Source organism: Lygodium microphyllum, chromosome 14 (genome assembly GCF_053477565.2).
Source record: "Lygodium microphyllum isolate KBCC chromosome 14, Lygodium_microphyllum_v1.1.10, whole genome shotgun sequence".
NCBI lineage: Eukaryota > Viridiplantae > Streptophyta > Polypodiopsida > Schizaeales > Lygodiaceae > Lygodium > Lygodium microphyllum.
The window spans coordinates 111,337,409-111,625,766 of NC_141148.1; the positions used below are offsets into that span (position 1 = coordinate 111,337,409).

The window sequence follows — 288,358 nt, forward strand, 5'->3', positions numbered from 1 at the left end:
TATGTACTGGTAATGATACACAACATGATATTCAACATACAGGTGTGGTTCTGTTGCTCATGTGCCTAATGGTAGAAAGAAGATCCTACATGATGTACTACATGCACCTTCTATTACCAAGAATTTACTATCGATTGGATAGATGGTAAAACAAAATCTACATGTTAGATTCAATAGGGATGGTTGTTTTATTGAAGAATATGGCAATGGCTATAAATTCATTGCCAAAGGCAAGAGAGATTGTAGAATATTTACTTTGGATGCATCTATCCTAGAATTGAAGGCTACCATGTTTGCCCATGATAATCAAGTAGTTCGGGATGTAAAAATCTGGCATAAATGCATCGGTCATGTTAATGTATAGAAATTGAAAAATATGCAGCAGATTGAGGTTGTACTTGGCTTGCTGAAGTTTAAGTACACTGATCTTGGACATGTATGCTCTACTTGTTGGTTTTGGAAAGTAAGCAAGATTCCTATTCATGAAACATGTCAGAAATAGTTCTCGACCTTTGCAGTTGATACATTTGGATGTATGGGGTTCTAGCCGTAGTGCGTCTTTTGGTGGTGTGGTGGAGAATATGTATCCAGAGAGTTTGGTAGTTACCTTGCTAAATATGGCATAAAAAGGCATCTCACATGTAGTTACACATCTCAACAGAACGGTGTGGTAGAGAGAAAAAATCGAGTGCTTATGGAAGCTTCCAGGGAAATGCTTAATGAAAAGAGTTTTCCAAATGCTTATTGGGTTGAAGCAGTGGTTACTGCGGTTTATGTGTTGAACTGAACACCTACAGCTGGGATTCATGATTTGACTTCGTATGAGAAACTGTATGGGCGCAAGCCTGATATTAGTCACCTAAAAGTATTTGGTTGCATTGCCTACGTACATGTGTCTGATGAAAAGTGGAAGAAGTAGACCCAAAAGTTGTCAATGCACAAGGGAGAAAGGCTTACAAATGCTATGATCCATCCACTCGGGAAACCCTGATTAGCAGGGATGTATTTTTTTATGAGATAGCCTCATGGTATGGTGATCTGAATGTAGTAGTCTCTGATGGACTAGCCAGCCCTACTTATGCTAGAAATTATTCTTGAGCCAATACGTCTATGAGTGGCCCAACAGGTGATGGTTCAAGTCCTTGGACAAGATGACTCCGCAGTTGTACTATTGCATCCACTGACATGGATATGTCAGTGAGAGGGACATTGGATAAAGGAAAAGAAAAAATGTTTAACAATTGACTGGCCCACTTACATCTGGATATGATCACCTAGTAGTGATAGTCTTGACAATGAATTGGGCATACCATCAGTTATGATGCCTGCTGATGAAAGGCAAAGTAGGTATGTGCCGCCTCATGAGAGGCAAGTCCAAAGTGCACTGCAGTTGAGAAGGTCTGAAAGGGTCAGAAAACTAGTTGATAGGCTAACATACAATGGTTATTCAACCAAACAAAGTACCCATTGGCTGTAAATGGGTTTGTAAAGTGAAATGCAAGTCAGATGGTTTGTTGGAAAGGTATAAAGCCCGGATGGCAAAGGGATATGCACAGCAATACAACTTAGATCATGAGGAGAGTTTCAACCCAATTGCCATGATGGCAATAGTGAGAACAATCATTGCATTAGCTAATTCTAGGGCTACAAATTATGGCAAATGGATGTCAAAAATGCATTCTTGAATGGTGACTTGCTTGAAGAGGTGTATATGGAGTAGCCTAAGGGTTATGTACACCACCCTGACTATCCGACATATGTATGTAAGTTGAAAAAGGCCTTATATGGGCTGAAACAAGCATCGAGAGCAGGGAATGCTTTCATAAGCACTTATTTGTAGCAGCTTGGTTTTCAGATAGGTCATGCAAATCATAGCCTATTTACAAAGAAGATAGAGCATGGTTATGTTTTCTTGGTGAGCTGAAGTACTTTCTTGGGATTAAGGTTGTGTCTACACCTTAAGGTGTATGGCTATTGCAAAAATAGTATGTTCATGATATGTTGTAGGAATATGGCATGATGGAGTGTAAAGCCATGGAAACACCATTGCATTTCATACATAAATACATGAACTTTAACCTTCAATATTTTCAAAGAAAAGTAAGGCACAAATTTGCAAGCTGAGGAATAGTACACCTCTGAATGAAAACATTGTCAATGCTCTCTCAAAATACAATGCAAAGAGTACATTTTAGACTAATGAAAGGCAAGTTCATTGACAAATATAGATGGATGGAATGATGTAAAGCTAAAAGTGCATTCAAACAATGCTATCATAAGCAGAATGTAGTAGAACTTAAAGAGAGGACAACAATTTCAAAAAGGAAGCTTAAAAAAGAAAAATCCGAAGAAAAATTGAGAGAAATCCAAGAAGCTAGGAATAAGAACAAGTTGGAAGGAATTGCCCTAAGTTAAGATCTTACTTTAATTGCCTCCCTATTTGTGTAAAAATATTGCTTGAGGAAGAATTGCTTATGCTTGGTAACAGTGCATAAAAGTCTAAATTCATGCACTTAAGAAGTTGATTGAATTGAATCAAAAGCCTAATGTACTAAGTTTGCAATAGGATAAAAAGGAAAGCAAGCTAGACCCCAAGGCTAGTTATGGATCCCTTTTCTAAGGGGGATTAGCTTTGCCACCTCAGAGAGTTTGAATTAACCTCTATGGCAAGAGATCACTCTGTAGAGGAGGATCCTTAGGCAAGAATTGAAAATGCTAGGGGGGCTCTGGCTAGTAAACTCTCAAGATGGACTTTCTAAGGCCGTAATACTAGTTAGGGGTAGAAATCTTGGAAAAATAAAGGCATTCGTACCATTCTTCTGCATGGGGAAAGGTAAGCACTTATATAAGAACCTCTATTAAATAAAGAAGTTGTTTTTCAAATGATTGTTTTCATTGTTTGTGTGCTATGATTTAAATTACGTGAACAAACATAGTGACTAAAATGATTAATTATGAAAGCTGATTTTTTTGTATGCAACTTCAATACGTTATGTAAGTAGACAATTAAAACTATCCAACCAAGGAAAGCAAGAGAGCGTGATTCATGACAAATCTAGCTTAAGGCAGGGTGGTCTCAATAAGCTGAGAGCTTATTTAGAAATTAGATTCATTATAGTATAGGAAATATTGAGCCATAGAATCAATTAGAACCTTGACTCCATATTGTTTTAGGAAAATGGAGTGAGACTTTGCCTTATGAGTAGAGGGGTTGACATACTCATACTTCCCTTTGTTTCTCACTCTCCCTGAACCAAGAGCAATATGAGTCAAGGGCAATCTAGTACAAGCAATTGCTCAAAGACCAACATTAGTGAACCTAGATAGCTAACCTTAGTTTACTTAGAACCCAAATTTCAAGTCAATTCCCGTGGGAATGACAAAGACCGTTTGTTTCAAAGTGAACTTAAGAGAATCTAGGCAGCAAACCTCATGTTATTCGAAAGAGTACCAAGTGGCATTGCCTAAAAAATCATCTCGATGGATTACTAAATTATATCATTGAGGATGTCTTAGAGCAGGTATGCCGCACATAGTATTAGAGCAAAATAGGATTAATGTATAGAAAGATTTATTTGTAACCTTGTTTAAGGAAACATTCGATGAAAAAATGATTCACCCTCTAACTATCCGTGGAATCTCTTTTAGAGTAAAGAAGATTGGTAAAAATTCTTGGTATTCCGAGCAATGTTTTCCTTAGCAATGCATTCCCTTAATTTTGATTAGCAAGATTGCTTCATGAGAATCTTGGAGCGTATATATGACCCTTTGCCACTGTATCGAAGCATCGATGGATGCAAAGTGGAGTTTATTACTTTATCAAATTTCTTATCTTCAAAACAAACTTAAAACAATCAAGTGATTAGAAGACCTTAAGTTGATCAAGCTATTTATCTTTGAAAAATCACATCTAAATCATATCCTCAAACATAGACAGAGAACGGGTTCGCTAGAATCATTATCTTTATGAACAAATGCTTCGTATTCTCCCAACTGAGTGCATTGCCATTCTAAAGTGCTTGCGTGCCACAAATTTTGTAAAGATGGTTTTCCAAATCTTTCCCAAAAATGAAAAATCCTAAATATATTTTATAAGCCTCCAATCTACAAAATTATGTCTCTGAATTTCACAATTAGAATTGGTATAACCCAAAAAACTCCTCAGCGTGATTTCAATTATCTACTTGAAGTAATAAGGAAACCCCGTTAGCCCTATTACGAGCCGTAAATAATAAAAGAGACTCAAATTTTTGCAAGATTATGTATTTCGTACTAACCTTATTCTTTAAATTTAAAATTTGTGGATTTAAATACTAAAAATATTAAAGAGAGGAGAATATTATAAGCAAACAAAACATGTAATTAATCTCACAAATGTTAACAAAACTAGGGTGTTACGTCTTCTATACCTATGATTACCCCAATTGAAGTGCAAGAGAAGAAATTCCTTCTGAAACAATTTAAACCACCCCAATTTCATGAAAAAGGAAATGATGTCACATTTGAAGTAGAAATTTGGATTGAATGTATGGAGGATTACTTTGTTTCCAATAGTCACTGCCCCTCAAAGGACCACAATGATATGTCAAAAGGATCTAAGGACAATACCAAACCCGTCAAAGGAAGAAGGCTAAGACAAGTGTAGTTGGAAACTTCATATTGATAGTAGTCAGTAACAAGGAGATACCAAAATGTTTCCATTGCAACAAACCTAGCCAGTTCAAAAGACAATGCTCAAAGTTAGGACAACGAATCTACCAATGACAATTTTGTGGCTAGAATCGAGCAGTTTCAACCACCAAATGGAAAGTTGTTGGAGTAACCTTCAAAGGGAGGAAAATAGGAATAGATGAAGGTGAAGATCCTTTTAGAAATAGACATGAAAAGAGTAACTGTACATGTTGCTCTCAACAAGAAGATCCCCAATTGCTAATTCTTAATAATCTAGACCCCAACAACATGCCAAGGTAAAACCTTTAAAATTTTGATTGATTGTGGAAGCACCCACTCATTTATCTCACCAAATTATGCAAAGAGGCTAGAAATAAACACTGAACCTACATCTAAGTTGTTAGTGGAATTGGCAAATGGAAAAGAGGCAATTTTTGCTCAATAGACTAAAAGAGTGGAATTTTAACTTTGGAGGCAATCTTTTCAACATAAGATTTAGAGTCATGAATTTAGGATCTTATGAGTGCTCACTAGAAATGGATTAGCTAACCCTCAATGATGCTCATATTCATTGTCGGAAGGATCAAATCACTTCCTGGATCAAAAAAGGAGAGTTAGTAACCACTCAAGGCGAAGCTGGAAACCCTAGAATCCAACTAGCAAAGCTTCTCACATAATGAAGGGACTAAAGAAAGGAGTGTCTATCTATCTAATCAAACTTAATAAGATTGAGCCAGAAAAGGAACCTTATGAAAAACCATATTAGCTAAAGGAATATGCAAATGTGTATCTTGAAGAGTTGACAGAAATTTCTCCACCAAGAGAAGTTGATCATAAGATTAAGCTAACACCAAGAGATGTGCCAGTAGCAAAGTGGCTCCATCATATAACCATTCCAAAAGCCATTGAGTTGAAAGAACAACTCAAGCAAATTTTGGACCAAGGATACTTCGGACCAAGCAATATACCATGGGGAGCAGTGGTGTTGTTCCAAAAGAAGAATAATGGAGCCCTTTGTCTTTATATCAACTACTGCGGGTTCAACCAAGTGACAATTAAGAATAAATATCCAATTCTAAGGATAGACGAATTACTCGACCATCTTCAAGGTGTAAAGATCTTCTCAAAGATTGATCTAAGATTAGGCTATTATCAAATAAGGATCAAAGAAGAAGACATTTCAAAAACTACAATTAACACAAGGAACGGCCATTATGAATTCATTGTGATGTATTTTGGATTAGTCAATGCATTCACAACCTTTAACAAGCCGATGCAAGACTTCTTTTGTCCCTATCTTGATGACTTTGTTTTTTTCTTCCTCAATGAGATCCTAACCTACTCAAAGAGGAATAAAGATCATGAATTGCAACTCTAAGTTGTCCTTAAAACAATGAGGATGCACAAGCTTTATGCCAAGAACAAGAAATGTTCCTCCTTTAAGAGGCAAATTGAGTACCTTGGATTTATAGTCTCTTACAAAGGCATTGCAATAGACCATGCTACCAAGGTTAAAGATATACAAGAATAGACACCCCCAATGATAGTTAAGTCCAAAGTTTTTTGGGCTTGACAAGATGGTACATGATTTTTATTAAGGACTATGCCTTGATTGTTGCACCCTTAACTGATTTACTCAAAAAGCAAATTTCCATTGTATGGACTCCCATTGAATAGTCTAGCTTTGAGAAGCTTAAACATAGCTTGATCATAGCTCCTATTCTAGACCACCTGACTTAAACCAAGAATTTGAAGTTGTCACTAATGTAAGATCTCTTGCATTAGGTTGTGTACTCATGTAAGAAGGCCATCCGATAGCCTATTTTTCTAAGAAGCTGAAGATTCATGAGAAAAAATATGCTATCCATAATTTGGAGCTACTTGCTATAATTCATGCTCTTAATTTATGGAGACACTATTTGCTTGGTAGCAAGTTTATCTTAGTCACTGACCATAAAAGTCTCAATTGGAACTAGACCTAAATATAAGGCAATGATGATGGATTAAAGTCTTGCAGGAGTATGGCTTCGAGATCAAGTCTCAAATGGAGCTAGAGCTAAACATGAGGCAATGACGATGTCTTAAAGTCTTGCACCAGTTTTATCTTAGTCACAACCATAAAAGTCTCAAATGGAACTAGACCTAAACATGAGGCAATGACAATGGATTAAAGTCTTGCATGAGTATGACTTCAAGTCAAGTATAGGCCATGTAAGGAAAATTCAATTGCGGATGCCCTAAGTTGCAAAAACAAGAGATAGGTTATACCAAACAACAAGATTTCTTAACACACTTATCTCAAAAGAACCCTCCAAGACAAGATCTCTAATAGCAATGGTGTCAATGCCTAGTAATCCAACCATAGAAATGGCTAAGGAGCAAGCTAGGATCCAAGGTATCAATCGATGCTAAAAGAAGTCCTATCCAAGGAGATAAGCCCTAAGTTCAAGTTCAAGTATTTGAACTTCTCTACAAAAGGAAAACTTGTCTACTTCAAGATGAGGTTGTACATCCCAAGAAGCCAAGACCTCAAAAAGAAGATACTTTGGAAAGCCCATGATTCTCCTTTCTCAAGATATTCAAGCTATGCAAGGACTCTCAACACTGTAATATAAGAAGAAGCTTTCATTGGAAAAATCTCAGAGGAGATGTCCTTAAATATGTTACTGAATGTTTGAGCTACCAATGATGAGTGCATTAAGATGCAGGAAAGCTCCAACCACTTGACATCTCGCGGATGAAGTGGGAATTTATCACCATGGACTTTGTAGTTGGATTACTCTGTGTCCAAGGAGAATACAATTCAATATTATTCATTATGGATATGCTAACTAAGATTTCCCACCTTATGTCAATTAAAACCAACTATAAGGCTTCAAATATTGCAAGGATATTTGTGAAATAGATCTTTAAGCTGCATGGATTGCCGAAAAGGATCATTAACAATCGCAATTCTCTCTTCACTTTTCATTTTTGGAAGAGTTTATTTGAGGCCATTGGTATCCAACTTTGTTTCAGTACCACCTATCATCCTCAAACTGATGGACAATGAACAAGTTAACCAAGTCATTGAAGGCATACTTAGAGCTTACTATTACAAGGAACCTAAGCAGTGGATACAATACCTACCTTTAGTAGAGTTTGCTTACAATGCATCCTATCATCAAAGCATCTAGATGACCTCATTCCAAGCTTTGTACGTACAAGAATGCCTAATCCCACTAAACTTTTTTGACCCTACCCTAAATATAGAAGCTTCCAAGAAGATGTTGGAAGAGATGGATGAACAAGTTAAGGCTATTAGACAAGATATCCATGCCACTAAGGATCAACAAAAATCATGTGCTAATCTAGGAAGACAAAAATAAATCTTCAAGGAAGGGGAATGGTTTTTATTCGTGTTTGTCAATAAGAGTTCTTTCTCCTTGGGGAAATTCAAGAAGTTAGGCCCAAAATATTGTGGACCATACAAAATTCTTAAGTGTCTAGGACTCAATGCTTACAAGTTACAACTTCTAAAATACTTGAAAATTCACTATGTATTTTATGTTAGCCCTTTAAAAATTTTTGTATGCAATCCTAATCATGTTCTTTATGATCAATAAGTTGTAATTCCAAGGCAAGGAGTCATTGAGCTTTAACCTGATAACATCCTAATTAATGTAAAAGAACGTACCCTCTAAAGTTCAACCATCAAAGATTATCTCATCCAATGGAAAGACTGTCCTGAAGTGAATGCCACCTAGATGGAGGAGGATACCCTATATAAACAACATCCCCAGTTTCATGCATAATGAGGACTACCTTGCAATAGCTATTCTGCATTGTTCTTATAATCTTGGACTTTCAATGTTTGTGTGTAATCAGAGTAGCACCAAGAGAGCATGAGAAGTTCTAACCCATAAGTCCTACAATCCAACTTATCCCCTAACTACAAAATGAGGACATCTCAAATCATGTAAGGGGAAGAGGATGTAATGTCCCGAGTAATACCTCAGCCATTTAATACACCCACGCATGAAGGGGGACTTAGAGGGAAATTGATAAGCTCAAAAGCCTTAGAAAAAAAGGGAAAATAAAATAATCAACTAATTAATTGGGCCTGCCAACATCAACAAAAAAACCAACATTAATCACAATGATGTCTTCAACTTGTGATATTACTCGTCGCGTGACAAAGAATGTCCTCAATATCATCCCCTGCACTCTACGATACCATTGAAGCTTAATAGCATTTTGTAATTCAGGAAAATAATCACGAATACGAGAGACATCGTTCATTAAAAACTATAGCCTTAGCCTTAGCTTAGGCTAATGCTCTTTTGCCTTTCACCCACCATCAGTTTCCATTGTGTGCGTGTGCGTGTGCGTGCGTGCGTGCGTGTGTGCGTGCGTGTGTGTGGGTGTGTGTGGGTGTGTGTGTGTGTGTGTGTGTGTGTGTGTGTGTGTGTGTGTGTGTGTGTGTGTGTGTGTGTGTGTGTGTGTGTGTGTGTGTGTGTGTGTGTGTGTGTGTGTGTGTGTGTGTGTGTGTGTGTGTGTGTGTGAAGGAGAAGAAGAGAGGATGAGGAGAAAGGAAGAGGTGAATAGAAGGAGGAGAAGAGGAGAAGCAGTGAAGAGAAGAGGTGAAGAAGTAGGGAAGGGAAGGAGAAAAAGAAGAGAAGAGAAGAGAAAAGAAATAATTTAAGAGGGTAGGGAAGGAGGAGAAGAAGGAAGAAAGAGGTAGATGAAGAGACAATGAGAATAGAGAGGAAGAGAGCGAAAGAACGTGAGAGAGGGAGTGAGAAGAAGAAGAGCAAGAGGATGTTATCATCACCACCATGAAGGGGAGCACCAATCATGCCTGGCAAAAGACTCATCCACCCTTTGTGCCTCTAGTATTTGTGGAAAAAGCCCCTTCTCCTCTCTACAAAGTCTCTAACCATTTGGAGTTCTAATTAAGACCAAGTTCAAAGCTAGCATACCTAGAGTGCCTACTTGTGATGGCCCTAAAGAGATAATCACACCATCAAGTGCAACACAAAACCACGTTCTTCCTTAGATTAATGATCATTTATAAATACATGAGTAGAAACTTAAGTAAAAGAGTTTTATTATTCAGTGAAGAAGTTATATCTTAATGAGAATTCAACAAAAGGAAAAAAATATTAGAATAAGTGGAGGTTATTAACTTGGAGTTTTAAATTTTGAAAGGTAGGATAACTTGCATGACATTGTAATGCATTGAATAAATTCTCTCTAGTTGCATATAAATGAGAGCATCAAAGAAATCAATTTCTTTTTAAAAAAATTCTTCAAAGAGGATCATTGGAAAAATCCCCTAAAAAATTAGTAAGAATTAGGAAGCAAGGAATTGCATCAAGAATATTTTTTAAGCCATAGGAAAAGTGAAAATTGCATTAAGAATATTTCTTTAGTATTTCAAATTCATAAATATAAAGGATTATTTTCTTAGTATCTATAAATCATATAAACATAGAAAACTAGTTTCTTTTAGTATTTATAAATCGTATAAAGTAAATTAATATAATTAAAGTATGTGATTAAAATGATTGATTAGAAGTACTCTCTTTAGAGAAAAATTCCACCATTATTAATTAAATCAAAATTATGAAGTTGCATACGTAGTTCATTAGAAATTATTGAATTGAGTACATAATTGTTAGAGCCTAGGATATTAGAACCAATTCACTTTGCCAATATGACAAAGTGAAACACGAGTCCTAGGTCATGAAGTAACCAAAAGGATGACATATTTTTTCTTTGAGAAAAATAAAACTCTAAAAATTCCTTGCAAAAATACTTGCATTGTTGATTTATGTAACTTCTAATGTAAACGTCATGACTCAAAGGCTCCAACTTAGTTTCTAAAAATTAGGATAGATTTTAACCATTTTCAATATATAAATTTTAGAAAAATAATTGAGACTCGTAATAAGGTCAAGGAACTAACCTTTAACAAGGGTTATGTGAGTAAGAGTTTGAACAAGGACTAATAATAAACAAGGAAAGACCTAATGAAGGAAGACTAAAGATCTCAAAAAGGAGACTTAGAAAAGAAAAAGTCAAAGGGAACTAGAAGAAATCCAATAAGTTAAGAATGGGACCAAGTTGGAAAATTTACTACTAAGTTAAGATCTTGCCTTGATTGCCTAACTATTTATATAGAAACATTGCTTGAGGAACAATTACTTGTGCTTGTAATGGTGCATACAAGTTTAACTTGGTGTACTTAGAAAGTTGATTGAATTGAATCAAAACCCCAATGTACTAAGTTTGCAACATGATAAAAAGGAAAGCATGCTAGACTTCCCCCCAGGCTACGGATCTCTTTTCCAAGGGGGATTAGATTTGCCACCTCGAAAAGTTCAGACCTTGACCCGGATAGTGAGAGGTCGCTCCAGAGGAGGATCCTTGGGTAGGAGGAGTTGAGAGTGCTAGGGAGGCTCTAGCCAGTAAAATCTTAGACTCCTAGGAATCACCTAAACCCCTGTGCCATGCAAGATGGACTTCCTAAGCCTCAATACTAGTTAGAGACAAAAATCTTGAAAAATTAAAAGCCTTCATGTTGATCTTCCATATGGATGGAAGGTAAATACTTGTATAAGAAAATCTATTAAATAAGGAAGTTTTTTTTCAAAGTATTGTTTTCATTCTTTGTATGTTGTGATTTAAATTACATGAATGAACACAATGACTAAAAGGATTAATTAAGAAAGTTTTTTTTTTGGTAAACATTAAATACGTTAGGTAAGTAGACAACTAAAGCTACCCAATCGAAAGAAGCGGAAGGGCATGATTCTTGACGAATCCACCCTAAGGCAAGGTAGTCTCAATAAGCTGAGAGCTTCTTTACCTATTAAAAACCATTCACTTGGTCTCATTTTCATTTTCAACTCTACAACCATTTCTCCTCTTCAAGTACCCTTACACTTGCCTCCTACACCATCCTCCTATGATGGATCACACTATTGCCAGCTTTATGCAGTTCCTTTAGGACACTCAATTTGCTAGGAGATTACATCTCAACTAGAACCTAGTATTAGGGTTTATGGGGGACTCACATGTGGTTTACATACATGGCCATATTGACATTTTCCTTTGCCTTATCATGCACTATGCTACATGTGTATTCACTATAGATGTATTTTGCCACTTTTTTTTACTATACACTTAGATTTTTGCCTAAGAGATTTAGTTAATGCAATAGCCTTAGGATTCTCCGATGTAATGAACTGATCAAATGTACATCTATAAAACCAATTGAACATTTCTACATGTATCTTTTCTTGACATGGCTACCTCCATAGCGAGTGTTCTTGAAATTGCATCATGAACTTGATAATGAGACTTTTCCATAGCTTGGGTGCTCCACATATCCAAAGACCCATATTTCTCCAAAAAATGATCCATGATCATATAATATGTGTTGCAAAGGTATAGAGCATTGATATTAGATTTGGAATGTCAAATTATATAAATATAAAAGAACATACAAGTAGTAGACTTGAAGGCATTATATATTGGGTGATGTTAGTTTCTACCCATGCATTGATAACAACTAGCTTTGTAAAATCATTGACCACTTATGAAAATCAACTTGAGTGGATATTTGTTCATGGTTTTAGTATTGTACACACTAGCTTATCAAAAGAATGCCAAATTTTTGCTCGTTGAGCATTCTTAAGACTAGGGTTTCTTTCCAAATTTGTACTGCATTTATATAAATCTTTTCACATCTCCCACTTTAACTTTGATAGCTTGCCAATCATATTGCTCAAGAATCTATTCTCCTTTGTCCCACCATTGATATTATCTATGCTACGTCATAAGTTAGCCTTGACATTTTTTGGTCCTTTTAATCTTAATATTTCCTCCATGTACACCTAATGAATTTAATAGCCCCTTGACTCTCTTGATAGTTGCTTCATGTCTGGAGGGGGGATTCATTGTGCATATATAATTGATATGCAACTTTCACAACTTGTCAAATATGTATACAAGGCAATACAAAATGCAAAAATGGACATTCTCAATGTGAATTGAAAATATATCTTTACAATTCTCATCAAGCCATGACCTATTTGGTGGCCCTTTCTATTACAGCTAATCCTCCCTCTTCTATGCAACATTATCCACACCCTCAAAAGAATTATTGATTTTTTGAGATCACTACCCAAGTACCAATTAACATTGAATTCTTTGACTCCTTCCATGTAGAGCTTCTAACCAATTGTTTGTTTTGAAATTGTATCCGAATATGGAGTATGTTGAAAGATCCAAGAGATAAGATTATGGGTCTCCTTGGGCACTTCTATTGTTGCTAGCCACTAAATCTCCTTTTCCAAATACACACTAAATGGTTAGACAATTGTGCTATCTTTTGCATAGGCCATGGCATAATTCATCAAAGTAAGATGCAGCCTCTCCAACTTGTATCCCTTTACAATTTAGTATTCATCAAGCGTGATTACAAAATCCAAGATTGAAACAAAACCTAGCAATTATAGTTGGCATGAACTTGGTCAAAACAAGTGTACTATATTGAATCCATAATGCTACATTAGGACAAATCAATACCTTCCCAGCATTGCACCTTGTAGAAACAAACCATGGAATATTACAACTTAACCAAGTCAACAAAAATATTGTTGAAGCTATAATAGTCATAAGAAAGCTTTCAAGTAAAATTCCAGCCAAGCCCTTACTTTTAAGAATGCCTTTAGAAGCTTCATTTGTTAACCCTCACCTTGGCCTCCAATATTATCGAAAAATTTCCTTTAAAAAAAGAGACATTTTCAAGGAATGTAGTAGATTTAGATTATCTTTCAATAGAAAATGACAAACCTTAATGCTTGCATACATATTTTTCGTGCTTCACCATTCAAGGATATTGATAGCATTTAGTAATTGATACTTTTTTTCCTTATAACCCATGGGAGTTTTATTGCACATTTGCAACTTTACTTCTACAATATTCTTGAATTTAATGAAGCATTCTCCTCCTCCACTGTGTTTCCTTTTCCATCTCTTGTGTCTTACTTTATACTACTTCAATTTTTCTTTAAGCTTATGCATTTTGATTTCTTAATCTTGCAAGGCATTTTGTAACACATTTAAAGAACCTTGGGATTGTAACAAAGATTGATGAGTGCTATATAACATTGATTGATAATATGTATATGAATATATCCATCTAAGTACATTTGCAATAACCTAGTAGACCATTTTCACCATCCCTAACAAATGTGAGCAAAGAAGAAGTGGAATTGAAATGTGGATCTAGCCGACTGTTAGGGTCATTATAATATAAGGAACCATCTATTCAAAGATCAATAGTTTTCTTTCCCTCTAAACAATATCAAGAATTAATTATTACATCTAAGCCATGCTTGTATAAGGGGACTTTGCAATTTCATACTCTTCATATACATGAACATGCAAATCCACCTTCCTATTACGATTGCTTATGTCTCTAAGTTGTTCCATTAGGAAATGCAAGATAGGAGAGGAAATGGAGTAGATTAAGTTTTCAATATAATATTGATTTGTAAGGGTTAGAGGACAAAAGAGAGCATGAAAAATGCTTAGATACATGGATAATATGGTTAGGCACCACTAGAGATGAAAAAAACCATGTTTTCAAAGGGGAGAAAATTTTCACTTTTTGGGGTCATAATTAGTCAACTTGTCCGCCTTGTTGATGTGGCACTTAGGAGGAATAGTGGAGCATAAAGGGGGTATGTAACTACCTCCATAGGATCCCATATACCACATGTGTGTGTGTATTTACAAATATAAACTAATTTGAAGGGCTTTTAATGTAAAAAAGTATATAGAAATTGAGTTTTTAACTTGTAATGTGATTGGGTACCTTTTGAGAAAAATATTTTTTTTTGGTGAAAATTTTTAAAAAGTTATTTTTTGGGATAAAATAAATGCAAGTTACTGATATGACACCTTTGGAAGAGGAGTGGTCCCATCCTCGAAGTGAACTGATTTGGAAGGCATTTAATGCAAAAAATTTATACGAAAAATAAATATTTTAACTTATAATATTGGGTACCTTTTGAGACAAAGAAAACCACTTTCGTGAAAATTATGAAATTTCATTTTTTGGGGCAAAAATGAATCCAAGTTGCTAATGTGGCACTTTCGGAAGAGTGGTGGTTCAATCTTGGAGGATGAAAAATGCTAGTTACCAAGGTAAAAAGAAAGGGAGACCCCCTCCTTTCAAGGTAGGTTCTACTACAAAAAGTGGATGGATCCTAGGAATGTAGGAGTCCAAGGGACGAAAGGGCTTGCAATGATGACCATTGAAGAGGGACTAATCCAAAATTTGTTGAGATGTTGAGCTCTACATGAGCTGGCATCCATTATGTGCCTTGGTAATATGGCACAATATTATTCACTGGCATGTTAGGTGACCGACATGAGGATATGCTAGTGATGCTATAGACTACACCCATGTAGTCCATCCTTGGTTATGCCACATTCATTGTGCCACCTCTTCTTTCCTAGCAAGTTCACACTTAGTGACTACATATACGTACATTGTGGTACTTTCATATTAGTATTTTATCATATTATAGACTTAGTTCTTTTTTGTGAAAGAAGAAAAATAAGATTTTATTCCTATTTAAGAGTTATATGTATCTATTAATAACACACCTATTACATGCTTAAGATCAATAAATTGAAAATACCTAAATTTGCAACCACTCTTGATGCTTACATTGTAGGTTTCTTCAAAGTGTACATGGCAAAGACATAACTAGCTCCTCAACCATGCCTAATAAGGATTCACCATTATGTTGTGGCTAGAAGGCCATATAGAGACAACAAAGAAAAATGGATGGAAGCTACTGTCATGTTGGCCAATAGATCTATTGCTCATGACACTCCTATTGCTAATTTTGTATATACATGGCATTAGCTCACATCCAATAACTAGTAGACTCTCCTTTGAATGTTCAATATGTTTCTTGTACCTAATTATCAACTTACATGAAATTTGTAGCAAAACTCTACTTCACTTATTCCAATGTATCATTTTGCAATGGAACTCAGCATGGAACACACACACACACACACTCTCTCTCTCTCTCTCTCTCTCTCTCTCTCTCTCTCTCTCTCTCTCTCTCTCTCTCTCTCTCTCTCTCTCTCTCTCTCTCTCTCTCTCTCTCTCTCTCTCTCTCTCTCTCTCTCTCTCTCTCTCTCTCTCAAAGAGGCATATTCAAAAAGTTGGAAAAATATGCATAATCTATCATTTATTCAAATTATGAAACTTTTTAACACCCTTGTTAGCCTTAAAGCTACAATATGGGGATGCATATTTTTTAATACATAGCACTTACATCATATTGACTTGGTTTTGTGTGTATGATCAAAATAAGCATCTAGGAGAGTATGATAGATTTAGAGAACATGTAAAACACTAGCATGCAACCTTCTCATTCTTCCTTGCCTTTTTTGACAAATGTGTAACTTGCATAGATCTCCCTAGCTTTGAACTCATTATGGTGAGTGAAATTCTTGTGTTTCGTTTGTTTCTATTGGTTTCTTATTAACTAATGGTAAGATACATTTAATGGAGTCTAAACATTGTGAGAGGATTCACAGAAGTTAAAAATATGAAAGGTATATTCCATCAATGCACATTCACTGTTGGTGGAGAGGACCACTACTATTTTCTATATATTTCCCACTCTAATACATTTTGAAGTATTACATGTTTCACCTTTACCTTTCACTTTCATTAGTTGCCATTAAACCCAACTTGTAACCATGTCGTCTCGCTTGATGATTCGAGAATACCATATGTCACCACACAAGATTCCTTTAGGGTATTGAAAAGAAAAGCTATTTCAATCATGGTGAGACTTGTTTTAAAATCAGTTGAATTAATAGACGTTAATAGTTGTGAGATTATCATTTGTGACATTTGAATAATATTCTATGCGTACATTTAAGGTACTTGTTCAAAGTGTCCAATTCTCCCATATAGGATTTGTTATGTGTTTTATAATGATGCATAGGTGCATTGTTTTATATAAGGATTATGCCCAATCTCTTTTTCTCTCTAATTTCAAATGTGATGCAAGCAGGCTCTCAATATGACCAATGTAACGTGTATCAATGTTCAAACACTACCATGTAGGCCCATTCAAGTAGCTTTCTTTTTGCATTAGAAACAATACAATTGACCCATAATTAATGTACAATGTCTTGCACACTCATATATACCTTAGGATTTTAGTCTTGCATTATTGGGGAGGAACAAAGTAGATACATCTACCAGTTTTGGAAGCATTGAACCAACTCAATACCAAATGGATCCTCATGCCAACCAACTAAGTTGAGTTATTTGTAAATGACCATATAAGTTCATCTTATGTAATTAATATATGATTCTTTTGTGGTAAGATGATCTTATAGAATTTTCATAAATAGTTTCAATATAGCCCATAGACATTGGTGAACACATGGTCCAAAAGGTTCATGTGGACAATTATCTCCACCCCTCAATTATTGAGCATAAAAGACATTGAACATCAAGAACAAATGCATATGGGTGTCAATGTCACTTTTAAATATCAATCAATCATATCTTTGTTCCTATATTTCATGGAGTAACTTTATCCAATATGAGCATGTTGATAAAGTTATGAAAATATGCCATGACGTATCTTTCTATGATAATTTCTTTTATACCATGATTATGAGCAAATATGAAGATGTGATTTGTGAAATATTATGCAAGCATTTGATACCTCCACAGGTACTAAATCATCACGTTGGTTTGACCTCACAAATGGCAAGACTAGGTGACTTTGATCCCATTGGGGACACATTTTTTATCTTGTGAGAAATTTCCAACATGACATTCAAGCAAGAGATTCTCACACTTCAATCCATAAATTGGTTATCAAGCATTTAAAGTTGGACCCTTATACCAACCATTTGGTGGAGCAACTAATAATCTTTTCATAATTTACATTCAATTTGAATGATAGTTCCAAATGATAAGCAAATGAGCTTACAATAGTGTCTTGTCCATGGATGAAACATTCAATAATAAGTATAGGATACTATTGGTGTATGTGGTATTTTAACATTCAACAATAAGTATAGGATGCTATTGGTGCTTGTGGTATTTTAATGTCATTAAGTATGATTTTAAGTTATTTTCATTTCCCCAATATTCTACTATTTTATAGTTTCTTTTATATAACATGAATGGTGTGTTGGTTGCATGGGCTATCAATTCTTGCACCAATGATCCATCAACCAATACATGGCTTAAGTCCCTATCTGATTGGGTGCTTGATCATAATTAAGGTTGGGATCCAAATGCTTTCATGGTTGATGATGTGCAAATAGAAATAGATGTGATACAATAAGTGCTTTTTTTTCGCATAATTGAATATCTCCTTTGTGATGTGAACTAAACTAATTTTTTGCCTATTATAGGGAGATATTTGGCATGCCAAAATATACATGTATCTGGGATGTCTATAGGATTTGGCTAAAGAATCTAGTAAAAAGAAGTGTGTGATCCAAGCACCCATGCATCCGTGTTTCACCACCTTGGACACATCATACACATGCATGGAAAACTCATAATTAGGATATGACATGGTGAAGACAAAGGCTTGGAGCTCCTTTGAGAGTTCTATATTATTTGTGCCCAAGAAAATGACTTCTTGAAGTGCTTCAAAGGTGTATGGGGAAATCGCATAGGTATATTATTGAAGTGGTATGATTGTGAAATTTACTCTTTCTAGCATCTAAAACCATTATAATGTACATGCTACAGGAATGCTTGTACATGAAAAGTAAGATATGAGTGCTATTGCTTGCTAAGCCATACCACACATTGGTAAAGGTCTCTTTCTATCAAGTTATCGAATTGCACATTGTAAAAGGGTTGACTAGTTATTTCAAAAATTGGTACATATCTGGTGTTGCTATTATTGGTGTCAAGAGGTACTCAGATGCTAGATTTGAAAAATTTTTAATGTTTTTTATATCATAAAATAATCCATAGAAAAGGTTGCGAATACACCAAATGAGAATGTGCAATTTACGAATGGATGTCAATATGATATGCGTATCCATAGTAGCACACATGAACCTCATTGGTATCATGTTTGAAATGTAGAATGTAAATAGGATTGCTCTAATTGTGACTAGGCATAGCATGCAAATGTGTGTAATCATCAAGTCAAAGCTATGGAAATTGATGGTTTGCAAATTTACATTATCATAGAGAAGTCCATTGACCTTTACAATGCATGATTTCATAGTTACAAATGTGAGCTTTTAAGGCTTCCTCTTACAAGTATGATTTGATGTAAACCAAGTCCCAAACAAACTCGTGTACTTCAATGCTACTTTTGTCTATTTATAGTTTTAGAGCTATGATTGCATGCAAATATTTTGAGAACTTGGATGGTCATGAGGACATTGGCATAGCACATGCAAATATTGTAAGGGAAATTCCACCTCCTTCACCACAAATTGAGACCTTGGATGGTCTCAAGAACTTGGATGGTCACATGTGGCAACGTTTGTCAAATAACAGAAATGAAAACACAACAATATTAAGGGTTTAGTACAAGCTAGAGGTAGGAAACATTTGTGGAATAACACAAATGAAAACATGATAATATTAATGGTTTTATTATGATTTCCTTACAAAAGATGCCTTGCATTCCTTATTCTTTGCCATAATAGACTCAAACCAATCTTACTTCAGCATGCAAAAGTTTAGCTAGAGAAAGTCAAGAATGATACAGATCTTTCAAGGCTTCTCTCTCAAGCATTAGTAGTCATGTACAAAAAAAAAAACCCTAGATAATAGCATTAATCAATTGCAACAAGGCCTATTAGAAAAAATCGTAAAACTTGAAAGTGAAGTTGAAGAATGGAGGAATGAGAAGGCAACCGTGCTAACCAAAATCTAGCAACTAAAGAGGAGATTGTAACATTGAAGAGCAATGGATGAGAGGAAGAAGAGATCCAAAAGAATATGATCACTACCATAAAGGATGAAATCTCCAAAGCAGTGGACATCAAGCTTGAGGCCATGCAACAAGGGTGGGTAGAGATAGAGAAGAACATAAAAAAGGAGGTGGAAAAAGACAATTAAAAGGAGGAGAAACACATTGTGAATGCCACATTAGAAGAAGAGAGGATGAGATAAGCAAGGCAACTAAACATATGGGTAAATGGCATACTCAACAAATAGGGCTCATCACCCGAGGAGGATGGTAAAACCTTGTGCATACACATCAGATACAAAGAGGAAAAAGCACTCCCCTTTACAAAAGCTTGGAGAGTTGGGAAGGATCCATAAAATCACACTCTCATCTTGAGGTTTTGAAATGAAATGGAAAGGATAGCCTTCATGAGAAAGAAAGCCATATTACTCTGACTCCAAGGGGATCATATCTACCTTAGCGATAACCTTATCAAGATGCAAGTGGAACTTAGGCATGCAAACATGCCCAAAATAATCCAAGCTAGGAAGGAGGGTAAGAAGGTAGTATATAAGATGGCCAATTCATCATTGGTGGCAAGGTAGTTGAATAGGGATGTGTGGCCTATGAGATAGACACTTTGGACATCCATATGACAATATGGAATTATAATAGCTCATTATGGACACACCTAGGGAGGATGGAGGAGGTGATGGAGGATCATGAACTGATTTTGATCATAGGTAAATGACAATAGGATGAAGAAATGGCCTAGATCCGGAGCACTGACTTGCTTCCAGCTCACTGACTCTAACACATAGCCTATGTACTAGGCTCCATTGAGGCAATAGAACTAGTTAATTCCTTCACCATTGCCCCTATTCATCTAATTAGACCAGATCATACCTACCTATCTCTCACCCTACTTGCCAACTCACCTCCATCCTTCACTTGGATTATCTCCAAATATTTCCACACTCCACATACACTTGCAAATCCACCCAATCATGCACCATGTGTCAAGACAAATGCTATGATGATTAATGCAAAGAGCTATATAGACAAGTTCAGATTGAGAAAGGATTAGGGACCATTATAGAGAGAGAAGCCCATAGGTGAATGAAGACCTTGACTCATCATAAGTAGAGATGTAGCATTCATTCATGAGTAGAGATGTAGCAATAGCATGATGGCACAATTTGTGGGAGCCACATCACCCCACACCCATCAGTGACCCATCATGTATTCATGAGTAGAGATGTACCCATAGCATGGCACTAATTGCAAGAGCCACATCGCCTCACACCTATCGAGGACCCATCATTTATTCATGAGCAAAGATGTAGCCACAATATGGCACAGATTGGGGCATATACAATTTATTCATGAGCAGAGATGTAACCACAACATGGCACAGATTGCAAGAGCCACATCACCCCACACCCATCAGTGACCTAGAGACATGGCACTCCTATGTAGAGGGACTATATGATGTACCACACTAGCCACCAATTTTCCACCCAACAAAGCCCTACCCCACTATATCCACCTTCTTCACACATGAGATGGTCAGAAGAGCAATCGAGAATCTATAGCATGGACGATCAATGGATAGCACTAGTAGATAGAGTGAGCCCTTCATTTATATAGTGGATATTTTGGCTCCTCTCCTTGTTTTTATGTTCAATAGGGATCTAACAAAGGGCTTCCCTAGATGCATGGACCATGCATACCATTGTGCCCATCCACAAGTTAGAAGACCCCCTAGATCTAGGTAACTACAACACCATCATGGTGGGACACACATTGGCAAAGATATATGGAGTAGTAATAGAGGCTAAGCTTAGTGTATATGTAGAGAGACGGAGATTGAGAGCAGTAGGAAAGTTGGTTTCCGATGGGGGTTCTCTACACTCAACCACATCTTCACCTTGAGGAGCATGATTGAGCAAATGAAAATGAGAAAGAAGAGAGTTTATTATTGCTTTGTGGATTTCTAGAAAGCTTTAGATATGGTCCCACAAGATAGACTATTATAGAGGTTGTACACACTAGGGATCCCATCAAACATGATTTGGTAGGCCAAGTGAGATGCTCAAGAGGACTTTCAACATGGTCTCTAGCACCACTGGAGTGACGTAGGGATGTCCTCTCTCCCCTATACTCTTTGGTCTCTACATCAATGAGATAGATTATTACATCACATGAGGAGTCGATGATGGTGTGGAGATAGTAGGTAAACTTGTCTCCATTATGCTTTATGCTGATGATATTTTCTTGTCTCTGAATTACAGGAGGGTCTATAGCTACATCTCCACACCCTTCATGACTTTTACACTCAAAGTGGATTGATAGTTAATCTTGGGAAAACCAAGATCTTAATCTTCCACACATTAGCCCCCATGAGTTGGAGATTAGTCTTCACTCTAGGAGTTAGACATGTGGATGTTGTGGACACATATGTCTACTTAGGGATCGCTTTCATTACATCTACTAGGATATTCACCATGGCACAAGTAGAAGCATTGGCCATGATAGAAAGACAGTGCCACCAGGCACACTTCCAAAAGCCTTGGACACGAAGATGGCCAAGAAAAGGGAACAATGTCCACTTTGCCCTCCCAATACTCACAACATTCATTAAATTAAAAATGGCATATTGATAACCACCAAAGAAACAACCCAAATCTCAAAGCTGTCCACATCCTACATGACCGTAACTGACCTCCTCACTCTCTCAAACCAAAAATTGTAACAATTGGTAGAATATCCCAAAGTGAGTGCAAAAACAATGTATGCACAATGATAGGTGCTCCCTTATGTGCATGTGCGACCGAACACATATAGCTACAAGGGGCCTCATGCTGTGCACATTGTTGACACTTTGGCTAGTTTCTACTTAAGAACTAGAGGCTTGGCATCTCATTACTCTAATTGGACATCATGTAGAGCGAGGCCACACCGTCAGAGCTCACTAGTTTTCAAATAGTGACTACACAGACCACACCTCCGTATAGAGAGGGGTGAGTCTAGAGAGTTGAGGAGATTATAGCTATATGTTGATCGAGGGTACACAAGCATAGACTACACCAAAGAGAAGTGAAGGAGATCCATTGAAGGACATGAGTAGCACCTGACAGTCCAAATGTTATCCATACACTCTCATCAAGGATATATGACATATTGTACCTACCGATCTTGATTGGACGGAGCTAGATAGGATGGGGCCACATGGTGGTATCATTGTACCATTACTCAACACATAGCTAGTTGTGCAATATTCTATCTACTCACCCCCTCTTGTATCCCTATATGGGCATTATATTATACATCACTTGACTCCTTGTTTTGGACTATATATCACTAATTACCACTTGGCATGTCACAATTTGACGCACGATGTCTACTACCAATGTACTCAGTCTTGTCCCATAAGCCATTTTTGGCGTCAACATACATTTGAGCTTGTGCCACTCAAGGATCCACAGTGACATTCATTACTTGCACTGGGGCCCTTCAAGTGCCACACAAGGCATGGATCTGGCTGGCTTGAGTAGTACACACTTTTGTACTATCATCCATGAGGACACATCCACCTCTACGCCTACTACAGAGATTAGAATCCGAGTACGACCTTTCATGTACATAACTATTCTTAATCAAAGATGGCCCTTTTGAACTCTATAATTCAAATTGCACTTGTGTGTGAAACACAAGAAGCATGAACTCTAAACGTTGATAGCGTTTTGGGTCGAGTCTCAACATTAAAAGTTAAGGATGGTCACAAATCATGCCTTAAACCATGTGTAATGGTTTGTTTAAGTCTCAACATATATAGTCAATTGTAGGTCTTCAGGCATGCCTTAAATCATGTGCATAATGCGTTCGTCAGAATGTAGCATCTGAGAGTTTCCTAAAATGTCAGACCAGTACCGTACTGACATCACACAGTATTAGTCAGCTGCCATTGGACGTGACAACCATGGTAACAAAGACAGTGACTGTCACATTCACGCAGTATTAATCAACCGCCATTGGACGTGACAACCATGGTACCAAAGACTCTTGACTGGCGCATTCACTTGGGTGATATCTGCATGCAAATACTACCTTAGATTCGCCATCAAATTCTTCATGACTTCCTGGGAAACCAAAGCTCTTGAGGGTGTTGGTAATTCGTTTTATGCTGCGCGTTGAATCTGGCCAATCAGTTGCTTCAGCTTCTCGCATGCCTGAGAAGACATAGCAGGCATTTGGCCTAAGAAACCTGCGGCATTTTGTTTTGAGGTCATGCTGGCTCACAGCCCTCTCCTGAGGACAGCCCTCAACTGGTGCCAGACGTGATTGGGCCTTGGGGTTCCTCTCTGTTTCCTGTGTCTTTGGCCGATGTGCCCGATTGATAATAACGGCCTCCATAATAAAGACTTCATGCTCTTAAGTGCCAATGAGGTTTACAATGCGAATGAGGTTTCGAATTATATGTAGAAGCAAAGAATCAGGGTTAAATTTGAACTGTAAGAAGTTTTGATACATTTACAGATTGAAATTACAGAATATCCATGATTTTACAATTGCGCTTTGGGCACTGCTATCCCTTCAATACAGTGCCTAACGCATCAATGTACACACCTAACGAATTCGGGCTTTCATGAATGATACAGCCTTACTTGACTGTCTAAAGGGGCTATTGCCATCTCTCACTATACAAATGAGGGCTTCAAGGAATGGAGAAGCCCTGTCCAAATTATCCACAGAAATATTCTCTACAGCCAATGGGTCTGCAAATTTTTTGGGGCATTGGTGGTAGTAAATACGCACTACATGGGCTCTGCAAAATTTGTGGCAAATTGACAAGATTTGCACTGCTCTGTGCAAGAATCCAGGCAGTTTATCGGAAATGACATTTATATGCTGCTTCCATTGGAATAAATTGCTCGTACTGCTGTTAGAAGATGCACTATCCTGAATAGAACCCAGCTGCAGAAGATCATGAATTGAGGGACCTCCCAGGTTAACAACCCCTTAGTAGTATCCATTCTCCCATTTCTCACATTCGAACTTCAACTATGTCCCCATCTCGAAGCTTCATATATGGAGGAGCAACTTGGCTATTGACAAATATGAACTTTCCATCCATTCCCATTCTCCAAGCTGCCTCAGCTGCTGTGCTACCAGAAGGCATTCGCATGATTTCCCCATCTGGCCACCTTATTACAAGGACCTCAGCTAAAACTGCAGTATCAGGGTGATGAGGATTCGCTATCCCTGGTTCTGAAGCAGCTTCAGAATACAACTGCTTCTCCCACTGCAGCATCGATCTAAGCAAACGGACCTGATAAAAAGAATGAAGCAACTAATCATTTTCTGACAATCGTTGGAGATGTGCTCTAAGATTTTAAGCTTAAAAATAGTCAATATATTTATTCAAGAGGGAGTGAAAAACAAGATATCCCATTATCAAATAGTGTAGTGTCCAGGAAAAAACTGGGAGCTGACTGCATGGTAACATTCTTTGGTAACATAGATAACCAAGTTGATATGTACCTTGTTGTTAAGACGAGCATCTGTTGAAGGCCTGGCTTGAATCACAGCTACGGACTTTTCAATATCTTGAGGACAATCAAATGTATTAATCTCCTCCCCCCTAAGAACCATATCCATTACATCCCAATATTCTGCTTCCTCCTGTTCATCCAGCTCTAGAAGCTGAATAAACGTAGGGAGTGACCTTTCAAACTGGTCTTGCTGCACATAACAGTGGGGAACCTGAATTAGAATCTAGAAAAATTGTGGAAATCGTTGTAGAGTTCAGGACATCAGTGAATGCAAGTTGAAAAATATCTGCCGGTAACTTTGCAGAAAACACATTTACAAACTTAGGCCTGTGTAGTTTCTACTATCTATTAAAAAGAAGAAATTTGTTCTAGATATTTGCACAAAGGATGGATATCACTTTTTGCATGTCTGCAGACAGGTTTCAATACAAGGACAAGTTTGAATCAATCAAAAGGAGCTTGTGTCTTCATGAAAATCATAAAATTGTTAGATGACATCATTGGCTTTAAAGAAGAGAGCCAACATCATGGGAAGATATTTCGACAGATGCAATATTCCATGATAATGTGATTACCTTTTCAAAGAAACTATCCAACACGCATCATGACTTTCACAGAAACGTTTAAAGAAGAGGGCCAGCATCTTGAGAAGGTAATTGAAATTTTCAATATAACATAAGCTTACAGAGGTGGCAAAAAAAAAGGTAGGCTCTTATATTATGGTCATCCTGGATGCATTGCCCGGCCACCAAAACTGGAGTCCACAGCATCACGCTCCCAGGTTCGGGAGATTACTGGGAGCCTCACATGGTGGCACACCTGGAAGGCATACTGCCAGATGATTTTGGTGGTGAAAGCCTCTCAGACTTCAGTATATCCAACCTTGGCAAAAGCTCCGGACATCCATTATCCACTCACTTCACGGCTGTTGGGACCAACAACAGGGTGAGTCCCAGGCCCATCAGGAGGTCCGACAACAATTCTTACTCACTTGGAGTGGCCATGATCTGCTTTCCATGATGCAAGGGGGCAGCCCTAGGTGTGGTACACCCCTCCATGCCTTCTTTACCCCATAACCCCCCAGACTGCCTTGAGAGGCTTCTACATATGATTGTTTTGAGAGCCTGCCTTCGTGCAGTCTATCGTGCCTGACTGTGCCGCCTTCCTGTCGCCTACCTCGTCACGTGCTGCCTAGCCCTTGCTCGCTGCGCCCGTCGATTGTAGAATCCGTGCCCGCTAATCCGACTTCCCCCGTCAGGCAGTCGACTGCTGCCAACTCTAACCTACACCTGCTAAACCTGCAAACACCCCACCCCAAAACAGGAGGCATCTGCCCTGCAACCTGCCTGATCGCCCTGCACTGTCGCCAAATTGCCCCCGTGACCTGTCTGACCTGTCACACCTGATTGCCTTGCACTGGCCTGCAAAGCCGGTTGTCTGCCTGTCAAGGCCTAATACTTGACCACAAAAATCTATTTTTTTTAAAAACCTAGTTGCTCCCTCTGTCTGCAGCAACATTCCCCTTGTATCGCAGCAGCTAGCTTGGTAGGTCCTCAGCAGTGACGCACAATGGAAACCTCTGGTCAGACGCCGGTGCATTCTGCGAGTGCCCCCCAGTTAAACACCTTGCGTGTCATCCTTTCTAAGGAACAACTCCTTTCCATCCGTGCCACAGAGCTGGAACTGAAAGAAACAACAATCTTTGGATAGGTCGTAGGACACTCTCCGTCCAAGGCCCAGCTTCGGGATTGGCTTCACTCCACACAACACATTGGCATAGTGCGAATTGCGGAGGCAGTTCTCATGGGTTCGGCTCACCTCCGCACAACACATTGGATCTTCATGGTTCGGCTCACCTCCGCGGATGCAGCCCGTGAGCTAGTGGACAACTCACCCTATGCCTCTACAAAGGGGGTCATCTATATGGTTCCTTGGTATAGTGGCTTCATAGTGGAGGAATGCACACTCCACAACAGGTTTCCTAGACACCCGGTCACCCTTCTATTCCTCGGACTAGCAGCAGAGTATCATGAGTTAGTGGAGGACTTTGGACAGCTTTTCGGCATAGTACTTCCTCCCTCCTTCGCGGATGCAGTGAAAACCATAGGAGTCCCCAAGGTACGGGTGGCTGTGAAAGATACAAAGAAAATACCTAAGTTTCTTGAGATTGAGGCATGCAGACCCTCTTTTAGGCAGTAGGTTATTGTGACAGGGTAGCCTGGTCAGTGCCTTCAATGCCATGACTTTGGGAATCCAGTAGATTGTACACATTTCGGAGCCAAGGCGGCTCAGCCGGCAGACCCACTGGTGGGCTGACGGTTTTACACAGGTCCAACGAGACAACAGAGGGAGACGGTGGGGGGGCCTCAGTCAACCCCTCAGACAGCCACGACAGCAGAGCAGGAAGGCGGCGGGCGACGGGGCAGAGCACCCTGTAGCAGTCCCCCCGCTCATCCCACCTAGCAAGATCACAAGCCTCCACCCCCACCACCCACTGAGGCGTCACAGCCCACCCCACCCGAGATCCCCCAGTCCCCCATGCTCACCCCCTCCTCATGGATTCCCCCCCGACCCGATCCCACAGCCCATTGAAACATGAACAAGAGCATGCAAAACCACTATAGGGCTCCTTCAATATTGCAAAAAAAATATCAATTGATGTCACATGGACTGGTCAGCAAGACTCACATGGCAATGGTATGATATTGACAAGCATTCAGTACAGTAGGCTGTTTCTAAAACTAAACCTCCTAGAACATATCACTTGGTACAAGATGGCAGTATGACAATCAAAAATATGGTCAATATAGATGGGCATGTTCATACTATTCCACAGACAAGCAAAGGTTTTGCCTTAAGATGCATGATAGGTCTATCTGGAGGAAGGTCAGAGAACAAATAATGCTTTTGCAGCTTTCAGAGGATATGAAGAAGAAAACTTCATACGAAACAAAATCTTTTTCTATGGAGATGCTTGTGGGAAAGGTCTTATAAAATTGCATTCACCCGGTGTAAGAGATGTCGAGCTGTGTGAGAAGAAACCTGTCATTTACTTTGAAGCTCAATAAAATCATTGCACTAGATCACTCAAATGTAGCTTCTGGAAATCTTTTGCCCTGAGGGCAATATGGGCAGCAGGCAACCACAACGAATTTCAGACTTCCTCTTTTGGGCCTCTCTTTCTTCTGTGATTCTTTACGAACAATCAGTATATAAGTGTGCTTCACTTGGTGATGTTGATGATTCTATGTTCCGTGTGTTATCCTAGTGGTTCTCGCACATTTTTCTAGAAACATCTGCCTTTAAATTAAATCGATTAGAACATTCATTTCACCCAAGAGGGGAAAAAGAATGTGTGAGCATTGAGAAATTTGTGATGGCTGTAGGATTGTATGTTAATTTCAGAAATCCAAAGTTCTGTGATTGAATCAAGGAATGGCACTGTTTGTTACGGCCAAGTGTGATTTGAAATCCAAATGTTGTGTGCAGACTTTGTGTTATCTTGTGGGTGGAATGTCACTATTAAGCTTTAGCAATGACAGAATGGGAGTCAAAGAAAATGGTAATCGAATGCGACTATTATCATTGCATGGGAGATTGAGAATGGTGCAACCTATAGTTATGGCATATATATCTTTGTGCTGAGAAAGCGAAGAGACACAAAAAGGGGTGATACTTTTGACTATACACAAAGTTTTCTCTCAAAAATGACATGGGAGATCAAATGTTCTTAACGTTATTTCCATGTCTTGGCCCATAAATCTGCACTTTTGCAAAAATCTTTAAAAAGGCAGCAACCTTAGACTAAATGTTGGCTGCCCTATGCACAAACCTTTTCATGAATTCCCTTTGAGACTATATCATAATGTGAGGATTGGATAATAGGACACATTTACGCATTCCCTACATGGAAATTGCCCTTCTGCTACAAAACTGGTTAGAGGCACTTACTAAGATCAAATGGACGAATAGGAGATACCAAGAGAAATCCACTGATATAGCTATCACAAGCAAGCTTTAAAAAGACGAGTATAAAAAGCAATCTAAAGAAAAGTAGATTCAGCTGCAACAGATTCTAGAACAGCTAACATGGCAGGCTGTTGGTTTAAGGTGGCATTTGGACAGCTATTCAACAAGTATTGGGCATGATAGAAAAGCAGTGACTGTCCCAAGAGTCCATGTGAGAAAAAGAATAAAATTGTTTCAAAAACTAAAGCCTGTCAAAACTGCCCTGTTCCACTGGCTTGCAAGAAAGAAAAGTTGCTTCTCAGTTGTCTTAGAAAATTGCAGCAAACAGTTGATTGCTCTGGCAACACTTTGAGAGAACTAACTCTACAATTTCTCGGTGCTTTTCCTCATCACTCACTAGCTTATGGATTTTTCTGCCAAGTTCATTCATTCCCATGTTTGAGTAAAATTGAAATTAGTGATCTGGAGATCTTTTTCATCCAAGGGATCCTAGATCACAATTATCCTTTCAAACAACAATATGATTGAAGAAAACAAACCTTATGGTAGATGCCATCACTGCAAAGTGTATATTTCTCCAGCCAAGTGCTCCAATCTCCATGTCCAGGAGCAAACCACCATTGATTGGACACCTGCTCTTTTCCGAGTTTTTTTATTATTATTAGTACAAACATTCATAGACCTACAGACTCACTTAAACAGGTACAGGAAACCTGTCAGAAATGACTAACATTAACTTCCACAACTTAACAAGTTCTCAATATTTCAACATGTGCGCTAAAGTAAAGGTACCATGATACAGCATAGTAACATCTGGAAAATTTATTTCACTGACAGCTTTAGAAACCTTGATCTGAAGATAGTGTCCAATCTTCAGAATCCATTCTTTGAACAATTTGAGGATACATGACAAGGAAAAAAACACTTCAGTTCTCACATTATTTGTTGACCATTACACAATCATACCTTAAACAATGGCCACTTCATTGACAATGGCTTCATTGAGCAGCTAGAGTCCACCAGGCCTCATGCTAAATTCCCTTGACCAGCATCCAATATACTGACACTTCTTGCTAGTAGAGATAAGTAGGGCTGAGAAAGTCAAGATGGAGCATCGACTACAAGGCCCAAAGATGAAAGAATTTGTGCATTCAGTAGTAGGTGGCCAATGTGACCTTTCTGGCTTCTTTGTGATGCATCACCTTGGATTTGCTAGATGGAGCATCTTATCAACAGTTCACCCTCAAGGGTCAGTTGGGGCCAAAGTAGCCTGATCAATGATCATTGGGATCTTTTGGCATGCAATAGGACCCATGGTTGGTATAGAGATGGGGTGATGCTTTGGTTATACCCGTTTCTTCCTTTTGTCGGTGGGAAAAAAATGGCTTACTATACTGCTTAAAAGAGCACTGACCAGTATGGACAAGTGCGAAGGCTCTCAATAGCACCTAAACAAAACTAAAACGGCTTTACATCAATGCTGGAGCACAAGTTGGGACCCCTCTCACAGTTCACTGGTACCCTTGTACTAAATCTACACATGCCCACTGCCCACTTAACAACCACTGTGGACAGCAGCTATGTAAAAGAAGAAGACCCCCCAAAAGGATAGCTCAAAAGGCTAACACTTCTAGAGGGTTAATGCTAGGTTGTCCTTTGGTGCCTCGTTAACCCCCAAAACGCCTTCTAGTTTGTTTCCTGCACTAGTTTGAGCAGTGCGCCCCTACAATCTACAGGTTTCTTTTTTTTGCTAAAATGTGGCTGATTATATTACTTTAAAAATAAAAAAAAAAATAAAAAAAACTGATTACAATGGAGTGTTCATGCTCAACAGACTAGCTAGAGATGATGCAAAATTACAAGTACATCATGTATACAAGCCTCTCAAGGTGGTCTGGGGGGAATGGGGGCAAGAAGCCATGGAACGGGGGAAGGGGGGTGGGGGGGCGGGCGCGTGGGGGGGCACTGATTTGTATATCGCCATCTGGGGCCACCTGCTTGCATCACGAAAAACAGTTCCTGGCCACCCCAAGTGCGCATAAAATTACAACGGAGCTCCTAACGAGCCCTAGACTCGCCCTGCACCTGATCCCATTGGACGTGGAGGGAGGATGGAGGTCCATAGCTTTGCTAAGGTCGCCTGTGCTAAGTGTCTCTCTTCGCCGAAAGCCTCCTGACACCGCGCCTTCTAGATATGCCATCCAATAAGACTCCCTATGATCTCCCATACCTCAAAGCGGTCTACTGTGGGCTCCAGTACCTAGCAGATGGGTAGAGCCTCCAAAGAGAACTCCGAGCGCCTGTCCTCAAGGCCAACAATGGCTGCTCGCGCTTGCACCTATTGTGTATGGAGGGTGGGATCTCTTGGTGCCTCCTATAATAATCTCTGTGTGGCTGCAAGGTCCCGCCGGAGTGCTCTCTCCTCCTCCCAGCTATGCTGCCTAACCTGTATGGCTACCTCTTGGCAGATTCTGCTCGACTCGGCTAGGACCTCTACAACCTCCTCTGCGATCCGATCCCTCCTACCCCACTCCCTGGTCCAAATCTGCTTTGTCTGTCTCGTCACCTCCTCCCTCCAATAGATCGAGTCAGGGATCCGGCAGGATCGTGTGTCGAGGGCAAATGCTGGGGATCAAGGGTCAGGATAACCAGGCAATGATCGGACAACCTGGTGCCCGCCAACTCCTCAATCTGGCCTCCACGAGAGCCTCCCCACTCTCCCACATAAAACTTGTCCAACTGCTCCAGCAAGACTCCACCTAGCTGCCTGCATCGCCAAGAAAAGTCCAGCGACCTTTCCCTCCTATGGAAGGCCGAGTCTCTCTAGGCATCGAATGCTCCTACTGCCAGTAGAAAGACCTCCCATGCTTCTTGCTCCTCGCCAGCCATGCCGTGGTAGTTTTTGTCTCTGCCCCGCTGGTCCTCCAAAGCCTCCAGGTTGTTGAAGTCTCCTCCAACAATCCAAGAGTCCACCTCTGGGAGTCCATCCGCGATCTCCACCCAGAACCTCCTACATGCCCTAACCTCCGTAGGAGCATAGACATTGAGGACTCCAAGGCACGAGTCCCCAATATCCAATCTGATTCATAGAACCCTCCCTGCCACTATCGTCCCGTGGTCTCGTACACAGGCAATGAGACTCGGGCCAATAGAGGTGCATACGCCTCCATTCCTACTGTGGGCACCTATGGCGTGCTCCCAGTAAGTGTGCGAGTTGCCCAGGAATACCTTCCCTACCTACTGGGCCTGGGTGGGAGTAAGCTTGTGCTTCTATAGAAGAAGTATGTTGATCCGTCCGGCAAGGGCAGGCTATAACTCTTGCCGAACAATCAACTTCTTGGAACCAAGTGCCCCACTGTAGTGGAGACTATTCACATTCTAGGATGCAAGGTGTAAGCTCATGGGAAAACCTATGACTTACGAAACAGGCATCTGTTCGGTGTGGAGGCTGCTAACGAGGAGGAAAAACTCTGGGGCATACAAGTACACTTTGCCGCATGTTTGGACGGCAAACTCCAATCCCCCATGGTGGCCCTTGGCTGGGACCATAGGGGTGATAGATGCTCCAGGTGGTACTATCAATGCATCTATCAATCATGCTAAGAGTCGTGACTCTGTACACTGGTAGAAACGGGCCGTCTATGCCAAGGGCCACTCGATCACATTCCGCGGAGCTCTCCACTGTGGGGGGCTCGAAAGATAATGCTCAAGTATGGGACCTTGGCACCAGCCCACCAGTTAATGTCCATCATGCAACCAAACCACTATTGTGCAAACAGTGCTAGTCCTTCTCCCATCCACTGGGAGGTGTGGTCCACCATCTGACTCTTTAGCTCCTCGATCTCTATCGTCATCCAATCCTCTAAGTGAGGGGACTGAAAGAAAAAAGCGTAGTTTGGTCCATCTAGTGGTGCTAGTAGATGGACCTTGCCGCTCCTTGACTTACGAACCACGAAGATTCCCACCTCAAGAGGTAGTGGGAACTCTCCGTGCTCTGCAACTCTCAGGTAGGACCATAGGCCACTGCAGAAGAACTCCTGTGGCAACAACTGTGCATATCTTAGGAAAGTGTGACGGGTGGTAGGGGCAGATGAGTTGGTGGCTCTGTGGGAGGGGGAGCACTACTGGTGCGAGGAGGATGTAGGCGTGTGTGGCTCATCACCACCTGTGGGAGGAGGGAGGGTGGATCTGGGGAGGATCACCTGAACCGAGTACGGATCAGGAGGGGTGCTCGGTAGGGGAGGTGGTGGGGGGAAAGAGGGGGGTCGGAGGATGGAGGGATGTTCGGAGTGTGTGGTAGGTGTGGGTGCTGTGGGCCAGGGTCTATGGGGGGGGAATGGGAAACGGGGGGGGAGGGGTGTGGAAACTCAGGTGAGGTGGTATGTGGTGCAGGTGATGGATGTGGGGGACTGCGGTCCTGCCGGGTGGGGTGGGCAGGGAGGGCTGTGGAGTGCTTGCCGAGGGGGCGTCACTTGCCCTCCTGCTCCTTGCTAAACAAGGCTGGGTCTGAGGAGCTAGCTGCGGCCCCCCCTGCCGTCTCCCTCTCTGTCATCTTTGGACTCGTGTGAAGCCGTCAATGTCCACCTGTGGGCCCGTTGCCGAAGCTGCCTTGGCCCCGAAACGCATACAATCTGCTGCCTGATGTCCAAAGTCATGGCAGCCCAGGCACTGCCCAGGTTGCCCAATCACAATGATCTGCTGCCTAAAGGAGTGACCTCCAACCTCAATCTCCAAGAACTTTGATATGCTTTTTGTGTCTTTCACGGCCACTTGTAAAAATTACACGGCACAATGAACAAAATCTGAGAAAGAAATAGAGATAGAGAGTATACAACAGATAAGAGGAGAATTAGAAAATTTCTTTAGCTCCAAACAACTGATACAAAAATGGCTCTGTCCACCCATGCGCTTCCACTGAGAAGCTTAGATGGCGATCTAGTCAGAAGGTAGGTGAAGAGCTTACGGCTAGCTGGAACAACTCTGACTGGGCGAAAGATAGATAATCGATGACTGTAAAGGGTTTTAGCTTTTATAGTCCGTGAAGGCGGTTACGTCGGCCTACCATATGAGCCACACTAGTCGGCCAGGGAATATTCCCTTTACCGTCGGATCGAGGACACTACCCCTGGACCCCCACTAGGGGGGCCGCTAGCCCTTATGGGACCCCCAAGCCAGGGGCTGCTTACGCGGCCCCTGGACCCCAAAATAGGGGCCCCTTTTAACTCCCTTGTCCCGCAACTCGATGCAATGTGCCTCGAGTTGCTACCAGCTTTACTACTCAGTCCAACCCAAAGATTAGACCCACAATGGCCATTTTTTTGCCATCCGGTCACATAGACCTCATCTAATATACAAGTCACGACTCAACCAATATCCGGACTCGCATTTGGCTTCTCCTCATAATGGGGGCCTTACAACTTTGAGCACCATGTATCATTGGTGGCACATTATGAGGGTGGGGCATTGAGCATATCTAACACTCGTACCTTTGAGACTCCTACAGCTGTCACTGCATCCGCGAACGAAGCAGGGAGAACTGTGCCAAAAAGCCATCCAAAGTCCTCCACTAACTGGCGGTACTCTACCGCCAGTCGGGAAAAGTAGAATGACTGGGTGTCTGAGAAAACTGTTGTGGAGCGCAAATGACTCCACTGTGAAGCCACTATACCAAAGAACCATGTAGATGGCCCCCTTCGTGGAGGCATAGGGTGAGCTTTCCACTAACTCACGGGCTGCGTCCGCAGAGGTGAGTCCAACCATGAAGATCCCTCGGCCCAAGAGGACTGTCTCTAAGATCTACAATGTACCATTGCGCAACGTGGAGTGAAGCCAATCCCGCAGCTGGGCCCTCAATGGGAAGTGTTCAACGACCTGACCAAAGATCGTTGTTTCTTTCAGCTCCAACTCTATGGCCCGAACGGCCAAGAGCTGTTTCTCAGAGAGGATGATGCACAAGGTGTTTGACTCGGGGGCACTCCTAGAATGCACCGGCGTCTAACCAGAGGTTTCCATTGCGCGTCCTTTACTGAGGACCTACCACTGATGTTGTTGCGCTGTCCGGGAGGGGGGGATGTTGCTACAGAGGAAGGGAGCAACTGGAGGGGAGGAGGGCCGATGGCGGGGGGGATATGCTTGTTTTACACGGTGGGGGAGGTGTTGGACACCACTGTAGTCCAGCTTGCAGCGAGGCGAATGTGTGTGTTAGGCCTATCGTACAGAGCCGCTGACCATAGTACGGGTGGAGGCCGGGGGGATGTATGAGGGGCAACGTTAGGGCGGAGGGGCAGGGAACCAAATCCTCAGGCAGGAGGACATGGCATGGGTTCCTTTGGGGGGGGGGGGGGGAGAGGCAGCACAGAAGGGGGGGTTTGGCAGGGAACTAGTGGTGCACACCATGGGACAGCAGGGGGCGCACTGGTGACGTCGAGGACGAGAGAGCAACGGCGTGTTGGTAGGAGCCGACAATCTAGTGGTTTCTTTGAAGTCATTTGTGCCTCATTCACATGGTAACATTTCTAGAAGGCTTAATGCTGGCAGCCTAGCCACCTTGGAAGCTCTAAACAAAGATTAACAGATGCACACAACTCTGAGGATGTAGCTTGCAAATAGACATTTGGATGACACAAGCACATATTGCTATGCATGATTAATTGCATGACAATCTTTCGCAACAGGCCCTTAATGATCATCACTGCCAGATTACATGGCATAATTTTACCACACCCACTTTAGGCTTTGTCTGTGGGAGAAAAGGGAAGAGGGAGAGACAAGGTAAAGATAAATAAAGGACCGTTTTTCTTTTCTTCTTCTTGTTGGGGGAGGGGGGGAGATGATGATCAGAATTTTGATGTCCTGAATGCAGGTTGGCTATGGCTGCCAAGGAAGGTCAAGTAGAGATAGAGGTTGAGATATGACTTCTAGAGAGAGATCCAAGAGCTTGAGGCAGGTAGGGTGCATGTTGGCTATGGCTGGCAAGGAAGGTCACGTAGAGATGGAGGTGAGAAATGGAGTCATGAGCTGACTTGAGGTTAAGATGAGCTGAGAGAGAGAGTAGAGGAGAGCTAAGCCATGCTCAGCTGCACTCTGATACCATGTCAAAGATGCAGATCTAGAGCATGGCAAAGCTATGAACAAAAGCTCAGAGTTGAAGCTTTATTGAAATAAGTTTAAACCAACACAAAAACCAATGTGAAACACAGCAAGAAAATGTTCATTTAGCTTTGGATAGCACAGCATTTCACTTCAGAAAAACATCAGGTCAAGACTTGCACATTATCTAAAGTGGAAGAAAACCTTTCTGTGAATCTCAGAATTTTGATGTCCTGAGAAAAAGCTCGGAGTTGAAGCTTTTATTGAAATAATTTTAAACTAACACAAAAACCAGTGTCTACTACAGGGAGAAAATGTTTATGTAGCTTTGGATAGCACAGTACATCACTTGAGAAAAACATCAGCTCAAGATTTACACAGAATCTGAAGTGAAAGAAAACCTTTTGGTAGAGTTGAGCATATGTAGCCCATTTTTCTTTCTGATTTCCAGACCGACTAGCTGCTACATCACTTCCATGAAGAGCAAAGCTCACAGCCACAAGAAGCTCCTTCCCATCATTATACACCCTTGAAAAGGAGAAAAGAGAACAATCAGATGCAACTTTCTAAAACATATATTTAAAGATGAACGCTATTAATTATCTTCATACATAGAGCCAAGTTGCATTTTTTCCCAAGAAGTGAAAATTCTATTAACAAACCCCTTAGTCCATCTAGCGCTCCCAACTGTATAAGTTTATGCAAAGCAGCATCCTACGTGTCTTTCCATGCCAACCTGCTCTGAGATGCGTGATGCCAACTAGCGGTACGTACCTGAAGGCAGCTTCTATATCTACGAGTGTTCATGACCACCTAGAAGACAGCCTTATTCACCATGGGGGTAGCAGATAGCTCCACTCCTGTGATTTCACACAGTAAAGATGGTTTGTTGTGTAGCATCCTAGAAAGCAACTCCCTACATCAGGGCTCAGGCGTCAAGTGTCTTAGAAAGCTATAGCTTAGCCTTTGACTCCTGCAACTGGATCTTGACAGATGCTCTCTCTAGGGCATGAATATCTGACTGCTAGTCTACTCAAGTGCTGAATCAAACATGGAGATGAAACCTACCTCAGACAAGATAACTCCTCGGGAACATACTTTCCTCATGCCAAGGGTCCATGAAAAATAGGCTCTAGCCTTTCTTTCCCCACATTATTGGAATCTTAAATCTCCATTCCTTACAAGAGCAGAAGATTACAAATTCCGAAAGGGCTGGTTATGGATCTATGCAGATGGAGACCTTTTCTCATGTATTTATCTTATTCACAAATGAGGGAGGTAATGGTTATATGCAAGTAGAGACCTTTGCTCATCTATTGGTGTGGCTGGAGGGTGAGATTATTTGGAGAAAATCCTCCAGCTCTCGAGTCACAAACTCACCTCCGTTAAGCTGTTCACACACGATGGCTCTAAATGGGTACTTCAGGGATCCCCAGCTCGACCTTGGCTGTCAGATTCATGACAGCAAGTGGCCCCTTAACTTTACAGTGGATCTAGATTCGGGTGATTGCTTATTTGGATCCGTCAGAAAGATTACCCAAGCCCCTTTATATCAAGTGAGAAACAACCTCTCTTAGAAGAGGTACTGTAACCACATTCTGATCTCATGGGATGAACGAGACTTCTAAAAGGTAATCAGTATAACTTGAACTTGATGCACACAACATGGTCGCTCTAGACATAGTTATGCTTCATGTACAAACAAATATGTCTATAAGAACACACATAAATCTCAATCATCTCCAAAAAGGAAGACTTAGTCATTGAACATCTAATCAAATCTTCTTTTCAATACATATTTTAGTATGAAACAACTCATCTTGTAAAATTCTCCATCCATGCACAACTTGAAGACGAAAGGTCCCACACATCAATCAAACCATGATCCCAAATGTAAAGCATAAGATCCTAAATAGAGTCCTAGCAGTATCTTCTCCAAGTACAATTATCAAGAACCTAAAGTTCCTTGTTTCTCCTCAAGTCTCCCCTTTCTGGCATGCTATACTTAAAACTGTCCCAGATCCAGGCATGCTGAAAGCTTAGATCAGGGTAAAATATGAGTAACCTTATGTCTGAATATAAACAAGTAGAAAGCACTATGTTGATAATCAACTTCTTGATACAAATGCCAACCTTATAATGACAGCTGCCAAAAGGCGTCCATGTTCAACCCTTAATGCTGGATGTCCTAATCGAATATATCTTACTGATGGATTCCTCCATTGCTCTGCAGCTGCTGCTTCACTCATACCAATAGATTTTTCTGTGGCAACAAGTTCCTGCACCTTCAAAGGATCTCTTTGTCCATTATCAACTCCAGGATATGTCAAAGTGGATGTCTTCTCAACATTGTCAGACTCCTTATAAAGCCAGTGAGCTGCATGTCCATACTCAGCAAATTCATGCATACCCTGTGCACATACAATACTTTAAAACCTCCACCATTTCTCAAGATCAGTATTTCATCTCAAAGAACAAGGAATAAAGTAAGGAACCAGGCCTAAATCAATAGAATTATGCAATCAGCTAGTGACAACTTACATAGCGCAACTAACTGACCTGAGTACGAATCTGCACTTCCAGTGGTGCTCCATCTGGTCCTTGAACAGCTGTGTGCAATGACTGTCACAGCACAAAACTTGATGAATGGGTTCCATCTTAATAACTGTTTAGATGCACTACCTAACATTTTCGGAAAAGACACTGTAGATGTGCTGATGTGCCATAATCTTTGAATCTTGTCATCTAAGCTTATTTTGACACTGTTTTTGTCAGACTTCTGTACCTTCACTAGAGAAATAGCTTGCCTCTACTTTGTTTTTCATTTTACAAGAACAAATTTCTCTTAAATCCAGCTAAGAATCGAAATAGAACCAATCTAATAATGGTAAAGGGTCATAGAACAGTCTGCCAGGCCAGTCACTCTCAAGAAGAACGTCCTACATGATGGGCCCAAGAAAGATCCAATCATGGGGTCAGCAGTATCAAGACATGGAAAATAAGTCTCAAAAAAGAAATGAAATCCACAGTAGCAAGAACGACCGCCTGTCTTTTTTTTTCAAAGATAAAAGAATGATTTATTAATGGACTGAGATGTAAACTGACATGTAAATTGATTAATGTGGCATTTTACTGGGAAAAACCTTAGAGAGCTGAACCCCGTATGTGTACTAGAGATAATACATATATGGGGTTACAATACCACATTAATCCACTTACACTTTAATTTTCGCATTGCATCTCTAGTATATGTACCAGGTTCAGCTCCTTAAGGTGTTTCCACACAAAATGTCACATTGATCAATTTACACTTTATTTACATGACATGGATCCCTTCATGGAAAAATATCCCGGAGGCGGACCCAAAGTGAGGGAATTCCAAAAAGTAAATATAAAACAACAATACATTGTGCATTGGAGCATTGCCCTTTCATTTCTCAAGAGAGCTCCAAGCATTACTTATGATTTCCAAAAGCAAGGGCTACATTTTCCCTCTCAAGGTGTAAATTTTCACTCATGATTCACCATGTCATTGTCCCATCGTATAAGCATATGCCCTAATGGGCAATGTTAACAGAAAAGGAAGTCTATTATAAGACTTGAATGAATAACCAATCCAAAGGCATATACTGCCAGATCATGCGTAACTCAGAAGGAAAGAGAGTGCCAAAAATCCCAAATCCTGAGAAAAGCCTCTCTCCTCAGTCTCCAAGTCACTGAATTGCATCTCCCACCTCCCTCAGAAGTGTGGACAATTCTCTATCCAAATCCTAGAGAGTCTCTGCAAAGGATATATATCCAGTAAATGTATGGAATGACAACATCTCACAGTCTAAATAAACCACCCAATGATACTAGCTATCAACTCTCATCTGTGACAATGTCGCTCAGTCCACTTGGCCTACAAATAATCGAGTGTGGCTATCCTCCTCAAGAGCTAGCCAAAAGATGAATTATGAGTGGCTCCCTTGAACATCCTCATGACCACAAGTTGGAACTTTGTCCATAACCTAACTAATAGTCCCTCATGTCACTATCAGTGTCTCATGTGCCATGAAAAACCATCCTATGGGCTCTCCTCCAAACCTCCTAAGCTCTGGGGTAGTCCCATAAACATGTCTCTACATCTCCTCCAGCTCTCCACATCTAACATAGGCAATTGGCTCCCTGCCATAACCAAGCCAAGTGACATGCATTGACAACCACAAAAAAAGAGAGATCTTTCTAGGTCCATAGCTAGCATCCAATCTCCTCCAGAAGACAGCTTGGAAAAGTCTTTATCTCCTCTGTATGCTCTCAGATCACATCTATCTTGAGGGTATCCATGATCCCTGTCCAAATTGCACAAAACTCGGATGATGTGGCAATCCGGAAAGGACCTTCAACCTGGCATAGTCTCCAACAGCCAACTGTCCTATGTCTTGGGTAGTCCCATGAACTGTCTCCTTTGGCTCTCCGCATTTAGGACAAGCAACCAAGTCCTTGCCATAACCCAGCCACATGATATGCACTCCGAACCACAAAAAGAGAGAAATCTTCCTGAGCCTAAAGTTAGCATTCAATCTCCCTCAGAAATCAAGTAGGAAAGGCCCTTTGTGAAGATATGCTAGGGTTTGCACTGAGAAAACACACACTGCACAAAAATGACTAAAACACAATAACCCAAACAAAAACCTAGGTGGTAAAAATAATGAGAAGAAGATAATACTCAATGAATAGTGAATGCTGAATGAATGTACGCAATGCTCAAAAGCAAAGCGATCCCACATCCATCGACTCTTGTGAAGGATCCCAAGTGCAGCAACCACCAATCAGAGCAGAAGCTGATGAAGAAAAGGTGCAAAAAACTCAAAACGCAGCAGCTGGTAGCAAGAGTGATGACGTTGCAATCAGGGCAGCCTGATCAGCGGTCTTCTGAAGCAGACCAGCAGCTAGATGATGATAGCCAAGGCTGCAAACAGCAAAAGCAACTTGATCTAATGATGGCAATGGGCAGCGACAGTGACCAGCAGGTTGGGTGGCACTGGGATGATGCAAATGCTGATGGAGAAGTCCTTGCAGCAGCTAGAGAGTATCAAGCAGGTGCTGAAGCAGTCATGGAGGCTGAAAACGATGATTAAAGGGCTATGGCAGGAGTTGCCAACTCCCTATGTGGTATGAGTGGGGATGCAAGAAACCTAGCACACACTATATTTATAGAGGTGGAACCAACCAAAGTTTACAGGTTTGCTTATGGGACACTTGAAGCACTCTTGTGCTTTTTATTTTAAGGGTTGTTAAACAAGCTTTGTGAAAGGTTCAATCTTAATGCACTTTCTTCAGCTTAACACCCCCTCTCAAGCCAAAACAAGAGCCAAGCTTGTCCTATGAAATTGTGCACAACCAATCAGACATACCTCCAGGTGTATTGCAAGGTGCTGCCTAAGGGGATTGTCCATATGCCACATGTCCAATAGTGCACCACTAAGGTAGGTGGGTACCATGAGGAATAGAAGTAGGTGTGTAAAGTTACACCACACAATGAGCAAAATAGTAAAGAATAGAGATAACAGAGCAAATCAGAGAACTAAGATCTCTTTAGCTGCAAACATAGTATTACAATTACGGCATTCTCGATCTTTGTGCTTCCACACTAGCACTTTGATGGCCACCTATACAAATTCTAGGAGGAGATTAAGGCTAGCTGCATGAACTCTAACTGGCTTAATGGATAATTATGGTTCTAGGAGGGTCTCCTTTTCATATTCCCATCACTGTTGGGTCACAGGTGCTACCCTCAAGCCCCACTAAGACGGCCCTTGGCTCCCGAAGACCCCCATCCAAGGGCACGACACGAAATCCACCCTTTGGGGCCAAAAATAGGGATCACCGATAGCTCTTACATCCAACAACTCGATAAAATGTGCCTCGTGTTGCTATCAACTTAACTACTCCATGGCAAAAATGAATTAGATGAAATGAGTGATTTCTTACTTGCCACTCCCATAGACTTCTTTTGACATACAAGTCAACACCCAACCCATGTTCAGGTTCACATATGGCTTGTCCTCACAATTACAACTTTGAGCACCATGGATCATTGGTAGCAATGTGGCACCTTATGAGGGTGGGGTGTTGAGCATATCTAGTACAACCCCCCCAAAAAAACCCAAACACCCAAAAAAAATTCACACCTGCAAGTGAATGCCATCCTCTAACCAACATCAAGTCTTTGAAGATAAACTCAAAGTAGACCTTTAGCTCTGAGACAATCCCATAGGCAATGTCTCTTTGTCTCCTCTAGCTCACCACATCTCATGCATGCCATTAGGTCTCTACCATATTCAAGCCAAGTGCCAACTACTAAAATCAAAATGAATCTAAAAACTGAAGACTATATATATATATATATATATATATATATATATAGAGGGTGGTCCATCTCTTAGAATCTCCATCCTAAAATGGTCCAAGGCCGCTTTGCTAATGTGTCAAGGGGTGAGTCTCTTGTGACTCTCAATAATGGATCTGATTTGATCATGGTATAGGCCTCTTAGACATTGGCCAGGTGGTCGGGGCTGTCATGCTCTGCAAAGTGTAAAGGCCTGGTCTAATGTGACTCCGCCGCATAATATAGATATGGTCTGAATAGATGGGGCTGAATCACTAGGCTAGTGGTACCTGCTGTGAAATCTGATCTATGCAAGAACTTTGTCATCATTGGCCTTTGCCTTGGTCCTTCTAGGCAGGGTGGTCTCCTATCTCGTAACAATGTTGTACAGTGCCTCTGGAGCTCCGGGAGAAAAATCCCTAAGCATCTTAGGTCCTCGTACTCCATAACATGCCAAAAGAGGACCGAAGCCATCACGGAAGAGATAGTGGTATCTCCCTCATATATCATAGTAGATTGTGCATCTACATATGTAATGTTCCTCCATCTCTAACTCTCGACTGCAGAGCTGACATATCCTCTCCTCTGCTGTAATATCCATCCATCTGTCTTCTCTAACCGTAGCTGGTGGGAGGAGGTATGTATCTGTCCAATAGCGGCTTGCATATCATGGGAGAGATGTGTGTCCATGTACTGTGGTTGAACAATGAATCCATCCTCCCAAAGGTGTAGAAAATGATCTTGGTAATGCTCCATCCTTGATCCTAGAGGGAAAGGTGTGGCCAGATCCAAGTTCTCCTTGTTTCCACTCTCAAAACGTCAACTCTAATGACTGAATTCAGCTCAGGTCAGGTAAGAGGGAGTTTAGGGCAATCCAAACTATAGTCAAATGGGGGGAGATGTCTAGCCCATGTAGGCTCATCCATGATGTCAACTATGAGTACCAACAGTCTCTCCCATTCCTGTGCTAACTTTTTGGAAGAGGCCAATGCCAATCTAGAGTATCTATGACATGGGAGTTCCCATATCCTGTGTATGAATGTCACTGCTCTGAAGAGTGCCTCTACAACCATGGGTGTTGCTCCTAGCTCCGCTCTAATGATAGGGTGTGGTGTAGAGGCCTTACTCTTGATCATACGTGATATCATCATTATCAGTGGTCTCTCTATGCGATCCCAATTATCATAGTGTTCTCTCTTTGGCCTTGTGTGATTTGTTAGGGTCAGTCATCTATGGTATTAGCTACAACCCCATATTTCAGCTCCATACAAGAGGGTAGGAGTGACTAAGGTGTCAAACAACCATTATTTGGTGCAGGGCTCTTGAAATTGTACATGAGCGCACTGACTCTCAAGGTTCCCAAAGTTTTGCAAAACCTCTTGCTAGCCAGGCTTCAGCTGCTCCCCTCAGTGAAAATCTCGAGCTAGAGAAGGTGACTCCTGAGTATACATATTCCCTTACATGCTCCATTGCATCCCCTCTCAATGTGAACTGATACATAGACCGGGTCACCCATGCTGATGGGGTATTGAAAACCATCACTTTGATTTTTCTAAGATTCACTGTGAGGTCTTTATCCCTGCAAAAAGTGTGGACTGCATCCGAGTGTTGTTGCAAGCCCTTCGGTGAATTAGAGATAAGTGCAATATCATCTGCATAAAGTAATATTGGTATCAATACTCCAGCTAAGTTAGCTCCAGTCCCTCCTCCCCTATCAATATATTTAGACACCTCATCTATATATAATCCAAATAATGTGGGCGAGAGTGGACATCCTTGTTTTACTCCTATGGTGCTATCAACTCTTTCAGACATCCCTCTAGATGTGCGTACATGGCCTGTCACTTTCTCATAGTGCATAGATGCTCCAGTGCATACCTTCTAGCACACCATGTCCTGTAGTCTCTGCATGAAACGTGCTCAAGGTACTGTGTCAAATGCCTTATGAAAGTCTACAAAGCAACAATAGATCTTCTTGCCCCGAGCCCGTCGTCCTTCCTCAATAATTGCTCTGAGTGAGAGGATGTGATCCAAAGTGGTGTATCCACGTCTGAAACCAGCTTGTCTTTGTGCTCCTTTTTCCTCCCTGTCTGCCCATGCATTAAGCTCATGTTCAAATATGAAGCCATATATCTTGGCCAGTGTATGGCCAACCATGATGGTCCTATACTTACTAGGGGTCAAAGGATCACCACTCTTAAATAATGGAACCATAGTATGATCTGACCAACTCTCAGGGAATCCCTCACAAACAGCCCTATTGAACATTTTAGCTTGTATGGGTGCTAGTATGTCAGATGCATGTGAGAAGTGCTCTGCTACTAAACCATCCTCATATCGTGCCTTTCCATTCTGCAGTCTATAGATTGCTTCTCTGACCATCTTACTGGTTAAAAATACCCATTGTTTTGGCCTGTAGGCCTGCAGAGGCTGTATGGGTGTCTGTCCTTGTACATAATACAGCTGTATTCCATAATGCAGCCAAGCATCAGACAATGTAATCTGTATAGGGGGTTTCCTTTCATGGAACATTCTCCCATGCCCTTTTGTTATCCCGCCCCAAGAATAGCTGATATATTTCTACATCAAGCTTTGCCAAGTAAGTACATTTCTTCTTCCGTACAAGGCATCTGAAAAGTGTTGTAGGTAGCAGGGTTATTGCCCACAGGTGCTGGGATGTCTCGCTCTGCATAGATCCATGACTCACTCCCAGGTAACTCTTCATGATGATGTTCTATCTCGGCCTAAGGAGTAGCCAACTGGGAAGGAATGGGGGACATCCAGGTACTCAATCTCTTTTTGAAAGACATAGTAAGGCAGCTTGTACCATATCGGTTATTTTATAAATTCTGTACTATCAATTAATTTCTTGCCCAAATAAATATCTGTTTACCCTTCCAATTTGATGGACATGTGCAAAAGTAGGTCCCTTCACAATATTATGTGACTATGCCACAAATAATGAATCAATAATTGAAATTAGATTGTGAGGAGGCATGTCTAAAATATAGCTTTAAGCCACCTGGTATCGACTTGGCTTTGGATTCAAAATGTAGTCATCAAACTCTCCCCCAATTGGAGTCCACAACCTGCAAACACAACATTATGAGTTATGCTAAAAACAATCTAGACTTTGAAACTCGCAATTTTGAATGAAGTTAAGAAGTTGATTAGAAAGGCTAACATCAACTTTAGAAAAGATGGTCTCCCTCTGGAAGCTTACATGGCTCAGTTCAAGCAGGAAATTTCAAGCATGAAAACATTTCATGTAAAATAACCTTTATAGGAATTTGGTAGGAAAACTAAGACAAGCATAACCTTTATAGAAGGTTGGTAGAAAAACTGATTCACTTGTCCTAACCTGGACATAGAGCATTCTGTCACAATATGATGGTGAAAAATGAACATTCCCTTGATTGTGTAAATTTATGTATGCAAGGGCACATGATTCATTCCCTCAAAGCTCTAATCAGATTGATTACAATGTTCTATTTCACCAGACGTGATTCATAACAAGAGATAGCCACACTCTGTTTACTCATATTACCAGCTGTTTCATAAATTACAGTAGCCCATTTCAGAAGCTTACCAGAAATCCCAGCTTTGATAGGATTAAGAATGTATAAAGAACCTTTACAATACTCAAATTGTTAGCAGAAATGGGTTAATGTGCCTTATCCTGTGGCAGTCTCCTGCTTGTAGGCCTCAGCTAGAGTCTGGAAAGGACATCTGGGGCTCAGACACCCAATTTGTCTGTCAATCTTGTTAATGTGACAGTCACCTTCATCATAAGCACACCTGTGGCAATCAGGGTCTCTCGCTTGTGCAGTCCTTTGTCTTTTCACATCTGTTCCAGCCTGTTGTCAGGAAGTCCATGTGGGACATCAGCAGGTGTTTCTTCCTTCTACTGCAGGTGACAGGTTTACAGGCTGTCATGCATGCTGGATGCATAGTTCTGACCTCTGTTCATGGGCAGCAGGTTGTTTAGTGGGCAGGATACCCTTTTTGATATGCAGTTCACCAGGGCGACCACATAATCCACATGGCACTTTTATTGATTTTCCTGCAGCAGGTCAGCCCATTTTTGGTGCAGTTGGCCAGTTCCTCCTGCATCCCCTATTTCAGGGGCAGCTCATTACTCTCCTCATCATTTTGTTCACTGTTCACCCTATCTTCACCCTCTCAGCCATCATTCATCTTCCTCTGTCTGATTTTTTTTTCCTGCTTTTGAGATTGCAGTGCCCTCACTGACATGCCAAGGCACACGTGCAAGGGCTGCTGTATCAGCTCTCTCCTATCCACTTGACTAGGATTTGAGCTTTGTTTCCTTCATCGTCTTCTGTGTTTTTTCTTTTCTTGCTTCATACTGCGCGCTCTTACACATAGGAGGATAATGACTTATGAGACACTCATCATTGGCGAACGAAGAGAAACAAGCTCATAAAGCAATTGTATTTAATCTATGTGTACAGAGGGGCAATGGCTCTCCTACTGTGCTAGTCTATCCAGAGTTCAACATGTCTCCGATGGTGGTGGTGCATATGCATGTGTGTGTGTGTGTGTGTTGGAGGGGGGTTGGTTTTTGGTGGTGGGGTAGGCGGCCGGGGGGGGGGGGGGGGGGGGTTGGGTTTGGTTTCAGTGCTGTTAAATCTGTACATAGGTACTTAATATATCAATCGCAACAACGACATTTACTCAAATTTTACACAAAACTTCCACCCTTCATGTAAATGATTCATAAGTTTGAACATGTTATAACTTAAATGCGAACAGTGACCAAAAGATCCCAAAGAAATATTAAAGTAATTAACTACTGGACTAACAGCAAGGCTCCTAATCGTTTAGGTTACTGCTTATGGTTCTCTTGAAAAAGGCATGTTTTGGAAGGGATGTCTTTCCACTGAAATGTAATCCATGTGCTAGTTAACAATACTCTACTGGTAAAGGAACTCTTCAGAATGACAAAAGCATGAGCAACTACCAACAAATAATATTTAAAACCATCGCCAACCCTCAAAAGCAGAAAGAGGTCACACCGGTGAACGACACTCAGAACATTGTAGCAACCTTCAACAGCAGGAACATGCAGACGGCCATTGCCATCTCCAACAACTACTCGCAAAGCCCTAGCATCATAAATTTTATCCACCGCAACACCTTTCCTTGTCATCTGCAACACATTAAACGAACAAGTAACATCAAGATAGCAGGTTTTGCTTAGCTTGAAATTCGAAATGCTAGCCAGCCGATGTGATGTGCAGAATATCATCAGCTAGCTTTCTAATGCACCAATAATCATAAAAACATCTGTATTGCACAACAAGGGTATTCCAAAAGCCAAACATGTAAAGAAAACTCTGTGTAATGTGTAAAGGTTGCCAAGCCTGATAAGCAAGCATTGACCCATAGATGAAAGATAATGCAGCACAGGGGTAAACGACTAAAATAAGTTCTCAATCATGACCTGGTGACAAAATTTACAGATTGACACGGTGAATACCATACACAGTAAGGGTGCCTACTCTTGTCGTTTCTATCTTCAAACCCTTGCATGATACAGGTTACAAAGGTAGAGCTTGAAAATCAATATTGCATAAGCCATGAGAGAAATTTGAGCTGATGCACACGAAAGGATCCTGTAGGTTATGCAACTGCTAGAACTTGTGATTTAGCTCACTTGACACAGATAAAAAACTGTTGTCACTGAGCAGACAGCCATTCATAGTCAAGAAGGACCTCCCCGCTGCGACATCCAACTACCCACAACTACAAAGTACAATAGGCTAATTCCCATACCCGCCCATCTATCGGTTCTGTTTTTGGCCCAAAAACCTTCAGCCAGTCCTCACCACTAGAGGCACCATTCAACCGTATTGTCCCTCGCCCAGCCTGGCACACTAGAATTACTCCGACAAAGTCTCTTTATGATGAGAGTGCACTTGTACAAGCTCTGTCACCTAAGACACCTCCCTCTTGCCAGCCATCCTTTTTGATGGTCTCAAACACATATATCCAACTCTCCTCCTAAGAGCAACCTGAGCCAGATCCACTTCTTCCAGAAAAATGAGCTCATCCAGCCATTAAATTTTCCCCTTCAAAGCTGGTTCTCTGCTGAAAGTGTAGAAAAGCTCCACCAAACTCTTTGATACCTCCCTTGTTAAGAATCATTGGTCACCTTTGCTGCTATGAGATATCTTTTCAAAAAACCCTTCCTCTTCAGCCACTTTACCAGCCATACTGACAAAACATCCAACAAAGGGTTTGACAAACATTTGTAAGTCACAATGACAAGCAATCAGTTTTTAAGCAGTCACAATCAGTTTCAAGCAACTTTGATCACTGCCAGGCTAGTGGGAACAGCCTTCAAATCAAAACCATAAGTCCATGAAAAGTAGGAAAGAGAGGTGATGATGTGTCTGCTGAGGGGACACATTAAACAGAAAGTCACAGCTGAAATATACAAAAAGTGACAGCTTTCTGAGTCATCTATTAATATCCACAGAGGAAGACTGCAAATTTTGCAGCCCCCAGTGATATCATTTATGCCCTAATACCCAATATTAAGAATCCTCACTCATGTTCACATGCAGTGGATAAAATTAGAGAACGTCATAACCTAAAAGAAAGAAGTTGGAGCGTATGCTCCAATACTTACAAAGAGACAAAACGCAATATTAAAGAAGCTGCATACCCTAGTACTTAGAGCAGCCTATCAGGACTTGGCCTGGCAAAACCAGCCGACCTACTTGTGTGGTTCCAAGTAGTGCCAATAGGGTAGTACCTTGCAGATCAACTAGAACTGGCTTCTGTGCAGCTAGATATGCCTGCTGAATTGCACCTAGTTGCAGGGATGCACATCTTACTACTGCCCAGTTTGCAAACAAATTACATCTTATCTGCATGTTCAAAATATAACCAAGCATACGGCTATCTAAGCTTTCTTATAGAGCAGATATTGACATGTACATTGCAGTTTCAGTTAATCAACTACTGGCTTTTGAGCAACTGGACATATCTACCATGTAACTGACAAAACTAGTCTGGCTTTGTGAGCTACAAAATTATCAAACACATACATAGCTAAGCTCTATCAGAAAACAACTACTAACTATGAAATAGCCTTATCCATTTCAGTTTTGACAGATTACTGAGTCACTTCTTTTTAAACATTAATGTAGCTTCACTAGCTCTCAGTGAGATACCTTGCTGTAAGTGCTATATAAACTCTTCAATCGTCCTGATAATGTGACTTCCATTCCTGGAACATATCTGCAAATGACACAGAAAAATAGCACCATTAAGAATTCATTCAACATGTCAAATTAAGAAATGACCAATGTATGCTGTCACATGTTTCTATTCATTATTACTCACTTTGCATGATGATGGGGTGATTAACAGTCTTGAGCATTGAGCTTACAATTGAATAAAATCAATCTCAAACTAGAAAAGCAAATTAACCATGCTGCTCCAAAAACACTGTTTGAACAGCCTTTGATGTTTTCTTTATTTCCATTATGATCGCATTATTGAGTCATTTATGGTAGCAAAGCAATTTCATTATGTGGTATCAAATTCATGGCTTCCCTAAGGCATCTGTTCTCCAGTGTGGGAGACAGGAGCAAAGGTCCTGTGCAAGGGACTTCTCTGCCACACACATCCAGGAACAGCATGAAGGAAGCAATGACACAGCAGCAACCAAAACTCAAAACTAATGTAAGAGGCATTGAAGAGGCAAGAAAATTAAAGTCAGTCTCTGGCAGCAACCAGGAGCATCACTCATCAAATGAAAAAGGAAACAAACCAATAGCAGGGGAAGCATGCCAAGTAGAACATGCAGCAAACAAGGCATCAAGAAAATGGACGTGTAGCATTGTGAAACCCAAGGTGACAAACAGGGCACCCCACTTTTACTGCATCTCTGCGTTACAGAGCATCAACACCACAGGAGGCAGACAGAGGTAATGTAACCATGGACAGAAAAGAAGCAGCAAAAGTCCAAAACAACCATGACAAGAGGAAGCATAATAACAGCACAGTTTCCTCAATGTCAGAGCCTTGCTAGCTGCTTTTAATTTCTAAGAGTGAGAAATGTTTATAGCCTTCGTGCATCCATGTCTGCAGGGAAAAACTTATTAAGGTGCATAATGACCGGTGGCCAGCATGGGTGCAGCATACAGAAAGTTCTCTGTAAAGCTTGTGTCAATGTAGCCATTGAGGAGATCCCTGTTGAGAAGGCTCCAAAGGTTGAACTTTATTTGCTTGAAGAAGAGACATCTGCTTTCTCTTTATCCAAGCATGGGAGTACATCCATCCATTTTGGGATAAAGGCCTGGTTTAACCTCCATGTATAGTACAAGCACATTATTTAGCCGTACATGTGAATGCACCCTTACGTGCCCTAAATATAAATACATTTTATTCTGTGTACCAACATTGGTACAATCAAATCTATTGTACTTTTCACTCTCTCTCTCACTCTTGCCGTCACGCTCACTCCTCATCGAACTTTTGCTGTCCCTCTCAACTGAGCTCCAACAACTTGTATCAAAGCACAGAGTGCACACTTCCCGAGATCAAACCTCGAGGCAAAAGGGCGTCAGTCAAGCAGGAGTCTCGGGCTCTTAGCTCACAATGGGTTGCAGACGAACTGTACGACAATCAATAGGTACTATTCGCCCAACCAACAGGCAATAGGGCGCGACAGGGCAGCAATCGTGGCACAGGGCGACAAGGCAGGCGCAAGCGCAGCGTGTCGGGCAGGACGGGGGACAGAGCGGGCTGCAAGCACGCAACTGGACAGGCGACCGGCCGCGTCATGTGACTGACGCGACAAGCTGGCGGGTCAACAGACCCCCCTCCCCCCCCCCCCCCCCCCCTGCCGCCGCTGCACAGCCGCTGTTCAATTTTCTGGTCAGAAAATTTTCTTAAATTTTTCTCATTGCTTACCCCTGATGAGAGTTCACGCACTGGAGGCACAGATCTCAAATTTGTGTAAAATCGAGCCCAAATTTGTGAGATGGAAGGATCGAGGTGCAGCTGAGAGTTCAGTAGACAGTGTGAGAGTGAGAGAGACAGAGTGAAGCACAACACCCAAGAGAATAGACCGAAAGAGTGTAGTCCAAAAGTACAAAGTACAACCCTTAAACCTTAGGGTTGTAGGGGGTGTTCACACCCGACACACACTAAGTGCCCATAAGTGTGTAACATATGCACATAAGCACATACGACAATAAGACTAAGTTTGGGGGAAAAAACCTCTCCTACCGAGAGTTAAAAGTGCCCCAGTGTCCTACTGATCACCGACACTCCCATATGAGCGCAGGCGTAAGTGAGGTGTGAGTCAAATACCCAACAAACCCCCTTGGAGTGAAGAGTGATCAAGAGTACAAGGATCATCCGCCACCAAAGGGTATCAAATTTAAAGCATCGCGAAATGCTTCAAATTTGTCACGAGGAAGAGCTTTGGTGAAGATGTCTACCACATTACTGGTGGTAGGACAATAGACAAGGCTGATATCACCTGCATGACAAAGTGATAATGGATCTCAATGTGTTTCGTGCGGGCATGAAACACTGGGTTCCGTGCCACTACAATGGCACTCTAACTGTCAGTGAACAAAAGAGTAGGCTCCGTAACAGATACATCCAGATCAGCTAGCAAGCATCTAAGCCATACGCATTCAACTGTGGTAGTGAAACCTGCCTTGTATTCAGCTTCACATGACGATGTGGCAACAGTGGATTGTTTCTTGCTAAGCCAAGAAATGCAAGAAGAGCCAAGAAAGAAACAATTGCCACTAGTGGAGTGACGTGTATCATAATCACCAGCCCAATTAGAATCACTGTAAGCATGTAACTGCAGTGGTCCCCCCTTGGCATAAAGCAACCCAAGAGATCGAGTACCTTGCAAGTAATGAAAAACACGCTTGACAGCTTGCCAATGTGACATACGTGGCTGATGCATATACCTGCTCAAAGCTGAAATTGCAAACTGTATGTCGGGCCTAGTGTTGCATAGATAGATAAGACATCCAACTGCAGGAGCATATGTATGTATATCAAACAAATCACTGTGATCATGTAATGACAGTTTCAGTCCAGGTTCCATGGGGGTACAAACTAGCTTGAAATCCTGTAAGCCAAACTTCTCAAGAAGCTGCCCAATATACCTTGACTGTGATAGCCCAATACCTCGAGCATCATGTATGAACTCGATGCCCAAGTAGTAATGCAAAACTCCCAAGTCAGACATGTCAAAAGTTTGCTGCAAATTTTTTTTGAATGCTGAAATCTGATCAGCACGTGTTCCAGTGAGCAAAAGGTCATCAACATAAAGACATATAATCAGCATAGATCCCCCTTCTTTACATACGTAAAGGGTAGACTCATATGAGCTGTTTAGAAACCCCTGACCAAGCAAGAAAGCATCTATTTTTGCATACCAAGCTCTAGGAGCTTGTTTCAAACCATATAGTGCCTTTTTGAGCTTGCATACCAAATGTTCTAAGCCTTCAATTGCAAAACCAATGGGCTGCTGTACATAAACTTCCTCCTGAAGTTCTCCATGTAAAAATGCAGTTTTGATATCTAGCTGATGCACTATCCAACCATAATGTGCAGCCAAAGCAATCATAGACCTGATGGTCGTCATACGGGAAGTAGGAGCAAATGTCTCCTCATAGTCAATGACCTTTTTCTGTGCGTACTCTTTAGCTACAAGCCGTGCCTTGTATTTATCAATGGATCCATCTGCTTTCCTTTTCAGTTTGTAGACCCATTTCGTTCCAATGGCTTTCTTCCCAAATGTCAAGGACACCAAATCCCAAGTTTGATTCTTAGTAATAGAATCTAATTCAGCTTGCATTGCTACCTTCCAATGCACATTGTGTTGTGCATCCTCATAACATTCAGGCTCTTCATTATCAAAAGTACTTGCTGCCATAACAAACTCCATGGTATGTGCTGAATCATGCAAACGAGTTTTCCTTCTAGTACGACCAGCCATGGGTGCATCCAAAGGACTATCTTGCATAGTCTACGAATACCATCTAGGTAACTGTCTAGCTTCCTGACTGTGTGCAAGCTCTTGCTGAATTTCAGTTTCAGCATTATGCTGAATATTCCGATCAGCCAATGGCTGAATTTCTGCACTTTCCAAAGAAGCAGCTGGCTGAACATTAGGTTCATTTTCTAAAGCTCCAGCTGAATCACCAAAAGTAATGGGCAGCAACCCTTCAAAAACATCACGGGCAGCCTGATACGTGTCCAAACCAGCCAAGGATAATTCTGATTTTTCATCAAAAACAACATCCCTGCTGACAAAAACCTCTAGCTGAACATTAGGTTCATTTTCTAAAGCTGCAGCTGAATCACCAAAAGTAATGGGCAGCAGCCCTTCAAAAACATCACGGGCAGCCTGATATGTGTCCAAACCAGCCAAGGATAATTCTAATTTTTCATCAAAAACAACATCCCTGCTGACAAAAACCTTTGGCTGAACATTAGGTTCATTTTCTGAAGCTCCAACTGAATCACCAAAAGTAATGGGCAGCAGCCCTTCAAAAACATCACGGGCATTTGTTCAAAATATGGCAAGCACACATGACTGCTTCCATCCAAAAACTATGAGGCAAGCTCTTTGCCTTCAGCATACATCTGGCCATCTCCATGAGTGACCGATTCTTCCTCTCTGCTACCCCATTCTGCTATGGAGTATAGGCAGTAGTGTATTGATGGACTATGCCTTTCTGCTTCAAAAAAGAATTCATCATAGAGGACATGTATTCCCCCCCTCGGTCCGAACGGAGAGTCTTAATTTTGCATCCAGATTGATTTTCAACAAGTGCACTGAAAGCCAAAAATGCATCATACACTTCTGACTTCTTTTTCAAACAATAGACCCAGCAAAAACGTGTAAAGTCATCAATGAATGTCACAAAATAATAACAACCGCCCAATGAAATGGTTTGCATAGGCCCACAAACATCTGAATGCACCAATTGCAATCTGGTTGTTGCTCTGAAAGCAACATCACGGGGAAATGAGAAACGATGCATTTTCCCCAAAATGCATCCCTCGCATAAGTGCTCAGGAGGTGTCTCCAAGAGAGGTAAGCCATCCAGCATCTAAGTACGCTGCAAAAGCATCAAGCTGCCAAAGTTTACATGCCCCAAACGAACATGCCATAACTCCGCCTGTATCATAGCAGGAGTAAGAGTGGATGTCAAGTATGCCGACTCATCTACTGAAAGATCATCCAACTCATATAAACCATGATACAAAGATCCTGTCAAGACCAAAGTCATGCGTTCTTTATCTCTAACCATGCAACAGTCATCATCAAATGTGACCGACAAACCACACCGTGCCAAAGAAGAAATAGAAAGCAAATTCTTCTTGATTCCAGGCACAAACAAAGCATCCTGCAGGTGGAGAATAGAGCCATCAATGGCTGTGAGCTTAATCTCCCCAATACCACGAACAGGGTATGATGCATTATTGACACACTGTACCGATTTCCCAACGGGAGGTGCACTAACTGAAGCATACAAATCTCTACGAGATGTAATATGTCTAGAAGCACCACTGTCAAAGAACCAAGTGTCAGCATCCTCTGTAGAGCTAAGTGCTCTATCGGCCCAAGAGATGTCATAACTGCAAGTGTAAAAACAATAGTCCCTGTCCACAACAAAGGACGCGGACTCACTAGCAGTGGAAGGAGTAGTAGAAACAGACATTCCTAACTCCTTCTTATTCTCTTTGGCAATGCGCTTCTTGCACTCAGTGATATAGTGGCCTGGCTTCTTACAATAATGACATTTTCCCTTTTTAGCTTGCGTCCCCCCTTGTGTTTGATTCTGCGATGTGCCCGAAGTGCCAGAACTCTGTGGAGCATTTTTCACCTTGTTGTTTTTGCCTTTCTGTCTTGCCACAAAAGCCTGCTCAGAGACTATAGCATCCACACCACTATTTTTCCTTGTTTGCTCCTCCTCTAGAAGCAAACTAACCAGCTGAATAAAAGTGAGTGGGTGCTCGGCAATCCTCATGGTGAGGTTCAATGCAGTATGAAAAGACAAGTACGAAGGAGGTAAGGAATTCAAGGTGGTGGATATCAACTGTGCATCCGAAAAGTACTCATCAACATTCATGAGCTGCTCTCTCAAGTCCTGAATCTTATTCAAGTGATCCTGCATAGAATCACCCTCATTCATCTTCAAAGTCTCTAACTCTTTCTTCAAGAAAGAGATCCGAGTCTCATTCTTCCCTGCAAACATATGCTACAAAGTCAACCGTGCATCTCGTGAAGAAGATGCTGAACGAATATGAGGGATCATGGACCACTGAACTGCTAGAGCAATCAGCGACAAGGCCTGTGCATCACGTGTATCCCAAGCTTTTTGAGCTGCAGTTCTTGGAGGAAGTGGCTGAGGTGGAGCGGACTGAGGTCCCCGTTGTCCACGTGCTCCTTGAGGAAGAGGAGTAACGGGAGCTACAACTCCCGGTCGAGTTTCCTCTCCACTAACATAATCCCATAAATTCTTGGCCACTAATACATTCTTCATCATGAATGACCATAGCCAGTAATTGTTTCCATCCAATCTGTCTTCCTTGGATACATACGTAAATACATCACCTCCCTGATTTGCCATGACGACAAATTTCCAAAGACAAATGAGCAATGTCAAAGTAGTAAGGACTAGAAATCTGCAAATTTCCAGAAATTGCAGCAAGCACACTTCTGCAATTAATGTGCAAGGGCGTACTTTGTCAAAAACTGTCTTTTAATGCATGCTTCCCAAGGTGCAAACAGTGCTCAGCAACACTGTTATATCAAAATCCCCAAAATTTATGTCAAAATAGTCTTTCTGTGACTGTAACAGCAGTTCATATGCAACTGTCCTCAATATACATAAAAGCCCCAAAATTTCTGATGAACAAGTCCAGAAATTTGCATCAAATTTATCCCACACCTCTATCCTGTATGCTGTGCCTGCTGCGTATGAACCTCCTCTTCCAGAACTTTGTTCTAGACTAAAGGGATAAAATTTTTGTTAAAAAATACCTGACGTGGATTGCAGGCGGACGGGGCTCGAGCAAAGCTGGCGGCTGGAGGCAAACATTTGCAGGCAAATGTGCTGGAGCAGGCAAACGTGCTTGAGCAAGAGGCGGCGTCTGTCTCTGCGTGCTGCAGGCGGACGATCAGAGTGGCCCAGTCGTCAGGTCGCAAGTCAGACTGGGTAGTCGGGTGGGCGTTTGGAGCGGGCGAATAGGACGACGGGTTGCTGACGTGCCACAGGCAGGCGGCGCTTTAGAGAGGTGGCGCTGGAGCTGGCGTCGCCCTACAGACTGGTGGCTACTGTGCCTGTAGCTGGCGGACGTGCTGAAGACAGGCGGCGCTCAGGCCAACTGGCGACTGCACAGGCAGTTTAGAGAGAAACTAACGGGGGCTGGCGAGCAGGATCAGGCGGTGCTGGCGAGCAGACGAGCTGCTGAACTGGTCGACTGGGCAAAGCTAGCGGGGGCTTCAGATAGCAGACAAAAGGCCGCTCTGATACCAAATGTGAGATGGAAGGATCGAGGTGCAGCTGAGAGTTTAGTAGACAATGTGAGAGTGAGAAAGAGAGTGAAGCACGTCACCCAAGAGAATAGACCGAAAGAGTGTAGTCAGGAAGTACAAAGTACAACCCTTAAACCTTAGGGTTGTAGGGGGTGTTCACACCCGACACACACTAAGTGCCCATAAGTGTGTAACATAAGCACATAAACACATACGACAATAAGACTATAAGTCTGGGGGAAAAAACCTCTCCTACCAAGAGTAAAAAGTGCCCCAGTGTCCTACCGATCACCGACACTCCCATATGAGTGTAGGCGTAAGTGAGGCGTGAGTCAAATACCCAACAAAAATTTGGGGCTTTTCCCAGATTTGACCTCGTCTATGCTTGGCAGTGATATTCAGGTCAGAAATTGTAGACATTGCGTATGATGAGCTCAATTAAATTGGGGATTTTGCCAAATTTGTCAAAATTTTGCTCTTTTGAGAAATTTTCTTGACATTGGATCCCGGAAATTTGGGGCTTTTCATGTATTGGCAAAATTTTACTCAGCTAGGTCCTCAGATTGGCTGACATTTATGAAATTTTGGGGGTTTGTGCAGAATTTGGTAAAATTCTGCATTTTTGCCCGTGTGGTGGCTGGTTCATGTACAAACAGCACAAACTTATTTCTAGTTTAGGAAGAACAGCAGGGTGTTTGCTAGTTCAGCTTGTGCTTTTACATTTCAAGGACATTTACTCGTGTTCGTGATAAAATGGTTGCAACTTCTTCCAATTCAAACATCAAGAGTTTGATGGAAATTAAACGGTTTGATGGTCATGGCTTTGACCTTTGGAAAGACCGTATGCAAGGCATTTTGTTCCTAAAGGATTGTGAGGATGCTTTGCAGGAAGATAAACCCACACTAATGTCTGATGTAAATTGGTCCAGAGTAAACAAAAAGGCTGTGGTTTACATTAAGATGGGTATCACTGATAACATCTTGACTGACATTAAGGGTTTAGATACAAGTTATGCAATATGGGAGAGGCTGAAAAATACCTATGAGATCACCACAACTGTTAATCAGGTGCATTTAATGCGCAAGTTAGTAAATATGTGACTGGATGAGTCAAAGCTTGCAGCTAAGCACCTGAGTGCATTTACACAGATTTTAAATCAGCTCAAAGATGCAAATTTGGACTTTGATGGTAAGTTGAGGGCAATATTTTTTATCATGACACTACTTGACTCTTGGGAGACCTTGGTGGTTTCACTCAGCAATAACCCAAATCTCTTAAATGATGGGGTGAGGGGTTCTATCTTGAATGAAGAAATTAGACATATGTCTAGTGGGGAAGGCAGCAACTCAGCTTCTAATGTAAGAGGCAGGGCTGAAAAGAAAAATGCAAATGCAAGACGACAGAGAAACAGGAGCAAGAGCAAATTAACAATCAATGTGCACCCTTGGTTCAATGCCTTGGCTTCTTTGGGAATGGATGCCTTAGGATTTTTTGGGTTGAGCTATGCTTTGCAGTCCCTTGTGAGTTCCAATTTTGGCCCTAAGAGAGGGTGTTGGGTTTATAAACTTAAAACATTCCATGAACTCTTTAAAACAGCCCCAAAACCTGCAATTACTAAACTTTTCATTAAATTATCAAACTTTCCTAGAGAGTGTCTGTGTCCCATAAGCCAAACCCTTATTTTGGGAGAATCCACATCTACAAATAGAAGGTTGCTCACCACTGAGCCTTCACCTTGTCTGGCAATTGTTGGCACCCTGTCTATTGCCACCTACACCCCTCTCCAGGTGGATACCTCAGTTTGTGCTACTGTCTAGCATCCAGATGCCTACAGTTAGCCTCCACTGCTGCCATTGCAGTTGGCAGCCAGTTTGCAGCCTGTTCGATGTAGTCCACTGCCTGGCAGCTGCTGCAATCCCTGTGTTTGCTGCCAGACTGCTACCATATAGCTGCCATATCATCAGCCCAACTGTTGCCTTCATCTCAGCTGCTGTGCTTTCAGCCTTGCATCCACAATGTCTCCAAGAGCTGTTCAAGTATTTCTTTGCTCCATTTGCTATGCCTAGTGTGCTGCATTGGACCGAGGGCTCTCATTGTCAAACTGTCTATCTATTTTCTGTTATTCAATGGACATGTGATTAAATGGACAGTCTGGATATTTGCAATTATAACTTGGGTCTTTTTAAGGAAAGCAGGATTGTTTGATGTACAGTCAATCAGCCCCATATGCACACTAACCTGTACAAGTTGTAACATAAATCAGATAAAATCATAAATGATCATGCAACCTACCGTCTCCTCTCCTGAGAACTACTTGTCTTGCACTGAAACTTTTTGGATCTGATGCAACTGCACACACAACCCTTGGGCATCAACCCAATAACATTTTGCAGCTTTCCTGGTTTAACTTGCCTCTCAGGTTCTCATCATGTTGTAGACATTGAAGTGTACACAATCATGTGAGAAGTTTAGCACATTAATAAAAGACTTTAGACTGCAAGCAGTCCCTTCTGCCTACCCTCTTTATAACTACTGTTGCAAAAGCAAACATACCAAATCCCTCTTTGCGACATGAAAACTTTTCTGTGTGTACGAAGATAAAAACCTTTTCCTACATCTTGATACTCTAAAAGAATGAGATACTTACGATGTGGAAATCAATAATTCCCTTTCTAAAGCTTCCTCACAAGTGGCAAGAGAGGCAAGTGCAACTTCGGCATCATGCATAATCTTTGTTTTCTTTCTTCCAATATGTCCTGCTTTTGTAAGCATTCCAAGCATACGACGTCGCTTATCACGGTCTTCCAAAATGTCAAATGGGATTACAGATTCTAGAAGTTCCTGTAATGACAATAGGCCAATACAAATATTAAACACAAAGGAATGCTATACATACCCCATTCACTGCCACAACAACAAACAGATACACCAGCAAAAACAAGCTAAAACTTTTGACCATCTAATACCTCCATCTGAATTAAATGCAAATGTTTGTCACCATGCCACTCTAGACTGCACATATTGCTTTCAAATGTATGATGCATGTTCATGTGTAGAGAGGTGCATCTTGTGCCAAAACCGAATTCCTTTTTTTTTTCTTTTTTTTTTTGCAACACAACCCCAGTACATCCATAGAGAATAATGCACATTTTAGGCTTGCATGCTTTTTGATATGCACATACACTGCATTCTTACTTTCATTGTAGGCTCTGCTTCAACCATAAATTCATATTTCTTTTCGAGGTGTTCATTGGGGCTCTGTCCCTCTAAAAAAGCCTTTCTTTTTGCTCTTCTTGTAATCCTTCGAAAGTGTCTCCAATCCTTATCAGGGCTCCATATGGCAGCAAGTTCTGCTCGCAGCCTGCAAAAGGTTTGGGGCTGCATACATTAAAGCAGTGCTAAATTGTTTAGATTCAGTATATCAGACTCTTACAAGCCGAAACAAGGAGAAACTCAGCATGTAAAATGCGACTGCCAGGTTAATATTAAAGCCCTTACCTGAAGGACTGCAAAGCAGAGATCTTCAAGCTCTGCTTTGACTGCCCATACACCCAACCGTGAAGCCAACGAGCACCATATAGCCAGTGTCTCTTGTGCAACAGCAAGGGCTTTCGGGTGTGGCAATGCATAGCTACAGACAGTATAGCACTCAGAAATAAGATAGCATGATGTGAACAGCAGGAACATTATACCTAAACAAAGCAACAAGAATGCAAAGAATTAACCATTATGCAGGATCACATTAAATTGGGAGCCTCCACAAGCATCTTTTAGTAGATGTTCCACTTTTATTCTCTCCCTCTTGACTGCCATTTTGGTGCCCTGAACCTGCCATTCTGTCAGCTCAGCCCCTGTTATCTCACCTCCCAGCTTGTGTTACTGCTCTGACAGCTATAGAAGGTGGCAAAACCCTACCACAGAGGCCACAACCCTCAGTTGATTTGGCATCCACCTATTTGGCATCCACCTAACCATCAGCTTATGAAGTGCTCCTTTGACCACCATCGTCTCAACATTCACCAGGCCTCCATCACAATATGTGACATCTCATCCCTATCTATTTGTGGTGTGGGCACCATGCCAGGACTCACATGGGCTGCCTCATTCCCTACAACCACCAGCACACCATCCATTGCCCAAATTGCAGAAACTCGCTTTCTCCTCCAATCTCTGATTATTTCACTCTAGGCCCTGCCATCATGGTTTCATATAATCTTCTTCTCTAAGCCATGAAATCTTTACTTGCAGTATACTAATTGCACAAGAATATTGTAGATAACCCATCCCATTGAGTCATAATTAGCTCTAATATGCACATATGAATGGGGATTACCTCTAATATGGATCTATTGGAATACCCCAGCCCCACAGTCTCTCTGAAACACAAAACAAACTCAAGAATGAATAGGCTGAACAATTAAGGGAAGATATTGGGCAATAATACTATAAAAACTATGATGATGGAATTGACATGAGGGCTGCATATAAATATGATGAAAACAATGTCAATAGGTTGGATATGGGCCATCTTACAGCTAGTCCGGGCCTCAATCCAATTAGGCCAGCATCTGGTATGACCTGGATTGCACCCATCCACAAATAAACCTAGCACTGCCACCTAGCAATCTTCAACTACTATCCTCTTTGAAGCTACACCCAGATCTTTAATCCCCTCCTGCGCTTACGTATGTTTATCCCATAAAAATGATGAAGGAAAACCCTCTGTGCTCATCTCACAAATAGACCACATGATAATCTCCTCTGAAGATCAAAGAGGCCAACCATACCCTGCACATGATTTAAGATGATGATGTTACACCTGGTCCCTCGGTCATAGACCATATGAATAGTCTTGACTCTCACCATATACCTAACGGTGTTACATTGCCTAAAGTGCTGAGAAAATCCAGCTACTTCTGCACATCCTTAGTATTGGAAGCTAGAGAGAGTTGGAGGGGTCAACTTTTTTTCCCGTCTTTTTTCTTTTTTCTGTTTTTTTCCTCTCTTTTTTCCTTTTTTCTTTTGCTACAACCTACCACCTAGTAGGCCTTCAACACACGTGATACATAGGCTTTACATGTAGTGAACATCCTCCCTATCACCAAAATGAGAAATGCCCTTACTAATTTAATTAGAACGAAGCTCTTGGCATGGTGTCCGTTGTCACAGGGATGTGAAAATTTAGGATGCTTTCCGCTAACTTGATTAAGTTATTAATCAAATGTGCAAGGTTGTTTAGCACATGTGATGTACATGGCAATTATTTCATCGTAACAAACCAAGGATCTCACCCAAGACTAAAATTTTAAGATGCTTTAATCTTACCGGTAACATCTGATGAAGTTATTAATCAAATGTGCAAGGATGTTTAGCACATGTGATGCACATGGCAATTATTTCATGGTATTAGGTCAAGGAACTCGAGGATACAATGGGTGTCAAAGGCAAAAGTTGTGATAAGTCATGTCAACTGGGCTTTGGGGGTCAATTGGTATCAATTTTGACCCTCGGACAATTATTTGGCCAATAAGTGTCGATGGTGACACTAGGGACTAGCATTAGATAATTAATTAATGCCACTCTAAGGGTCAACATAGATTGAGGGCCACTCCAGGTTGCCAATGGCCTAGGCAATTTAATTATGAATGGGCACATTTAATTTTTGGCAAGTTAGAAGGGCTGAAATTAATTTTTAGGATTATTTAATCATGAAAATTAATTAAATGGCTAGATAATGCTGAAAAATGGGTTTAGAAGGCTACCACTTAGTAAAACTTGCCCATGCAAGTGAAAAAAACGTTTTTAGGGGCCAGTGGAAGTCTATTCCAGTCATTATGAGAGAGGAGGAGGATGTTAGAGAGCAAGGAGAGACTGTTGATGTGATTTCCAACCACTAAGGATCAATCCTACAGCATGTGACAGCAAATTGAAGCCCTCCAAGAGCAGGTGACAGCAGCCCAAGGTTCTTTTGGTATAGATGACAATATACATAGGGGGTACTAGTCTTGTGTTCCTAAGCTATAGGTGACAACTTCCATGGCTGTTTGAGTAGGACAACAGTACTTTTTTAGAATTTCTCGCAATGAAATCCTGAAATTTAAATTCTCTCTCATCCCCCAACCATTTCTCAAGTCATCTCTGCATTTTCTAACAATTTGAGTCATCAAAGAAAGATATTTCAAACAATCTCTTTTGTGAACCCTAATTTGCGGAAGAAATTAGGGTTTTGACAGCCACCTTGGGATGTGTGCTCAAAATTGAGGGCCTAAGACTTGAGTTCCAATAGCTGAAATTGAGAAATTTCAAGAGGATTCAAGAGGCCAACCAACCAATATCAGATTTGGGGCTGAATTTGTCTTTCAAGGAGTAAGGTGAAGGCCAATCCCTAAGCAAACCAAGGGGCAAATTTGTTTGGAGGCTTGCTACTCAATTTTGACAGCGAGAGACTTTTGGATGAGCAGAGAAGGTCAAAGGATCTCTGTTGTACTCCATTCATGTGCAATATAAGTTAAAGAAATACCAAAAGGGATGTCAATTTTGAGGCCAATGGGGTATCCAATGTCCAAGATAAAAGTGATAAAGTGTGTATTTTCAATTTATATGAATCTTACGCTTGCTGTAATTAGTGCTTAATCAGGTTATTTACCACCCTATCCAAGGAGGAAGGCTAGTTTCATGGTTCCATCACCGAGATACCATCAATTCCCTTGACTTGGTGGGCCTATGGCACATGATTGAAGGTCAAAAGCTTTGCTCTAGTGCTGAAATTGTATTTAGCTTGTTGAGAACTTAGACGATCACACCTAGTGTAGCCACTTTGTATGGAGCAGTTGGGCTAAGGATATGCAGGTTTACTAAATCCCATAAGCACAGTGGTGGAAAGTGCTACCTACCCAAAAGACTATAAAGCATTGTACATGCCTATCATTTGAATGGAATGTCATAGTACTTTTGTTCTTTGAGTTAAGTGTCATTGTCGACTTACACAAGATTGTGTTTATGAGTCCAAGATTCAATCTTACAACCTAATTCACTTATGTAACAACCAGTTGTCATATCTATGTCTTCATGAGTCTTGTCTTCATCTTCCATCCTCCATATCAATACTCTAGATCCATGCTTCTCAACATGTTATCAGAGTTATGATGAGTATGGCTCAGCTCTACAAACCACTCTCTCAGCTCCTCTTCACCTCTAGTCAGCTCATTGCCAGCTCCACTCTTTCTTTCATGGCAGTCATAGCCAACTTGCACCTACCCCACTTTGGGCTCCTAGATCTCTTCAACCAGGCCATGTCTTGACCAGATTCCTTTTGTGGACCTCTTCCCCACTTCAGGCACTCCATTGTGGCACATTGCTCAACGTACGCTCCAGCATTGCGTGAATTCGAAGTCGCTGCCAGGTCTGTGTCTACGGTGGTCGTACAACCAGTGCCACATCTCCAGGCCGCAATGTTGATGACTGACAAGGGGCTTTTGAAGACCCATACCTAAGATCTCTCCCACTCAAAGGGTTTTCCAAATGATCACCTCTATGAGCTGCAATCAGAAAAAAATCAGGCCCCTGTCTGCAAACCCTAAAGGGCAGCCATAGCCATTTCAACATTAAGCTCATTTTTCCTACATTTCCTTTCTCTTGCCACTTAAACCAAGCCAAAGCCACTCTGATCTGAAGTTCTCAGCAAGTATTCAATCATCAAATCAATGAGGAGAATCTGTGAAGATTTCTTGCAGATCATCAAGTCAAACTCAAGCAAATAACATTAAATTTCAAACTAGTATCTTTTGATACTACACTAACACTGCTTATGTCTCTTGACACATCCAAAGTTAGCTCATTTCTAAGAATTTTGGTGCTGATTTGCTGCTGTTCTAGTCACTCCAGAATGGGCAAAGACTCTCCGACATGTCGCTTCAAAGGAGTCAGCTTTCATACTTCGCAAACACGCATAAAGCTTATCCTGATAAAGAAGGGCCTATGGGCCATCACTAATGGACAAGAGAAGCGGCCTCACGATGTAACTCTTGCAGTTGCCTGGCAAAAAAGTGATGACAAAGCTCAAGACATCATAAAGCTTGAGCTAGATGACAATTATATTCACCATGTGGATACATATGACATGTCCCATGACACTTGGAAAGATTGGATACTTTGTTTGGAGCACAGTCAAAGTCTTCAAAGTATGGTTTATTAATTAAATTTTTCAAACTGGACATCAAACCTAAAACATCTATTGTAGCACATCTGAATTACATGAAAAATCTCTTAACCCAGCTTGCAGGGATCAACATTAAAATGGATGAAGATGTGTGCATTGGTGTTTTGTTAAAAAGTTTGCCTCTAGACTATGATAATGTCTCCACTACTTTAATCAACATGCCAAATCCTAAACTTGTTGGCATTCAAGCCTCTCTATTAGAAGAAGAAAAGAAGATCAAAAATAAAGAAGAGCCAAGTACTTCTAAGGATGAACAAGTGTTGTATATTAGTAACAAGTACAAAGGCAAAAAGGACCAACTAGTTTGTGACTTCTGCAAAAGGGACCGGACATACTGAAAAGTTATGTCATGCTAAAAAGAGGTATCAAAAGGCCTACCTTGTTGCCATGGAGGAAAAAGAAGATCATGAACCTAAAGCAGAAGAACAAGAAGACCATCAGGAGCAGAAGGACAAGCCTCACCAGTCCTTCTATTCACACTACTCTAATAGCATATTTACTTGGAATGGAGAACGGGAATGAGAATGGGACCCCTTGGAATGGGGGGAACGTCCAAGGTCGGGGAAGGGGAACGGGGGGAATGACACATGTCTTAAGTGCCCCAAATATGCCGTGCATGACCCAAATTGCCCCAATACCCTTCAATACTCCAAATTGTCCCAAATGTCCCAAAATTGACTTGATTACCCCCATAGCTCCAAATTGCCCTAAATTGTCTAGTTATCAAAATTTCCCTTGAAATTAGACAATATAATGGATGATTACCTTGGAATTGAGGATAGGCTGAAATTTGATTGTGATTTGTAAGAGTTGATAATGCATCAAATTTGAACTTTGCATGGACTCCTGATTGGCTTGTGGGTTGTCTTGGCACTTTGAATCTTCAACCAGAGAGAGAGAGAGAGAGAGAGACAGAGTATATTAACGTCTCTAAAAGGCCAATGTGGCCTATGAGACCAAAGCAATACATACAATGATGGTGTGTTTCTCATCTGGAACGAGAAAAGATGAAAAACACGCCTATAAGACTGAAAAAATGAAATAGTGTCCTATTAAAGGGAAACATGTCAATGATCTGAAAGTGAAAGTTGAAAAAGGAAAACTCTCCATCAATGAGATGTTTGTCCTCTAAAGAGGTGTATCTCTGCATGGCTGAGGCGTCTCGGCATCTGTCTCCTATGGCGCTCAATGATGGCTTTAATTTGTATGTGGTGTGGATGTATAGCCCTTTGTCCGGGTGGACGTGGGCGCCTAGACCGGCTGAGTGCCACTGCTCTATCCAAAGGGACACCTACAGAAGATGAGGTCCAATGATTATGTACTTCTGTAGGCTGTGTGGCAGTACTAGTGGTATCTGCCATACTCTGCCGTGTATCAATGAAAAAGTCAGTGACTGCTCTCTATCTATGTGAGCCGAGTTGTGGGAGCCTCCTACTCCGTAGAATTGTTGCTTTGCGCCTCTGGAGCTCCAAGAGGAAGAATCCCAAGCATCTCTGATCCTCAAACTGCATGATCCGTCTCAGGGATCCAAAACCCTCTCAAAACAGACAGTGGTATCTACCTCGTATATCATAATATACAGTGCATCGGCAAATGTAGTGTTCCTCTGTCGCATAGTGGGCATATGCATTCCTCTATCTCTATACCCTCCCATCTGCCTGTCTCAATCCTCAGGTGGTGGGATGAGGTGCGGATCTGGCCAATAACTGTGCGTAGTCCATGAGGCAGCTCTGTGTCCATGTAATTGGGTCGGGTGATGAAACCATCCTCAGATACCTGAAGGAAGTGGGTCTGGTAGTGTGCCATCCTCGTGCCATGAGGGGAGGGGGGTCGGATCCAAGTCTTCTCCGTATCTAACTTCAGTATGTCTGCTCTGATCACATGATTTAGCTCTGATCGGCTTAGGTCAAGTGTAGGGCAATCCAGGCTATAGTCAAAGGGGGGTAGTCTGTCAATCTACAGCCCATGTAGACTCATCCATGTACTCATCTGAGCATACCAACAATGTCTGTCACCATCTGCTGCTAGTTGTCTAGAAGAGGCCAGGGCTAGCCGTGGGTATCTATCTTGGGGGAGCTTCCATAGTCTATGTAAGAAAGTCACTGCCTGGACCAAGGCCTCAGCCACCATGGGTGATGCTCCCAACTCGGCTCTGATAATCTCATGTGGGGTCGAGCTTTTCGCTCGTATTATACATGAGATCATCATGACCAGTGGTCTTTTCATATGCTCCCACCCGTCATAGTATTCCTTCTCTGGTCCATCCTGGTCTCCCAAAGGCTGTCTCCTCGTGTGAAAGAGACTTGGACCCCAAATAGCTGCCCCATATAGGAGTGTGGGTGTAACCGGGGTGTCAAAAAGCCACACTTTGATGCACGGCTCATGAAATTGTATGTGAGCACATTGCCTCTCCAATGCACCTAAGGCTGCATATGCTTTTGCCAAACGAGCCTCTGATGTCTCTCTCCAAGAGAACTGTGGTCCCTTCAATGTGACCCCCAATAGACATACTGCCTAACCATCTCCACTGGCTCTCCATCAAAAGTAAACTAGTGCTCAGATCTTGTCACCCAAGCAGCTGAAGTGTTAAATACCATAACTTTAGTTTTCCCAAGGTTCACATTAAGATCTCTATTCTGCAAAAAGCTGATAATGCATCCAAGTGTCTATTTAGTCCCTCAAGTGAGTCAGATATAAGTACAATATCGTCGGCATAAAGCAGTAATGGTATCAACACTCCAGCTAAGCTGGCTCCGGCTCCACCACTTCTGTCCACATATTCTGAAATTTCATCTATGTACAACCCAGATAGTATCGGTGAAAGTGGACAGCCTTGTTTCACCCCAATGGTGCTATTGACTGTATCTGAGATGCCCTCAGGTGTTCGTACTCTACCCGTCACTGTCTCATACAAGGCATAGATACTCAACTGTATCTCTACAGGCAAATCAATGTTTTGCATTCTTCTCATGAGTCTAGCACGTGGCACTGTGTCAAAGGCCTTGCGAAAGTCCACAAAACAGCAGTAGATCTTTTTCTTGAATGCCTTGCCTTCTTCGATGATTGCCCTCAATGTAAAGATATGGTCTAGAGTTGTATATCCCCTCCTAAAGCCAGCCTGGCCTTTTGATCTCAGGCCATGCATCTCGGCCCATTCACTCAATGCTTGTTCCACGATAGAGCCATGTATTTTGGCGAGCATGTGTCCAATCATGATAGTTCGATAGTTACTAGGTAGCACGGGGTCTCCACTCTTAAAGAGCGGCACAATAATATGGTCTGACCAACAGGTTGGAAATCCCTCACAAACTGCCCTATTAAAGATGTGAGCCAGCGTTGGTGCCAAGATATCACAAGCATGCGCGAAATGTTCAGCTACTAAACCATCATGATCTTGGGCTTTTCCATTTTTCAATTTCCATATGGCATTCCTCACTTTTTTTTCTGTGAAAAAACTGCAATTTGCTGGTCTTGAGGTTGAGGGGAGTGGCATAGGCTCTTGGCCAGGAACATCATAGAGTGTGCAAGCTTATCCATGCCAATCATCCGGTCTAGTAATCTGTAAGGGTGGCTGGTTCTCATGCATCTTTTTCCATGCTCTCTTGCTGTCCTATCCCAAGAACATGGAATACATTTCTGTTTCTAGTCTGCTCAAGTATTCCCGCTTCTTTTTGCGTACCAATCGTCTGAAGAGTATTCGAGCGTGCTTATGTGTACATATGCCAAGTGCCACCTCTCGCTGAAAACGTGCTCGTGTCTCTTTGCACTCATCATCATACCAGCCATTTTGTGGGGCATTACCTCGTGGAGGTTTATCTGACGGTGTAGTGTGTGGGAAAGCGTAGGCTGCTGAAGTGTGTATTATCTCGGCCAACTGTCCTGTAAACTCATCCAGAGAGGCCTGTGTGTCTAGCTCCCTCAATGCATCTCGCACAGTAGTACTATATATGTGTGAGGTCGCTTCCACAAAATCATAGCGTGGTAATTTTGGTATGTGTGGCTGTGCTTCATGTATATGCCCATATTGCATTGTGAAAGCTAGAATAGCATGGTCTACTGCTAATCCAATTGGTTTGTCTGAGATTTCAAAGCTTTTTATGTCAGGTAGCAAGTTGGGTGATCCAATCAAATAGTCCACTTTGCTTGACCCTTTCTTGTTATTCCAACATGTGAAACCATTAGATCTTGGCCACTGTGGCAGCTTGTTAAGGATGGCCAAACCATGTGCACTTCCCAATGCCAGTAGGTGTGTTCCATATACTGTTCTCTCTCTATCTTGGGCTGATCTAACTAATCCCACTTTATCTAATGCAATATCTCTGAACATCTCATCACTAGTGTCAAAGAAAGCAGATTGGTTGCTTCCTATGCATGCATTAAAGTCTCTTGCTAGTAGAACATCCCCAATTCTCATAAATCTCAATATGTCCTCATATAGTGGTGTATGCGGGGATGCCTCTTTACGGGCAAACTTAGAGTATGCAGGGGAAAAGTAGCATATGGCAATATACATGTCTCGAGTTCTACTTGTACGTAACCTGATCCACATGTATCTTGCCTCCATCTCTATGTACCACTTGGACTGTATCTCAGAGCTCTTCTCTAAATAGAATTGCCACACCTCCTGATCCCTCGTCCCTCCAGGCCGCCTAGGCTGAGGGCGATATACACTTTCCCATCTATATCCATATACATCAGGCAGACGGTTGTCTTTACATTGATGTGTCTCAGTATACATAGCAATGTCTATCCCTTTGAAAGTATCCTCAAAATAACCTGCATCTGTCTTAAGGGAGCCATTGCAATTCCACAGTGTGAACTTCAGGGTCTCATAGGCCGCGCACCGTCATGCTATCCTTTTCTGTGTGATGATGACTCTTCCATCTCTGTAGACAGCCCATTTACCTGCTTTCTGTGCCTCTAGAACACGTGGCATATTTTCCCTACTGTGGGCTATCTGGGCTGGGGTGAGGTCTTCATCTAGGTAGATCTTTTCTCCTTTGAGAGCGATCCTCTTGGAAAGGAAGGCTCTCTTCTTTTCCAAGTCTCCAAACTTCAAGATGAGGACTTTTGTTTTTGTGTCAGCTTTCCCGACTCGCCAAGCCCCAATGATGGGTACATCTGTAGCCCCAATTTTGGTGGCAAGTGCTGTAGCATCTTCAATTGGGGAGCTTTTCTCAACTAGTCCAACCACTCTTACGTGGAGTGTGCGTGCCCGTCTTTTTGCCTCTTCTTCCATGGTAGCATTCATAACTTCCACTTTGTTACCATGCATTCCTTTGTTCTTTTTTGCCACATCTATCCATTCTGCATTTTCTTTGACAGTATTCTCAACATTCTCCATTTTCTTTTGGGTGCCTTCCACCACACTTGCATAGGTGTGCATATCCTTTTTTAAAACATCCATTTATTTTTGTAGTTCCGGTGTGATTTGTGGTTTCTTTTGTGCGTCCAGTTTCTTTTTGCATTCCTCTAGTTCTTCTTGTAGATTAGAGATCATTGAGTCTTTCTCCGCCATGTGTGCATCCAATGTTTGTTGCATCTCCTTCTTTAGTTCTTCCATCATTTCAGCTCGAACTTGCTCTTGTATATCATTTTCCATTTCTTTCCTCATGATAAGCATTTCAGCGCGGAGTATGGTCAACATCTCCTCATATAGTATTTCATTAATTTTGCGGGATGTCTTCCCATATCTACTTGACCCTGGAGAGACATTCCTATCTCGGGTTTTACGCGAGAGAGAGAGAGAGAGAGAGAGAGAGAGAGAGTAGCATGTGCACATTGGGCAATGGAGATGAGCGAACATGTGGTAGAAGGAGTGAGACATAAGCAAAAAGAAAAAACTGAAAAAAAACGTCATTTTTTGGTCAACACGCCTGGAACGGCCGTTTCAAACAAGAAACAGTAGGGGGAACAACAAGGAATGGCAAGGAACGTTTCACCTCGTTGGAGGGTTTGAAACGCGTTAGGCCATTCCTACAAGCCAGAACGGCCATTCCCTGTTTCTATGTCTGATAGACTTTTTTAAAGCCTTGTATAACCCTGCCCTAATATTCTTGTCATAAGCTTGTAAACTCCTCATGCAACCTCACACTCTAGCCTCTATACACTTTGTGGAGCCTGTAATACAGACTTTGGATGTCCACCATGTTTTTTGGTACCCATATTTAGCTTTATTTGCGACAGCCACCGGATGATTTCCGTGTTTGTGGTGCGCTCACACTTTGCAAGTGGTTTCTCACTAAAGCCTCTACACACTTTGTGCCTTTTTTATTGTGATTGAGGAGGGGTATTGAGAATTTCCGCAATCACATCCCAGTGTAGCCTCTTTGTATGGGAGCAGTTGGGCTAAGGATATGCAGGTTTGCTGAATCCCATAAACACAGTGATGGAAAGTGCTAGCTACCCAAAAGACTATAAAGCATTGTACTTGTCTATCATTTGAATGGAATGTCATAGTACTTTTGTCCTTTCAATCAAGTGTTATTGTCCACTTACACAAGATTGTGTTTATGAGTCCAAGCTTCAATCTTGGAACCTAATTCACTTGTGTAACAATCAATTGTCATATCTATGTCTTCATGAGTCTTATCATTAATGTATTTATACTGAGGATATGGTACACTTACACCCGCAAGGGTGAGTTTGCATGAGTAATGTAATATACACACAGGAGTAGCGTAAGGACATGTACACCCAACAACCTCGCACTTAAAGGTCCTAAGTGAACCTTTAACCAACTCCCACTAGTCGAATAAAATGCTCATGTTAGCCTTTGTAAGACTTTTAGTAAGAACATCTACAGGGTTATCCTGTGTTTTGATCTTAGTTAGTGTGACTAGACCATCACCAAGAACTTGTCTAATGAAATGATACCTAACATCAATATGTTAGGTACGTGCATGAAACATGGCATTCTTAGCCAAGCATACAACACTCGCTATCACATCCAAGTACAGATGTTTTGGTGGGCAGTCCAAAATCCTTGACCAAATGACCAAGCCAAACAACTTCTTTCGAAGCTTCAATCCAAGTACAACACTTTTGCTATCACATCCAAGTACAGATGTTTTGGTGGGCAGTTCAAAATCCTTGACTAAATGACCAAGCCAAATAGCTTCTTTCGAAGCTTCAGTGGCTGAAATATATTCAACCTTAGTTGTAGAAAGTGCTACTGTCTTTTGCAATCTAGAGCACTAAGAAACTGCCCCACCAATCAAGGTAAATATGTATCCGCTACTAGTAGACTTACAAGTATCCAAGTCACCTGCCATGTCTAAATCACAATACCCTTGCAAATCTCAAGTACCCTTACCATAGCAAATACATTTTCTTTTTGTGCCATTAAGGTACTATAAGATGCATTTCACTACTTCGCAATGTGCTTTGCCAAGATTTGACATGCTCACAACTCCCACTGCATGAGCAATGTCAAGTCTAGTGGCAACCATTGTATACATGAGTGAACCACAAGCTGAAGCATAAGGAACACCCTTCATAGAGTTGGCTGCCTTATCATCTTTTGGGCAATCTACTTTGCTAAGCTTAAGATATGGTGGTAAAGGAACACCAAGTGGCTTAGCATCAGCCATAGAAAAACGATCGAGTACTTTGCTGATGTACTTTTCTTGTGAGAGAAACAAGAGCTGGTGCTCTCTATTTCTCGTCACACGCATGTCCAAAATGTGTTCAATTGGGCCCAAGTCCTTCATGGAAAGGGATGAATTCGGCTGTTTTTTCAATAAATTAACCTGGTCTTTGTACTTACCAGCAATAAGCATACCATCCATATAAAGCACAAGTATAATAAGGCTTTCATCATCGGCCTTCTTGATATATAAGCAATGATTTGCATTACTTCTTTTAAACCCATATGAGACCATGAAGGCATCAAACTTTTTATATCATTGTCTAGGAGCCTGTTTCAAACCATATAAGCTTCTCTTAAGCTTACGCACCAAATGCTCCTTTCCTTGTATAACAAAGCCTTTTGGCTACTTCATGTACAACTCTTCTTCCAAATCACCATGCAAAAATGCAGTTCTAACATCCATCTGATCAAGTTCAAGATTCAAAGATGCCACAATAGCAAACAATACCCAACGAGTGGTCATTTTAACAATAGGTGAGAAGACTTCCTGGAAGTCAATTCCTTCTTTCTGTGTATAGCCCTTAGCCACAAGCCAAGCTTTGTATTTTGGTTTGCCATCCACACACTTAATTTTATAGACCCATTTGTTAGGAATAGCTTTCATGTCTTTGGGTAATGAAACCAAATCCCAAGTATCATTCTGATACAATGACTTCATTTCTTTCTGCACAACTAGCTCCCACTTTTTCTTTAACTCACATGATAATGCCTCTTTATACATAAGAGGCTCACCTTTGTCTATGAGCAAGTCTATGAGTAAAATGCAGTCCAAAGAGGGATCAAACCTTTGTATAGGTCTTCTGACACGTGTAGACTTTCTTACCCGATGATCTATGTTATCAGGCAATGGATCCACATCCTAAGGAATGTCAATGACCTCATTATTTGGCTGCTGAACTACATGTTTAGGTTGCTATAATGCATTTTTAAGCTGCTGTAATTCATTTTCAGCATACTGATTTTATTGCCCAAGCTAGTTTTCAACATCCCTTTGCTGCCCATTTTCATCTGGCTCAATGATGATACGTTGGTTATCATAACCAGCATCAAATGGAGCTGAATTTTCAGTGGCTAATGGCTGTTCAAGCGGCTAATCATGCTGAAATTTCATTTCAACTAACTAGAGAGTGTGACGAGCTGCAAGTGTAGCCAAAAAACCCCAAAAGCTCCTACCAACGCACGCGCTTTTGCTTCACCCCCCCATCGTACCAGTTTCCTCCGCCTTCTATTGCACCTACTCCCCCAACTACTCCCCCGCCTTCTGCTCCGCCTCCCCCTTGCCTTGTCCTTGGCACGACTCCCCCCCCCCCCCCCCCCCAACAGTGCTGACTCCGCCTCCTTTCGCTTGCTGCTCTGCCCGTCCCCTAGCACGCCCCCCCCCCCCCAGTGCTGTATCTGCCTATCCCACAATCGCATGTTGTTCCTCCTCACCCCGCCAGCTCACCCCCGCTTGAACTCGCCCTATCCCCTCCGGCTGAGGGCCTGAACCCCCGCCTCCTCCGCCCTAAACCCCCCCCCCCCCCCGGGGCCTCCTCTGCCCTAGTCCTCCGCCTCTTTCGTACTGCAGCCCCAGCCCCGCCCGACAGGCCCAACACCCATGCTATGGCCATTGTGAGCTGGCTCACATTGGTGCCCAACCACCACTCCCCCACCATGAAAAAGGGCATCCCCCCCCCCCCCCTCCTCGCCATCGCCCCCGTCCCCCTTCACTCTAGTTGCTCCCTCCCTCTGCAGCAACTTTCCCTCCCCCTCCAACAATGCAGTAGCATGTTTGGTAGGTTCTCAACAGGGACGCGCAATGGAAGCCTCTAGTCAAGACGTCAGTGCATTCTACGAGTGCCCCCCAGTCAAACACCTTGTGCGTCGTCCTCTCTGAGGAACAACTCTTAGCCGTCCATGCCACAGAGCTGGAGCTTAAAGAAACAACGATCTTTGGTCAGGTAGCAAGTCACTCCCCATGTAGAGCCTAGCTTCGGGATTGGCTTCATTCCACACTGCGCATCGGCACAGCGCAGACAGTGGAGGCGGTTCTAATGGGTCAAGGGATCTTCATGGTTTGACTCACCTCGATTGACGCAGCCAGTGAGTTACTGGCCAGTTCACCCTATGCTTCCACGAAGGGGGTCATCTACATGGTCCCTTGGTATAGTGGCTTCACAGTGGAGGCTTTTGCACTCCACAACAAGTTCCTTAGACACCCGGTTACCCTTCTCTTCCCCGGACTAGCGATAGAGTATCGCCACTTGGTGGAAGACTTTGGATGGCTCTTTGGCATTGTCCTTCTCGCCTCTTTCACGGACGCAGTGACAGCCTCAGGAGTCCCAAAGGTACGAGTGGCAATGAAAGAGACCAAGAATATTCCACAGCTCCTAGAGATTAAGGCAAGCAGACACTCCTTCAAGCAACAAGTCATTGTGACTGGGCAGCCAGGGCAATGCCTGCACTACCATGACTTTGGGCACCAGGCAGTAAAGTGCACGCGCTTTGGAGCTAGACCGGCTTCGCCGACAAGCCCACAGGTGGATGCGGACGCTTTCACACAAATACAAAGACGACAGAGAAGGAGACGGTAGGGAAGGCCGTAGGCAGCTCCTCAGACGACACAACCACGGTAGGGAGCAAGAGAGCGAGCGTCGCCCCCGTGGCAGAGCACCACGTGGCACCCCCCCCTCCTCGCCTTACCCGACAAGTCCACAGCTCTACACATCCACCCCCCACAGAGATGTCACAAGCTACCTCACCCAATGACCCACAACCCCCACCCCCTCCCTCCCCTCCCCTCCGACCCTAGTCCACACCCCCCTTTCCCCAGAGCTACTGCCCCCCCCCCCCTCCACACCCACCGGATGCCTCCGACCACCCTACCGTCCCTCGATCCCCCCCCCCTCCCTACCATTACCCCCACCGACCAGCCCCCTCCCTCCAATCCCCACCCAGTACAGGTGACCCCTCCCCTACCCTTCCCCCCCCCCCCCCTCCCGCAAGAGGTGAGGAGCCCCAGACGCCGACATCCTCCACCCACCATCAATCTAGCCCCCCCTCAATTAGCCACCAATTCATCTGTCCGTGCCGTCCGTCACACTTTCTCGAGACAGGCGCAATCGCTACCACAAGAGTTTCTTTACAGTGGGCCGTGGTCTTATTGAGAATTGCAAAGCGCGCAGTGTTCCCACTACCCTTGGAGGTGGGAATCTTCATGGAACGCAAGTCTACGAGTGGCAAGGTCCATCTACTAGCACCACCGGATGGACCAAACTATGCCTTCTTCCTTCAGACCTCTCACACAAGAGACTGGACGACGACTCAGATAGAGGAGGAGGTGAAGACCCAGGTGTAACGGGTTGCATGATGGACATCGAATGGTGGACTGGGGCCTAGGTCCCTCATCTGAGCATTATCTTTCAAGTCCTTCCACACTGGAGAGCGTCAACGGATGTGATCGAGTGGCTCCTGGCACAAGCGGCCTGTTTCTACCAATATACGGAGTCTCACCTCTTAGCCTGGTTGATAGATGCCCTGGTGGTACCACCAGGCGCATCCATCACCACCATGGTCCGCCGCTCAAGGGCTACCATGGGGGAATGGAGTTCACCATCCACACCAGCAATGAAGCGTATTCGCATGCCGCATAATTCGCCTTCTTCGTCAGCAACTTCTACACCGAACAAATGCTTGTTCGATTAATTACAAGTCTCCCTATGAGTTTACACCTTCCATCCTGGAATGTGAATAGCCTCCACTATAGTGGGGCACATGAATCCAAGAAGTTGATTGTTCGGCAGGAGCTGCGGCCTTTGCCCTTGCCAAACAGATCGACATCTTACTGCTACAGCAACACAACCCCACTCCCACCTAGGCCTAGCGGGTAGGGAAGGTACTCACGAGCAGCTCGCACACTTACTGGGAGCACGCCATCGGTGCCCACGGCAGGAGTGGGGGTGTATGCACCTCTATTGGCCCGAGTCTCACCGCCTGTGCACAAGACCACGGGATGATAATCGCAGGGAGGGTTCTATGGATCAGATTGGATATTGGGGACTCATGCCTTGGAGTCCTCAACATCTATGTCCCTACTAAGATTAGGGCATGGAGCAGATTTTGGGTGGAGATCGTGGATGGACTCCCAAAGGTGGACTCCTGGATCGTTGAAGGAGACTTCAACAACCTGGAGGCTTTAGAGGACCAGCAAAGTAGAGGCAGAAACTACCAGGGCATGGCTGGGGAGGAGCAGGAGGCGTGGGAGGTCTTTCTCCTAGTAATAGGAGCACACGATGCCTGGAGAGACCGTGCCTTCCACAGGAGGGAGAGGTCGCTAGACTTCTCTTGGCGATACAAGCGGTTGAGTGGAGTCCTGCTAGAGCGGTTGGACAGGTTCTATATGGGAGAGTGGGGATGCTCTCATGGAGGCCAAATTGGGCACTTGGGAGGCACAACGTTGTCCAATTGCCTGGTTCTCCTAACACTTGATCCCCCAGCATCTGCCCTAGATACAAGATCCTGTCGGATGCCTATCTCGATCTATAGGAGGAAGGAGGTGAAGAGACACATTGAGCAAATTAGGACCAGGGAGTGGGACAGAAGGGATCGGATTGCGGAGGAGGTTGTGGAGGTCCTAGCCGAGTCGAGCAGTATCTACCAAGAGGCAGCCATACAGGCCAGGCAACAGAGCTAAGGAGAGAGCACTCCGGCCGGACCTTGCAGCCACACAGAGATTATTAGAGGAGGTACCACGAGATCCCACCCTCAACGCACAGGAGGTGCAAGCACGAGCAGCCATTGCTCGCCTTGAGGACAGGCGCTCCGAGTTCTCTTTCCGCACCTTAGCACCCTTCTCGGTACAGAGGGGGACAGGAAGTACAGGGAGTTCTTCCAAGTGCACCAGCCTCGCACCCCACGAGAGCAGATACGCAGCCTTCGTGATCAGTATGGAGGGACTCGTTCTAGCCCAGACAAGGTAATGGAGATTGCCACCAACTACTACAGGTGCCTCTTCCAGCAGGAGATAGCCTCAGCTAGGGGACACCATTGTAGACAACAGGTCTAGGATCACATCCCATCCCTCGTCACAGAGGCGATGGGACGCTCCCTCTTAGCCCCCTTCCCAAAGAAGGAACTAGAGGAGGCTTTCCATACACAGGATGGACAAAAATGCCCGGGAGAGGATGGCCTCTCCAAGGCCTTCTTCACGACCTACTGGGAGGTGGTGAAGGACCCTGTATTGATGGCCTTCCAGGAGATTTTCACTTCAAGACAAATGCTAGGGAGTCTTTGGGTAGGCCTTATCAATCTTCTCCCCAAAGGGGGAGACCGGTTGCAACTTTCCCAGTGGAGACCAATCACCTTATTGTCAATGGCCTATAAGGCACTAGCAAAGATGATTGGTAGACGACTACGCCCCATGCTTACAGACATCATCCACAACACACAGACAGGCTTTGTCCCGGATAGGAGAATCCTAGACAATGTATTTACCTTCTTTGAGGCGACAGAGTGGGCTCAGCACAGTGGATAGAGACTGGCCGTACCACTACAAAGACCTCCTCTAGTTCACCATCCAGGCCAGCAATGAAGCATATACGCATACCGCATAGCTCGTCTTCATCGTTAGCAGCTTCCACACCAAAGAGATGCTTTTGTTCGATCAGTCACTGGTCTCCCTATGAGTTTACACCTTGCATCCTGGAATGTGAATAGCCTCCACTATAGTGGGGCACATGGTTCCATGAAGTTGATTGTTCAGTAGGAGCTGCAGCCTCTGCCCTTGCCGGACGGATCGACATCTTACTTCTACAGGAGCACAAGCCCACTCCCACCCAAGCCCAACAGGTAGGGAAGGTACTCACGGGCAGCTCATACACTTACTGGGAGCACGCCATCAATGCCCACAACAAGAGTGGGGGTGTATGCACCTGTATTGGCCCGAGTCTCACCACCTATGCACAAGACCACGAGACGATAGTCGCAAGGAGGGTTCTATGGATCAGATTGGATATTGGGGACTCGTGCCTTGGAGTCCTCAATGTTTATGTCCCTACTAAGATTAGGGCATGCACGAGATTCTAGGTGGAGATCGCGGATGGACTCCCAGAGGTGGACTCCTAGATTGGAGGAGACTTCAACAACCTAGAGGCTTTAGAGGACTAGCAGAGTAGAGGCAGAAACTACCAGGGCATGGATGGGGAGGAGCAGGAGGCATGGGAGGTTTTTCTACTAGCAGTCGGAGCACGCGATGCCTGGAGAGACCCTGCCTTCCACAGGAGGGAGAGGTCGCTGGACTTCTCTTGGGGATACAAGCGGCTGAGGAGCGGTTGGACAGGTTCTATGTGGAAGAGTGGGGATGCTCTCGTGGAGGCTAGATTGGGCAGTTGGCAGGCACCACGTTGTCTGATCATTGCCCGGTTCTCCTGACACTTGATCCCCCAACATCTGCCCTAGACACACGATCCTGTCGGATCCCTGTCTCGATCTATAGGAGGGAGGAGATGAAGAGAGATTGAGCAGATTTGGACCAAGGAGTGGGACAGAAGGGATCGAGTCACAAAGGAGGTTGCAGAGGTCCTAGCCAAGTCGAGTAGCATCTGCCAGGAGGCAGCCATACAGGCCAAGTAGCAAAGCTAGGAGGAGGAAAGAGCACTCCGGCGGGACCTTGTAGCCACGCAAAGATTATTACAGGAGGCACTAGGAGATCCCACCCTCCACGCACAGGAGGTGCAAGCGCGAGCAGCCATTGCTGGCCTCGAGGACAGGCGCTCGGAGTTCTCTTTCCGCACCTCAGCAACCTTCTGGGTGCGGAAGGGGGACACAATGTGCAGGGAGTTCTTCCAAGTGTACTAACATCGCATCACAGGAGAGCAGATACGCAACCTTCGGGATCAGTATGGGAGGACTTGTTCTAGCCCAGAAGAGGTGATGGAGATAGCCACCGACTACTACAGGCGCCTCTCCCAAGGAAACAGCCTCAACTAGAGGTCAACGATATAGATAGCACGTCTGGGATCACATCGCGTCCCTTGTCACAGAGGAGATGGGACGCTCCCTCCTAGCCCCCTTCACAGAGAAGGAACTAGAGGAGGCTTTCCATACACATGACGGGCAGAAATGCCCGGGAAAGGATGGCCTCTCTAAGGCCTTCTTCAAACCTACTAGGAGGTGGTGAAGGACCCTATATTGATGGCCTTCCAGGTGATTTTCACTTCAGGATAGACGCCAAGGAGTCTTTCGGCAAGCCTCATCAATCTTCTCCCCAAAGGAAGAGACCGGTTGGAGCTTTCCTAGTGGAGACAAATCACCTTATTGTCAATGACCTATAAGACACTGGCAAAGATGATTGGTAGGCCACTTACGCCCTGTGCTTCCAAACATCGTTCATGACACACAGACAAGATTTGTCCAAGATAGGAGCATCCTAGACAATGTATTCACCTTATTTGAGGTGACAGAGTAGGCGCAGCATGGTGGGCAGGGGCTGGCCGTACTACACTTAGATTTTGAGAAAGGTTATGACAGGGTGGACATGGATTTCCTAGAGGGCACCATGGTGAGGTTGGGCTTCCCACAGGCTTGGATCCACGGGATCTTTCCACTTTACAAATCAGCCACCAGCAAGGTTCTCATAGGTGGTAGGCGAGGGGAGGAGTTTTGGCTGGAGAGATCGGTCCGGCAGGGCTGCCCCCTGGCCCCGTACCTATTCCTAATCTTTGCAAAGGCGATGTCTCACTTCCTCAGGTCACATCTGAGTGGGTTACGCGGCCTTTAACTTCCAGTGAGAGAGGAGATTGAGTTGTTAGACTCGAGTATACAGATGATACAACACTCTACATAGAGGATGATGAGTTGATGCTGGAGAGAGTGAGCTTGTCTCTTGAGGTGTTCTATTCTGCAGCGGGAGCGAAAATCAACTGGCAAAAGTCGGTTGGTTTCCTCACAGACCCAGACTCTGGCACGAAGTGGGACGTCCACTTGGGATTTAGATGGGTGAGCAGAGGGCAGACCGTCTGTTACCTAGGGTTCCAGGTGGGACTCACATCACTCCCGCCCAGCAGTTTCTTCCAGTCCTCGACTCTATTTGGAGGAAACTGACCTACTGGAGCACTGCTCACCTCTCACTAGCAGGCTAAGCCCTAGTGGTTAACCAAGTCCTCCTAGCAACGGCCTGGTATATTGCCTCATGTTGCTGCTTCTCCTCATCATGTGTAGTGCAGCTTCGCCGCCTAATGCGGAACTTCCTTTGGTCTGGGGTCAACGGCTCTAGGGATTCCACGGCCAAGGTGGCGTGGACAACCATCATACGACATCAATCAGAGGGAGGGCTTGGGACCATAGACCCAAAGTATCAGAGTATGGCCCTCTTGGGCAAGCTAGTAGTCCGTGGTCTCACACCAAGAGGCCAGACCTGGAAGGTCCTATTGGAGGAGGGTCTTCAGGATTGTAGACCGAGACTTGGCGGTAAGTGGAGGCCGTCCGTGAGATGAATCTTCACGACTGCCCAGATCACCCCCCCCCCCCCAGATCACCTTTCCTAAGCAGCTTGCTCCGCGTGTGGCAAGGCCTCCCTAAGGCCCTAATCCAGAGGCCCCCAAGCTGCTAGGAGAAGATAGACCGTCAGCTGATGATTTGGAAACCCCAGGTTAGAGATCGGGAAGGAGCACATATTGGCGAGAGCCCCAACATCCAGTGGGCTGGTTGGGAGGCCGGCCCAGTTCGTACCATTAGGACATGGCAAGAGGTGCACAGGATGGTGAACGTAGAGGTGTTGCAGCAAGTATCAGGCTGCCAGAGAGAAGTGGAGTTGAGGAGAAGGGAGATAGATACAGCAATACCTTAAGAGTGGCTTGCTCCCCCGATACCAGAGCCGATAGAGCCTGGGGAGGTATGGGCCGTTAGGTTTTCGCCATCATGCATCCCCCTATAGGTGGCAGGTAGAGTGGGCAGCACTCCACTTAGGACCTTCTTCACTATGCAAGAGGAGGGGCGTCTGGCTCTTGACAAAGGGTAGCAGGATGAGGGGATAGCTGTCCTTTCATGGAGGAGGATCCGGGTGATTGGCCTTCAAGGAAAGACATGGCGGCTAGACCCTTCTGTCTTCTGGGAGGAGCTCAGGGAGTGGCGCCTCTGGATCTGGAAGGATAGGTCACTTGATGGGCTGGAGTGGGATCCGAGAGAGTGGCTACGGCCGGCCACTACCGTTACCAAGAAGCCACCGAGGTTCCTAGAGTACACCGCCAAGATTAGCAAACACGTATTGATACAGGAGGATATGGATTGGGCGCTGTCACGTAACAGGCACTAGGCGGAGCACAACATCACGAAGCCTTTCCGACGGACCTTTTGGTGCCACCTATGGGATAGCTAGAGACCAAGGAGAGTATCGTATTTCTTATGGCTAGTGGCACATGGAGGCTTAGCAGTGGAAAGTTGGCTTGCCCAGATGCAAGAGAGAGGTTGTAAGTGTTGCACACGACAGCCTCTGGAAACCCCAAAGCACTGCCTTTGCTCATGTGAGGCAGCGCAGCTCATGTGGAGAGGAGCATGCTGCATCCTTCGCCGTATAGCACCCAACCTTGGATGTATCTCATGGGGAGCTTTCTGTTGGCAGGCAGTCAGCCAGGGCCATCACCTTCTGTATGAGTCCGGATGTAGGACACGATATTCATTATTGAGGCAGGGTCATACGCAGTGGTCAGTTTGGAGGCTCTACCCATCCACCAATCACTGGAGCCCATAGCACACCGCTCTGAGGTATGGGAGATCATAGGGAGTCTTATTGGATAGCATATCTCAAAGGTGCAGTGTCAGGAGGCTTTTGGCGGAGAGACTTTCAGTACAGGCGACCTTAGCAGAGCTTTGGACCTCTATCATCCACTCCCTCCACGGCCGATGGGATCAGATACAGGAGGAGTCCACGGATCGTTAGGAGCTCCGTTGTCATTTCATGCGCACTTGGTGCGGCCAAGACCTGTTTTTTGTGATGCAGGCAGGCAGCCCCAGATGGCAATACACCCCCCCCTCCATGGCTTCTTGCCCCCATGCCCCCCAAACCACCTTGAGAAGCTTGTACAACTGATATATTTGTGACTCTACATCAACTCCAGCTAGTCTATTGAGCATGAGCACTTCCTTGTATTCAGGTTTTTTTTAAAGTAATACAATTTGCCACACTTTATTTGCAAAAAATAAAATAAAATCATGCTGAAATTTCACTTTCTTTTTGTCTAAGTCATTAGATGTGACATTTTTCAGCAACTTTGACTCATATCATATCCCGATTGTGGAGCACCTTTTTCATGCTTGGAACCCAAACTCTATAGCCCATTTCACCTTCATCTCCATAACCTATGAATATGCCTCTATGAGATTTCATGTCAAGTTTGGTTCTGCTATCAACAGGTACATATACATAACATTCACAGCCAAAGACCCTTAAGTAGTCATATGAAGCAAGCTTGCCAGACCAAACCTCTTCAGGGATACCACTTTCAAGTGCACGATATGGAGATCAGTCGCAAATATGCACTGCGGTTTTAAGTGCCTCTCCCCAAAATGATTGTATAATATTAGCTGTGGACAACATGCACCAAATATTCTCACATAACGTGTGATTCATTCGCTCAACCACACCATTAGATGATGGATTATAAGGAGCTGTAAGCTCTCGTTTAATCCCATTGACATCACAAAACTTATTGAATTGTTTAGATATATACTCTCCCCTGTTGTATGTTCTTATACATTTTAATTTGAAACCCTTTTGAGTACTAACAAATACATAAAACTTTTTAAAAGCATCCAATGCCTTGCTTTTCTCCTTAAGCAAGTAAACCTATAGCTTTCTAGAATGGTCATCAATAAAAGACAAAATAACGGAAACCACTATGAGTTTTTATTAGCATGGTGCATACATTAGAATGGACTAAATCCAAGATACGTGCCTTCCTAGAGGCTCCATGAGAATATGAACTCTTTACATGTTTTCCCAAAACACAGTCATCACAAAAGTCAAGCTTTGAGTCTTTCACATCAATTGTTCCAAATGAAGAAAGTGTTTGCAAACCCTTTTGGCTCGTGTGTACAAGACGCTTGTGCCATAACTCCATGTGTGACTCCACTTCAGCAACTGCAACAAACTTTCTAGGAAGTGCCTCGCAATAGAGATAATATAGAGTTCCTTTTTTACCACCTCTAGTGAGACCCTTTCTGCATCTTCCACATTCCACCGCCAAAAGTACTGAAGTAACCCGTGCTATCTAGTTGCCCAACAGAAAGTAAACTCTTCTTAATGCCAAGTACTTACCTGACATCATGAAGGATCAATTCTTGACAATTTTCAAGGGCCAAGTGTATGGTGCCCATTCCTTCAATATCACATGCATGGTTGTTGCCTAGATAGACTTTCCCAAGATTACCTTCTACATAAGAAGAAAAGCACTCCAAAGATAAGAGTTACATGAAATGAAGCACCGCTGTCAACAATCCACGGTTGTGAAAAACCATCATGAGCTGACAACAAAGCATCTATCACATCCTTTTTAGTGATATACATGTCCTCCAATATCATAGCATGTGGATCTCAAGATGCAACCAGCAAATCAGCATCTTTATCTTCTTCTATCTCCTCAATAACAATACTAGATACCACATTTGCTTTTTCTGTTTCTTTTGAGGTAGACTTGTCATCCTTTTCATTCTTTTTGCCTTTTGCATTAACCTGCTTCTTGCGTTCTTGTTCCTTTTTAAAGTACTTGCAATCAGGCTTTTTATACCCTTTGCGACCACACTAATAACAAGTGACATCTTGTTGTTTTTCCTTGCTTTTGCTGTGATTTTTGTTCTTATCTGCAACATTTGACCTTTTTTCAATTCTTCCTCTTGCATTGTAGGCTAATCCACTGTTTTCCACACTTGCCTTGTGTCTAATCTCTTCATTGAGAATAGAACCATGCACACCATCAAATGTCAAATTGAGGTTGTTGCTCAATGACACAACTAATTGTAAAGTCATGAGCAAAAAGATAAACCTCAATTTAGGATCCAAAATTGGCATACCTGCATCCTATAACTGACTCAAAATACCAATGAAAGCATTCAAATGCTCTGAGGCACGCTTAGACTCATCAAGCTTCAAGTTTACCAACTTTCACATGAGATGTACCTGATTGACAAGAGTTGTATTCTCATATGTACCCTTGAGTTCCTCCCAAACTGCATAGACAGTAGGAAGTCCCTTGATATCAACCAAGATATTATGTGTGACAACCATTTAAATATAAGTAATGGCCCTTTTATTTATTTTAGCCCAATCCTCATCTAACAAAGAAACAAGCTTATGTTCTGCTAAGGCATCATCACAATCCTTCAGAAAGAGTATACCCTGCATACGATCTTTCCAAAGATCAAAGCCATTGCCATCAAATTTACGAATCTCAAAGAGATTCTTTGTGTCAAATATCAATGCAGTGCTAGCCATCTTTAGCAATAAAAACTGCAATAGAATGTTGAATTCTTTCAGCCAACTAGCAAAGGAGACTCAAAGTGCATCACTAATGCGAAAAGCCCCAAATTTTTTGCTGTGAATCTGCCCCAATTGCATCAATACATCTTCCCAAGCATCAAATACCGGTAAATCTTGCAGAAATTTCACGAATTCTGCAAAAGCCCCAAATTTCAGGGTCCAAGAGTACAAAATTTCAATGAAATTGGGTCAACCAAGAAAATTTTCACTTATACATGAAAAGCCGCAAAATTTTTGAGGCATGTGCACCCAAGATCTGCAATTTATGAGTCAACAGACACTGTTATGCATGTCCGACACCAAATCTGGGAAAAGCCCCAAATTTTCAGGTGTAAATTCGCACAGATCTGCGTTCTGTGCTTGCCCACGCAAACACCCAGTAAAATAAGGGGTTATTCTTCAAGAAATTAAATGTATCAAAAAAATGTCTGAAAAAAAATGACAGAACGACCCCACCCATTGGGCTTCGCATGTCATACTGCCCATCACTTGTTGCTTGGGCCATCGTGTGCAGTCCACTTGACCCGTCGCTGTCTGCCTTGGGTTGACCAGCCATCGACAAGTCCGCCAGCCACCTGTTGCAGGCATTATCACAGCTTCCGCCTGTTGGTCACAATGATAACAACCGCACTATCTACAATGACTGCCAGTCACAACTGCTTGCACCGATTCTCGTGCTCTGATACCAGTTTGAAGAGTGTGAGCGCAAGCAAAACAAAGTATACGCGTCGATCAAGATGCAAGAGTAGTTGAGTGAACAATGAGTGAGTGTGAGAGTGAGAGTCGACAAAAAGGTGTGTACTAGTGTGGTACACACAAAGAATAAAAGAATGTATTTATACTTAGGATATGGTACACTTACACTTGCAAGGGTGAGTTCACATGTAAAGTACTATACACACGGGAGTAGTGTAAGGGCCTTTACACCCAACAACTCCATAGCCATGCTCTAGATCCATGCTTCTCAACACAGCTAAGCATTACAACAAGAATGTCTTCAAATAGTGAGATAGGATCAAGCAGGTATGATGACTCTTGATCTGAAAATTCACGAAGTATTGGGAAAAATACAATGTCTGATCTTGGATAAGGCACACAACATGGACAGCAAGCTGATAATGTTGGTTTAGACCAAAACGTGGGTCCTTCTACACCTGTAGAAGCTAATGATCAGCAAGAGGAAGAGGAATTCGATGACCAATTTAAAGATCACCTGAGGATAGCAGTTGAAATATTAATGCTATTGACAAATGATCCTTAGTTAATGCACTATTTGAACCCTTTAAGAAGGGCAGCAAAGGCAAGAAGAGAAAATCATCTTCGAGAGCTTCAGGACAGTAAGATGCACCAAAGAAAGAGCCAATACAATAGCATGATGCTCCAAACATGGATAGTACACATGAGCAAATGATGTCAGTCGAGCAATTGATGCATATGCAAGGCCAACTTCAAAGTGCCAATCCAACATTTTTTGGACAACAGCAGAGCATGCATGCAATGATGGGGCAACCATGATACTTTGGTGGTGGTACTAGTCCCCATGTTATGGTGGGTCAAGGACCGCATACAAGGATGTATGACACAACTCCTTTGTTGGGAATAAAGGGCCATCGTACCTTTTATATGTGCACGGGTGTGAACACACCCTTAGCACATTGTACTTTCATATATATATCTATCTAAAACCTAAAGTGGTACTCTTGTCATTGTACCGAAAAACATGTTCACTCTCTACTCTGCTCACTTACACTCTCTCTGTCTCCCTCACTGGTATCAGGTCTGTCTACCTTGATCTCCGTGCCTAACTTTGCCCTACAAACTGGTACCAGAGCTAGCAAGAAGCAGCCGACAGGAGCAACAGGCAGAGACAGTCGACGGCAGCAGGAGGAGCGACAGGTTAGTCGCGTGACGGCGGCACGCGACAGCATGGACCGGAGGGTGCGACATCTACAAGAAACACAATTGCACGGCGGGCACGGCAACCAGTGCTGCATAGCAACAGGTACCAAACGTGGCGAGCAAGACGGCTGCTCAACTACGTGACGGGCGACGGGGGCGACCAGCACGTGACGGCTTCAGCGGGCGCTGACGGCATGCCTGGGACGGGCTACTTTCAAACGACGTTCCACGGGGTCAACAGAACCCCGTCCCGTCACGTTCCTACTTTTCCTTTTTTTTGAAGGAAAAAATAAAATCAGATTCTACCCCTTTCTTGACGGGGTTTCGCGTGCCAAGCACAAAAAGGCTAGACTTGTGCAATTTTGGCCCACAAATTTGGAGCTTCTTCAGACTAAGTATTGTTCATGTAAAATTGAGGCATTTACGTCAGAAATTGCAGACATTGTGCGCATTTGAATTGGGGGTCTTGCCAAAATTATTGAAATTTTGCTCTTCTAAGTGAAATTTCTCAACATTGGACCCATAAACCCAGATATGGAGAATGTGATGCGAGACAAGAACATTTGCCAGCCAATTATTGCCCATGAAAATGAGCCATTGCATGTGCAGGAACAGCCAGGACAGCAAGCTGTTAATGCTGATTTGCAAGCTGAAATGCCAGGACAGCACGCTGAAAATGGAAATTTGCAGGAACAACCAGCAAACAATGACCATTAAGTAAGGAGATCATCTAGAGCTACTAGACAACCTGATAGATTTGTTCCTGGTGCAATTAATGTGGCTGAGTATGTCATGTTGACAAACTGTGGTGAACCGTCTTGCTTCAAGGAAGCAATGGAGAGACGGGACAGCAAGAAATGGTATAAAGCCATGCCATCAGAGATAGAATCTCTTGAAAAAAATAGCACTTGGGACTTGGTGCAGTTCCCTAAAGGGTAGAAAACCCTTCCATGCAAATGGGTTTACAAAATGAAAGTCACTTCTGGTTCCTCACCAAAATACAAAGCAAGATTGGTTGCAAAAGGGTACAACCAGGAGCATGGAATTGACTTTGATGAGATTTTCTCTCCTGTAGTCAAGATGACTACATTGAGAATCATTTTTGGCTTGGTTGCATTTATGGATATGGAGCTCATACAAATGGATGTAAAGACTGCGTTTTTACATGGTGATCTCTATGAAGACATATATATGCAGTAGCCTGAAGGGTTTGTTGAACAAGGGAAAGAAAAAATGGTATGTAAACTCAAAAGGAGTTTGTATGGGCTGAAACAAGCACCAAGAGAATGGTATCATAAGTTTGATACATTCATGCAGTCCCAAAGCTTTCATAGAAGTCAAGTGGATCACTGCTTGTACACCAAGAAGGCAACAAATGGCAGCCTGATTATCTTGGTTTTGTATGTTGATGACATGTTGATTGCTGGCAGGGATACTCATGCCTTGGATTCATTGAAGCAAAGTCTTCATGGCAGCTTTGACATAAAGGATCTAGGTGATGCAAATCACATTCTTGGCATGGGAATACTCAGAGATAGATCTAAAGGTTTACTCTATCTATCTCAACAGGAGTATATCTCCAAAGTTTTACAGTGTTTCAATATGGAGGGGGGGAAAGCAATTGGGGTTCCATTGCCTCCATATGTGAAACTCAGTGCAAAGGACAGCCCTACATCTAATGATGAGAAGGCTGAAATGGCCAATATACCATATGCTTCAACTGTTGGCAGTTTGATATATGCTATGGTTGCTACATGTCCTGACATTGCCTTTGCAGTGGGAGTGGTTAGCAGATACATGGCAACCCCTGGCAAGAAGCATTGGGATGCAGTGAAAGGTATTATGAGATACCTCAAAGGCACAAAGGAGTTGTGCATCTGCTTTGGAAAGCAAAAGGCATCTGTTGTTAGCTTTACGGATGCAAACTATGCTGGTCATGTGGACTGCAGGAAGTCCACTTCTGGGTATGTGTTTACTTTCACAGGAGGAGTGGTGTTTTGGATCTCCAGGCTACAAAAGTGTGTTGCATTGTCTACTACAGAGACAGAGTATATAGCTGCCACTGAGGCATGCAAGGAGGCTTTATGGCTTTCACGTCTGGTGGGAGAGCTTGGCATCACAGAGTTACCTGTTCTCCATTGTGATAGTCAGAGTGCTATCATGTTAGCACGGACTCCTGTCTTTCATGCAAAGACAAAGCACATACAGGTGAAGTATCACTTCATTAGAGATGTACTTGACAACAAGAGCATTGAGCTTGTCAAAGTGCATACAGATGATAATCCTGCAAACCTTCTCACGAAGGGTCTTCCAGCAGAGCGATTTGCTCATTGTCAACAGATGATGGGAGTTGGATAGATATATTTATTTCAGCTTTGTACATTCTTAGACTTAGCTGATTCTTTTCTTCTCTTAAGGCACATTGCCTTTAGGTGGGAGTTTGTTGGGAATAAAGGGTCATCGTGCCTTTTATATGTGCGCGGGTGTGAACACACCCTTAGCACATTGTACTTTCATACATATGTCTATCTAAAACCTAAAGTGGTACTCTTGTCATTGTACAGAAAACCGTGTTCACTCTCTACTCTGCTCACTCGCAATCTCTCTATCTCTCTCACTGGTATCAGGTCTGTCTACCTTGATCTCCGTGCCTAACCTTGCCCTATATACTTATCATATGTAGCAAACATGCGTGGTGTGCAAGGCCCAATGTATCTGGGTATGACTGATATAATATGTATAACCCCATGTATAGCACTATTGGTATGATGTTGGGGCACAAAGTGGCACGTTCGGTAATGCATATATGCAACTCACTGTGTTTGGAACTCATGGTATTAATGTTGGTTTTGTAAATGCTCTGTATAGTATTAATAATGAGGAAAAATGCTACTAGTAATGCATGCAATGTATAGGAAAATGTATCTTGGTATAAATGGTAGTATACAAATTCCCATGCACACTCACATTGCAATGGTCCAAAGTAGGTAGACAACAATGTTTCCTAATGCATATGATGCTCCTAGCATGTCAAGTATACATGAGGGGCTAGTCAACTGGATGCAATGTTGCATATTAGTTAAGTTGGAATTGCAACAATGTGAAAGTATCAAGACCGAAATGCATAACGAAAAGAAAGGCCTATAACCTAGTGGAGGTTTCGAGGCAAGTAAAGTTAGAGATAAAGTTTCCATATACTTCTTGGTGAAGCTTCAGAATTATTTCACCAATAGATGCAAAGTGGATGGAAGAGGATGACCAAATAGATCATTATCAGTTGTTGCAACTTTACCTAGATGCCTTTCAATTACAGCCAACTTTAGTTCAAGCTCAGTTAGGTTGAGTAGAGTAGGAGTCCGAAGTATTGCCTGATGCTCAACAGGAAAGTAGCACTTCCACTCCGCCACTTGTGGACAACTCTCATATGTAGTGGATCTCGGACACATTTAGCATGCATCCAAGGTATTGTGCAAATAGCATGTCTCAAACAAGCCCTTCCAAAATAAACTGGTCATCCGAGGGTCTCGATCACTAATGATCGACTCTAGCATACCATGATACTTAAAGATGTGCTGCAAAAATAATTGTGCCATATGATCAGCCTTTATTTTCTTCCTCACAGGAATGAAATGGGCTTGTTTGCTAAACCTGCAATTAATAGTCCATATCCCATCATTCCCTGTAGATGTCTTAGAAAGCTCGAAAATAAAGTCTATTGCAATGCTCTGCCAAGGCCTATCTAGAATAGGCAAGGGCTGCAACAAACCCAACTTCTTTTGCCTATCATGCTTTACCTTCTAGTATACGATGCATGTCTTAACAAATTCTTCTACATCATGCCTTAAAGCTAGCAAATAAAAGAAATGCTCCACTGCCTTGACTGTGGCATCAATACCTCTGTGTCGTGCATACGGAAGAGCACGACTTTCAGTGATAACTCTAGGCCTTAACTGCTTTGTGACACACAGTCGTCCATGCATCATCAAAAATCCCTCTCTTAGCACAAAGTGTCCATGCCTTTGGCCATTGCAAAGCTGATCATACACATTAGCAAAGTCTGAATCAACAACATATTGCTCTTTCATGGCATCCAACTCAGTGTGATAAACCATGCTAACAGCTGGAATTTGTGGCTTACGTGACAATGCATCAACCACAACATTTTTTAGCATTCAGCTTATTCCAAGCTGTCGTGATGTCCATTTCAAAGGTATTTGTCAACCAATTCGATGCAAACATTTGCTTGAATTGTACCCACGTTGACGGTGCTCTACCTTGCATCAAAAGAGTGGACCGCCATTGTAATGCATTCCCTTTCAAGAAAGTGGTTGCCTTTCGAATCTTTGAGGACTCCGTAAAGTTCCCCCCTGAATAGGCTCCATCAAACTGTTGAATGAAAGTCAAAGCTTTCAACCTATCTTATACACCGCTGAAGGACTCAAATTTCACTGCTTTTCCACCCTCATCATAGTCTTTTGCTGTCCCTTTGGGTGTCAAGTTGTCATAAACCGGCTGCTGCAAAAAGGATGCATTTACGAAATTTACATCAAAATCAATGCCAAACGAAGCATTTGCATGACCAACATTCATTCCTTGAGCTCTATGAGCATTTGGGGGTGCAAATACAGTACCAACTGTTTTATTTCATTAGTATCTTTAGGAGCTTCAAATAAAGAGTTTGGCATTATCTTCGATGTATCTTGTTGTCCCAAAGATATAGAAGACATCTTCTTCTTCTTGCCTTTGCTATCCTTCTTTGGAGCATTCAAAAATCGAGTAAATTGAGGATCCTTTGTCAATTCAGTAAATAGATTTGCTACTGTCCTCATCCAATTCTTGAACTGGTCATCAAATTTCTCTTCACTTTGCTGGTCATCAGCCTCCTTATGCCCTGAAGGCCGTGCATCTTGCCCAATAGCAACATTTTCAGCTTGTTGTCCATGGTCTGAGCCTTGTCTAAGGTCAGGTATTGCATTTCCTTCATTCCCATGTGAACGTTTATACTGAGAGGCATCATCATTGCTTGAGTCCATTTCACTGTATGAAGACATATTGCTGTAATTTCTCAGCTGAGAATAAAAATCAGCACTAGCACAAAGCTTTGACTTGCAATCAGGTGCCTCGCGCCCGCCAAATCAAGGGATTGAGTGGTACCTCGGCAAGGGAACCATGTATCCAACCTATCTCCTCAGATAGGGTGGTAAATAACCTAATTAAGCACTATTTATAGCAATTAACAAATTCACAAAACTGAAAAGTACACTTTACCATATAATCTAGGACATTGGACACCTTGTTGGCCCCAAAACTGGCGCCCCTTTCGGTATTTATTTAACTTAATTGAAGAAGTTGATGTACAATGGGATTCTCCCGATCCCTTTCAACATTCCAACTCCCCTTGTTGTTCAAATTGACCAGCGAGTCTTTAATCTGATTTGCCCCTTGATTCGGGCAATCAATTGGCCTTCATCCGCTTTGATGGAGATGGAAAATGTCCCAAATTCAATTATTTGCTAGTCCCTCCACTTGAATAGACTAAAAAAAACTTCAACCTTGTTGAATCTAAGTCTTGGAGCTTCCAATTTTTGGCACCCTTCCCAAGACTATTGCTAAACCCTAATTTCTGTTGCAAATTAGAATTTACAATAGAGAAATCTGACATTTCTCAACCTTTGATAATCTCAATGCTGCAATCTTTGGAGCAAGGGTGTAGAAAGACTGGGAGATGAGAGAGAACTCTGAGGAGAGAGAAAATTCAGACTTTCTTCGTGAAGAATCTGTCATTTATTGCTGCTGCCTTGTCTCAACAACTTGTAGATGCAAAGAACTGAAGAAAATCAGTCATTTACTGTTATTGCCCTGTCTCAACACCTGTAAATGCTATCACCTACTATTGATTGGTCTTTTCCTGCCCCTGGCTACCTCAGAAGGTCCTCCAATGGCTGCAAATTAGACTAGCAGCATCTCCTCCCTCACTCTTGCAAGCTAAGTACACTAAAAATGCCTCTCTCCAGCCTCTAAAGACGTTTTTCAATCTTGCATGGGCATTTTTAACAAGTGACAACATTTCCAAATGGTTTTTTCAATATTATCCATATTTAAATATTAATTTTCAATCTTTAAACACTGAAAATTAATCTAATAACTATTTTGGTGCCCTAAAAAATAATCTGGCTAGCCAATTATTAAATTAGCTAGGCAACTTTCATTCCCGAGTATCTCTACGTCCTCTTTGACCATCAGATTGGTGTTAGGTACCATTAAACGCCACTTCACTAGTGTCGCCAACTGGCACTTATGGCCAAATGAATTACCTAGGCCAACAACTGGCACCAGATACCACCAAGTACCTATGCGGCATAACTTATAGCAACTTTTGCCTTTGACATCCCGTGATTTCCTTGGATCCCAAGCTCGTAAATTTACTCTAACCCCAGTTATATCTCACATGTGCAACATTTACTTAACCATGTGTTTAAAAATTAATCCACATGTTAAGTGAGATTTCAAAAATACATGTCCTCATGATAGTTGTCTATCATCGCATTACTACTCAGTGTGCTAGTCACTGTGAAATGTATGCAGATGAGTATAGTTGCTACCACGGCTCTAAGACTACACTTCTGTATCAGTTTCAAATCAATTCATGATCAATTGGGCATGAGTGCTTGCGTCAAATTTAAGACCGAATTCTGATAAGTTTCGATTCAATTTTTGTTCGTGGACACTTTTGGGATCAATTTTTGCATCGATTACTGGTCAGTTTTTGCAATCAATTTGTGGACAGTTTGAGGTCACATTTGCAGTTATTTGTGATCAATTCTCAAATCAGCAAGTGATCAGTTTATGAACAAATTATGCTCAGTTTTCAATGGTTAATAGTCGGTTCCATGGACAGCAGCATGTTAGTAAATGCCATTGAAAGCTTCAACCATGGTTTATACTGAGAATATGCTTTACCATGGTTCTAAAGTCAAATCAATTGAGAAACATTAGTTATAGATACATCCTACGGGTTTCTAGTAGCAATTCTGGGCTAATTCTTAGTCTTATCTAATGTTTACGCTAGTTGGAAATTTTTAGTAAGGTTGGGGGTATGTGGCATGGTTGGACAACAATGGCCAATGTTGTGATTGTGATGCCTTATGGAAATTCCAGTGCAGTACACTTTTCTTTTAGCACAATGCAATGCAATCGAGGATGATTACAAGGATTTCAAGGGGGAGGTCTATTATGGAGAGATGCTTGAATCTTGTCAATAACATAACTTATCAAATGTACAAGGTTATTTAACACATGTGATGCACATGGCAGTTATTTCAAGGTAACACGCCAACAACCTTGAGGATGCAGTGGCGCCAAAGGCAAAAGTTATGATAAATTATGTCAACTGGGCTTTGGGGGTTGATTGGTATCAATTTTAACCCTAGCAAAGTTGTTTGGCCAATAAATGTCAATGGTAACACTAGGGACTACCATTAATTAATTCATTAATCCTAGTCTAAGGGTCAACAAAGGTTTGTGACCACTCCAAGTTGCAAATGGCCGAACCGATTTAATTATGAATGTGCACATTTCATTTTGGGAAAGGTTAGAAGGGCTGAAATTGAATTTCAAGATTATTTAATCTTAAAAATTAATTAATGGCTAGATAATGCTAAAAAATGGATTTAGAAGGCTGCCACTTGGCAATAATACCCATGCAAACTGAGAAACGTTTTTGGCAAATGAGTCTCAGTCGTTTAGTTAGTTTATAGCTTGGGAGAGAGAAGGGTTGGGGGAAGGCGGGGGAGCTATTGGTCCATTTTTTGCTCAGAGAACAGCAATTTGCTGCAAAAGACAGCCATCTGGGGGCCTCAGCAAGTAGAGGATAGCCGGGAGACGTCTTCCCGGGGTTGGCAACAGCATTGTTGATTAGGTGACAACATTTTGGAGGTGCTTGGCAGTGGGTGACTGCATTAAATGCAGGCTAGAGCAGGCAATAGGTAAATTTTAGGGTTTTCTCGCAAAGAAAATCAAATCTCTCTCTCATCTTGGCTTTCTCTCACCTTCTTCAGTAATCTCAAAAGATCTCAGTATTTCTCAGACATTTGGAGCAGATCTCAGCCATATTTGATGGACAACAAGAGGATTTATGCTGTGAACCCTAAATTCTTGTAGAAATTAGGGTTTGATAGCTACCTCGACACCCATGCTAATAGAAGAAAGCATCATACACTGAATTCAGCACCTGATATTTATGTAATTGTCAGGGAATTCAGATGCCAACCCATTCATTGTAAATTGGGACAGCATTTGGCTAGTTTGTTATTCAGATTGTGCAAGTCCTGGATAAAAAGTCAAGGGGAAAATGACCCAAATTGCTTGCTAGTTGTTATTACAGCAAGGGGCTTTTGGAACAACAAAGGAGATTGTGGAATCTCAGCTTGTATTCATTTCATTAGCAATCAAAGTTAAGGAAATATCAGAAGGGGCACCAATTTTGGGGCCAACAAGGTGTCCAATGCCCAAGATTATTAAGGTAAATTATGCATTTCAATTTATGTTTATTTGCTAATTGTTGTAATTAAGTGCTTAATCAAGGAATTGCCACCCTCTCCAAGGAAGGAAGGTTGGTTTCACCCATTGTGCCATCAAGGAAGGATTTGATGCCAAGCATGCAATGAAGAAGTGTAAGGGCCATGTGGTAAAAGGACATGGCAAAAGGAATGTGGAAAATTTGCAATTTTCAAAGGAACCTACAAAATGTGCAATTTTTATAAGGTTTAATGATCATATGAAAGTTTTACCTAGTAAGCAACTCGATTACGTTGCAAAACAAGAGTGGTGCTAAAGCCTAGTCTAGTGAGCAGCTCATTTATGACTAATCAGCCATCAATTGATTAGTCCTTAATCAAATGCGACTTTTCGATTTCAACCTTTGATTAAGAAGCAATCAGTTACTCACTTAGAAAGTTGGACGTGGCAGCTTGGATCTCTCTCTGAGTGTGCCATCAAACATGATATGGGGCATATATGCATTGTATAAGCAGATAGTGGGATGAGTTATGCCTTGGAAAAATATTTAGAGAAGTTTCTAGCACCATCGGAGTGACGAAAGGCTACCCATTATCACCCACCTTATTTGGGCTATACATTGATGAGATAACGAACTACATCACAAGAGGAGGAGCTAGCTTCGACCTAGCAAGTACTCATATCCACATTACGTTGTATGCCAATGATATTGTTTTGATTTCAAAGACACAAGAGGGACTCCAAAGACACCTCGAGGCCCTCCACCGCTTTTGCCTAGATAGAGGATTGTCAATGAACCTTGGGAAAACCAAGGTCCTCATCTTCCACACATCATCCCACATCCACAGGGGATTATCCTTTGCTCTAGATAGGCAGCCAATAGAGGTGGTGAGTTCATATGTTTACTTGGGAGTTACCTTTACTACCACATCATGCCGCCTTTCCATGGCATAGGCGGCACAAGATCATCTTACCGAGGGATATTCATCATTGGCACTTTTAGAAAGAGAGTGCCACCAAACATACTTGTAGGAGCCATATACCAAGCAATGGCTATCTAACACCATGGTCACTCCTATTCTCATCTATTCAGCAACTGTTTGGGCCCTTGGACTAGCCACATCAGTTTGGACACAATAGAGTGTCCTTAGATTATTTTCTCATCATGGATGATACGTAAAAAACCCTTAGTACCCCAAGAGATACTTAGAGCAGAGTTTGTTGTGACAACCATGGAGATAGAGACCCTTTTCCAAATCATCACTTTTATACAGCAACAAAAAGTGCATGACATCTAATAGATTGCCGTGGAGGGCATTGAAGGCCTCCAGACAGATGGCCCCTGAGGGATGTGAGAGCTCATGGTACTTCTAGGTGGAGCAACTATTGGCTAGGTATGACATACACATGATGAGCCTCCCTCTCTTCTAGTATAACCTTGATTCACCAACTCTTGGGACAAAGAGGAACATGATCATCAAGCAAGACTTGTGTCAGAGACATACATATAGCATAAGGGTGGCACCCTAGGCCCCTCTCCCCACTAAGATACAGCACTACAAAAGACCTTTTCATGAGCCTCACTGAGGATGGGTTTATTACTAGACCATTGTATATGGATTGCTACATGCCATAGGCCATGCGAGTTGCCATAGGCCAGCTCACAGTATCGTCACACCAACTAGAGAAAGAGACAGGCAAGGCCTCACAAGTACCCAAGGAGGAGAGGATATGTCGACTATGCTAGGAGGAGATGGAGTACGCAGCAATATCATATGTTGTTTTAAAGGCAGCAAACTATACAGTTGGTGATGAGCACATCAGATCAGCGATATTTGGGATGATAAATATTGAAGATCTAGAGTCAGAACATCCCTCCTAGCAATAGGTATAAGGGATAAAACACAATAGACAATCTTGATAGAGTTCTATTAGGAAGCCGCGCCAGTTAGGGGACATATATATCCAAGGATAGAGAGACCAAGAGGGCTGTTGCTACAAAGAGCACAAGAGATTAGAGCTGACGACCTAGTGCATTTAGCAAGAGGAGGCCATACTCCAACAGAGAGGAGCATGGGTTGTAAAAGAAAAATATCTTTTATTTAAAAACTATGCAAGCTATTTTTCTTTTACAACCCATGCTCCATCCCCTCGTCCTTGCACACCCCATAACCCGCTCCTCCATGTGCATCTCGTCCTCCTCCACATCCACCTAATCTCTTCTTCCTCCTCCACACTCTACTCCTCTCCTCCACCTGTTCCACATGCTCCTCCTTCACCTCATCCTCTACCTTGGGCATGCACCTACTCGAACATGATTTCTAATTTCTAAATAGGTAGCTGAAATGAATGTTTTTGGTTTAGGTTTTCTACTTTTGACTCTAGTATCTAGATGGAATGAACATTTTCATTTTATGGATCTATTTTCTTCCTCTGATATTACTATATATGGAACCCTTTTTCTTCATCTAATATGACTTATTATTGCACATTAGTTTTAATTAGTATAACTCATATTTTTCAAAACCCCAAAACCTCAAGGTAGCTAAGAAAATGAAATGCAAAATGAAGCCTTGCAACCTCAAAACATGAAACAAGACGAAACATTTTTAGGGACTATTTTTTTGTAAACACAAACTCACAGGTCCAATGTAGAAATTACATAGTGCAGCGAATAGAATTTGAGCAAGGAGTAGAGAACACACAGCAAATATGAGAAGAACGAAAACTACTCTAATTTCACATGAACTGATACAAAGATGGCTCTATCCACCCATGCCCTTCCACGTGAAGCTTAGATGGCAATCCAAACAGATGATAGACGAAAACTTGAGGATAGCTAGAAAAACTCTGACAAGGTAAAAGATAGATTGGATGGCTTTGAAGGGATCTTCATTTTATAGGTCGGGAAGGTAATCTAGTCGGCCTATCTAACCATATTCTGAACCTTTGCTAGTTCGCTAGGGAATAGTCCCTTTACTGTCGGGCCAGGGTCGCTACCCCCAAACCCCCATCTTCCACAACCGCCCGACCCCAACATAGGGGTCCCTAATAACTCTCACACCCTACAACTCAATGCATTGTGCCTCAAGTTGCTACCAACATAACTACTCTATCTAACCCAAAGGCTAGATCCACAAAGGTCACCTTTTTTCCATCCAGTCACATAGATCTCATCTGACATACAAGTAAGGACCCAACCAATATCCATGCTCACACATGGCTTCTCCTCATAATGGGGGCCTTACAACTTAAAGTACCAAGGATCATTGGTGACACCTTACAAGGGTGGGGCATTGAGCATATCTAACATCTAACATAGCCATACATAGTAGTAAATTTCCACTTTCTACAAGATTGGTTTATGGTAGACACAAATTCACATGTTCAACATAGCCCCACATATTGGTAGTTTTCCATTCCTTGCATTCCTTGGGGTTTCTAGCATAATTGGGCAATCAAAAACACATTCATCTTTGATTCTGGATCTGCACTGCACAATCATATTGGCCACTTGGGAGGTTTCCTTCATTGGCAGTTCACTGCCATGGAGTATCTTAGGCTTATAAATAAACACTTTGCTCTGACACGTGATGGAAACAAAGGCACAGCAGGAGTGTGGACAGACAAGAAATAATGAGCACAAGAATGATGAAGGTTGACGAACAACACTCCGAAGCTAAAGCTCCCATGCAAGAATCTGGTATATCAGAACTGTGAAAACCAAATCCATCTCTGCCTAATATGGGAAACCATATAAAAATGGTCACACCTGATCTCAAGGGAAATGTGGCTAACCTGATGACGTAGCAAGTGAAGAATCTAGACAACCTAAATGTGCCTGAGGGCAAGAGTTCCCGCTATACAACAATGGTCCCCTAAACAAAAGGCCATAATGCATGACTGTGTCCATACATAGAATTGGACATGCCCACTTTCAACATGAGGTGGAAAAGGACACCCTTGCCTTGTTTCAAGTTACCTTTCTTAGAGAATGGTGAATTCAAGTAGAAGACACCAGCTTCACAAGCCTACATTCTCACACATGGAAATAGAAAGAAAAAAGTAAGAAAACAAACCTTTTGTCACCAAAGAGTTCATAGAAGCTTCTCCAACAAGATTCACCTGAAATAGCTCCTACCACAAGTTTCCTCCAAACCTCCTCCTCAATAGCTTCTCTAACAAGCTTCCTCTAAACCGCCTCCTCAACAGCTTCTCCTAGAAGCTTTCTTTAAAGTAGCTTCTTTAATTATTCTTACCAGCCAATGGCTACCTCACTAAAGTAGTTTTTACCAGTAGCTTCCTTGACAAGCTTTCTTACTACCAACAGCTTCTTTGACAAGATTTCTACTAATATTTAAGCAATTGCAATGCCACCTAGAAAAAGCAACCCTTGCAGTTTTGTTTTGATTACAATTTACAATGTATTGCTTCAAAGCATGGATGATGAATATTGATGAGGAGTTTTCGAGGTGGATGAAGGGGTTCCCTTTTCACATTTGGATGTTCTTTTTCTTTTCAGCTTTTTCCTTGACCTTTTAATCCGTAATGCCAAAAGTTGGAGATGACTTATATTCTAGGTTTTGTTTCTCTTAATGGGGCCCAAAAGACGTCAAAATCAAAGAGTGCATACATGTAAACTCCAAACAGGCACTTATCCATGGTTTTTTGGAATAGTCGCCAAGATCTGCATCATTTTTTTTGAGGTGCTTCCATCTCTTGGAGGTTATAACCAAAACCTAAGTTTATTTAGGAATAATTTTGCCCTGGGAAACTCACTTTGTTCACCATCAAAGTACAACTTTGGACAATGTTTATATATCCAGGGAACAAAAGCATTTGTGCAGTATATTAATCCACCCTTTCAGAGTTTTCTGTCACGTAGGATCTGAAGCAAATGAATCAGGACTAACTCAATTGACCTTTGAGCCTAACACTTCACCCAGTCCAGACATGTAACAAGGTCTACCTTAATTAACCTTGAAACCCAGGTCTTGGTTCTCAATCAATTCTACCTCAAGTGAACCAAAGCCAAGGCCTAAATTTCCAAGCCAATAATGTACAGGATCAAGCTGCACAGGGCCCATGTAACAATTCACAATGCAATACCTCACCCTAAAGAGCCACACTCAAGGAAAAGGCTAATGAACAAGACTACAACTACAAGTACAGGATCAAGATGCACAGGACCCATGTAACAATTCACAATGCAATACCTCACCCTAAAGAGCCACCCTCAAGGCTAATGAACAAGACTACAACTACAAGTTAACTTATTTCCTACTGAACACTACTCTCAATCTAATAGAAGACACAAATGAGTCAAAGCATCATATTGGCTCAATTGATTGAACATCAATCTTGCAGGTACTTTTAACAATTCTGTGTGATATGGTAACTCATTCCTTTGTGTTACTGTCTCAAAAGACAACAGCAATGACAATGCAATTGTTCTTAACTGGAAAAGATAAAACTGAAAAACAGCAGTGCAATTGTTCTTAACTGGAAAGGAAAAACTGAATAACCTACATTGTCCGCATGTTGTGAAGACGATCGGCAAGTTTTATCAGAACAACACGTGGATCGTTTACCATGCCCAAGATCATCACACGCAGACTATTTACCTGTAAAATAATATCAATTCAACTTTGTTTGGCTCATTAAATCATCAACTTTTTTCAGAATCGGAATAGTATATTCAAGTTGAATGCCTCTGCAATACAAGATATCACTCATTTCCTCAAGCTATAAATCTGCAGTAGACATCATATGCAAACCTCTGCTTGGGTCAAACCACCATTTTTTGGTTCACTTCGGTGTATAGATGTTCTTCGGTGGCGTCGAAGCAACTGAAATGCAAAGTTGAAAGCCAGTAAGCCCATAACTTTTCTCAATAATCCAGAAAAAGAGTATATAAATAACACCCTCTTTAAGTAACTAACCTGGTTGATATGGCTCAGCCTTGACACCCCAGCCACTAGCTTTGCAACATCACTGCCAAATACCTCCCTTATATTTTGTAAATCTTGGCTAGTATCATCAACAACATCATGCAGTAACCCAGCCACAACAGTGTTGACTGCCTGTAATTAAAGACATGTTTATAAGCATCTAAAAATCAAACTAGACCAATTTAATGAAGCAAACATGAAACCACATTAGGAACTCACTGAAGCCAAAAACAGCTATTGGGAACCAAAACATGCATTTACATGGTGCGTGAACAATGAATGATGACTGTAGAGACTGAACTTAAGCCTGCCACTCTTGAAGAGGAATAACAAGGAAAGATCAAGAACTCTTCATGTGCCCATGTGTAGCATGAACCAAAACTTGGGGTGAAGAGGAATAACAAGGAAAGATCAATAACTCTTCATGTGCCCACGTGTAGCATGAACCAAAACTTGGGGTGAAGAGTTTGAAAATACTGTAAATTTTTTAATAGCAAACCTACATTGCGGCAGACTGGATGGTACCTGGACATACATGCTGCATTTTCACATGTCAAGGGCCTAGATAATTACACTTCTGCCGTTCACACGCTTCCAAGGCCAACTGACATCTCTCAAGATTTCAGTTTTACATTTTACTTCAGATTAGTCCCAAAAACCCCTGAACTTTGCACTTTCTTCCTGGGGGATTTGTTGAATCTATTCCTGCTTCATCCTACCCATTTACCCTGAGCCCCTTGCCTAAGTTTTTCCCACCGTGGCAGCAGACCCAGTTTAAGGTCCCAGTCCCCCTCATCATACACATGTCCAGCATGTTCACCTGGGGATGCTCTCCCTTTGATGACCATGGGTCCCTCATCGCCCATTTCCCCACCCAGTTGCACCCCTTCATTACTTCTTCACAAGGTTCACTTGCTAGCTTCCACTTGAGTACCCTCCAATGCACAAGAGTAGCAGACTTACCAGTTGGCACACCAAAAATTCATATTGCTTCCTTCTTTGAGACCAAAGATAGGAGCAATATCTTCTAATAAACCAACCTCTGTATAGAGCTCCCTTCATCATGTTTCCAGCCATATATCAAAAATTTACAGGCACTATTTCTAGCTTACTACGACCAATTCGACAACATTATCTAATGCTGGATCCCTTCACTTTTAGTTCATCCTTCCAGCCTGACCCTTGGTGCTTCTTCATCAGCAATTCACACATTCAAGGGTTCCAATTGGAAGTAACAAGGTTCATATGAGCACTCCATCACCATCCCTCACAACCTATTTTCCCTAAGGATGTATGTAGGTCTAATCTATTACCTCTACGCTTACTCATTTTACCCCTCTGAGAGGCGAAAGCTGCCTTTTGATCACTAATAGTGGCCAATTTATTAGGTTCATGCCTCTATGTCAAATTTCCCTTGTTGATGACTAAGGAGGAAAATTTCTTGAGGTTCTAGTGGAACAAGGTGATGCTCCAACTCAACCTTAGGGTTAGCATCTGCCACGGTTTTCTTTCCATACCAAGCCATAATGTTTCTTCATCAGTAGACAATTTCTAAGTCCACTTGGTAGTATTGACCACTGTACTTAAGAATTCCTCCTGATTCACTGCCTTACCAATAGGCTACAGCTGATCTTACCCCTCCTAAGAAGAGCTAGCATTGTATTACCAGCAGCAATATTTCAGTATCCTACAATGGAGTTCTATTTCCAACTAGTAGGACATTCACAGCCAAGAAGAAAAATAAGCTCCCAACATTTTCAAATGGCCCTGATGGCCTCCCAATGTAGGCCATCTCATGGGGTTCACATCGATGCCCTTTGATCCATATTCCAAGATTTTTAAGTATTTAAAATCTTATTGAAATTGTTGTTACACCTAGTGCCCTAGGACCCTAATGACACTAGGGTTAGGGTTTCCAATGATGGTGAAGCCATTTTAGGGTAAGGTCTTTGTATAAAAAAGTGGTTTGTGCAACCGTACCACACATTTGTGCATTTTACACACTCAATCATTCATGTGTGGTTCTCTCTTAATTTATTTCATTTGCCTTCATTTGTGATGGAGTATCATTGTGCATTGATTAATTTGCTCATTATCTTGTGAGAGTGTGCAACAGAAGGGAAACACAAACGTGGACAGAGAAGTAAAGAGAGAGACTAATATGAACACAGAGAATAGAAGGAAAAATTTGCACTAATCTGAAAAAGGAATGTTGAAGATGCAACGGATTGATCAGTCCTTGCATGTAGCCCACGGCACCAATGAGGGCACTAGATCAAGCTGATGACAAAAGAATGACACATTTTTGCAAGTAAAATGTGGCTGATTATATTACTCAAAAAAACTGATTACAACGGAATGCTCATGCACAACAAACTAGCTGGAGCTGGTGCAAGGTCATAAATACATTATGTGTACAAGCCTCTCAAGGGGGTCAGGGGGGATGGGGGAAAGAAGCCATTTGGGGATCACCGCTAGAGGATGCATAGTGCCCATGTTGTTTGCCCTTTGCCTTCATATCTCCCTACTTATTGTAACAATCCTTTGCAATGTGCCCATATCTGTCGCAGTAATGACATTCCTTATCTCTGTTTGACTGATCATTTTACTACCATGTACTAGATTGCCATTCCTAGATATGTTATTGAATTGTTTCTTTAGTTGAATCTTTCTTGCATGTGTTACATTTCCATAATTCTTCACGAGTATGTCCCATGCATCCTTTGGAGAACTGCATCCAGTAATCTATATAACCATAGCATCTAATACACATAAGGAAAACCAATGTAACACCTTGCACACTCTCTCAATCCATAGCTTATGAGCCCTTTTCTGATCATTTGTCAGATTCCTTTCATGCATTTCAGGTTCAGCCTCATCACCTGCACATAAGTCCCAATAACCTCTGCCAACCAAAAAATTCTTCATACGAAACTTCCATAAAGCAAAATTTTTGTTGTCCATCTTTTCTCCCACAATTTGAGTGATATTTTTAGTGCCATGAGCATTTTCCATAGTTGCAGCTTAGGTGTGATGCTGCCTGCCTGCATCATGAAGAATAGGTCCTGGCTGCCCCAGGCGCACATGAAGTGAAAATGGAGCTCTTGACGAGCTCGAGACTCGCCCTGCACCTGGTCCCATCAACCCCGGAGAGAGTGGATGATGAAGATCCAAAGCTCTACCAAAGTTGCTTGTACTAAAGATCTCTCCCCGCCAAAAACCGCCTAACAGTGCGCCTTCCAGATGTGCCATCCAATAAAGCTCCCTACGATCTCCCATACCTCAAAGCGGTCTGCTATGGGCTCCAGTACCTAGCGGATGGGTAGAGCCGCCAAGCCGACCACTGCGCACATACCAGCCTCAATGATAAAGATCGTGTCCTACATCCCCGCCTCATACAAAAGGTGATGGCTCTTGTTGACTGCTTGCCAGCACAAACCTCCCCACGAGATACATCCAAGGCTCTGTGCTAGACGGTAGAGTTGTGTGCAGCATTTACACCCTCCATTCTTCGGCATTTGGGCAAGCCAACTCCCCACCGCCAGGCTTCCATGTGCCAACAGCCATAATAAATACGATACCCTCCTTGGCTTCCAGCTGTCCCATAGGCGGTGCCACAAAGTCCGACGAAAAGCATCCGTGATCCTGTGCTCCGCCCACTATCTACTACGCAAAGGCGCCCACCAATCCATGTCCTCCTGCATCAGTACATGTTTGCCAATCTTAGCTGTGTACTCCAGGAACCTCGGTGGCTTCTTGGAGACCGCAGTGGCCAATCTCCAAGGTCCCACTCCAGGTCATCAAGTGGCCTACTCTCCCATATCCAGAGGCACCACTTCTGAAACTCCTCCCAGACACATAAGGGTCCAGGCGCCATGTCTTTTCCTAAAGGCCAACCACCGGAATGCTCCTCCACAAAAGGACAACTATCCCTTCATCCTGCTACCCTCTGTCAAGGACCAAACACCCCCCTCCTACACAGTGAAAAAAGCCCCATGTGGGGCATCGCCCACTCTACCCATCACCTATAGGGGGATGCCTGTTGATGAAAATCTAGCGACCCATACCTCACCAAGCTCTACTAGCTCTCGTATTGGGGGGTCATGCCACTCCTAAGGTATCGCCGCATCAATCTCCCTTCTCCTCAGCTCAACTCCTCTCTCACAACCTGATGCCTGCTGCAACACCTCCTGGACCACCTTCCTATACCCCTCCTGTCATGTCCTGATGGTACAAGAAGGGCCGGCCTCCCAACCAATCCACTGGATGTGGGCGCACTCACCAATCTGTCCCTATAGGAATCGATTAGGCACGGAGATCGAGGCAGACAGTCGTTACACGCAATGAGAGAGACAGAGAGTGCGAGAGAGCAGAGTAGAGAGTAAACACGTTTTTCGGTACAATGACGAGTGTACCACTTTAGGTTTTTAGATAGATATATATATATATATATATATATATGAAAGTACAATGTGCTAAGGGTATGTTCACACCCATGCACATATAAAAGGCACGATGACCCTTTATTCCCAACAACCTCCCACCTAAAGGCAATGTGCCTTAAGAGGAGAAAAGAATCAGCTAAGTCTAAGTATGTACAAAGCTGAAATAAATATATCTATCCAACTCCCATCATCTGTCAGCAATGAGCAAACTGCTCTGCTGGAAGACCCTTCGTGAGAAGGTCTGCAGGATTATCATCTGTATGCACTTTGACAAGTTCAATGCTCTTGTTGTCAAGTACATCTCTAATGAAGTGATACTTCACCTGTATGTGCTTTGTCTTTGCATGAAAGACAGGATTCCGTGCTAACATGATAGAACTCTAACTATCACAATGGAGAACAAGTAGCTTTGTGATGCCAAGCTCTCCCACCTGACGTGAAAGCCATAAAGCCTCCTTGCATGCCTCAGTGGCAACTATATACTCTGCCTCTGTAGTAGACAATGCAACACACTTTTGTAGCCTGGAGATCCAAAACACTGCTCCTCCTGTGAAAGTAAACACATACCCAGAAGTGGACTTCCTGCAGTCCGCATGACCAGCATAGTTTGCATCCGTAAAGCCAACAACAGATGCCTTCTGCTTTCCAAAGCAGATGCACAACTTCTTTGTGCCTTTGAGGTATCTTATAATACCTTTCTCTGCATCCCAATGCTTCTTGCCAGGGGTTGCCATGTATCTACTAACCACTCCCACTGCAAAGGCAATGTCAGGACATGTAGCAACCATAGCATACATCAAACTGCCAATAGCTGAAGCATATGGTATATTGGCCATTTCAGCCTTCTCATCATCAGATGTAGGGCTGTCCTCTGCACTGAGTTTCACATATGGAGGCAATAGGACCCCAATTGTTTTCCCCCCTTCCATATTGAAACGCTGCAAAACTTTGGAGATATACTCGTGTTGAGATAGATAGAGTAAGCCTTTAGATCTATCTCTGAGTATTCGCATACCAAGAATGTGATTTGCATCACCCAGATCCTTCATGTCAAAGCTGCCATGAAGACTTTGCTTTAATGAATCCAAGGCATGAGTATCCCTGCCAGCAATCAACATGTCATCAACATACATAACCAAGATAATCAGGCTGCCATCTGTTGCCTTCCTGGTGTACAAGCAGTGATCCACTTGACTTCTATGAAAGCCTTGGGACTGCATGAATGTATCAAACTTATGATACCATTCTCTTGGTGCTTGTTTCAGCCCATACAAACTCCTTTTGAGTTTACATACCATTTTTTCTTTCCCTTGTTCAACAAACCCTTCAGGCTGCTGCATATATATGTCTTCATGCAGATCACCATGTAAAAACGCAGTCTTTACATCCATTTGTATGAGTTCCATATCTTCAACTGCAACCAAGCCCAAAATGGTTCTCAATGTAGTCATCTTGACTACAGGAGAGAAACTCTCATCAAAGTTAATTCCATGCTCCTGGTTGTACCCTTTTGCAACCAATCTTGCTTTGTACTTTGGTAAGGAACCAGAAGTGACCTTCATCTTATAAACCCATTTGCATGGAAGGGTTTTCTACCCTTTAAGCAACTGCGCCAAGTCCCAAGTGCCATTTTTTTCAAGAGATTCCATCTCTGACAGCATGGCTTTATACCATTTCTTGCTGTCCTGTCTCTCCATTGCTTCCTTGAAGCAAGACAGTTCACCACAGTCTGTCAACATGACATACTCAGCCACATTAATTGCACCAGGAACAAACCTGTCAGGTTGTCTAGTATCCCTAGACGATCTCCTAACCCAATGGTCATTGTTTGCTAGTTGTTCCTGCAATTTTCCATTTTCAGCATGCTGTCCTAGCATTTCAGCCTGCAAATCAGCATTAACAGCTTGTTGTCCTGGCTGTTCTTGCATATGTAATGGCTCATTTTCATGGGCAATAGCTGGCTAATCATTTCCAACATCATTTCGTGCATTTACAGGTTCATTTACAGCAGGTATTTGCTGCTGTACAGCGGGCACATTTTGCTGTCCAAAAGGTATTTCTTCCCAAAATACAACCCTACGGACCTCCTCAGTCTTTTCGGGCTGTTGTGCATGCGAACTTCCCGAAAGATAACGTCATTGCTATGTACTACTTTCGTTTTCTCGGGATCCCATAATTTATACCCTATTTCACCCTTGTCACCATATCCTAGGAAAATGCATTTACAGGACTTTGGCTCAAGTTTGCTGCGTTTATCTTTACAAATGTGCACAAAAGCCTTGCAGCCAAACACTTTCAGATGAGCATATGAAGGTGGCTTGCCCGACCACGCTTCTTGGGGAACTCCCCCTCCCAAAGACCTGTTTGGTGACCAATTAATCAAGTGAACGGCTGTCATAACAGCCTCTGTCCAAAAACCATGGGATAATGCAGCATGAGACAACATCGTACGGACCTTATCCTGTATGGTCTGATTCATACGCTCTGCAACTCCATTTTGGGGTGGATTATGAGGGGCAGTGAGATCCCTCTTTATCCCTTTGTTGTCACAAAATGCCTAAAAGGCCTTGGACACATATTCCCCACCATAGTCAAAGCGAAGACACTTAAGTGTCTTATCTGTCTGATTTTCAGCCAATGCCAAGAGTTTTTTAAACTTGTCAAGCACTTCATACTTGCTACGAATAGGATAAACCCATACTTTCCATGTAGCATCATCGACAAAGGTGACAAAATATTTCTTTCCCCCTAAAGATAATCCTGGCATTTGACATACATCCTAATGTACTAACTCTAGAGGAGAAGATTTCAAAGAAAGAGACTTTTTGTGAGACGTCTGTGCATGTTTGCTATAAATGCAATGATCACAATGCTCAGAATCAGCATAACGAAGACAAGACAAGTAACCCAAACGAGAAAGCACTTTCATTCTTGTTTGACTGATGTGTCCCAACCGGCCATGCCACAAAGAAACCCTTGGCTGCTTGGTCACGGCAACAACATGGTCACGCACACTAGATACATGAAGTGGATACAAAGTATCACTCTTGCAACCTCTGGCAATAACCCTAGATCCCTTACAGATCTTCCATTTTCCATTACCAAAGGTGGTATGAAAACCATCATCATCTAGCTGCCCTGTGCTAATTAAGCTCTTCTTGAGCTAAGGTACATGTCATACATGCTGAACTGTAAAGACAAAGCCATGCTGAAACTATAACTGCACACTGCCAATACCTGCAATCTCACATGCATAGTTGTCCCCCAAATGGACAACACCATGTCGACCCCCCGTATAGGCGGAAAACCACTCACGATGAGGAGTGGCATGAAAGGAAGCACCTAAATCAAGAATCCACATATGCATGTCATCATCTGTATCTGCAAGTAAAACATGTGCACCAAAATGTGAAGAGACAAAGAGTACATCACTCCCACTGTCACTGTCATGAGTGACTACATTCACCTCTTCAATTTTTACACTGCTCTTCTTAGGCTAACTGTCCTTCTTCTCTTCCTTGCAATCATCTGTCTTCTTGCCTTTTCCTTTCTCTTTCTTCCATTTGTACCAGTCACGTTTAAAGTGACCCTTCTTACCACAATGATGGCATTCAACATCTTTGCCACGTGATTTACTACGTCCCTTTCCATCATATTTTCCCTTTTGTTGTGATCTGCCCCTAGTATGCAAAGCATTGGAAGACTTACTGGATGCATTGTTCTGCCGATTCATCTCTTCCATAAGTAGAGCACTCTCTACATCAGCATACAAAAGAATCACATTAGAATTGCTCATAGCAGTCCTAAATGTATCCCAACTCTCTGGTAGGGTGCAAAGCAAGAAAGTAGCCTTAAATTCCTCATCAATCATGAACTTAAAGGCAACCAGCTGGCTGAAAATGGAGTTAAACTCACTCAAATGAGTAGACATTGCTGTACCCTCTTTCATACGCAAATCCATAAGCTTTTTCAGCCAATACACTGCTTGCAGCACTCTTCTGTATATACAGTTCTTCTAGTCTAGTCCATATGAAGTCTCTCCATCTCTCAGAGGAAGGAATAGAGACCACCTCCTCTGAATCACCAAAGAACTGGTGATAAGACATCTTCGTATATATTTGCAATCACCAAACAATCTGCAACCAACAGACAATCAAGATGGAGCCGCCTATGTCAGAAAAGACCCAGAAGATGCTGTCGACTGCAAGAGGAGAGAGAAAATGCTGCCGCCTGGAGCAAAAAACTGTCACCTATCCTCCAGATGATGACGCCTTCTCATTTGCTGATGTTGACCACCTCTTGTTGGCTGCATTTGATGCAAACGCAGGCTGCAAACACCTAGAAAACTGTCGCCTACTCCTCCTGATGCTGCAAAACAACAAAACACAGGTATGGAAGGCTGCATTTCAGCCTGGACAGCACCGCCAAGGGCTGGAAAGGAGGGAAGAAAGGCTGCACTTGATGGTGTCCTCCTCTGCAATGGAAGCTCTCCTATGTGCTCTCAGGTAGGCGATGATACCATGTGAGAGTGCGCAACGGAAGAAGAAACATGAACACAAAAGGAAGAGAGAGAAAGCAGAAAATGAAGGAAGAAAATCTGCATTGACTGAAATGAATGCTGAATACACTGAAATGGACTAATCAGTCCCTGCATGCAGCCCGAAGCGTCAGTGAGGGCACCAGATCAGCCTGATGATGACAACAGCACCGAAGACGGAGGAAGATAACGGAGTCGGAGTGTGCACCTGCCAAGGAAGGAGGGAAGATGATAATACAACTGACTGCCAAGTGGGAAATGGCTATAAATAGCCAAAAAACCCAAAAATTGGCCGACCTGAAATTTGAGGGCATAAATATGTCCGACCAGCATTTAATGCTGATCCGACCAGCATTTAATGCTGGTAAAAATGCCAGGAATGCTCAGAAAAATCCTGGAAAGAGTGGACAATGTCCGACAGGTGAGGCAGGCTGAAGAATGCAGAAACTGCCCCGGGAAATGCACATAAAATCCCGACTGGAGGAGAAAATGCACTGAAATGCAATAAACTGAGTGCTCTAGAATTAGCTGCCTCCTCCGTCAAAACAAGTGATAGACAAGTCAGAGCTCCTAAAGTCCTCGTCTAACTCAGACTGAGGCTCGCACGCAGGAGATGACAAGACATGACAAACATGACTGCTAACAGTTTCTCCATACGCTCTTTGCGATAATTGAGAAGAAATACTCTAAACATGGAAAACACACAACCAATTGTATGACAAAGCAAAACTGATAGGAGACAATTAGGGTTAGGGTAACTCAGAGACAATGAACACAGAGAGTTTTGAAGTGAATGTCTCTGAAAATACAATGCTCATATAGTACTATGCACTTAATGAGTACTGAACCTTGAATTCCTATGTCTCAAGGACTAAGGCAGAGGTAATGAGTTGGAGAGTGGCATGTCGTACTCCAAACGGATCCCGAAACGCAGCAAGGCAGCCTCCAAGGGAGGAATACCAGCAAATGTAGCTATGGAAGCTGGATCTAATGACGGGCAATGAGGAGAGAGAGAGAGACTTGTAATCTTCATGAGAAAGTGCATCATCCGTGATCATCAGTTTCCCCTAGTCAGGAATATGCAACCGCCTTCACCACAATGGTCTCCAACGGCTGAGAATGGGCCCCAAAAGCAAGCAACAACAGCTCAATGTCTCTTCCCAACAGCTTCAAAATGCAAAAACAAGATTCCCCAAACTTACATGGGCAAGTTTTGCCAAGTGGCAACCTTCTAAACTGAATTTTCAGCATTATCCGGACCATTAAATTAATTTTCAGAATAGAAAATTAATTTGACAATTATTTCTGTGTCCAAAAAAATAATCTAACCAAGCAATAATTAAATTGGCTAGGCCACTTCATCTAATGAGTGTCCCTATGCCATTTCTAACCATTAGATCTGCATTAAGCCATTAAAGGCCACATCTCTAGTATCACCAACTTACACTTATGGCCAAATAAATGACTTAGGCCAATAAGTGACACTAGATACCACATAGTATCTATGCAACATAACTAACTGCAACTTTGCCTTTTACATCCACTGATTCCCTCAAGTCCTGGGCTCATTAATTTGCACTAACCTCAGTTGCACCTCACATGTGCAACATTTACTTAAACATGTGATTCAAAATTAATCCACATGTTAAGTGAGGCTTGCAAAAATACATGTCGTCATGACAATGTACATCACTTATGAGAGCCTTTCTCAGGCTAGCAAAAAAGAGACCATCAACATCCATTTGATAAACATGCCAATGATGGTGGGCTGCAAGAGCCAATATAGCCTAAATAGTAGACATGTGAGCCATCGAAGCAAAAGTCTTTAAGTAGTCCAACCCTATCCTCTGAGCAAAACTTTTAGCAACAAGCCCAGCTTTGTGCTCATCCAAGGTACCATCAACTAGATATTTGGTCTTGTAGACCCATCTCACACCAATCACTTTCCACTTGCCTGGACACAACACCAACTCCCAAGTCTCATTTCACTCGATGAAATTAAGCTCCTCATACATAGCATGGTGCAAAACATCCTATGCCAAGGCATCCCCAATGGTCAAAGGCTCTCTATCCTCTAAGATCCGAGCCATAAGGGCATAGTTCAAACAAAGTGAACACCCTTGTTGTGCATGTATCTTGGCTAACCATCGTGAGCTTGCAAGTGTCTCGAGAAAAGAAGTCACTCCCGACTCTTGTATAAGCTGTTGGAACCACCGTGGAATAACAATGGCCTTTTCCTCCTACAATGGGGACCTAGGGGCCTCTGTAATCGAATGGGAAAGGGACTCCAATCCATTCCGTAAAGAAGGCTTGCCCCTCATCGAGGAAGGAAGGCTCCCCTCATGACAGCTTTGTTGAGCTTAAAATGCATTACAACTAATTAGATCTTTTAAATGAACCCAAAACTCAAAGGTTAGCAAACTTTCATTAAAAGAAATGCATTCTAGAGAGTTATGTGTCCCATGATCAAAACCCTAATTTGCAAGGATCCTTCGACATCTATAAATAAACATGCTGCCCACCATTCAGCCTTATCTCTTTCTTGCAGATTATCACTCTCCACTACAGATTTCAGCCATCAGCCTTCTCTTCAATGGCTGTCTAGCCTTCTCAATTGCTGCCACATTTCCATCAGCATAGGTCACCCTGCTTGCAGCCTGTGTTTCAACCAAATTGATGACATAAGCTGCTGCCCTACCTGCACCACATTTGCAGCCTGCATTTTCTGCCTGATCAGGCCAGCCTGCATCAGCACCTTCTCTTGCCTGTCACCTTACTGTTTCCAACCTCCGATGATCAGCTGCCAGCACATTCAGGTGGTACACTCCTGCATTTTGCCAAATTCAGCCTCCAAACTCCTGCATTTTGGTTTCCAACCTATTGCTATTCCACATTCATCACTCTTTCAGCTCCAATCAGTGGTAAAATACTCGCAATCCATCTCTAGTGGACGTCACACTCCAACTACTCCCATTGCTCTACCTTTGAGCATCTTGTACACTCTTATCTATCATTTACAGCATTGGTTCATTCACTTCAAAGTTCTCTTTCTTCTCTGTTTGTGTTTGTGTTTTGTATTTTGTGTTTATTACCTTACTAAGTTATTGTGTTTTAGTTGTGCTCATACACATGGTATTTTCAAGTGCAAACCCTAGCATATCTTCACATGATATTAGAGTTGGTTTTCTTTTAAAGAGTTACCTAAGGCTATTGAGGAGGCCTGGTTTGTGCAAGATATACGAATGACACGTAGCTAATTTATGATGGCTCAAACAACTCCATCTTCGGATCCTCTGATGCTTCCTTAAGCTATCCTTCAACGAGGACTCTGTTGAGGCATTATGGTCTTGATTTGGAGGACAACACTCCATCTACAAACCTTTCTTTCAGGGATCATTCACAATGGCCCAGCTCTTCTTCATCTCATACTCCACACAGCACATCTCAATTGGAGCCCTCTGCTGATGATATTGATAATCTCTCAGTTAAGGAAAGACTATCCACTCAAGAAACATTTGAAAGTTCAAATTCTTCACAATCAAGCCCAATGGTAGGTTCATACGATCCATTTTTGTAAGAGTCTAGTTCTACCTATATTGTACCTTCAATTATGCAAAAACTAATTGTTAGACACCATGAAGATCCAAGTTGGTAACGATATGAAATCCTTCATTCCCTATTTCATTTCAATTAGATTAGTGCTTTCCATTCACCTTCACATTTCCCGCCCTTCCCTCCCGCTTTCACTTCACATTTAGATTCCTCTTCATTCAATCTAGACCCTTACTTTAGACCTATAATAGGTTATCTAGTCTTAGCGCACATTGTCTATGATACAAATCTAGATTTAATCCGTCACTAGACACTCAAAGGTATACCACTCTATACCCTGGTACATCGTGAGCGGGAATGCCACCCTTTAACATTGTGCCTTACACACACCCACAAGTGCATTACTCTCTTATCTTCTAGTCCTATTGTGTGGGGAAACCCCACTCCAGCACACTATACCACCCTCATCCGTTGCTCAAACATACAAATCCCCATCTTATGCTATGAATCATATGCTTCTTTGAAGGAAACAAGGAGTGGAAACAAATCACCTCCACATTTTGACCCTATTCCATCTTCCCCAATTGACCCTAAATGTTGAGCTAAAAATGCATTAGCCTGACTTAAACAGTCCCAAAACATGCTTAATTAATGAAGAAATGCAATCTTAGAGAGTTACTATGTCCCACATGCAAAACCCTATTTTGGGTGCCCCAACCTTTCTATAAATGCATCCCACCACTCTCCCTTATCTCATTTTTGCAGGTTTCAAGAGTCGTATCTCTATTGTCCACACCCTATTCGCAGAGGATATCGCGGTTCCAACCATCTACTATCATCTAGCGCCTCACTCCAACCTTCACCACCCATCTGCAAGTGACATCGTCTGGTACCCTGGAGTTATCGCCTAATACCTGAGCACTGCATTTCATGTTGCGTCAGCATCTGATGCTATTCCCAACAGTCCTACAAATAATTCTGCTCCCAAGCCTCCTCTGTGAGACCCATTACCTCACTGGTACCAGTAGACTATGCGGGATTCAGGGATCCTTCCACTGGATTTCACTTTAGAGCGCTATACAGGTCTACTCAACTCACCCCTCAAGTTTCATATGTATCGTTGTTTACAGCTAATTACATTGCACATTTTGAGCTAGACACTTGGCAAGAGGCTCTTCAAGACCCTCTATGGCGTGAGGCTATGGAGAAGGAATTGGATAGCATTGATCGCAATGGGACTTGGACATTGGTGGATTGTCCTTCGTCACAAGCCAATCATCGGGACAAAGTTGATTTTTAGGACCAAGCTAAAGGCTAATGGTACTTTAAACAAATACAAGGCTTGCCTTGTAGTGCAAGGTCTCAAGCAAAAGCATAGCATTGACTATAAAGAAACCTTCGCACCTACTGCTTGATTGACATCATTTCGTTTGTTGATTACACTCGTCGCTCACTATGTTTGGCTGATCTATCAGATGGACATCAAAAGTGTCTTTCTAAATGATATTTGGAGGAGGAAGTCTATGTGGAGCAACATCCAGCTTTTCTTTTGTTGATCAGACTAACAAGCTATTTTGCTTGTTGCAGAAAGCTCTCCATGGTCTAAAGTAAGTGCCAAGGTCTTGGTACCAAGACTCATGGATACGATTCTAACCCCTATGATACAAATCTATATGTGCACACCACTAGCGCAAGGGTCAGCTATATCCTCCTATATGTTGATGACATATTACTCACTAGCTTAGATTCTGCAACTATCACAAAAATTAAGGCACAACTTTGCTCTATATTTGAGATGATCAACTTAGGTTTGTTGTTTCATTTTTTGGGGATGGAGATTGTTAGATCCAAGGGAAGTATCTTACTATGATGTCCTACAGCTTGTGGAATAGTGTTGCGTTGATCAGACACAACCAATGGCCACATCTCTAGATCCCACTGTCCATCTGCACAAGGATACCTCAGGTCAGCCTTTCGATTCTCACACCTATCATTCTGCTGTAGGGAAATTACTCTAGTTGATTCATACTAGGCTAAATCTTGCATTCTTTGTTAGTTTGCTTAGCTGGCATTTTAATGCACTTAGAATGTCTCATTGGATAGCTTATCTTCGTGTGTTAAGATATTTACAAAGTTGCAAATATTTTAACCAGGGCGGTCAACAAGCCACGGTCAAGGGGCCGATTCTATAGTATCTTCTACCGCACATCGGCTTGGATACACTCTCCTCTACTTCTTTAGATTGACAAGGGGAGAATGCTTTCCTCTTACTTCTCCTTCCAATTAAAGAGAGGGTGGTTTCCTTCTCTTCATAATGACAATGATGATGTTTACAATTTTCACTTTCAAACATTTATTTATTATGATTGTATATTATGGATATTTGTAACTTCATCCACACTATTACGATGACGTGATTGTAAAAGGGTGCTTGGGCAAGTGAACAATTCTCCTGCGAGGGCACTATCCAAGTGACATCGTTGCATTGCATTCTGCATGAGCATGAAAACTTGCATCTTCCTTTGTATTACCCCATGTATTGGCATTCTATTCATGTAAACATGCATTTGTGCACATTTGTCCCTTTTTTATCACCCTTGGAGTAGTCGACTCTAGATTCACCATAATTGTGGCATTGAATATGGCAATCTCCAAATGCAATTTTTTCCTATTCTTGCATATTGGCTTTGCTTGTCTTGCTTATTCCCGTTGTTTTGCCTCTCTCTCCATATATTCTCCATATGATTGGCACACATGCTGACATCCACATCTAGTGCTATCACCAACAGTCTGGAGTTGTCACCCTGATCTTCTCTCTCCTCAACATGCTGCCTTTACAATTTCTAACTGCCGCCCTGATCTTCTCTCTCCCCCACAAGCTGCATTTGCACCTAATAGCTATTGCCCAGTTTTTCTATCTCCTCAGGTACATGCGTTTCTACTCTCTCTCTCTTACATTGTGTTCACTCTCTGAGTTACCCTAATTCTAACCCTAACTGTGTTCTGTGTTTCTCAGTCTGTGCTTTGTCGTACAATTGGCTTGGTATTTTCTGTGTTTAGAGCATTTCTTCACACTAAACATAGACCATATTCAGATGTTAATGATCAATCTCCTTCTTTGAAGAAAAAAGGGAGAGGTATACTCACACCCTCACAAAGACACTCCTAAAACTTCTTGACTCAAAAGAATAGGTTTTGAACATTTTTCCAAAGACTTGGGTCATGTAGATGACAATTGTCGATCAAAGGCTGTGTCTTGTATTGTCATCTCCTGCCTATGAGCCTCAGCCTGAATCAAACAACGACATTAGGAGCTCTAACATTGTCCTTGTCTATCATTTTATGTGCTTTAGGCACTTTAAATGGAGGATACACTAGTGCATTTCTTTTTGGGCACTATTGGCTGTCCTAGGTGCCCATATTTTAAGCATGGCTACTTTATTAGTATCCATCATTGATCCTTCACGATCAGTCAATCCTCCTCATTCTCTCATCCCCCTGCTACCATCTAGCGTGCACATTGATGACCGGCATTGGTTCTAGGATGGACCAAGAAGCCCTATGGCATTAGCTCAACTCTCAAGCTCAGTCCTCTCTTTATGAGCTTGCAAGATTTTGCCCTTGTGCATGTGTGCAAACTTCCATAGCACAGGTATGGACAAAGCCATCTTCTCTCTACCAGTTGAACACCTCTACTCACCGCATTACCACTAAGAAGAAACTTCATGTGCTTTCTATTGATTGTTCTCCTTCCATTTAGGAACACATCAACAAGATGGAGAAATTACATGATGAGCTTATACCCCTTGAAAGGATAATTTTATCGAAAGACATGGCTGTGATTCTCAAACCCATCTTCCATCTCCCAATTAAGTTGATCCTTCACAATCAGCCAACCCTCATTCTCTCATCCCCCTACTACCATCTAGCATGCACATTGATGACCGGCATTGGTTCTAGGATGGACCAAGCAACCCTATGGCATTAGCTCAACTCTCAAGCTTAATCCTTTCTCTTTTATGAGCTTGCAAGATTTTGCCCTTGTGCATGTGTGCAAACTTCCATAGCACAAGTATAGACAAAGCCATCTTCTCTCTACTAGTTGAACACCTCTGCCCACCGCATTACCACTAAGAAGAAACTTCACATGCTTTCTATTGATTGTTCTCCTTCCATTTAGGATCACTGTAACCGGCCTGTTCTCTGGAAAGGGTGGTAGTGTACAACCACAATATATATATATATGCTTTCACCCAATTCACAGTCGCCCACTTTACCTGAACTTAAAGACATAGAATCAAGAAGACATACAGGAAGCTAGAATGCTCCTGTTGTGACATAGACACCCTGTTGGCCCCTAAGTCAAGCGCCCCTTGCGGTATTTCTTTATTTTTAAAAAGAGAAAAAGTACAATGGGCTGTCTTTCACCTATTCTGGGTGAAATTTGGCAACATAACAGTACAATTACGAACCCAAAACAAGTTGACCAGGAGGGGAAACTCTGCCCAAGTCTGAAACTTCTGGTTGGAGTGCAGAATTGACCATTTCAGCCTGCTGTAATTACTGGTTCAGACCTGTTCTGAAACCTGTTTTCAGCTCATATTGTTCCCTATACTGTTCTCCAACATCTGTGCCAAATGCCCCTTGATTCTGACATCATTTGGGCTCTGAAATAACCTCTGAACAGTCCAGAATCAGTATTGATTTAGTGCTGTTTCAGACACTTGCTTGGTGAGGTTACCACCCTCACCTGTCCCTGTTGGGTGCAGCAAACAACTACTCCTATTCCTGGAGAAAAGAGGCTCTTGCCTCATGCAAAAACAGCATATTTCCACACAACTGTACATGAATCAGAAGAAAGGCCCTTGATTCTGAAGCATAACCATACTGTCAAGGAGAGAGAGAGAGAGAGAGTAGGGAGCAAGCTCAGCCCTCTGTGCATCATAGACAAGATAGGCAAGCTCTCAAATCTTCTCCATCAGCAACTGTTCCTCCCCTTTAAATGAGCCCCCAAAAGCCCAAAAACTGCACGCCGGCCCCTCTTTAAAGAGGAAAGTGCACAAATTTGTGCCAAATGGCAGCACTGGAAGGTGTTTCCCGTTCTAGCTTTCCGGTCTAAAATTCTCCATCCTCGGTGCAAAATTTGACCTCAGCACAGACCAGAGGATTAATCCTCGTGCAAAAACGAAGATAATGACACGAACAGATTCTGGGGTCCAAAAATAGTAACTCCCTAAATTTTAGGAGTTGCTTCCATTGCATCCCCACTAGTCTTCTGACCATCTTTACAGACAATGGCTACATCCAAATCTGTAGTGTAGCTCAACTGAAAGTGAATTTCCACTGATGACCCCACATGGACTAATCTCTTGGAGATTTATCCATCTTCACTTTGAACTAGTCTCTTCCAGGCTAGTTCTTCAACACACTTGTCCATATACACTTTCACAAGTCTCTTCCAGGCTTGTCAATCTACAGTGCCATCAGTCTCTTCCAGACTTGTACTGGACCTTAAGTGTCCAGTCTTGACTCACTAGACATTCCTGTCCGTTTCACATACTAGCCATGCAACTCAGGCGTTTAGATTTCAAGAGGGATCCTTCCAAAAAGAAAAAACAAATAAAGTAGTAATAAAGAAATCAGCAAAAAGATAATAGTCGTCACAGTCTTGTGACATACCTCCCTCTCGAAATCGCAAATGTCCTCGTTTGCATGAATGTTATACATGCTATCAGCTAACCCAGTGAACTTACACTTGGCAGCACATGTACAACACATACATGCTATCAGTCAACATTGTGTACTGAACACACTGTTAACACATATATGTTCTAACTGTGAAACATGGCAGACTATCATCATGTGACTCCACATCACTGTTTCCAGATATAGTGGCCGGTACACCACAATGATATCCCCATAGTGGCAGATTCTCATTTGATGACTCCACATCACCCTGACTAGAGATCTAGTGGCCGGTACATCAAAATGATATCCCCACTGAGTCAATTCACAGAATACATGCCCGATCGAGTAACCATTGTTACAACATGTATTCAATTCAATAGAAGTAAAATTTGTATTCTTGCAAGCAATACTTACTTCTTTAGCACTGAGAAAACCATATGGACACAATAAGTGTTAACCTGTATAAAATCTGTTTCTGTATATAATTTCTTTCTTGAGCAATTGTCACTTTGACAATCTATTTCAGCTTAGTGATACAAGGGGTCAAGGTAAGTTGTAAGCGAAATGCTTCAAGGTAAAGTTCCAACACATTAGGTAACTCTGCAAGTTCACCTTCGTCCATCCACTTAGCATCTATAGCTGGATAGTTCTTGAACTTAACCAAATACATTCTAGCAATCTTGCCTCTCACTTTCCTTTCCTTGTGTGTCAGTACTTGTTCTGGAACAAGAATTTCATCAAGTTCCTCAACTTCGGGCTGTTCCTCAACTGGCATATCTTCTGGCACATCATCCATATAGGGTCTAAGAAGACTTACATGGAAAGCATTATGAATCTTCCAATTGTCAGGCAATTTAAGCCTATAGCTGACATCACTAATCTTCTCTGTTACTTGAAAAGGCCCATAGTATCACATACTAAGCTTAGTGAAAAGACTTTCCTTGCCTTTCCCCTTCTTTAAGCGTGCCTTTTCAAACCGCAACAATACCCAATCACCAAGTGAAAATAACAATTCACGACGGTGATAATCAGCAGCTTTCTTTTGCTTTGCCCGAGTCCTTTCAAGGGCATGCTTAACTTTCTGATACATTTCACCCATACTCTGCACATACTGATCTGCCTGAAAGATCTTATCCTTTGTATGCAAAATGGGAGGAACCTTTTTACCTCCTTCAACAATTTCAAAAGGGGCTTTGCTTGTTGACAAATGCACAGTATTATTGTATGCATACTCGACCAAAGGCAAATACTGCTCCCACTTTGACTTGTGCTCTCATACATAGCACTTAAGCAGATCCAAGACAGTAGAATTTGCCTCTTCTGACTGCCCATCAGTCTATGGATGAAATGACGATGAGAACTTAAGCGTTGTGCCCATGTTCTCAAATATGCCTCTCCAGAATAGACTTGTCATCCGTGGATCACGGTCACTGACAATAGACTGTGGCATACCATGATACTTGAAGACATTGCACATAAACAAACGTGCCATCTGATCTGGTTTTGTCTTCTTTCTGACAGGAATGAAATGAGCCTGTTTGCTAAACCTACAAATAATAGTCCATATCCCATCATTTCCTGTCTGTGTCCTTGGAAGATCAAAGATAAAATCCATAGCTATGCTTTCCCATGGTTTATCCGGAATAGGCAATGGCTGTAAAATCCCTGGTGCTTTTTGCCTGTCAAACTTGACCTTCTGGCAAATCAAACACTGCCGCACAAAAGCATCCATGTCTCTTCTCAAAGTAGGCCAATAAAAGAATGTCTCAACTGCTTTGGCTATTTGTTAATTAAACATAATTGCGAGTTAACGTGAAAATATTTTTGTATTTTAATTGATGACGGCGTTCATTTATCTCCAAACAAAAAGGAGTTTTCATTTTTATTTTTTTGCTTTTGTTTGTTTTTTGGCACTTGGCCACTTTTCCGGTCGAAGGAAATGCCTGACTGTTGCATCAATACCACGATGCCCTGCATACGGTGGAGAGTCACTCTCTGTTATAACTTTCCGTCTCAATAGCATAGTCACACATAGTCTACCATGCATCGACATGAAACCATCCTTGAGAAGATAATGCTCATGATGTTGTCCATTGACAAGCTGATCAAAAATCCTTGCAAAATCTTCATCATCAGCATACTGTTCCTTCATATCATCAAGCTCATGATGATAAGGAATTGACACAGCTGAAATTTGTGGCTTCCTTGACAAAGCATCAACCACAACATTCTTTTTGCCTTCCACATGCACAATCTGAAAATGGAACATTGACAAAAAGTTTGCCCAACGCATATACTTTTCTGACAGCTTAGTCTGAGTTAAGAAATAACGCAATGTCTGATGATCTGTCTGGACAACAAAATCTGCCCCAAGTAGGTAGTGTTTCCAACTAGAAAGCGCATGAATCATAGCCAGCAATTCTTTCTCATAGACCTGCATAATCTGCTCTGACCCTCGCAAGATTCTGCTTTCATAAGCCACTACCCGGCATTCTTGCATTAGCACTGCACCAATGCTATTGCCACAGGCATCACACTGGACAACAAATGACTTTCTAAGATCTGGCAGAATGATCACTGGACTAGAAGTCATCTTTTCTTTAAGAAGATCAAAAGCTGAAATCTCTTTGTGTCCACTGGAAAGAGATTCCTTTCTTCTGTAAAGCGTGTAAAGGTGAAGCAATCTCTACAAAGTTGCGGATCAACCTCCTGTAGTAAGAACACAAACCCAAGAAGCTTCTAACATCATGGACAGTCTTCAAATCTGGCCATGTTCTAATTGCTTCAACCTTAGCAAGATCCATTCGGACACCATCCTTTGACACTATGTGCCCCAGGAACTGGATTTCTTCCAAGAAGAACTCACTCTTCTTGCCATTGATAAGCAACCTATTACTGCAAAGCTCATCAAAGACTCCTTTCAAGTGTTCTCTATGCTCCTGTTCATTCTTTGAAAAGACAATCATGTCATCAAAGAATGTACCAACAAACTACCTGCATGGACGAAAAATCCTGTCCATCATTCAATTAAACATAGCAGGAGCATTAATAAGTCCAAATGGCATTACCAAGAACTCATAGAGACCAAAGTGGTCCTAAATGCAGTCTTATGCACATCCTCTCGCTTAATTCTGATCTGATGGTATCCACTCTTCAAATCTATCCTGCTGAAGATTGACGCTCCTTCCAAATGGTCAAGGATGTCGTCAATTCTTGGAATGGGGAACCTGTTCTTGATGGTACTCTTGTTCAACGCTCGATAATCTATGCATATGCGCCAAGAGCCATCCTTCTTCTGCACTAAGAGCACGGGTGAGCAAAAGGGAGATGAACTTGGCTGAATCAGCCCTTTTTCTAACAGCTCATTCACCTGGCTCAATATCTCTTTCTGTTGGGCTGCACTAACCCTATACAGAGGTCTATTTGGTGGGCTACTGCCTGGCACCAAATCTATCGCATGATCCTCAGACCTCTCTGGTGGCAACTGTGATGGTAATGAGTCAGAAAAACAATCACTAAACTAAGACAAAAAAGCAGACCTGTCTCTATTTAACATAGAGAAATTTGACTCATCATTATCCTTGACATCACGTGCAAAAATCAAGTACGCAGAAAGATGATTCTTTATTACAGATGTAATGGCAGAAGATGATACAATAGGTACAAACTCTCCTTTAAGCTTCACATCAAGCACATGAGTCTTTCCCCTATGTTCCAAAGTCAATGTCTTGTTAAAGGCATCCAACACACCATGCTTTCTGAGCATCCATGGCATTCCCAACAAGACATCACAGCCTTCAAGTGGCATGATATCAAATTCTTCTGCATCAACATATGACTGTATATGAAGACGCAGCTTTCCAAGAATGGGTGTCACAGACTCTGAGTGGCCAAGACATGCCAACCCTGCCTCTGCTGTGTAGCCCATCTCATCTGCTCTAATGCCCAAAGTAGAAGCCAACTCTGGTGAGATAAAGTTTGCCTTAGCTCCAGGATCAAAGAAAATGAGTACATGTTGATCCCTAACTTTACCCCAAGCTCTGCAAAGCTCATTAGCATCCGAGTGTGGCTTGTCTCCCAGCATATCTGGCACTAAACCTGCTGAAGGTTTGGGCTTCTTTCCTTTCCTGTCCTCTTTATCATTATCAGCTGGTCTCTTATTCTTGTCCAGACAACTAGACGCAATATGACGAGTCTGCTCACAGATAAAGTACTTCCTCTCAGCCATTAAAGCCTTTCTCTCTTCAAGAGACTTGCGCACAAAAGGTTTCTTTTGGTCCTTTGACTGCTGTCCAAAGAATTTGGCTGGCTTCTTCTTGAACTACCAAGGTTTACCTGTGCTTTGAGAAATCTGGGAAACCTGTTTACCAAATGGCTTCTTTGCTGAAAATTTCTCAGATTTGTCATGTTTAATGCTACCCCCAAAACCACTTGATTGTCCCAACAATAATGCATTTCCTGTGCTGGCATTCTCAATTAACTGAGTCAAAGTGGTGACCTTTGTCTTTGTACAATAATTCCGGAGTTCCTTGGGCAGCCCACAGCAATATTTCTCTATCTACTCGGTCAATGGCACAACCCTGTAAGAAGTGACTAGAAGTAAAGCCTCCCAAAACTTCATGTTATAGTCTTCCAGATCCTTGCATTTAGATGCATCCAAATTGTGCCAAGCTGACATAACATCGATCTCAAATTCATTGGTCAACCAAGTAGAAGCAAATACTTGCTTAAAGTAAAGTCCAAGTGGCAGGAGCTTGTCCTTGCATCAACAGTGTACACCACCACTGACTAGCATTGTCCTTAAGAAAGGTGGCAGCTTTCCGGACCTTAGAAGGCTCTGTAAACTTCCCTCCTGCAAATGCGGCATCAATCTGCTGTAAGAAAGAGAGAGCCTTAGTCCTATCGTCAAATCCTTGAAAGATGTCAAACTGTACGGCTGCACCACCTTCCTTGTATGGCTTTGGCTTCTCATGAGCCATCAAAGGGTCCATAGGATACACCTGTAACATAGGAACACTAACAGGTGGCATGCAAGTTGCCGGACCATTGACTACAGGGCTTGTAGACACAATACTTGCTTGCTGATTTTGATAACCAGCCATACCAAAAGTGCCCTGTGGCATGCCAAAACTGCCCTGAACTCCCTGAAATCCAGGCTGCATGCCTATATTGCCATACATGGGGTTTGGCATAAAACCCTGTGTACCCCCAAACACTGTTCCTGATACATAAATCTGGTTTCCAGGTGCATAACCAGCCATACTCTGAAATACAAATCCACCTCCAAAGTACCCAGGATGCACAGAGGTCGATGGGAAAACCTGTGGTCAAGCCTGAAAACTGTTTCCCTATCCATTTAGGCCAACATTTGGCTGTTGTAAAGTGGCGGGCTGAACTGGCAATGCCTGTGTAACTAGCGTTTCCACCACCTGTTCCTGGACAGTCTGAACCAATCTTGGAGTCTCCATTGACTCTGCAAGCTGCCTTGGTGTTTCCTCTGAATTTGCAGCATGCTTACCCTTATCCTGGACCTCTACTGGATCCGAAATCTTTGCAGATTGCCCAACTTGCTGTAAAGGAAGGGAGGGCTGCAAAAATGCCAAAAACCTTGGATTCTGCATCACTTGAGTAAACATACTCACAACAGCAACTAACTGAGTCTTGAAAAAGTCTTCATCCATAGAAGAAGCCGTAAGAACTTGTGGCTCAACCATAATAGGAGGAATAACAAACTATGGAGGTCTAGAAGACTCTCCCACCTCATGAACAACAAGGATCTCCTGTGATGAAGACGCTTCCTCTCTGGTGTCTTCCATTCTATCAGCCATAATGCACAATTCTGTGTCTTACACCCAAACAAACCCTGGCTCACTCTTTAGGGAAAAAGTGATTCAAGTCCCGGCAACGGAACCATGTAACCAGCCTGTTCTCTGGAAAGGGCGGTAGTGTACAACCACTATATATATATATATATATATATATATATATATATATATATATATATATATATATATATATATATATATATATATATATATATGCTTTCACCCAATTCACAGTCGCCCACTTTACCTGAACTTAAAGACATAGAATCAAGAAGACATACAGGAAGCTAGAATGCTCCTGTTGTGACATAGACACCCTGTTGGCCCCTAAGTCAAGCGCCCCTTGCGGTATTTCTTTATTTTTAAAAAGAGAAAAAGTACAATGGGCTGTCTTTCACCTATTCTGGGTGAAATTTGGCAGCATAACAATACAATTACGAACCCAAAACAAGTTGACCAGGAGGGGAAACTCTGCCCAAGTCTGAAACTTCTGGTTGGAGTGCAGAATTGACCATTTCAGCCTGCTGTAATTACTGGTTCAGACCTGTTCTGAAACCTGTTTTCAGCTCATATTGTTCCCTGTACTGTTCTCCAACATCTGTGCCAAATGCCCCTTGATTCTGACATCAGTTGGGCTCTGAAATAACCTCTGAATAGTCCAGAATCAGTACTGATTTAGTGCTGTTTCAAACACTTTCTTGGTGAGGTTACCACCCTCACCTGTCCCTGTTGGGTGCAGCAAACAACTAGTCCTATTCTTGGAGAAAAGAGGCTCTTGCCTCATGCAAAAACAGCATATTTCCACACAACTGTACATGAATCAGAGGAAAGGTCCTTGATTCTGAAGCATAACCATACTGTCAGGGAGAGAGAGAGAGAGAGAGTAGGGAGCAAGCTCAGCCCTTTGTGTATCATAGACAAGATAGGCAAGCTCTCAAATCTTCTCCATCAGCAACTGTTCCTCCTCTTCAAATGAGCCCCCAAAAGCCCAAAAACTGCACACCAACCCCTTTTTAAAGAGGAAAGTGCACAAATTTGTGCCAAATGGCAGCACTGGAAGGTGTTTCCCGTTCTAGCCTTCTGGTCTAAAATTCTCCATCCTCGGTGCAAAATTTGACCTCAGCACAAACCAAAGGATTAATCCTCGTGCAAAAACGAAGATAATGACACGAACAGATTCTGGGGTCCAAAAATAGTAACTCCCTAAATTTTAGGAGTTGCTTCCATTGCATCCCCACTAGTCTTCTGACCATCTTTACAGACAATGGCTACATCCAAATCTGTAATGTAGTTCAACTGAAAGTGAATTTCCACTGATGACCCACATGGACTAATCTCTTGGAGATTTGTCCATCTTCACTTTGAACTAGTCTCTTCCAGGCTAGTTCTTCAACACACTTGTCCATATACACTTTCACAAGTCTCTTCCTAGCTTGTCAATCTTCTTTTTTTTTCCGTAAAAGGTAATTGTATTAATTACGAAAATGTACAAGATTACATGATTACATGATTACAAGAGACACGAGGGCCCTAGGCCAACGTGTGGGAAATCCCCGTACTAATGCACGAAAAAGGTTACACCAATCATGGCAACGACCCAGAGGCAATTGCCATATGCCAGGGAAGCAAATCCTCCCGAGGGAGCAAGTCAGAGTGCCGGATGAGATCTATCTGCCAATGCAAGAGCCCTTTAAGCCTGGCAATATGTCTCGGTACATTAGAGGCCGAATCAAAGAGAAAAGCATTGCGCGTGGTCCAAATGTGCCAGCATCCCCAGTATCTGAAAAAGTGAAATAAGATCTTCATATGTAACTGTGGCGGTGTGGGGTACTTTGGGCGCACAAAAACCCAATCGAAAGGAGTTAGTGAGGACCCCACCACTGCGCGCCAGATTTGCGACAAGAGTGACCAGATATTCTTGGCGAGCGGGCAAGAAAGAAATCGATGTCGGGCCGATTCCGCAGTAGTGGTACAGAAGAAACAATTGCCATTCGAGATTCTATGCTTGGAAAGGGCCGAGGCAAGATGAAGACCACCAATCATTACCCACCAAAGAAAGACCTTGCATTTGAAAGGTGCCCTATTCAGCCAGCCCTCCATCACCGTTGCCTGCCACCATGACTGCAATTTCCACAGTCCCCAAACAATATTAGCTTTCACACCCAGCCATTGGTGATCTTGAATGGGAAGATGATACACCTGATTAGTAGAGGCCTTTTCCAGACTCAACCGGCTTGCAAGGTCTCAGTCCTGCCAAGGACGATCCACAGCCAGGGCAGGGAAGGGTTGCCTACCCTGAAGCTCTGACAAAAGCTGTTCCCATAAACCACGGTATCTGCGCAGGATCCTGAAAAGTCTCCTAGCAGTCCGAAGGCTTGTCAATCTACAGTGCCATCAGTCTCTTCCAGACTTGTACTGGACCTTAAGTGTCCAGTCTTGACTCACTAGACATTCCTGTCCGTTTCACATACTAGCCATGCAACTCAGGCATTTAGATTTCAAGAGGAATCCTTCCAAAAAGAAAAACCAAATAAAGTAGTAATAAAGAAATCAACAAAATGATAATAGTTGTCACAGTCTTGTGACAATCACATCAACAAGATGGTGAAATTACATGATGAGCTTATACCACTTGAAAGGATAATTTTATCGAAAGACATGGCTCTGATTCTCAAACCCATCTTCCATCTCCCAATTAAGTTACCTTCAAGACTCAAGACACTGCTCTGTGGGAGGAGTTATCTCTGCTTGTTTTGAAACATAAAGAGAAACGCAAGGGGATTGGAGCCAATGGATATAGCTTGGATAAGCTTTTACTGCAAGTTTGGGAGGGGATAACAAGAAGGATAATAAAAAGGCAGAGAACAAGAACAAGAAGCAGGTTAAGTACTCAGAGTCTTCTTCAAGCCCTAACACAAATTCAAAGGGGAAGTCTTCATATCCACACTGTGGAAAGGACACTTATCTTGAGGAGAAGCCTTGGAAGAAATATCCTCACCTTTTTCAAAAAGCAAAGAATGGAGCTAAATTATCTAAGCTTTCCTATACTGCTACTTCAGTTGTTACTTATGAATCTATGCTCCTTCACATCCATGAGATGGAGGAGCCTCCTTCATCAACTATCTCCTCTTCAAAGCAACCATGACTCATTGATAGCAATGCTTCAAGTCATATGACTCCTCAAGGAGATTTACTATAAGATCTCCACCCATCAGAGGTATAGTCACTATCGGTAACATTCTTTGATGTCTATTAGTGGTGCCCACACTTTGCTGCTATTGCCTGACCATCCACCAAGCTCCATTTCAAAACTCCTACATGTTCTAGATTTCGGCTTTCCACTCCTCTCAGTTCATGGCCTTACTAGACTCAGTATCCAAGTTATATTCATCAAGCAAACCATCTTTGTTGATTGATTCTTCTACATGAGCCATGCTAGCAATAGGTTGGCAAGAGAGGGGGGTATAGTAGCTCCATTCCCTTACATCGTGCAAGGCTCTTTGGGCCGGTCTCCATTGTCATACCATTCACGTCTATAAACCACCCATCCCACAAGTTCCATTTCATCCCCCACAATCTCTTATGGTGGTTCCCTCATACCTTCCATCCCTTTTAGAGGGGGACAATATATGTGATGCGGCTAGGCTCCTTGTGTTGTAGAGGGCATTCCCAAGAAAATAAGGAGCTCCTTGATTGACAGACTACATCGTTGGACTTCATCAACATTGGTATTTATTTTGCCACCCTTAGATCTATTCCATCTTCTTTGGCCTTCAGCCACATCCAAGATTTGAGAGGAGGTGTTAACTGTCAAGCACAATTATCTCCAACCTACGAGCCTCAGTGTGAGTTAGATGGGGGCATTAGGAGCTCTGACATCTTGTCTATCTATAATTTCATGTGTTCCGACCAAGGAGGCAGCTCTTTCTAGATCGTGCATTTCTTTTTCAGTGAGTTTTTACTATTTAGTATGTTCACACTGCCGCGGTTTATTTGCAACCTTGCATTTCTTTCCAATAATGGTGGAGGGTGTTTTCACACCAGATTCGTGGGGCAAACAACACTTTTAGGAGATGATTGCATCATTTTATTGGTTTTTATGCAGTCTGCCAGCTTTATGGCACTTCTGCACAGCGGTCAACTAATTTATTTGATAATTAGCTATCCATAGCCATTGCAAAATTGCTTGTCAGACATTCATCTTCTGGAGGTTAAACATGTGAGAGTGCGCAACGGAAGAGGAAATACGAACACGGAGGAGAGGAGAGAAAGCAGAGAATGAAGGAAGAGAAATCTGCACTGACTGAAAAGAATGCTGAATACACTGAAATGGACTGAAATGAACTGATCAGTCCCTGCACGCAGCCCGAAGCGTCAGTAAGGGAATCAGATCAGGCTGATGACAATGGCAGCACCAAAGACGGAGGAAGATGACGGAGTTGGAGTGTGCACCTGCCAAGGAAGGAGGGAAGTTGATAATACAACTGACTGGCAAGTGGGAAATGGCTATAAATAGCCAAAAAACCCACAAACTGGCCGACCTGAAATTTGAGGCCATAAATATGTCCGACCAGCATTTAATGCTGATCTGACCAGCATTTAATGCTGGTAAAAATGCCAGGAATGCTCAGAAAAATCCCAGAAAGGGTGGACAATGTCCGGCAGGTGAGGCAAGCTGGAGAATGCAGAAACTGCCCCAGGAAATGCACATAAAATCCCGACTGGAGGAGAAAATGCACTGAAATGCAATAATCTGAGTGCTCTAGAATGAGCTACCTCCTCCGTCAAAACAAGTGATAGACAAGTCAGAGCTCCTAAAGTCCTCGTCTGACTCAGACTGAGGCTCACAAGCAGGAGATGACAAGGCATGACAAACATGACTGCTAACACCCCCTCTAAGATCGTGGATGTGGCTGAAGGCCAAGGGAGAAACGGATCCTGGGGTGGCAAGAGGAATGCCAAGGTCGATGAAGTCCGTCGATGTAGACTGCTGCTGCAGGAGCTCCTCACGATCCTGGGAATCCCCCTCTAAAACACTAGGGGCCAGGGAATCCACAGCCGCATCACCGAGATCGTCCCCCTCTGAAAGGGATGGGGGGTACGAGGGAACCACCGGAGGAGAAGGTGGGGGATGGGAAGGAACCTATGGAATAGAAGGTGCACAAGCAGGAACGGGTGTAGCAATAGACTGCCTCGGAGGACCCTGCATCAAAGAAGGGGAATGGAGCCTGTAAAGCCCGCTCTCCTGCCAACCTGTAGATAAGACAGCTCCTGTAAAAGAATCCTCAATAACAACGGCATGCTCGGTGAAGATCACTCGTGTGCCAAGCCTCGTAAGACCATAAACTGAGAGGAGGGGAAAGCCCAAATCCGGAACATGTAGGGCCTGTGAAAAGGAGCTCGAAGGTCGGTCCGTAAACAAAGGCAATGTGCCAACACCACTAATAGGCACCGATAAAATGTCACTAACAGTGACTGAACCCTTTGATGGACGGAGATCCTGTAACAAATCACCTCGAGGAGTCATATGACTCGAAGCACCACTGTCCACTAACCAAGGCTGCGCAGAAAACACTGCAGCCACGGAAGAAGGATCCTCCTCCAAAGCATGGATATGAAGGAACACTGACTCATGGGTAACAGCTGGTGTAGAGATAGAAGAAGGCTCCGATGTAGATCCACCCTTCGCTCTCGGACGAAGGTGAGGGTACTTCTTCCAACATTTCTCCTCTGGATGTGTCCCTTTCCCACAGTGTGGGCACTTCGGTCTCTCTGAATCTGAGTCAGAGCCTGAAGAACTATCCTTCTTCTTAGCCTTTGACTTCTTCTTCTTCTTCTGTCCTCCCAAACCTGCAATAAAGGCTCTAGTGGAGTCGGATCCACTAGCACTGACCTCTCTGAGTCGCTCATCATGCTCCAAGACAAGCGGGGATAGCTCCTCCCATAGAAGCTTCTCGCGGGTCCTCGATGTAAGAAGGCTGGTGTAGAAGACATCAAACCGAGGCGATGGCAGCTGAGTCAAAAGAATCATAGCCATGTCTTCAGAAGATATCGTCCGACCGAGGGATGCAAGCTCATCCCTCATATCCTGTAATCTGTTGATGTGGACCTTCATGGAAGGACTATCAGCAATAGCGAGCATCCGCAACTTCTTTTCAAGAGATATCCGGTGGGCAAACGTCTTCTGTTGATAGAGAGACGCGAGCTTGCTCCACATGTCTGCTGCAGTCTTCAACCTGTGAACATGAACAAGGACAGAATCCTGCAAACTCAAAAAGAGGAAAGATCTGGCTCTAGAATTAAGCCGATCCCATAAGGCTGCACGATCCATAGATGTCCCATCTGCGGGATCCACCTGAGGCCGGGGAATAGGAACAGAAACAAGCTCCCAAAGATCGAAGGAGTCCAAGATACACTCCACCTTGCAGGACCATAGAAAAAAGTTGGAGCCATCCAACCGGTCCTCTTTGGGCAGCTGAGGAAGTACGGGTACCTGTACAGGGGGTACCAAAGGCTGCATCGTCGGCCCACTGGAAGGGGATCGCCGAGATACATGAATAGAAGGGGGACGGGAAAGAGGAATAGACTCCGGACGACGGTCCTCGCGATAGAAATCACGCCTCCGTTCAGATGAATGTCGAGACAAAAGCTCATCATCTGAGCCATCAAAACCTGTAGACTGATGAGAAGACATCTTCCAATCTGCAAACACCAAAACACAACAAGGAAAGGTTGCCGGTGCCGAAACACAAACACCAGAAGCTCCTGAGCTGGCCGCCTTGCACAGAACGCAAGGATGATGTCAAACGCAAATGCTGACGATGCAATCACCACAGAAAAACAGCCGCCTGCCTGAAAACGCAGCCTGGGAAGAAGTCGCCAGCAGGAAAAGAGCTGCCGGACGAAGAAACAACAGCCAGAACAGCAAGGCGCAGGCTGGAAGGGTGTCGCCCAGCTGGAGGAAGGCCGTCGAGGCTGAAAACACAGGCAGGAAGAGAGTGGTGATGACGTGGCAGCCACTGGAGAAGGCGCCAGCAGCAAACGCAAATTTGTTGACACCAAAACAGGCCGCCCTGATCAAGGAGATGGTGCAGAGGATGACGCCTCAGCTGTTGGAGACGTCTTGACCAGCAAACGCAGAGTTGTGGGTATTCTCCCGCGTAAAACTCAGCTCCATGTACTCTCAGTTTGGCGATGATACCATGTGAGAGTGCACAACGGAAGAGGAAATACGAACACGGAGGAGAGGAGAGAAAGCAGAGAATGAAGGAAGAGAAATCTGCACTGACTGAAATGAATGCTGAATACACTGAAATGGACTGAAATGAATTGATCAGTCCCTGCACGCAGCCCGAAGCGTCAGTAAGGGAATCAGATCAGGCTGATGACGATGGCAGCACCAAAGACGGAGGAAGATGACGGAGTCGGAGTGTGCACCTGCCAAGGAAGGAGGGAAGTTGATAATACAACTGACTGGCAAGTGGGAAATGGCTATAAATAGCCAAAAAACCCACAAACTGGCCGACCTGAAATTTGAGGCCATAAATATGTCCGACCAGCATTTAATGCTAATCTGACCAGCATTTAATGCTGGTAAAAATACCAGGAATGCTCAGAAAAATCCCGGAAAGGGTGGACAATGTCCGACAGGTGAGGCAAGCTGGAGAATGAAGAAACTGCCCCAGGAAATGCACATAAAATCCCGACTGGAGGAGAAAATGCACTGAAATGCAATAAACTGAGTGCTCTAGAATGAGCTACCTCCTCCGTCAAAACAAGTGATAGACAAGTCAGAGCTCCTAAAGTCCTCGTCTGACTCAGACTGAGGCTCACAAGCAGGAGATGACAAGGCATGACAAACGTGACTGCTAACAAAACACGCTCCGACTTCTTGGACTCTCCCCATTTTCCAGTGCTGCCATTCGTCATCAACCTAATCCAATGATCTCACTGACACCTTGGACTGCATACAAGGACTGATCAGTCCATATTGTATTCAACAATTTTTTTGAATTCAATGCAGATTTATCACTTCCATTCTCTTCTTTCATTGCAATCTCTCCCTTCCATTCTCTCTCCATGTTCAGGTTCTTCCGTTGCGCACTCTCACATTTCATACCACTTTGTACTAGTAGGCTCTTAGATGCTTGATCTGTTTATGTCACACTAGGCCAAACCTTTAATTTATTGTTGTCAGAGTGCAGCGGTGCGGAAGCGTAGGACTAAGAGAGAGAGAACGCAGAGAGAGAAGAGAGAGAAAGAGACAGTGGAAGATGAAGATCTGCTGTATAAAGTGTGCTGAATACAAAGATATGCAGATATATACACGGGCGTAGTGCGCTGGACTGCGTGTCTCCACCTCGACGATGCAACCTGCTGTTCACCTCAAAGTCCGCTGCAGTCTGCACTGTCTCCTGTCTGAAATCTGCGAACAGAGATGGAATCTGCACGTGTCACCGGTCTGTAATCTGCAAGCAGAGAAGTGTGGGAGACTGCTGGGGATGTCGGCTATTTATAGCCAGAACCTGCCAAAAAACAGGGCGCAGAAAAATATCCTGTCGGCTGCATTTAATGCAGCCGACTGACTGCGCTGGTCGGACTGCCACGTGGCAGTCCGACTGTGCAGTCCGACTGCCTGTCCGACTGCACCTGCCTAACCTGCCTGCCGACCTGCCTGTGATCTCTAACACCCCCTCTCAGAGCCTGGGCAGGGCAGAAGCCTGACGGATCTGGAATGTCTCCGAAGTAGAGCCTGGGGAAGTGCCTTCGTACACAAATCCGCAAGATTGTCCTCCGTCTTGCAGTACTCCACAGTGATGGTCTCATCCAGAAGCTTCTCTCTGACGAAGTGGTACTGGATCTCTATGTGCTTCGTCCGGGTATGAAAAACAGGGTTCCGTGCCAAGGCAATGCAACTCTCATTGTCACATTGCAGCAAAGTACGACAAGTCTGGGGGCACCCAAGCTCCTCCAATAATCTCCAAAGCCACACAGCCTCACATGTGGTGGAAGACGCGGCCCGATACTCCGCCTCAGTAGACGAAAGGGCTACCGTGGGCTGCTTCTTGCTACTCCATGAGATAACACTTGCACCCAAGGTAAAACAGTAACCTGTAGTAGACCGCCTGTGGTCCACATCACCGGCCCAATCCGAGTCACTCCAACCTACAAGAACAAGATCTGAACCATCTATCCCTGCGGGGTAATGAATCCCTAAATCAGACGTCCCCCTCAAATACCGAAGTATCCTCTGAGCAGCCTGCCAATGCACCGTCTTAGGTTCACTCATGAACCCTGCCAACAACCCAACAGCAAAACATAGATCAACCCTAGTGTTGAGAAGCCAAATCAAGGACCCAATCAACTAACAATAGCGGGAAGCATCCGCCAAAGGAGAAGCTGAATGGGAAGTGGCCTTCCAGTTCGGATCCATAGGAGTAGAAAGGGCCCGACAATCCTCCATCTCAAAAGACACCAAGAGCTCCTGTACATATCTCTATTGAGAGATGAAGATCCCCCTCTGAGACAGATAAATCTCATGGCCCAAAAAGAAATGGAGTAGACCCAAGTCCGTCATCTCGAATGTCCGATGTAAAGCTGACTTCGTCTCTTGGACCTGCTGTGCAGCATCGCCTGTGATAATCAAATCATCAACATATAAGACAAAAAGCACACAACCATCCTCGGAAGTGTGAACATAAAGCTGCGGATCGGCCTTGGAACGCCGATATCCCAACTGAGACTGGAGGAACGAATCAATCTTCTCGTTCCATGCACGAGGAGCCTGCTTGAGGCCATACAAGGCCTTCTTCAACCTGTAGACTTTCCCATCTGAAGATCCAAAGCCAGGAGGCTGCTCAACATAGATCTCCTCCTTCAAATCACCATTGAGGAAGGCCGACTTCACATCCAACTGGTAAACAGGCCATCTCCTATGGCCAGCCAAGGCAAGAACAGCTCTAATGGTCGCCATACGAGCTGTGGGGGCAAAAGTATCATGACAATCAATCCCTGGGCGCTGTGCAAAACCTTTAGCAACAAGGCGAGCCTTGTGCTTATCCAAAGAGCCGTCGCTAAGGTATTTGGTCTTGAAGGCCCACTTGACGCCAATCACCTTCTTATTCGGGGGGCGGGGCACGAGTGACCAAGTGCCATTCCTCTCAATAGCCTCCAACTCGGCTTCCATAGCTTTCTTCCATGGTGCGGACTGTAAAGCCTCCTTCACGAAGGTGGGCTCTCGATCCTGCATAACACGGGTCATCAAACAATAGTTAGATCAAACAAGCTCCATAGAATGTGCCTGGTGCCGCCGTGACCGCCGCGGACCATTCTGCGGTCCCCACTCCTCAGGAACCCCCTCGATCCCTGAATCACGGAGTGTGTCAAGGGCCCAGCGAGGAGGAGGCCGAACCTCCCCTCGTCTCTCTCCATCAGCAGAAGACTCTGGAATATCCACCGATGGTATCTCCTCAGGGGTGACCGGTCGAACAGTAGACTCTGTGTCAGAAACAGAATCATAATCAAAAGGCACGAGCTCCAGTGGAACTATAGAAGGAGCCCAGCTCTCCCCTGGATCTCCAAGAACGGGATGCTCCTCACCCGTTGAGATAGTCGGAACCTCCACAAACCGCACATCGCGGCTAATGTACACATCCCGCTTGACAGGATCATACAATCGGTAGCCTTGGGACTAGGAGTTGTAGCCAACAAATACCTGTCTTCGGGAAGCTGCTTCAAATTTATCACGGTGAGCCTTGGGAATGTGAACATAGGCATCACACCCAAAGACCCGGAAGTAAGAAACATCTGGCTTCGTCCCAAAATAAACCTCAAACGGGGTCATCCCTTCCACGGCCGAAATAGGGGATCGATTAAGGATGTGGACTGCAGTAGCCACAACCTCGGCCCACAGAACCTGAGGGGTCTATCGGTGCTCCATCATGGTGCGCGCCATCTCGATCACACTGCGGTTCTTCCGTTCAAGAATGCCATTTTCTTGAGGAGTGTTGGTATTGGCAAACTCCTGGTGAATTCCTTTATCTGCACAAAACCGAGCAAACTCATTAGAAACAAATTCACCGCCCTTGTCGGATCGCAAGGTCTTTAACTTCCGGCCCGATCGGTTCTCCTCAAAGAGAAGCCAATCCTTGAAGTGTGAGAAAGCTTCGGACTTTAATGCCAAAAAGTAGGCCCATGTCATCCTGTTGTAGTCATCCACGATCAGCATGAAGTACAAGCTCCCACGCAAGGACTCGTTCCTCATAGGGCCACATAGATCCGTAGATACAAGCTCCATCGGTGAAGTAGACCGCTGCGAAGCTGTGTGGGGAATGGCATCCCTATGCTGCTTCCCCCGAATGCAGGAGACACATGGCTGCTGGCTCACCACTATATCCGGCAACCCTCGAACAAGCTGTCCACGTGACGCCCTCCGAAGATAATCATAGTTCAGGTGACCAAACCGTGCATGCCATAACTCTGACTGTGACTGAGAGGTAAGAAGAAGAGTAGAGAGGGCGGTGGAAGACTTCAGTTTATAAATACCGTTCTCCTCATATCCGGAAGATAAAACCTTTCTCGATCCACGATCAAGGACTCGCACCGTAGAACTGTCAAACTCCACCAAAAGGCCAAGGGAGCAAATCTTATGAACTGACAGGAGATGGTACCCTAAGCCTGGTACATGCAAAACCTCTGAGGTATGGGTACCACCCCGTCCATCTGGAATAAGCTGCATCTTACCCCGACCTGCAATAGATACTGAAGAGCTGTCTCCAATGAGAATCTACCCACGCGAGGGTCGCAACTGGGCAACACCATCTAATGAAGGAGTCATGTGCCGGGAGGCACCACTATCAACGATCCACTCTCGAGCCTGGGGAGCCGTCATCGCAGCATCAGAAGCATTCGGTGAAGTATCCTCAATGACAGCTAGATGAAGAAATGCAGCTGATGAGGGTGCAGCCACCGCTCCAGAATCCTTGGTGTCCTTCTTGTTGGTGTCCTTCTTGTCTTTGTCAGGGCAATCCTTCTTCCAATGGCCAGTCTTTCCACAAATATGGCATGTGGAGTCTTTGTCCTTGTCCTTCTTGGACTTGTTATCCCCCTTCTTCTTCTTTTGGTCCTTCCCCTTCTTCTGAGAGACTTGACCTGTCAGCACCTCTGACTTGGAAGCATTCTGTCCCTTTAACTGTTCCTCTTGGTCCAAGACCATAGGAACCAACTCTTCCCACCGAAGAGTAGACTCTCGCCCCGAAGCAATAAGGGCAGAGTAAAATGTACCGAATCGTGGCGGCAACTGGGACAAAAGTGTGATCGCCATGTCTTCGGAGAAAATCGGCTTTCCCGCATTCTAAACCTGCATCTGAAGCTGCCTTAGCTTGTTAATGTGCTCCCGTAGCGAAGAAGACTTGTTTACGGACAAGGTCCGCATCTATACCTCCAAAGAAACCCGCTTCATAAGGGTCATCCGATTGTACATCTGATCAAGCTCCAGCCATATCTCCCGAGCCATCGTCAAGTGCTCGATGTGAGCGATCACGGCTGTAGTACATAATAGAAAAAGAAAGGAACGAATCCTGGCATTCAGTTTGTCCCAATGAGACTGAGCCTTAGCCAACTCCGCACGAGCATCAGAAGAGAGTTTGGACTCATCTCTTACCGAGGGCCGGTCGATCTCCTCCTGTACCAGCTCCGCCAAATCATAGGACTCAAGGATGGCCAACATCATGACGCGCCAAATGCGGTAGTTGTCGCCGTCGAGCTTTTGATCTGCAGGAAGAGCCGGTAAGACAGGCACCTTCTGATCCATAATCGACTAGAACTCCAAGTCAATCTCTGTAGACATCTTCACCTGTAATGCCTTCACAAACGCAAAAGTAGCCCCCTCTGACTGTGAAAACTCAGCCTACTAAGGCTCTTCCGCGTCTTGAAGCTTCTTCACCCGCCGGAGGCGATGAAAAAGCAAAACCTGCACTTGTAGGCTGAAAACTCAAACTTCCTCCGCGTCAAACAACAGTAAACAGCAGCAAATCCACCACCTGGACTCCTTTCCTGCACGCCCACACTCGTTTCAGCCTTGTTCCAAGGCGCAGCCCTCCTGTCTGCCCTCAAACACAAAAAACGCAAATTTGTGTCACGATGGAAACTCCTCTTCAGGTTGATTCTGCAATCAGTCAGCCCTCTAACACTACTCTGATACCATGTCAGAGTGCAGCGGTGCGGAAGCGTAGGACTGAGAGAGAGAACGCAGAGAGAGAAGAGAGAGAAAGAGACAGTGGAAGATGAAGATCTGCTGTATAAAGTGTGCTGAATACAAAGATATGCAGATATATACACGGGCGCAGTGCGCTGGACTGCATGTCTCCACCTCGACAATGCAACCTGCTGTTCACCTCGAAGTCCGCTGCAGTCTGCACTGTCTCCTATCTGAAATCTGCGAACAGAGACGGAATCTGCGCGTGTCAGTGTGGGAGACTGCTGGGGATGTCGGCTATTTATAGCCAGAACCTGCCAAAAAACAGGGCGCAGAAAAATATCCTGTCGGCTGCATTTAACTGACTGCACTGGTCGGACTGCCACGTGGCAGTCCGACTGTGCAGTCCGACTACCTGTCCGACTGCACCTGCCTGACCTGCCTGCCTGCCTGGCTGTGATCTCTAACAATTGTCTCCCAGTTGAGCAAGTTTATGCACAATCCTTCAATACTTCATTGAAAGGCAGTGAAGCCCGTGTTTCAATATCTTAAAGGCACCTAGGATCTAGGCCATTTCTACAAGGCTGATTCTTCACTTTCCTTGTATGGATATTCAGAGAGTGATTGGACTGGATATTCAGATTCCAGTCTCTCATAGCGGCACTGTTTCTTCTTGGATACATCTCTTATCGCTTTGTTCAACAAGAAACAAATTACATTTGCTACTTCTAATTGTGACCCCTAGTGCCCTAGGACCCTTGTGACACTACGATTAGGGCTTGCAATGATGGTTCAGCCATTTTAGGGTTAGGACTTTGTATATATTAGTTTGCGTAACCCTAGCACACACTTGTGGCATTTTACACAGCCATTTGAGTGCAGTTCTTTCTTATTTTTATTATTGTTCATTTGCCATCATTTGTGATTGAGGATCTCTATACATTGACTAATTTGCTATTTATCTTTCATTCTCTATCAATTAATCACGCAATAACTCCAAACTTGGGCCAAGTTCCAACGCCCAATGCATATTTGCATATGCTAGAAGGATTATCTAATGCCTAAGGTACATTGTATGCCTGCTTACACCTTTCGATTGCAAAGTACCATCTGCAAGGCCATGTTAGTGTTTAGGTGTCTATACAACCAGCTTTTGGCCAAATATTCAAATGACACTCTACTGTAGCTCAAGGAAGGGCCCTTCCCATTGCCAAGGAGATCCCTCCTTCCACACCAATAGCTTAATAAGGAGAGTGTGTTTAAGAGTTCAAATCTCTTTTGGTGGCATTTTAAGTTTGGTGGTTCAGTGTAGGGCTGATGGTTAAAAGTTTGAATCTCTTTTGGTGGGTACAACATTGTCATATGCAATTGCACTTACCTAAAGCTAGAAGCTAATGCTTCTCTCCTATGGGGGATCTTTTTCTTTTTATGTTCACCTCTCTAAACTTCATGGAGACTATCTAGGAGGAAAGCAGCTCTCTCACATGAGTTTGTTGCCAAATATAGGAGAAATTTCTAGAAGTTCCACCTTTTTCTTTGCCAGAGTATGAGAACATACAGAGTTCATACATGGACATCAAAATCCATTTTGAGCACTAGTCCAATGCTTCCACCCAACTACAATGGAGCATTATGTGATTGGCAGACTCTCTGCACTAGCAAAGTCAAAAGAAAGTTAAGAAAAGACATGCCTCAAGTTCCAATGAAAATTCAGCCCTAATTGTTGACTCTAGATGAGCTAAAGGCTCGAAAGAAGGCACAATGGAAGCTTGCACGAATGCCTAACAAATCAAGCAGCAGAAAGAAGAGAAACAACATCAGTTTTCTCCAACTTCACATGTTAATGCAATGTACAAATCAACAACTGTTTGTCTATGCATCAGGTATTGTGATACCATTGCCACTATCACGAGGATGTACCAGCAAGATGTTTACATCTTACATGATGAATGTAACATCAACAGCTCATATTTTTTGCTAAGGCATCGATGGCCCACTTGACTTTCTCAGTGCCATGATACCATTGTCACTATGCCGAAGGTGCAAACAGTGATACTATTTATATCCCACATGAGTTAGGGCTAGACTGCAACAATGTCCAATCATATCGGATGATATAGGAACTGGCAGATGTATTGAGAAAGCAGTTCCATGCAGTGATGGTGATTACTTCAGTGGAGTCAGGTTTCATCATTCCCGTGACAGTGCTCTATGAGAATATTCAACATTTTCTTCTGAATATTTGTGCATGTCCCATCTGGGCTTGAATTCAAAAGTGATCCATTGATTTCCATGATAGACTTTGTCTTATTGCTGCAGGGCCTTACAGAACTATTGTTCTTCAAAGAGCACACAAGATACACAGCTGTGGGTATCATGATGAAGATCCTACCCTTGAGAAGATTTTTTTAACCCCTCCACAGAAGCAAAGGCATGCATTGGTATGTGAGGTGAGTTGCCAGACGTCAAGACCAGACATCAAGACCAGGCAACTGGAAAGTAGAAAGAGAGTTACAACCATTGTCTATTCTAGAAATGCCTTGGGACCAGATTTCAATCATTTTCCTGACCAGCTTTCAAAGACAAAAAGGTTCCTGATTGATGCTATCCTTACCTTGGTGGACAGTTTCAGCAAGCAGGTGAGGATTGATTCAATGCAAGTCTGATGTGGAAGAGAAGAGGTTCCAAGGCTCTTCATAAATAGATCTCAAGGGAGTATTGGTTGCTGGAGATGATCCTGTCCAAAATGGATTATAAACTCACCAATTGATTTGGAAGGCATTGTTCTATGGCTTTGGGATATAGCAAGCATTTTCCACAGCCTTCCATGCACAAAACAATTTGACACAGAGGATTCCAACTTCCAACCAGACATGATCGACATTCTTCAGTGCTAATTTCAAGATCATCAGGCAGCATGGAAGAAGTAAAATCACTTGTATTTTCCAAACCCTATGGTTCCACTACTTGGACAAACACTAAGGGATCATTGGGTAGACAACAGGAAGGACCTCCCAGCTGAATAATTGATTTCTCAAAAGTTTTTTTCTTCTTCTACACTTTCTAAAAAGTAGCAGCAGTTTTCCCCTCATCTCTGTGCTTTCGGCAGCAATATTCTGTTTATCAAAGGTCCCAACAATGTCTATCAAAACCCATCTGTCTACACAACAATCTATAAACCCCTGTCCTCCATCGTGTATCTAACAAGACAACATCTGAGGAGCACTCCTGGCTGTAATATAAATCAACCTGTGCCTCATTTTGAACCATGTTAGACACATATGTGTCTAAATCATCATACCTGCATTCCCACAAAGCACACCTTCAAAAGGTAACTTTCCTGTGCAATTATTGAAAAGAAGGGCACTGTTTTGATACGTTATACATATTCTACTGTGAATCACACCAAGTATTCTTTTGAGTTCATCATGCATGCAGGTTGACACCTTATTCATTTTTTACGGTGAACCACACCACTTTTGTGTTCATCATGCATACAACTACGTACCCTTTTACCCTGCTCTGGAACCAAGGCAGCAAGAATTTTGGCTGTGTGGATACAATGAGTCACGTACGGCTCTCCTGTCCTCCGCATCTGACCAGAATGGGCTTCTTTGGCAAAAGCGATAGCTCTCACGACCTGTAAAGTTCCAGCAAAGCAAAACACCTATGCCATGAATGGGAGACCAAAAAGGGAAGTGTACATACACATCCAGTACACAGGGGAATACCTCTGGTTCCCGAAAGATGTTATACCCAGTAACATCTACTCCTTCCAAAATCAGCTTTTCTGGAAGAGACATTTATGGTGAGGATGAAACACAGTCACTGAGAACAAGATATTCTAATGCAATGCAGCAAAACATAGACTCATGAAGGACACCTGGGCTTTCCTCGGGCTGGGGCCAGAGTGACTCAACCTGTGTTGACAAGCACGCTCCTGAGGCAATGGCAACTGCAGTCACGGCCAACTGGGTCAGGGTGGAGACCACAGCAGAGTGAGGAGCAGAGCCTGTAGTGGTAGCTCCACTAGCAGCCACCAATGCTCCAATGGAAGCAATGGGTGTAACAATAGAGAGGTGCCCAGAACCCTGAATCTTTTGCATTCCCAATTTCCTGTTCAAAGGGAAGGGCTTCCATCCCTCCACCATCAAATTGAGTTCTCTGAAAGGATATGAAGAAGAACTCATGCCTTTTAGACCAGAACATTGATCATATTCAAAGGAGCTCTTTCTTGCCAAGCAATGCTTTCCAATGGTTGCTCCCTTCACCAAGCTGTCATTTTGCTGAGAGAATCGCAACGTGCCTGCGATGATTGTCTGATGAAACCTGTGTGATTTAGAACTGAACATCTTCTTTGTTGGATAGACTGAATCAAAAATGCTGTGCCTAGAATATCCATCTGTAAAGGCCTCGTTTTTGGAGCTGAATTTTCGACCTGTAAGCTCTGAAGTTATGACCATTAGTCGGTAAGGATTGGATGTAGATATGCGAAACACAGATATTCCTCAGGTGATCTATTAGAGGAAAGGAATGGGGGCAAATGTTAGGATGTATGCCACTTTTCCTTCTTCTTCCTTACCCAACGCCGCCGCCGCTGCTGCTGCTGCTGCTTCTTCTTCCTCCTTCTCCTTACCCAGTGCTTCTTCTTCTTCTTCTTCTCAGGGATTATAAGACTGGATTCAAGGTGACAACAGACGAACAGAATTGCAGTCCGATTTTGTGTGCATTAGATTTTACCACAGCAAGTGCTGGTGGCAGGGAATGCCAGTGGCCTTTGTTTCAAGTGTGCTCCATCGTGTATACATACAAAGAATCTTCTTTTTCACCTCCCTGCCTGTGAGGCCCACATTCAGCCAAGTCACACAGTGGCCAAGATTCTCCTTCTCCCTCAGCCCTTCAATCTTCGAAATGATTCATATATTTATTATTTGTTTGTTTATCTATTTTGTTCATTACTTCTTTTTCCATCATGTCATGTTTCTAAAGGAAAACTGCTCTTCTTCCACACTCCTCAGCCTAGTGACGTGTCGGACTTCCTCCAATCAAGTCTCATCAATAATAAAGAGGGAGAAAGATCGAGAGAAGAAGAGAGAAATGCACACTTCACCACCTTCCTGGCCTCTTCCCCCACACTCTTTCCTTAGCCTTGCCATGTGTCTTGTTTTCTCATGCATGATCCCCACTACACACTCCCCAAAGGCCAAGACATGGTGGTGTTGTCTTTCATTATTACATTTTCATTTGCCAAGTTTGCACCTAGAAGCACCAGTTCACACCACTATTTGTGTGTTTGTCTGCACGTGCTTGTGTTGAGCACACACCATGCAACGCTACCCCCCCAAAAAAAACCTTCTTGTACAATGTATGATGTACCCATCAAGTCTGGTGGTAACCACAAATGAGAATTACCAAATTCTTTCTTAAACGTCATTATACAACCTTATGTACAACCCTAAAGCATATGCCTTCAATATTAAGATAGACTCCAAGCCGATGCTCATTTTGCAAGTTTATGAATAAGGTACACAAAGCATGAGGTTCAAGAAGTAGCAACTAAGACCTACATAATGATGTGAAATATTGTAAATATAGAAGAGAGAGAAAGCATATACTCATTGATCAAACACTTACATGATAGCCAGGGCCCAATATTGGTGCAACCGATGACATAGTTGCAAGATCATAATTGCAACAAATGTTGCCAATCCTTATGTTGAGCTAGAGCTTTATCGCTTCGATGCAGCCTTAAACTAGGTAAAAGAACAACGGCTTGCATTATTTAGCTTTGAGCCATACATTATGCTTGTGAGAGATTTGAGATTTACAATGACCATGAAAAATTCACATCACCGACTCTCTCTCTCTCTCTCTCTCTCTCTCTCTCTCTCTCTCTCTCTCTCTCTCTCTCTCTCTCTCTCTCTCTCTCTCTCTCTCTCTCTCTCTCTCTCTCTCTCTCTCTCTCTCTCTCTCTCTCTCTCTCTCATGTTCTCATGTTTCTGTTTGTCTATCTGTGCATGTATGTTTGCATGCATGTGTTCATAGACATGCGTACATGTGTATGCATGCATGCACATGTGTGTTTGCATTCTTGCTAATGTGTACTAGCTAGCCTAGCCGACATTACCAAGTAAGCTCGCTAACTATGCAAAGAGCGCACGGTTGGCATCATTGCAAAGCTTGTGAGATTAGGCCTCACTCGCTTTGCATTTTTGTCAACAAAGGGAAGAAACGACACTCTCACACAGTTGCTTACCTTTGCTCACAAAAACCCAATCAAACAACACACTTCAGATGCTACAAATAAAATGACACTACAAACAATGCACACCACACATGATGATGTAATTATTGTTTAATATCACAATATGGGCCTCTCATTGCCGATCCTACATTTGTGTGAAAAAGCATAATCATGAAGCTAATCGTGTCTCTTTAGCTTCTCTATCTCAAAATTATGCAATTTATACTATCAAAAGATGTGTTCCTTTGACCCAAAAGAACCTCACCTTCTAAGGAGTCATATTGAGACATTAAGCAGGCAGTGTATTTGATAGCATAGATTGACCCACAAGAACCTCACCTTTCAAGGAGTAGTGATGAAACATAGAGGAGGCAATTTATATATTATATACATGATGCAACGATGTGTAAAACTAGACAAATTAAAGAGGCAATAATCCTTAATTATCAATGCTCAAATTAATTATTAATATTAATATTCAAAGGGGGAAAATACACATTTCAAGGACTCCCAATAAAATCACTACTAAAGAATTATAAATGTGAAAACATAAATAATTGAATTTCAATCATTGGAAGGCAAATGCTAGAACAAAAGCATCGCAATGTAAAGCAAGTTGAAGTCGAGTGCAAAAAAAGCAACATAATAAGTGCATAATTTAACAAAGGGCATTTAAAAATACTTCTTTTTTGCAAATATGCTCTATTAGTAAGGTTGGTGCATCTAAGACATTATCCATGAAATATTTATTAGTGTGTTATTTGATCATTATCGATTTTAGAAATTCTCCCCACCCCAATAATTTGTAGTCTATATAAAAACAATACATCCATGCATACAAAAGAGATAAGTTGAGAAGAAGATAGAGTCAAGACTTATACCTTATAAACAGGGATATTGGAAAGTTGTACTACACACCTTTGTTTTCTTATTCATGGGCCTCAACTTCGTATAGAGAGCCCAACCAATTTAGGTGGAATTGGTGGGAGAGAGAGAGAGAGAGAGAGAGAGAGAGCCATATGATAATGTAGAAGATCCAATAGCCTCAAACACCCAATCTATCTACTTGTTATGAAGAGTATATTAATGAATCTTGCTTATAAAGGTTCTAGTAAGGCTTGTAGGCTCCTTTGAGACCTAAATTTCCCTCAAAAAGTTAGGACCTTATAATATACTATATTGTATCTAGCTTTCCTCATTGAGAATGAATTAGTAGAATATGGTTTGAAGCACTTTGTGCTTCCATTTAAGCCTCACTCCACTTGATGGAGGTGTTGACTAAATCAAAGACCCAATATGTCAAGTTAAAGACTTAATTATACTCATGAACATGGTAGTCAAGTTAAAATGTTTGATTAAGACCTATAACTACCTCAGTTTTGCTTTAGGAGTATTTTTTTAGACAATGTTTCATTTGTGCATCCCTTATATTATTGTTATTGCCTACATTGTGCACGATGCAAATTGCAAAAAGTTCTTGAAATGCTAATACCTAACTTTCCCTTTCCTATTTCATGTCACATTGTAATTTTAACATAGGGACAATGTTGCATTTTGTGCATCTCTTGCTTAATTCATGTCTAGACTACTATGGTACTCAACAACTTGGTGGGTAGCATTGTATGCCCAATGTTCGTGGGTTGTGAAGGGGATGGTAATGGGGAGTGATGGAAGGAGCTAATGTAGTGCTTGGTTTCTCGTTGTGAAAGAAGGAAGGAGGGCTAGTTGTCATAATGTATGTCATAGCTGAGGAGAGATAGGAGACAATGTTGCAAGGGCCACCAATGTTCTAGGTATCTTCTATCATCACCATGTTGTGAACATACAATCAAAATTTAACACTCCCTAGGGGGTCTAGCTATCTTATTGTGATGTGAGGATTTTGCTCATGAAAGTGCAACATGGAGATAGATCGAACTTCAAACAAGCTTGGAGCGTTGTCCCACACTTGAGAACCTAGTTGATGAAAAGTGAGGTCTTCAAGTGTTGTCCCACACTTGAGGATCCAATTGATGAAAAGTTAGGTGTGGTGCATTGCTGTGAGTGATGGGTCTCCTAGGTGACCCTGGGGTGTCCTACCACCCTAGTGTCTTGCCCTTGATGAGCCCTAAGATTATGTGGTGGAGGAAAGAGCTAGGAGGTTAGGAGTGGAACCTATTGACCAAGGCCACAAGACATGTCCAACCTAAGGACCCCTAGGTGATGTGATAGTGGACGCACCTATGCCTTCTAAAAATTTTCTTTCTTTCTCTTTTTATTTATTATTTTTTTCTTTCTCTTTTTTTAAATATATCATTTTATTTCTTATTCTCCTCTTTTTTATGTTGTTGGAGGGAGTGGCTTCAAATATTTTTTCAAGCAAGCCCGGTTGATCATGTAACTCTTAAGTGCTAGCCTTGCCTGAGTGGTGTTGTTGGAAGGAAGGGGTGGTTGCAATTAGTGAACAAGCTTGTGTTCATGTCCTCTAGCAACTCAAGATAGTAGGTCAGTAGCATTGTTGCTTGAAGAAGCGATCTGGCCATAGCATATCTATCTATTCTTGCATTTATGTCATAGAAAAGGGCATGTAAGCTTTCCTCTTTTGTGGCTCTTCTTTGGGTCAACAATGTAAGGAGTATCTGTAAATAGTTGTGAGTCATCATAATGGCTGGATTCAAGCAATCTGAAAAGTCTGACACGAATTGTTTGAAGAAGGGTACCAAGTTTCTTTCTGTGAACTTGAGGATTTCCTTCCCTTTAGACATTAACATTGAAAATAAGAGGAAAGTTATATTGCCCATGCTTTTTAGGGTCGATAACAACTCCATGCCTACATGGGTAGGGCATATAGGTGGGATCTCCTCTCACAAGGGGTAGTGCACTATAAAGGTGACCCAAGCCTCCACGCTAACATCCACAAGGTTTCTTCACTTTGGTCCACTTCGATTCGGATTCCTTACCTCCTATTGTTTTGGGTATCTCAAACACTTTGTCATGCTAGCAATGTGATGGTCTTGTTACCATAATCCAAGATGATGTACCTTATGCTCCAATCCACTTTTCCCTAGCCATGCTCCCACTCTAATATTTCCTATACTACCCCAATAGGAATTACTTTTTGGAGTCCCTTTGGGAGGTAGAAAGCAAACTGCATAGGTGTCTCTTGGGATCCCCATTGTTCTAGTGCATAAATATTGCTATCCCAATTGGTAGGAATAGATTCTTGCATTTTCAAAAAGGGTATATCTAGCACTTGTTAGGGTAATGCAACAAACCTCCTTTCGATTTTCATCGCTTCTTCCTTTTTTCTTTGCTTTGCCTTTGTCATCACTTCCAAGGAGGTGGGTGCTTTCATATGTTCATGCTCTTCTAGTGTTGAGCCCCTAACCTCTGTTGGGTCCCATTCTTTTGTCTCAAACATTGGAGGGGAATGTGGCTACTCTTTTGCGGTTGGAAATGGTTCTTTGACTACTAGGACCTATATGGAGAGTCCCACTCCCCTTAGCCGCAACACATAATCCTCCTTTTTCATCATGTAGTTTGGTTGAGGTTGTTGCCATACTTTGCTTGAGTTCTCTCATAGTAGTAAGTTGCAACTTCCTTTCTAGGTTCTCATTTGAGTCCCCTTCATCCTTTGCCATCAATTCTTGTAGGATATTGGCAAAGCTTTACTACTATAATAACATCATTTCTTCCATCACCCTCATTCTTTCTTTTGCCCAATTTGTCTCATACTCTAATTGGGCTAGTTTCATGGCTAGGTCTAGCACAAGGGTTGCATTCTTCTCTTTCCACTAGTCCATTTTCTCCTTATCCTACTCTAGTCCTCTATTTTGCCAAGTCATTAGGATTTCCAATGTGGAGTGTTGCTCCTTCCAAGCTTGACTCGACTCCATTCTTTGCTTCGGTTCATAAGCTAACTAGGTTTGGATTTGCTCGTAATTGTGTGACACTCTTGCAACTTCATTGGCCAACTCCACTACCTTTTTATTTCCTTGTTTAGCTTCATCATTCACTTTCTTTCCTTCCTCCAATTCCCTTTTTAACAGCTCTTGCAATTGTGTCATTTTACTTAGCTCCTTTTCCAACCAAACCTTCTCTTTGTTGACAACTACAAATTTGGTTTCTAGATGCACCTAATTCTCTCTCTCCACTCTCCACATTGTTCATGAAGTTCTTTATACACTTTTCCTACACCTTCCCTAGCTTTATGTTTTGCTAAAAATTTCAAGGTTGAAAGACTCTAATCTTCCTCTTTCAATATGCTACATGAGTTTGTTTTTATTTTTCAAGTGTGGCTAAGGTGACCTTTCTCTACTCATCTATCTAGTCTGGTTGATCCTCCAATTCTTTTAGCAGGGCTTTGAACTTTGGTGTAGGGCTTTGCAAGAGTAGAGACACAAAAGTCACAAGCATCCTTCAACCCTAGGTACCTTACGCATTCTTTGTTTAGAATCTACATTTATGATCAATGGTCTTTTAGCACTTGTGATAGTGACTTTCTCTAATCTCACCATTGAGAGAGTGCTAGGAGTTGCACTTCTAGTTTATACCATCCTTGGGAGAGTGCTGCGAGATGCATTTTTAGTTTATGCACCCTATCTTCTAATTTGTGCTTAGAGCTACCCTTGGTTGTGTTGCTAGAATGGATGGTGCAATGGTCCTAATTGGAGGCTATGGGGCTTCCAAAGGAGCTTCACCTTTGCCTACTACTGGTGGAGGCTATGGGGTTCTTGTTGCACTCAAATTTGCACCTTGGTTGGTGCTTTCTTTTGCAAAGATTCCTAGATTAGGGTCCATGAGTGCAACTTCTTTGGCCCTTTGGGCTACTCAACTAATCTTCTAATAGCTAGGGCTAGATCCTTTGCCTCTTTCCTCCTTAGCTCCTCCTCTTCCTCTTGTTGTCTCTGCTTTCATTCTTCCTCTTCCCTTCATGGTTCATCTTTAGCTTTTCTACAGCCTTCTCCTCCTCCGATGTGACCCTTCCTTATTTAGTAACTAGTTTAATAATGATATTTTTATCCTTCCTTCGCTAGAGGTGATTGATCTTGGTATCTCTAGCTGTGCTTTTTGCTATTGTTGTTGTGCTCTAAGTCTATCTTATTATGGATCTCGGAATCTTTTCCTTATCACCTCTATGGTCATGCTAGCTTGAGACTGAGAGGTTTCTATTGTTATGCATTTTGGTTGATTCACCCCCTTTTCTTTAGCTAGGCTTCTCCTTAAGGCTTAACTTGATGTCCTCTCCTAGATTCTTGTAGTGCCCTAAGATTTAGCTACATTTATGTAAGTTTCGTTGCAACTTCCTCTACTTTTTGCAACAATTTCCTCATCGCTCTTCCTCCTAGATCATTTGTGTGCTCTTGCTCAGATGCTTCTTCAAGTGTGGAAGATACTTCATGTACTAATACACTAGAAGGCTTTGGGAATGCTAATAATTTTTTTGCTTGTGAGATTTTGATGGCCTCCTCTATGATTGCAATTAGGATGCCACCAAACCCCACTAGCATGGCCTTAGTTGTAGCCTTTGTCATTTCTACCCCCTTGCTTGCATGTGGGTCTAGATTTTTCAGGGTCTTGCATTCTTGTGTTCAGTGTTTTGGTTGTGGTTTGGATGGTTTCCTTGTCATAAGCATTGCGGTTTCTTTTGTCCATAGTTCTTGCTACTACACTCTCAAGCATTCCCACTTGGATCCTAATCATTGTCAAGTTATAGTTGGTGCTAGAGAATAGTGTGTGTATTTACTTGGCTCTTCAAAGAAGGTTTCGAGATGTCTTTTATGTGCAAGTCCTCATTGGTGAACATCATGTGCTTACTCACACCCAACTTGGTGTACATGCCTATTTTGCTTCTTAGTATCCTTTCTCCTTTATCTAGCAAGCTTAGGGCCCTATGAACCACAATCTAATTGTAATGGTACTTTAACTATCCATTGGCCATTGGGATCCTCCACCATGATTACTTTGTTGTGCTTGCCTATCTAGATTGTAGGTTGTGAGAAACTCAGTACACTTGTTATAGTCCACCTCACCTTCAAACTTTTCCGCATATGTATTCACTCCACATCTATCCACTAGATCTTTTGCTTCAAGGTCCTTGGCTACTACTTTCATAAGGTTGTGGATCCGATGGTACCACAAGTGGTAACACCTTTTGATTTCCATCCTCAAATTGTATTTGGCTTGGTCTTTTTCCATAAATAGAAGTTGGGGATCAATGATTTTCTCATGCAAAACCTTTTCTCCTTGTTTTGCTATTTCAAAGAACCTAACATATCATGCGATGGTGAGAATTAAGAAAATACATTTTTTATTTATAGAACAAATTGTGTTTATTACACACAAATTATGCTTTAACTTACATTGAGTTCTAATTTTCCTATTTAATGAATTACTTTAGTTTTTTTGTTTCTATTCTAAGTTTTGCTTTATTTTGAGTCCGAGGAGTCCCTTCCACTACCCAATTGAATGTAATACTTCCTAGGATTGTGAGGGATGACTTATGGATATCTTTATTCCAAGGTATGCCCGTTTTTACTTACAATGTGCTTGCACACTTATTTATATACATTACAATATAATACACTATTAATAAGGCGACAACCAATCATAAAAGTGAGGGTTACACTTGAATGCCACATAATGATCCATATCATGTGAGCATATATCAACATACATTATGTAGGTTAAGATAACCGTTAGGAAATCGCATGAACCTATCTTGATGGCAACATAAAGCTCTTCCTCGATAAGAATTCGGTCTAGATAAGGGTGGACCATAATATCATCTTCCAATGGTCAATTTTTGGTCAAGGCAAGTACTCACATGATCATAGATGTTGCATAAGTTGAGCCGTATTCGATAGACTTGATAGCATGATATTGTTCAACATTGGTTAGATTTTGACAATGGAACCTTTCCTATTGTACATGTAAAGTGTACCATTTTTGTAAAAAGAAGGACTTGGATTTTGCAAGACCCTAAGTTGATCGGATCTTCTACCATTAATTCTATGTAACTACATTTGAAGGGGATAATGAGGCGTATTACAATTCCTTTTTTTCGTGATATTTGAGTAGCAATGAGCTCTTTGGCGATCGAGGGATGGTTAATGGAGATGAATTCAAATCCCTTCCATGAATATGGAAAAGATCTCACAACATTGGTTGTATTTTCATCTAGGAGACCTAGATCAAGTCTATTCTAGCTATGGGCAAAACTAGATGAAGAAGTTATCAAGTTGTTTAATAGATGTGATGATATCCTCATCTATGTCAATGGCCATATTGGCAGGTAGTTCCAATATGGTTTCAAATTGTGAGGCTGATTTGGCCTTGTAGACCTAACTTGATTTATGGGATAATTGAATTGGGTGGGATGATGAGTGCAACTTTAGGTTGTGATCTTTTGGAGTTAGTGTTGAGAAAGACATTGTTGCTTGGTGCTAGCTCCTTGTCACCATTGAGGGTGATAGAGGGATGTAAAGGCTCATGTACCACCTTATTGTTGGGGTTAAAAGCACATGTGCCTAACCACCTATGTATTAGTTACGCTGATAGTACCTTGATACCTGCACACCTATACACTACAGGTGACGGATGCCCATTCACTGTCACTTCATTCTTTATTCTTTCAGTGACATTTGAATAAAGGGAAGGCCAGACACACATGGTGACTATTGGAGTTACCACATTGTGTGTGTGTCTCTCTCTCTCTTGCTTTTGCTCCTTCCACCATAGCTATCGCTTCCACTCCATGCTTCCACTTTAGGACTCACCTCCCTTCAATTGATATTAGAGCCATCTTCCCCAAGAGCTTAGAACCCAACCCAGTATTAGCTTGAATTTGAAGGTTTCTTCATTGGTAATGGCTTCTCATTCGAAGGTATGCTTTTGAAACTCCGTGTCTTCTAGGCTACTTCCAACTACATTAGACTTCTTTCAGACCTTCCTTGGCAACCCTTGGAGCTTGCCTTGCTCCCCATTTGCCTTAGCACACCCTATAGCACCCCTAGGGAGAGGTTGTGTGATTTGCACCTATTCTTGGCCTAATCTCCCCAGACTAGTTTAACTACTCCTCAAGCCTCTAAAAGGCTCTTAGGACTCTTGGCAATCCTGGTGACAATTGGCAACACCTACCGGCACTTGTATTTGGCATTGGGCATCAATCTTAAGCTCTACATTCACTATCATTGATGTTCATAGTTTTGGGACAGCCTGCCCTGAGTTCTACAATGCCTCTACATGCTTATGTGATGCTTCTACTGATGCCCATTGGTCTCAGATCACTTGTGGATGTTATGTTAATGCATTGGAGATCATTTTGGGCTGATTAGAGCACTTCATTTGCTCAGTCTAGATAGAGATTTTCTATTGTTTATAACAGGGTTGAAGCTTACTTTATCAGTGAAAGCATATGCCTATTACTCTCAAGTGCTTGCTGACTATTTGGAGGATGTATTGATGCTTATGGATGATGTGCCATGCTTTATCATGGTTTCAGAATGCATTTGAGTTGGATTGAAGCCCATTTTGATTGCCATTGTTTGTCATTTACTACAATGGGCATCCACTTGAGATAGCTTATGCTTATTATCCTTAGATGATACTTGGGCTATCTCCTTGGATGTTAGATGTCTAATATGGGTGCTATATGTCTTGGCAATGTACATTAGACATTTGGGCTTCATCTTGACTTGCATTGAGTTATTCTAGACTTTTGGATAGTGATATTGGTATGTTAGTCATTGATTTGTTGACCATCTTGACTTGGATGCTCCTAGATATATGCTACTTGGAACTTGGATGTATAGATGCCTTCCACGTGATGTTTTGAGCTTTGTTTGCTTGTCTAGCAATTGACTTTTTTTCTAGTGCATACTTGACACTTAGATATTACATTGATCATTTGGTTATGCAATTGGGTTTGATGGTCTTCTAGTGAGACCATGGGACTTGGTGACATATATATGCTCTTCTCATGCTATATGTACGTAGTTGATGCTTAGTGGACTAATCAGACATTCCTCTTGGGCCATCACCTATCTTTGTCACAATATTGTTAGTGATGTATACATCTAGGTTGGTTATGTATTGAGCTTTCGTTATATTGCTCAGTTTTTTGTGTGGTCTCTTTAGTTACCCATGAGACCCACTCTATGCCTGATGGTTCTACCTATGGGATGTATCTCACTTTGACACACTGATCCTTTGACAGTTCTTGGTGCCAATCACAATTACACTCTCACTACTAGTTGGAGCCATTCCATGTGGCAGTTGCAATTTTTCTTATATCAGTGATTGCCCATCTTTGGCATTGATTTCTTACTATTATACTTTATTTTTAGTGTGTTGTAATTGTAGTCTGCTACACTGTTTATGCAAGAAATCACCTCCATTTGATGGTTCTTTGCATTGAGTTTGTGGGATAGTTCATTACTTAGTCAGTATCCCTTGTTTTTAGCTTGGTTTAGCAATGGTTTTAAGGTTGTTTGTAGTAATTATAGCAGCCTACTTTGATTGTTTGTGCACTTGTTTGCCTTCACTATGGCTGGTGGCTTGAGTGTGATGGTGCTATCTTTAATATTGAAAAGATGGATGGCACCCTACTTTGACCATTTGTGCACTTTTTTTCCTTCACTATGGTTGGTGGCTCGAGTGTGATGGTGCTATTTTTAATATTGAAAAGATGGATGGCACTAACTACAACTACTAGAAGGCCCAAGTCTGGCAAGTTTTAGTGCAAAAATGCAGGTTAGTAGGCTTTTGAAACATAAGGGTGTCAAGTGAACCTATTGATATAGAGGATTGGACTGAATTAGACTAGCTATGTAAGTCCACCGTCATATTGTCCCTCTCTAAGTAGGTGTTCTGTAATGTTGTCTTTGATGGCCAGTTTGCATGGGACTTTATGGGAAAAGATTTGCAATGTCTATGACCAACAAAGTCCCAACAAAGTCCCGCTTCTCAGATGTATTAACTGAAGCAACTCATGGACCTTCGTATGAAGGAGGGCACTTCTATGTTAGTTCACTTAAATGAGTTTCATTCCATTATTAGTCATTTATCTTCTCACGAGATTGAATTCAAGGGTACTCTACTCCCTTTGTTCCTTTTAGTTACACTACCTGAATCATGGGATACCTTTCATATTGCTACGTTTGCCAACATGCCTATACTGATGGGGTAAAGTTGCAAGATGTAGAGGGTGCACTCTTGTGAAGAGGTTAACAAAAAGAATGTTAATGCTTTCCACACCTCTCATGCTTTGATAGTTAGAGGCAATACTGGTAGGGGTGGTAACACCTGCTATGGGAGAGACTCTCAATAGTCTCACTCTTAGTCACATGGATAGTCTCATAGTAAGTCCCGTGGCCGTAAGTCCTCATTGACCTATCATTATTGTGGGAAAGCAAGACATATTCAATCGTAGTGCCATAAAATGAGCAAAGAAGAATGTAAGAAAAAGGGCAAGGGTAAAGTAGGGGACAAAAATGATAATCCCAGCATTGTCCCTGGCAAGTTAGATGTTAAGATTAAAGAGATCAATGTTGTGCATAATGATTTTGATGATGATTTCATACTGGGAGCTTCCTCTCTTGATACTTTATAGTTGGCCGATGCTTTGTCGGGGTATACTTAGTGTTGCCTGATAAATTTAGGGGCTTCCTTTTATGTGACCCCTCATAGAGAGAGGTTTCACTTTTATCGCAATATGACTAGATTTTATCGCAATATGACTTGGCATTGTTGATAGTTGGTATTGGTGATGTAGCTTGGCTTTGTCACATGTTCACTCTTCATCATGTGCGTCATGTACCAACTCTCACAAAGAGTCTTATCTCTGTTGGCAATTTTAGATGATGTAGGTTATGTAGTTTCTTTTGGTGATTCCTCATGGATGATTACCCATGGGAATCTTGTCATTACATGTGGTGCTAAGTTCAATACTGTCTATCCCTTGCTTGTATATGGGTCAATTGACCATATTTTGGCAGTGGATGCAGTTTCACATATATCTTTGTGGCATCATCACCTTGGTCACATATTATTGAAAGGAATGAAAATGCTTACCTATTTGCAATATCTTCCGTCCCTTGACTATAAATGTTTTGAGTCTTGTGATCATTGTTTATATGACTGGTAGATGCATGATATACATAAAAAGCTTGATATGACATGCATGGGTGAGCCCTTGGCTCTTGTTCATTTGGATGTATGTGGTCCCATGCCTTACAAGTCATTAGGTGGCACGAAGTATTTCGTTACTTTCATTGACGACTATACACATACGGTCTAGGCATATTGTATTAAACACAAATTGAAAGTCTTGGCTACATTCAATGTTGGCTTGCTTAGGTTGAGAACCAAGTCTAGGTATAGGCTAAAAATTTTAAGGTCGGATAATGGGTGTGAGTTTGTCTCTAAATCCTTTGAGAAGTTTTGTGACAAGAGGGCTATCAGTCCCCATGCATTGCTCTTAACTATTAGGTTGCAAAGGAGGTATGGTTTGGAAAACCCCTCCCATATGCTCATTTGCATGTCTTTGGTTGTGAGAATTTTTTCCATGTATCCAAGTACAAGTGTGTTGAGATGGCAAGCTCAACACGTGCGGACTTTGATGATGGACCGCCTAGCCAGATGGGTCCGCACGTCTACACTTAGCACGTTGGTGGTCATTATGATACTCACATGGACACTAACTTATCACTTATTATATTTAGTTTGTTACACCTACCTACAGTTGGCAAAGACATAGTGCCAGTCGATTAGTGTAGTCAGTTATGCATTGTTTGACTTAGTAGGCCACTTTCCTTTATGTTGTACCTTATCTATACTTTGTGTACATTGTATAGTGTGTGGAAGAAGAAGAAGAAACCAGCAAGAAAACATTTTCGTCTCTATCTCTCTTCTTGTGTTCTTGAGTGAGCTTCCTCTTGTGTATACAGTGTGTGTTGGCGCAACAGCTCAAACAAGTCCCCCCACCACGCAATTCTTGACATGATATCAGAGCCGTGCCACTGAGAGAGACTGATTTCAAAGACTAAAGTGAAGGAGAAGAAGCAAGGTTCGAGCAAGCAAGCCACGGGTAAGAAGCTCTCCCATTCTTCCACTCTCTCTCTTGGATAGTGCCTGTGGAGGCACTAGAAGCAGGGTCGAGCAAAAATCTCAAATTGCTGTGAGATTTGGTGTGTAAGTAGATCAGTGTATATTTTGCAGATAGGCTGTTTTGATTTCCTGCAGTTATTTTGGGCATCTGAGGCCGTTTCAGGCCCCATTTTAGAGCCGCAAGGTTGCAGACAACAGTTTCAGGGTGCACTGTGATTTCGACTGTATTGACCGAAAGTAGGTGCACAGGTTACAGATTGCGAATCTGTAATTTTTGAGATGTTTGCAGGAAGCAAACATAAGATTTATATGCAAATAGGTTGTAGATTACATGTACTATTGAGCAATCAGTGAAAAAGGTTGATGATGTAGTGCTATGCACGTGTTGTGAAAGATTGCAAAAGTCTAGCTTGCTATGTTGTATCCTTGTTTGTGATAATGGCAGAGAACAGTGGAAATCCCATTATTGAGAAACTTGACAAGAACAACTACTCTTCATGGAAGTTCCGTGTGACAAACTTCCTCATTGGAAAGGGCCTTTATGAGTTTGTCTTAGGTGAAGAAAAGGAGCCAGAGCTGGGTATCCCTCCGACTGTAGATGAGTTAAAAGCAATGAAAGAGTGGTATGCGAAAGATAAAAAGGTGATGTACTGGCTATCTGCAGTCATTGATAATACTATGCTATGACATATCAGGAATGCAGAAACTTCACATGCAGCTTGGACAATTTTTGAGAGCATGTTTTCAGTAAATACAAAGGCACGAAAGATTCAACTCAAGCAAGAGTTGAATGCCTTGAAGAAAGGAAAAATGTCTGTCAATGAGTATGTGTTGAAGGTGAGGAGCATTGCAGATGCTTTAGCAGTGATTGATGCAATGCCGGATGATGATGATTTGGTTTCATCCACTCTGAGTGGTCTTAATAATGAGAAGGCATGGAAATCATTTGTTACTTTAGTATATGTACGAAAGCCATTTCCAGATTTTGATGAGCTGATCTCTCTCATGATTACTGAAGAGATCAATGTGTATGGTGATTCATCTAAAAGAAATGGTGAACAGGTCCAAGCATTTTACTCAAGTTCAGGAAGGGGACATGGTAGATCCTCTTCAAGAGGCCATGTTATGGGACGTGTTGGCGATAACCAGCAAAACAGGTTCAATCAACAATTTGGTAAAATGCAGGTTTCTGGAGGCAGAGGAAACTTTAGAGGTAGGGGGAGCTCTAGAGGAAGAGGTGGATGGCAGAATAGAGGTTCTGGAAATTCTGCTATTGTTTGCCATTATTGTGGCAAAATAGGCCATATTGCAGCCCATTGCTATTCAAAGAAGAATGACATTCGCAGTGGTAAATTGCAGCAAAGAAACTATGCATCCTCTTCATGACAGAATGAAGACAAAAATGAGCATCTGTTTGTTATGCAGCATATGATGAATGTAGTTACAGGAAAGGGGACACATGATGATGTATGGTATGTCGATTCAGGTGCATCTAATCATATGACCAGTCATGTTGAATGGTTTGGAGAGATGCAGGACTTAACTCAGGTTATGTGCAGATAGGTGATGATTCATGCCACCCAATTTCACACATTGGAAAGGTTCCCTTGTCCTTGTATGATGGCCAGACAAAGAGTCTGACATATGTATTACATGTGCCATTAATTATTACAAAGAATCTAGTGTCTGTTGGCCAAATGGTAGAGCAGGGGTTGTAGGTCTGATTCAATGCAAAAGGTTGTTTTATAGAAGACTTTAACTATAAGTGCATGTTGGTCGCAAAAGGAAGTAGAGTTGGCCAAATGTTCACTTTAGATGCTGGAATTCCTACAATGGATGCTGCTATGTATGCTAAAGGAAAAGGAGTAGTTGCAGATATTGAAATATGGCATAAATGTATTGGACATGCAAATGTGCAAAGGCTGAAATTAATGCAGTCCAGAGGATTGGTTACAGGGCTGCCTTCTTTTAGAGTTGCAGAATTGCATAAAGTCTGTGAAGCATGCCAGTTTGGTAAGCAGGCAAAACAACCCTTCTTGCATGATAGAGAAGTGAGTAGAAATATACTTGATGTGGTACATACAGATGTTTGGGGGCCTACACAGAATGTATCTCTTGGTGGCAGCAAATACTTTGTCACATTTATTGATGATTGTTCAAAAAAGCTATGGGTATACTTCATGAAGGAAAAAAGTGATGTATTTGAGAATATTAAATCTTTTAAGGCAGTTGTTGAAATAGAAACATGCTTAAAAGTGAAGTGCTTGAGATCAGATGGAGGGGGAGAGTACCTCTCTAATGAGTTCAGTGGCTTCTTAAGGACTCATGGGATAAAGAGGCAATTTACTTGTAGGTATACCCCACAACAAAATGGTGTTGCAGAAAGAAAAAACAGGCATATTGCAAAAGTTGCACGGGCATTAATGGCTGAAAAGAATATGCCCAAATTTTTTTGGTCTGAGGCTATTCATACTGCTGTCTACATTATGAATAGAACTCCCATAGCTGCAGTTCATGGGATGACTCCTGAAGAATGCTTTACTACAAGAAGCCTGATGTATCGCACTTGAAGGTATTTGGCTATGTTGCATACGTTCATGTGCCAGATGAGCTACGGAAGAAGCTTGATCCAAAGGCAAAAAATGTATTTTTATTGGATAATCTTTAGAGCAGAAAGGGTATCGCTATTATAACCCTGTCCACAGGTGAGTTCAGAGTGAGCAGGGATGTTATCTTTGATGAGATGGGAAGTTGGTATACACCCGCTGGTGATGTTTTGGATGATGATAATGATCAGGACAGCTATGTACAGAAAGATAAATAAGAATCACGGAGTCTTAGTAGACCAAAAACATCATCTGGTACTACACCTACAGTGAGCCCTTGGTCTGGGAGATTAAGGAGTAGCCCCACATCTTCAAGTGGATCTATAAGTGTTGCAGGGAAGGACAAAGGAAAGAAGAAAGTGTTGGATGGTAATGATGCATCTACCAGTCATTTTGGATTGGATGGAGATTCTAGTGGTTCGGAGAGTTTGGATGATGAGCTCGGTATTCCTTCAGTCAGGACACTAGGTGTACAGAGAGCTCATAGTAATGTAAAGGCTCCATTGAGTGATCCGATGGTACGCAGATCTAGTAGGGTCAGATACCCTATTAAAAGATTTGGCTTTGAAGGTTATGGAGCTCACCATTATGCTTATATGGTGAAACTAGTTGAGGATGTTGAGCCCACTTGTTTTGAGGATGCTGTTGGTCATGCTCATTGGGATGCAGCAATGGATGAGGAGATGGTTGCATTAGAAGCCAATAAGACTTGGGATTTGGTACCCTTACCTAAGGGTAAGAAAGCTATTGGCTGTAAGTGGGTTTACAAAGTCAAGCATAATGCAGATGGTTCAATTAGCAGGTATAAGGCTAGGCTGGTTGCAAAAGGCTATGCTCAAACATATGGCATAGATTATGAAGAGACATTCAGTCGAGTTGCTAGGATGGCAACTGTTAGGTGTGTGATTGCCTTGGTAGCAGCCAAAGGTTGGAGTTTGCAGCAAATGGATGTTAAGAATGCCTTCTTGCATGGTGAATTTCAAGAAGAAGTGTACATGGAGCAACTAGTAGGTTATGATAATTTAGAGCATCCCACATATGTGTGTAGGTTAAAGAAGGCACTCTATGGGCTAAAGCAAGCACCTAGAGCATGGTCTGACAAGATTGGAGAGTATCTTGTCAATATTGGATTTTGTATTTCTGATGCTGATCACTTACTTTATGTGAGAAAGGGAGATGCAGGTTTGGTCATCATAGTCATCTTTGTGGATGACTTGATTATTACAGGTGACAGTGACAATGGGATTGTTGAAATTAAGGACTTCTTGAAGAAGAAGTTTGAGATAAAAGATTTGGGTGAGCTGAGATACTTTCTTGGTATTGAGGTGATGAGATGTGATGATGGTATATGGCTATCCCAAAGGCAGTATGGCTTGGATATGTTATCCAAGTATGGTATGACAGCATGTAAGCCTCTTTCAGTACCATTGGAGCAAAGTGTGAAGTTGAGTGCTGACGTTGGGGATGAGATAGAAGACCCTACTATGTTCAAGAGGATAGTAGGGAGTTTGATTTACATGACTATCACAAGGCCAGACTTGAGCTATGCTGTTGGCCTTGTCAGTCAGTTTATGTAGATGCCTAGAAAGCCTCATTTGGATGCAGTCAGATGTATATTGAGGTATGTGAAGTCCACTTTACATTATGGACTTTTTTATGAGGCAGGTAAGGACATATATAGGTCTTTGGATACACAGATGTAGATTGGGCTGGTAGCATGTCAGACAGAAGATCTACAAGTGGATTCATGTTTTCCATTAGTAGTGCAGTAGTTACATGGAGCAGCAAAAAGCAACCTTCAGTTGCTTTATTGAGTATAGAGGTTGAGTACAGAGGTGCTGCTATAGCAGCATGTGAGGTGGTATGGTTGCAAAAGTTATTAGTAGATTTGGATGTGCAGGGAGATGGTCTAGTTGTCATTCATTGTGACAACATGAGCAGCATACAGCTAGCTAGGAATCCAGTGTTCCATGCTAGGACAGAACACATTGAGGTGCACTACCACTTTGTGAGAGAGAAGGTACTTGCAGGAGAGATTGACTTGGTATATGTCAGCACACAGGATCAGATAGCTGACATTTTCACAAAGGCGTTGGGTGTGAAAGGTGAGAAGGATCGAAGCTTGCACGCGAGCTATGGCGGGAGAGCAAGAGCAAGAAAGAGAGGGACAAGAAATGGGAACTCCAACAGTCACAATGTGTGACCGGGCCTTCCTTTTTTTACTAGTCACTAAAATGAATGTAAAGAATAAAGTGACGTGACGGGTGCCCGCCACCTGCAGTGTGCAGTGGCAGGTACTGTCAGTGTAGTAATACACGGGGCGGCACGGCGGAGGCGCCTTTACCCCAACAACCTCCCACTTAAAGGCGAATCGGCCCCAGTGAGAGAGAAAAGAAAAGAAACAGACAGTATAACTGTACATAGGTACAAGGGATGAGGAAAGGCAACATCTCATCCAACGTCCATCAATCTCCTGAGGAAGGCAAAACGCTCAATAGTGAGGCTTTTCGTGAGCAGATCTGCAGGATTCTCGTCAGTGGAGATCTTGACAAGGTCAACAGACTTGTCCTCCACGACACCACGTATGAAGTGATACCTCACCTCAATGTGTTTCGTCTTCGCATGGAAGACCGGATTCTTAGCCAACTGAATGGCACTCATAGAATTCGAATGCAGTGTAGGTATAGCATCAATCCCAAGGTCAGCAACTAGATGGCCTAGCCATATGGCCTCCTTGCAAGCCTCAGTGGCTGCAACATACTCGGCCTCAGTGGTAGACAAAGACGTACACTTCTGAACCCTGGACATCCAAGAGACAGCACCTCCAGCATAGGTGAATACATAGTCAGAAGTGGACTTCCTACTATCTGCATGTCCTGCATAATCGGAGTCAGTGTACCCCACGACCCCTGTATCCTGGCTGCCATAGCAAATACACATATATGTTGTGCCCTTTAGGTACCTCATGATACCCTTCACGGCATCCCAATGTTTCCTGCCAGGTGTAGCCATATAGCGTACCACAACACCAACTGCAAAGGCAATATCTGGACGAGTGGCTATCATGGCATACATCAAACTACCCACGGTTGAAGCATAAGGGATCTGGGCCATCTCGACCCTCTGCTCATCTGTCTGCAGACAATCGGCCTATGATACCTTTACATAAGAAGCAATGGACAGCCAACAGGCTTTACGTCCTGTATGCAGAAGCGCTCAAGGACTTTATGAATATACTCCCTTTGTGACAAGTAGAGGAGTCCCTGATGCTTGTCGCGTCTAATGTGCATACCAAGTATGTGAGAGGCTTGTCCCAAATCCTTCATCTCAAAGCTCTTCTTTAGCTGAGATTTAAGAGCATCTAGCTCATCATGAGGTTTCCCTGCTATCAGCATATCATCCACATAGAGTACCAAAATAAGCAATTAACCATCACGGGCTTTCTTCGTGTAAAGACACGGATCCATAGCACTCCTGCTGTAGCCCTGTGATTGCATAAAGGCATCAAACTTATGATACCATTCCCTAGGTGCTTGCTTCAAGCCATAAAGACTTTTCTTCAACTTGCACACTAGGTGCTCCCTGCCAGGTTCTGCAAAGCCCTTAGGCTGCTCCATATAGATCTCATCATGCAAGTCCCCATGTAAGAAAGTCATCTTGACATCCATGACCCTATGCTTGGTACTGGCTTTGATTGCTTAGCTTGACTTAAATCTTTATTAGATGGATATCAAGTGTGAAAATTACACGGTGCAGCGGACAGAATTTGGGAAGCGATAGAGAGTACACAATAGAAAGATGAGAAAAAAATTTCTTTAGCTCCAAACACTAATACAAAGTTATTCTGTCCACTCATGCGCTTCCACTATGAAGCTTAGATGGTGATCTAGATAGAAGATAGGTAAAGAGCTTAAGGCTAGCTAGAATAACTCTGATTGGGTGAAAGATAGATAATGGATGGCTGTGAAGGGGTTTAGCTATAGGATTATTGTGGTCATAGAGCTGCTTCACCCAACGTGGCAATGGCTTTTCTAGTGGGGTGATGTTAGGTTAGTGAACTTTTTCCTCATCATCTGAAGATAATGCTTCCTTCTCCTTAAGGATAGGGATAAATCTTAGGATAGATTCATAGTGGACTATTTCGTTGCTTGATGATAAAGTGGAAGAACTTGCCTTCTCCTCCTCCAATGTATGCGGCTGCTCCTTGAACACCACATCACGGCTTGCAATGATCTTCTTTACCTCTTAGTCATATAATTTGTAAGCCTTATGCTCATCACTATAACCCAAGAAGATACATTTTCTACTTTTTGGTTTTAACTTGTTTTTCTTCTCATCTGGAACATATGCATAATATTCACATCCAAAAAATCTGAAATGTGAGACAGATGGTTTTTTACTAGTGTAAGCCTCATGAGGCATTTTTCCCTTAGGAGCCTTTGTATAGCTCTGATTTAGAATGTAGATTGCAAGATTAACAGCTTCGGCCCAAAAATGGTTAGGCAATCCCTTGCCCTTTATCATGCATCTTGCCATCTCCACAATGGTGCAATTCCTGCGTTCCACAACACCGTTCTGCTGAGGTGTGTGAGGCATCGTCAATTGAGGCTTAATCCCTTTGCTCTTGCAAAATTCTTCAAACTCCTTTGAGTTGAACTCACCACCACCATCTGTTCTAAATTTCTTCATAGTTTTCCATGTTTCATTCTCAACAAGTTTTAGCCATTCTTTAAACTTACCAAAATCTTGAGCCTTATCATGAAGGAAGTACATCGATATCTTTCTATTGTAGTTGTCAGACAATCAACATAAAATAAGAAGATCCCCCCAAGGCCTATGTAGGCATCTTACCACACAAGTCATCATGCACCAACTCTAGTGGAGCCTATGCTCTATTCTTGCTTTCTTGTGGGAATGGCTTTCTTTGTTGCTTGCCCATCATACAAGCTTCACAAGGTTCCTTCAATTCAGTCTCACTGTAGGTAGGTGAGCAACCATACCTTAATTGTGCATCTCCTTCAACATTGCAAATCCGATGTGTCCAAACCTTTCATGCCAAAGCTTACTTATTTCCACTCGTGCGGTGACTGTAAGAGCACTTAGCTCATACAAGTTGTTCCTTCTTTCTCCTTTGCCAACAACTTTGCCAGCACTGTCAAGAATTCTGCACCTATCTTCTTGAACCTCACTTCATGACCAAGATCAGTTATGGCAGCAAACTAATAACAGATTTCTCCTAATTTCGGGAACATACAACACATTTTTGACTTCATCATTTGCATCAAAAAAATAAATAGTACATGTGCTACCTGCAGTAGGGCATTTTGCATCATTTCCAACCGTCACAGTGATGGATTCTCATAGAGGCTGCATATAATTGTATAGACCTTTTTTGTTGGTCATGTAACGGGAGGCCCCACTATCCAACACCCATGAGTCAGTGGTAGATTCTTCTTGAGCCAAAGGGCACACTTTCTCAATGGTCACCAAGAATAACTCCAACTCTGCTTCAGCCATATTGACTATCTCTTTCCCTTTACTTTTAAGGGTACCATTCTTTTCATCTACCTTCTTGACATGACAATATGTGATTGCATGTCCTTTCTTCTTACAGTAGAAGCACTCTCCTTGAAACTTCTTACCACTCTTCTTCTTTTGGTCACCAGCATTTTTGGTGGAGGAACCACCTTTGCCTTTGCATTGGCAGAGAATGCAACATCTTCATGGTTGCTTCCTTCTCGGGCTTTCAGCCTCAACTCCTCCTCCATCAATAAAGCACAAAACTCCTCAAAAGTCAAAGCTTGAGGTCTCACGTGAGTATTAAGGGCAGTTACTAGTCCATCAAACTTTTGTGGACAAATCTAAAGACACCTCCTTGCTAGCTCCTCGCTAGTCTTTTATATCCTAGAGTCAGCCATCTGGTCGCACAAATTCTTAATTCGAGTGATGAATGCTTCAACTGTCTCTCCTTTAGCAAACTTCTCCGCTGCTAGTTGATTCTCCAAGTTTTGAATCCTTGTTTGGTTTCATGTTTCATACTGACTCCTGAGTACATACCAAGCCTCTGGTGCTTTGGTTGTATGTTGAATCAAAGTCACAACACCGCCATAACAACTTGTAACTAAGACACACAATGCATTTGCATTCCTTTGTTTCCAAGCTCGTAGAAGATCTGCATTTAGAGGAATCATCACACTAGAATTTGATGGGTCGGGGGTAGAGGCTATGGTTTTGTGTCCAGTCTCCAAAAGCTCATAAGAATCAAGGATAGTTGTAATTTTGAACTTCCACAAGGTGTAGTTTGTACCATCTAACTTGGCTTCGCTAAAGGTTGGTGGATGAATCCTCAGTGTTTGAATAGCCGGTACAGTAGCACCACCTCCTGCATCGCTTCCTGATGTGCCAAAACCGCTTCCAAAAGATGACATCGTTCCTCTTTGCTATTGAAGCCTTTGCCTCTTGCGCACTCTTCGATTCCTAGAGCCCCTTGATACCGTATAAAAATTACACGGCACAATGAACAGAATCTGAGAAAGAGATAGAGATTACACAACAGATAAGAGGAGAAAAAAAATTGCTCCAAACAAGTGACACAAAGATGGCTCTGTCCACTCATGTGCTTCCACTGTGAAGCTTAGATGGCGATCTAGACAGAAGTCAGATGAAGAGCTTAAGGCTGGTTGGAATAACTATGACTAGGTGAAAGATAGATAATGGATGGCTATGAAGGGGTTTAGCATTTATAGCTTGCAAAGACGGTTAGGTCCACATGAACGATCTATCATATGAGCCTCCACTAGTCAGCTAGAAAATATTCCTTTTATCGTCGGGCCGAGGGCGCTACCCTCGGACCCGCACCAGGGGGGATTGCTGGCCCCCCTGGGACCCCCTAGCTTGGGGCTACTTCCAGGCCCACCGATGCTAAAATAGGGGTCCCTGATAACTCCCTTATCCTACAACTTGATGCAATATGCCTCGAGTTACTATTAACTTAAGTACTTCATCTAACCCAAAGATTAGACCCACAACAGTCACCTTTTTGCCATCTGGTCACATAGACCTCGTCTGACATACAAGTTGTTAGAATATCAAGCTCTCGTTACTCTTCAGTTAGTCTATCTTCATGTATGTGACCGGATACAGCTGTACATGTGTGTGACATTCAATAAGTCGGTGTAGTCAGTGACTTAACCACAGTTAGTCGTGGTCAGTCATACCTATGTGTGTAAGTCTCTTTCAGTTTGTATGATGGAAGAATAATGAAATAAGAACAACAATAAGCTGAGGCTCATCTTTTACTCCACTTTGTCTCTCTCCCTCTCTTCCAACATGGTATCTGAGCTTGAATGCCTGAAGCTTGAAGGCTTAATAATGGCCATTTGACATCAAGACATCAGATCTGAAGAAAACGTCATCAAAGGAGACTGTACTTGCTGTAGTCCCTTTTTTTTTTGCAGAAGCTATATCTTGCTACAGAAATGATTTTTGGAGAAACGGCCAATGTTATCTGACCATTTTGATGTGGTCTACAACTTTACAGAAGAAAGTTTTTTCAAATTCCTCACAGATTTTGAGATATTCAGCACAGACCTATGTAGACTGATTGTTTGATGTAGCAAACAGTAGGTGATTCCAGGGCACTGGTGGCTTTCATCCTAACAATGTATATGCCCTTATTATCATGCATTTGAGCATGATATTGGAGTATTAAATGCTCAGTTTTTGATCTTATTTGCAGGCTGGAAATAATGAACTGGTTGCTGTCCTGAATTTGGAAACAATATACCTACAAGGTTGAAGTATATGTGATGCTTATTTGCTATTGACAATGCTTGGATCATATCACTTGAGTGGTAGATGCTTTTTGGGATATTGTGAGTGCTGAAAGTCCAAAGTTTGGACTGATTTGTTGCTGGTTATACTAGGGTATTGATTGGTTATTGTCTGTAGGAAGGATACCTATCATCTTCACTTGACATGCATGCAATATATTATGATCGGTTGGGCATGTATCAACTTCTACATAGAGTGGAAACTGAATGAGATGTTTTGGTGCTGCTTTGAGGTCTAAATACTCTTGTTTTAATAGAGAAAATACTACTGGTTATAGTATTGGGCTGGCTGTATTTGGTATTGCTACTTGCATACAGTACAAATATTGATACTTGTATGGACATAGTTTGTTGATGGGATGTTTTGCCACTACCATAGAATGTTTTGAACTAATTTCAGTTGACTATGTTTTTTTCATTGTTGGAATACAGTCTACAACAAGCAAGTTGTCACGAAAATTGTCCTGAATTGTAGGAAACTGTCATGAATAGTAGAAAACTGGTCTTGAACTGTAGGAAAAGGAGTTAAGATACTTACGAGTTGTATACATCACTGAATACCTAAGCTGCAACTATGGCAAATGCTCAAGGCACTAACAATATCACTTAAATTGGTTGGCAGAGGTTATTGGGACTTATGTACAGGTGATGAGGCTGAACCTGAAATGCATAAAGGAATCTGACAAATGATTAGAAAAGGTCTCATAAGCTATGGACTGAGAGAGCATGCAAGGTGTTACATTGGTTTTCTTTATGTATATAAGATGCTATGGTTATACAGATTAGTGGATGCAGTTCTCCAAAGGATGCATGGAACATAATCATGAAGAATTATGAAAATATAACACATACAAAAAAGATTAAACTAAAGCAACAATTCAATAACATGTCTAGGAATGGCAAAAGCATTCAGGCCTACACTAGAGAGGTCAAGAACATAGTGGATAAGCTTGCCACCATTGGATCTTCAGTGTCTGAGGATGATATGATTGCAGTGCCATTGAATGGACTTGGCAAAGAGTATAAAGCATTTGATACGTCTATTTCTGTGAGAGCTAAATTCCCTGATTGAGATGAGCTGATTACTTTGCTGCTGCATGAGGAAGTTAAGCTTGGGCTGAATACAGGTTCTAGTATGTCTCAAAGCAAAGACATTGTTCTTTACTCTAGCCAGCGTGGTAGAGGTGGCAGAGGCCGTGGCTCTTTTCAAGGTCGAGGAGACATTATGAATAGCATCAACAGAATGCTTGGCATGGCACAAATACACATGGCTAGCGTGGATCTGGCGGCTTTAGAGGCAGGGGGAGATCACCCCATGGTAGAGGTGGCGGATCTGGCTCATGGTAGTCAAATGATCAGTCAAATAGAGATAAGGACTGTCATTCCTACGGCAGATATGGACACATTGCAAATGATTGTTACAAGAAGTAGGGAGATATGAAGGCAAAGGGCAAACAATATGGGCACTATGCATCTTCTAACGGTGCTCATGATGACTAGGTTGACAGGTTGTTTGCCATGTAGCATATGTCTAAGAATGCATCTAGGAAAAACAGAGATGAGAGATGGTACATTGATTCAGGGGCTTCAAATCTTATGACACCCCATGGAGAATGGTTTGATGAGATGGTTGCATGTTCACATGGACATGTTTGTATTGGGGATGACACCCAACATACTATTCAACATAAAGGAGTTGTACCTTTTTTTATGTTTGCTGGCAAGAAAAAGAGCTTGCATGATGTACTACATGTACCTATAATAACCAAGAATATTTTGTTAGTTGGACAGATGGCAGAATAGAATCTACAAGTGAGATTTAATAGAGATGGATGCTTTGTTGAAGAATATGGTAATGGCTTCAAATTGATTGTTAGAGGCCAAAGAGATGGCAGAATGTTTACTCTTGATGCGTCAATTCCAAAATTGAAAGCAGCCATGTTTGCACATGATGATGGTGCTATACAGGATGTTGAGATACGGCATAAGCGGATTGGCCATGTGAATGTACAAAAGCTAAAATCTATGCAATAGAAGGAGATTGTGCTTGGACTGCCTAAGTTCAAGTATCATGACTTTGGACATGTATGTGATGCATGTCAGTTTGGAAAGCAAGCACGGTTTCCATTTATGAGACATGTACGGAATAGCTCATGACCCTTGCAATTGGTACATTCAGATGTATGGGGTCCATCTCATAATGCTTCGTTTGGTGGTGCTCGTTACTATGTATCCTTCATTGATGATTTCAGTAAGTATACTTGGCTTTACATACTGAAACATAAGGATGATGTATTTGATGCATTCAAGGACTTCAAGAAGCATGCTGAAAATGAGTTGAGCTGTAAAATTTCATGTCTTAGATTAGATGGAGGTGGAGAATATGTCTCTAATTACTTTGATAGGTACCTTGCTAAACAGGGATCAAAAGACAGTTAACTTGTAGCTATACACTACAACAAAATGGTGTAGTAGAAAGGAAAAATAGGGTACTGATGGAATCGGCAAGTGCTATGTTGAATGAGAAGAGTTTGCCAAATGGTTATTGGAGGGAAGCAGTAGTGATTGCTGTCTGTGTGTTGAATAGAACCCCTATAGCAAGGATTCATGATGTAACTCCATACGAGAGGTTGTATGGTCATAAGCCTGACATTTCACACTTGAAGGTATTTGGCAGCATTGCATATGTGCATGTTCTTGATGAAAAGATGAAGAATTTGGATCCTAAAGCTGTCAAGAGTGTTCCTTGGTTATGCACAAGACCAGAAAGCTTACAAGTGTTATGTACCGTCTACACATGGGACATTGATTGGCAGAGATGTTGTTTTTGATGAGTTGGCATCGTGGTATGGTTATCCTATTGCAATGGCTACTGATGGATTAGGCAGCACTAGTAATGCTGAAAATACACCTACAGTGAGTACATCTATGAGTGGTTCTATAGGTGATGGGTCACCTATAGTAAGTCCTTGGTCAGGACGCTTGCGGAGTCGTATTCCTACGTCCACTAACACGGATATGTCAGTGAGGGGGAGATTGGATAAGGGAAAAGAAAAGATGCTTGAGGATGTAACAAGTTCGCTTATAGCAGGCTATGAGTCATCTAACATCGATAGTTTGAATAGCGAGTTGGGCATTTCGTCTATTATGACACTTGGAGCAAGGCAAAGTCATTATGTACCACCTCATGAGAGGCAAGCTTAGAGTGAGCCACAGTTACGGAGATATGAGAGAGTTAGAAAACCAGTTGACAGGTTTACATACACTAGTTATTCAACCCGCCATTATGCATATATGGCTAGTGTGACAGGTTACAAAGAACCTACAAAGTTTGATGATGTAGTTATAGATGATAACTGGTGTGCTGCCATAGATGAGGAGTATGCAACCCAAGCTGAAAATGAGACATGGGAATTGGTTGAGTTGACTGAAGGCAAAGTCCCCATTGGTTGCAAATGGGTGTACATGGTTAAGTGCAAGTCAAATGGTTCATTAGAATGCTATAAGACCAGGCTAGTTGCAAAAGGGTATGCATAGCAATATGATCTTGACTATGAGAAGACTTTCTGTCCGGTAGCTAAAATGGCAATAGTCAGAACTGTCATTGCTTTCGCAGCATGAAAAGGCTAGAAATTATGGCAAATGGACATCAAGAATGCTTTCTTGAATGGTGATTTGGTTGAGGAAGTATATATGGAGTAGCCTGAAGGCTATGTTCACTTGGACTTTCCTACACATGTATGTAAGCTAAAAAATGCTTTATATGGACTGAAATAGGCATCTAGAGCATGGAATGCTCGGATCAGTAGTTATTTACAGCTTCATGGATTTAGATTGGGTGATGCAGATCACAGTCTGTTCATAAAGAAGACAGATCATGGATATGCGTTTCTAATGGTTTATGTAGATGATCTTATCATCACTGGAGATTATGAAGAGGGCATTGCTGAAATTAAATCATATTTATAGGCTGAATTTAGAGTCAAAGATCTTGGTGAACTACTAAAGTATTTTCTTGGGATTGAGGTAGTCTCTACACCTCAAGATATATGGCTGCTACAGAAGCAATATGCTCATGACATGTTACAGAAGTATGGTATGGCTGAATGCAAGCCTATGGAGACAGCTCTTGATCAAAATGTCAAGTTGCAAATTGATGTTGGGAATGACATAGAGAATGTGACCATGTATCGACAGATGGTGGGTAGCTTGATATACTTGACTATTACCCTATCCTGACTTATGTTATGCAGTGGGACTGATTAGTAAGTTCATGTAGAAGTCTCGCAAACCACATTTAGATGTAGTCAGGAGGATCATGAGATATGTAAAGGGTACTACAGATTATGGGTTGTTTTATGCATATGGAAAATTTCTTGATTTGATAGGGTTTACTGATGCTAATTGGGCTAGTTGTGTCTAAGACAGGAGGTCAACCAGTGGTTATGCATTTGGATTGGGCAACATTATGATTAGTTTGTAGAGTAAGAAATAGCCTACTGTTGCATTGTCTAGTACAGAAGCTGAGTACAGAGGAGCTACCTTAGTAGCTTGCGAAGCAGTTTGGTTGATGAAACTATTGAAAGACTTGGGAATACAGCTGGAAAGCAGAGTGAGATTACATTGTGATAACCTCAGCAGTGTTATGTTGGCTAGCAATCCTGTCTACCATGCTAGATCCAAACATATTGAGGTTCACTACTATTTCATCACAGAAATGGTTCTTACAGGGAAGATTGACTTGATTCATGTGAAGACTAAAGACCAGGTAGCATATATATTTACCAAGTCTCTTGGTAAAGAAAAGTTCATATATTTCAGACAACTACTTGGAGTTTATCAGATGGTTTGAGCTTGAGGGGGAGTGTTAGAATATCAAGCTCCTGTTACTCTTCAGTCAGTCTATCTTTATGTGTGTGATCGACATTAGTTGGATACAATTGTACATGTGTGTGACATTCAATAAGTTGGTGTAGTCAGTGACTTAACCACAGTTAGTCTTGGTTAGTCATACCTATGTGTGTAAGTCTCTTTCAGTTTGTATGATGGAAGAATAATGAAAGAAGAATAACAATGAGCTGAGGCTCATCTTTGGCTCCACTCTGTGTCTCTCCCTCTCTTCCAACACAAGTTAGGACTCAACCAATATAGCTTCCAGCACAAGTTAGGACTCAACTAATATTCGGGCTTAGATATGGCTTCTCCTCATAATGGGGGCCTTATATTTTTTAGCACCATGGATCGTTGGTGGCACCTTATGAGGGTGGGGCATTGAGCATATCTAACATCAAGATGGATTTTCTTTATGGGGACTTGTATGATGAGATCTACATGGAGCAGCCTAAGGGCTTTGTAGATTTGGCAAGGAACACCTAGTATGTAGATTCGAAAAGAGTCTTTATGGCCTTAAGTAGGCATCTAGGGAACGGTATCACAAGTTTGATGCCTTTATGCATTCACAAGGATATTCTCGTAGTGATATGGATCTATTTTTATAACAAAGAAGGCTCATGATGGTGACCTTATGATTTGATCCTCTATGTGGATGATATGTTGATTGCAAGGAGTGCTCATGGTTAGTTGGATGCCTTGAAAGATCAACTCAAGAAGAGCTCTGAGATAAAGGACATGGGACAAGAGTCAGATATTCTTGGGATGCACATTATGCTGATCACTCTAAGGGACTCCTCTACTTGTCCAGAAGGAGTACATCCAGAAGATCCTTGAGCGATTTCATCTACAAGATGTTAAGCCTATTGGCTGTCCTTTATCTTCTCACATGAAGGTTAGTCAAGACGATTGTCCGCAATCTAACGAGTAGAAGGCCATGATGACCAAGATCCCTTATGCATTTGTAGTGGGTAGTTTGATGTATGCCATGATAGCCACTTGTCCTGACATAGCATTTGTAGTGGGAGTTATGGCACACTGTATGGCTACACCTGGCAGATAACATTGGGATGCCATAAGGGTATCATGAGATGCCTAAAGGGCACATTAGCTATGTGCATATGTTATGGTGGCGAGGACACAAGAATCATGGGGTACACTAATTTTGATTATGTAGGACATACAGACAGTAGGAAGTCCACCTCTTGTTATATCTTTGTTGGAGGTGTTGTATATTAGTTGTCCAAGGTGCAAAAATGCATGGCCCTATCTACTATAGAGGCAGAGTATGTTGCAGAGCCATTGAGGCTTGTAAGGAGGTTCTCTGGCTAGGCAGCATACCCTTGGTATTACTAATGTGGTCCCTACATTGCATTTGAATTCTATGAGTGCTACTTAGTTGGCCAAGAATCTGGTCTTCCATGCGAAGACAAAGCACATTGAGGTGCATTACCACTTTATTCATGAGGTCATTGAGGACAAGTCCATTGAGCTTATTAAGATCTCCACTGACCAAAATCCTATAGATTCACTCACTAGAATGTTGAGACGTCAAGCTCTTGTGTGTGATCGATAGTGTCTTAGCTATGTCCACCTATATCAAAAAGTGTGGGACATTAAATAAGACAGGTTAGTCGGTGTGACCTAACTAGAGTTAGTCCTGGTTAGTTAAACCTAATGTATGACTTACACTTGGGTAAGTGAAAAAGTATAATGGAATAATGAATGAGATGAGATGAGAGCATATAGCTCCTCTCCGTTGCCCTTCTCTTTGTCTCTATCTCTTAACATGGTATTAGAGCCATCTTGGATGGGCTCTTTGCAGCTTGACAAAGTGAAGAAGACCTGAAGATTGAAGAGGTAGGATCTCTATGAAGAGGAGTAGGTTGCCATTGTTCATGTTGAGTAAGTGTCAAGTCATTTATGTTTCTCTTTGCTATTGGAGTGTGCCTGGTCCTATCTCAAGCATTTGGAGGCTTCATTGGCCACATTAGAGAGAGCATTGATCATCATTGGGTTGGAGATTTTCTAGAATACATATCAGGCTACATCACGTGATTGCGTTTGCTATTCAAATGATTCCCCATGGCTACTAATCAATAAAATAATCGCTACTCAAGTGATCTACAACTTGCATACACACTTTGGAAGATACTTGAAGGTTCATGACATGGCAATGCATTGATGGAAGCTCAATTTGAAGGTTATGCACATGTACACAGACTTGGAACAGAGAATGAACTACTGTAAATAGTGAATATACAGCATACACTAGATCTTGGTTGAAGCATTGAAGCTATCTTACATGCATTCTTGGCTCCATTGAAGTGTAGATACATCATGGAAGACATATCTATTGTGGCTTATGCATTTGAGTTTCAATTTCTTGGAGAAAATACTCAGATCTGGAAGTATATGACAGGTTGGAAACTATCATAAAACTGTGGACAACAAGCACTCATTGGTCCTGAAGCATTACATAACATTGGTTAGCTTTTGTCAAATGTATGACATGGCATATGTTTGCTGAGTTTCTGGAGGACTAAGATGAGCATTGAATGCTCATGAAAGCTAAAGTTTGAAGTTGGAAACAAATGCATTGATGTTATCTTGGCTAGTTACAAACATGGAATGCATTCTATGACATTGTCTTTTGAAGATAGTGTGTTTATGGTTGTTTGTATGGCCATGTATTGACCCCTACATTTGATGGAACATGTATGAAGTACTTTGAGGAACTTTTGAATTGGAATAAACCTTGAGCTATGCATTGGTTGATTGCAATCTGCAAGCAAGATGTTTGACACATACACTTGATGTACATGAATTGAATTGTGCCCATATGATTATGTATGGACTCCTGCATGAAATAGCAAATGTCTTGGATGTTTTAAAGAATGTGTGAAATGTATACATCTTAGTTTTAGTCTTAAAAGAGCTGCTAGCTATTCACAGTTTGTAGATTTCAGACTACATGTTTGGTTGACAGCAATAAGGTTGCATGATACAGAGTTCCAGCAACTACATGGTCTATGTGTTGGCTAATGTATCTACAGGTTATGCCACATGTTTGTGGAGGATTTTGAGAAGTTAATGGACTGAAATAACCTAATTAGAGTAGACAATTAATTGCAAAAAACTGTCATAAACAATCAAAGACTATAGTTGGTCAGTTAGACTTGTTGGCTTGTAGGAAGTCAAGCATTGACTAGCCATTGTTTGTTACAATATGGCAAATGCAGACATGACTAAAAACATAACCCAGATAGTGGGGGAATATCTTGATAGCAATAAGTATTCCATATGGAAGTTCTGCATGGAGAACTTGTTGATAGGTAAAGGATATTGAGACTTGGTGATAGGTGTTGAAGCTGAACTTGAAATCCTAGAGAGGAATCCTACAACTAATCAAAGATGAGTGCATTGAGCTTGGTTGGAAAGAGCTCGTAGGGTGCTACATTGGTTATCTTTGTGTATCTTGGATGCCATTGTAATGCAGATCATGAAATGCAAGTCACCAGTAGATGAATGGAACATATTAATCAAGTATTATGGCACAACGACTAGTGCCAGGAAGATACAATTAAAGCAGAAATTCAATAACATGGAGAGAAAAGGAAGATCTATACATGATTATGTCATAGAGATTAAGACTATTGTGGATCAACTGGCATCCATTGGCGCACAGGTTGAGAATGAAGACATGGTTGCTGTGACATTAAATGGTTTGGGATTTGAATATAAGTCATTTGATACTTCCATCTCTGTGCAGGCTGAAATGTCGGGTTTCAATGAGCTTGTTGCATTGCTCATTCATGAAGAGGTTAAACTAGGATTGGCTACACGCTTTAGCAATTCCAAGAGCAAGGATGTTGTCTTCTATTTGAATCAATGTGGCCATGATAGCCGTGGTAGAGGTTATGGTTCTGGTAGAGGAGGCCAACAAAATGTATCTTATGGCAATAATAATCAGCAGGGTTCAAATGCAAGAGGAGGTGGAAATTTCAAAGGCAGGGGGAGATCTAGCCTTGGAGGCAGAGGCTCCTAGTAGCAGCAACATCCATTTGATGATCCTAATAAGGATAATGATTTTCACTACTATGGAAAGCGCGGTCATATTGCCAAGTACTGCTGGAAGAAGTAGGGCAATCAAAATGGCAAACAACATGGACATTATGCATCGTCCAGTCATAGATTGTTTGCCATGACTTATGTGAAAGACATGGTTGCTGAGAAGTCTACTGAGGATACTATTTGGTATATTGATTCAGAGGCATCAAATCATATGACCCCTCATGGTGACTGGTTTATTGACATGGTGCTTGAGAGGAATGGCTATGTATGCATAAGGGATGACACACAGCATAGCATTGAACATAAAGGCAAAGTGGCTTTGGTAATCCATGATGGCAAGAAGAAGAACTTGCATGATGTATTGCATGTCCCGTCAATTACTAAAAATCTATTGTCTATGGACCAGATGACTGAGCATAATTTGCAGGTTAGGTTTAATAAGCATGGTTGCTTCATTGAGGAGTTTGGTAATGGTTGCAAATTGATTACTCATGGTCATAGTAATGGCATGATGTTTACTTTTGATGCCACTTTGCCACAACTGAAATCAACCATGTTTGCCCATGGCTCTGGCACAGTTAGAGATTTAAAAATATGGCATAAAAGAGTGGGGCATGTTAATCTTCATCGACTGCAAATGATGCAAAAAAACAACTTGTTACAGGTCTACCCAAGTTTACTTACTCAGATATTGGTCATGTATGTGATGCTTGTCAGTTTGGTAAACAGTCAAGGTTGCCATTTTTCAAGCATGTAAGAAATAGTAAGAGACTGTTGCAGTTGGTTCACTCTGATGTGTGGGGGCAAGCCCATAATGCATCTATGGGTGGCTCTAGGTATTATGTGACATTCATTGATGACTTCAGTCAGTATATTTGGGTTTATATACTGAAAACAAAGGATGAGGTGCTTGCTGTTTTTCAACAATTTAAGCAACTAGTTGAAAAGAAATTCGATTATTGTATCTCTTGTTTGAGATCTGACAGTGGTGGAAAGTATGTGTCAAATGAGTTTGACAGTTTTTTGGCTAAAAATGGCATATGTAGGCAGCTTACATGCATTTACACTCCACAGCAGAATGGGGTAGCTGAATGGCAGAATAAAATCTTAATGGAAGATGCGCATGCAATGATGAATGAGAAGAAGATGCTACTCTATTATTGGGCCAAGGCTGTTATGACAGCCATGTATATCTTGAATAGGACTCCCACTGCAAGTATTCATGATATGACACTGTTTGAGAAACTGTATGGCTACAAGCCTGATATCAGTCACATGAAAGTATTTGGTTGCCTTGCTTATGTGCACATCCTTGATGAGAAAAGGAAGAAGTTGGATCTGAAAGCACATCAGTGTGTCTTTATTGGTTATTCGCAGGAGAAGAAGGCATATAAATGCTATGATGCCTCCACTCGGGAGACACCAGTTAGCAGAGATGTTATCTTTGATGAGATGGCCTCTTGGTATGCATCACCATCTATAGTGCCATTGGATATATCTTCTACACATGTTTCTACAGTTGACTTGCAACAGAGTACTGCATTGATAGGCCCTAGTGGTATGACGGTATCTCCATGGACACTTCTACACATGTTTCTACAGTTGACTTGCAACAGAGTACTGCATTGATAGGCCCTAGTGGTATGACGGTATCTCCATGGACAGGGATATTGTGGAGCTGTAGCTCACCGTCCATTGACACCACTATGTGAGTGAGGGGAGGATATGATATGGTGGACATCAAAGGGAAAGAAAACGTCATTGAGGATGCATCATCTAGTATGATGACACCTAGCATGATGACTTCAGGCTATGACTCAACTAACAGTCTAGATAGTGAGCTTGGTATTCCAATTGTGTATACACTTGGCAGTAGAGGTAGAATAGGTATGTTTCACCTCATGAGAGAGGGGAATCAAGTAGTGCACCACAACTTAGACGCTCATAGAGAGTCAGGTACCCTGTGGATAGGCAGACTTACAGTGGTTATTTTGCAAAGCATATGCTTACATGACAAAAGTGACGGAGGTCAAATAACCTGCTACATATGTTGAAGTAGTGATAGATAAAGATTGGTGCACAGCTATGGATGAGGAAGTATTAGACTTGGCTAAAAATAGAACATGGGATCTTGTGCCACTGCTAGAAGGAAAGAAGACCATTGGCTGCAAATGGGTCTGCAAGATTAAATGCAAGTCGGATAGTAGTGTAGAGAGGTACAAAGCTAGGCTAATTGCTAAAGGATATGCTCAACAATATGGGTTAGACGATAAGGAAACATTTAGCCATGTTGCCAAGATGGCAACCATATGAATAATGATCACATTGGTTGTTGCTAAAGGTTAGAAATTGCAGCAGATGGATGTTGGGAATGCATTTCTCAATGGTGATTTAGCAGAGGATGTTTATATGGATTAGCCTGAAGGGTATGTACACCTTGATTTTCAGAATTATATATGTAAGCTGAAAAAAGCATTGTATGCAGGCTCCAAGAGCCTGGCATGCAAGGATCAGTAATTACTTGCAGAGTTTGGGATTCATTGTTGGGAGGGTTGATCATATTCTATTTACAAAAAAGATAGGGTAGTACTTGTTATCTATGTTGATGGTTTGATAATCACAGGTGATAATGACTTGGGGATATAGCATGTTATGCGGAAGTTGAAATCTGAATTTGATATGAAAGACTTAGGTTAACTGAAGTATTTATTGGGTATTGAGGTGATCAAGGCTGAAAATGGTTTATGGCTGATGTAGAAATACTATGCCATGGAAATGCTAAAGAAATATGGCATGGCTGAATGTAAACCACTAGATACACCTCTTGATCAGAATGCCAAGTTGGACATTAGCACTGGAGCTAAAATTGATGATGTGACTATGTACAGGTAGATGGTTGGAAGTCTGATCTACTTGACCATCACCAGGTCTAACTTGAGTTATGATGTTGGGCTCATAAGTTAATTCATGTAGGAGCCTAGAATGCTACATTTGGATGCTGTTAGGCAGATTATGAGATATATAAAGTCCACTGTAGATTATCGACTCTTTTATGTGAAAGATAAGCCCTTGACACTGGTTGGATACACAAATGCAGATTGGGCAGGATGCTCATATGATTGTAGATCTACAAGTGGTTATGCCTTTGGATTTGGAAGTGGAATGTTCAGTTGGAGCAGTAAGAAGCAACCTACCGTTGCATTGTCTAGCACAGTGAGGCAGAGTATAGGGGTGATGCATTGGTAGCATGTGATTGCATGGTTGCTCAAGCTTATGGCTGATTTGGACATACAAGTGGATGCTCTAGTGACCTTGTTATGCGACAATATCAATAGAGTACTATTGGCAACAGATCTAGTTTATCATGCCAGGACTAAACACATTGAGGTACACTATCATTTTATTAGAGAGATGGTTCTTACAGGGAAAGTAGATCTTATGCATGTGAAGACTGATGAACACGTTGCAGATATCTTTATCAAGTCTTTGGGTAAAGATAAGTTTAGTCGATTCCGAAAACTACTTGGTGTACATGTTTTATCTTGAGCTTGAGGGGGAGTATTGAGACTTCAAACTCTTGTGTGTGACCAATAGTTCTTAGTTGTGTCTGGTTGTATCAACAAGTGTGGGACATTAAATAAGTCAGGTTAGTCGGTGTGACCTAACTAGAGTTAGTCATGGTTAGTTAAACCTAGTGTATGACTTACACTTGGGTAAGTGAAGATGTAGAAGAGCGGGGTCAGATAAACTAAGCTCCTCAAGTCCGCCTCTCATCACACATTCAAAAACCGTGTGACCGGCCCCACCTCCAAGTGAAGGGCATGCAACCCACATTGCCGCCATAGGAAGCCTTGACCAACAACTCTGATGGTGTAGATAGGGTGTAGTCCCTTTCAATACACCGGCTTCCCTTTTTGGTCTATCCTTTCGAGGATGTGCCCTGTCCCACTCCACGACAACCAGTCTGCGCGACTTAGCATAAACTAATATCCGCTAATGACTGGAGGCAACGCGAACATCAGCATGGGGGCCATTCCTCTACAACAAACACCGCATGCCTCACCCCTCCCCTTCTTGTCATATGCGCTTGATAAACCACACTAAAATCCCTTCCATGCAAACAGTTGTATCCTATATCCAGGTCTAACCCTTGGATTGCGTCTTGTAGGCTTCCTTTTTTGGAGGAACACATGGAGAATCATGGAGATCTGGCATGCAAAGACGCTCTTCGCAAAAGACGGGAGCATGTGGCACGCACCCCTCGACCGGAGCGCTATGTGCCCACCATCAAGAGGTATGCCAAGAAGCGAGGCCCTAAGCGACACTGTCCAGGGTGAAGGCCGGAGAATCCTCAAGTCAAGAAAGTCGAGACTCAAAACGTACAATAGGTGGCAGCACTAGTGCCACGAACCCCCAGCTCACGCTTGGGCCCCAAATGCTCAAGGGCAGAAAGGGTAGCTCGGGAAAGAGAAGAATTTAATGAATTGTTTAAAGACATTCTGGAGACGGTAGTAGGCCGGGACTACACCATTCATGTCCCAGCCGACATGTTCCCTACCCAACCCCATAAGAGCCCCACACCAGCAGAGCCCCAATCACTCGGTCACCCAGACTCGCCCCGCCTCGTACAAATAGAGTAGCCCCATGCTGTAAAAAGGGCTTATCAAATGCTACCTAGCCATAACTTTTTGTCTTTAAAAGGTTAAATGTTGACATGTTCCCGAATTGTACGAACTATTCATATCTGCGTTTAATATATTCCACGTCTTTAGCAAAAGAAAAAGCTAATCAAGCACAGGTGATAAATGTCTAAGTCAACACCATAGAATTCAGATAAGTGATGTCTCCTTGCATTGCACTAGTTTATTATAGTTGCGGCATATACCATGCATGTACTCTCATGAAGCGACAAGTGGATACAGGATGAGATAGGTCTTTGAGCGAAAGTGTTCAATGCCTGGTCACCGCAAGACCATCGACTCCACAAGGAGCCGCGACAAAGCCACGCTGTCGAAAGCACGAATCACCCTTGCCAACCGCCCACATCACATGGGCCACGCTCCCTTTTTGGGTCAAGCTCTATAGTTGGCTCATGGCGGTCGTTACCTCAATTGTGCCAACATTGCATGTGTCGCAAGGAGGTTTGCAATATCTCAAGTGTATCTCCCCATTTCGCCAACTGCTTCTCTAACAACGAGGCTAGGGCGCAATCATCATTGTGTTAGAATATCAAGCTCGTACATGTGTGTTTGACCGACATGAGCTGGACACAGCTAGTCTGGCTAGATCAGTTAGGTGTATTAAATAAGTCGGTGTTACTTCTAGTGTGAATGGTCTTTATGACCTTAGGTTGTATATGCACTATGTGTGTGCAAAATAAATAATAAGAAGAATAGAGAGAGGAAGCATGTTGCTTCACTCCGTGTTGCTCTCCTTCCTGCTTCCATGAAATCTAACATGGTATCAAAGCCATGAATGGGCTCACTGGTGGAATGCACTGAAGAAGAAGACTTGAAGACTGACTTGAAGGGCTGGAAAAAGAAGAGGACTGACTGTCATTTCCATCAATGGTCACACAGAGGTATGTACTGTGAAGCATTGGAGTCTCATTGCTTGAAGCAGGAGTTATGGCTTGCTGAGGAGCCTTCCAAGGACTGATTGAGCACCAGTGAGTGCATTATTATTATAGTAATAAGCAAGATGTGCAGCAGCACAGATCTGCCCAGCCAGCGTGTTTGCGCCTGTTTTCAGGCTGAACTCCATGGCTGAGATTCAGCACATGGACTACTCACCAAGGCTCCATTGAGCATCACCAAGAGTGTGGCTTGTCTGGAGACTCACCAAAGCTCCATTGAGCATCAACAAGTGGGCAAATCTGATCTGAATATACTCTGAACAGTCTGTGTGGACTGTGCCTATTATCAGGCTGCTCTCATTGGCTGAGATTCAAGAAGTATAGCACTTGTCAGGTGGCATAGAGCTTGGATGCATACCAAGGAAGGTTCTTGAAGGGTATACCTTACTATTGCTCTTGTGGGAGCTCATGTGGGAGCTGTAATAGAGGTGTACAGGTCTGAATACATAGGGATGAACTGTCATTGAACTTATAGTGACATTATACACTTGGGAAGTCTGCATTTTTGGATGCTCTTTGGCATGTACATTGAACTTGAATGTAGCACTTGATGCTTGGTAGAAGACATGTCATATTTCTTGGGTATTTTGACATAAACTTGGAGCTTGGAATGGCCTGATCTGAGACCCTGTGATAGGCTGAAAACATTAAAAAATTTGCAGACATAAAGCACAAATTGGTTATTTTTGAAGAACTAGTTGGCTCGGTTTGTTCCACAGGTACTTGAAGACTTGGTCTATGACTGTTGAATGCTTGAGCATTGGAAACAGAAGTGATGCAAATGGTATATGGGTTTTTGGGACTGAAATTAATCCCTGTTGCCAGTGCATTGGTTGTTTGAAATCTGTGAATTTATTTACGATATTCATATATGCTGGTTATATACTGTTTTGTGGTTCTATGCCTATGCATGGCTTGACACATGTACTAGCAGGTATCCATGGAAGTTTGGGACATGTATGACATGTATACTACTCAGTTTTGGGCTTGAAATCACTGCTGGTCACTCACAGAATTACAGTTTTCAGACTGCATATATGTACCTTGGCAGTGAGGTTGTAGGAGTTCAAACCGAAGTGAATACATAGTATTTGCATTGACTGCTTTACTCACAGGTTAAGCCACTTGGTTGTGAGCTATTTTGGACTGTTAGTGGGCTGAAATACCTTGATTTTTTACTGCAATTAATTGCAGAAAATTGTCATAAATAGTTCCGGAACTGTTAAGAAGATCTTGGTTTGCAGGTAGTCAGGCAAGGTCTACAACATGGCAAATGCTGATAGAACTGATAATGTAACCCAGAGTGTGGGAGAAAAGCTTGATAGCAACAATTATGCAATATGGAAGTTCCGCATGGAGAACTTTCTGATAGGCAAAAGATACTGGGACTTAGTGACATGTGTTGAGGTTGAACCTGAAGTTCCAGATAGGAATCCTACAGCTGATCAAAGATGAGCGCATCGAGCTTGGACGGAAAGAGCTCGCAGAGTTTTACATTGGTTGTCATTATGTATCTCGGATGCTATGGTGATGCAGATCATGAACTGTAAATCCCCAGCAGATGCATGGAATATGTTGGTCAAATACTATGGCACAACTACAAGTGCAAGGAAGATACAACTGAAGCAGAAATTCAATAACATGGAGAGGAAGAATAGATCCATACAAGATTATGTCACAGAGGTTAAGACCATAGCAGATCAGCTGGCATCTGTTGGCTCACAGGTAGAAGATGAGGATATGGTTGCAGTGACCTTAAATGGCTTGGGTCCGGAGTACAAGTCTTTTAAATGGCTTAGCTACAGGGTCAAGCAGCTCAAAGAATAAGGATGCAGTTTTTTACTCGAATCAGCGTGGTCGTGGTAGTTGTGGTAGAGGCTATGGATCTGGCAGAGGAGGCCAACAGAATGCATCCTACAGTAATAGCAATCAGCAGTCATCAAATGCAAGAGGTGGTGGAAACTTTCGAGGTAGGGGGAGATCTAACTCCCGTGGGCAGAGGCTCATGGCAGCAGCAGCGTCAGTCAGACAATCCAAATAAAGATAAGGATTGTCACTATTGCGGAAAATATGGGCATATTGCAAAGGACTGCTGGAAGAAGCAGGGAAATCAGAAGGGCAAGCAACATGGACATTATGCTACGTCCAGTCAGGCAGATGACTCTAGTGATAGACTATTTGCCATGCAGTATGTCAAAGATAAGACTGCTGAAAAATCATCTGATGATGTAGTGTGGTACATTGATTTAGGGGCGTCGAATCACATGACCCCTCATGGTGATTGGTTCATGGATATGGTGGCTGAAAAGCATGGCTATGTATGCACAGGTGATAACACGCAGCATAGCATTGAGCATTAAGGCAAAGTGCCTCTTGTGGTCCATAATGGCAGAAAGAAAAATTTGCATGATGTATTGCATGTCCCTTCAATTATGAAGAACTTGTTATCTGTTGGTCAGATGACGGGAGCAGAACTTGCAGGTTAGATTCAATAAGCATGGCTGCTTTATTGAAGAATTTGAAAATGGCTGCAAGTTGATAGCTCATGGTCACAAGAATGGCAGAATGTTACTCTTGATGCTTCCTTGCCAGAGCTGAATTCACCTATGTTTGCCCATGGTTTTGGCACAGTTAGGGATTTGGAAATATGGCACAAGAGAGTGGGGCATGTCAATTTGCAAAGGCTGCAAATTATGCAAAAGAAACAGCTGGTTACAGGGTTACCAAAGTTCCAATATTCAGATATTGGTCATGTATGCGAGGCTTGCCAATTCGGTAAGCAGTCACGATTGCCATTTGTCAGGCATGTATGACAGAGTACACGTCCATTGCAGTTAGTGCATTCTGATGTTTGGGGGCTAGCTCATAATGTATCTATGGGAGATTCCAGATATTATGTATCCTTCATTGACGACTACAGTCGATATACCTGGCTTTACATATTGAAAACAAAAGATGAAGTCTTTGCTGTTTTTCAGCAATTTAAAGCACATGTTGAGAAGGAGTTTGAATGCTACATCTCTTGCTTGAGATCTGATAGTGGTGGGGAGTATGTATCAAATGAATTTGATGATTTCTTGGCTGAAAATGGCATTCGTAGGCAGCTCACCTGCAGCTACACTTCGCAGCAAAACGGAGTAGCTGAAAGGAAGAATAGAATTCTGATGGAAGCTACTAGGGCTATGATGAATGAAAAGCATATGCCACTTTACTATTGGGCAGAGGCTGTTATGACAGCCGTATACATTTTGAACAGGACTCCCACTGCAGGTATTCATGAGATGACACCGTTTGAGAAGTTGTATGGCTATAAGCCAGATGTAAGTCACATGAAAGTCTTTGGCTGTCTTGCTTATGCGCATATTCCAGATGAGAAAAGGAAGAAGTTGGATCCCAAAGCACATAAGTGTGTTTTCATTGGATATTCGCACGAGAAGAAAGCATACAAATGTTATGATCCCTCTACCAAGGAGACTTTGGTAAGCAGGGATGTTATCTTTGATGAGATGGGTTCTTGGTATGTATCACCAGTTGCAGTGCCAGCGGATACTCCTTCCACTCATGTCTCTACAATTGATTTACAGCAGAGTACTGTTATGACAGGACCTCATAGTCAGATAGTATCCCCATCGACAGGGAGATTGAGGAGCTCGCCGTCCACCGCTGACACCAATATGTCAGTGAGGGGGAGACATGATGTCTTGGACAGCAAAGGAAAAGAGAAAATTATTGAGGATGCATCTGGTATGATGACACCTGGCAGAATGACTTCTGGCTATGAGTCTGGTGATACTTTAGATAGCAAACTTGGTATTTTGACTATCTATACGCCTGGCACAAGGCAGAGCAGGTATATTCCGCCTCATGAGAGAGGGGAATCGAGTAGTGCACCACAGCTTAGACACTCTCGTAGAGGGTCAGATACCCTGTTGACAGGTTGACATACAGTGGCTACTCTGCAAAGCATTATGCGTACATGACAAAAGTGATGGAGGTCAAAGAACCAAGTACATATGCTGAAGCAGTGAAAGATGAGAATTGGTGTGTAGCCATGGATGAAGAAATGAATGCCTTGGCTGAAAATAAAACATGGGATTTAGTACCACTGCCTGAAGGAAAAAAGACCATTGGCTGCAAATGGGTCTACAAAATCAAATGCAAGTCAGATGGCAGTGTGGAGACATACAAAGCCAGGCTGGTTGCAAAGGGGTATGCCCAATAGTATGGACTTGATTATGAGGAAACATTCATCCCTGTTGCCAAGATGGCAACCATATGCACTGTGATTGCCTTGGCTGCTGCTAAAGGTTGGAAATTGCAGCAGATGGACGTTAAGAATGCATTTCTTAACGGTGACCTAGCAGAGGATGTCTATATGGTTCAGTCGGAAGGGTATGTTCACCCTGATTTTCAGCATTATGTATGCAGGCTGAAAAAGGCATTGTACAGGCTGAAACAGGCTCCGAGAGCTTGGCATGCTAGGATCAGTATCTACTTGCAGAGATTGGGTTTTGCTGTTGGCAGGGCTGATCGTAGCCTATTTACAAAGAAGATTGACAATGGTTTAGTAGTGCTGGTCATATACGTTGATGATTTGATAATCACTAGTGATGATGACTTGGGCATACAGCATGTAATGAAGATGCTGAAATCTGAATTTGACATGAAAGACCTGGGAGAACTGAAGTATTTCTTAGGCATTGAGGTAATTCCAGCTGACAATGGGTTATGACTGATGCAGAAGCACTATGCCATAGAGATGCTGAAGAAGTATGGCATGGCTGAATGCAAACCGCTGGATACACCTCTTGATCAGAATGTCAAGCTAGACATAAATACTGGGGCTGAAGTAGAGGATGTGACTATGTACAGGCAGATGGTTGGCAGTTTGATTTACTTGACCATTACTAGGCCTGACTTGAGCTATGCTATAGGGCTCATAAGCCAGTTTATGCAGAAGCCTAGAAAGCCGCACTTGGATGCAGTTAGACGCATTATGAGATATGTTAAGTCCACTGTAGAGTATGGACTGTTCTATGTCAGAGATAAGCCCTTGATATTGACTGGATACACGGATGCAGATTGGGCAGGTTGCTCATATGATCGTAGATCTACGAGTGGATATGCATTTGGATTTGGTAGCGGCATGATTAGCTGGAGCAGCAAGAAGCAGCCTACGGTTGCTTTGTCGAGTACTGAGGCAGAGTACAGGGGTGCTACATTGGCAGCATGCGAGATTTCATGGCTGCTCAAGCCTATGGCTGATTTGGACATACAGGTAGATGCTCCAGTGAAGTAACTATGTGATAATCTGAGTAGTATACTCCTGGCTATGAATCCAGTCTATCATGCCAGGACGAAACACATAGAGGTACACTACCATTTCATCAGAGAGATGGTTCTTGCAGGACGAGTTGATCTTATGCATGTGAAGACTGATGAACAGGTAGCGGATATCTTTACCAAGTCCTTGGGTAAAGATAAGTTTTGTGGTTTTAGACAGCTGATTGGAGTACATATGCTGTCTTGAGCTTGAGGGGGAGTGTTAGAATATCAAGCTCGTACATGTGTGTTTGACCGAGCTGGACACAGCTAGTCTGGCTAGATCAGTTAGGTGTATTAAATAAGTCGGTGTTACTTCTAGTGTGAATGGTCTTTATGACCTTAGGTTGTATATGCACTATGTGTGTGCAAAATGAATAATAAGAAGAATAGAGAGAGGAAGCATGTTGCTTCACTCCGTGTTGCTCTCCTTCCTGCTTCCATGAAATCTAACACATTGTACTATCCATTTTCTACACCTTCGAAGCTTGACATTGTCCAACCCATTGAAAGGCTAATAGCCTCAACATATTGTAATGGTTGTACTCAGGCAAGTCCAAAAAAAAAAAAAAAAAACGAATGAAAAGATAAGAAGCACCCACGATCACAGCACAGCACCTAGGGGTCCTCAAATTAGGTACGTCTAGTGATCTTGGTCGACTGGCTTCGTCCCTAGTCCCCTAGCCTTTTACCATCACCCACAATTGTTCAGGGCACATCAAGGGCAGGACATACCTGGGGAGCTTGTCTCGCCTATGGTTCGACCTGTCACCCTGACCCACTTGCACAATTCTCTCTTGCACTCTGCCGGAGTCCCATTGCTATCAGTGGTGATAAGCACCGCACAATTGGCCATGAAAAGTACACCGTACTCATCAAGCAAGTCCAATAGTTTCCAGCTACTACTGAGAAGTGCGATGTCCTTGTATTCAATCCTGCTACGTCGTGCGTCACAATGCAAAGGATGTCTCATATACCTTCACGTGTACTTCTTCTCCACATGGACAACTTTGCTTCATCTACGCACTGTTATGAGAAACTAGCCCGCAGTCTTCTAACTACGTAATATCTAAGTATGCACAAGCACTCACATAATATCTGCACTGAAGTATATCCACAGTTTGGGTCCTCAAGTGCAGGACAATGCTCCAGGCTTTCTTAGAGTTCGATCTGTGTCCTAAACTAATCAAAATATGTCTTGTGCACAATAGCGAAGACTGGCACTACCCTTAGGGAGAGACCACATGAGAGGTTTTCAATTACAGGTGTTGAAGACTCCAACGAAAGTGTCATTCGCTCCTCATCAACACCCAACTCTGAATGCTTATCCCTCACCATCCGACAAGCCCGCAAAGAATCTTCATGTGCAGAATCCCCAACAAACCAACACTTGTACCGGCCATCAATGCAATCCCCAACACAGACTAGCCCTACCACCAACTCCAACAACCTTCCACCAGTCACCTTGGCCACCAATAGGCCCCCAGGACCTTCTCCCACACTACCACCAACACTCCTCCACGGAAACCACAGGCGTCCTTGTCACCCACGTCTTCGGTGCATGCTATAGCCTGCTACCTACGACGGTGAGTGCCATGGGACTGGCACTCGTCTAGGAGGGGGGTAATGTTAACCCCAACACGAAGAAAGAAAAAGGAAATAAAAAAGACGCAGGGCAAAGGCGGAAAAAGGTAGCTTGACTAAAGAAAGAAGAGGAGAAAAGGCCAGAAGCGCAAGGGCAATCTTAAATGTCCAAGGCAAATGCAAAAGGGGAAAAGTGCATTTTAAGATACAAAGGCGCTCCCTAAGATCTTGTAAAAGAGAGCCAGGCGGTGGAAAATCCAGAAAGCCAAAACAGAAGAGAAAGACAAAGGCCAAGGCAAAGAGAAACAGAAGACAAAGGCGCACGAGGAAAAGCGCAAGTCAAACTATTGTAAAAGAGCGCAAGCGCATCATGGTTTAATTCAAGGAGCGTCAAGCTCTCACCCGTGCAATTTGTAAATGTAGACGGGCGGTGGAAAGGAAGCTAGGAAGATAGAAGGACAATGGGAAAAAGGGCCTAGGCTACGGCCGGCCATGTAAAAAGGGAAAAGGGGATGACCACCCAAAAGGGATTTAGGGTTTTGTATATAAAGTTGAAAAGTGAATGAGAAGCTCATTCTTGTGTGTGGCCAAAAGTAGCTCTCCTCCTCTTCTTCTTCTTCTTGTTCTTGCTTGCTTGAGCTTGTGCTTGAGAGAGGGAGTGTGAGAGTGTGAGGGAGTGAGTGTGTGAGGGTGAGGGACCGAGGAGGAGAAGCTCTCCATCTTCTCCTCTCTTCTTCTCTTCTCTTCTCTTCTCTTGTCTTGCTCGCGGCAATGGAGCTTGGAGTGTGGAGCTTGAGGATGGAGCTTGCTTGAAGCTTGCACTTGGATCGTGGAGCTATCGGAGTGCACGGGAGAGGAGGTAACTCAAACGGCACGGAGGTAAGCTCACTACACCCGTAGATATGGATGGCGCGTCGGTTATGTGAGAGGTAGCCATTAGTGCTCAGCTTGGAACGCTTGAAACAATAAGCGGTCCGTGGGTCTTGGCGGTTGAGTGAAAGCTCCCACACAACCCCTTTATTTTGAACACCCAATCCCTCAAAACTTCCTTGCTAGCTTTCCAAATATTCTAGAGTTGTCTAATAACCGATATGATATCTCTTTTTGCAACTATCTTTTTGTATCCCTCATGAATATATTGTTTTAAACTAGCACACAAGCTTGCATTTTTAGCCTCATTATTACTTTGATGGATGCTCATCCTGGAGTGGCTCATGTTGAAGATAACTTCCCCTTCTACAAGTTTGTGAAACCTTCTACAAGTTTGTGAAGGTATAAAAGGCTACATGCTATTTATGTACTCAAATGAGAATAAGAAATTATAAACAACATGCCATGATATTTTGTGCAAATTTTTGAGTTTCAAGTACATTATGAGCTTTGGTTTTTGTGACTTGATGATGCCTTGTGTGTGTAAATGGGTACAAAGGTTTGTATTGTTTGTCTCTCTACAAACTCTTGACATTGTTATCATTACTTTGTTTCCTTTATTAATCCTATAATGAATGTTCATATTTATTTTATAGTGTTTGTTACTTTCCTTTCTTTCTTTCTCTAAAGATGTTATAAGGACATTGAAGTATTGAATGCCTCCAAAGGTTCATTGGACCATTGTTTTAGTATGAAACTCATTGAATAGATTCACATCCATGAATGACCATCTTGTAACACCATGTTGTAAGAACATTCATAAAAAACCATCTTCATTACAAATTTTTTTACATAATAATAAGCATGACAATAATTAATTACATTGGAATCACATAAAGGAGACACATTATTTGGTAGATCAAATTAGGTATTAACTAACACTAATAAAGAATTCTGATATCAAAGATTAACATGGTTACTACATTCTTCAAATACTACTTGACACATGGCTTGACCCTTGTCACACTCAGACATTGTAACATTTCAAACAATACTTATATTTTTGAGGTGGATGTCAAAGTCATCCTCTTGATAATCATCATATGCATTCTTAGAAAACGGTGTAGAACAAAATAAGCAACAATATACATGAGCACATAATCTAGATTGACATCTATGTCTCTAAGAATGTACCAATGGTTCTTGAGCATCCCAAGTGCATTCTTGATGCATATAAATCCTAATTATAATGTATAAAAATGAATAGAGAGTTCATCATTGTTTATAAAATATTTGAGGTTTTACTCTCATGTCTTCTTGTCTACTATATCGTGGCAACGATTGCTTTTGAGTAAGGGGGAGAGAGTGTGTGAGAGTATGAGTATGAGTTGCATGAGCGACTAAGGGAGAGTAAATCCCATCTTTGTCTCCAGCTTCTATCCCTTCTTCCTATTGTGCTTCCATAGCCCCAAGAGAGAGAGAGAGAGAGAGAGAGAGAGAGAGAGAGAGAGAGAGAGAGAGAGAGAGAGAGAGAGAGAGAAGCTTTTCTCCATCCTCTCATTATTCTTCTCCTTCTTTATCTTCTTCTCTTTACATTGGAACTACACAATGTGGATGCAAAAGAGTAGAGGTGGCGATTTGAAGTGCAAGGTATTAATCATGAGACCATTGATGCCTTCCATTCTTTTAGACTATAATGTGGCTTTCTTTATTCTTCTATGTTGTTAATAATCCACATGAGTCCAAAATTGATAGGCTAACACAAGGGAAAATAGAGAGACAAATGCACAAAGAGAGACATGACTGAGATTGGGAATCTCCCCTCCATGCATTGGGAGGGCTCTCCCCAATGTATATCTTTATAAGTGTTGATTGATTGTGTACTCAAGATACCATCTTATATCCATGATTTATTCTCTTTTTGTGATGGCTCCCATTTCCCTAATATCTAAAAATTATTTAAAAACCTATATAACATCTTTGGACTCAAAAATTATCATAATGCCCAATCTTAGAAGCATACTGTAAAGATATCTAGTGCTTCAAGTGTGAAAATACATTGTAAAAATGCTAGACTATTTGTGATTAAAAGAAACAATTCAAGCTCTGAATCACTTTATAAAATTCTAGTTCGATCCTAAAACTCAAAAGTAATTTTATGGATGTGATAATCAATATCAATGTTGTATTGATGAGGAAAGGTATGCCTAAGATAATATCAGAAGACTTTAAAGAAGCTATTGAGAAATCATGTTTTTCTTTTCGAAAACCAATGGTTATTTTCAATTATTTTATTTCTCACATACCATTATATCAGATTGCTTGAAAAGTAGATTGAACATTGTACAAAGATAATTTGGTTTCTAAATGTAGTCTTTTAACCAAATTTTTGGAAATAAAACTATGTGAGCTACCATCATCATGTGCAATAATAATATTGGAATAATTGATAATTTTTATAAAAAGAAGAAATATATGTATAGATATAAAATTACTTGGTGATGGGTTTTCTTCATTGGCTACCCCTTGAAATGAATTTCTCTTCCGATTGGATACATAGTCTAGTACTTCTTCTATATTGTGAAGCTTTGCTATAGTATCTTCTTAGAAGACATCTTTATATGACAAGTAGCATGCACATAGCTAAGCTTCTTGCATCAATAGCAAACAACATAAAAAAATTTGCATTGAGCATTAATGTTGGTACTTCATGGCTTATCTTCTCTTTAGAAGGTCCATTTTAGCTCCATTTTAAAGTGATCTATCAAGTATACATGGAACTATGCTTATGCCATTATGAAAAGAATTAAAAGACGACTCTCTAAAAGGAACGATTATTACTTATAAACTGGTGATTCTTTCCTTGGTTGTTGCAAACAAGATGAGCTATGATTTGGTATTTTTGAGCATAGGAGATAGCTTCATAAAGCAAAGAAGGCTAAAGGATGTTTAATTTTGCTTAAATTCCTAGCTACAATCCATGTTCATATTTTCATTGTAGTGTATCTTCAAGAACATCTTCCAAGATGCTTATAAGAAGGAGGCATTGCCAAAATCACTCAATGCATGTGGCAAAAATATCTTCAAATTGCATCTAGCCTATAAATGGAATTACTTTTTAAAATAATTATCAAGCTGACTAAGTAATGAAAAAATAATTTTGTCATTTTTAGTGAAGATTCTTCAACAAAAGAATCATCAAATTGACTAAGCCATGATAAAATAAATTTACCATCCTTCTAGCCATTGAATTTTGTAAATTAAAAGGATGTATGGCTAATTCTTCTCTCCTTTTGTGCTTGCCCCACATTTGGAAACAATGAAAGGATATGTGCAATGCAATTATCCCCATCTTGGGATGCTCGGGATGTTCTTGTAGAATTCATGCGACCTCAACCAAATTATGTTGGAGTAACACCACATATTTCCAAAGGGTAATTTCGAGCAAAGGGGAATGGTCTTCATTGTTGTTGGGATTATTGTGTAGGAAAACTCTTGTTAGGGAACGTTTATTGTCTATAGAAGTGGTGTTACAACAATGAGTTAGTGAGATTTTAGAATAAAAACTTCTCTTTGCACGCACACAAGCTCTTTATTCTTCTTGTACTCGAACAATTAAAGTCACATTGAATAAGACACTTGATAGGTATGCTAAACAACAAGGAAGGGCAATAGAGGCCTTGTATGATTGCCAAAAATTAGATTGTCTAGGCTGAAGGTAGTAGGGAATGGACCTTATAAAGCTTCATGAAGCCTTGACGACTCATATGCTCTCAAATGATAGCTAGAATGTGATTCACCATGTGAAATAGGGGAAATATACTGTAATACCCTCCTCCCATGTACATACTATAGTGTTCCCCGCTTCTTCAATTATATGTAGTTAGGTTGGACAACAACACAAATTTTGGAGAGAGTTTAGATATAGAAGCTAGGCATTTTCCAGGATAGACATAGTGCCAAAAATTTGGAAGGATAAGGCAACCTAGTGTAGTCTAGATTATGGAAGCAAGTCAAGGAAATTTGATTGATTATGAATCTTTGGGATCTCTCCATATTGCAAGTCTTGAAGTTCATGGCCTTGAAGATTGTACTTCTCTCTCTCTCTCTCTCTCTCTCTCTCTCACCTAGAATAACATGACTCTTTCTTGAGGGGAAATAAGAAGAAATAAAAAATAAGCATTTGAGAGGAAGCCTTGGGTATAAAATAACCTCTCTCCCCTTAAGTAAAGGGAAGGAGACTTGGGTGTCATGGATAGAGAAGAAAGAGAGTGGATTGCCTCGTAAGAGACAAGTACAAGACCCCAAATAAAGAGGAGAAGAAGGCAGAGATTTAACAAGAGGGCACTCATGTTTTACACATTGGGCAAAAGGACAAAGCTTTGAGAATAGATATGGTGATGATGAAGGACAGCCTCATGCACGCGGTAGAACCATGATTGATGTTGATGATAGGTGCTCCAATCACTACTAAGCTCAGATACTAATGCTATGATTAATCCAACATGAATCCCAAATTCATAAACCAACACAATTTGATATTGAACACAAAGAAAAATAGAGAGACAAATGTAGAAAGAGAGGCATGAGTCAGATTGGGTGTGATCTTTCCTCCATGAATTAGGAGGGATCTCCCCAATGCATATATTTAAAAACATTTATTGACCTTGTACCCAAATTAGCATATTGTATCCATGCTTTGTTCTCTTTTGGTGGACTACTCCCCTTTCCATAATATTTAAATAATCTAAAACTCTATACATTATATTTAGGTTTATAAATAATATTAATGCCCATCTTAGAAGCATATAAGAAAAATGTCCAACACTTCAAGTGTGTAAATACATTGGAAAAATGCCAATACTAATTATTTGTGCTCTATTTAGCACTTCATGATTTTCTCCAATTCCTTGATCTAAATATCTATCCATGAATAACACAAAACACATTAATCCTCCTAATGTCCACCTTGCACAATGCGACCAATGCCACATGCACACGTGCAACAAGTCATGATTGTGTGGCAAATTGGTAGAAAAAAAATCCATGTAAGATATAAATATCAAATCACTTTAAATCAATAATCAATCAATCAAAGTAACATTCATAATATTCTGTTTCCCTACAATCTTCTTTATAATTCCCTTTTCCTTGGCATCGACAACATGTCCGATCTTTCAACCATGGAGATTACTCTTACTACTAAGATAACCTTCAACAAGGAGCAACTAGAAGCAACCATTTTTGACGCATGTATAAGACTATGTAAGCACGTTGTCGGAGGGGTTTTTGTCGAAAGGTCGTATCCATGGGGGATTAGAGATAGAAGGAAGTAGAGATAGGAGATGGAAGAGAAGAAAAAGAATAGACAAGAGGTAAACACGATAAAGACAAAGCACAATGAATTGAATCAATATGTATTGACAGAGCATGAAATCCTTTGTCTAGCACTACTCAGAAGTAATCTCTAAAGTAATTGTAAGTTGCTTTTTGTTGCTCCAACTAAGCGTTGCACTACCAAGAGAAAATATGAATTTGCTGATAGATATTTTATCATACATACTAGCAGCCCAACCTACATCTTTGTATCTAAATGCTTGTACATCCTTACCTGCCTCGTAAAAAAGTCAATAATGCAAGATGGACTTCACGTACTTGAATATGTGTTTGACTCCATCCAAATGAGGCTTTCTAGGTATTTGCATAAAATGACTCACAAGCCCAACATCATATATGACAAGCCTGCGGCCTTGTGATAGTCATATAAATCAAACTTCCTACTATTTGTTTAAACATAGCAGGGTCCTCTATCTTGTCTCCAACATCAGTATTCAACTTCACATTCTGCTCCAAGGGTACTGAAAGAGGCTTACATACTACTGTACCACACTTGGATAACATGTCTAAGCAATACTATCTTTGGAGCAGCCATATACCATTAAGGAATTGAATCACATATCTACTGTTCTCCGATTGAGAACTCTTATGAACTCCAACAAGTTCATGGAATATTCAATCGATTTTCCCAAGTGATGACAAATAGGTTTTGCTGGTTTAGCAATGCAAGCCACACATCATGTAGGTTGAAATTGCACGGGCACGCGCAAGTATAACCTAGCTACATGTGCCCTAGCTCTTAAGCTCCTGCTAGTGTTTGACGATATGTTCCATTATTGGGGGCTGTTTTCCAATTGGCCCCTCTACCTTGGGAAGTTTGAAGGGAAGGGTGTCCGGGGGGGGGGTGGTGGGGGCAGGGGCCAAATGGTGGGTGAGAGGCTAGGGACACCTAAGGAGAAGAAGCCCTGCACGCCACGAGAGCGAGCGAGAGAGTCCCATTCAAACCGAATGAGAGAGAGGGAGAGAGACTCTGAGAGAGAGACCAAAAATCAACGAGAGTATCTCCCGTATGGGCGTCTGCTGTCACGTGGGCTGATACCCTTGCACGCTCTCTCTCTCTGTCTGTCTCTCTCTCTCTCTCTAAATATCGTCGCCCTGTTTGAATCGGGCCTCGTCCTGGTTTGCTTTTAATTTTTGCTGTGGAAGATTAACCATGGCCAATTCCTCCTCCCTCATCAGAGCATCATTGCTCAAGCTCAGACCATCAGCCTCAGGGGACCAGAAACCTTCCAATTCCATCCCTAATTTCCTCCTGCTACATCAACCCGAGTGTAGGAAGCCTCTCTCTCTCAGGTCGTACACGCAGTAATTGCCTCATCTTGTCTAACTTCCCAAGTTGTCTGAATCAGGATGGTCAGGGTTTCCCGTTGCTTCTACAAATTCGGGCCTTAATTGGGTGAATTCGGGTTTTAGGATGGTCAGGGTCAGGGTTTAATTGCAGGAAGTGTTGATTTTATTAAGGGTTTGTAACATTTGGTTCTCTCATTAGAGTTGAGGGTTAATTTAGTTGATGTTTTGCTGGCTTTCAATCGAAGGATAGTAAGGTAGTTAAGGACATGTCTTACTGGTTAGGGAAGGATTTCTTAATTAGGGAAGGTAGTTAAGGACATGTCTTACTGGTTAGAGGAGGATTTCTTAATTAGGGGTTTCCCTTGTCGTTTAGAGAAGGGTTGTTCAAATAAGGGTTTCTCTTATTGGATTTGCATTGGATTCAATAGTTTCTCAATGGAGGGAATGTGACATTGGTATTCACTTGCTTCTAGTCATGTAGCTGATCATTGATATGCAATTACAGCTGATCATTGAGATGTTAATTGTAATTGCAGGTCTGGCAATGGCGTTGCTAGCTTTGCAATTGCAGTGACTACCATGGCAGGCATAACAATCATATGCTTGGAAGATCCGGCTTCTGCTGTGGCCTCTGATCACAAAACCTTGGAGGATGTGATGGTTTCTTACTCCTCTTCGAATTCTTCTTCGGCCTTGAGAACGGATCCCACCTTCAGCATGGCAATCCCCATACCAGATGAGCAAATCTGGATCTATGCCCAGAATGGATTCATTGCGCCTATGCCTCACCGCACCCCTGGTGATGGCTTCATCGCCCCAGCCCCTTTTGCCAGGGGCCGGCGGCCGTCGCAGTCGCATTCGCATTCAGAGCAGGCCATACAATGCCCGCAGTGGACCCCCAGCGAGCTCGAAATGGTGCTGCCTGATTTGCATGGCCGCCCTAAACCGTTCCCTCGGCAGGGACCGCAATGGCCTGCTGCTGCGCCAGCCGCGGAGAGGGGTCTCGCAGGTGAGGCGGCCATCCTGGCTCAGGCTTCCTTTCTGCAAGAAGAGATGGGCCTGCTTGAACTGGCCCCATATGAAGAAGAGATCAAAGGTGAGGAAAGCCCAGAGAAGGAGAGAGAAAATCAGGTCTCTCTGCCTAAAGAGCTGGGCAGGATCATCACAGGGAGCAAATTCATGTGCTTCAACATGTGATGGATGTGGGAGCTCAACAACAATCAAGGAGCATATTAGTGGAATTTGATCAATGGAGCAGTCTATAACTGATAATTGGTGATTGATGGGATTGACAGTTTACAGGTCCCCACTTGTACAGAAGTTAAAAGCTGGACTGATTGATCACTGGAGCAGTTTAAAGCCTTTGATCATGCACAGAGACTGGCAGTTGGGTGGTGATTAAAAGCCCAATTATAGACAGAAATGTAAGCAGTTATGCTGTACAGAGGAGAAATTGGCATGGTGGTTGGATTGTACAGAGGTCATTGGTTTCACGGGGGGTTACACAAATTTGTTTACAAACATTCCTTGCACTTCTAATGTTAGTGAGGTGCCGCGTACAATCGTTTCAATGGTCATTTGTTGTTAATTGGAACAAGAAAGAATGTTTCAATGGTTCATTTGTTGTGAATTGGAACAAGAAAACGTATGTACTACTTCCTTCCTGTAGTACAAGATCTCTTGTGCAGTACAACTCTCTCTCTCTCTCTCTCTCTCAACCCCCCCCCCCCCCCCCCCCCCCCCCCCCAAAATATTAAAAACATATTTATTGATGCATGTATAAAGACAAATTATAGACACACATTCAAAGTACATATGACATGGCAAGTGGGCTTGTAATATTAATTAGGCACTTCACATCGCGATTTGGTGGCCGAGTCTCCGAATTGGGTGAGCAAGTTCATGTGGGCACCATGGGGGTGGGTGGGTTAAAACAAAAACCTTCTAGTAATAAGAGTAGTAGATAGGTGTAAAACATCAATAAAAAATCTAAAATGTTTTGATGCTAAACGATCTTGAATTTAAAATAGTACGCATCATGGTTACAAAAGACTAGCCAAATTAGGCCTTTGGTAATTTAAGCTAGCTCACTAATTCTGACTTTACCCAGTTTATGCGATATTTCCCAAAAGCACAAGGCCTTAGATAAAACTTAGGATCAAGAGACCGCTGACATTTTGGATGCTAATTCTCACTTTTGAGCTTGTAGATTCTAACAAAGTGGAGCACTAGTTTTTCCTCCTTGCTTGACCCTACAAATAGGCCAAAGATACACACCACTAGTTTTCTTTGCTCATCCCCTTCAATTTTACATCGATTTGGCACTTGACTCCACACGTCCCTAGCTATATAGCCATTCCAAGAGAGAGGCTTAAGAGCCTCCTTGCTTCCACATGGGCATTGTCCATTGGCTAGTACCCTCATTTTCAACTTTACTCTCATTAATATTCCACGCACTATTCTTTTCCACATCAAGACCCTTTCTTTGAGTCAAAAATTCAATGCTTAATTATTTTCAATACATTAAGAAATGATTTTGTCCAAGATATCTACCTCCTAGTCCTTCCTACTAAAGAGCGATCCTAAAGTGTTAAAATAGCAGAGCTGCTTGATGGACTTGCTATGCAACTTTGCAACTAATTTCTCTTTTCCAATGACTAGCTCAGGACTTTCCATTGCAATGAGAGTGCAATGATTTGAGCTTGTGGGCCGAGACTTGCCAATTCTATTTGTGACAACCATCCATCCAATTTTGTGGCATGCAAATAAGCAAATCCCCATTTGGCTTCATCAAAGGTTTTCTAGTGGCATCTTTTGCCCATGCTTCAATGCTACTAAGATCCACTTTTAGCTAGTGAACTTTCCCATCTTTTGATTTGTTTTGGGGGGGGGGGGGGGGTATGCAAAAGCCCATAGCCAAAATGCATTAGTACTAGAATGTAGATGTGTGTCATCTTTGTTCCATTTTGATTTCCTCAAGGTTATTCTCTATGTCTCCAAGAGACCAGATATCAAATTAGATCCTCTTACACTCATGATGGCTTGAGAGAGAATGATCTATTTACCCGATAAATTCCATACCCTTGCATGGTTGCTCATTTGATTTCTCAAGAATCTCAATTATCCTTATAGACCAAGGAACTTCATGTGCCCAACATTTGCTCAAGAATTTGCTCTTAGTGCATTGAAGTTATGTTTGGGGCCAGCAGTTGTAAGTGCCCTTTAACTTTAGGATGCTTGAGAATTTGCATTGAGAGGGGAGCTAAGTATTTGTTGGCTGCCTCTTTTTCCCCATAGAAAGCTCCTTACTAGGGAGTCCCACTCTGTTTGGTGTTTTTCCCTCTAGCAAATTAGGGAAAGGTAGAAAATAATAATGGGGAAAATTGTGAAAATATTTAATACTTTGAACTTGGCATGTAAGGGCCAATTCGTTTGGCTCCAACTCTTGATTTTCTTCCTCACTTTGTCTAGCATCCATCTTGTTCCTTCCCCTTCATTAATCTCCACCCCTATGGGAAAGCCCCAATACCCAAAGATTCTTTCTTTTTCTATTGTATTCCTCCCCATATGAGGGAGTTTATGTCCTCTCTTTTGAAACACTAAATGAGTGAGGATTTGTTGAAGTTAATGGAAAACGTCACATCACTATAAACATTTAGCAACTCCATGGCTCTATCCAATTGTCTTTGGTCAGCCTTGAGAGTCATCACAAGATCGTCAGCATAGCCTTGTGCAATGAGTTACTTTCCCTTGAAGTGAATGCCCTCTAATGTGCCTTGATGTGCCAACAAATCCATCGTGTAGAATAGCAGATGAGTAGCAATGGCACATAAGAGAGGACTAAGTGGAGTAGCCTCGTCTTTGATTCCTTATAATAAAGATCCATTGAGAGGAATAAAAGTTGACCCCTACCCACCCACCAATAGGAACGATTAGCAAGGCAAGTATCAAAACCCATTTTTATAATTACATCTGATGTAGGGCCATTTGACATTATCAAATGCCTTCTTGATATCTAATTGAAAGAAGATGGCTTTTGACCCAAAGACTTGCACCATTCTATTGCAAACATAGGATTCAAAACATTGTCAATGAGATTCCTTCTTTTGATGAATCAACATTGATGCTTATTTACATGTTATTGAACTATTGGCCCCAATCTCCTAGCCACACCCTTTTGTGAATAACTTGTATATAACATTAATCAACAGGATGGCTCTCCAATGTGAGATCTTGGAGTAGTGTTGTTGCTTAGGAATGAGTGTTATGACACTTTTAGACTTGATTTTGCTCCTTTTTGTTATGGCCATGAACGAACTTTAGCTTTTGTTGTTGTATTGATTAGTTCCATCCGGCTAGAAGCAAGCTATATTTTTTCATCCATTCTTGGATATTGCATGTCCAGATGATTAATGGGTACTTTGTTAAGAGAGGCAAAAACATTGGCATGGGAGTGACTATTGTTAAGAATAGATGCTTTGCTCCAAAAATTTTAAATTTCTTGTGGATTGACTTTAGTTCTTTGTGGCATTGATGGGTTGAATTTTAAAGTGTTGTGCCTATCTTTATGATTCCCAACCACTTGCCAACACTTTCCTTCTTTCTTAGTATAAGTCATGGTCTTTTTCTATTTGTTCTTATCTTTGTTTGCCTTGGTAATCCTTGTCCAGGTTGATTTTCTTTACATCTAATTAACTGGGTGTTTCTTCTCCAAAGATCTAGGGCACTTTCTATAGTGGTGCCCCTAAGTACCATAATGATTGGAAGGGTAAAATTTTAGCTCTCAGACAAAGAAAGGTTAATTCTCACCTTGTAACAAAAGCATTGGCACATATATTCACGCAAAAGCAAAAGCAATTTAATGATATCTATGTGACTAATTGTCTAGTATTTATAGAAATATACCCTTTGGATTGTTGTGAGTGACAAAATGTCAAGATTTTCACAATTTCTTTTAAGTGTTACCACCTCAAAATCAATAGACTACTCTTTAAGAGATATACAACCAAGCAACTCATAAAGAACCTTGTATTTTTCTATGACTCCAAGTACATATTGCCCAAGTGCGGTCGAGAATATGGAACCCTTGAGTCTATATACATACCAAATCTCAATTGCATAGAATGGCCATTGTGTAGTAGCGACATTTTTCATGTGTAGCACAAAAATTTCGACATATGTATTGAACTCTATGAAGCCAAGAACTGGCTCAAATAATATACATCTAAGTTGGTTCATATTAATTGCAATTTTCGCACATATATTTAAGAAATTTAAGGGTTTGAGACATACCAAAAGCACCTATGTCATAAAAAGTGCATTACAGGATTACGTAATAAAGATTCTAAGCAAAACTTGGATATTGAAAATCACTTGTAGTCTTAACATGGTAGAGTATTGAGTCACAACAAGGGACATGGCTTTTAGGAAAAAATTTACTCTCTTGGTCGACTATATTTCTTGCTTTGGGATGGATTCAACTAACTTTCCTTCCCAATTGTAGCTACTTTGTCGCATGACAAACTTTATACCTAGTGTTAAAGTATCGTAGATGGAGGATGCTCAAGGGTGAATGGTAAAATGTAGTAAGAACTCACAATATTAATGGAGAATCCACGTACTAGTATTTGTTTTAAATTAGATGGTAGAAAGATTCGAAGGCAAGCTAAGGGTACTATTTATAGTGGAAAGTGTGTGACTCCACATATTTTAGGAATTGCAGAGTCTCCTTAAAATTAAAACTCCATGAATTGTAATATCCTATCGTGAGGGACCTAAAACGGGCTCGACACTAGTTTTGAGGCTCTAGCTGGGCCTCCTATGCTCACCAAACCACCCTCATGGCCTCATGGTTAAGATCGTCGGATGACTATACACTACTCTAAATGAATTAGGCATTTGTATCACTTGCAGTCCAATGGTTTTGCCCTTCTTGACTCCAACAGAGGGAGTATCTAAACATACAGGTGATCAATATCTCGATTTACACACATAAAGAGCTCCCCCACCAGCAGAATGCACTGGCTCCTATGGCTCTCCTACACCCAAGGGATTGGCCCTAAGATGCATCGTCTTACACATATAGAACACAAACATAATAGAGTCCTCTCATAATATAAACATAATGATCTAGGAGACTACATATATTCCTCACTTAATCGATTTTCCCAAGATATATAAACCATGGCCTAAATGCCAAGATATGCAAAGAGATCAACAACTTAATCAAACATCTTTCCATTCTAGCCCCACACCCTATACTGTTTACATTTAGATTGATTGCGCAAATGTAAGGAGATTTTGTGACAATTTTTTCATAGAAACAAGCCCTAAAACATGCACTTGAACATATAAATAAAGGCAAACAAAGATAAACTCTCATGCTTCACCTCATTATACGTTCCCAAATATTCTCATAATTTTTTTCATAAATTTTTCATGCACAAATCTATTTTTTCTAAAATTTTACTTATTTGAATATTTTAAAAAATGTATTTATTTCAACATAAATTATTGATTTTTCTAAAATTTTTAATTTTAATGACTTATATAAAGTGTGATCATCAGCGCATATTCAATTTCATGCCATATGAACATCATTTGATCCCCAAAACCTTGGGTTTTGTGATTTCATCATTTTTAATATACAAAAGAAAAAATGAATGATTTTTTGGAATTGTAGACATCAACAAACATATCTCAATCATATGCAACTATTTTTTCATCATATGTACAAATGATTTATCAAAAGAATTAAATAAAGATCACTTACTCAAATATTCTCATACGTATGTCTCATATTTCAAAGAAATGGAGCCACTGATGCAATTTTCCAGCACCATTGATGCATCCAAATCACCTGATCTACTTGACATTATGCTTCTAAACCATCGTTTATCACATCGATTTGTGGAATCACCCTACCCTCTCTCTCTCTCTGTCTCTCTCATAAACATCCATATGAACAAGGAACAAAGAGGAGAAGATTGATTTTTGATCTTGCTAATTACTATGCCATTCTAGGCAAGAATGGAGCATTGGAGAGCAAAAAATGATGCATCTAATGCCCAATAACATGAGGGAGATCATAATAGCAATAAAAAATCATTTTTACAGGAGGGGAAGAAGGAGGCGCCAAAAAAATGCCTCCCTCCCTCCAATGTCATTTGAATTTTTGAGTTTATGCCCTCTCTAATCAAGCTTAATCACAACCCCCCAAGTAACTAGTTCCATTTTGGCATTTTCACACTTGCGCGAAGTATTTCTAGTCCAGTTGGAGGGGTAAACAGTCTCAAAATTGCGATCTGATTGGAGGGGTGCCTTATTGGCATCAAAATCTATGACATCAGTCTCCGTCACATGCTTTTCGGCTTTCGGATCTAGTATTTGCTTCACAATGCCAAACCTTGTGGCCATTAAATGGAGGGTCAAACGAACTTCGATTGACGAATGGCCACTTATGTTGGCTTCTTGGTGTCAAAATGCAACAAGAAAAGCTGCAGCTCCTTGATCCACAATCATTTCATTTTGCACAAAAAATGCCTCTTTTACGAGTCTCGGGCTTCTTTTGCACTCGAAGTTCGACTTAAAATGTGCTCTCGTATCCAACACTTGTAAACTTTAGGGTTTTTTTGGCTAATGAAATATTATCACTTTACAAAATCATACATGTGTAATATTTTAATATTTTAATTTTAAAACTTATTATGTATTTATATAATTATATTCAAAACTTTTCAAACATGTGTATGTATACACACACTTTAAATTTTGAGATGAGATGTATGCGCCCAATTGCACACCAAGGGAGAGAAATGCCTACCCTAACCTTGATTCTTTTTAACACATATATACAAAATTTTTTATTGAGATAATACGCATACATCCAAGCATCCACATGGAGACGAGGAGAAGACACATCCCTCTCAATGTTAATTAATAGAGTGCATGCGTATTCTTGCAATTTACAATGAAATTTTTGAATGTGTATAATATTCTATTGTTGACGCATGATATACACCCGCACACCTATGTAATAGGAAGGGGCTCCTTCTAGATCATAGCTAATACAATGTACAATTGCACATCATTGCATTTACATATACATGTGAACTTTACAAATACCTTAAGTAAAGCTATAACTAAACATCATATGCAAATAATCCTTTAATGGTTTAAAACTTATGGTTTTTAAGGTGGAACTACTTTAGTTCTTGTTTCATTGTTTTATTTCACATATTTTCTCTTCATCTCTTTACATCCACCACACCCCTCCTCCTTGTTGCGATGGATGCTTGTGTGTATGATGAATGGATCCATAAGACTCTCTTTGCCAACTAGGGTGATGAGATCTTTGAGATCTTCTCAAAGAACTTGCTCTCACTATGATGCCAGGAGGCATATTCCACGGTGGATTCCGTGAGGTTTTGTGGTGGATTCTGTAAAATTATATTTATTGCCGGGGCTCATACACAAGGTGGATTCCTTGTGCGAAAAGTCGATGGGGATGCCTATCATTTTCAGGTGTCTTGTTAATTTAATGTGCAAGTGGGTGATTCCATAGCGGGTGATTCCGCAAAATACATATTTAAATTAATGGACGTTTCAAAGTTTAGAGTGCGCACTCGTAATAAATTAAGGTTAGGATTGAGTTTTAACCAATTTATTTATTTTGTAACTAAAGACTGCTAGGTGTTCACTTTTGTCAGTTTAATTTTATTATTTTCTAACAATTGTGAATGCTTCAATTGATGTGTAGAGCAGGAAGCGGTGGCGTTGGGAAGCACTAGGCGATAACATGTATTCAAGTTATTTAGAAGAAATTATCATTTTTGATGGGCACGCATCTTAGGCGTGGCGCCAATATTTATTTTGACGCGCTTATTTATTGAAGCACCTGACATTTATTTATTACTTTGTATGCGCATGGATGCACAATTTAAATATTTATTATTGGACACAACCCGACTCTTTGGGCGCCCAATAGCTTTAATTCTTTAGTGGGACAAAAGTAAACACAAAAGCTAAAGCATGCTAATTGTAAATTGGGCTATTTTTTGAGCTTGGAGATGAATAATATATCAGATACATGCTTTGTGGAGCGCTTACACAAGGCATGGGGGAGATTGTACCCAAATAGTCTTTTGCTTCATGTCTGAAGTCTTCTCTCTTGTTTTTTGTGCAAAAGTAGAGTTCTTTTGTTCTTGGGGACCTTCCGGCGCTCGCTACACGCGAATATAACATTCGATCTATGCACCAGTGGTATCAGAGCGAAGTTGAGATCGAGGGCTTCCAATCGCTTACCATCTCACGCGAAGGCGGAGCTCTTGGAACGATCGAGCTCTATAGTTAGTCTCGTGGCAATTCGTCAATACTAGCGTGTTCTTGGCAGTGAAGAACCCCCTGCTACGCTGTTGGATCGCGAAGGACCGGCCTCTACAGGTGGAGGACCTCGCGGGAAGCTTCTTCATTAACATGTTTTTTTTTTCAAGACTAGAGAAGACAGATAAGCTTAAAAGCTTAATAAGCTTTTTAGTAAATCTTAATCCTCCCAAATCTCAACGACGACGGCGGCGGTATGTACTCATGGGCGCCGAATCCATCGTCAACATCTTCTTGTCCCGATTCGATTCATAAAAAAATTCAAGATTTTTAAATAAAGCTTAATACTCTAAGGTTCCTAAAGCTTCAAAGTCAATCTTAAAATTTCTCCTTAGCTGGCGTTCACACTGGGTCAATCTTGAATTCGTCTTCAACCTCCTGCAAGCCCCTGTTCACACCTGTGGATTAACAGAGCCAAATTTCAGCAAACAGATTGTACCCGTAGTCTACACGCACGAATTATCTTCTTCGAAGATGGCCGTGATAATAAATTCCGCATACGCAAAGAAGAAATACTACAAAAAAGCCATTAAAAAACAAAAAAATAAGCCTTGTAAACCCGACTTTGAGCTATGCTCATCTCGCTAACAAGATTTCGAGTGTGTGAGGTCTTTTGGAATTTTGCAGGATGTCCGATCAAACCATGGAAGATTTTATGGCTGAAGATGGTCTACCCGAACCAATGATGGAGCAAAAAATGGATTTGATTATGATGTAGCTTCAAGAGGAACGAAAAGCACGTTAAAATTTGCAAGCTCAATTGACGAATCTGCAACGATCTATCGTCGACCAAGATGGACTGCAATCTGAAGATCTTATATGATGTACGATCAATGCAACACTTGAAGCGCAATCTATTCAGAAAGAAACTAAGATAAGTAAAAGAAATTTCAAATTTCGTACTTTCAATGGGTCACGTGATGGAAAGACTGTACTTGATTTTATCGGTCAATTTGATGATTATTTCCATGAAGAACAGTATGCTGAGAAAGACAAAATTAAGTGTATCCCTAATCATCTAGTGGATAGAGCATCCTTATGGTGGACTGTTGTCCGCAAGAGCATTTATTGTCCTACTACTTGGGAGACTTTCCAAAAGAAAATTTTGTAGAATTTCCTTCCACCCCAATTCCACAAAAAAACAATCAAACAATGGGATGTTCTGCAAACAGAGGAATCATGAGCCTATTTCACAATATACCGATCATTTTTGGAATGCTTTTGATGCTAGGAGGCATATTCCACGGTGGATTCCGTGCCACGGTGGATTTCGTGAGGTTTTACGGTGGATTCCGTAAACTTAGATGATCGGGGCTCATACACAAAGAGGATTCTTTGTGCGAGAAGTTGATGGGGACGCCTGTCCTTTTCGGGCGTTTCATTAATTTAGTGTGTACATGGGTGATTCCATAGCGGGTGATTCCGCAAAATACATATTAAATTAATAAACGTTTATGAGTTTAGAGTGCGCACTCGTAATAAATTAAGGTTAGGATTTATTTCTAACCAGTTGATTTATTTATGTAGTTGAAGACTGCTAGGTATTCACTTTTGTCTGTTTAATTGTATTATTTTACTAACGATTGTGAATGCTTCAGTTGATGTGTAGAGATAGCAGCAGTGGAGGAGGAAAGCATTGGAGTCTAGCGAGTATTCGACCTATGGATTATATTTTGATAGACGCCATGCCTATATTTTGTTATGTCTATTGAGGCATAGATTATTTATTATTATTTTGTATGCGCCTTTGCGCACGGATATGTTATTTCTATTTGGACATTGAGATTGGGCGTGCCAGACTCTATGGGCACCGTCCATTAGCTTTATTTCCTATTTTTGTAAAAGGCAAACTCAAAAGCTAAAAGCTTGTTATATTTTTGTAAATTGGGCTATTATTGAGCATGAAGATGGAAATATACATAAAATACATGCTTTGTGAAGCGCTCACACAAGGCATGGGGGGAGATTGAACCCAATTGGTCTCTTGTTTCTTGTCGTTCATGCTTTTACATTGTTTTTTGTGCAAAAAGGTAGAGTTCATTGTTCTTGGGGACCTTCCGGGATTCACTACGTGAGCATACATCGACTGATCTGCGCACTAGTGGTATTAGAGCGGAGCTGAGATCAAGAGCTTCCAATCGCTACCCATCTTGTGCGAAGGCGGAGCTCCTGGAACGATCGGGCTCTACAGTCAATCTCGTCGCGAACCGTCGATATAGGCAGACTTCTGGCGATCAAGAACCCCTGTTTCTACTCTCAGATCGCGAAGGACCAGGCTGTACAGGCGGAGGACCACGCATTCATCTCCATCATCAAGTTATCAAAACAGAGAGATAAGCTTTCTTCATATCATAGTTAATTACTTCAAAAAGGCTTAAGACTAAGCTTAGAAGCTTTAAAGAAGCTTCAAGCTTCAAATTTTTCGCCGTGGTACAAGAGGAGGTGTCCGCATTTTTCGTCGTGAAGAAAACCCCCCCCCCCCCCCCCCCCCCCGATTTGCGCCGTGCTGCCTCTATTAAGCTTAAGCTTAAGCTATTAAGCTTAAGACACTAAGCTTCTGCAAGTCACACAAGACAATCAAGTTCATAAACTCTGGGTCCTGCACTTCTGAAGTCAAGTCCTGCAAGTCGACTGTAATCAAGTTCTGCAAGTTCACTAAGTTCTGCAAGTCTGCAACTCTACAAGTCGGCTAAGTCTGCAACTCTGCAAGTCAGACTAGTCAACTGGAGTCAGAACTGACTAGTGCTTAAAACTCCTAGAAGGGTTGTTCCTGTGCAAAAACTCTGAACTGCAAAGTTGTTCGTGGCAAAGTATTCTACCCATCCACAGGTCCGTTGAAGTATTTTCAGCATACGAAGAAGGAAATACTGCAGATTTTCTGAAAATTGAGAAAGAAATACCCAAAAACACATAGCCTTATAACTCCGAATTTGAGCTACGCTCATCCCGCTAACCTAATTTTGAGTGAGAAAGGTCTTTTGAGTTTTACAGGATGACGACACCACATATGGATGATCCTATGGCTGAAGACGACCTACCTGAGCCTACCATGGAACAAAAGCTGGATCTAATCATGATGCAATTGGAAGAAGAACGAAGGGCTAGGCAAGCATTGCAAGCGCAATTGACAAAATTACAAAGAGCGTCTACCGACAAAGAAGAACCTCAAGCTGAAGATTTGATTCGACGCACCATCGACGCCACTCTTGAAGCTCAAACCATTCGCAAGGAATCAAAGATAAGTAAACGAAGTTTCAAATTTCGCACTTTCAATGGCATACGAGAAGGAAAGACTGTTTTATCATTCATTAGCCAGTTTGATGACTATTTCCATGAGGAAACCTATGCAGAAAAAGATAAAATCAAGTGTGTTACTAATCATTTGGTAGACAGAGCATCACTTTGGTGGACTGTAGTACGCAAGAGCGTAGAATGTCCTGCTACTTGGGAAGATTTCAAGAAGAAGTTCATGCAGAATTTCCTTCCACCGCAATTTCATGAGAAGGCTATCAAGCAATGGGATCTACTTCAACAACGGGATCGTGAGCTTATACCACAGTATACAGAGCGTTTTTGGAATGCACTCCTACAGCTACGCATGCTTGAAGACGTACCAGAGACGACACATAAGCGAAAGTATATGTTTGGACTTCTTGGACATTACTACGCTGAAGTGAACATGTTCAAGCCTGCTACCCTTGAAGATGCCATCTCACTAGCTCACGACACTGAAGATAAGTTACGCGGTAGAGATAGACGACCACAGCAATTCCAAGCCAATGGTAATTATGGATCTAAACAATTCAATTCCAACTTTAGAAGGTTTAATCCAGGTCGTTTCTCTTCACCATCTTTCCGCAAGAATTGGGCTAAACCACCTGCATTACCATCCACTGTCAATCCAAATTCTAAGCCTATTCCACAAGCAAATCCAAATGTACCCAGACTTCCAGCCATTGCAAATAATGTAACCAAAGCCAAGCCAATAGTATGCTATAAATGCCACCAGCCTGGGCATCTCGCAGCAAATTGTCATTCAAAGAAGCCACCAGTATATATCAACTATCTTGGAGCCATGGACGAAGACGAGCATGAGGATATGCCTGATTTCACTGAAGATGAAGATGACACTACTACTACTTCCGATACTTTACCAGGTATGCCTACTCCACATTCATTATTGACTATGAAATGTTTGGTGCATGGAAAGGAAAAGACTATCTTGCATGATGACGGTAGTACTCATGACTTTATTTCAGCAAAATTGGTAAAAGAATTGAAATTACAGACTGTACCTACGCATTATCGCATAAAAGCTGCATTTTTAGGCACTAGGTATAATGGTACACAAGAAGTCCAAGATTTAGAGATTCAAATTGGTTCATACACTGAAAGAAGAAATTTCTTAGTTGTTCCATTACAGTCAAGTGACATTATTTTAGGAATGCCTTGGCGACACCAGCATAACCCAAATATAGATTATTCCATACACACAATGAATATTAATTTTCAAGGAAAATCTATTACATTATATGGTATGCATGCATCTAATATTTTTCCACTGCTTTTGCATACTCAAGCAAAACGTGCATTACGCAAGAGTACTAAATCATATCTCATTTGGGTGAATGAATTGCAAGCAAAGGAAAATCATATGCACCCTAGGCATAAGGAATTTCTTGCATATTTTAAGGACTGTTTTGCAGAAGACCTACCGCCAGGTTTACCTCCTTCACGTCCAGAAGACCATAAGATTGATTTGATCCCTGGCACACAACCACCTTGCAAAGCACCATATAGGCACAATCAGATAGAGCAAAAAGAAATCCAGAGTCAAATTGAAGAATTACTAAATAGAGGTTTAATTCGACCTAGCAGTTCTCCATTCGTTACACCAGTACTCTTAGTCAAGAAAAAGAATAATACCTATCGTCTGTGTATTGACTACCGAGCTTTAAATAAGATCACTGTAAAGAATAGGTATCCTATACCTAGAGTTGATGACCTTATGGACAAACTGCAAGGATCTTCTATATTTAGTAAAATTGACCTTAAGTTTGGATATCATCAGGTGAGGCTAGATAAATTTGACATATTTAAGACTGCATTCAGAACACAGTTTGGCCATTACGAATTTTTAGTCATGCCATTTGGATTGACTAATGCACCTGCTACCTTCAGTAGAATGATGAACTGTATGTTTTTGAAATATCAGTACTGTATGATTGTTTTCTTTGATGATATTTTGGTGTTTAGTCAAAATGAGAAAGAGCATTATGAGCATTTGTCATTAGTTTTTCAATTATTGAAAGAAAATCAATTGTTTGCAAATCCTGAAAAGAGTGAATTCTTTAAGACAGAAATTGAGTATTTAGGTCATATTGTATCAAAAGAAGGAATTAAAGTTGATCCTAAGAAAATTGATGCAATATTGCATTGGCCTGTTCCTAAAAACGTGCATGAGTTACGCTCATTCCTTGGTCTTTCTAGTTTCTATAGGAAGTTTGTACGCAATTTTTCATTACTTGCTTTACCATTAACCAAACTTCTCAAGAAAGGAATTGTTTATCAATGGACTGAAAACCAGCAGAAATCCTTTGACTTACTGAAATGTGCATTAACCAATGCCCCTGTTCTACAGTTGCCTGACTTTAATAGACAATTCTTTCTAGTTGTGACCGATGCTAGCGGATCAGGAATAGGAGCCGTACTAATGCAAGACAATCATCCAATAGCATATTCTAGTTGTAAGCTGAAACCCTCTGAGCTGAAATATTCCACATATGGCAAAGAACTATTAGCAGTTGTACAAGCATTAAAACAGTGGAAACACTACTTAATGGGTTCAGAATTCATGATAAAGACCGACCAGCAAAGCATTAGACATTTACTTAGCCAACCCCAAATTTCTGACCGTCATATCAAATGAGCTTCCTTCATTCAAAGTTTTCATCCTATCATTCAATACCAACCTGGAAAAGAAAATGTAGTTGCTGATGCATTGAGTAGAAGACCTGCAATTCATAATATTTCTGTCATATCTTTTGATTCTTTGATTGCTATGAAAGATACATATCACCAGGATATTACTTTTCATTCTGATTGGAATAAATTAGTACAAAATAATTTCATTCATGTTGATTCATTGTCATATAATGATGGATTTATGTTTTATGAAAAGAGACTGTGTGTTACTATTCCATTCCGATCTTTTGTTTTGAATGAAATTCATTGTCCCCCATATCAAGGTCATAGAGGTATCATATCTACATTGCACATGTTAACTGAAGATTTTTATTGGCCGCATATGGATGCAGATGTATCTAATTTCGTTTCTGAATGTTTGATTTGTCAAAGAGTTAAAAGACATCATGGTAAATAGTATGGATTACTCATGCCTTTGTCTATTCCATCTAAACCTTGGGAACAAATTTCTATGGATTTCATTACTGGTTTACCAAATACTAAATCTAACCATGATATGATTTGGACAGTTGTAGATAGATTTAGTAAGCAAGCATATTTCATTCCATGTAAGAAAACTTTAATAGCATCACAAGCAGCACAGTTGTTTTTGAAAACTGTTTTTACTAACCATGGATTGCCCAAAGTTATCATTTCAGATCGTGATTCTAGATTTTGTAACAATTTTTGGATTACACTGTTTGCTAATCTAGGCACAAAGATTGATTTCTCATCTGCATTTCATCCAGAAACTAATGGACAAACAGAAGCCACAAATAGCACCATTCTAGATCTTTTACGTGCATATACTATCTCTAAACCTCAGACATGGGATACTCATTTGCATTTATTACAGTTTGCATATAACAATACACCGCACACATCTACAAAGAAAGCACCTTTTGAAGTCATTTATGGATATAGATTATCTACACCTGTTGCATCTTTGTCTAATAGAATTCAGAGTGCTGATGATATTGCTACTATGCATAATAGTATTTTTGATGAGGTTAAGGATATGATTGCTAAAGCCCAGCAATCATATACCAAACAAGCCAACAAGAAAAGACAAGCCATGAATTTCAAAGTTGATGATTATGTTTGGCTGAGAATAGAAAAACGTAGACTGCAAAGTGTAGATAGACATCCAGTTGTCAAACTAGCTCCTAGATTTTATGGACCATTTAGAATCATTCATAAAATTAATGATAATGCATTCAAGTTAGAATTACCATCTCATTGGAAAATTCACAATACATTTCACATTAGTTTATTGAGACCATTTAGAGGCCAATTACCTATCCACCCTATTTATGAAAACCCACCTTTACTAGAGGAAGAGACTGAAATACTTGAACCAGAAGCCATCATAGACACTGACTATATGACCACTAGAACTGGCCGAAGGTACTCTAGATATCTAGTTAAATTTAAGAACCATCCTGTAGAGGAAGCACAATGGATGCACGCTAGAGACTTAAATGCTTTCCCCACTCTGTTAGCTCTACTTTGAGCTAATAGCAATTGAGGTCAATTGCTATCCCACCCCGGGGGTATGATGCCAGGAGGCATATTCCACGATGGATTCCGTGCCACGGTGGATTCCGTGAGGTTTTACGGTGGATTCCGTAAACTTAGATGACCGGGGCTCATACACAAAGAGGATTCTTTGTGCGAGAAGTTGATGGGGACGCCTGTCCTTTTCGGGCGTTTCATTAATTTAGTGTGTACATGGGTGATTCTATAGCGGGTGATTCCGCAAAATACATATTAAATTAATAAACGTTTATGAGTTTAGAGTGCACGCTCGTAATAAATTAAGGTTAGGATTTATTTCTAACCAGTTGATTTATTTATGTAGTTGAAGACTGCTAGGTATTCACTTCTGTCGGTTTAATTGTATTATTTTACTAACGATTGTGAATGCTTCAGTTGATGTGTAGAGATAGCAGCAGTGGAGGAGGAAAGCATTGGAGTCTAGCGAGTATTCGACCTATGGATTATATTTTGATAGGCGCCATGCCTATATTTTGTTATGTCTATTGAGGCATCGATTATTTATTATTTTTTTGTATGGCCTTTGAGCACGGATATGTTATTTCTATTTGGACATTGAGATTGGGCGTGCCAGACTCTATGGGCACCGTCCATTAGCTTTATTTCCTATTTTTGTAAAAGGCAAACTCAAAAGCTAAAAGCTTGTCATATTTTTGTAAATTGGGCTATTATTGAGCATGAAGATGGAAATATACATAAAATACATGCTCTGTGAAGCGCTCACACAAGGCATGGGGGGAGATTGAACCCAATTGGTCTCTTGTTTCTTGTCGTTCATGCTTTTACATTGTTTTTTGTGCAAAAAGGTAGAGTTCATTGTTCTTGGGGACCTTCCAGGATTCACTATGTGAGCATACAGCGACCGATCTGCACACCAGCTTTATTGCAACTTTGAATGCTCAAAGATATACCTGAGGAAACCCATAAACGCAAGTTTATGTCTGGCTTACTTGGACATTTTTATGCGGAGGTGAACATGTTCAAGCCAACGACTCTCGAAGATGCAATTTCCTTGGCCCATGACACTGAAGACAAAATTCGAGGATAGTGAAGCGACCACAACAATTTCAAACTAATGGTAACTTTGGTTCAAAACAATTCAATTTAAATTTTCGAAGATTCAATCAAAACCATTTCCTTCCATCTTCATTCCGTAAATCTTGGACATGACCCCTTGCTTTACCATCAAACACAAATCCAAACCCTAAGCCATCTTTCCAGCAAAATCCCAACATTCCTAAACTTTCCGCTATTACCAATAATGTGTCTAAAGCCAAACCCAGTCTATTACAAATGTCATCAACCTGGACATCTAGCGGTGAATTGTCAAACAAAAAAGGCAACTGTTCATATGAATTATTTGGGAGCGACAGAAGATGAAGAACATGAAGAAATGCCAGATTTCACGGAAGACGATGACGACATCGGTACTACTTCAGATACTTTACCAGGTATGTCAAATCCCCATTCTTTATTAACGATGAAATGTCTTGTGCATGGTAAAGAAAAGACTGTTTTACATGATGATGGGAGCACACGCGACTTTATTTCTGTAAAATTGGTCAAAGAATTGAATTTACATACTGTTTCTACACATTATCGTACCAAGGTTGCATTCTTAGGCACTAGATACAATGGAACACAAGAAGTGCATAACTTAGAAATTAAAATTGGTGATTATGTTAAACATAGAAGTTTCTTACTTGTGCATTTGCAATCTAGTGACATTATCTTAGGAATGCCTTGGTGTCATCAGTACAATCCCGATATAGATTATTCCACGCATTCAATGAAGATTCATTCTAATGGGAAACAAATCACATTACTTGGTATGCACACTTGGATAATTTTCCATTGCTTAGTCATACACAGGATAAACGTGCATTAGGAAAAGGTAGCAAATCTTACTTAATATGGGTGAATGAAATTGAAGCTAAAGAAAATCAGATGCATCCTAAGCATGTACAATTTCTTTCACAATTTCAAGACTGTTTTGCTGCTGACTTACCACCTGGCTTACCACCTATCCGTCTTGAAGATCACAAAATAAACCTAATTCCTGGATCACAACCACCATGTAAAGCACCATATAGACACAACCAAATCGAAGAGAAAGAAATTCAAGCCCAAGTTGAAGAATTGTTAACCCGAGGACTCATTAGACCTAGTAGTTCTCCATTTGGTGCACCTGTCCTATTAGTGAAGAAGAAAAACAATACCTATAGGATGTGCATGGATTATCGTGTCCTAAATAAGATTACTGTTAAGAATAGATATCTGATTCCTAGGGTAGATGATCTTATTGACAAACTACAAGGATCTGCAATATTTAGCAAGATAGATATTAAATTTGGATACCATCAAGTACGATTGGACACATTTGATATATTCAAAACTGCATTTAGAACACAATTTGGACACTATGAATTCCTTGTTATGCCTTTTGGTTTAACTAATACACCAGCCACATTCAGTCGTATAATGAATCACATATTTTTGAAGCATCAACATTGTGTCATTGTTTTCTTTGATGACATATTGGTTTTTAGTAAGAATGAGAATGAGCATTATGAACATTTATCCTTGGTTTTCAAATTATTGAAAGAGAATCAATTATATGCTAATCTTGAAAAGAATAAATTTTTCCAAACACAAATTGAATACCTAGGACATATTGTTTCATCTGAAGGTATTAAAGTTGACCCTAAAAAGATAGAAGCAATTTTGAAGTGGCCGATACCTACGAATGTGCACGAATTACGTTCTTTCTTAGGCCTTGTTAGCTTTTATAGAAAATTTGTGAGAAATTTTTCATTGCTTGCATTACCTTTGACAAAATTATTAAAGAAAGGCATTATGTATCATTGGTCCGATAATCAACAAAAGTCCTTTGATTTACTGAAACATGCTTTAACTCATGCTCTTGTATTGCAATTACCTGACTTCAATAGACCATTTTTCCTAGTAGTCACTAATGCTAGTGGATCTGGAATAGGAGCAGTCCTTATGCAAGATTCTCATCCCATAGCCTACTCTAGTTGCAAACTTAAACCCTCTGAACTTAAGTATTCTACATGTGATAAGGAATTGCTAGCTGTAGTACAAGCTTTACGTCAATGGAAACACTATTTAATGGGATCTGAATTCATGATCAAAACTGACCAACAAAGCATTAAACATCTCCTTAGTCAACCACAAATATCTGACCGGCACATTAAATGGGCTGCTTTTATTCAAAGTTTCCATCCACTCATACAATATCAACCCGAAAAAGAGAATGTTGTTGCCGATGCTTTAAGTAGAAGACCGACTATTCATAATATCTCTGTGATATCTTTTGACTCTCTTTTCCCTATGAAAGATACCTATGACCAAGACCCTACTTTTCAAGCTGATTGAAATAAATTAGTTGCAAATACCTGGATTCCCATTGATTCATTGTCTTACATTGATGGATTTATGTTTTATGAAAAAAGATTATGTGTAACTGTTCAATTTCGATCATTTTTTTTGCATGAAATTCATTGTCCCCCATACCAAGGTCGTAGAGGAATTATTTCTACTTTGCGTACATTGATTGAAGATTTTTATTGGCCACACATGGAATCTGATGTATCTAACTTTGTATCTGAATGCTTAATTTGCCAAAGAGTTAAAAGACACCATGGTAAACAATATGGTTTGTTAATGCCTTTACCAATTCCAAAACGACCATGGGAACAGATATCAATGGATTTTATCACTGGTTTGCCTGACACTAAAGCTAATCATAACATGATTTGGACTATTGTCATAGGTTTAGCAAACAAGCATATTTCATTCCATGCAAGAAAACGTTAACTGCATCTCAAGCTACTCAATTGTTCTTGAAAACTGTTTTCACTAATCATGGTTTGCCAAAAGTTATTATTTCTGACCGTGATTCTAGATTCTGCAATAATTTTTGGATTACTTTGTTTGCTAATTTAGGAACAAAGATTGATTTTTCATTTGCATTTCATCCTGAAAAAAATAGGCAAACAGAAGCTACTAATAGTACCATTTTAGATCTTTTGCGTGCATACATAATTTCAAAACCACAAACATGGGATACACATTCACATTTACTTGAGTTTGCATACAATAACACACCATATACAACTACACAGAAAGCACCATTTGAAATTATTTATGGATATAGATTGTCTACACCTGTTACATCATTATCAAACAAATTTCAAGCTGCTAATGTATTGCTAACATGCATGCTACTATTTTTCATGAAGTTAAAGATATGATTGCGAAAGCCCAGCAATCTTATACAAAACAAGCCAACAAGAAAAGAAAAGCTATGAGTTTCAAAGTTGATGATTATGTTTGGTTACGTATTGAAAAGCGAAGATTACAAAGTGTTGACAAACACCCTGTTGTAAATTTAGCTCCTAGATTTTATGGACATTTCAAGATCATTCACAAAATCAATGACAATGCATTTAAACTAGAATTACCACAACACTGGAATATCGACAACACTTTTCATATCAGTTTATTACGACCTTTTAGAGGCCAATTACCTGTTGTACATCCTGTCTATGAAAACCCTCCTTTGCTAGAAGAAGAAACTAAAATCCTTGGGCCTGAAACTATTCTAGATACTGACTTTATGACCATTAGAACTGGCCGTAGGTATTCTAGATATTTGGTTAAGTTTAAAAATCATCCTGTTCAAGAGGCCCAATGGATGCACGCTTGAGATCTAAGTGCTTACCCCTCATTGTTGGCTCCACATTGAGCTAATAGCAATTGAGGACAATTGCTATCCCACTCGAGGGGTATGATGCCAGGAGGCATATTCCACAGTGGATTTCGTGAGGTTTTGCGGTGGATTTTGTAAAATTATATTTATTGCCGGGGCTCATACACAAGATGGATTTCTTATGCGCAAAGTCGATGGGGACACCTGTCCTTTTTGGGCATCTTCTTAATTTAATGTGCAAGTGGGTGTTTCCATAGCGGGTGATTCTGCAAAATACATATTTATATTAGTGGACGTTTATGAGTTTAGAGTGCGCACTGGTAATAAATTAAGGTTAGGATTGAGTTCTAACTAATTTATTTATTTTATAGCTGAAGACTGCTAGGTATTCACTTTTGTCGGTGTAATTTTATTATTTTCTAACAATTGTGAATGCTTCAGTTTGATATGTAGACCAGGCAGCGGTGGCATTGGGAAGCACTGGGCGATAGCGTGTATTCAAGTTATTTAGAAGAAATTATCATTTTTGATGGGCGCGCATCTTAGGCGTGGCGCCAATATTTATTTTGACGTGCTTATTTATTGAAGCACCTGACATTTATTTATTATTTTGTATGCGCATGGGCGCATGATTTAAATATTTGTTATTGGATATTGTATTTGGGCACATCTCGACTCTTTGGGTGCCCAATAGCTTTAATTCTTTAGTGGGACAAAAGCAAACACAAAAGCTAAAGCATGCTAATTGTAAATTGGGCTATTTTTTGAGCTTGGAGATGAATAATCTATCAAATACATGCTTTGTGGAGCTCTCACACAAGGCATGGGGGGAGATTGTACCCAATTAGGCTTTTGCTTCATGTTGTGCAAGTCTTGTCTCTTGTTTTTTGTGCAAAAGTAGAGTTCTTTTATTCTTGGGGACCTTCCGGCGCTCACTACGTGCGCATACAGCATTCGATCTATGCACCACACTATTGGATCTTCCCTTTAGGTCTTGGAAGACTTTGTGACCACCTTTCCCACTTACACATATGCCATTGAGGGATGTGATATGATGGGTGCCTCTAGAATAGCTCATGGTATTTTAAGGAGGGAAGAACCACTAAAAAGTGGTGAATAGGTGTTTGGCCCATGTGGATCCTTCACATAAGGTATGTACTGTTTCCATGAACAATACACCAAGTACACCATCCTTTGGAGCTTGTGGAGCATGTGTGCATTGGTGATTTGTCTCCTTGCGTTTGATACACCCATAGAGAATGAGAGAAATGAAGATACAACTCCATAGGTTGTTGCTATCACATATAAGGAGGAAGAAGAGCCGATTAAAGAGCCAATAAATATTCTAGAGGAATGTTAGGTGGTGTCGGAGTTGGCTCTCATGGTACCATCTTCTTCAGAAGAGCCACAAGTCAACAAATCCAACCTTGTCTCCTTGACACCTATTGAAGTAGATGGCATATAGTACCTTCTTCTATTGGATGTGCTGCAATACTTGAAAATGAAGGAATAAGAGTGTCTCATCAAGGATTCCATGGAAAAACTCATTGATTATGATTAACTGGATGTGCATTCGACGATGGTGGCAGAGGCTATAAAATATGATGACACAAGCTTAAATAAAAGGAGTCCCAACATAGTAGCATAGAAACATATTAACTTGGTTGAAGAAAATTACCTTATGCCGGTAGATGTTGAGTTTAAAAAAGCACTAGAGCACGACCTATTCAGACCAAGGTTCCAACTTCTTACTAAGAAGTTTGTGGATTCCTTTGCCCAAAGAGGTGCCTTGTTGACATATGAGGAAATGAAGATACACAATGATTTGAAAAATGTGAGATTTCTAACTACCATACATTTTTATGCGATGAAACAGGAACCTAGGATGCATCGGGTCCCCCAACCATGAAATCATGATGCCTATAGTTGCCCTATCCAAAGTCATCCTATCCTACAACTACCTTGTTTGAAGTTTGAAAGTGGCCCCAGATGCTAGACTTCGGATAGGGCAGCTGTAGGTATCATTTTTTGCCAAGATTTCACTAGTGGACTTTGAGGGATCTGAGGCATCCTAGGTCAAGTTTTGTTATGCTTCGATACCTCTAGGTCAATTACTAATCATGTTATTTGATTCGTCTGTGTTATTTAGGATATATTGTATATAGATGAGTTTGGATTGAGGCAAGGAGGATCTCAGCATCATGCAGATCGATAGAAGGATTCATCTTTAAAGGAGTACATTGGCAATGTTTTTGCTAAATTTGTAGTCTTCCACAAGAAATGCTCACCATAAGGAAATGAAATAATCATGAAAATTCAGGCCCGCCTTTTTTAGCAATATCACTGAGATCTAGCTTGGAGAAGGTGGTGTTAGTGAAGTGATCAAAGCTTCTCTACCTGTTTGACAAACGAGCAATGTATTTACTTGCTACATTAGGTGAGCTTGCAAAAGTGTCAAATCCGCTTCTCTTGGAGGAAGAGTTGAAGGGAAAGTGTATCGTTTTTGTAGCAAAGAAGGAACTTCTTTTTTCATCGAAAGCTATCCCCTTCTCTCCACATCGATGAAAAAAGCCAAGGAATGAATGAGAGTTCTTGTTGGCTATATTAGCTCTTTGTATTTGTCATCATTATCAGTCTATTGCATGTATTTTTCTTGATGAATATAAGATATTTTGCTCAGCCTTTATGTTCAAATATGTAGTTTGTGTAAGTGTGACGATAATGTGTGGCACGTTAATGATATATTTGTATATGTTAACATAATTAGATTTAATTATGTCAATATATAGTATGCATATGTATAATTATGTGTAGGCGATAACGTAACTTGTATCCATATCTATTACTAGTTTTGATGCGCATCTATGTTAAAAAAAAATAAGTTTCATACATTTCAAGAAACAAAACAAAACAACTTTACTTAAACTAATTGAATTGAGTACACATCACATGAGATTAAAAAATATATATTATGATATTACACTGTATACTACGAATCAGGACTTCTTCCCCCTTCCCCCATCGCAAGGAAAAACAACACATTGGCACAAAGAGAGAGAGAGAGAGAGAGAGAGAGAGAGAGAGAGAGAGAGAGAGAGAGAGAGAGAGAGAGAGAGAGAGAGAGAGAGAGAGAGAGAGAGAGAGAGAGAGAGAGAGAGAGAGAGAGAGAGAGAGAGAGAGAGAGAGAGAGAGAGAGAGAGAGAGAGAGAGAGGATTCTAGAAGATTCCTCCCTTCCCCTAAAATGCCATATTAGAGAGTTTGGGAATTTCCCAGGTTTCACTTTCAAATAACTCATAAAGATTTGACGATGTGGCTAAATCTAAACCCATGTTTGAAAGTAGGACTTGGGAAGGCAACTTATATAGTACTTGGGATAGACTCCACTTGCAAGTAAGGAAACAAGATTTGACCATGTGGTTAAATATTACCTATATTGAAAATCTGCAAAGCGTATGAAAATTCCCAAATTCCCTAATAGAGTGTTCTCCTTAGCGGGTGGCCACACACATTTTCTCTTTTCCTTTTTCCCAAGCTCATCCCCTAACCCGCGAACCGATTCTTCCCAATTGCCCCTCTTCTTGAGCAAGTGGCTGTTGCTGACAACATCTAGAAACAATGCCTAACATTGCAAAATTTTTAAGCAAAATTGTACACAATTGGCACATTGTTACCAACTTGTTACATTAATTTAATGCAGATGCGGTCCATATTTCATCTTTGGAGGACGTGTCTTTGTAGTTTGGCAAGTGAAAAATCTTGGTTCGGAGGAGTTTTGTGCTAGAGGGTGGACTTTAGGAAAATACCAGGTAGAATTGAATAGTTTTATCTAATTAGAAGGGATTAGAATTTTGGCTTGGATGATCATTTGACCTTTCTTCCCATAAAGAATATATTTACAAATCCAAATGAGTTGTTTTTGAAAGCTTAGAGATGGTTGAGTGTATAGTCGAGTACAACTTGGCAAAAGCAAAAGACATGAATTCGATAGCACAAATTGGACAAGTGGTCTTGGTCGTTGATGATGATCGTAGATAGGAGTAGTAGAACTGGCAAAATTTTCACCACATCATACATAGGATAGACATTGGGATATGGTAGGGAGAGAGTTGTATTTCCAGGATGATCACATTAAAGATTAAAGAAGGGGAGGGACAAGTCAAAGAACAAAGGCAATGCTAGTGTGGACAAGGGGAGTCACTACTCTACAATGCCAAGTATATGAGACATCTTCGAGTAAGTGGAGTTAATGACATGGATATAACAATTAGTGGACCATGAGTATTTGAGTTAATGTGACAAGATACTAACATGGTTACTTATCCATGAAGAAATAAATGCAAATCAATATTAAGTCGTAGTGATCATCCATGCACTTGCCACCAACTTGATGTGCAACTTAGAGATTGGAATATGGAGAAAAAGGGTCACTTGCATTATTGTTTATAAATGTATCTACAACAAAAAAATGCAATAAAAATGTCAATTCTTGGTGGAAGAGGATTAGTAAGGGGAGAGGAAGTCCAAAGGGGACCAATTGGAGACGAGGAAGGGGGGAGTTTGTGGGAAATTGGAGAGTCGTGATGAAGAAAGGGGGTGCCATCAATTGGAGAAAGAGAAAGAGTTAAGAGGATTTTCGAAGCCATCCAAGCTAGAGGATTTGAATAAAAATTGTAGTTGGAGAGGGTAAGAGGAGATAATTGAAGCCAATGCCTCTTTCATAGCCATCGCCATGTCTTCTCCTCCCACCTCAAATTTTGGAGCTTCAATATACATGCCTAATCTGAAGTGATAGAGTAGGAGAATTCTCTGTTGCCTTCCAATCACTCTACTTCGCTCTTGATTCTGTGGTGGATAGATGATGGAGATATTTCATTACTCTCCTTCCCTCTCTTCGTCGCAAACATAAAACCATGGAGGCTAAGCTCTTAAGCTTGAAATTTATCAATTAATAAAGTCTTAAAAGAGTTACAAGTGGCTATTCCCATGGCAACAATGCAATTGGCCAATGGATCTCTTGGGAGAGGGAAAATGATGAAATCACCATTGGGAACGACTGGATAGACTCCCCTTGGCTAGACTGCAAAGGACACCACTTCCAAAGACGCAACTATGATTCTCGTTCTTCACATAAGTGCCTTAACTTGTTTAACATAAAAAAGTAATTCCATGTAAATATTTATTTGGTTTAGAATTTTTATAAAATGTATTTTGAACCTAAATTTCAACTTTGGATAGTTTTCAGAATTTATGTAGGTCTAATTTTATATTTTAAAAATAAAGAACAGTTAGAAATGCTTTAAAATGGCTTAAAAATAGTATATATAACTTTTTATAAAATATTTGGTTAAAAAATTATGAGATGTGTTATTTTTTTGATAAATTTTGTACTGTTGGAAGTATTTGAAATTTTTCTAGAATTTTTGAAAGATGTTTACTATGTCTTAAAAATAAAAAACAATTATTTTGGATGAACATTACAGTATTTATTGATAAAAATCCAACAAAAATTAGGATTTTCTATAGAAAACATAAGAATATAGTTTTGGATATTTTATGAAATTTTCTTGGGATTAAAGAAAGAGAAAATTAATTTGATGTTATTAATTTGAACATTATTAATATAAAATATGATGTGTCTAGCTTTATGCAAATTAAAATTGTTGACGAGCTATTAAGTTATATCAATATTAGAAAAGAAAAATATTTTTAAAATAAAATTAGAGTTTATGGAATGTAAGTTGATTTGATAATAAAAAGGAATTAGATAGAACTATTGAATTTATGCTCTGAAGTTAATTTCTGAAGGGATAAAAAATAATCATAGTTTTAGTATTTTAGTGTCTAGTATAGAGATAGAGATGAAGTGCAAGATTAAGCAGACTTACTGAGTTTTTCATATTAGATTAGTTGGACTGCTACGAACGAGTGCCGTAAATATTGAGGAAGGATAGGATAAATCATAGAAATGAGTTATCAATATCACCTATTCAATGCAACAACTCCTAGGAGTTGACTTGACAACCTAGTTAAAAGTGGCTTGGTCATTGATTGGTCCTTTTTTGGTGTGTTTGCCAGGAGCCAAGTGCACTTGAATAGGTGATTGATCTCCCTAGGATGGATATTAAATTCCTAGTTATTGATGAGTGAATACGAGGTCTCTTTTCTAAGGGACTATTTTCCGAATTTACCCCAAAATTGCTAGAGGAGAATATTGGATTTGGTAAGAGACATAGACTTAGTAGAGGGGGGTAGATATTTTGGCCCGAAATTAACTATAGACTTAGAACAGTTATCTTCTTGGAGCTGGGATTATAACGATTGCGTGCAAACCATAGTTTTATTAGCAGTGCACTTTGGGCTAATAGATGCACTGGAAATAAATACAATCAGTGTATTGTACCATTTTGATTGGTATTATCGTAATGCTTATCGAACTTTTAGAAGAGTGGTATGGGATGATGTGTTTCCTTGGATACATGTATCCATAGATTTAAAATTTACTTTCGACATAAAAGATGTTAGAGAGGTTGTTGAAATTTTAGGCCTAATTCCTGAGTAAGAAGAAAAGTTACCTTATTGAGAAATAAACCCAGAGTTACCAAGCATTTTAAACCTAAGCGCACATGCACACAAAATTTAACTCTATAGCTTCAAACAAAATGTGCGAAATTTTGGAATATGATAGGAATAACTACTTCTTTAATAGTGGATGAATTCAGAGGAGAGAAAGAGGCATCAAAATGAAGCTCGAGATCAACGAGCTAGAGAATGCAAGGCATGACAGGAGACTTGGCTATGAGATAGGCTTGAGAGGGTGAACACATTATTGAATCTGGGGATAGATGTTGTGTATAACTAAAACATAGAACCTTTTAGGCCTATTATATCATTCGATAGAACACCGTCAATGGGAAGTGAAGTAGACTCATATCAATGGGATCGAGTGGCCTCACACACCAGTAGTGTCACTTGGAAAAGAAGTAGACAAAGTAGTGAAAGTAGAGAGAGTGAAGCTAATGCTACAGTAGGGAGTACTGAACCGCCCTTTGACTGGGATTTAGAGTCGAATTTTGGATTGCACCAACTATTTAAGGAGCCTAAGGAACTTGAGTGGTTGGATATTACCCAAGAATTAGGGTTAGAGATATTATTTAGAGAAACAATGGCTCGTAATCCAGTCAGATTAGCTGACTTCACACAATATGGGGGATTGTGGGACGAGGATCCCCATATGCATTTGCAAAGATTTGAGGTGACTTGTGTCGCTAATGAGATAGTAGACAATGACCAAAAGCTCCATATCTTCCCTGCAACATTTAAAGATGAGGCAGCAAGGTGCTAGGGGAATCTAGATGCCCAACATAAAGTGACTTATGTGGCCTTATCAAGAGTGTTCTTGGAAAAATTTTGACGTTAAGGTTTCCAAGATAGACTAGCCCTTCAATTGGATTATTTGTCCCAATGAACAACCAAAAGTGTTGAACATTACATTGAACATATGGAGATAATTATTTGGAAGATGAATCTAGCTCCTGATGAACCTACGCAAAAGCGTAAATTTATTGATGGGCTTAACCCTGAAGTTCATTAGCATGTTAGCTTACAACGGCCAAGTACATTGGCATATGCTAAAATACATGCTAGATGGTGGGAAGAAGTGCAACTCGGCCAACAATGATGGAGGGACTTATTTAAAGAACCTCGGATGGAATATCCAAGCACTTCAAGCGGGATATCTAAGAACGTGACTTATGTGACCATTCCTTTACACTTCTATTCCAGCTTATATAATGCAACTGGGAATGCCTTGTATGCTGCAATCTAAATCCCCTCTTGATGAAGCGAAAGTAGCTGATATTATTGCAAAATCACTAGGAAAGTTGAAGGAGGAAATCATGGGTGCAATGCAAGGACCTTTGAAAGATATTTATTCGATAACAATATAGTCTTCTAGTGCACAACAATCCTTGAGTAGCTCAACTCCAAACCCACCTAAATCCAATATCTGGTGTGGTAAGTTTCATGGGTATGGCCATGTGGCTACAGAGTGTCCGATGCCTTCAACACTAATGCCTGACCATCCATCGTTCTCCACCTTTTGCCTTAAGGCATGGCATCTAGATACAAACAGTTGGCATAAGATAGGTCAAGAGCAACAACAAGCTCGTTTAATGCAAACGAATTACAATTACATGGATCATAATAATACGACTTATGCGATTGGATCACCTAATCAACCCTTTAGGCTGAGAGGATTGTCAACCCAAGGTAGACCCCCAGTGCCCCGAATTAATTACAATAATGATGGAAACAGAGGAAGAGATTATCCTTTTTGGAGAAATAATGGTACTCTTCGTAATCCAATGGGGCAAGGGGGACCACAAAGGCCTAGGGGACCAGTAATTTGTTATCGATGCCAACAGGAAGGTCATATAGCTACATATTGTCCAAATGCACAAAAAAATCAGGACTAGACTCCTTTATGCAGGAGGTGTAGTGGCAAAGGACATCACGAAGAGGATTGTCCCAAGTGAGAAGATAACCAACCTAATGACAAGGGTAAGCAAATTTTTAATGAACCCTCAACCTCATCCGCAAATTTAGTTTAAATAGAAACAACAAGGCAAGGGAACAGAGCTATAGGGTGACCTTTAAGATTGACCCCATGATTGGTGTGGTGACTAGAGCACAAAAGCAACAATGAGAGGAGCAAGGTCATGAGGAAGAAAGTTTGCAATTAAAAGAAGCAGTGAAGGATAAACCTAAGGATATAGATCCTAATGTAGAGCTACCTGAGTCAGATTCTCCACAACATTCCTCTGACCATCCATTATTACATGTGCCTTTAGTAAATCCTAAGATTCAAGCAGGGGTAGCTCCTTTTCCCGAAAGACTGATACCTCCTAAGGAAGGAAGTAAAGAGTAGGCAGAAGCAGTAAACAAGACCTATGATCTTTGGGCTACATTAGAGCAAGTATCTTTGACCATTAACCTTCAGTAATTGCTAGAAGAGCACCTACATGTTGAAATTAACTTTATTATAAATTAGTTCGGTGTTGAAAGAAGAGGATTGAAATTAATGTTCCTAAAGTAACCGTAAATTCTTCCAAAAGAAAAGCAATTAAGGACGTGAAAATAGTAGATTTGTTTATGGATCAAGGAGCTCTAGTTATAGATACTACTATTAATGGCCACTTGCTGAATGAAGTGCAATTAGATGGTGGCTCAACAGTTAATTTGATGATAGAACAAATGGTGCACAAATTAGGGTTGAAGAATCTAGAACCTACCAATATCGTTTTACATGTGGCTGATCAAAGGAAAGTGATTCCTTTGGGGTTACTTCGTAATGTGAAATCTGTAATTGCTAGCTTAGAATTTCATGAGAATTACTTAGTAGTTTGCTCATTGTCAAATAGCTCTTCATATTCTTTGTTTTTGGGTCGACCTTGGTTATACCAAGCAAAGTGCACTCAGGAGTGGTATAAAGGTTCAATTGTGATTGGTCCTTGAACTGATCAGGTTAACATACAAGTTATTTCAAAAGGATTTTTGAAAGAGTCAGGAGATGAGATGGTTAATGAAAGGGATGAGAAATCCAACAGTGAGTTTTATGATTTAGAAATGGAGAGGACCAATAATGAAGGGCCTTATGCCTGGTTATTTAGAACACAACGCCCAGCAAGAGTAGAAAAAGTGAAGGTAAATATAGTACATCAGTCTCATAAGGTAGAACAGATGGGTATTGGTGAATATGTTGTAATATTTTCATCAGACAATGATTTGGATAGTGAGATTACTCAGTGGTTGTCTACAACTAAAGATACAACCCTAGATTGCTTAATGCTCTCTACAGGGAAAGTGGAATACTTTGATGATTCACTTGAAACATATTCCCAATTATCCATGTGTCAAGAAGGAAATGATCAAGAAGATGCATTTTTTACGTATAGCAAGGCAGAAGCGGCTTCTATGGATGAATTAGAAGAGGAAGAGATGCTTGAGTCAGTGACATTTAATGTAGATGACATCTCAACAAACTCTTTGAAGAGTACGGACAAATTTGACATTACTGAGAAGAATAATGGCATACATGAGAGTAGGGTTTTTACTGTTTCCCCTTATGAGGAAAATGCTCTACCCTTTGGATTTGAACAATTGCTAGATATAGCTAAAAGAACTTATTGTTACCAGTTATTAGAAAGAAAGGAAAGAGAACGGAGGAGTAGGAATAGGTGCAAACCGTTACAAAGACCAATATGGCATGATGATGAGGATGACTCCAGCTTCGGCCTTGCGTAGGCTTGCTCAAACATCTAGAGAACATCCTGGTAATTATGATAGGATTATTAGAGAATTAAATGAGGCTTTGAAAGTAGAACATGAGGCAACAATGATGACTGCTGTAAATGAAGCAATGAAGAAAATTACTAAGTTATAAAAAGAAAAGGCAGAATTTCAATTTAGAGAAAGGCGATATTTAGATGAAATTTCACTTCTAGAGTTGTGTTTAGAGGAGCAGAGATCAAAATCTAGTAGTTGGGAGTTACAGATGGAACAAGCTTTATATATAGATAAGAACTATTGGGATGAATATGAAAAGACTAATCTATTTTGGGAAAAAGATAAGTCTAAGAGTCTTTTTGAAACAGAAACTCGAGGGAAAAAACCTACAAGTGCTTTGTATCATCCCTTTAAGCACTTCAATGGAAGTACATAGAAGATGTATCATTGTTCTAAGGGACCACTAGTTGGTTATCAATGAGTCCAATATAAATCTACTAAGATCAATATGGAAAATATGCCAGAGGTTGTATTACCTCATCCCAAAGAAAGAGTGATGGTTTTTACTATCTATGGGGATGGAAAGAAACCAAAACTTAGATGGTTTGAACCTGCAACACCTAGGGATTTTGTAGAACTTAAACAAGTCATACATTATCTAGGTTGTCAAATTCAAGGTGAGGAAAATGAGGATGTGCATTCATTAATTCTTAAGCTAGAGGGTAACCAATAGTCTTGGAGTTTAGATGATCAAGAATGTTTAGAAAAGAACAATAAAATCTTATGTCAATACCCTCGTAAGTTACATTATCAATATCCTCTCTTGCTATCCATGCAATCAACCCCCCAGTGTGATCCCCACCCTCGCTACTATCGGTAGAAGTCTGCCCACTTACCCTAGAAGGCCTTCCAATAATGGTAATCCAAATGGCACTCATGTGGCTTAGCTCAATCATGGGAAAGATGGCATTAATGGTCGGCATGGCATTCATGTTGGGCAGTATGACTTTTATGGGAAGTATGGTATAAATGCACATCATGGCTTTTATGGGCAGCATGGTGTAAATATGCAACATGGCTTTAATGGGCAACATGGTATAAATGCATCACATGGCTTTAATGGGCAGCATGGTGTGTATAGTAGCATGGCATTTATTGGTAGCAAGGTTTTCATGGGCAATATGGCCCTAATGACCTCCATGATAAGATCATTCTCACCAAGTACAATGGGGAATCACAATCCCCATCTGACTTGGAAAAATGGACACCTGATGATTAAAAAATCATATTTGCCTCTCTCCATTTGGAAGGATTTTTTTACAATGGTGGTGCTAGATAAATAAAGAAAATCAATAATTCATTCATTGGCAAGATTTTAAAATGCGCATGTTTTAAGTATTTGTATCCCTAGTGGTGGAAAAGGAGTAGTTGGTAAGGTGGTGGTACCGACTTGACCAATGGATACTCATAGTAAGAGAATACATAAATAAATTCATGAGCTCGACCATGCATGTTGAAAGTGTAAGTGATGATGCCAAGCTTTGCAAATATGTCTATGGCTTAGAGCCAAGCCTCTCTCCTAATGTAATGGATCGAAAATCACCTATCTTGTTTGATGCAATCGAGTTGGCTAAAAGATATTCAAGAAAGTACCACAAGAATAAGATATTTCAGCAAGGTTTTGGACATCAAAGAACCCCCATAATACAATGCCAATATGATGGTATTTATAGAGGAAATCCTATGTTGAGAGTCAAGATCATCTGATGTGATACTTATCTCGACATGATAGCTATAGACCTTAGCTATTAATATCCATGTGTGTGTCATTAATAAGTTGGGAAACTAGGTTAACTAGAGTTAGTAAACTATAGTGAAGAGTGTGAGAATGAGTGAAGTATAATGCAAGAAGAAGAGAGCATACTGCTCCTAGTTCCTCCTCCATCTCTACTACTATATCCTTTCTCTTATGTTTTCTATCATGGTATCAAAGCTAGTTTAGACCTTCATTAGTGGAAGGTAAGAGGAATTGGTGATTTCTCTCTTGATTAGCATTTTTGGAGATCAAAAAAAGGAAGAATAAAAGCATTCTTGAGTGTTAAGGACTAAGACATGACATCGGCAACATTCGTATGAAGATTTATAGTGATTGCACTTGCCCAAACAGTGTGGAAATCAATGTGAACTATTGAAAATGGTTTGCTACTCCAGCTCATTGTGTCTGACAATGGTTCCAGTTCTCAATCTTGAGCATAGATGGAAGGCATCCAATGCATTGTGAGAGGCTTGCAATAGCTACATCAAGCATTAAGAGAACAACAACAGGAGTAGATCAAGCCAACGTGAATTTGCACATGTTTGCCTACTGCTTGAAGACATCATTTGGTTCAATGGGTGTATGCTTAGTGTGACACACACATCCAACATTGAATGGTCAACAATCTTGTGGAAAAATACTCATGTCCATCTCAGCAATCTTGTGGCAAAATACTCATGTATCTAGTAGCATTTGGGTGAAATTTGATCACCTACTCCTCCCAACATGTAACAAACTATATGCAATCATACAAGCAGGAATCCTTAAAACTCTTTAATTGAATGCCTTTGTGGAGCTCAGGGTGTTGGTTATTGATGTTGGTATGGTGCTAAATGATTAGTGGTAGGCCCATGGATATTCATGAGCATTGAATGCTCATTCTTGGCTTATATTAGGATGGTTGTTGGCTAGCTATAGCCTAATTTAAGGTTGAAAAGTGTATGAGCATTGACACTCATATTAGGATGGTTGTTGGCTAGCTATAGCCTAATTTAAGGTTGAAAAGTGTATGAGCATTGACACTCATATGCATATGTATTGAGTCTCAGTGAGTGTGGAACATGTCTAAGATTTCATCGAGTTGTTTTTAAAGTGACAATTCCTTATTTGTAACAAAGAATTGATTGTTGTTATGTCACAGACTACTTGTCTACTATTCATTGTTGAATAGCTTTGTCTACAAAATGGCTATGTAGTAAATGATGTCTACAAGGGTATGATATCACTCCTAAATATCATGTCAGATGTCTAGAGATGCAAAGCAAGCTACTAAGATGATATACTATTGGTACATCAGAGATACTAGTACAGTCAATTTGAATTAGAATTGTCATAGTTGAGAAAAAGCATATCTATGTTATGCAACTAAGATCCTTGGATACCTTCTGATGTACTGATGGTTGCTTGATGACCAAAATTAGCTGAACTCCACTGAGTAAAAAATGTATGAGTATTTCTTGAGTGTTGTTATGTAGGAATTGAATCATTGAAAATACTATCATTTGTTTGCAAGGAACCAAGCATTGAAAGCTAGAATACTATAGTGAGTACATAGAGTTGTGACCATGGCAAATGGTGATAGGACTGACAACATCACTTAGATAGTGGGTGAAAAAGCGGGCAATAAAGAATACTAGAGTGAGTACATAGAGTTGTAACCATGGCAAATGGTGACATGACTAACAACATCACTTAGATAATGGGTGAAAAATTGGACATAAATAACTATTTTGTATCGAAATTTCGAATGAGAATTTCTTGATTCAAAAAGGCTATTAGGATCTAGTGATAGCTAAGGAGGCTGAACCTAAGCTTCCAAAACATAATTCCATAGTTAAACAATAGAGAGCACATTGTGCATGGCTTGAATGTTCTCACAGAATCTTGCACTAGCTTTCATTATGTATCTCTGATGTGCAATGGTCATGTAGATTATGAATTGCAATACACCAAAAGATATATGGGATAATTTGAAGTGGTACTATGGTACTACCACTAGCACACACAAAATTCAGTTGCAGCAGAAGTTCAATACCATGGATAGGAAAGGACAAACCATACAAGATTATGTAATAGAGATAAAGACCATTGGTAATCAGTTAGCATCTGTTGGAGCTAAGGTTCATGACAAGAATCTAGTTGTAGTTACATTGAATGGCCTTGGGGTAGAGTATAAGTCATTTGATACATCCATATCCATATGAAGAAATGCCTAAGTTCAATGAGTTGGTTTCCTTGCTTCTTCATGAAGAGGTTAAACTTGGCTTAGCTACAAGTTCAAGTAGCTCCAAAGGGAGAGATGTGGTTTTCTATTCGAATCAAAGAGGCCATGACAGTCATGGCAAAGGGTTCTCTCATGGATGAGGAACTCAATAGAACACATTTTAGAATGTAAACAATCAATAGGGACAAAATGCTAGAGGTGGTAGATACTTTTGAGTAAGGGGGAGATCCAACTCTAGCAGTAGAGGATCATGGCAATCACAGATTACGCATGAACATGAAAAAAAGGATAATGATTGTCATTATTGTGGAAAATATGGGCATATTGCCAAGGAATATTGGAAGAATCAAGCCAATCAAAAGCAAGCAATAGGGTCATTATGCTTCATCTAGTCATGTTGAGGATGCTTCTACTGATAGGTTGTTTGCTATGATGTATGTTCAGAATTGTGTTGCTAAAGAGAATTAGATTATGTATGGTACATTGAATCTGAGGCATCCAATCATATAACACCATATGGGAAATGGTTTATTGACATGGTTCAAGATAAGCATGGCTATTTTTATACTAGGGATGATCTTCAACACAATATTGAGCATAAGGATGTGGTACCCTTGGTAATTCATGATGCCCAGAACAAATGTCTACATGATGTATTACATGTGCCCTATATTACAAAGAATCTATTGTCAATTGGCCGAATGGCAAAGCAGAACTTACAAGTTTACTTTAATAAGCATGGCTATTTTATAGAGGAATTTGGGAATGGATGCAAATTAATTGCTTGAGGCAAAAAACATGGTGAGATGTTTACATTGGATGCTACATTGCCTCAACTGAAGTTAGCCATGTTTGCACATGGTTAGGGCACTATTAGAGACCTTGAAATTCAACACAAGAGGATTGGTCACATGAATATTCAAAGGCTACAAACTATGCAAAGAAAGCAGTTGGTGCCAAGGTTTGCATATATTGAGTTAGGTTATGTTTGTGACATGTGTTAGTTTGGCAAGCAAGCATGATTTCCCTCTATGAAACATGTACGGATTAGCTCTAGGTCATACATGGGTGTATATCTTGAAGCATAAAGATGAGGTGTTTGCTATTTTTAAGGACTCTAGAAAATAGGTTGAAAAGGAATTTGATCGCCCTATTTGAGATCTGAGAGTGGCGATGAATATGTATCTAATGAGTTTGATAGATACTTAGTAAAGAATGCATTTGTATAGGCAGCTCATAATGTAGTTATACTCCTTAGTAGGATGGAGTGGTTGTAAGAAAGAATTGAGTTCTTACAGAGACTACTTGTGCAATGATGAATGAGAAGAACATGCCACTATACAACTGGACTGAAGTTGTTATGATAGCAATGTACATGCTGAATCATACTCTGACCACATGCATTCATGACATGACAACATACTAGAAGTTGTATGGGTACAAACCAAACATTAGCCACTTGAAATTTTTTGGCTACATTGCATATATACATATTCTAGATAAGAAAAGGTGGAAGTTGGATCCTAAGGCACAAAAGTGTGTGTTCATTGGTAATGCTTAGGCGCGTAAGCCTACAAATGTCTTGATCCATCGACTCATGAAACTATCTTTAGCAGAGACATTATCTTTGATGAACTGGCTTCATGTATGCATTCTTGACTAATGTTCCTCTACTGATATGCCTTTAGATCATGTATCCATTATTACTCCCCAGTAGAATACTACTATGTCAAGTCTTATTGGTGATGTCTCTCCTAGCATATATCCTTGGATAGCAAGTTACAAAGCTAGTGATGCTCTTGGTTTTTTGACATCTGGATATGATTCGACTGATAGCCTGGATAGTGAGCTTGGAATTCCATCTTCTTCTTGGTATCAGATAAAGCATATATGTATTACCTCATGAAAGAAGGGAATCTAGCAGTGCACCGCAGCTATGAGTGAGATACCCAGTTGATAGATGTGTATATGGCTAAGGCCATGAAATAGAAAGAGCTAGTACATTTAGTGAAGTAGTCATGGATAAGAACTAGTACAAAGCAATGGATGAGAAAATGAATGCGTTGACTGAAAATTAGACTTAGGAATTGATTGCAGTGCTTGATGTAAAAGGTCTATTGGCTATAAATGGGTGTATAAAGTAAAGTGTAAGTCTCATGGCAGCATTGAAAGGTATAAGGATATGCTAGTGGCAAAATGGTTTGCACAATAGTATGCTTATTAGAATACAAGATGCAATGTCAATGCTAAAAAGTGAGTTTGACATGAAAGATTTAGGTAAGCTGAATTTCTTCTTGGGTATTGAAGTGGTAAATTCAGTCAATGGACTTTGGTTGATGTAGAGGTAGTATGCATTGGAAATGCTAAAAAAGTATGGACTTTCGCTGATGTAGAGACTCTATGCTTTGGAAATGCTAAAGAAGTATGGCATGACAAATTTTAAACCATTGGATACTCCATTGGATCAGAATAACAAGTTGGATATGGATATTGGAGCTGAAATTGTAGACATTACCATGTATAGGAAGATGGTGGGAAGTCTTATCTACTTGACCATCACTAGACCTAATCTTAGCTACTCAGTTGAGCTTATCAATCAGTTTATGTAGAAGCCTAGGAAACCCCATTTGGATGCAGTGAGAATAATTATGTGTTATGTCAAGGCAACAATAGATTATGGACTCTTTTATGAGAAAGATAAGGACCTAAAGCTCATGGGATATACTGGTGCAAAGATCGGGCAGGTTATCCTTATGATAGATGGTAATGACTCATCCCACTTATACCCTATTAGTAAGGGAAATTGTATTTGGCATCCCACACATTATGTGCTACACTCATTCTTGACTTACTCTTGGTTGATGCTTCACTCTTAGCCCTATCTTGTTGTGAGAGTTGTTGGTAGCTCACTTTGGAACAACTCTTGCATGGTCTCCATCATTATTGAGTTACTTTCCATTTGTCCTCATTATGAAGCTCACTAACCAAGGAATATAGTGGGGCACCCTATAGATCATGAATAAATCCCTTGACAAATAAATTTATATTTGGCCCATTGTGGAAGCTCCTCCTTAAAGGATATGTTTCCATGAAGAGAATTAATAATATCAATAGCCATAGCTTGAAATGCTGCTAGGTGGTTAGGCAAGGATTGATTTGTCACTTGGATTGTCTACTCATTGTTTATGTGGCTAAATGCTAGTTAGATGGTTAGGCAAGAATTGATTCGTCACTTGGATTGTCTATTTGGCTAAATGCTTGGGTCCCCTTCAAGGAGAATATATTTTTTGTTAATGAAAATCCTAAATTTTCCTATTATATTTCACAAAAGGGAATGAAATGCTGGGAGAACTTGTGGGATCACAAGAAATGAACTAGGTGCCATTGTAGCTAAATAATTATCATACTCCCTAATGTCATAGAAAATGGATTGATTAACCCAAATTATATCAAAGTTTAAGGAGATATTGTGCACCTTGCTTAGGATCAAGCTCAATCCTGGCTAACTTATTTGGGCTATCAAGGTATAGAAAATGCGAGAAAAATCAAAGACCCAAAGCAAATGACTAGTTTCTCAAGCCATATACATTTTGAGGCCAAAGTAGAAAAACTCATGTATGTGAGTGAATGCAGAAGTTTAATTTTCATAACATGGAATACCACACTTTTTGGTTAGTTTAATATGTTTCTTTGGAGGCTAGTTATGTTGATTTTTCCATAACTATTATAGTCTTAGTAAGTTGATGACTCTTTTAAACATTGCCCTTTGTGCCAGGTTGAAAAAGAGAATTCTTTAAATCTCTTTTGATATTGCATATGCATAAAAAAAGGTGTGGAAGAAGGTGCACAAATGGTAAACTACAATTGGTTCCTAGTTTCTACATGTATCGAGCTAGGTCAAATGGTGGTCTACATTAAATGCTTGATCAATTATAGTATACCTTCATAGGTCTTGGTATACCACCAAATAATATTTAGAGGTGTAAGAAGAAGAATTTGGCAAAATATCCGAGGAGGAGCAATGTTGTACCAAGTGCACATGAAAACGAATAGAAGAGATCCATGTAACTAGCATGGAATATTATTAAGGCCAAATTTGTATCCTAACTACTTCCCATGGTTTGAGAAAATACATATGCTTTGAGAAACCAAACCATTTTCCTTAAGGATTTGATCTCTATCACATTTTCCATTACAATACATTGGTATTTTTTACCTCAATTAGGCTGGATCATATGTGAGATCTATCCTTAAACACTAATTGAGCATGAATAAAGCCCTTTCCAATAAATGTATATTTGACCCATTGTAAAATCTCCTCAGGGGGTATTTACCCATGAAAAAACATGAAAAACAATAGCCATAGCTTGAAATACTCAAGATTGGCTAGGTGCCTTCATGTGAGGATTGATTCATTAGCTGGATTATCTAATTGATTGAATGCTTTGGGCTTCAAAGAGGATATATTTGTCATTAAGAAAAGTCCTAAATTGGCCTATCAATTCTCAGAAGGGAATGACATTTTAGAAAGCTTGTGGGATTACAAGAAATTAACTATATATCTTTGTAGCTAATTATTTTCAGGTACTCCTTAATGTCAAAGAAAGTGGGATAAAACATATTTGCCTTGAGAATCCAATCCATTTGACTCAGGGCTTTGATCTCCAAGTACACTTTGTCAATTACAATCCTTAATATTTTTAACCTCAATTAGGCTTGATTATAGGTGACATGGGCAATGTGTCCTTTAACTCAACCTCAAGTAGGCTTGATTACAAGTGACATGTGTAATATGTTTTTAAACTCTAACCTAATTTGGGATAATCATAGTAAGTGCAATAAACTTACATATGTGAGCAAAATGCAAAAAAGTAACCTTATCATATAGAATGCCACATCTTTCTATAAGTTTTAATATGTTCCTTTGGAATTTAGTTGTGTTGAAGTTTTTTCGAGGTGGACTTAGTATGTTAATGCTTATTTTAGGAAATTTACCTTATAAGAAAGAGGATCATTTTCATCTCTTTTTACTATGGACATGTATTGGAAATGTGTTGAAGAATATGCACAAATGGCACACTACAATTGGTTCCTAATTTCCATAAGTATTAAGCTAGGTCACATGGTTCTCAACATTAAATTATTGATCAACATAGTTACCTTTATAGTGTTGGTGCATCACCAATTAATCTTTAGAGAAATAAAGAGAATAATTTTGCAAAATTTTGTAAAAAATGATGAGAAGAAATGTTGTATTATTGAGTGACTAATGAATTTACGCCTAATTTGCTTGGCAACCATTTCCCATAAAATATTTGCAATTTTGCATGAAATATATATATGTTCTTGATATGGCTATTTGTAATTGCCCAGTATGAAATGTGAGGAACCAAGTTCCCTAGTTGTGTGGCCTAGAATTCCCTACTAAGTTGTATGGGAAACATGATTCTCTAGTTATATGAACTACAAATCCCTAGTTTAAGATGTGGGAAATTAAATTTCCTAGTTATATGACCTACAAATACCTAGTTTAAGATATGCACAATAAATTTCCTAGTTATATATAAGGAGTTCATACATGCAAGCCTAAGATTCCCTAGCATGGGATGTGGGGAAAGTAATTCCCTAGTTATACATAGGGAATCTATATACACGTACCTAGGAAAAGTTAGAGAATTTCCTACATTCTAAGAGTTTTCCTATGTAGGAACTATTCAAAAGCTCCTTGTGTATCAATTCCTACTGCACTTGATCACAATTGTACTGTAATGTATGAGATCACTCCAATCATAGAAAAATGCATATGGCAAGGTCCATAGATCTTGTGTATATTGTATCCTATTGCACCCAATTACAGCTAACATAGGAAACATGTTAGTTGGTCACCTTCCACATTTTTCCATGTCTTGTGTTGTGCCTTTGTTATTGCTGAGCAACTGACTTCTTTGTATTTTGGCATGGATCACAATGCCAAGTTTTTCTTATAGAACCTTATCAAGCCAGATAAGTTTTCTCACCAAGTTTGGGTATCACACAAAGCCAAGGAGAAGGCCTGATACCAATGAGTTGGCATGCAATGGCCTTGTGAACTTAGATGATGAGCAATGGGCATAGCATCAATGCATAATGACTCTAGAAGGTCAAGATAGAATTCTTGCATGTGACTTTTACTATTTTCTTGCATTCAAATGCACAAATAATAACAGCTTATTAGGTTCTCAAAACTGTGGCTCCAACTATGGCTCTAACTATGGCTCCAAGAATGTGCAGGCTATGGCTCCAACTATGGCTTCTTGCAGTACCTCTACGATATTAGCATATTGTGAGAGAGAAGTGGACCATGACAAAGGCACATGGAACAGGATAGCAGACATGCTCCCTTCAGTTCATTCCATTTCATCAATACACACAGTCACCAAAGTCAACTATGTACCACACACATACACAACAACAAGTAACCTAGTACTAACCATGGTTAAGTCTGTGTGACTTAACCTTATTCGCTAAGGTAAACAACTGACAGAAAACTAATGAGCTTGAATCTCAACACTCCCCCTCAATCTCAAGTGGGATACTTCACTCCAAGTAGCTCTCTAAAGTGCTCAAACTTATCTTTACCCAATGACTTGGTAAAGATATCTACAACCTAGTCTTTTGTCCTCACATGGACCAAGTCAATGTCTCTTGCAATCACTTTTTATCTAACAAAGTGATAGTGTACCTCAATGTGCTTAGTCCTAGCATGATAGATAGGGTTACTAGCTAGGATCACATTACTCATGTTGTCACAATAGAGTGTGACAGGCATGACTTCCTGCATGCCCAAATCATCAAGAAGCTTCATGAGCCATGCTGCCTCACATGCAGCTAATGTAGCACCTCTATACTCTGCCTAAGTACTAGAGAGTGCAACTATAGGTTGCTTCTTACTGCTCCGGCTGACCATACTACTACCGAGGGAAAATGCATACCCACTAGTAGATCTCCTGTCACATAGTTACTTCCTACCCAATCAACATTTGTATATCCTGTAAGCTCCAAAGGCTTACCATGCTCATAGAATAGACCATAATCTGATATAGCCTTCACATACCTCAAGATCCTCCTCACTGCATCCAAGTGCGGCTTGATAGGCTTCTATATGAACTGTCTAATCAGTCCAACTGAATAGCTAAGATCTGGTTTAGTAATGGTAAGATAAATCAGGCTACCCAACATTTGTCTATACATAGTGACATTCTCAATCTCATGTCCAACATCTGCAAGTAGCTTAACATTTTGCTCCAATGGAGTGCTCACAAACTTGCAATCCAACATACCATGCTTGGTCATCATGTCTTGTGCATACTGCTTCTGCAACAACCAAGTACCATGAAGTGTAGAGACAACCTCAATCCCAAGGAAATATTTTAGTTCACCCAAGTCTTTGACCTGAGATTCAGCATGTTACATAGTGACATTCTCAATCTCGTCCAACATCTGCAAGTAGCTTAACATGTTGCTCCAATGGAGTGTTCAAAGACTTGCAATCCAACATACCATACTTGGTCAGCATGTCTTGTGCATACTACTTCTATAACAACCAAGTACCATGAGGTGTAGAGACAACTTCAATCCCAAGGAAATATTTTAGTTCACCCAAGTCTTTGACCTGAAATTCAGTATGTAACATTTCGTTGATCTCTCCAATTCCTGTGACATCATCACCTATAATGATCAAGTCATAACCAGCCCTTGTCTTCTTTGTGAATAGGCTATGATTAGCCTTTCCCATAGTAAAACCAAGTTTCTGTAAGCATGCACTTATCTTAGCATTCCAAGCTTTAGGTACTTGCTTCAGCCCCCCATATAATGCTTTCTTCAATCTACACACATATATAGGAAAATCTGGATGTTCATAGCACTCGGGCTAATCCATGTATACTTCCTCAACCAAATCACCATTGAGAAAAGCATTCTTCACATCCATCTAATACATACTCCATCCTTTAGATGTTGCCAAAGCAATCACTCTCCTCACGGTTGCCATTTTAGCAACATGGCTGAATGTTTCCTCATAATCAAGGCCATATTGTTGTGCATACCCTTTTGCCACAAGTCTTGCCTTGTATCTTTCCAATGTGCCATATGATTTGCACTTCACTTTGTATACCCATTTGCAACCAATAGAAAATTTTCCTTCAGGAAAATCAACCAAATCCCAAGTGTCATTTTCAGCCAATGCTGAATATTCCTCATCCATTGCCTTGCACCCATGATCATCCAAGATAGCTTCAGAAAACTTTGTGGGTTCCTTGAAGCTAGTGACTTTTGCCATATATGCATAGTGCCTCACTGTGTAACCACTGTATGTAAGCCTATCCACAGGCTTCCTAACTCTTATTTATCTCCTCAACTGAGGTGCAGTATGAGACTCTCCTCTCTCATGAGGTGGTAAATATCTATGTCTCACACCAGGAGTCACAACTGATGGAATACCAAACTCACTATCCAAGCTATTAGTGCCATGTGAATCATAACTACTAGTGAGTGGCCCTATAACATCATCAAGTTTTCCTTTGCCTTTATCCACATTTCTCCCCCTCACTGACATACCCGTGTTAGTGGACAAAGATGCTGAAGTCCTCAATCTACCTGTCCAAGGACTAACTGATGAATTAGCATTTTTAGAAGGCCCAAAAATTTCTACACTTTTGTTTGTACCTGCATGCACATGAGTCTCCTGACACACATCATCATCATTCAGCAAGGTGATCTTCTTCTCATGCCATGATTTCAGATTATCAAATACCACATCTCTTGAGACTAATGTCTCATGAGTAGAAGGATTGTAGCATTTGTACGCTTTCCTATCTTGTGCATACCCAATAAAGATGGCCTTTTCTGCCTTTGGATCAAGATTCCTTCTCTTTTCATCTGGAACGTGTACATATGCCAAGCATCCAAAAACCTTAAGATGGCTTATGTCCGGCTTTATCCCATAAAGCCTCTCATAAGGAGTCACCTCATGTATACCTGCTATTGGTGTACAATTCATGACATACACACTATAGTCATTACAACCTCTGTCCAATATGCATTTGGTAGGCTCTTCTCATTCAACATGGCTCTTGCCGATTCCATGATCACCCCGTTTTTCCTTTCTTCCACACCATTTTGTTGTGGTATATACCTGCATGTCAATTGCCTTTTAATCCCATGAGTTGCCAAGAAGTGATCAAAGTCTTTAGAAACATATTCTCCTCCACTATCAGATCTCAAGCATGAGATGTAGCAAGCCAATTCTTTCTCCACATGTCTCTTAAAATCCTAAAAAGCATCCATGACATCACTCTTGTGCTTTAGCACATACAACCATGTGTACCTACTATAGTCATCTATGAATGACACATAGTAACGTGATCCCCCAAGAGATGCATTCTGTGAGGGTCCCCATACATCAGAATGTACAAGTTGTAATGGTCTGGTAGTAGTGCTTACATGCCTCATAAATGGAAGCCTTGATTGCTTCCCAAATTGACAAGACAGACATACATGTCCCAATTCCACATGCTTAAACTTAGGAAGTCCAAGTACAACTTGCTTATGCTGCATATTCTTCAACTTTTGAACATTTACATGACCGATCCTTTTATGCCATATCTCAATGTCCCTTATTGCAGCATTGTCATGTGAGTACATAGTAGTATTCAATGCTGGAATTTTCATATCCAATGTAAAAATCCTGCCATTTCTTTTGCCTTTAGAAATGAGTTTGCATCCTTGACCATACTCTTCAATATAGCATCCAGCTCTATTGAATCTAACTTGTAGATTCTGTTCAGCCATTTGTCCCATAGAAAGCAAGTTTCTGGTTATGGAGGGTATATGTAATACATAATAGAGACTCTTTTGCTGTCACCATATATCATCAAGGGATCAGTACCTATAAGCATAATGTCATGCTGCATATCATCCCCTGTGAAAACATATCCATGAGCACCTTGTACCAATGTGTCAAACCACTCTCCATGAGGAGTCATGTGGTTAGATGCCCCTGAGTCTATATACCATACATCATTTGCTTTGCCTTATGTAGGCAACCCTTTCTTCACATGTTGCATAGAAAACAACCAGTCATCCTCCTGCATACCACTAGAAGAAGCATAATTACCATGTTGCTTCCCTCTTGCTCTCTGATCATTCTGCTTCTTGTAGAAATCCTCAGCTACATGCCTATATTTGCCACAATAATGGCAATCCTTATTTGCATTCGATTGCTATCCATGACTCATTTGAGGCTGCTGCCAAGTGCCTCTCTAGGTGAATAACCTCCTCTTCCATGAGCATTTGAGGCACCTCTATTTACTTGAGGTTGCCTATTTTGCCATCCAGTAGCTTGCTGTCCATAGACTGCATATGCATTTCCAACACCTCTTCCTCTAAAATTTGATCTTCCTCTTCCACCTCTACCCCTTTGATTGGAGTAGAAGACGTTGTCCCTGCTGTTTTTAGACCCAATTGAACTTGTATTAAGTCCAAGTTTCACTTCTTCATGCAATAGAAGTGCCACAAGTTCATCAAAATCAGGCTGCTCCTGATGTACTGAAACGGAAGTATCAAAGTGCTTATATTCCTGTCCAAGTCCATGGAGGGTAGTAGCCACCACCAAATCATGATCGTCAACTTTAGCTCCAATTGAGCCTAGTTGTTCTGCAATGGATATGATCTCACTAACATAGTCTTCAATAGACCTTCCATTCTTGGATATGTGGCTGAATTTTTACTTCATTTTTGTCTTTCTCGCATGAGTGACATGCCCATAATTCTTCATCAATAAGTCCCAAGCAGCTTTTGGGGAAGTATAGTTTGCAATTTGCATAGCCTTTGTGTCTGACACACATAATGACAACCAATGCAAGACCTTGCTGGCCTTTTCCAACCAAGTCCTGTGTGCCTTTAACTGATCTTGTGTTGGAGGTCTATCCTCTGATAGCTTGGGCTCATCTTCAAGACCTGTAACTAGGTCCCAATAGCCTCTTCCAATTAAAAAATTAGACATCCTGAATTTCCATAAAACAAAATTGTTATACTCAACTTCTCACCAACTATCTGAGTGATAGTATCCTTCTCTCCTATGTTTGCCATTTTCAAGGTCTTCAGCTTTGCAAAACCAATAAATTTCAGTTCACAACAATGTCATACATATCCAAACATGTGGCAAAGCACCAATACTTGTCTAGCTCTTTAGGCAAGAATGCCACATATGCTTGCCACAAGTTGTTAACAATCAGCCCCACTGAAAAAACTGTAGTAATTCAATTCAAAACTGAACATTTAATGCTTACAACATTCCACCTTTACAAAACTAGTCAATTTCCCAAAAATGCCAACATGCAATATACTTCATTGACCTGTAATGCAACTAGTTTTTATTGTAATCAACAGTCTGTCAAATCAGCCTCATAGAAGTGAAGTTTGAGCATACAATGCTTTTGAGTATGCACACATCTATCATTGACCATTTAGTGCCACAGTACTGACATCTATGATGAGCACCCTTGAACTCCACAAATACATTCAATTCCAAAAACTGCACAGATTTCACTTTATATGATTGCATAAGATCCAATACATGTAGGAAATACACCCTAAAAAATCCTTCAGCTACACATTGAGACACCATGATATTGTGCCACAGAATTATCACATGACCATGAGTGATTTACTCAATCATCATACTCTCCACAAGTATGCCATTCATTAGCAATGGGTTGTTATTAATCACTACCAGTGCATAAGAAAGAATCAAGTACATTTCACGCTAGACTCAATGAGCTTCAAGCCTGCTTGATACATTCATTGCTGCTACAAACATGAGCCAAATACAGGCTTCAAATAGTATTCACTGATACCAATTTTACCCTTGAATTGGTATATTAGGACAAGGGAAGGCATTGACAAAAGAAATGATTGAAAATTTTACAGGCCCCAATGAGAAACCTCTTATTTTTCTCTCTCAAATCCAACATCACAGTCTAAATGTATAGCAAACATGGTTGATGTAGAACGACTGGCTATAGCAGAACCTCTGTTGAAGCAGTAGGAGACACACTACCTCCAACATCAGTGCCATCTTCTACTCCTCTTCAAGAAGACAGACTACCAGATTTGGATAGCTCACAGTTGTTGAATGGAAAATCTGAAGGAATCAAATTTTGTAGACAGTGTGAAAGAAAGGCAATGTGATAGTGAATTTTTATGTCTATAGCTTTGGGATGGTTCTATTAGAATTGATCATTGGAAGAAGAGCCATTGACAGTTCTCGATCTGCTGCAGAGCATAATCTTGTCCCTTGGGCTTGTCCTTTATTCAAATATCGAAAGAAGTTTCACCATATGGTAGACCCCTCAGTGCAGGGTCGATATCCTATGCGGGGGTTTTATCAAGCCATTGCTATAGCTTCCATGTGCTTACAAGACGATGCCACAACACGCCCATTGATTAGTGATGTGGTGACTACTCTAAACTATCCAATTTCTCAAAAACTATGATTTTGGGACGATTCATCCCATCAGTAGATTACACTTCGTCCACGTCAACATCTCAAAAACAACAAGGGTCTTCTCTGCAGTTTTGAGCATTCCTAGGTCATTGTGAAGGCAAGTGGTCAACCCCTTGAGCAATTTTGGATTCAGTAAGCACAGCGTGTGGGAAGGTGGAGTTGGTCTTTTCATCATCTCCGGTGTCGTGCTGCTTTCTTTGACAGTTGGATGAGCTAAAAGATTATCAGTTTTAGCCTTACGGACCCAAAAGTATCAGACAGTTCTAGATAGACTCATCACTCTCACTAGGAACTTGGAATATCTCGATGTGTTTGCTGCTCTTCAGAATATGCTAGTCACATAGCTCATTTGTTGAGCTCTATTGGAAGCCATTGAATTCTTGGAGCGCAACAGGCTCTGAACTTCAACAGCTAGCTTTGATACCATATTAGCATACTGAGAGAGAGGAGGCATCATATTTCACACCTGCCAATGAAGCATTAAGAGATTCAGAGGTGAGGCTTTTTGGATCGTAGATAATGACTCTGATTCTCATTCAATAAGATCATTTTACCACAACTAATTGAGTAGACCTATGTTATTGCAAGATCAAGCATGCTAATTTAGGATATACATTCAAACATGCTATTTTGAGATGAGTGAATCTAATTCATGATATACATTGTAGGTTAATTTAGGATATACATTCAGCCATGCTACTAGAAGATCAATGAATCAAATGAGCAAAGCTATGCTCAAGAGCATATGCTCAAGAGCATATGCTCAAGAATAATCTTCAAGGTTGGATTACAATTTTTTTGCATATCATATTGTTTGACTAGGGTTTTTCTCTTGAATGCAATCTATCAACAAAAGATGGAGGTACAACAATATGATGTTCTATTGAAAGGACATGAACATGCCATGGTTATTTTCTCATAGCACTAACCATGTCAAGAATGGTATCTCTTTTTCGTTGTGATATTGATCTGTTTAGGCATGCTATTGCAAGATATACATTCAAGCTTGATATTTCACACTTACTAATGAAGTATTAAAACATTCCTATGTGAGGACGACTAAGATCCCTAGTGGTGGTTCTTTTTCTCCTTCTCCTTCTTCTTCTTGTTGAGAAATGGAGAAATGATGTATGCTCCAGAAAGAGCTATACTGAATCCCATATGTATAGTGAGGAGAGTGGAACAACCCAACTTCTATAAAGCATTGTACTTGACTATCACTCTTAATGAAATGGATACAATGTCATGATGCTTTATACTTTAAGCTAAGTGTCTCGCCTTTTTCAGTCCTACACAAGATTGTGTTTATGAGTCCAAGTTGCCATCTTGGAACCTAATTCACTTGCTTAACAGTTTGTCTCTACTTGTCTATGTCATCATGAGTTTGGTCTTCATCTTCCATCTGCCATAGCATCTGCCATGCTCTAGATCCGTATCTTTTACATGGTATCAAAGCATAGTCGGGCATGGCATGACTCCCTTCCCTGCTCTCTCGTTAGTCCACAGCTAATGAGCTCATCTCTCAACTCATCTCCACTTACTTCACCTTGGCAGCCATAGCCAGCCTACACATCCTTGCATTTGAGCTTCCATAACTTTTTGTAGAGGGCATATCTCTCCAATCTTTCTTCTTGAGATTTATTCCTTGACTTCCAAGGCTTCTATATATCACATAGAACCCTGACATTGCCCTGACTCAAGCTCAACATTGCCTTTTTTTTTAGCTTCTGCCCTGTGTGACTCCATAGCCACGTTATACCTAGCTCACTTGGAGCTTCCCGATCTCCTCCTACAAGCTCATCTCAACACACTTTCTTCTAGGAAGTTATTTCCTAGGTCAAGGCGCATCATCTTGATACATTACAACTCGACATTGCGTACTCTATGCATCCGCACTGTTGAAATTCGTCGCTGCTGTCAGAACTGTGGCTTCTCCACTATCGTATGCTTCATCCTCTCTCTGTATAGTGCAATCCAACTTGTGATCATAGGTCTATTAAAGGTCCATATGTAAGCTAATTTCAACTCAAAGGGTTCGAGGATTAATTGCCTATACATGCTATGCCAAGCAAAAAACCAGTTGGCTAGGAAACCCTAGACAGACCCTCCATAGCCATTGCAACTTCAAGCTCTATTTTTCTTTCATTTTCTCTCCTTTGCCACTCAAACAAATGAAGGCCACACTAATTTGAGAGTCCTAGCAAATATTTGGGATATTTTGAAGATTTGTTTTGAAGTCTTGAAGACCTCAAGATGTAGCATCAACACCATATCTTCAAGCTTCTTTCTTTACTCCATTCTAAAATCCATTTGGCCAAGCCAAGTGCTGCCACTAAGATCTTCTAGCAAATATTTAATTGATTTACCATCAAGGAGGGGTTTCAAGCTAAAGGGGTAATATCAACCATCAAGCAACAAGAATCATCATCTTCAAAACCATATTATCTTTTGATACTACATAGTGGGATTTGACACTGCCCTATCACTTGTACTTGTTAGCACATTCAAGAAGTAACTCACCTTCTGATTCATGCTTCAAAGATTATTCTTAGTTTCTGTGATAATTTAAGGTCACATTGATGAAATCCCGTGTAAATCTCAATCTTCTTGTAAAAGGATAGACACTACCCGAGAGTTCTCGTGGTAAGTCCTTCTATTAAGATGACTGAAGTGGAACAGATAGTAAAGTTGAATGGTGAAGGCTTTCATGCTTGGAAGGAAAAGACCATGTACCACCTTATGCGGAAAGACTTGTGGGACTTGTTTGAAGATGAGGAAGAAGATGTAGATGACAAGAAAGAAGATACTGTAGAAGACCAGCCTAAAACAAAGGCATGGAAGAAGATGAACAACAAAGCTCTAGGTATTATTGCTTGGGGTCTATCAGATGATGTATTACATCATATCTCCACATCAGGGATGCAAAGAAAGCATGGGATGAACTTGACAAAATCTTTGGTACACAAGCAAATAACTCAAAGGTAAAATTATTTATGTAGTTTTATAAGTTGGATGTAAAAGACGGTTCATCTATGACTGTACACATCAATAAGCTTAAGAGCCTTATAACTCAGCTAGCAACTCTTAAAAAGAACATTGATGAGGATGAGGCAATAGCAGTGTTACTTCCTAGTGTTAATCATGAACCATATGAGAACCCTATTTCAACACTAAGTAATGTTCCCAGTCTCTCACTCAAAGATATTGAGCACTCATTGCTTGATGGAGAAAGAAAATTTAAAAGCAAAGATATAAAAGAGACTAGCTCAAGGGAAAATCTCTTATACACCAGAGGAGCTACTAGACCCAAGGGAAGAGGTCGAGGATTCAACACCGACAACAAAAGTTGAATGACATGTCATGATTGTGGTAAGATTGGCCATATTGCCAGTGAATGTTTTCACAAGAAAAGAGCACAAGAGATGCAGAATGACCACCACAAAGGTCAATTCATGAATGAAGAAGAAGATGCTTCCGCTACCATTAACAACTTTGACAGATTGTTCTAAGGAAAATTATTCCCATAGTGGATTTGATTTGTAAAAATCCTTGCCAAAAATGTAAATTCTCAAGCTTTAACTTGACTAGGCTGCCTATGAGCTAATCTCCCGGGCCATGTTATCTGTAGGGGGGGAAAAACCCAGCAAGTGTATGGACTCATCATTTGAGGGGGGTTTTGAGAAATGGACAAATGATGTATGCTCCAAAAAGAGTTGTACTAAATCCCATATGCATAGTGAGGAGAGTGGAACAACCCAACTTCTATAAAGCATTGTACTTGACTATCACTCTTAATAAAATGGATACAATGTCATGATGCTTTATACTTTAAGATAAGTATCTTGCCTTTGTTAGTCCTACACAATATTGTGTTTATGAGTCCAAGCTACCATCTTGGAACCTAATTCACTTGTGTAATAGTTTGTCTCTACTTGTCTATGCCATCATGAGTTTGGTCTCATCTTCCATCCGCCATAGCATCTGCCATGCTCTAGATTCGCATATTTCACACTTCTTACCTTCCTTCATCGTGTGAACGAACAAGAGTGGGGATGTAGAGATTTTTATAGAGGAGTGATTCAGGGTTTAGAGTTGAGAGAGACTCTCTTACTCTAGCTCTCCCGTGTAAGCTTTGATCCTTCTCATCTTTCAACTGGTATTAGAGCATGGTTGCTTGAGCGTTCAAGGTTGTTTTGTGACTCCTTCAGCATTCATTTGAATTCCTACACCATTGGTTCCCACTCTTGGCAACCATATCCCACTCCTTTGAGCTTCACTCGATCACGAACCAGCTTCTCGACGAGCACCTACCCAGCTTCTCGAGCACCTACCCGGCCCATTTGGGCACCCTCAAGGCATTTCTTCTTGACACAATAGAGTATCGAGTATTACTTTAAAAAATCCAAACTTGATTAAGGCCCAAATCTTCATGATTATTTTCTTCCCTTGTGGTTATTATTTCTTGTGAAAGACCACCATAGTAGCAACAAGGTTGTCAATATACTCCAAAGCTAAATCTTTCCATTGATTTATATGCCAAGTTCCTCCTTGGCATCATTTTAGCCAAAGATTTGATTAGTGGATTGGGGACTTGATGCACCCTACAATCAAGTTTTGTCACATGGAAATGTATGGTGGTTAGAAATCTCACTCTTTCTAACTTATTCTATATCTTCATTTCCTCTTGTGTCAATGAGGAATCCCCCTAAGTAGAAGGATCCACAAGTTCCTTGGTAGAAAGCTAGGGGCTTGGTTTGAACAAATCATGTTGTAGTGCTTCAAACTCAGCATCTAGCACAAGATAATCTATCTTAGGCATGGAAATGTACATCCATGTAATCATAATCAATCATCTTTTCCATTGAATCCCTAACTAGGGATAGATAATAGCTCTTCTTTCTTCATTTCCAAAGCATTGCAACACATCTGATAGAATCAAGTATTCCAATCCATCTATTTCAATGGGTTCCAAGGAGGCAAGGTTGGGTTTGTTGACTTTTGGCTCTTCTAAAGAGGATGGCACCATGAGAGCCAACCCTTCATCCATTACTATTCCATGTTCCTCTTTTGAACATTTATTAGCTTTTCATTTAGCTCTTCCAATCTATATGTGATAGCAACAACCTTTAGAGTTGTATCTTTATTTATCTCCCTATCTATGGGTGTATCCAAAGTAAAGAGGTAGATTAATAATGCATAATCATTCTCTACAAGCTCTATAGGTGTTGTACTTGGTGCACTCCCCATGGAAATAGTGCATACTCTATGCAAGGGATCCACATGGACTAAACACATGTTCACCACTCTTTGGTGGTTCTTCCTAAATTAAAATACTAAGAGCTCTTCTAAAGAGACCCAAGTCATGTCGCATCCCTTGATGGAGTATGTGCAAGTGGCAATGGCACTCACAAAATCTTCCAAGACCTAAAGAGGAGGATGTAGTGTGGTGAGAGTACATGTTCAAGATTGAATATCATTGAGAAAACTTCAAATATCTCATCACCTTGGCTAGTAAAGCAAGTTACATGGATCCACTCATCAAAGTGTATGTGAGCATCCATACCAATCGATAGGAGGAATCCATTAGATGTGAAGAGACAAAGAGAGAATGCATAAAATAAAGCAATGAAACTAAAACTAAACTAGTTTTACCTTGACAATGATAGGTTTTAAAAAATAAGTGCCTATTTACATATGATGTTTAGTTATGTTTTTATGTAATATCTTTGTGAAGTTGCACATAACCTAACATTTGGAATGAGTCCCTTCTTCTGACACATGGACATGCACATGTACGTATCACATATTAAGAAAATGATATAGACTATACATATTTTAAAAATTCATTGTAGATTGCTAGAATGCAAATATATTGTTGAGATAGCAAGCCCAATATGTGCAGACATTGATGATGGAATGCCTCATTAGATGGATCTGCACATCTATATTTATCATATCAATAGTCATTATGATCCTCACATGGCCACTCACTTATAACTTACTATACTTGGCTTGTTGCACCTACCTATAGTTGGCATTGTTATAGCACGAGTTGATTAGCATAGTTACACTGGGGATTCACTAGTAGTAATAAGGAGATGTCACTTGCGTGCAAGAAATATATGAAAATACCCCTTATCTACCCCCTACTTATGGGACCTTACCTTATAAAATGTACCTTCCTTTCCTTAAATAGCTCCCCTCCCTTAAACTCACGTGGTACCATACGATAAACCCTAGTGGACCCCCTAGGCATAGTCATTTATGCACTGTTTGCCTTCCTTCCCTTAAATAACCCCCCTCCCTTACACTCACGTGGTACCATACGGTAAACCCTAGTGGACCCCCTAGGCATAGTCATTTATGCACTGTTTGACTCAGTAGGCTACTTTTGCTTATGATATATCTTATCTATACTTTTTATACATTGCATTGTGTATAAAAGAAAAAGAAGAAAATAGCAAGAAAACTTTTTGGCATCCATCTCTCTTCTTGTGTTCTTGAGTGAGCTTCCTCTTGTGTGTATGGTGTGTGTTTGGTGTAGCAGCTCAAGCAAGTCCTCCCACCATGCAATTCATGACATGGTATCAGAGGAGTGCTAATAAAGAGGATGGTTTAAAGGATTTAAGTGAAGGAGAAGAAGCAAGGATTCTAACAACTAAGGAATGGGTAAGAGGCTCTCCCATTCTTCCACTCTTTCTCTTAGATAGTGCTTGTGGAGGCACCAAAAGAAATGCAAAACAAAAATCTCAAAGCGCTACAATATTTGGTGTGTAATCATAGCACTATATATTTGTAAATAAGCTATTCAGGTTCATCTTGCTGCTTTTTGGCCAATCTGAGACTAGCGGGCCCCACTTTAGACTCACAAGGTCGTGCACATTAGTTTTAGGGTATAGTGAAGTTTCAATTGTGTTGACTAAAAGTGGATGTATAGGTTACAAATTTTGAATTTGTAAGTTTTGAGGCATTTATCACAAAGTAGACACAATTTTTATATGCAAACAAGTTATAGATTACTTGTACTATTGAGCAGTCAACAAAAAATACTACTTGGTGTGTTGTTGTATATTTATTGTGAAAGGTTGAAGAAGAATTATTTGTTATTTTGTATCAATTTTATAATAATGATAGAGAAAAGTGAAAACCCCATCATTGAAAAGCTAGATAAGAAAAACTACCCATCATGTAAGTTACATATGATAAACTTTCTTATTAGAAAATGCATCTATGAGTTTATTTTAAGTAAAGAAAGGAAGTTAGAGATACGTAATCTTGTGACTATAGAAGAATTAAATGCATGGAAAGAATGGAATACAAAAGACAAAAGGTGATATATTGGCTATCTATAATCATTGATAATACTATGTTGTGGTATATTAGAAATGTTTCTACCTTAAAGAAAGTGTTGCTAGTCAAGTGGTGAAAGCTTCTCTACTTGTTTGACCAAGCATATGGTGGAGCAATAAATGTGCTCACTATGTTATATGAGCTTGCAAAAGTATGGACTCACTTCTCCTAGAGGACAATTTGAAGGTAAAGCATTTCATTTTTGAAGAAAAAGTATGGATTCACTTCTCCTAGAGGACAAGTTGAAGGGAAAGCATTTAATCTTTGCCATTGAAAACTAGAAAGAATCAATGAGAGTCCTTATTGGCTATTGGCTCTTTGTACTAGTCATTGCTATTAGATATCACATGTATTTTTGTTGATGAATATAAAATATTTTACTTTGTTCCAATAAATATAAATTTATTAAATAAATGTGTGGTTTGTGTAAGTGTGACGATAACGTATGATATATGAACAATGGACTGGTATATGTTGGCATAATATAATTAAATTATGTAAATACCTAGTAGGTACACTATAGTTCTATATAGGTGATAATGTAACTCATATGTGTATCTATTACTATTTCCAATGCATGTGTATGTTAAACATAAATTAGCAGTTGTACGTTTCAAGAAACAAAATAAACAACTTTACTTAGATTCAACTCAATTGAGTACACATTGCATGGGATAAAATATATACTATATACTTTATTATTACAAAGTATCTGAAAAAAATTTGCTTTCAAAGTTATTATGTTGTGCCACTCATGGCAAGACCTTGCATCATCAATGGCATAATCCTATAGAGAAGTTCCCTTGCCTTGTCAAAGCAGAATGATAAATTTTATATCTTTGTTGGTGATTGTGGCACACTTTGCATGGATGGCCGCCAATTGAGTATTATTGAACAAGAAAATGAGGAGTCCCTTCGCAGCTATTTGCAAGGCCTCCATAGCAACAACTATTCACTTGTGTAGTAGTGGGCAATTGGTTACCTGTGTCTTAAACCTTTCCAATCCCTTCAACTATTGTAGTCCTGCATAACTTCTTAAACCACCTTCTAGAAGGATGTTTTGGGGATAATGAGTTGGTACCCTTGTTGGATACATCTTATCTCCTACAAGGCAACAATGTTTGGTCTCCATCTCCTCTCTTTTATGGTGGTCTTTGTGCTCTAGTGGAGAGTACATGATGTTGCACCAGAGGTGCCTTCACGTGGCATCCTAGACAAGACTTGGCATGTGATCTTTAGAAAGAAACAATGAGTTGTTGTGTATCCCCTCCAACATATCTCCATATAGACACCAAACCAACTATTTTCATTTATCTCCATATAGACACCAAACCAACTATTTTCATTTATCTCCATATAGACACCAAACCAACTATTTTCATTTATCTTTTTACGTGTCTATCTCAATATCTCTACCCTAGTTTATCTCTATAAACTTAGTAGTCATATTCCTATTAATATATTAGTGTATCATTTGGCTTCTTTCTTATCTAACTCTCTAGATACTAAATGTGAGAGCTTTCGCTTGACCGCTAAGACCCATGGATCACTTATTGCTTCAAGCATTTCAAGCCAACTACAATGGCTACCTCTCACATAGCCGTACTCGCTCTCGTACCTATGAGTGTGGTGAGCTTACCTCCATGCTTGATTGAGCTACCTCTTGCTTCAAGCACTCTGGTAGCTCCATGATCCAAATGCAAGCTTCAAGCAAACTCGATCCTCACGCTCCAAGCTCCATGCTCCATTTCTACGCGAGTGAGATATGAGAAGGGAAGGGAAGAGAAGAGAAGTAGAGAGGAGAAGATGGAGAGCTTCTCCACCACGGTCCCTCACCCTCACATGCTCACCTCTCACACTCCCTCTCTCAAAGTAGCACAAGCACCATAAGCAAGAGAAAGAAGAGGACGAAGAAGAAGAATAAAGCTAATTTTGGCCACACACAAGAATTATCTTCTCCATTTCCTTTTTGCCTTTTTATACATGCCCTCCTCCTCTTTTGGGTGCCCATCCCTTTTTCCATGACCAGCCATTTTGGCCAAGGTCTTCTTTCCTTATTTCTTTCCTCTTTTCATAGTTCTTTTTCTTTCACATGTGCCTATCTACATTTACAAATTGCACACAAGAGGGGGCCCATCTACATTTACAAATTGCACACACAGGAGGAAGCCCATCTACATTTACAAATTGCAGACAGGATGGAGCCTCGCACTATTTTATAAAATGAATTACAATGTGCCTAGCACTTTCTTTGCTAGAATATTCGATACACTCATTATTGTGCACTCCCTTTTGTATTAAGGATTTTCCTATATTTTTCTGAGCTTGCTTTTCTTTTCTGCTTTTGTCGCCTTGGGCTCTCTTCCATTTTTGACTTTTTGGGTCTTTTCTATCTTGGGCTTCCTTGGGCTTCTCTTTGGGTTGTAACATTACCCCTGTTCTTAGCCGAGTGGGTTGATGATGGGGTTTTTTAAAAATGATTTCAGGCACCCATCCTCAATTTCCCAACAGTGCTAGACATTGCCTCTCATCCTCCTTTCGATCTGTCCACACTAGACAAACATCCTTCACCCCCCTTCCTTCTTGATTTTTTGCATATGATCAACCCCTTAGAGGAGAGAGGAGGAGGAGAGAGAAAGATTGAGTTTTGATCTCCACAACAGGGTAGCCATTACGCGAACGAACACTGGCAATCAGATGCAAAAAAATGCAGGAGTTCATGGCTGAGATCGGTTGGGGGGTTGCTTATAGGCCTAGAATGGCCTCTATGGAGAATTTGTCATGGATTTTGGGGGGGGGAGGGGGCGTTGTAGCATCACGCCATTTCAAAAAATGCCCCACCCCACAAATAAATTTTTTTAAAGGGGGCCCATGGCCCCTCCTCCCAAAGACCATGCCCAAAGTTTTTAAAATTTGGCCCTCTTGCTTTTGGCACTACGCCCGACTTGCAAATCTTGCCCATTTGGCCTCCGTTTTGAGTGCCAAAAATTTTTGCCAGCTCGTCTTGAGGTCCCAAATTTCCGGTCACTTGCTTTAGCTCGATTCGGAGTCTTGAAAAAGTATGAAAAATCTGCAACTATTCTTGGAAACTACTTTCAAATCTCGTCTTCCATGGCTTGTCAAATTTGCCAAATCTGTTGTTGGGTTGCTGCTTCCAATGACGTTAAATTCTTGGCTTGAATTTCACTTTTTGCTTCTTTCTCACACTTTAACGCGCTTTAAATTCCGCTCTCACTAAGTTTCTGATTCAATCTTTATTTTTGGCTGCCTATTCTTCTCCTTTTTCCTTCGTCTGCTCTAATTTTTGGTTTTGGTGTTGGGCTAGAGTGGCAATTACCTGCTCTTGCTCTTACCACACTATATGTATTTGCTCTTGTTCTTGGGTTTTTCTTTTCACTTTCTATTTAAGTACGTCTTTTTTGTGGAGAATAGTTTGTAGCTCATTGTGCAACTCCATTAGTTTTCTCTTGTTCTTCTCATCCTGTTGGTACCCTACCTCTTGTAGCTCCTTCGTAGCCTGCTCTTTTTGCCTCTTCAACTCTTTTATTTCTAGCTCTAGGTGTTTATTTTTGCGGGACTTGAAGGTGCACATGTTTTCCAAGGAGATGTGGGTCTCCCTCTCTTCATTATACAACTCCTTGAGGCCCTTCTCTCCCTCTCTTGCCTTCAAGGCCTCTTTTAATGAGATCATTTTCCTATTAATGTGATAATCATCACTCTTGCTTGGTCCATCCTATAGTCTACGAATGTAGCCTTTTCTTTTTTGAGCTCTACAAGCGTGTCCTTTTTGTCTATAATTTCCTTGTGGAGTTGGCTTTGAAATTCCTGCCCCAGTTCATCTTGATCTTCATTATGGTGCATGGCCAAAGGTAGCAAAGTGGTTGATACCTACCTTTGGACCTTGGCATGACTTTGCATCAGCTGCTGCTACTAGTCTCTTGGTTCCTGCAAGAGAGGCTCCTTCACTGGATGCAATTGCAAATTTGTGAATTTTGCTAACTAGGTACTACACCCAGGCCATAAGATTACTTTCATTAACTGGCCCTTCTATAGTACCTTGTATTGGGGTAATTGTTGGTATGGTCAAGACTGGTGGGATTGGGTGTAATGGAGATTTACCCTTGCCTTCCACCATCGGTCTTAATCCAGTTTCCTCCGCTACTGTGCTTGTGCTTGGCACATCCTCCCTTGCTTGGCTAATCATTTCCAATTCTTGAGATTGGGAGGGTTGCTCCATTGATATCTGAATGGCAAGTGCAATCTCCTCTTCTTCTTATCTTCTCAACCTTTCTTCCTCCTCTTCTTGCCTCTTTTTGTGCTCTTCTTCTAGCCTCTTTGACTTCTCCTTTACCTTTTGTAGCTTTGTTTTCTACAATGGTGGAGGGGGTCTTTTAAATGGGAATTTTGAGAGTAATCTTCCTACTTCCCCCTTGGCTCGAGAGTTTTGAGCCTTGTAGCTCACTAATTGTTCTCTCACGAGGCTTCTTGTAGTTGAGGTGGCTGGTCATTTTTCTTTCCGTTAGTGATTTTTGTAGTGTTGTCTTGTTGCTCTTTATGTGTTTCCTCTCCTCATGTTCTCTTCTTGAGGTCAAAATAGTCGGGCTTAGTAGGGTGGGAGAACGATGCTCCTCATGGACTGGTGACGACTCTAGTTGAATTGGTGATGGCTCTGGGGTTTCCTCTATCACTTCTCTCTCCTCCTCTAGAGCCTCCCAGATAATGGCTATCAATACTCCTCCAAAACCTATGGTTGATGCCTTGGAGGCAAGCTTTTTCCTTTTGGACTTTGCAGTGGTAGCCAAGGACTCTCCTCTAGCCACCCTTGGTGCTGCAGCTAGAACCTTTAGCGAGGCCTATATTGTTTTTTGGATGTATGCATTCCAATTCATCTCATCCAAGGTGTCGGCTACAAAGGCTTTTCAGCAAGGATATGCCAATTCTACTCATAAGAACATTGTATCTTTGGGTTCAAAACAATGTACGGATCATTTTAGCCTTCAACCAAATGGTGGGATCTAAGATATCGGCTAGGTTGATTCCATCATTGGTGTAGACTTTTCTTTTGTCCATCCCTAGCATTCCATAAACATCCCTCTTGGGTTTCCTTTTCAGCTTCTCTATTAGCCCTAGTGCCTTCTCTACAATTGTTGGATTAAGGGAAACCACCACACTTCTAGAGGTCTCGCTTTGCCTGAAGATCACGATTCCAATGTTCATTTGGATGTTGAAGATTCTCAGAAAATTTGGTGCACTTACTATGGTTGTCTTGTCCCACCTTTTCCAGGTACTTGCTGAGGTCGTATCGTTCTAGCATTTGTGCCATTGCCTCTTCAACTATCACCACTCCTTCCAGATTGTGGATGTTGCAATATTTCAATTGGTGGAATGCCTAGATCTCCATGGCTATTCCATATCTTCTATGCTCCTGTCCTTTGAGAAGGGAATCTTGTTAGCTTTATCTTGATATCTTGCCATTTAGGTTTCTGTTGCCACAATACATCCCACAATTAGTTCTCTTTAAAGGGCATCTCTTGCATGGAAAGAAAGATGACTAGAAAGATCAGTGTTCAAAAATAAGAACTCTCATATAATGAGGAATATAACCCAAAAAACCTAGAAGTTAAAAATTCACATACCGATCAATCCATACCTTTATTCTTTTCTTTTAGAATTCAATTCATATTTTGAGTTTTCATCCATTACTCCCTTTGATTTTTCATGCATTCCTCCCCTTCCCCCTAGAAAGGATGAAAATCCTTCGTAGGATTGTGGAAAGAAAGGTGTATGGGCATTCAACATACCCGTGATGTGCCTTACTTTCTCAAGAACCAATACTAAAACTTGGGGTTATATTCAAAAGTCACATAACATTTTAAATCTTGTGGCCGAATACTTACTTGCATGATGTAAGTCACTACATTAGTCAAGAGGTCATCTGAGTTGAACTGACTTGCAATGTGGAGTTCTTCCTCCATTAGAATCTTATTTAAGCATGGGTGAAGCATGATATTGTCTTTTAATGCCTAATTCTCGGTTATGAACGATACCCTAAATGAGATGGGGGCCACATAGGTTGGGTTGTACTCAGAAGACTTGATGGCACCTCTTTGCTCTACATTGGTGATGATTTGGTGTGAGGCCCATGAATCATTGGAGTTCAGCAAGTTCCCAAAGTGGCATGGAAATTTTACTTTTTTGATAAGATGTGATCAAACATTGGCTTTCAGCCTTTTCTCCTAAGATTTCATCACCAATCATCTCATTTGCAATAGTGGACATTTTAATAAAGATGAATTCATACTCTTCCCAAGAACATAGTAGGAAATGTACCTCATTTTCTATAGGCTCATCAAGTAGACCTAGGCCTAAATGTTCATAACTTTTAGCAAACAATGTGAAAGTTGAATCTAGCCATCAGATGCATGTGGCCAAATCATCCCCTATGGCCATGGTCATATTGGATGCCACTTCAAGAATGGATCATCGATGTGGTGGCAACTTAAGGTGTTCTGGTGGCTTGGGTTTGGTTGAGCAGGACAAGTTGACTCGAGACACTTCCACTAGAAGGTTCTCAGCGAGCTCGGGGAAGTTAGTATATGTATATCCTCTACATCACGTGTGTTATCTATTTATAAATATCCTTATCTGTGAATTTTTCCTAAACAAAACATAACCATTTTCTATTCAATCTAAAAATAATCCCTTTATATTACACCCTTCTGTATGTAAAAAATGTTTAAAAATACCTCATTTTGAACCCATATGCTGCACACATATATTCATGAGTAACTTACCCGAGTTAGCACATCTAGTAGGCTTAGATTGTGAGGTTTGCAACTCAATTGATGCACAGATGTTGGGGTTCTTGGTGATTATCTTAGGGCCTTTAGGCAAGGCCTTTTTTTAGTTGCTCATGGACTCTTGGTTGAACTTTGGATCAATAGACCATTTGAGCACTCAAGGATTGAACACCCTCCATTTTAGTTTTGCTCTTCCCCTGTTTTGAACATGCCCGAAGGCAAGGTGGATGTGTTGTTAGTCATAATCTACATTGCAATGAGCTTGTTTTTTGAACGCTCATCCCAACAGTGCAGGGTTTCCTTGCCAACACTTTACTTGTTGGATAGCACATAGAAAATGAGGGGTAGACTCTCAGTCTGAATAGAAACCATCAATTTTCATTTTTCTAAGAGTGGGTAGGATTGCCCCCTGAATGGGCTCAATTTCACATTGGTCGGTTGCAATTGGGGTTAACCCAATGCGTTCCAATGTTCATGCATTAGGATATTGGTATCGGCTCCCTCGTCAATTAGCATATCAAGGGTGCACATCATTTGGAGGTCATGGTGATCTGGAGGTACGCTAGTGCTACTGCTTCCTCATCTGCATTCTTGAGCTTTGTGGTGGTCGCAACCCTCACATTTCGATGGTGGGTCCATTATCCAAGGTTCATGAAGTGGATAATATGGGGGGTAGTACTTTTTGATGCAGATTCCCTTGAAGAAACCTATACCCTATCCCTCTAGGGTTTCTAGTTCCACATTCCTTGTTCTATTGATAGTACGGACCTTGAAGGGTCCCAATCCCCTAAACTTGATACAGAGTATAGCAAGACTAAATCTCCTTGCCCAAAGTCTCGTCGTTGCTTGAAACATTTGTGAAACCAACTCTTGTGGCATGCTTTTTGGCAAATTAGAGTGTGGGTTGCAATGCGATAGGTTTCAAAGAGGCATTCTAGCTCAACTCAACTAGGGAATTTCTCCATTCTTCTTGGCCCTCCCATTATTCTTGGGTTGCTATTCTCAAGCTAGGAACAAAGAATATTTCCACTGGCAAAAGAGCTTAAGTTCTGTAGGTCAGCCTGAGAATGGAGTCTATCCTCTGTCTATTTTGTATGTCATTTAGTATGCACATAAAGTTGCCATAAGTTTGTTATCCCAGTCATTGCATGAGGTAGAGACAATTTTCGTTAGAATACCCACAAATATCTTGTTTGTAGATTCAACTTAACCATTGGATAGTATGGAGAGGACTTCCTATGGATTATTAGGAAGGTGGATAACAAGTGGACGATCACTTCATTGAAAAAGTGTATGCCTTGGTCACTAATAAACTCTATGGGGTAGCCAAACTGCAAGATTACTTGCTTCGAAAGAAATTTGGCTATGGTCCTTATGTCATTTTTGCAAGTTGGCCAAGCTTCTACCCACTTAGTGAGTAGTCCATGGCAACAATGATGTATTTGGCTTGACAGTATTGAGCTGCAGGGCAACTAACTGGGCCAATGAAATTGATTCCCCACTTCTCAAATGGTTGATGCGCAATCAGTGGGGTCAACTCCATTTTCTCCTTATGAGTAGGGACTTTAGTTTGTTTTGGCACTCATCACAATGCTTTACAAACTTATCTGCATCACATAATAACATTGGCCACCAAAATTGGGACTAGAGCACCTTGCATGTGGTAGTGTCCCCGCCCTAAAGTGCCCTCTAGGTATTTCACCATGTTCTTCCTTGAGTATGTCATACATTTTGTGCTTGTAAACACATCTCCTTAATAGTTCATCCTACCCCACCACCCGATACAATTCTCCTCCAATTAATTGATACACTTGGATCTTCAAGATGAGTCTTTTTAATCTAGCTTTCTCCATTGGTCATTCTGGTAGTCCATTCTCAAGTATGTGGACTATGTCATCCACCCAATATGGCATGCAGTATACTCTAAACAGTTCTTGTTCATTAGACATTTTAAAAAGGTTTGCATTCAGTAGGTTGTCACACTTATTCCTTGTCCAACAGCGGCCTCTCCTATGGGTATGTGGGACATATGATTTGCCATATAATATTGCTTTCCCTTACATACCACCATACATAAGTCAAATTCCAAGAGAAAAATTAACCATCCAGTAACGTGTCCCATTGCACAAGGTTTATTCACAAGATAAAGCAATGCCTAATGGTCCACAAAGAAGGTGAAGGGTGTTGCTAGAAGATAGTGTCTAAACTTCTTTACGGCAAAAACCATGGCTAACCCTTCTCTCTCCATTGTGGAGAAGTTCATTTTTGTCTCAATGAGCTATCTGCTAGTAAAACTCATAGGATAGTCTAGGTTATGTTCACTAGGTTAGCACAAACACTGCTCCCACGATAAATTTTGAAGCATCAATGTGCACGTGAAACATGATGGATCATCTGGGGCTCTTAAGATAGGAGCTAAGTTTAGAGCCTTTTTAAGTCCTTCATAGGATTGTTGACATTCTTGGATCCTTTTGAATACTATTAATAGCTTGTACAAAGGCCTAAAAATCAATGCATAGTTGAGTACAAATTATCCGTAGTATCCTGTGTGACCTAAGAAACATTGAACTCCCTTAAAGTTAGTCAAAGGGTGAAGATCTACAATTACCTTAGCTTGAAAAAAGTCTGTGGTTATCCCATTATTTGACACAACGTGCCCTACAATGCAACCATGCTTTACCCAAAACTAGCACTTCAAGGGGCTCAATGAGAGACTGTATTGCCTGCATCATTCAAAGACTATTCGCAAATTTTCCAAGTGCTCATCCCAGGTTGGTGTGGATGCATAGGTCATCGACAAATAATTCCAACCATTTCCTAAGCATATCCATGAAAATGCACACTGTCATGAGACATTGGAAAGTAGCAGAAGCATTAGTTAATCTAAATGGCATGACTATGTAGGCAAACACCCCCCATTTGATGGTGAATGCTATCTTGTGCCTATCGTCTGGATGGATTTGCACTTGTTTATAACCTAAGAAGCCATTGAGAAAGCTGTAGGCTTTCTTTCCTACCACTCTCTCTAGCATGTGTTCCATGTATAACAACGGGTGATTATCTTGCTTGGTGGTTGGATTGACCTTCTTATAGTTTACACACACTCGTATCTTCCCAATCTTTTTTATGACTATGAATATGGGTGATACCTTGTCCGTATGCTCTATCTTGTAAATGAATCCTGCCTTCAATAGCTTATCAATCTCCTCCTTTACAGTGTGTGTATACTTAGGATTCATTCATATGGTCATTGCTTGATTGGTGTTGCATCGTAGGTCATGGGAATATTATAAGTCACAATACTTGGATCTATTCCCTTCAGTTCACCATGAAAACACATCAGTGAAATCCCTCTTAGGAGATTTATGAGATCATGCTATTACTTCTCAATTATGTCATATGCTATGTACATAGGTGGAGGCTTGTCCTCCCCTCTCACCAAGTTGACCTCCTTAACCTTGGTTGGTGGTCCTTTGATGGGTTCACTTGCTTACCCTTTCTACTTGGCTCCTTCTCAATTAGGTCAATCGCTATGTATACAGGTGGAGGCTTGTCCTCCCCTCTCACCAAGTTGACCTCCTTAACCTTGGTTGGGTCCTTTGATGGGTTCACTTGCTTGCCCTTTCTATTTGGCTCCTACCAACACCACTGTTCTATCACCCTTTTTATACCTCATGAAGCTGTTGAGTAGGCTGTGGGGTTTCTTCTATTGTTCAGCTTTTTTCAATTGTGATTGTCTCCATTTTTCTTCATTCAGTTTCATGCACTTAGGTGGACTAGAAGGTCCCCCTTGGTGCGTTAGGTCCCAAGTGGTTGAGGTATCTTAGGGTCACTATAGGAGCTGGCCTTTGACTCAGAATTGTACGCGTCCTCCTCGCTGGAAGAAGCTATCTCCCCTAGTGCTTGAAAATATGAAGCTATTTCAACTCCAAATAGTGGTGGGGGGTAAGCAGGAGATAGTCCTGCTTACTCATGATTTGCTACCTTGAGACACTCTAGCCAAGCTCGATCGCAGTCTACCTTAGCCACTCCTTTGCTCACTCGGAACATGCTCATCTCTTTGGGTTTAGAGTTTTACTTTCCTTGATTTGTTCAATTATCCTTCATTTTAAATCATATTCTATGGTCTATACTTCCTCCTTGCTCTCCTCACTATTGGAGCAACAATCCTTGTACTCATAATTAGAATTTTCAAACTAGGTCTGTAGATTGCTTGCATGGTTCCTACTCCCAGATGTGGTCTCACTTGACATGAGAGCTCAATTATATGAAAAATTTAGGTCATGCACCTTGGTCCATTTCCACTCTATGCTTTCCATAAGATCCTTTATGGCTTCAAGTTGGTGGCTGGGGTTGTCGGTCGGCTTTCTTAACAAGTGCTCAAGAATTCCGTGAAGTTCAAGTTTGTTTGCTTGGACATGATAGTAATTGACATTGGTTTTCCCATGGGCTTCTAGCCATCATGCACATAGGTACTATGGGCAGCTTAGGAGTGATGGCACTCTTATAGTTGCTAGTGGAGTCTATAGCTTGCATGTATTTCTCCTCTTCCTCCGAGAATGGGAGGTCAATGGTTTCCAACAAGTGCATCCAATCCTACTCATCCTCAAGGCAAGGAATGTACTTTGTTAGAGGCCCATAATCGCTTCTCAGTTTTGAGTCCCCCTTAGAGATGGCATCTAAATCCATGGGTAAGGTCTTCCAAGTGTCCATTTCTACTCGGATTGCTTCAAATCCATTGCCCAAGAATATTAGGCCATTGCCGCAATACTTTCTTACTATGGAATTTCTCATTCATGGCCTCCCTAGCATGATATCACAATCCACTCCCTTCATGACTATGAAGTTCACTGCGAATTAGATTCCCACTATCTTTAGTGGCCAATCCTTTAGGACTCCAAAGGGTCTAACCTTCATTCCGTTTGCTAGGGTGACATTGAACCTTGCAATTTCCATTGGTGGATTTCCCCAAGTTTGCAATACTACATGACTAAGTACGCTAACCCCTACTCCCATGACCACTATCCCCTTTCGTGTGGTATCTCATAAGGCAACGATAGGTAAGATTGTGTGCATCTTAGTGCCCTCCTAGAAGGTGTTTATTTGTGGAGACTTAGACATGGGATTCCATGTTAAGCTGGGTATGTGTGCCATGGCATCGTGGTTTGGAAAGTCTTGTAGATTATGGTCATTAATGTGTTCTATCCCCATCAATTCAAATCTTGCCAAAGTGTAGGTTTTTATCTAAGCCGGCATTTCTCTTTCCCTCCTCAGCTTCATAGATTTCTTGTCAATGTTCTTGAACTATTTGTGTATTCTTGGTCATCTCACTCTGCCTAAGTAGCCACTCACATGGTGGGGTTTCTCTCCTATCCTCAAATATGTGGGTGAGACTAGTGGGCTCATGGTTGAGAGTTCCTCAATATCTTCCTCAATTATAGGTTTGACATATCTTAAAGGTGATCCTGTACTTCTTTTATCCACTCCATGACCTTATATGCAATCTTTAGGTGTTGGTTGGGGTCAGGGCACTTTGCAACCTTAGCACTTCCCTTCTCTCTCGTCTTAGGAGCATATATTTTTGCTTTGGTATTTGTAACTTTCTTACCTTTGGTTAATGTGGTCTCACTCTTGGTTTTTAGTATTATTTTTTTATCAGTTCTCCTTTTCCTCTATCATTGATTCTTCTTCCCTATGGAGGATGCATCCAAGTTGCTAGGCTTGGGTAGTGAGATACTGGATTGCTTTGTTTGAGCTCGTGTCTTGACTTTTAGGGGTATAGGTGTGGGATTAGTGTCACGTGACTCGACAGAAAAGAGCCCAATCAACACATATGGTACAGTTACTGAGCTAGTGAATGGCTTCTGCCCTAGAGCAATCAACGAGACGAATAGATGTGTGACTCCACATTTGGGGCACCTCAAATCAGCCTTCTCTCTATTTCCTTGCTCCTTTTCAGGGTAGCAAGACAAGATATACCCTAGATGACCACACGTCCAACATGCTATGGGTTCCTAGTTCTGAGTTCCTCCTAGGCCTCCACCTCTTCCTCTACCTAAGGCCATGACAGGCACGTGTCTATAGTCCATCAATATTCTATTGACTTATTCATCGTAAGAAACATAAGGATTCAATAAGGATCTTCCTCTAGGGGTTCCTCCACAAAGTGCACTGGAATTTGCTCAGTGGATGGGTAATAATAGGTCCAGGAGGTCTAGGGATCCCTATAGGGTTGATATCTATCCTTCGTGCATCTAGCTTTGAACCATTGGATGCAAGGAGTGCCAAAGGGGCTCCCCTTCTGAAATATGGTTGTCTAACCCTCGGATAGTATGACTACGTGTAAGGTTGCTATACATGAAATCGTCTTGGCAATTGATAGTGCATGGCGTCATGTCCGAGTCTTCCACAATTGGTAGAAGGCCTTGATCTGGGGTCAAGGCATTCCAATGGTAGGTGATTTCCTCCACAGTGTACACATTGCATGTGGGGTCACGTAGGTCTTTGAATTTGACTCTTGCACGCTAGCTAGCTCTATTTTTAGGTCGGCTATAGCTTGGGTATGGTCAATACTCTTACCTTTCTCTTGTTTTTTTGGACACTACTCATTCACTACTTGTTGCAACTCTCTCAGTGTTCCTACTTGCATTGCTACCCTATTGCGTTGTCCGAGAGCTTCTCTCCCTAAGTAAGTTTTCTACCCATATGGATTTCTCAAAGACTCTCGCAAGCATATCCCTCTACATGTTCAAGTTGCTTGCCAGGGCCTTATATAATTCTTCGTTGTGGATTTCTTTAATGAAAAAAATAGAGACCGCTCTCTCATTAGGTCACTCAACTGTAGGGACCCTCTTGTAGAGACTCCTTACATGGGTAACGTAGTCTCGTATGTCCTCTTTGTCCTTCTGACTAACATTCATTAGCTTAACAATGAGGTTATTGGAGTATCCAGCTCTTGAGAATCTCTTCATGAAGAGATCTTTCAGCTAGGTGAACTAATTACATTTAGCATTGTCTAGACTGGTGAACCAAGTTCATCCCCTATCTTCTAGGCATAAACACCAAATGCCTATGCTTGCTAAGTGGGCTTTGTGAGGTTATTAGCCTCTCACACTTGCTCAAACTACTCAAGAAATATGTAAGGGTCATTCCCTACCTAGTATTTATCAAGTTGCTTCACAAATATGGGTACTTTCCCCACTCTATTCAACACTAGTAGTATCTAGCAATCTGTTGGTGAGTAGCTCACTCAATATAATATTGGCTTTTAGAATTCTCTACCTATTGGCTCCCATTATATTCCTACTCAATATGGCTAGGATCTTGTGAACCTCCTTGAGCTCCCTCTCATGAAGCAGCCTCTGAGCCCTTTGCTCCCTTGATTATAATTTGCCATGTGTTGCAATGTCATCCTTGCTAGTCTTCTCTTCCTCAAGGTTAGCGACAATGTTTGTCACTTGATCTATCATGGTGTGATATCCTTGTTAGAAATCAAGCTCACCATCAGTGTGTCTTTATCTATGACTGACATCTATGACAGCTAGTGTGTGCAGCTGTCTACATGTGACTACATTAAATAAGTCGGGTTGACTAGAGTTAGTCTGTCTAGTCTACACTTACACTAGATCACTTTATCTTTGTATTGTGTGTGCTTTTCAGTTTAGAGTGTGGAACATGAAGGAATGACCTTGAGAGCCTGAAGGCTCAAGACAATGGAGTTTCCCTGTCTCTCTCTCTCTCTCTCAACTTTGAACATGGTATCAGAGCCTTACTTGGTGGACCTCTTGGAGCAGGAGGGAGTGAAGATGATCTGCAGTTGAAGACTTGTGTTATTTTTTCAAACAGGCTGAATGCCATTGTAAACTGAAGGTATGCATTGAGTGATTGCCTACTCTATGGGTCAAGCTGCAGGTTGTGGCTTGTTTAGAGCCTTGTGAAGGGGGTATTGAGCACTAGTGTGTGCTCCATCAGCATCAAACTCAACAAATCGATCTGCTAGAGTAGAGGACAGATCTGCGTGAACTGCGCCTGTTTGCTGCTGTCAGTTGTTGGGCTGCACTTCATCAAATACTAGTGCATTTGGTCATCAAATGCTTGGTTAGTTTAGGTATGAAGTGCTTTGAGATGGCAAGAGGCAAAATGCTTGACCTTGAGCTCTGACATGAGCTGAGATCAGAGTGGGCAGATTTGAAAAAAGGGTAGCATTATTGTATACATAGTATACATGGTATATGCAACACATTCAAGAGCTTTGGAAGCTCTCTGATAAGCCTAGAAGCACTCTTGGAGCATAGGTATATGCTGGAGGTCATATGTACCTGTTGTGATCCATTGCAAGCTGATTTTGGTAATTGAAATACTCAGATGTGGAGCATTTCAGACAAGTTGAAAACTGTCATTTAATATGGACAGCAAGCATTTGTTCGTTACTGAAGCATAGTGTGACATTTGGTGACATCTATGAGATGCATGTATTGACATGTGTATGTCAGAATGTTCATGGGTTGAGAAAAGCATTAAGTGCTACTGAATGTTGAAATTTTTGGAGCTGAAGCAAATGCAATCTTGTCTTGTTGGCTGAGTACAACTTGCAGAAGTAATGTATGACTTTGCTCATTAGAGACAGACAGTCTATGGTCACTACATAGTCATGCATTGACCTTGTCATACTGGAGCAAATGTATGATTTGGTTTGAAGACACTTTGAAGCGGTTTGGAGCTTATTATGCTGAATTTTGGTTGACTGCAACCTGCAACTAAATTTGTTGACACTTGTACTTGCTGATTATGCACTGTTTCGTGCTTCTATGCTCATATCTAGAGTGACATATGTACTTGCAGTCATCTGAGAAGACTTGGGACATATATGACATGTATGCATGTTGTTTTTGGCATTGAAAGTGTTGCTGTTAATCACAGTTTACAGGTTTGGACTGCATGTTTTTGGACCCTGGCAGTGGATTTGCAAGAGTTCAATCTGAAGCAAGTACACGGCATATGTATTAACTGTTATTTCTACGAGCTGGACAACTTGATTGTGGACTATTTTGGGCTAATACTGGGCTGAAATTTACTAGTTTTTTACTGCAATTAATTGCAGAAAACTGTCATAAACTGTTACGGACTGAACTTGGTCAGTCATACTTATTGGTCTGCAGGGAGTCAAGCACTTGATAGACAGTCTATTGCATCATGGCTAATGCACATGGGACTGACAATATCACTCAGATAGTTGGAGAGAAGTTGGATAACAAGAACTTTGCATTATGGAAATTCAAAATGAAAAACTTTATGGTTGGCAGAGGTTATTGGGATCTATGTATAGGAGATGAAGTTGCTCCTAAGTTGCCTGCACACAATCCAACAAATGAACAGAAAAGAGCCTACAGGCTATGGAATGAAAGAGCATGCAAGGTGCTGCATTGGTTTTCTTTATGTATATCTGATGCTATGGTAATTCAAATCATTGGATGTGAGACTCCGAAGGATGCTTGGGACATATTGATGAAAAATTATGGAACCATGACACATGCAAGGAAGATCCAATTGAAACAACAGTTCAACAACATGTCTAGGAATGGCAAGAGCATCTAGGCATATACCACGGAGATTAAGACCATAGCTGATCAACTTGCTACTATTGGCTCAAGTGTATCAGAAGATGATATGATTGCTGTTGCCTTGAATGGCTTAGGCAAAGAGTACAAAGCTTTTGACACTTCCATTTCTGTCAGAGAAGAGTCCCCTAGCTGGGAAGAGCTAGTTGCTTTGTTGCTGCATGAGGAAGTCAAACTTGGTTTGAATACAGGTTCTAGTGCATCTCAGAGTAGAGACACTGTGTTATACTCTAGCCAGCGTGGCAGAGGATCTAGAGGTCATGGTTCATTTCAAGGTCGTGGTGACACTCGTAATGCTTATGGACAGCAGCAGCAGCAGAGTAATTGGCATGGTGCAAATACACAAGGCCAGCGTGGATCTGGTGGGTTTAGAGGCAGGGGGAGATCATCCCGAGGTAGAGGTGGTGGATTTGGTTCATGGCAGTCATCTGATCAGTCCAACAGGGACAAGGATTGCCATTATTGTGGCCGATATGGACATATTGCAAAGGATTGTTACAAGAAGCAGGGAGATATGAAGACAAAGGGCAGACAACATGGGCACTATGCATCTTCTAGTGGTGCTAATGATGAGCCAGTTGATAGACTCTTTGCCATGCAGCATGTATCTAAAAATGCATTGAGACATGATAGAGATGACATAGGGTACATTGACTCTGGAGCGTTAAACTACATGACACCGCATGGAGAGTGGTTTGATGAGATGGTTGCAGGTACACATGGTCATGTATGTACTGGGGATGACACCCAACATGACATAAAGCATAAAGGGATTGTTCCTCTTATGATGCATGATGGCAAGAAGAAAGGCCTGCATGATGTATTACATGTACCAACCATAACAAAGAATCTGTTGTCTATGGGTCAAATGGCAGAACAGAATTTGCAAGTGAGGTTCAACAAAGATGGGTGTTTCATTGAGGAGTATGGAAATGGCTGCAAGTTAATTGCCAAGGGCAGAAGGGATGGCAAGATGTTTACATTGGATGCGACCATTCTGGGACTCAAGGCAACCATGTTTGCTCATGATGAGAGTGCCATTCAGGATGTAGAGATTTGGCACAAGCGGATTGGACATGTCAATGTACAAAAGCTGAAATCTATGTAGCAGAAAGAAGTAGTACTTGGATTACCTAAATTCAAGTATAATGATTTTGGTCATGTATGCCCTGCATGTCAGTTTGGGAAGCAGGCACGGTTTCCTTTCATGAGACATGTAAAAAACAGCACTAGGCCTTTACAGTTGGTGCACTCTGATGTCTGGGGTCCTTCACATAATGCTTCTTTTGGCGGTGCACGGTATTATGTCTCATTTATTGATGATTTCAGCAAGGGTACACTTGGCTTTATATTTTGAAGCATAAGGATGATGTGTTTGATGCATTCAAAGACTTCAAGAAACACGCTGAAAATGAATTGGGCTGTTACATATCATGCTTGAGATCAGATGGAGGAGATGAATATGTCTCAAACTTCTTTGACAGGTATCTTGCTAAACATGGGATCAGAAGACAGCTCACATGTAGTTATACACCGCAGCAAAACGGTGTTGCAGAGAGGAAAAACAGGGTTTTGATGGAGTCAGCTAGAGCTATGCTGAATGAAAAATGTCTGCCAAATGGTTATTGGGCTGAAGTAGTGCATTAGGGCCAAAAACGCTTCAAAAAATGCACTTTTGTTAATCACGGGATTAAGGAAAGGGCCAAAGAGAGTTCGCCACGTGTGCAAGAATATGGTATTCTTGTCTCCTCTTTTTTAGAGATAGTGGAGTCCATTTCGTGATTCTCTCTTCTTTTTTAGCCAAAACCCCTAAAGTCTGACATGTTTTGGAGTCCCAAAGACGTTATTTACTTACAAATCTGACAAAATACATGACAGAGATGTGATGAAATTAATAATGAGTTTTTTGAAAGTCGGGAGATCTTTCAATATTGTTTTTGGCGCCCAATACATACTCGTTTGGGTTCTTGGCGCTACTTTTTAGTTCATTCACCCCTCTTTGAGCTTCTTTCTCTGCGCTTTCATTCTTTTCATGGCTTCCTCCAGGTGCCCTTCTCGTTTAATACACTCTTGCACAGTCTATAGCCAGGGAGTAGATGGAAATTTTGAGCCCAAAACCTTTGCTGTAAACGATTGGGTTACCATGCTGCCATCTTGCAAGGGCTCTCATAAGGTGAAAAGAAGGAAACGAGAAGATATAAAACATCACTGGAAGGGGCGTATCATTGCCTTCAAAATTATGCCCGAAGGCTGGTTTGTCAAGGTGCAACATGTTTACATGGCCAAGGATATGCACTTGCCTCCAAACGAACGTGTTTCCCAACAAACACATTGTAAGTTATAAGTTGAATAACGTATATAATTATTTTCCATTTATGCAAGTTCTAACAAACGGTTCGTCATTGTAGATATCTTTCCGTCAACAAGTATTGAATGGCAACCTGTGGAAAGCCTAAGTGGAACTTTCCATGCCATTCATAAGGGATTGGCAGACATTATTTATGCCGATCAAACTGTGTCTTTTTATAGTGAATGCAAGGTTTTTATATATTATGCACAGTATGTGGTTCCCTCTAAAGCGGATAGGTATGGGAATATCGAAGATTTGCCATTGCCAAGTCTTTCATCTCTAAATTGGGAGATTCCTGACAAGGTAACAGTGCAAAGTTTCAAATTCAAAATATCTCAGGATATTAAGAAGTCCATGACAGCTGGAAGGATCTCAAGAAGAATACGTTTATCATGGTTTGTACCCCTCCATATCTTCGTGGCTTGCTTCAAAACAGCAAATTTACAAAGAATGAAGGTATCCTGGTTAAGTAGAAACTTTTCGGAAGAGGATTTGGACAACACTATAGGGACGCATTGGAAATCTAGAGAGTGCGATCATAAAGGTGATATCTTGAGGTGCAGTGCATGCCCTCAATCCTTGGCTTTGGCTTACAGTATCCCTCGCCAAAATCTCGCTTTGGCCTTTGAGTACAGGTGATACAAACTAAGATTGGGTGTTTGGGTTCCCTTGGATTCTGATACAGAGAACACACCATATGAACTTGTGGTGCACGTTTTTCCGCATGAAGAAGTAAAGAAGGTGAGTGTTACTTCCAATTGGAGTCTAAAAGATGTGAGGGATACATTGGAATTGCTAGACAATATATCCCCTACATACAAGTTCAAAGTGAATGGTGTAACAATTGGTAAAAGAGCCGAGCGCTCTTTCTTTTGTACGAGTTGTTTGTCTCCCACAATTGTGAGTTTGGGGCCTTAAGAATGAAAACTTGGCAGGAATTTATCTCAATAGACTGTCCTTAAGATATTTTTAAATGGGAACTTCATAAGCTATCGTGAAGCAAGTCGCCTTTCGAATGTGTATAAATAAAATGTACATTGCATCCGATTTACAAGTGAAAATTTTCATTGCACAATGAGGTACAAAAATTGCATAAAAATGTAGAAGGCCAAAATAATAAGGCTCGTGTATAAAATGTACATTGCATTCGATTTACAAGTGAAAATTTTCATTACACAATGAGATACAAAAATTGCATAAAAATGTACAAAGCCAAAATAAAATGGCTCGTGTATGCTTATGTTTGCTATTTTCATTCTTTATCGATTTCTTCAAAGATATTTTTTCTCACGGGGCCTTTCTTTGATTGTTGGAAAAATTTGACCTTTACAGGTAGTCTCCTTTCTTGGGGCTTAAGAGGGGATGGATCAAATTTAAGAGGAGAGAGCACTGGCATTCCTTTTTTCTTAGACTCTGCAGCAGTGGTCCCACTGCCTTTTCCCTTGCCCTTGTCTTTACCATTGCCATTGTCCTTACCCTTTCCCTTGACCTTTCCCTTGCTTGTGCCCTTGGCCATTGATGTATTGGGAGGAAGAGGGGAGTCAGGATCATATGGTGTGATTGCTTTGTCTAGAATCAGCTCGATGCATCTCTCCCTTATCCACCAAATATATGATTCAGGATAGTCTCTACACTGTAAGAATAAATGTTATAAGTTAGTGAAAAGACATCATGATAAGGGTTACACAAACATCAAATGAAATAAACTTACATTCACTCCCTCTATTTGTAACAGCTTTGAATCCACTGTTCTGCAAATGTTTGAGATAACTCTCCATCCACAAGAATGCGCATCGCTTTGCAATGGGACTTCTTGTAGAAGAAAAGTATACGGCCTTTGAGGATCAGCAAGATCCTCGTATGTTGTATCCAAAAAGGTAGAAACGAGTCTAGCAGCACTGCAAAAGGAAGCTTTGTAAGTTCAAAATATTATTTATAAAAGAAATCAAAGAAAGTAATTTTCTTCCAACATACATCCGTGCTTGACCGTGAACACCGCTGAGAGAATTCATAAAGATAATTTCCCTTGAAAGACAATTAATGTAGATGAGACTCCAATGCCCTCTGCAAATTCATAAAAGAGGTGAGTAGAAGGGTGAAAGCAAATGAACATAAATTCTCCTCTACAGAAAAAGAAAAATACCTTTCTACATAAGGGAAAAAGATGTGGTAATTTCTCACACTATCGAAGCTACGAAAAAATGGTAAAATATTAGAACCAGATTTTGCAAAAAGTCCCACAGAGAGAAGTGGATCCACAATGTATATGGTTCTTCGGATATCGAGAGTGAGAGAGGACACCAATGCCCTGCAGATAATAGCAAAAGCTATTCAATACCAATTTCATCCAAAATATAATTGAAAAGACTTAACTTATGCAACAAAAAACCTTACCTTATGCAACAAAATACCACGGAGTCAGATAGTTGGACATCCCTTTTTTCCAACATGGGCTTGTCCTCGGGAGATATACTAAGATATTCCTCCTCAGATTCCCCAGCAACATTCACAAGAATTTGCCCATACACTTTGCCCATCCTCTCGCTGTTGACGGGAGCAAGTGATGCGGCTTTCCTCTTGTAAACATCCTCTTCAGTTTCAAACATCTCTTGATTTTCTTCACTCAAGAAAGCCTCCTACTGGGTGGCACCCTGCTGGGTGGGACCCCTTGTAGGGTAAAGGTCACTAACATCTTCAACTTTAAGCTTTTTCTCTTTCCTAGACAATTTTGGGGGAATGTTGAGGATTTCAAAGGCTTTTTGATCATTGAAAGGCAAGGGCCTCAGGACTTTGTCAAACCTATACCTCACTCTGCTAATGATGCTGAAATCTTTATTCATAAGGGTGATCCTATGAGCATGGGCGGCAGCAATGTAAGCGTCGTTCATGAAATCAATAACAAAATCTTATGCAGCCTCTTGCAGGGCAAGAATGGCTGAGAGTTGCCACCTCTTATTTAGACCAGAGACAGTTGCCACTTGAGACAATCTATCAGAGATCTCTTTAACCACCCTTATAAAAGCAGCTTTTGGAATGACATGCTGGGTAGCTCTTTGGGCTTTCCTGATTTCACTGAAACATCTTTGCATATAGAAGAACCTGGACTTCCTCTTTCTCTTTTCTGACTTGGGGTGTTCAGTGGCTTCAGCAGATGTGGGCTCAGGTACCATTGAAGGGAATGAATCTTTCACAGGGTAAGCCTCATCCTTTGCTTCCTCAACTTCAGGTGAAGTAACATTTATGGAAGATGTAAGGACAACACCTGGTGTAGGAGGGATTTCTGTTCTTGAATGCTCTGGAGCCTGTGATGGACCAGCTTCTTCTACCCCCTTAGATTCATCAAATTTTAACTTTCTTCTACCCCCACTGTCCTTCCCATCTAAATACACTCTTCTTGCAGTTTGCTTTGTCCTTGCCATCCAGAAAATGAAAAAAAACAACTAGGACAAGATGAGAAGATGATACGGCGCGAATAGGAGTCGGAGATGACAAGACGATACGGCGCGATGAGAAGCGAACGCACAGACTGCTTTAGCGCCCTCGCTCCGTATCGGAGATGTGAAGATGATACGGCGCGATAAGGAGATTGCGACCACACCGTTCCAGCGCCCTCGCTCCGTATCAGAGGTGAGGCGCCGATACGGCGCGATTAGGTGAAAGCGTGAAGGCCGTTTGGACGCACTCGCTCCGTATCAGAGGTGAGGCGCCGATACGGCGCGATTAGGTGAAAGCGTGAAGGCCGTTTGGATGCACTTGCTCCGTATCAGAGGTGAGGCGCCGATACGGCGCGATTAGGTGAAAGCGTGAAGGCCGTTTGGACGCACTCGCTCCGTATTAGAGGTGAGGCACCGATACGGCGCGATTAGGTGAAAGCGTGAAGGCCGTTTGGACGCACTCGCTCCGTATCAGAGGTGAGGCGCCGATACGGCGCGATTAGGTGAAAGCGTGAAGGCCGTTTGGACGCACTCGCTCTGTATCAGAGGTGAGGCGCCGATACGGCGCGATTAGGTGAAAGCGACAAGGCCGTTTGGACGCACTCGCTCCGTATCAGAGACGACACGCCGATACGGCGCGATAAGGAGAAAGCGACTACGCCGTTTGGACGCCCTCGCTCCGTATCGGCACACCTCTTTTTGCTTGCGGAAAAGTGTACACGTCAGATAAATGACCACTTATATACCCAGGTAAATCATGACACGTGTCAGACACGTTTCCGATACTGATTGTGCCACGTGTCTGCATTAATGGTCCGTATGCTACGTGTCAACTAATTACGGGTCCACTTGTTCGCCACGTGGTTTTCGCACACGTGTTACCCAACGGATACTGCCAGGTGGCATAATCCGCGCCTACATAAGGGTGTGTTTCGTATCTGTACGGTTTTTTTGGTTTCTGACCTTTGTCTGTTTTGCTGATACGGCGCGAGAGCGACCTTTGGCTTTCTTCGCTTTTCTCTCTTCGCTTCGTTTTGGAGGTTCTGTAGATCTAGTCTTCTTTCAGTGTTCCTAAAGCTCGTGTGACCACTTTTGTTGTGGCTGTAGCACTTCTTACTGGGATCGCCGATACGGCGCGAGGGGGCCTTTCCGTCTCAATCGTTTCTCTCTTATCGTGCCGTATCGTGAGAAGTTAGAAACATGTCTGAACCCATACTCTAGTCTTCTTTCAGCGTTCCTGAGGCTCGTGTGACTACTTTTGTTGTGGCTCTAGCACTTCTTACTGGGATCGCCGATACGGCGCGAGGGGGCCTTTCCGTCTCAATCGTTTCTCTCTTATCGCGCCGTATCGTGAGAAGTTAGAAACATGTCTGAACCCATACAATCCACGGTTTTTTCAGGAACTGGTAAAAGAAGAAGGCTTTCAAAAGGCTCAAGTTCATCAACAGCTGATCAGCCTATGCATTCCTTTTCCTCTCCATCCTCTACCACCAGTGTGAGAAAGCCAAGTACATCTCCAGGGAAGCGAACGCCAGTAGTGAGATGTCAAGGAGTATCAGAGCTCATTGATATCACTCCATCAGAGAGGCTACTTGATTTTATGCTTCAGAATGGAATGGATGTCTCATTCTATGGAGTTGTGAAAAATATTTTTAATCCTGATTGGGAACTTGACAAAGTTCTGAAATCTTGTGAAAATTTTATTATGGAGGACTTTTTGGAGTTTGAAACTCTTGCAGGTCCTTCTGTTGAAGTTGGCACAATTGAATATGTCCATATTCCCATTGGGTCAACAGGAAATGAAAAGAAAGTATTTACTAGAAAGTGCAGGGCTCACTCTCTGGAGAGGTTTCAATTAACAGACATATTTTGCTGCACTCATTCCAGAAACTGCAAGATGATGAGAAAATCTGCTGCTTTTATTGTATTCATCCTTGTCAAATACCCTATGAAAGCTGAGGAGCAACAGTTGGAAGGAGCAAAGACTGCCAGCTTTTGCATGTTGGATGATCTGGCAGATGAAAGGGAAACAGAGGAGGTTGTAGATACAGATTTTGAGGCTTCCATTGCTGAGAATTTGGATGTTGCTCACTTCAAAGCTGAGACTATCATTGAGGAGAGCCAAGGAGATACAAACCCTCAACCTGATGAGAGTTCTCACCATATTGTTCCTTCCCTGCCATGTATACCTTTCAAGGACAAGGAGTACATTTTACTCTCAGATATTCAAAAACTTTTTAAACTCAGGGAAGATTATTGTCTTGCAATTATTGCAGAAGCTTTTGATGCTGCTAATGGGATAATTGACACAGAAAATGAATCAAAGGAAGAGATTCTGAAGCTTGATAAAGAAACTCTAGATGATAAGTTTATTGATGCTGGTGAGGCATTCTCTCTTTGTTTTGAAAAGGCCAAAGAAGCTGAAAAAGAGTTGAGTATTACTGATGAGGACTTCGATCGCATTCAAAGCGAGCTCGGCATTTCCAATTTTGGAAGAGAGGAGTCTGAATATGTTAAAGAATTGACTAACACCAATGAGACAGCATCATCAATTAATTTATGGAATCCATTTAAATTGGAGTACGATGAAAATCAAGTGGTAAGATAATTTTGAATTTGCTTTTACACATTGGTAGGTTTACATTTCATGCTCATTCAGTATGGGTTTTATTTGCAGTTGGAGATTGCCGATACAGATAACTTCTTGGGGCGTGCCAAAGGATCGAGAATTGCTAGTAACACCACCAAAGACATTGCACTCGGCCACTACTTGGCCAGGATTGACCCTGAATCCTTTTTTGTACTTCATAGTAGTTTCTCAGAGGACGCAGCATGGCCGATACTTTGTATTAAAGCTCTTACAAGGCTTCTAGGTTTCTCAGGATTACAATATAATGCCCACAAAATAATGTTTTTGGAAAAGACTGCAGCAATTAGGATTTTTGGCTACGGTCCAGGTTACTCTGCTTCTAGAGCAGGATACTTTTTGGTGTTTTCATCCTACGCCTTAGCTGCAGGCAGAACTGATGTAAAATCTATAGCTGGCTACAAGAGAAAAAAATTTCTACGTTATAGAGGAAAGATTCCCGAGGAGGAAGAGAATGTTAGAGTTTTGGAAAGCTAGCTTTGTATATATTCTTTCTTATATATAAAAGTGCGATTGCTCATGTGTCATTGCCATCTTTTATTTGCATTCTTTGAAGTTGTCGTCGAAAAAACCAGTTGAATAGCTCCTCCAAAGCATTGCTTTTTGTACCTCCTCCCCCATGCCTTGTGCCTCGAAAATACATTGTGCGTGCTTGATAGTGGGATTTTTCCATGCCTTGGTTGCTATAAGTTGCTAAGGGGCCATTCTCCTCCACAAAGAAAGGTCCATGAATATGAAGAATATGCTGCAATACAAAGTAACACAAATTTTATACCAATTGAAAAACTTGTCAAAATAAGCCGATATTAAATAATTATTACTTTACCAGATAAAAAGTGATATCTTTTTCTCCCCATGCCTCTTTTATCGCTTGAACAAGCTTTGTGATTGATCTTTTGAACTCTTCCGCATATGTATATGTTGTCTTATGTTGCCTGAGGAGTTTCAGAAAAACATCAAGGTGTATCCAGACCTCCATTCTAAGAAACGCAAGCCTCGGCGTGCTTGCAACATTTGTTGTGATGTCACATAGCTCTCTCCAACACTCCCAAGCTGCATTCACCTGCTTTCCTGAATGGTTTCCTAAGAATCGTCTAGCTTTTGAGCCTCCCATAAAGACATCGGCCAATATATCTCTTGTTTTTCCTGAAAGTATTGGATCCTTTCTCAAGCGAACTTGGCCCCCATGAAATCCCATTTTCGATAGCAATGCCTCGCATTTATCAATACACTCATCTGATAAAGATAATGGCTTAATGGAATATGCATAGTCAAGATGCAACCTGAGAAGCTTATCGATTATTCTAATCTCTGCATGCAAAGTACAAATATGAACATTCTTAAGAGAGATGGAAAGAATGGGATCCCAGATGTCTTCTATGTTTTTAAATTTACTCAAATCTATAGAGTCTCTATTTGGGGCTCTTCTTACTGGTCGCAAACTACTCCAATCTTTGGATCCAACACTTTCCATGCAATAAATGCAAGGATATTTTGCATTTGCACCATTACATATTCCAAGCATACATTTGATAGTTTTCAAATCAGCACTCATATGCCATTCCACATTAAATTTACCAACCCCATCAACTACCAACATTTCGCCTTCACTTTGAGACTTAATGATATTTGGAATACCTGTATGGTTGAACAACCATTTCAACGTTTGATGATTTTCAATTGGTACCTGGGCTGCACCAATCCACCAAATCTCCATCTCGGATTGGATCTTATGCAATGGAGCTTTGCCCTCGCCATTGCCATGGTCCAATGCCATGTTCATGAGGCAAATGCTAATTCTTTCCATCTTTTGTCCCTTTTGAATCTGTGCTTCATCCAACTTCAAGGCAAACTTTAGAACACCATAACTTTCTTCTACTGTGATTTTATACATGTGAACCATTGCAATTTGCACCTTTTTTAGATCAAGCCATATATTGTTAAACTCATTGTAATCAAAAATTGCCTGTTTTTTTTGTTTTTCATAGGACATAGACCTTTCGATGTGAAAGTAATCTCCAAAAACATGTGGAATCTTGCGATTCATGGAAATTCTTGCAGTGGAAACTGCAAGGGCTCGGGGCAATCCAAATATAGTTACCCTATTGCGTTTAAGATTTTTAAACCATAATCCAGAGATAGCACGGTAACCTTTCCGACTTATACCCACAGTATCGCATGTCTCTACGATTTCATTTGCTTTCACTGTGCCTTTTAAATCCTTCACTAACTCTCTCAGAGTTGGACCTCTCAAATCCACATTTTCTGGTGACTTAAGAATCCTCAAAATGTCTTTCTTATTCATGGTTTCCTTCAAAAGTTTGATTCTTTCCTCATTCTCTCGGATATTTATGCCTAATATGTTAGAGACATATTTCTTTGTAAGATTTAGTCTTCTTTTCTTTGCTCTCTCACACAAGCTGGTTATATTTTTTAACGGTCTCTTCCTCTCTCTTAATCCTACTGGAGTTTCTCTCAAGCGTATTAGCTTATTCTGCAATGAATTGTTAACATTTTTCAAAATATCAATCTGACTTGTCAACTCTAAAATTTTTGTTTGTGTAGTTTCTAGTGCTTTTTTCATTTCGTGCACTTGAGCTATATATGTGTAAGATGCAGAGTATAACCTCATACAGTAGCCAAGCATTCCATTGTAACCTTCTCCAGCATATCTTATATAGTCATGGACATTCAAAAAAGGAGGTGGTTTACCTGTAGAAGGATCCCTGGGATAGATATTTCCATCCACCCACAAATCTATATGCTTCATTCCTTGTGTTCGCAACCTGTTGGCTTCAATCTCATCTATCAATACTCGATGATGTATACTTCTCCAAGATGTGTAAGTCGGATCTAGCTGAATAGATAGCTTGTATTTACGTGTGCTTGCGCCTGTGTTATTCGAAGTAGTATTGCTAGACATTCTGGCAAATGAACCGAGCAAGAATCTCACAGTGATAGAAAGCAAGTGCAGCAAAAGGAATGGTAAAAGAGAATAGTGTATAGAAAGAAAACGCGGGAGCAAACAAATGCGAAGTTCGTACGAAAATCTCGAAAATACAAAATCTCTCGAGTTCCAAGACAATAAACGGCCGAAAAGGTGACCCCTGACCCGGATTAAAAGATGAGGGCAATTAATGGCCGACCTCTTCAATGAACCAAATATTCTCTCATTAATCACATCTGGACAACCAAATTTAGAGGTTTTATTCTTCCTAAACCTCAACTAATTAGCAACTTAATCACTTTCTTACAAGTGCCATTTTTGAAGCGTTTTTGGCCCTAATGGGTGACTGCTGTCTATGTGCTGAATCGAACCCCTATAGCAAGGATTCATGATGTCACTCCGTATGAACGACTGTATGGTCATAAACCTGATATTTCACACTTGAAGGTATTTGGCAGCATTGCATATGTGCATATACCGGATGAGAAGAGGAAGAAGTTGTGGATCCCAAGGCAGTGAAAAGTGCGTTTATAGGATATGCACAGGAACGGAAAGCTTATAAGTGTTATGTACCTTCTACGCATGAGACACTCATAAGCAGAGATGTGGTATTTGATGAGTTAGCATCCTGGTATGGGAATCCTGTTGCAGTGCCTACTGATGGCTCACCTAGTATGAGTCATGCTAAAAATACTCTTGCAGAGAGTACTTCCATGAGTGGTTAGACAGGTGATGTATCATCTACAGTGAGTCCTTGGATAGGACGATTACGGAGTCGCACTACTGCATCCACTGACACGGATATGTCAGCGAGGGGGAGAATAGATAAGGGAAAAGAAAATGGTTTTGAAGATGTAACAGGTCCACTCACTACAGGTTATGATTCATCTAGCAGTGACAGCTTAGACAATGAATTGGGGATTCCGTCTGTTATGACGCTAGGTGCTAGGCAGAGCCGTTATGTGCCGCCTCATGAGAGGCAAGCTCACAGTGAGCCACAGCTTAGGAGATCAGAGAGGGTCATATGACCTGTTGATAAGTATACTTACACTGGATATTCAGCCCGTCATTATGCTTATATGACGAAAGTAACAGGTTTTAGAGAACCAAGTAAGTTTGATGAGGCAGTTTGCAGATGAGAATTGGCATGCTGCTATGGATGAGGAATATTCAGCTTTGGCTGAAAATGGTACATGGGATTTGGTACAGTTGCCAGAGGGCAAAACACCTATTGGATGCAAGTGGGTGTATAAGGTGAAATGTAAATCAGATGGATCATTGGAAAGATATAAGGCCAGGCTGGTTGCAAAAGGGTATGCGCAGCAGTATGGTCTTGATTATGAGGAGACTTTCAGCCCTGTAGCAAAGATGGCTACAATTAGAACTGTGATTGCTTTGGCAGCAGCTAGAGGCTGGAAACTATGGCAGATGGACACAAAGAATGCATTTCTCAATGGAGAATTACAGGAAGAGGTTTACATGGAACAACCTGAAGGCTATGTATATCCAGAATTTCCAGCACATGTATGTCGGCTGAAAAAGGCACTATATGGGCTGAAACAGGCACCCAGAGCATGGAATGCTCGCATAAGCAGTTATTTGTAGCAACATGGTTTCCGATTGGGTGATGCTGATCATAGTCTGTTTGTAAAGAAGACAGATAGTGGCTATGCTTTCCTAGTTGTCTATGTTGATGACTTAATCATTACAAGAGATGATGAAAATGGGATTGCTGAAATAAAGACATGCTTATAGGCTGAGTTTAAGGTCAAGGACCTTGGAGAGCTGAAATATTTTTTGGGGATTGAAGTTGTCTCTACACCTCAAGGCATATGGCTGCTACAGAAGCAGTATGCTCATGACATGTTATAGAAATATAGTATGGCTGATTGCAAGCCTATGGATGCGCCTTTGGAGCAGAAAATGTCAAGCTGCAGATTGATGTTGGGATAGAGATTGAGAATGTTAGTATGTACAGACAGATGGTAGGCAGCTTGATCTATCTCACGATCACTAGACCTGACTTGAGTTATGCTGTGGGGCTGATCAGTCAGTTCATGCAGAAGCCTCGTAAACCACACTTGGATGCAGTCAGGAGAATTCTGAGATATGTAAAGAGTACCACAGATCATGGGCTATTTTATGCATATGGGATACCCCTTGACTTGATGGGGTACACTGATGCTAACTCGGCTGGTTGCACGTATGATAGGAGGTCAACCAGCGGCTATGCATTTGGATTGGGGAGTAGCACGATCAGTTGGCAGAGTAAGAAGTAGCCTATAGTTGCATTGTCTAGTACGGAAGCAGAGTATCGTGGTGCGGCCTTAGCGGCATGTGAAGCTAAGTGGTTACAAAAGTTGCTGAATGACTTGGGAGTACACTTGGATAGCAAAGTCAAGCTGTATTGTGACAATTTGAGCAGTGTTATGTTAGCAAGCAATCCTGTTTATCATGTAAGATCAAAACACATTGAGGTTCACTACCATTTCATTAGGGAAATGGTTTTAGTAGATCAGATTGACTTGGAGCATGTGAAGATTGAAGACCAGGTAGCAGACATCTTTACCAAATCACTTGGTAAAGATAAGTTCATTCACTTTAGACAGCTACTTGGAGTGATGCAGATGATTTGAGTTTGTTTTTGAGCTTGAGGGGGAGTGTTAGAAATCAAGCTCACCGTCAGTGTGTCTTTATCTATGACCGACATCTATGACAGCTAGTGTGTGCAGCTATCTACATGTGACTACATTAAATAAGTCGTGTTAGTAGTCAGTTAATGACCTGACTAGAATTAGTCTGTCTAGTCTACACTTACACTAGGTCACTTTATCTTTGTATTGTGTGTGCTTTTCAGTTTAGAGTGTGGACATGAAGGAATGACCTTGAGAGCCTGAAGGCTCAAGACAATGGAGTTTCCCTGTCTCTCTCTCTCTCAACTTTGAACAATCCTTGTTTGCTTATCTTATTGTCCATTTTGAAGCTTGTCAAGCATCCCAAAGATTTTGCTATCTGCATATATGAAATAGTCCACCTTGAATGTCAACATGATGATTTAGCAAGAACTTACCATCACCAATCCACCCTTGAGCTTGATGTGAACATCAAGTTCACAACCTTATTGAGCAGCAAGACTCCTGAACCAACTTAGCACTTCCCACTAGTTGCAATGATATGGATGTTTTATCATCTATCTCTAACCTCACCTCTGTCTTCACATTCTATAAGTTTCTCTACAAGAGTGGTCGCGCTGGTAATAGCAACCAATCTAGAATCTGCACTTGTAGGAATCATATCTCTCAATATGCATTATTTAGCATTTCCAATGACTTTTTTGTAGAGATTATCAATCTAGAATCTGCACTTGTAGGAATCATATCTCTCAATATGCCTTATTTAGCATTTCCAATGGATTTTTTGTAGAGATTGGCATAGTTACTTGGGAGATTCTTTTGAGGAAGATGAGTGAAATAAACTTCTAGCTCATTGGCTGCTTTTGGATCCGATTAATCACACAACCATTGAGAGAAATCTAATCTCTATTGGCATGGTGGGATTAAGGGATCCTCTTCTTGAAGTAGTTTTCAAAGTAATCCATGACTACAAGGAGTTTTTCATGTATAAAGGAATTGTCTCACAAGGAAACAAAGATTGAAGAATGAGGTGAGAACCTTCCTTCCATCATAGCTTGAGCTATGTAGGTTGATTGCCTCATAGTAATTGAGAACTTTATTGCTTATTGCAATAGAATAGATACCAAGGGAAATAAGTGAAGCAAGGCACTAACATGACCACTTGCCCTAGCATAAGCTTGACTCATAAATCAAAGTGCCAACAAGGACGTAGTCAAAAGTATGGAGTTGATTTCTTGAAGGGCATTAGGTAGTAGCCATGGGTAAATGGGCAATAGAAATACAAGATCCAAAGAAAGCATCAAGATTATTGGTGAGGCACATTTGACATTGTTGGAGAAGTGGCCCAAGCCTATGATGTTGTTGGTCAAAAGACTTGGGGCCAAAAGAAAAGGTAAATTTCACAAAAGCACTCTTTTTGTTGCAACGGGTACCACCACAGATTCTAATGTGATAGCCAACATTGCAGCCAATCAATCCCTTTTGATGCATCTCTTCATCTAGGTCATAAGCTACTCTCCCAAACAAGAGCAAGAGATCTCTCTATAGTTATAACAATGTTAGGAACATATAGAAAATTCACAATTACTAATTTGGTATGATTGCAAAGTTCTTGAATCGCTTGCCCATCCCCAAGAATACCAAGGAGCAATCCATTCTTTTGAAAGATTAAATGATGGAGAGAGAGGTGAAGTTTTCTCATGCTAAAATCCATGGAAGGTCTCAAAAAGCTTGAAAGAAAAAGAAAAAGAACCTTCCTTTGAAAAGTAACTAGTGAAAAACCCTCTCCAAGTCCTATGAGCCTTCTTTTTCCAAGAACCCTAGATTTTTACTTTAAAGTTAGTGACAAGTTGCTAAAGATGGATATCATACCTCCAACTTGTCTATGGATCTTGTGAGATCTCTAATAAAGGCTTCCAAAACCATAGGGGGTACTCCATTAAAGTTTCTTACAACTCATGTCCTTGTACTTATCTGACTAGGGTGTCTTTTTGTTTATTTTTTGGTAACTAGATATGAGAAAAGTGAAAGAAGAAGGGACCAAAGACATAAGCTTTGATATGAATTGTAATGAAGGAGGCTAAGAGGAGAGAGAAAATGAGAGATAAATAGAGGAAGAAGAGGAGAGAGAAATACTAGGAGGAGAAATAGAAAGATAGGAAGGAGAGAAAATGCCAAGAAGAGGAGAGAGAAGGGAGAGAAAGACTAGGAGGAGAAAGAGAAAGATAGGAAGGATAGAAAATTCCAAGAAGAGGAGAGAGAAGGGAGAGGAATCCATGAAAGTTGGAAGAAAGGGTAAATAGAGACTTGATTATTGATCATTGATGTCGTAATTTGGTCTCTCAGTACCTTAAATACCCCATCAATACAACCATGTATTCTTGTGCTAACCCTTGTCCTACCCATCTATCCCCATTCTTTTACATGAATGGCATCTTATATGAGACTTGAAAATTTTTAAATGCATATGTGGAATCTCCAATGGTGCAAATGCAAAATATCCATGCTTATATTTCTTGACAAAGAGGGTAGAAAAGAAGCATGGGATGAAGAACTGGCAAAGGTGACAGTGGTATACTTACACATGATAAAAAAGATCCCACTTGAAAGCCCATCCTCAACATTTACTTGAATCATGTTCACATTTGTCTATTGTATGATTTTGTTATAATTATTTGAAAAAAACATGTACGATTATATTTGCTTTGCTTATAGGTTACAACTAGAAAAAGAAGCCATTGTAACATGTAAGAATGTGGAGTGAGTTCTATCAGAGATTGGGCTACACAGGAATCAAGTAACAATTGAAAATGATTACAAGAGATTAGTAAAATCTAGTAAATTCCCAAGAAAACCTTGCTTTGGAGGAGCAAAAACTAGGAATTTTTTTCAACACCTATCAATAAGGAAAAAAATATAACAGTTTATAGGCTCTAAGATTATGATGGGTGGAGAAAGCTATATGTTATGGTTCTTTATTGAAGTAATGGAGGAGAAACAAGGTTAGAAAAAACCAAGGTTTTTATTAGTCTTAATAAATTTACTCCCTTACTTTGAAATATGGTGTTTAATAAGGGAGATAAACAAGAATTTATTGATATTGTATATAGCTTCTATGAAAAGATGGTGCAAGCATGGGATAAAAGTTCTATCACACATTACATGGTGCACACTAAGACAAGGTTTTAGAATTCTGTAAATTGTATAAATTATTGAGCATATTTTTATTCATGTGTGATATGTGCCTTTGTAGGTTAACCTTGAGATACATGGGCCATACATTGCAAAAAACGGGAAAGCATCAGAGTTTGATCTATACAAGGAATGGAGATTTCACATTAGATAGCACATAGTGCTTACCAAATGAAAATCAATAATAGTGGAGGGGCTAATGGCACCAATCCAATGATCCAATTCCTGTCTTGGCAATAAAAGATCATAGTAGTAGATGAAGCTCAACTCTCGCAAAAGAAAGAAAATAAAAGTGCTGATGAATTGGTTGTAAACATGATCGAATCATGTTTTATCACTAGAAGAATGTGTTATGATGTCTCAAGTGCCAAAGAAAACAATCCCAATGGCTAGAAACAAGGCTTTGAGAAGGCATCAAATAGATTTAAAAAGGGCTAAGACAATAAGTTGAAGAATTCCTTCAATGTGAATGTGATTCATTATTTACAAGAGAGACAGTGTATGTATGTATGTGTGTGCTTGTGCAACTATGTGAATAAGCTTAAAGTTTAAGCACTATATATTAGGGTTCACTCTATCTTCTTCATGAATTTTTGAGATCTATTGCTATGTAGGAAAGATGGCTAGTAAGCCTAAGGTAGTTGTGAAGAAGATTCCTCTTAGAGTCCCATATAGTGATAGCTCAATGGATCATCTATTGGCTTAAATGTAGTCTTGGACAATGACATTTCATAGCATGTGAATGGGCCACTTTCTTCTCGACCTAACTCAACTTTTACAAGCTATCGTAGGAGGGGCCTTCCTCACCATCCCCACAAGAAACACAAGTGGAGTCCAAGCATAGTGGCCCTAAGATAAATCAAGAATATCAACGCTCTTTTGATCTCATTATTCCAGAAGCTAGTTTCTTGAGACTTATTTGTGAGATTATGCAAGACCTCTACTATTGAACAAAATGAAGGAGATGGTTTTTTGCACACGATCTTGATTTTTTAAAACACTATGATGCACTTAGACTAAACAATGGGCCTAAAAAATAATATAGTTTAAGATATGTGACTTTTGGGTTGTCCAATAGGAAGGCTAGATATTGACATCCGTGAAGGGTGAGTCTATTCTCTTCAAATCTTGGGTTTTTTATTTAAAAAAGGGGTAGTCAGGGATTTAAAAAAGGGAGAATGAATAGTATAAAAAATTTGAGTTTTTCTCATCTCATATTTTTTCATTTTTGAAAAGTAATAAGTTTTTAACTTTTTTCTTTCACAAAATTAGTATGATCCAAAAGTTGAGTAGTGGACCACTTTTCCTCTCTTCTTCATTTTGGTGAATTTTCATCTCTATTGAAGCTCTCTAGTGAGAGTAATTAGAGTTTTGAGGGTTTTTCTTATCTCTCCACTTTCTTATCCTTGGAGCTTCAAAATTTGGACAAGATACTTATGCCTATCTCTCTTTGTGTTTTCTCTTATTTGCTATTTTTTTAGTAGGATTTGATATAATTTCTTACTATTATTATTATTTTGTTGTAGAGGTTGTTTTGGGCAAGAGGTATAGGTGCTCATCTCTCTCTCTCTCTCTCTCTCTCTCTCTCTCTCTCTCTACATTGTTTCTCTTTTCTATTGTGTTTTAAATAGACCTTGATCTTGCTTCTAATTGTTATTCTTTTATTATAGAGTTTATTTGGAGCAAGAGGTAAAGGTACCTCTCTCTCTCTCTGTCTATGATTTTTTATTGTTGTTATCTTTTCAATATAGCATAATTTTGGTTTCTAATCCTTGGTATTATTTTATTGTAGATATCATTTTGGGTGAGATTACATAAGTGCTCATCTCTCTCTTTCTCTCTTATTTTCTCTATCTATGTTGTCTCTTT

At 41.2% G+C, this 288,358-nt stretch overlaps 3 protein-coding genes across 6 annotated transcripts; 1 reads left to right on the forward strand and 2 right to left on the reverse strand.

Moving 5' to 3' along the window:
* Window positions 1-24,137: 24,137 nt before the first annotated feature.
* On the reverse strand, window positions 24,138-144,003 carry LOC148025994 (uncharacterized). Of its 3 annotated transcripts, XM_087693229.1 has the most exons (19): window positions 143,765-144,000; window positions 143,066-143,629; window positions 142,914-142,972; window positions 142,691-142,822; window positions 101,932-102,072; window positions 101,767-101,838; window positions 101,519-101,613; window positions 60,695-60,827; window positions 60,392-60,574; window positions 59,844-60,037; window positions 49,838-49,904; window positions 47,672-47,805; window positions 45,658-45,724; window positions 38,825-38,887; window positions 38,399-38,676; window positions 36,667-36,793; window positions 29,716-29,808; window positions 25,197-25,397; window positions 24,139-24,984 (listed from the first exon to the last, which is right to left on the reverse strand). In XM_087693229.1, the coding sequence occupies exons 2-19, from the start codon at window positions 143,532-143,534 to the stop codon at window positions 24,700-24,702; spliced, it is 2,793 nt and encodes a 930-aa protein (XP_087549355.1). In that variant the 5' UTR covers window positions 143,535-143,629; window positions 143,765-144,000; the 3' UTR covers window positions 24,139-24,699. The 3 variants fall into 3 exon arrangements, with proteins under 3 accessions (XP_087549356.1, XP_087549355.1, XP_087549354.1); XM_087693228.1 differs by having other exon boundaries at window positions 143,066-144,000; XM_087693230.1 differs by lacking the exon at window positions 60,695-60,827 and having other exon boundaries at window positions 24,138-24,984; window positions 60,392-60,557; window positions 143,066-144,003.
* A 52,668-nt stretch (window positions 144,004-196,671) lies between these two features.
* On the forward strand, window positions 196,672-198,710 carry LOC148025995 (uncharacterized). Of its 2 annotated transcripts, none has more exons than XM_087693231.1 (2): window positions 196,672-197,028; window positions 197,550-198,710. In XM_087693231.1, exons 1-2 carry the CDS (start codon window positions 196,877-196,879, stop codon window positions 198,208-198,210), a joined length of 813 nt encoding a protein of 270 aa, XP_087549357.1. In that variant the 5' UTR covers window positions 196,672-196,876; the 3' UTR covers window positions 198,211-198,710. The 2 variants fall into 2 exon arrangements, with proteins under 2 accessions (XP_087549357.1, XP_087549358.1); XM_087693232.1 differs by having other exon boundaries at window positions 196,674-197,016; window positions 197,550-198,709.
* A 74,871-nt stretch (window positions 198,711-273,581) lies between these two features.
* LOC148025996 (uncharacterized) lies at window positions 273,582-274,242 on the reverse strand. The gene is made up of 4 exons (XM_087692041.1): window positions 274,031-274,242; window positions 273,780-273,944; window positions 273,633-273,700; window positions 273,582-273,598 (listed from the first exon to the last, which is right to left on the reverse strand). Exons 1-4 carry the CDS (start codon window positions 274,240-274,242, stop codon window positions 273,582-273,584), a joined length of 462 nt encoding a protein of 153 aa, XP_087548167.1.
* Window positions 274,243-288,358: the final 14,116 nt, after the last annotated feature.

Excerpts from the sequence above, each read along its gene's own strand:
- LOC148025994 (XM_087693228.1), bottom strand. The coding sequence starts at position 143,645 with ATGGTCATAACTTCAGAGCTTACAGGTCGAAAATTCAGCTCCAAAAAC. Across the intron at positions 60,038-60,391 it reads AAGCAGAGCCTACAATGAAA|GAACTTCTAGAATCTGTAAT; the intron begins GTAAGAATGCAG and ends TTGTCATTACAG. Across the intron at positions 38,677-38,824 it reads AAGTGCAGATTCGTACTCAG|GGTATGCATGAATTTGCTGA; the intron begins GTCAGTTAGTTG and ends GTATGTGCACAG.
- LOC148025995 (XM_087693231.1), top strand. The coding sequence starts at position 196,877 with ATGGCCAATTCCTCCTCCCTCATCAGAGCATCATTGCTCAAGCTCAGA. Across the intron at positions 197,029-197,549 it reads TCTCTCAGGTCGTACACGCA|GTCTGGCAATGGCGTTGCTA; the intron begins GTAATTGCCTCA and ends TTGTAATTGCAG.
- LOC148025996 (XM_087692041.1), bottom strand. The coding sequence starts at position 274,242 with ATGTTTGAAACTGAAGAGGATGTTTACAAGAGGAAAGCCGCATCACTT. Across the intron at positions 273,945-274,030 it reads GTGGTATTTTGTTGCATAAG|GGCATTGGTGTCCTCTCTCA; the intron begins GTAAGGTTTTTT and ends TATTATCTGCAG. Across the intron at positions 273,701-273,779 it reads TTTTTCCCTTATGTAGAAAG|AGGGCATTGGAGTCTCATCT; the intron begins GTATTTTTCTTT and ends ATGAATTTGCAG.